This window comes from Hemicordylus capensis, chromosome 2, assembly GCF_027244095.1.
Source record: "Hemicordylus capensis ecotype Gifberg chromosome 2, rHemCap1.1.pri, whole genome shotgun sequence".
Lineage (NCBI taxonomy): Eukaryota > Metazoa > Chordata > Lepidosauria > Squamata > Cordylidae > Hemicordylus > Hemicordylus capensis.
In genome coordinates this window covers 372660006-372948363 of record NC_069658.1, presented here as the reverse complement: position 1 = coordinate 372948363, position 288358 = coordinate 372660006, and the positions used below count along the sequence as shown (strand labels likewise).

Here is a 288358-nt window from a genome sequence, read left to right as displayed (position 1 = left end):
ACAGTTAATTAATGGCATGCTTTGACCTTCCAAGACACATTCTTACAATAAGTGTGCTAAAGCACTATATAAAGATATAAGGCCAAGATCTGCTCTTGAGGCAAGGGGGCTAGGCCTACTTCCTACATTAACCACTGTGATATGGTTTCTGCCTTTTAATGACACCTCCCAATGCCAGATATTTGGGGGCAATGTATACAACTTCTACCTACCGGCTCAGGTATTACCACAGTAACAACATGCAGCACCTGTGGAGTATATGTATGTAATAATCGCACAAGCTACCTAAATTACAAGTTAGATCAGACAGTAGTTTACCCACCAGCCCGAGCACATGCAACAAGGACATGAGTGTGTACATCCTTCTTCCCTTTCCTTAATTGTCTGTTTTTGGGTGTGTGTGCAGTTCATCTGAATGGCTCCTCTACATGCAGCCCAAATACTAGTTTAGTAATTGCAGTACATGTAGAGGAGTGGCTTAGATGAACCTCCCAGCAAATGATTAGGGAAAGGTGGCAGAGTAGGTGGAAGACAATAATTTATGTATACATACATCCTTATTATCTGTGCTAGGGCTGGTGAACAAAGCAGGAACTGGCCAAAAGTAATGAAAAGGATTATTCTTCTAGACTCCAGTTCTACCTCCCCTGCTCTGACCAGTCCAACATCTTTCTTTTACTTGGCCTGGCTATGAATAATTCCAGTTCAAGCTGGGCAAAAGCTTGCCTTTTGATGATGTTCGCTCTCTATGGTCCTACATTGCTGCCTGTCTGCCAGCAGCCTGCATTTATTTATTTATTTATTTATTTGAAACATTTAATATACCGCCCACTCCGAAGAACCTGGGTGGTGTACAAAAACATGCAAACAAGGTAACATTAAAAATTACATTCTAAATTAAAAACTAAAGTAATTAACAAAAAACAAATAAAGTAAACTACAGGGCAAAGGCCTGGCGAAAAAGAAAAGTCTTCAATAGAGATTTACAAGATCAGTAAGGAAGAGGCTAAACTGATCTGAACGGGGAGAGAGTTCCAAAGGAGTGGGGCAGCAACCGAAAAAGCCCCTTTGCGGGTCCTAGAGCCCTGAACCTCTCGGAAATCAGGAATCAACAAAAGGGCTATCTGAGATGATCTAACCGGACAGGATGTAACTGGGTGGGAGAGGTAGGTTTGTAGGTAGACAGGTGCCAAGTGCTGCAAGGCTCTGAAGATCAGAACCAGGACCTTAAATTGAACACGGAAGCGGATGGGCAATCAGTGCAGCAACTGCAGTGATGTATAATGAAATAACAACAGAATTGCACAGCCTGCAATCGTTTGAATAATAGTTCTCTGCAAGAGAAGCTGCTTTACCTGTGAGTGCAAAGCACTCACAGCTATGTCCCTCTGGTAGTATTCCATCCCCCATAGGTTACAGCGGCTGACTGTGGAATGTAGATATGTAGAAAAGCTGATATGACTAGGATGAAGCTGGCTGTCTGCCCATGTACATGTTTGTGGTTTGTGCCTGGCCTTGGTTAGGTACTCTGGCAACAACATGCTGTTTTGTTGTGTGGATGACTTTTGAATTTTTCTTGTATAAAGGTATGGATGTTTAAATGATTCTTTGTCCTGCTTTGAGCATAAGCCAAAGTAACACCTCTGTTCTTAAGGCAGAATAAAAGCTTTGATCTTTAAGTCCTCTCATCTGGGCTGATTATTGGGCTCCATCCGCCCAGAAACGAACCTCCCCCTACTGGGTCAAGTCTACCCTAATACATCAGCAGGAGAGGTGTTACCCTGTCATATTTTCTGGCACCCACAAGTAGGTAAGCCGCTGCATTCTGGACCTGTTGTATTCTTCAAAGGTAACCCTAGATAGAGAGCATTACAATAATCTAAATGGGAGATAACAAGGGCATGGGTCACTCTTAGTGATGTGCCTGGACCAGTCCAGAGGCCATTCTACAGGCCTCCAGACCAGTCCGGATATGGGCAGTTTGGGTTCAAGTGGATTAGGGTGGGGGGGGGTCCTTTAAGGGCGGGGGGGTTTTACTTACCCCTCCCGCTGCTTTCCCAACTCCGACTCACGTATTTTTGCTAGTAATCGGGCGGCAGGATACCTCCCTGCCGCCCCTTCCCCCGCTTGGCTGCAAAAGGCTTCAAGAAGCCTTTAAAGCCTTTTGCAGCCAAGTGGGGAAGGGGTGGCAGGGAGGTATCCTGCCACCCCATTACTGAAAGAAACATGCATGCACACGCAAAAGGCTTCTTAAAGCCTTTTGCAGCCAAGCGGGGGAAGGGGCGGCAGGGAGGTATCCTGCCGCCCCATTACTAGCAAAAATATGTGAGCCGGAGTTGGGAAAGCAGTGGGAGGGGTAAGTAAACCCTCCCCCGCCCTTAAATGAACCCCCCACCCCAGTGCTTGATCGCAGCTCTGCGGTTCCGTGCACACCCCTAGTCACTGTCATTAATGCCTGCCGATCAAGGTAAGGGCGTAATTGGCGAACGAGATGAAGCCGGGCAAAAGCATTTCTGGCTGCAGCCTCCACCTGCTGTTCAAGCAGGAGACATGAGTACAAAAGGACCTCCAAATCACGAACAAGCTCCTTTGGGGGCAGCGCCACCCCCTCTAAAAAAAGGTTCACATCCAACTGTTGCCCGGTACGAGGGCTGAATAAAAGTAGTTCAGTCTTAGTGGGATTTAGTCTGAGCTTGTTTTGAGTCTTACAGACCTTAACAGCTTCCAGGAATCGAGTAAGCACAAAAACAGCACCCTCAGAATGGTCTGGGATGGCAATATACAGCTGAGTATCATCAGCGTATCGATTAAATTTCACCCCAAAATGGGAAATGACCTGACCCAGCGGCTTCATACAGATGTTAAAAAGGACAGGGGCAAGAAATGAACCTTGGGGAACTCCATAAAGGAGTGGTCATGGGCCAGAGCACGGGTCCTCAATGCATACTGACTGGATACGCCCACTAAGGTAAGAACGGAACTTCTGTAAGACAGTGCCCCCAATACCCAACCCACGTAGGCGGCCAAGAAGGATAGCATGATCAATAGTGTCAAAAGCCGCTGAGAGATCAAAAGGGACCAAGAGAGGGACACTACCTTTGTCAAGGTCCCGAAGAAGGTCATCTACCAGAGTGACCAGTGCTGTCTCCATGCTATGTCAAGGTCTGAAACCCGACTGAGAATAATTGAGGTAGCTAGTTTCTTCCAAAACCCTCTCAAGCTGGGCACATACAACCCTCTCCAACACCTTCGCTAAAAAATGGAGCTTGGAGATCGGCCTATAGTTGTCAAAGACCTCAGGGTCCAGGGAGGGTTTGAACGAGGCATCTGAACCTTGTTCTTCAACTGATACCCAGAGGTGCACCTAGGTAATTTTGGAGCCTGGACCTAAAGGCCTTTGGAGGCCTCCCCCGACCCTCTACAAGTTAAATATTTTTTAAAACCTAGGTTCTTGAGGGCACAAACTAAACACAAGGGCACAAACACCCAGGGCAGACTAAAGAGGATTTTTTTGGGGGGGGGGCAGGGGTATGAGTGCTTCTGCTGATACCTAGGCTTTGACCTTGCCCAGTGAACTACTCTATTTCAACTGCACTTGCTCAGAGATCACTGCTCCCAGGAGCATGATTATGTTATGCATAAATAGAAGGCATTAGTCAAATTACATATTCAGTAAGTACCCAGCTGCAACCAATATCAGTTGCAGCTCTTATCACTATCACCAATCTTCCCGCGAGCAGCTATATGGCATTCATGGGGGAAAGGAAATCCCTATGTTGGAAGACATAATCCTATCCCAGCAGCAATAGAAAAAACTATACCTGCTACTTTGCCCCTCAAGTACCAATAAAGGTGAGAGGAGAAGTCTCAGCAGCTCAGTATCCACACTCCCTCTTCCCCAGCCTCATCACTGCTGGCATGATAAACCAGGCAATGAGCTACTGTTGCAGGGTGGGATAGATCTGTGGGGAAATGACCAGCAGGCTCTGCCAATCAGCCAAATGAAGATGGTGGACATGGATGGAGAAAATCGAAGGCTGGCTACAGTGTGAAAGACAAGTCAGACAATTACCTTGATTAGAATTAGTCTATGTGGCAGCGAGTCTGAGTAGCACAAGCTCAACAGTAAGGTCATTCACACATTCAAAAACTGAGGCTATTTACATGTTCAGCAGAAAGCAGGCTAAGGGAGCTCAGCCCAGTTTCTGCTGCACGTGAGAACCACTGGGAGCCACATGGCTCTCGGTGCCGCAGCAGTGGGCCCTTTTAAGTAGCCCATCGCTTAACTGAGGTTTGGGGCAAGAGTGCACCCCAAAGCAGGGCTTCATGATCGTGTGTCTGCCACAGCTGCTTGCAGCCGCAGCGGACACATTCGGGAGGAAGGCGTTCCCAGTAATGCACTGCACACTTGCGCGGTGCATTATTGGGGCTCCGGGGGGTGGGACGCTGCACAGTGGTGCTTCCCTGCACCCGACCCCTGGAGCACCAGAGCGAAGTGTGGTGATGTGTTGGTGGCCTGCAGGAGAGCCACTGCTCATCTGGGCAGCTGATCCGCCAACCCAGCGATGGGTGAGTGCTCATCCTCAGGGAGGGTCAGGCAAACCTGCTCTATAGAGGCTTCCCCGCAGACTGCCAAGAAGAGTGTCAATGTGTTCTATCTGGGTTTGGGAGGTGGGTATGCTTCCTGGTTTTGGTTGTGTGGGAGCAAGGTAAGAGGAAAACCTGGGTAGAAGTGATTGTGTGGAAGCAATCTGGAAGGCAAACCTGGGTAGCTTTTCCTCCTACCTTGCCTCCACACGATCACTTCTATCCAGGTTTTCCTCCTACCTTGCTTCCACACAACTTAAAATTGGGAGCACACACAGCTCCCAAACCTGGGTAGAACACAGTTGTTGATAGTCTGAATGACCTCAGAGTCTTTGGTGTGTGGGGCTCCCTTTCTGCTGGGAGGTCATAGTCAATAACTGAGCATGAAATCTTGTATATATTAAATCTGGGCGGTTCAGTTGAATTACAGCTTCATAAATGGCCCCTGGAGTAGTACATGACTGGAAAGCCTAAGTTCTGTTTAAGTAGCTGGAGGCAAGGGAAAGGGATGTGTCATATGCTAGGACCCTGAAATCCTACCAAGGGTCATCCCCTTTCTTCTGCCTATGGCTCCCTGCTCAGCATGTAGTTCTTTGGTCTTGGGGGGCTGCATTGTATTCTTGCTGCCTTTCTGTGTTCCATCTCACATTAGCATATGACACAGGCTCCCAGGATTGGGACTTATTGTCATATCTCCTTTCCCCCAATGAATGGGCTACTAAGTCACTAAGCTACCAGACACTTCACAGTATTGTCTCCCTTGAATCTGTCCATATAGTGCCCATTCTTCCTTTCCACTTGGTTGCCTTCTTCTCCTTCCAAAAAGATTGTTCTCATGGATACTAATGCAAGCTTGTGTATGAAAAATAGTCTCTGTGGAATCCTTTGAACTGGAGAAGGACTCAAAAACCTTCTCCTAGGGTGCCTGTGACCCTCAGGTTCTATATGGAGACCTCCCAAACACTGGACTTTGGAGATAGCTGGTTCTAGTGCCTGGAGCAATAATCTTTTCTTTTTGTTCCAGCTGAAGCCCTTTTCCTGTCAAAAGAGTTACTTGCAAGTTGCTACTGTTTGTGTTTGGGCTGCCAGGGGATTTAAACTCCCGAGGAACCCTTCTGTTGAGAGCAAGAAAAAGGCTGGCATCCAACTTTGAGTAAATGTGTGCAGGAGCACACTTTGCCACAATTCTATGAACTGCTTAACAAACGGCTTATATTACAACAGCAAGCTTTGAGCAGGAAACTGGATGGAGACTCTGGGGATCCCTGAAATCTGAAGGTACAGGCAGACAAGCCAGTCCTCTGGGGAGCATAATGTTCTACTCCCTAGAACTTTATAAGGAAAGCCCAGACGAAGCTACCAGGGTGCATAAGAGAGTGTGTCCACCCAGACAGAGTTTGCCCCAGCCTCTTCCCCATGGTGATTTAGTGCCGAAGCATGTGCAGGGGTCTGGGGTGGTGTTGAGGAATGCCCTCTCCCATGTGCTCATCCAGAGCCAAATCCCATTCTTAGATCCATTTGCACCCCCTACCTGGCCTCTATGCCCTAACCCCAGCCCTTGCCATCATTCAGCTATCCCTGCCTCCCCAAAAGTTGCTATTTGAGCCAATTCATATTGCCACTGTGGGGCTCTATCCTGATGAGAGCAAAAACCCAGACTGCCAAACACCCTCATATCTCCCATAAAGGGTGACTGGGCTAGCCCAGGAAGAGATCTAAAAAAAGGGAGAGCAAGTAGATCTGCTGATGATGATCCTAGATTGGTGCCCTAAATTTATATCCCTCTTTCTCGTCTCTCACAATGCCTCATAAGAGGTGGGAATGGCCCTTAGGTCTCACCAAGGTTTGTCAAGCCAGCCCCCCAAAGCCCCAGGATCCCCATGCTGCCAGCGTTTCCATGGTGGGATTTTCCTCAGAGCTAAGTTGTGCACTGCATATCCTGTAGACAGTTCTGTGCGGCATTCTGGTTCTAGCTTCATGTTGACTGGTGCATTTCATCCATGGCTACTGTAAGTTAATGTGCCTTATTCTGATTAGACGATGATGGAATAGTTGCCAGGTTTCTGTGGAAGAGTCTTAGGTGTTGCTACATGGCTATTTGTTTTTAATGGTATGCTTCTGCTGTTGACTTTCTTTGCTGCTGGGAGAGCATAGGTAAGCTCTTGTGTCACAGTGGCTGGCGTAGTGAGACCATAGAATGAGCTTGCTTATCAACTGACTGTGCCCACTTCTAGCATAGTGACAGCTTAAGTTGCAGTTTATTATACGACTACTGAGCTGGGTCAGACATTTGTTTGTATTCTCTGCAGTGGTGCATTCCGAGCTACTGTCCATCTTTGCTAAGCATGTTACTCCCAATATAACTGCTTCCAGCAGGCAGGCACTAGGTTCCATGAGCATTTATTTTTCCAAAGCCTGGTGCAGTTTGCCATTATGATGAGTTGGCTTCTTACCATCTCAGCTCACAGTGGCACTCATAGCCTTTAAGTTCTCACAATGCTGCTGCTGCCACAGTCTGGTTACTGCATTTGTGCTAAATTGACCACACCTCCAAAGGCCTTCTCATATACTTGCCCCCTTAATTTGCAAGTAGGAAGAATATGTATTCATAATCATGGATAGAAATATATTTCCATCTCAAATGCATCATGTCTTGGTATTCTCTGTGTCATACCTGGCCATAAATATATTCGTTATATTCTGGGAGCATGTGGGTACAAAAAGGGGGGGGTTGTACTCTTTTCTTCCAAATAGGGCCTGAAAAATGGTCAGAGTAGGGGCTTCAGTTCTTGCACTTTTTGTAACTTATGCCATGAAACAGTTTATAGCATTTTCTTTTTACAAATTTTAAAAACTTTTTCAAAATTTCATTACATATTAATGGGCTGACTGATTATCTTTAAATGTGACATGCATAGTGCTGTCATCACGTAATACCACCATGTGGAATTTTAAAGCTTTCTGCCAAGCCACTCCAGAGTTGTTATTAAAAAATTTCCCCAATTATTCCTATGGGGGAAATGAAATTTGTCAGAATGCTAATTCTGATTTCGAGAATTGTATGTTGGAACATATCATTTCAGATCCAATACAATGTTTTTTCAGGCGTAAAGTAAAGTGTGCTGTCGAGTCGGTGATGTCGACTCCTGATGACCACAGAGCCCTGTGGTTGGCTTTGGTAGAATACAGGAGGCGTTTACCATTGCCATCTCCTGTGCAGTACGAGATGATGCCTTTCAGCATCTTCCTATGTCGCTGCTGCCCAATATAGATGTTTCTCATAGTCTGGGTGTTTCCCATAGTCTGGGGAGTATAGGTGTTTCCCATAGTCTGGGAAACATACCAGCAGGGATTCAAACTGGCAACATCTGGCTTGCTAGTCATGTCATTTCCCCACTGCACCATTAATTGTGCAGGCCATAATATATAGTATCTTATTGTGAACAATTTTATAGATTCTAGCAATGACTTCTGGTGAAGGAAGGGAATCCAGTTCACCAGCTGTCCTACTGTCATTCACAAAATCCCATGCACGTCTATAGTCACATCATTTCCCCACAGCACCATTAGGTGTACAGGCCATAATATAGAATATTTTATTGTGAACAATTTTATAGATTCTAGCAATGACTTCTGGGGAAGGAAGGGAATCCAGTTCAACAACTGTCCTATTGTCACTCACAAAACTGTCTAACAATCCCATGCACGTCTATTCAGAGGTATAGGTGATGCTATTCCATGCTTTACAGGAGAAATTTGTTAATCCCGGGATTAATGGCATCTGCAGTTTCGCATATCTGCAGTCGGGTAATTGCCACCCAACCTCGGTATACATGATAAAAATCAGCAATGAAGGGTTGAGACTCTTGTATCCATGGGTTGAGGATGGGCAGAAATGACCTCCAAGGTCATTTCCACCCACCATTTTGAGGCCAGGAGCCATTTTGTGGCTCATTTTTGTGTGTGTGTGGGGGAATGAAAATGTGATTTTTCTCAAGAAAATGTGAAATTTTTTTTACTTTTGGGGGACATTGCTGGATAGTTGAGGACACACATAGCATGGTAGGGCACCCCCCAATTTTCCCCACTCTCAGCCTGTTTTTCACCCCTTTTTCATCCTTTTTGTCCCTTTTTTTTCTGGGAAAGGAACCCAGCCCCCAGTTCCCATTGCCCTAATGCCCTGTTAACTACAGTTTTGCTACTATGCATGCCCCACCTGCAGAACGGTGTTGTGACCTGTACAATTTAGTAAAGTTCTGTATTTTGTCTTTGCTATTTTGTTGGCTCTCTGAGACAGTTTCCCTCCAAAGTGAGGTCTGTGTGAATACTTGCAGGGCCATAATAAAGTTCTCCTGTTAAACCAGTATTACAATATCTTTCCAAAGACACCTTATACAATAAAAATGGGCCAAATAATTACTGAGGTAATGAGGTTTAACATTTGTGTGATGGCAGCCATCTTGAAGATATCATCACAGTCAAGTGCCATGCATGTAATAGTGACACCATGGTAATTCTTCATCTAGAAACGTTTTCAAATCGATACATTTCTCACAAATTATACCATGAAATATTTATTTATTTTTATTTATTTTATTTTTGCATTTTTATACCGCCTTTCGTTAAAATATAGCCCCAAGGCGGTTATAGAAATAGACTTTTTGTACACAATGCTCCTGGACTATTATGTAATGAAGGACAAGGAGATGAGTTTCCTTCCTTCAGGGTGCTTATCTTTTAGACTCAGGCAATGAAGGCTCCCCCTGACTGGTGAGTGGGTAGCAAGGTAGGCCATGCCTCCTGTGAAAAGCCTCCTTTGACTCACCCTGCCAGAACCACCAACAGTGTCACATGGATTGCACCAGAAGAGAAGAGCGCTAATGGAGCCAGGCATCGCTTACATCTTAAGCCATTTTCACACAAATGTAGTCACTTTATTGGAGCAACATATCCCATATCAATGGCTTTTATACAGTGTTGACTAAATGAGCTCCTCTCTGCAGGGATGTTTGTGCAGAATTTGGAAGTATTAAAATGAAATAGATACTGCTAGGAGATTTCCTCCAAACACTTCTTTAATCCCAAATCCTTTGTGATTTTTAGTGCTTATTTTCAATGTTTGGATTAAGCTGTAGAGAGAGAGAGGAAAAAAACAAAACAAAAAACCCTAAATACATTTGATGCAGCCCCAAAGAGAGAGAGAGAGAGAGAGAGAGAGAGAAATTTGGGTACCTACTAGTACACTGCCCTAGACTCCACATATTTAGCTAGTATATGCTGCACATCAACGCTTCATAAAAGTTTTACTACATCAGTAAACATCTGCCATTATTCAGGACCTAGGAGTCCTTGACCATTATTCATTGACCTAGGAGTCTTATGCTGTGTTTGCCTACTGTATCCCACTGTTTGTACAGACCACATGCCCATTTCACATCTTCCATGATTCTGCCTTCCCTGCTCTGAACAATCTATTGATTTCCTCTCACCTGGCCTGGCTATGAATAATTCCAGTTTAAGGCTTGGGTCTTTGCCTGGGCAAAAGTTTGCCTTGTGACCTTGTCGGCTCTCTGCATCATTGCCAGTCTGCCAACAACCTACATCTGCCCTCTCTTCTTCTTGGACTGATACCTAGGCTTTGATCCTGACCAGAGAACAACTCTGTTTGTATTGCCCTTGCTCAGAAATTGCTGCTTCTGATTATGTGGTTGCCAACAAAATAGGTGGCAGAAGTAAAATTACATATCCAGTAAGTTGAATCCTGCTCCATTGATAGGTTATTATCTTAAACTAAGCTGCTGTTCTCCCATCTTATTCTTGTCTGAAGTGAACCCCAGCATTTCAGAATTCCAGTTGCAGAATTAAAATGCCATTTTCAGTTTAAAAAAAATGTTTCCCCATAAACTGTACTTTTCCCCTGTAGGGAACTATAGATGCCTATAAGTGACTGATCCATTGACAGTATTCTAGCTGGTTGCCCTGGCATGTCCAGGGCGTGGCTTGTCAAATGCGGCATTTTCATTAGCTGTCAGGCCAAGGTAGCGGGGAGTTAGAGAGCCATTGTGACTCCCTGGTCTGGCAGTCAGTGTCCTGCAAGTGACCACTTCCAACTTGCCCTTGGACATAGTGTTAGTTTTGAATGATCGTCCCATTGGAGGCTGGATAGGAATTTTTTGGCCTACATGCCAAATAACTTTTTAGCAAAAAAATTATGGATTACATTCAAAAGACTAATCGGCCAGTAGTTGGCAGGATCTTTCCTTTGCCCCTTCTTACATATTGGGACTATAATTGCCATGCCCCAATCCTCAGGGACATGGGTAGAGGTATCAATGTATGTAAAAAAATGCAGCCAGTAGAGAGACCTACCTAGAATTGGCTCGTGGTGGAGTTCTTTTTTTTTTTTGGCCTATCTCACACTAGTTAGTTAGGTCTTCACGGTCACAACAGCAGATAGATTGAGGAACGAGAAATACTAGGCCAGGGTTTGGTGCGCACCTTAAGGCACACATTTGGCATGATAAGGAGCCCCAGGTCAGTCCCTAGATACTCCATGGCTTAAGGAGTGCTGGCTGGGGCTCTCTTTAGCCTACTGGGACATCACCAAGCTTAAAGGATTGATGGTTTGGCCGTGTGTGATGCCTTCTGCAGATGCCTTGAACTTAGGTCGGATTAGTCAGCCTTTAGAGCAATGATGCTTGGAGCCAAGTTGTGTCACCCGATGCATCCAGCTCCAGATGGCATCGACCTTCTGCACCAGTAACCCCAATGACCACTAGGGACATTGGGAGCAGAGATAGTCAGATAGGGTCTCCTCCTTCCTGCTTATCTCTGCCTCTATGACCCGGCTGTTGATAGAGTGTACTCAGGAACTTCCTGGGAGTGACTTCCTCCTTCTTTTCCCCAGAACACTTCTAGCTCTCTCTGTCTGAGCACCATGCTTCTATAGGTCTCTCTCTGACCAACATGTAGCCAGAAGTTATTTATAGGTCTTTTCCTATCATTATGTACTTCTGAATAAAGTATATTAGTTAATCGTACATGAATCTCCATGCTTATTATTTACAAGCTGATGCTCCTGAGAAACTGTTAACTCCTGCCATGATGGGAATGAGTTAGCTCCTGAAATACTCTGCTATATAAGTAATTACCCCCAACAAAGGTGATTTGAGAGCCTCTAGTTCCCACACTGTAGGGAGTGTGCCAATCCCTTGCTGTTCTTTGGTTTGTTAATAAAGTCATGCCTCTTTACTGCCAAATATGCCTTGTATTTTCATTTTTCTGGGTGCAATGTGATATTTAATTTTTCACTGTTCAACTCTGTTAGTGCAAATACGATGCAACAGCAGATACAAAAAGAGAGGTCTGTAGAAGAAATGTCTTTAAAACTTTATAGATTAAAAAAAAGTGAGTGCAATCTTCCTAAGATATATATATCCCACCTCTATGTGTGCTCCAAATCCCAAAGGATGTCTGTCACTTTTTCTCTCATAACAATTAACCTTGGAGACGGGGGACAAGAAACCTTAAAAATGGAATCCTTTTGTAGAACTGGCTGTTACTACTTTCTCACTTGTATGGGTGAAATATCATTGTGAGCACCCACTAAACATGGATGTGTTTTCCAAAAAGCCACTAGCTGTATGGCCTTTTAAAATGTAAGGCTGAGCAGCTTGGGAATTGAGCCACTTTGTGCGAACCTGTTTTCAACAAGGCCCGAAATATTTATAGGTAGACAACTAGACTTTAATATGAAAAGTTGTAAAACTGCTTAAAGGCATAAACAATGTTTGAACTGCATTCAAACACAGCTGGCCATGAATTATAAGTATGCTGTGTAACCTTTTGCGAGCCAACTGGCCACCAGGGTTAGTTGTCATCTACTGGGAGGAGGGGTTTACTATCCAGTGGGAACCCACACCTTGGCTCACTTTGCTTCCCCAGTGCAGGAACAGCACACACAAAGCAATTATATGTTGAACACTGAGGCGCCTGTAAGGTAGTTTAGCTTTATTTTTATTGCATTAATCTGTAGATATGTGTTTGGCCATAAAGGAGGAAGAAAATGCACTCTTCACCAGCACTAGCACAAAGTAAATCTCAGCTTCTGCTTTTCATTTTCCCATTCTTTTAGAATGTGACATCGGGTGTCAATTTATCTGCAATGTTAAGTAAATTAATTACAGAAGAGAGATAAATTTGCAGAGTTGGTCCATTAAAAATAAATGCACTCGTGAATGCTGATAACTTTACTTTTTGCAAGGCAACAGCACTGCTGCTTGATTTTGTGTTCAGCTGGCAAACCACCCACAGTCCTGAGCACTGTGCTTACAAAGCAAAAGAGATGAAAGACACTAGGACAGGGTCTTCATTTGTAATTTATAATGGCCCAGAGGGACCTTAGAAGGGGTCACTTGGACAAAGCTATATGGGGCATGTTTTATGGAGCCAAATATCTCATTACACTGAAGTGAGATGGGGAAATGTTTCTTACCTGGATAGTCCTATTCTGTAAATTGCTGGGAAGCTAGTATTGCCTTCTGTTGGTTTGCACATATGCCAGGATCTCAGACATTTTATTGTGGAAAGTAGACAGCTTCCCAGGAATGCCCCTCTGCACTATTCATACTGGATTTGCTGCCTGTTTCCTCAGAAGCATGTTTATGGCTGAATCCTCTCCCTCCTTCCACCTTTTCTTCAGTAGAAAGATTTGACTGGCTTGGTGCATCCCCTTTGTCTAAAGGGGGATGTGCAAAGCTCCTCTGAAATAATTCAGAGGAAATTGTTCTTAGATATTCACCAGCTGTGCAGGATTCCAAGTCCAGTAGAATTTTGGCCAGGTACCATTAAAGTAGTATTAGTTTGATGAGGACCCCCACTTCTCCTTCAGATACAGACATTTTCCTTGAGTTAGACATTTGGTAAAATGTTAGGGCAGCTGTACTCAATCACTCTAGTCCAGGCTTGCACAACATAAGGTCCGGGAGGCAGATCTGGCTCTCAGGGACCTTTTTGCTGGCTCGTTGGTAGGAATATCCTGCAGCAACAGCAGGAACCATGAAGAGCTCTTGGCTTGTGTGATATCTTAGCAAGGAGGATTGCAAGCAAGGTTCTTTATTCCCTAGGCACACAATACAAAAGACAAAAAGGGCTGAGTCAGGGTAGGGTAGTACTCTTCTGAACCACCTAAAGAAACCTCAACAGCACTGAACTAAACTAAAATCTATGGAATAATGCCCCTAGAGGTCATTCACATTATGACAGCTTGTTCCACTGGTGGAGCAGCAGTATCTCAGTTAGGGGTGTGTGAGCTGGCTCAAGGTTGAGCCGGCTCAGCTTGAAGGCTTGACCTTGACTGGTTCAGGCCTGATTCGAGGTTGGTGGGGGCACTGTTCCCTCTAACAGGGATCCCCAGATGACATTTACTACAACTCCCAGCATTCCCAGCTACAGTGGCCTTTGACTGGGGGATTATGGAAGTTGTAGTGAACATCATCTGGGAATCCCTGTTAGAAGGAATACGGGGGGCATTATAATTGCTTTTAAAAATGGTGACTTACTGCCGCCCAGCCCTTGGGTGGTGCTGCAGCAGTGGCGGAGGCTGTAGTGGCTCTCACTCCCCCAACATCCTCCTCCTGGGCTGTTTTGGGCTATTTTGGCACTGTGTGTGCACACGGCGGTAATCTTTTGGGCCACCTTGCACGTGCACTGGCTATCTATGTGACCCAGGTCATGCAGACGGTTGCTGCACGCACACACATACAGGCCCGAAATGGGCTGAAGTGGCCTGGGGGAGGCTGGCAGGTGGAGGGCGAGCTGCCAGAGACCCCCCTTGCAGCCGCAGCAGCACACCCCAAGGCTACCAATGCCTAGGCAGTGGTAAGTTGCCATTTTAAAAACCATTTTAATGCCCCCCCACCCCCCTCGAGTCGGACCCAAACTGGTTCAAACTCAAATGAAACCGGTATGCAGAAAACCAAACCAGGCCCGGTTCAGCTTGAGTCCAGGTCAATTTGAGCTAAACCAGGTTTTCCGGTTTTGTGAACACCCCTAGTCTCAGTGCCACTTGAGACCAGAGGAGATGCATGTGGTAGTGATGGGCTGACAAGCAAGTGAGTCAGTTGCTGCTGCTTGAGCAGCAGCAGTGAAGGCAATGGATGGATGGAGTGGTCTGGGAAGTGGCAGCATTAGATGGGCACAAGCAGAACACACCCCAGAAAGACAGAAGGTTACTCTTTCAGTCAGTTCCCTTTTCTCTGAAGGTGGCCATCCTTTTTCCTCTCCAGAAATTGTCTTACAACACCATCCAGTACATGTTTACATCCCACACTGCACCCAGTGAGGCTTATTCCCAAGTAGGTATGCCTAGAATTGCAGCCTAAAAGCAGCAGCAGTTTAGGGAAAGGAACAGACTTGGTATTGTTTGTGGCTGACCTGCACTCCGGATGTCCCATTGACTAAGCAAGGACAGGGCCTATTTCCTAGCCATTATCTCTGACTAAAATTTGGGTCTTTTGATGGAGAAGAGGATCCACAAGTAACTAAGAATTGCTTTCATTAATATAGTTAGTTAATTTCAATGTGATAATGTGCTGAAACTTGATCTCATCCCTCACACAGCAAGTCATGGTTGGTTCTGGGCATTTGAGTTTTGTACCCCTGCACTAGTAACTGAATTATTTATCTATCAAGCATTTCATATATGTTTCCAAGTTCCCGTGTTTTCTTACAGGCTCTTGTTTTAGACTCTGCAGTGATTTACAGCATAATCCGAGGCATGCCTGTTTAATTTGAAGTAATTCCACTATGATCAATTGGGCTTACTCCCAGTGAGGTATCCATACGATTGCTGAGTTGGCCTATGACTCAGCTTAAATATGAATATGGAATTATACCTAGAATTACTGGACCACATAATAAGCAATGGCATGTACCATCTCTAACTTTTCCCCGACATTATTAAAATGGAAGATGCTGTACACAGGTACAGCAGCCACTGGAGTGCATTAGCAAACCTGGATCCTGTAACAACACTCCTTAATGCTTTAACCACTCGAGAAGAGGTCCTTCCATGACTGAGAATGCATCATCTCAGTCACTAGAGAACCTCAGACAGAGAGTACTCTCAGAGTACAGCATTTATCTCTACATACAAATACTGCATCCACAGAGAATGGGAGTATAGTTGAGGAGCACAAGGGTTCAGCTTGCCAGCATAGCACACACTGTTGCTGGGAAGGTTTCATTACACAATTTTAAAGCAATTTTGCTTCTACTATTGATATGTACTTCATTTTTCTGTTTGCATAAATGCCATCAAAAGGAACAAATGGAGAACAGTTCTGATTGAATAAGTGAGAGAGAAAATAACAGCCATTGTTGTCAAAAAGATAATTTCCTAGTTGATCATTCGTGCATGAGGTAAAGTGTGAGATTAGTACTCAAGTATTTAGTTCCCAACAGATTCAAGAACTGACATGTCTTTCATGGTATGGTCCTCTTCAGAATTTAATACTAGCATTATTACACCAGGGAATGTGTTCCCGACGTCTAGCAATAAGCATTATTTTAACTGTGTGAAATTTGAGATGGTTAGATGTGAGATATAAAACCCATAAGGTTTAAGTGGTTCCCTGAAATTGTTTTAGCAGTAGACATCATAGTCCCCACACCCCAGTCCCAAGTAGTACACAGATGCAGTAGGCTTGGCAAAAGGGCCACATTTTATTGACATGGTACCATCAGCGAACTGTGTGAAGCAGATTCCATCTCCTTGCAGTGTGGGCCTAGCCAGGCCGGTTTTGGACATTGCTATCCCTGCCCATGCCCCAAAATGGGCTACACACTCTAACTCAGGATAGGAAGATCTGGGACTAGTTTAGAGATAAGCAGATATCTGCCATTCCACTCTTGTCCTCTAGGTTCACTCTGCATTTTACAATTGAATATTGAAAATTAGTGACATTAACATGTACATATTTACAGTAGTTTACTGAACATTTATAGAAAAAAATTTTTTTTCTCTTGAAAACTGTGTCCATAAATAAACCACCTGCTGAAGATATTTAGTACCAATGAACAAGAAAATATGATAAAATCATTTCCTTCATAAGGATATCCGGAGAGCCTGAATATGTATTAGCCAAATGTGTTCATTCCGTTCCTAAGAATTCCTCTGTAAATTATTCTATACTGAAATAAGCTCTGTGTAAGAAAACATGTGAATATTATGTTAGTGTATGAACTCCTTCTCATGATCCAGTGAGAGGGTTTGAGGGCAGGCATTGGCAGAAGCTTGCCTTCCCTGCAGATAAACCTCCAGGATTTGCTGGGTGCAGCGCGGAGGTGCAGGGGTTGGGGCACATCATCCCAGAAATGCACCATGAGAGTGCACAGTGCATTGTGGGGATCCCCCTGGTGATGGCCAGGAGCCTGAGCACTGCAAGATATTCCCTTCAGGGGATGAAGCCGCTCTGGGAAGAGCAGAAGGTTTCAAGTTCCCTCCCTGGCTTCTCTCTCCCTGGCTGAGAGAGATTCCTGCCTGCAACCTTGGAGAAGCCTTCAAAGAGAGGAGAGCTGGTTTTGTGGTAGCGAGCATGACTTGTCCCCATAGCTAAGCAGGGTCTGCCCTGGTTGCATATGAATGGGAGACTTGATGTGTGAGCACTGCAAGATATTCCCCTCAGGGGATGAAGCCGCTCTGGGAAGAGCAGAAGGTTTCAAGTTCCCTCCCTGGCAGCTTCTCCAAGATAGGGCTGAGAGAGATTCCTGCCTGCAACTTTGGAGAAGCCGCTGCCAGTCTGTGAAGACAATACTGAGCTAGATAGACCAATGGTCTGACTCAGTATATGGCAGTTTCCTATGCTTCCTATGTTTCCAGATGGTGCTGACATATGAACAGTTAGCCTGGGGTAAGGGTGTGCTCGCGCTCTTGACCTTGGTTAACTGGCAGGCTCCCTAGGCGAATTTGTCGCAAAGGCGCCGCCAGAATCCTTACAGCTACCTGCAGATCTCATGGGCAGCCAAGCTTGACCTTGGCTTCCCTAACCCGGTCTTGGCTGCTCATGAGAACAGCCTCTATGAAGAACAATGATAGGTCGCCACCACCACCACCACCATTGGTATCCAAATAGTAGGCAGGCACTGTATGCAGTCAAGGCAGAAAAACATCTCTGTTGCCTGCATGGGGGGTGGAGTTTCCCTTTTCTGGAAAGCAGTCTGAGACCCACTGCACTGGCTATTACACACAGTGCTCTCTCTTTCCAATTAATTTGTCTATTCTAATTCAGTCTGATCCTGTTTAGGACTTATTTACCACTGCAGGCCTAAGTGAATCATTTCTTTTAGGGATTGTCTGTGACATGGGTGTGAGGCGATCTTATTTAGAGAATTAAAATATCACCTCCCTTTTTATACTTGGAGATTAGTAACAAGGCATTTCAGTAACCCCCGATTAGCCTGCACAGAATTGGAACTGGCATTATCAAAAGAGTAATTAATACTTGTATATCCTATTTGCAGATGAAAGAGGGGCAAGAACTCAGTTTTATCATGCCATTCATATGAAGTGTTCTACTGATGATTTTGAGAGTTTGCCCACTGCTATCTCATACAGCTTTGTGGCTGGGGTCCAAAAAACTCCTTGCATTTTCCTAAAGTACATCCTTGTATGCATGGAGGGAACACCAGTTTCAACTTCTGGCTGACATCCTTTGAACGAACTAACTCACTAATAAATAAATAAAGTGCTTCAATCCGGAGCATTCTGCAGTCTTCAAAATGAGCATTTGTGGGTTCAGATCTAAGGGTGTTGCAGTGGGAAGGGGTTGCTTGAAATATTTGCTGTCCTTGAGACAGCACAGCACCCTTCAGACCCAAGCCTGATTTGTAGCTACATCTTATTATATAACTCTGAAACAAGCCAATTATTAAGAACAATAATTGGCTTATGAATCCTCGGAAAAAGGGTGAGTTTGTTTGCAATGAACACACCGAAGGGAGAACCTATCATCCCTTTATATTTATATGTATAGTCCCTAGCTTTTCTTCTGGATGCCTCCTGTGATGGGTGGAATTTGTGCACTGAAGCAAACGCTGCAAAGCCTATCAGTTGCAAATAATAGAGAAAGAAAAGGGCAAACCTGAATGCTAATAGAGCCAGCAAAAGAGCTCTTGACATGAAACAGTTCACAAATGCTTAGAGAATAGCACAGAAATTTACTTGTCAATTAATGTATTGAACAATAGCAGCTTGGTATAGTTATTGCCTTGCTGGTTGCAGAGATTAAGGGTTGCAAAAACTATTTATTACTGAAGCATTACTTTATACTCTGTGAATTTCTTTAAAGCATTTGTCTTATTCAGTCAAAACAACTTTTTCTGAACAGAAGTAGCAGCAATTTCAGATCACGCCACTATCACTCCTGAGTATGATTGTGCAATTCCATTTGCCTTCAGATAGATTCAGGTTGATCGAGTATGATTCGCAGATTTGACCCCAGATTGAATCGCCCTCAAAAAAGAGGGCCTGATTTGGGGTTGAGGAGATTTATCCCTGATTCTACCTGAATCAATTCAGGGGATTCAAATGCCATTTTGAGGCCCATTTTGCTGGGAAAAGGTCTCAAAATGGCACTTTTATCCCAGGAAAGTGTTCTACCGATTGGGATAGGCAGGTAGACCAGCCCTCCACTCTGCTCTGGACTTGGTGCATCAGCCCACCTTGGAGGACTGGTCTACTCAGGTAGACCAATCCTTTGAGGTGGGCAGACGCGTCAGGTCCGGCATGGAGGGCTAGTCTGCCTGCCAACCCCAGTTGATAGAACAGCTATCCTGTATTTCTGGGGAGAGCTGGTCTACCAATTAGGGTCAGCAGGTAGAACAGCCCTCGGCTTCAGACTTGGCGCATCTGCCTGCCTCAAAGGGCTGGTCTATTAGCTGATCCCAACTGGTAGACCAACTCTTGCTGGAAAAAAGCACCATTTTGAGGCCTGATTTCCCAGAAATATGAGCCTCAAAATGGTAATCGAATCACTCAATAAAATTTGAGTGATTTTAGATTGATTTGTCAAGGCAGCTGGCCAAGCCGACTGTTCTTGATGAATCAGTTCAAGTTTTTTGTGAAGCGATTCAAGCTTGAATCAAATAACAAAATTTGATTTGTGCAGACAATGAGTACCAGTGTCTGACTACTTCTAGACTGAGCCACTAGCGTCTAGATCTTCACCAGCAGAGGGCCAAATGTTTTATCTACAGGCCTGCCTGGTTAGCCTCAGTCATGGCTTCACCTGACTGACCTTTGTGGGGGGAAATCTTCTAGAACAGAGATATCTGTCCTGTCTTTCCAGCCTACGCTGCTGCCCTGCAGATCTCTAGCCGTGTGCTTCTTGATCCTCATTCTTTGCTTCCTTAGACATACTTCATTAGTTGTGAACTGGGTTTTACTTGACACTGGCTCTGGTTCCCTCTTTAATCAGTTGCTGTTGTATTCTATCTAATAATCTTTTCTGTTTTGTGATTTAGAAGTTTGTCCCAGTAGGGATCCTGGAGAGAGAATGGGGGGTGAAGTCAGAAAGAAAGGGAGGGGAAGGAGAAGGAGAAAAAGGAATTGTTTTTGAATGGACTCAGTTAAATCTACATAAGACTACTTCATGTTTATGAGGGAAGCAATTATAAAACAGTTGCCACTGTGATTGGATTGTTATTCTGGCTCCTGACTGCAGTAGCTCTTCTGAGAATTAAGGTGATAAATTTCTATGAAGTAAATAGAATGAACTCCTCCAGAATATTAAATTAAAGCTACCAAGCCATGTGCTATAAGTACATTATTTACATTATTTACAGTAGAAATTCTGATACAGTATATAAAATTACGTTTGATTCAATACCAGGTCTCCCTGGTTCAAGCCCATATTCTGCCCACATTGGTTTTAAATCTTGGGATAGATAATGTGATCCTGTGATCTTAATTCTGAAGATGAGATTAAAATATAGTGAAGTCATGGAGTCAAGCAACCAGAACTTAAATCAAACAATCAGAACAGCAGAGCCCATTAGGAAGAGATACCAAGATATTTATATACCGTGTAACTGACCTGACACCTTGCTACACCATGAAGAACTAACCTGAAGAAGAGACTCAGTGGCTGCCTTCAGATGTAATGCGGAATGGACCCGTGGTTTCAGTGGACCCGTGGTCAGTGGGACATTTAGACATGGACCATATGGCAGGGGTCCATGGCCTCATGCCATGGTGGTGTCGAGTGGTGTAATGGGATGCGACACTCCATAACTCCTACTGTGCATGCGCACAGGTAGCAGAGGCCAGCCTGCAGGCCCAAGGAGGCCAGGCTGTGCCTGCTGCCGCCACGGGGGTGATGACTGGCAAGCAGCAGCGAAGGGGAAATAGTGGCGGGGGCCGGACAGCAGCTGTGGGGGCCAGGAAGCGGCATATTAGAAAAATAAATAAATAGGGGGGGGGGCTTGCAGTGTGTGTGTGTGTGTGGGGGGGTGTTGACGCCTCAGATGTAAGTGCCAAAAATATCTAGGTGTGCCTCTGACCGTGGTTCCGCCCTCCTCCCCTGCATTCTCCCATCTGCTCCGCATTTGGACGTTTGGGAGAGTGGCCTCTCTGCAGTCAGAGAGGGCTTCCTTCTTGACAGATGGACAGCCTGCACAGCCAATCAGGCCAGAGTGAGAGAGGAGCTTCTTCCCTCAACTCTGGTTCCATGGGGCTGAAACAGTGGTGCCAACATTTGGATGTGACAGAATCAGACCAACAAGGTTGCTGTGGGGCTGGGTTCTCTGCCAGATTTTGAATATCTTCTGGCCACACTGAGAAAAGCTGCACTAGCTGCTAGAACCCTATTGATGCAGCCTCTAGCTTCTGGAAAAGGAGTAGTGGCTGACAGATGACACCTGATGGAGGAGAAGTGACATTTTGCCATCATGAAGTTAACAAAGAGAAACATAACAAAGGAAAGGGGTGCTAAGGGCTGGGTGAAGATGAGCTCAGGAGAGGTGAAAACTATCTTCACTTACATTTGTCTTAGAGCAGCATGCCCTGTGTAGAAGCTTAATAAAACAAGTCCAGCAAACCTATCTGTTAGTTTGTCCCCATTTGTTAGTTTGTTCTTATTCTTTCTCTTCCAGTATTCACAGAGGATGAAGTGGCCCCTTCCTGTTAGCAAATTTAATTTCAATTTTAAAGTTAAAAAAAGTTTAGTTAGACAGTCTCCTTTGAATGCTCTATTTGTTTTTAAATTGGTAAAACCACTATAAAGGAAACTCAGAAATGCAGATTTATAAAGCAATTACAGCACTTCAATAAATTCTTGCCAAACATGCAGACTGAAAAGAAAGAAAAAGAGCAAACTTGGCCTGCTGGATTTAACACTAAATTATTTTGACTGTAAAGTCCTTAGTGAGGAATTTGTCAGCTGCTCTTGGTACATCAGATCTGTACTGTTAAAAAACCAGAAGTAAGAACATCTGTGTTTCTAAGCAAGGTTAACAAAATGAATCCTTTCTTAGCAAACTTATGTAGAAGTTTCCTTTGCTTTGTTCAGCAGCTGTGAATCATTATGAAAGCTTCTTCCATAGTATATGCTAGATCAATCTTATAAGGCTCTGATAACCAAGGACACCATACAATCTTCCAACATTGCTTGACTGTGAAGGATGTTGATAGATCTACTTCTCCAGCATTAGATCCATTCAAGTGCCTATATCTTCGATTATATACACCCTCCATTATACACCCCTCCTTCCTTTTTGTAGCAGGGCCTGGGGGAAAATAGTCTAACCATCAGAAGAATTGTGAACTGTATACTATTTATATATTGAAAATATTGTTTTAAAACCCTCTTCAATTCAGTCATATTTTGAATGTTTACATGTGTTGGCAGGGCAACAGGGTTGGAAAATGGGGTCATGGTTGGAAAATTGCTAAGGCCCATGCCTCAGGCCTAGACCACTGCCAGAGCATGAAGCACACTGGCTCTCCTGCTCCTTTTGTCTGTTGTCGCTGCCTGTTTCTGAGTGACAGAAGCAAAGAGAAGGAATGGGCTGCCATTCCAGATGCGAGGCAGAAGTGGACCAACCTGACCATTGAGGGCATTTTTGCAACCCCCTCAAACCTGGAGCTAGCATTGGTTGACATCCTGTGTGCACACTTGGAGGGTACACAGTGGTGCAACGGCAGTCCTCATGCAGTTTCCCTAGTCTCCCTGCACACACACATGGCTGTGCAAGAGCCATAAGAATTCCATTGCTCCCCACACTCTTGAAGGACTCTGCAAGATCGGAACACGTCGCTGACGGTCAGCCTCCTTTACATTCAATAGTTTATTAATGGCGCATTAACATTTAAATGAATAAGGTGAAAATTGTAAACCCACATTTTCCTTTAAAACAGGAAAGCTCCATATAACATTAAGAAGTCTGACATTATCATATACATGTAGAATCTCAGGTGGCCCAAATGGTTTGGTGTTTGCTGTTATCTCCAGGACTTTTCCAAAACTCATGGTATCTCTGTAAAGAAGTCTGCAGTTGAAGGTCTGTGTAAAGGTTTCTATTTTTTGTGACTCTGCACATAGAATGTAAGAGAAATGCCTGCTCCGTGCTGTTCCTTGCCTGATATATTATTAGTGAGCTCTGGCGAACTTTCATGACCACCTGCATACACATGACTAGTGTGTTCAGAGCTAGTGTGTGCAGAACTGGAAGGGTTTGGCATCCTTCTGCTGCATACTTCCTTTAACAGTATTTCATCCAAGGGAACTTTGCCTTTTCTTGTCTTTGTAGCCGCCCTTTCTCTGATGTTTTGTCAGCACCAACACCTGTTTCCTGCAGTGTTCTTTTGTGTACTGCTGTGACTGGCAGTGCAACCTGTGTATTTGTACCTCTCCTTTATATCCTATGCTTTCTATGAAAACTTCCTTGGGTGCATTATTCTGCATGACTCTAAATGCTTCCTTGCTGTGTGTTATGATGTTTTACCACCAGTTTGCTGTTTGCACTATGCTCGAAGCTTCCTGATACTTATTTGATTACTTTGCTTTGGAAACAATTCAGTCTACTCAAAACTTTAGTTTCTTCATTTTATTCACATGGCTCTGGTGTTGTTAAGCATTGGTGCATTCTAATGGCATCCTTAACACTAGGGTGATTAATTTGCATACTGGTTACTATGCAATATGCTTTATTTTGGGTGACTGACAATTTCTGAATTTATACATGCTTATCTTGTGGAATAGATATAGGTATAGATATAGATATAGATATAGATATATTCATTTGTCAGAACATAAGAACAGCCCTGCTGGATCAGGCCCAAAGCCTATCTAGCATCCTCTTTCACACAGTGGCCCACTAGATGCCTCTGGGAAGCTCACAGGAAAGAGGTAAAGGCACGCCCTCTCTCCTGCTGTGGCTCCCCTGCAAGTGGTATTTAGAGGCATCTTGCCTCTGAGGCTGGAGGTGGCCCACAGCCACCAAACTAGTAGCCATTGATAGACCTGTCCGACATGAATTTGTCCAAGTCCCTTTTAAAGCCATCAAAGCTAGTGACCAGCACCACTTTTTGACCACTGTACATTCAGCCAAAAGTGTGAATGACCCAATACACATATAAGATGCTTGCATGCAGGCTCTTTTCATATAATTGGGAACCCTGAACATGGCATGATCCTCAGTCAGACATAGAGACTCTCTCTAGATATGATTGTACATACCATGGGCACATTTCTGACCTTCAACTGAATGTGCAAACCTAAAGGGCAGGAGCAGCAGGCACAACTCTGCTGCCCAGAGGTGTAGGCCCAATTTAACAAATGCAGGAGGAGAACAAATGTCCCTGGGCCCTGGAGAGAGGGGGCCAATTGGCTGGGTGACAGCTTGCTCTTTGCACCTCTCTGAAGAAGAAGGTGGGGGCAGGAGCCAGTGACATAGAGAGGGCATAGGCAGCCCGTCTTCAGGCCATCTTCCTTCCCTGCCCACTTTCCCTCCCACGGTGCCCTTTCTCTCTCCACTCTCTTTCTTGCTCTTCCCTCCCAGCCGCAGCAGTGGCTACCCATGGCTGTTCCCTCAGGGAGGTGGCAGCTGCTGCTGCTGCTAATACTACTCCTGCTGTCTCTGCTGCTGCCACTGCATACGCACACACAGTAGGGAGAAAAGGGGTGCAGAGGCCACCACTGGGTGCCTGTTGTGGCAAGCAGTTGCCCTGAGGGCAGCGGCTTAGAGGTTCTTGGAACCTGTGCATATAGTTACAGCTCCGCCCATGGCAGGAACCCTTTTTGTCTGAGGGCTCACTTCAACCCTGTCAATTCAGTGAACAAATAGGCTCACTCACACATTATATTCAACACTCATACAATGAGCATACAGTGTACACAGGTACAGCCATTCACATGTTATGCTGAATGCAGGTACAGAATTATACTTCCTATCTGTACCATCCATTTAAAAGGGCTGTATCTAGGTTTACATTTAAAATGAACACAGGTACAGTCATTCACACAAACATGTGTGGGTGGGTGTACAGACATCTGTGCACTTGTACAGCATAAGGTCTGGATTGGGCTATAGAGACAAATAATGTGTACACTGCTTCTAGACAGGAATGCCCCAATGGAGGCAGCCATGATTATAAGCTGATCCTGGGAAGCCAGCAACTATAAAACATTTTATTTAAGTATCTTGGTTAATAATATAATCATGACTTCTATAAATAATTCCCATAATTTCCTATGATAATAGGAAAGCATGAAACAAGTGCAATAACATTAATGAAAACTCCTTCAAAGTAAAAAAGCAAGATCATCAGGATGGCTAATATGTCAAAATCTTTCTGGGCACTTGAAGATTCTCTAACTTTGCTCTTGAGTCAGCATAATAGGCTACCATGTTCAAGAAATAACAGGCTGTCCAGAGATGCTCACAGATGAACTTTGAGTAATTGAATTTTAATACTTAATGGAATTTATTCCACTGTATCACCACAGAGCTTAGTGCAGTTAACTGCACTGGAAAGACAGATCAACTAAATATGTGGTATTTATGCTATTTATTTTCCCCTTACACATTAAACTTGGGAAATAAAGCAGCTTTATTCTGGGATTTCTAATTTTAGAGCCTTTAGAATGTTCCACCAGAAAGATAGAAAGACGTGATTTACCCACAATTATGTTCCATTCATTTCAATGGGAGAGATTTAATTTTGTACAACTCTAATTGAAATCAGTGGAATGTAACAGAATGGTTTCTGGATTGTGTTTAATACCTTGGACCAACTTCTGTTTTCTACAAGCAATAGCACTTTGTTTAAGATGACCAGAGATAGCATAAGTTCAGCTTTTTCCAGGCTGCCCCAGTCCTGATCCTTAAATGTTGGTTCCAGCATAAGTCTGAACTGAGTCAAAGGCTTCAAAGAAAGTCTTGATTTTTTTACAAGTTGAGTAGTAAACAAGCAATCTATGGTCTGGTTTTCATGATATGTCCATTGTCCATCCATATTATGTGGAGAAGGAGTGTGTGTGTCCTCCTATCTGGCATGGCATCTCATCTCATTACAACATAATATTGTAGGGGAGTTTAAATTACTCCTGTAAAGTGGTATTTAATTCATATGTTGATGGGCAGTTTGGATGAACAATTATGTGGTGTTAAGGAGCATGGCAGGTGCATGACATGTATGCCCATGCTTTTCCTTCATGTCACCAAGATGGTTACAAACATATTGGCCTCATTCACATGTCACACGAAACTGGAATTGAAGGGGCCTCTGGTTACAATTCCTGTATGTCTGAGTGTGGGCAACTGCAGTTATGACTGAAAATGGACCTGTGATTTCCCTCCCCAAACTCCAATTTGTACCTTGGGTTTGTAGTTAGTTTGATTGCCTGGCCCTCCAGTTTAGTGGTGCCAACGTTGTGCCTGAACACAGTACTGTAGTCTGGCTGCTCTACAACCGGAGTGGAGGAAGGAAGCTTCTCCCTCACCCCAGCTGCTATTGGCTGCTGTGGCTGTCCTTCAGTCAAGAAGGAAGCCCAGGTAGCCAGTCCCTCCTCCTCTCTGCAGTCTCGCTGACTGCAGAGAGAAAGCTCTCCATAATGTCACAATTTGGATGGGAGAGTTGGGGGAGGGGGAGTGCAACTGCAGGTCCCTTGGAATGGACTTTCCTGGTGTTATGTGAAAATGGGGCCAGTATCTGAACTGGCCTAGTAGTTCTTGTGTCCCAGGAAAGCTATCTTTAGTTGCCAGTAAAAGTAGCAATAGTTCTGGATATGAAGAACTCTGCATCTCTCCGTAATGGGAAACTAGTACCTGTCAGTTGTACTTGGGCAGCATGGAGATAGTCACAGCAAGATATGTACTGGAAAGTGGGGAGCTGAGAGAAGGACCAGGAGCCACATTTCAAAATAACTTTTTCATACAGACACTGTAGAAGTAAATGCTCAAGTGTCCATAGGGATTGCATTGGGCTAAATAAGAGTTTACAGCCTTTGTAGGGGATAGGGAAACTAATGAAGTTGTAGATATAGAACCATTCAGTATACATGTATGTATTTCAAAGTTCATAAATAACTTGGAGGAAGACATCATTGGTACAACAGAATTTCTTTCCAATTCTGCTTGTACAATACAGTACTGCTAGGCAGATTTAACATTTAACATTTGACAGATTCACTGGTGGTGTTGTTTTAAATAAACATATAATTATGCAATTTGGAACTAATTCATTGCTTCTGTTTGTCCACTGGGTGATACTATTGCTCAATTTATTCATTTTATCAACGTCATTTATATAAAGATTTAAAATGTTACACAGAAAACCTCTTAAAGAATATTATTTGGTGAATAAAAAGGATATCTCCTGAGCTTCGGACCAAACTTCCTTGGATTGAAGTTTAGATTTATAAAATATATATAAGCTAATGAGTCATTTGTATCTTTTGCCATCACATATAATGCAATGAACATCTACTTTGCTATGTTTCCTGAAAAGAGACTTCAGCATGACATCTTATGTCAAGAAGAGTGGAAATGAGAAATAAGATGTTGGAACTGATATTAACAAAATGTGGTGCAGTTCATGAGGACACATTTTCAGCAGCAGTATTACTGTAAAATATACTTAAATATGAAACTGGGCGAACTGATTCGACACCTGCCATGGCACCCTCAGCTTTCCACACTCCTCAAGGCTTGCCATTGCTGGGGCCTGGCAAGTGCACTCACTCTGTGGGCACTCAAGAATGATATAACTCAGGGGCAACTGCAGGGTTGGGCACATCAACATCAGTCAGAGTAGAAGAAATGTGGAATGGAAAATGGGTAATACCTCCACTATGCTGTGGATGTGTAGCTTGGTGGGTAAATGGCAAGGTGTCCAGCAGTGAAGAAGAAAGTGGAGAACAGACTGAGAGAAAGAGAGTCAGAGGCAGGAGAAGCTGGCTATCCCATCTCTCTAGGAGTGGGGCAGAATACAGAGGGACTACTGAAACACACAGCCATTGTGGACTGTCACAATTGGGACTTAAAGGGGCAGTCCCCATTTAAGGGGCAATGGGGCAATTTGCATGTCTACTGTTTTGAAAGAACCACAAAATACTAAATAAGGAAACACTTAAGACCTGTACTGTCATCTTCTGAAGGGTGGACATGGGATTTGTGCATTACTGGCTGAATTTATACTTTAGTTCTATAGTTTGAAGTGATTGCACTGCCACTGGTGGCATTTTATTATTTAAAATATTGTTTCAATTGTTAATAGTACAGCAGTCATAACTGAATGGAATATATTGTTCTAGAGCTTTTTTAAAAAATCCACACCTTTGAACAGAATGTGTGGATCCTTCTCCCAGTACTCACCCATGTACAAGTTGTATTTTGTACAACTTTTATTTGTTTAGTAAAATAGCTTGCAGTTTGCAATATATTACCATCTATGACTCTAGTCTTTTCCTAACTCTGATGCCATATTCCTCATGCTGTCCAATGGGATAGTTTTCACACATTTCCCAGGACATTCATGCATTTCCCCAGAGTTTTGTATTTTTAGTAGTCTGGGTGAGGTCTTGAACCTCCCTGCAAAAATGGCATGTTTCTATCTTCTGTGATTTGATCTGGGAGTTTCATGTCAGCCAGTGCATGCCAGTGCATGCCAGTTTCATGTCAGCCAGTGAGGGTTTGCAGCTTGCAAACATATTAACATCTTATTTTGCTGTGACTCTAATATTTTCATAGCTCTGTGACATCTTATTCCCCATGCTTTCCAGTAGGAGAGTTGTTCCAGATTTGCTGAGAAGGTAATGAATTGTTCCAGGGTTTGTTTTTTGTTTGTTTGTTTTTGTAGTCTGGTCAAGGTAGAACCTAACTGTGAAAATGGCATGTTTCTATCTTCTGAGATTTGGTTTGGGGGTTTCATATCATAAGAACATAGGAACAGCCCTGCTGGATCAGGCCCAAGGCCTATCTAGTACAACATCTTGTTTCACACAGTGGCTCACTAGATTCCTTTGGGAAGCCCATAGGCAAGAGATGGAGGCATGCCCTCTCTCCTGCTATTGCTCCTCCATGATTGTATTTAGAGGCACTCTGCCTCTGAGCCTGGAGGTAACCTATAGCCATCAAGGTCACTAGCCTTGATGGCTATAGGTTATATAACTTCTCTTGCTTCTGCCATTGCAAGATTTGTCCTCCATAAATTTGTCTAAGCCCCTATTAAATCCAACCAAGCTGTTGGTCATCACCACATTCCATGGCAGTGAATAGGGGGGAGTAACTTGCTTATAGAGCAGGAGGCTGTTGGTTTGAATCCCTGTTGATGTATTTCCCAGACTATGGGAGACTCCTATATCGGGCAGCAGTGATCTAGGAAGATGCTGAAAGGCATCATCTCATACTTCATGGGGGGAGGCAATGGTAAACCCCTCCTGTATTCTACCAAAAGAAAACCACATGGCTCTGTGGTCTCCAGGAGTCAACACCGACTCAACGGCACAACCTTTCCTTTCGAAGATCCTTTAACGTAAGATCTTTTCAGCTCTGTCTCAGTTTCAGAAGGGAGAAGAGAGGAGTGCCAGGCAGAATGTGAAAAAACATTTCCTTTTATTGATCCTAAATTTCCTCCAGTCATTTTCACAGGTTGACTCCTGGTTCTAATGTTGTGAGAGAGGGAGGGGAAAAAAATCTGTCTCCATCCTTCCTACACCATGCATAATGTTATAGACCTTCCCTTAGTTGCCTTTTTTCTAAACTGAAAAGCCACAGACTTTGTAGCCTTGCCTCGTAAGCAATGTGCTCTAGTCCCCTGATCATCTTGGTTGCCTTTTTCTTCACATTTTCCAGTTCTACAATGTGCCTTTGAGATACGGTGATCAGAACTGTACACGATACTTCAAATGTGGCCACACCATAGATTTACATAAGGGCATTATAATTTATTTTATTTATTTATTGTTAAATTATATACCGCCTTTCATTAAAAACAATCCCAAGGCGGTTTACAAAAGTTAAAAACATAATAAAAATGACAGTTAAAAGTATTAAGCTAAAAATATGAAAACAAATCAGATTTAAAATATATAAAATACAAAAATAAAAACTATACATGGATAAAAACACACAGAAGCAGCAATAGAACAATCATGTAAAGGCCTGGATTAAAAGCCAAGATTTAACAAGCTTTCTAAAAACTGTGATGGAGTCCGAGGAGCGAATAACCACTGGGAGAGCATTCCAAAGTCTGGGGCAGCAACAGAGAAGGCCCTGTCCCGCGTGCACGACAACCAAGCCTCCCTCATTGTCGGCACCCGGAGCAGACCCCCCTCAGATGATCTCGTCAAGTGGGCAGCAACCCTTGGGAGAAGGCCATCCCTCAGGTATCCCGGGCCCAAACCATTAAGGGCTTTAAAGGTCAAAACCAACACCTTGAATTGGACCCAGAAACACACTGGTAACCAGTGCAGCTCTTTCAAAATAGGTGTGATATGATCACACTGGGCTAGCTGCCGCATTTTGCACTAACTGCAGTTTCCGGCTATTCTTCAAGGGCAGCCCCATGTAGAGCGTGTTACAGTAATCCAGCCATGATGTGACTCAGGCATGGGTAACTGTGGCCAAATCTGCCTTCTTGAGAAAGGGATGCAGCTGGCGTACTAGCCGAAGCCGTGTAAAGTAATATTAGCAGTTTTGTTCTTAGTCCCTACTGACCCCAAGTCTGGAATTCGCCTTTTTCACATCTGCTGCACATTGAGTCGACAAGCTGTCCACCACAACCTGAAGATCTTCTCCTGGTCAGTTACCAACAGCTGAGACCCCATCAGTGTATATGTGAAGTTTGGAATTTTTGACCCAGTGTGCATCACTTTTCACTTACCCTTGTCAGTCAGTCAGTCAGTGAGGCCCACGCAGCTTTATATTATACACTGTATAGATGTTTTGCTGTTTTATAGGCTGCATATAGGTAATCTTTGCCCCTGCCCCCAAAGAAGCAGTGATATTAGATAGCCTTCTCATGCTTCTGCCTTGTTGTTGTCTACTGTTGGTTATTCAAGATCTTATCCTCATGATATATGGATGCACGTTTATACCATGCCCTTCAGTACATGTATATCCAGGGTAGCTAACAACATTGAACAAAATAATGGAATCTAAAAATCAGAACAACTAAAGAGTGCAATGACAGCATATATCTGATCAACATGAATATATCACAGAAGCCAAAAGGTACAGGGAAATAAAAAGGTCTTCTGGCACCAAAAAGACATAAGAGTGGGCACCAGATTACCCCTGCTAGCAGCTTCAGTGGAGTTAACACTGCAAAATGTTGCATCAATAGTGATTAAGACTATAGAGTTTCATTAGGTTATTTGTGCCCATGTAAGAGTGGGGAAACAGCACTTCTGGAGCAGACAAAGGGTCCATCTTGTTCTTCAACCTCTTTCCAGTTGTTGCCATCCAGATGCCTGCAGGAAGCCTTTGAGAATAGTGTGTGGGCAATGATCCTCTCATATTTTCCCAGCAGCTGGTATTCAAAGGCATACATATGACTAAGCTAGGCGTGTGATGATTCCAGTCCTGATGCTCATGAAGGTACTTAAGTGAGCATATGCAAAGTAATACTCTTCATGTACAATTCAATGGAGATCATGGAATGATGAGCATTTCCTGTTGTAGGCTTTTGGAATTGCTGTGTTTCAGCTCTTTACTCTTAAAATGTCCTCATATTGGTTGTAGTTGCTTTTTAATAATAAGCCAAAATAGCACCATTATGCTTTAGTTAGAGAATAATTATAGTGCACAGTTCCCAAGAACTATGAAATTGCACTGTATTGCACACTTTCACAGGGTTTTTCACCCAGCTAGAGCAGAACAATAGGTTCCCCTTTACTTTATTATACAAACAATAGAGATTTCCTTGCTTCACCAGGTTCTTGAAAATAATTACATAGCCTTTGATTGTAGCAGTAGCATTGCCAAAGAAAGAAGGTCAGTCATGCACTTAGGTAAATTTAAGATCTGGAGTTAATAGCTTTTTGGTGTTTGTGTGTGTGTGTATGTGTGTGTGTGAAAGAGAGAGAGAGGAATTGTTAGATGATGATGTGAAAGAGGTTACATTTTACAAATTATTATTATTTTTGTTATAATGATTGTTATTATTACAAATAGAAACTGTTTCAGCCAGCACTGTAATAATTATTAAGAGGCCTCTAAACACTTGAAAGAATGACAGTAATCTGGGAGTGGAATGCATCATTTTGAATCCTATCTCAGAAGTAGCATCTGAAACAACTTGTGGTCCATGTAACCCTGGAGAATCTACTGTGACTGTGGTTCTCTAAGGTATTAGGAGGAGGATGTTCTCAGCCCTCCTATCTAACTTGATAGATAAAGGACTTGGAGTTAAATTGACACATTCTGTGTGCAAATCATGTAATTTAGAACTGAGATATGGCCCCTCCCCTTCAGTTAATAGGAAGGAATGCTGTAGAATGGCAAGGCCAGAAAGGAGAGAATGAAAAGAAGGTTATGAACTGAAGGGGAAGATGAACGAAATAACAGACAGAAGTGGGAAAAGAAAATGATTTGGTACAACCGGACTGTTAAAATTCAAAGACATCCCTAGTTCTGTGAAAAGAACTGTAATACCATTCAAAGGAAATACCTATAAACCTTCCTCTTATAAAGGACACATCCTCAGTATAATTTAACAAGGCATAAGTGCCTTTGAATGTGTCTGGTCACTGGAATACTGTGCTTAGTTGAATATTGGTGAAGACGGATGTTAATCCATATCAGGTATGTTTACAAGAGTGGCATGGTTGCCACTTCCCTGTAAAAGAAAGGTTGCTACTCTGATAAAATGCAAATAAGATCACGCCATTGGAACTGAGGGGCAGGGAGAAAATGCATATCTTCTACTGGCCTTCAGGGATCAGAAGCCGTCCTGATTATTATTTTGTTCAAATGTTACCAGAATGGCATGGCATCCAGCCCACAACAAATTTGTGACCATATTCCAATAACTGGCACATGTTAACCAGGGCACAGCAGTATTTATCCCTACTAGGGTGGATATTTTTACTTTCCTCACAGCATTTCCTTTCTCACAGTGTAGATATATGGCCTGGTATGGAGCCCTGAATAACTGGGCCTTGGTGCAAGATATTACCAACAGAAGTAATTTCCTGCCATTTTTTTAGTGCTCATTGTTAACTTTGAATCAGTTTAGCCTGCTGATGTTCCAGTGTGGAAACTTGAAAAAGCAACAGGGTGATGGAAAGGAGAGGTAAGGATGCAATAGTCTAGAGGTAGGAATTACAGGACATCCTTAGGAGCTTGGTAGCTGTGAGGTGAGTGTTGTTTAACAGCAAAGTGAATAAAAAGCACCAGGGAATGGGAGACGCTTAGAAATCCAATGCTCCACTATAATGAAAGGAATGGGAGAATTGGCTAAGTCCTGGGTGCAAAGAATAGGCATCTCACCTAGGGAGAATTCTGTGGTTGGTTAATCAATATTAATCATCCCTTAATATAGGTAGGTATATGGCTTCTCCTGTGCAGTGGTATTTTTTTGGATGAGCTATTAGTTTTCTCTTTACTTATGTTCCTCAGTGTGGTGCATTTTAAAACCCAACTTACACTACAACCACTAGGATTTTCTACTGCACACAGCTGAAATATTTGATTGCTAGGTATTTTGGCTTTAAAGCTATTTATGCTCAAGCATTTCACATGACTTTTGCTTTGAGTTTCAGTTCTTTTGAATTCATACTTCAAAACAAAACCTATGAATTTGTGTTTATTGACCTACATGGATTCAAAGTGATTGAAAACAAGCCTTTTTCACATGATTTGTGTTCTGGAAATAATTTAATTCAGTATGAAGAGCTTCTCTTTCATTTCATGTGATGGCAAATATTCTTGAATTCTTCTCAAATGTCATATTTGCCATTGCAAAATGATAACAACTGTTATACTTTTAAAAATGTAATGAATAGTGTATTTTCTTACAAAACACTTCTTATTCAGTGTATTTGTTTACTATTGATTAGGGATGTGCAAAACGTTTCAACATCGAAACATTTCGACTCGAAACAGGCAGCTTTGAGTGTTTCAAGCTTTAAAAAAAACACCCTTTAAATAAAGGTAGCCACCTAATGGCGCAGTGGGGAAGTAACTTGCCTAGGGAGCAAGAGGTTGCTGGTTCAAATCCCCGCTAGTATGTTTCCCAGACTATGAGAAACACCTATATTGGACAGCAGCGATATAGGAAGATGCTAAAAAGCATCATCTCATAGTGCGTGGGAGATGGCAATGGTAAACCCCTCCTGTATTCTACCAAAAGAAAACCACATGGCTCTGTGGTTGCCAGTAGTCGACACTGACTCAATGGCACAACTTTATTTTTAAACACTGAACAAAACACTCTTTAAATAAAGGACCTGTTTTGAACTTGGAACAAAGCAACCCCAGTTTGAATCAAAACATTTTGACCTTTCGAGCACCATTTTGGAAGCCTATTTCCCCCTTCCTGATTGGTTTTCTGATACTGGCTTCTGATTGTCTTGTGATCTCTTTGCTTCTTGGTTGGCTTGTTATCATACAAATTAAGTGTGGTCATGGGCAAATGTGGTCATGGGCAGCTCAGGAGAGGGAAAAACACAAAAGGAGACAGTTTCAAAATGTATTCAAAGGGACTAGGAGGCAGTGTGTGCTTATGGTGTGCTCCTCTTGAAGAGGACATCAGGAGAGGAGGAAGGAATCAAAGGACATTTGATTTTGTGGTTTTCTCAGCACCAAGTATAATATGCTGTGCAATTGCTGCTATAACTATCTGGTTTTGCTAGATCTCAGATTGACAAAGTCAGTACCTGGGTGCCTGCCTTCCTTGAGTTGTGGTTTGTTTTGTTTGTGATATAATGTTGTGGTGAGAAATGGACAGTGGCAGCTGTGTATGTAACATTTCTTGGTGATTGCTGTGATGAGCTCCATGTCTGGAGTTGAGACTAACCTTTGCTTCACTTACTGCTCTGGTCCGCTCTACAATCTGCATTGCAAGGTGTGCTCAGTCAAAATGTTGCTGAAGTTGCTCGAGTTGAGCTTTTGGCTATGCTTTCTGATAAGTAAGGGTGCTGCTGTGGCAGCTGTTGCAATGCTTGGAATGTAAGGAGTCATAATTGTGTATGAGAGAGCACCATGTGCCAATGACATTATTGCAGCACAGGCATTGTGTCTGCAAGTGGATTCTGGGTCAGTGATTCTTTTTTGGCCATTTTTGGACTGTGTTTGAAATGTATGTTCTGTGTTGGGTGGGACAGATTTCCTTTTACTGTGTACTTCTGCAGAATTTTTCAGGGCAAAGTTGCAAAATGCATTTCAAATTACAATGCAAAACGTACGTGTGTGTGTGTACACCTGTGAGTGCAGCTTGCTCTTGCCATAGGGAACAATGGGGAAACTTCAAGCATCCCATTTCCCCCCATGGGTAGGTCCTAGGGACACCAAAGTGGGTTGCGTGGTGGAGCACGAAGGGTGCTATCTACCACACAACCCACAGAAGAAATGGGCAAGTGGGCAATTTTAAACAAATTTTTAAACTCTTCCCCAATCCCCCATAGGATCCTATGGGGGTTTGATCCTATTGGGGTTTTGGGGAAAGGTTTTAAAAAATAATTGCCTGCTTGCCCATTTATTTTGTTGGCTGGGTGGTAGGTAGCACCCATCATGCCCTACCACACAACCCACTTTGGTATCCCTTTGAGATACTCATGGGGAACAGTAGGGTGTTTCAAGTTTCCCCATTGTTCCCTATGGCAACACACTCAAAACATCTTGAGTTTTGTTTCATCAAAACCAATTCAACTGCTATTTCGATGAAATGTTTTGGCCATCTGCTTTTGACTTGAGCTCGAAACAAAATCCGTTTTGTGCACATCTCTACTATTGATACATCATGCAGTCTTGTTGCTTAACATAAATATGACACCTCTTTTCTCTGCTTCACATACAGAGTAAGTGACCTTAAGCTGGCATATCTCATTTGTTTCTGTCTGAATACCAGATAATGCAAAATTGTAGTGAGAACAGGATCTACAAGAGAATTGTTGTCGACAATTAGAATAAATCCTGTTTATCTTTATATTACATCTGTCCTGTGTTCATCTTTATTTATACAAGTGGAAGGTGAAGACAATGAGACCAGTTCAGTTTTTATTCTTCTGCATGTTGTCCATTTTACTTGTTACGTAAAATATGTTTGTATGTAAAATGTGTCTGTATAAAGGATACACAGTCCACAGTGTGGTTTTTTTTAGCTGAGTTGCTTCCATTCTGAGAAGGGGTCCAGGTTGAATGTAGTGTTAGCATGCTGCAACCCAAGTTACTTACTGCCACCCACATCCTAGAACAGGGCTGCTCAACTTTGGCCCTCCTGCAGATGTTGGCCTACAATGCCCATGATCCCTGACTATTGGCCACTGTGGTTGGGGTTTATGGGAGTTGTAGTCCAAAAACAGCTGCAGGACTAAGTTGAGCAGGTCTGCCCTAAAATCACCTCATAGGAGACAGAAAATATGGTTTGAACTAATGGACATGAACTGTTACTAAAGATTTCGATACTTGTAAAATGGCAACAATGCAGCAGCCAATCCACACCTACAAAGAGGCATTTTCTGCACCATCTAGGGATGGGATTGCAACTGCAAAATGGTAATGTGGCTGTTTTTCTTTTGGGAAACTAATTCTGGGAAGGGGCACTTGTCAGGGCGAGCACAATTGCATGAATCTATCAGGGTGTCAGAGCTGAGCTGTGGGCAGTTGTCACTAGGTGTCCTGATGCCGGGATGGAGACAGCTAACCAATTAATCAGGGCTCAGGGATAAACCAGTGGCCAGAAGTCAGGAACGTGACAGAGATTGAGTTGAGCAGACAGGAATCAGATGGTGAACCAGCAGGCAGAAGTCAGGAACATGCCAGAGACAGAGCCAGGCAGGCAGGCAGGCAGGCAGGCAAGCAGGATATGTAGAAGCCAGAACTTGGACATCCAGCCAACCAATCAGGGGTCAGGAATAAAGCAGTAGCCAGAAACAAACCAGTAGTAAGAAACACACCAGACATCGAAGAAGCCAAGCTGACTGACCAATGAGTAGTTGAGAGTAAACATACCAGGAACAAGGAGATCTAGATACTGAAAAGATCATCACATTTCATAAGGTGGGGGTGAAGTTGTTGACAAAATGCCACTTATGACAGCTCCATCCTACTCATTTGATTTTTAATTGTGTAGCCTGCGTGTTGAATCTATGGCAGCAAGGACAGAGTCTGGAAATGCACTATCACTAGAATTTACTGTCTCTGTTTTAATTGGTTCCCACCAGTATGACAGTGTAGATATAGGTGGAATTTTTTGAGAGGAGGGACAAGACAAGTTTAGAGGGGAATGAAAATACAGCTTTTCATCTGAATGTTTAATGAATTTCAGTAAACGTTTTCCACATTAGAAGTGCTTTGTAATGTAAAAAGGCACAGTGGAAGCAGGGGAAAACTCCAATCTACTAATGCCAATATTTAATTTTATCTTATATTCTTGCAGAAGTAAATTACCACTTTTTTTCTGATGGTACTGTTTGTAATATGTCCAAAGATAAGAACACCTGGCTGCCATTTTTGTAGCTATTCTCTTGTTTTAATCCATGTCCAGAAATAATTTCTCAAAATACCGACATTTTGAATCATTTATCAAACATTTTTGCAATTTCATGTATTTGTCAGATCGATTTGAACCCCATTTCCTTCAACAAATTTATTATGTTATGTTATATTTGTACACTGCCCCATCTCTGGGCAGTGTACAGCAACATAAAACAAATTTATATATTCTGTATATATTCAGCTGGAAACCAGTTGATCAACTAAATAAAACATAATAATTAGATTATAAATTACTGTAAGATTATAAATTAAATACAAAGATTTTCTGAATACTTCAATGATTACTTGTGTGGTTATTGATAGTTATATGAACTGTCTCCACCACCACTACACAATTCGCCTTTGGGTTTCTTACACTCAATTCCCCAACCTCCAAAAACTCATTTGCTTGTCCATTCCTTTTCTATAAACAATTCACAACCCCTCTAGTTTCCCTGTGGTTTCCAGCTGCCCCTTTCCCCTTGCACCTCCTATAATGAATCCACTGGCCCAAATCCAAACTAACATGCAGGTATGCAAGCAAAGAATGCACATTCACAGCAACTCTGCTCCCACTTCTGAACCATGGGGTAATTTTTGTTGATTTGCTTCCCCTGGAAGTACTCTATGCAACTCACAATTATGCCTTTGAAGACTGAGTGACCCTCAGGGTCATAATCACATGCCACACAGAGCACTTCCAGGGAAAGAAGAGAATTGTAAAAATCCTCCCATCCCACATGTGGGCACCCATACTTCAAAAGTGAGAGCAGAGCCACTGCAGGCAAACATTCCTCAGAAAGTGTCTGAAAAAATTCTGACATTTCTCCTTGGGGAGAACCCTGAAATTCTCTTTCAATTTTTATTTTGGAAAATTTTCAATCCCAACAGTGCTTTTGGTCTCTTTGGGTACATTTACCCATGTATCCAATATAACCCAATACAGTTCAAGTTCAGGCCGACAAAATGGCCAGGTCTACCACAAGGTGTCTCTGCTTTGGTTATATGGTGTTAATGTGTCCACTGGGGCACTTAGCAAAAGAGGAACAGACTGAAACACAACCCTGCAATAATGCAGGATTCTCATCAAATGAGACTAAGGTTGGTAGGTCAAAGTACTTCCATCAGTTTAGTAAACTGAAGTGTCTGTGTGTAATCCAAGGAATATACTGCTGTAGAATGTTAAGCAGTTGTTTGGCTGCTTTATTCTTTCAAAGACTATGCAAAATATAAAAGGTTGTCTGTTGGCGGGGGGGGGGGAATTATGTTATATATAACCTTTCAAATATCCTCCCAACCATTGGCTGCTTTCATTTAAAAAACAACAACAGAAAAAAACCCAAGTATGGACCTACAACAAAACATTGCAGTATTGCATGTGTTACTTGAGCCTGTGGCTGAGCATGGTGAAAAAACAAAAGATAGCAGCATAGACATGAGTCCTGGCTCTAACTTGAGCCTTACTTCATGTGCTCATTTTAATTTTTCCTATTTTCTGGGTATTGTGGCGGGGGGCGGGGCGGAGTACACTGGTGCTCAATCCTGGCTCCTTTTTATCCAGCCCTAAAGCTTTAAGACTTAATGTGGGAGGGCAATACTACATCTCCAAGAGATCAACTGGCCGCATTCACACATAATTGAAACCAGAGGTCCCTTCACCTCCAGTTTCAGAAACTGTATGTCTGAATGTGGGCAACCGCAGTTCCATCAAAAAATGGACCTGCTGTTTCCCTCCCTGAACTGCATTTTGTATCTTAAGTTTGAGGTCAGGTCTGCTGCCTGGACCTCCAGTTCCATGCTGCCAGTGTTACATTCAAACGCCTGTACCACAGTCTTCCCCTTCGGCAACCGGAGTTGGGGGAGGAAGCTCCTCCCTCACTCTGGCTGCTATTGGCTACCAGAGCTGTCCTTCAGTAAAGAAGGAAGCCCCAGCAGCCAGTCCCACCTCCTCTCTGCAGTCAGTGAGACTGAGGAGAAGAAGCTCTCCTGAATGTCCAAATTTGGATGGGAGAAAAGGGGGAGGTGAGGCGTGGCCACTGTGTCAAACTCCTTCCACTTCAGAATCAGAGCAGGGGTATCTAACTTGTGAGGAAGCCATTTTCTTTCATTAGACTATTAGACAGTTTTCTCCCTCAGAAACAGAAGAGGTTATTCAAGCTGAATGTATTGCTCTTTTTACTGGAACCTTCCTTCTCTACCATCCTCATCCCTGAGTTCTATTAGCTCTGCCCACCTGCTTGTCTTAACTGTCTGAGGTAATGAAAATTCTGTTACATTAATGAATATAAAAGGCAAACAAGATATTAATACAGTTATGCTGTTGGAAATAGGTTTTTCTCTACCAGTGTTTCTGTAAGCAAGCTCCTGAATAAATTTACCTTTTATCATGAATTCTATAAACTAAACTGACTAGTCTAGGTTAGGTTTTTGCTAAATTAAATCAATGTTAGATTCGTTTTGCATAGTATAGCGTGTGAATCTGGTTCAAAACTGCTAGTTCACTTTAGCCTAAAGGGGTGGCTTTGCTCTCAGAGGTTAATACAGAAAAGAAACCAGGAAAGATAATTTCAGTGCTTTTTCAGCAGCTGGCTCTGTAGATGTAGAAACTGATAATGATAAGGGAATTTGATGTCTGACTTTCACATGGCTTTTCTGTGCTCCTAACTCTGGGAGCTTAATTTTCCCCTTGCTCTTGTGCTGTATTTCTATTTTATTTAGCTACAAGTGGTAACAAATTAAGTGTGCAATAAAAATAATTAACTTCAGAAGAAGTTGGATCATTCTTAAATGAGAAGTCTTAGACAAGTTATTATATATTAAGTATAATCAAAATTACATATGTTTCATGTTCCCCTAATAAAATAATGTTCCTTGATTTCAACTGGGTACACAATTGGATTTTAAATAATCATGTTAAAAAAAATTGTTACTGAAACAAAGAATTTTCACAATCAGGGTTCTAAGTGGCACAGAAATAAGAGTTTCCAGTATTTTGTGAATTTGAGATCCATTAATTAATTTACCGATATTGGTCTATACAATGATATCCAAAAAGGATATCAATTAATAGGGCTGTGCAATATTGTGCCTGGAATTCCAGAAATGGCCTGATATGGGCCATTCTGGAGGGTATTGGAGATATTCCATATTTGAAATAGGGAAGCCTATTTTGGTCAGGAGTTCTTCAATACCATTCAGAGAATTCTGGAACATTCCAGAGCTCCATGTGGCAGCAGGCATCTACGCCTCCCCCTCCAATTTTGGCTGGGTTGGGGGGAACCCATCTTCTGAAATTTATCTGCTTGCCTGCCCATACATGCATACATGCATTCATTCATTTATTTAGCCAGCTGTTTTACTTGCAGTTTAAAAAATAAAGTGGTTGATTCTCAAAAGTTGCCTCACTTCCCCTGAGAGACTTGGATGTTACATCACTTTTCTTCTGTAATACTATGTTAGCACCAGATTACTTAAAAATAAATAAATTTAAACACAACAGGTGATCAGCTTCACTTGTATTTAAATAACCAGGATCTGGCCTTACCTATTTGTGTGCCAACTTTCAGAGGTCCCTTTCTAACCACTTTTTGGTGATTTTTCCTTTTCTTGCCCCATGAACTGGATTTTGAAGCTGATATCAGAATGCTGAATCCAAAGGATCGAGAATCGATATCTGTGGTTTTGGATCACTTCCGATCTGATCTGGAATTTGCAATTATGCACAGCCCTATCAGTTAAATATCTGAGGGCCAAACTACATCAATCATATCATTGCCTTTGGCATTCTTAGTTTTCTTTCCCCTAAATAGCAATTGTGGGGAAATCCAGTTTGGGATCATGGCATGAACGGAGGTGGCAAACACATTTCCAGTCTTCATCTCCCCGTGGCTGGCTTTTAAAGGAACAAGGATAGGGATAGACATATCCTCTCTGTTTCTTTTCTATCTGAACTTTGCACATATTGCTAAGATTTCTGTTTAGCTCTCTTATGATAAAGATTCCTGACTTTCTTCCATCACAGGAAAAATCTGTATTTAAATATGGATCTAAATATGTTTTTTCATGTACATCACATTCATTTCAGTATTTCACATGTCCTACTTAAACAGCTGGTGTGATAATATGTTTCAAAGTATGCATTTAAATATGTATCTTTTCTCAAAATGTGTGGAATGCATAGAGGTCATAGGCATATCCTTGTTTTATAAAATCCAATCTGCTGAGAAATGGTCTAGAACCATGAATTCCATCAGAAATTTGGCAAAAGAGGAATTATGTAACATTAGTCTAGACTTTTAGTGGCTGACATCTGGACTAATGAAGTAACAGTGCAATGGAAGAAGCACCAATGCTTTTGATGAGTTCAGCTAACTCCATTCCACGGCTCATGCCGTGGAAGGAGGGTTTAAAAATCTCCCTTTCCCCCAGACACACTCCCCCCAATATATGTCCCTGACAGCTGCATAGCCCCAAGGGACATATTTTTTGGGTATCACAGAGTGCTTCTGGGGGAAAAGAATCTCATTGAAAATCTCCACCACCCCATGCAAGCACTGGTGCAGCATTGGCCTGGAATTCTTCAGAAGCATTGGTTCTGCACTGGTGCTTTCCCGACAGCACTGATGATTTGTTAGTCTTAATGTCAGCCAGTGTAATTCACAGTGCACAGATCCCAACAGAACATTGTGGGGCCTACAAAAGACAGGCAGAAAAATAAAGGTCTAAAGACGCCTTGCCCTTTTAATATTGTAACCTAAGTTCCATCTGCAGATTTCTACTATCTATACTTCATTCATTGTTGTGGGGTTTTTTCTCCTAAAACACACTAGCAAACTAGTTAATATGAGTACTTAAATTAAGCTAATTTAATTCTATTGTGCTTTGCTCAGTGAAACTGGCATTAACCCAAGCTCTTTAGCTTCACTGGTTTCAGGAATCAGCTTCTGACAGGATTCTAATGCAAATCATGGCAATCACATGACTTGAAAATTCTGAAATGTCTGAAAATTCAGGCATAAGAATAATTTTGGTTGCTGTGTTAGAATGATTGAGCCCAGTTCCCCACTGTATTTGAAATGATATTGCTAGAATAATCATTCATTGTGTAATATAGTACAGGCAAATACAGGAAGAGTGGATGTTATAGCAGGAAACATCGCTGAGCCTTTTCCTGTTGTAGTTTGTTGAAAACAACATAGACCCCTGTATCTAGCTATAATAACATAGCATAATTCAGCAACAAAATCATGTTTGTACTTGTGTAAGATGCAAAACTGACAGTTCTGGAGAGTGATGATTTCTATAACTGTAGACTGCCTGGGACAACATTATATTTTCTCAATAATACATCACTATAATTGAGATTACTGATGAACTAGGTGGCTTGAAGCTCTGCCTCCATCTTGATGAAGTTTTTCATCAGATCATAAGGCCAAGGGATAAAGTGCCACCCCAGACTTGTTTTATACTTACTAAACAAATTGGTAGAAACTGACCTCCGCCTAGTTCTGCTTGTAGGTACATTTTTGGACCGGCACTGTAAGTCATGTCCTGCTAACAGGAGCTACAGGAGTTCATGAATAATAATAAGGCAACTATGTAGACAACATCGGTGATGGTGCAGCAGGGAAGCAGCTTGCCTAGGGAGCAATAGGCTGTTAGTTCGAATCCCTGCCAGTGTGCTTTCCAGGCTGTGCCTAGTAAATATATATTTGTATTCACCTATATTGGGCAGCAGTGATATAGGAAGGCACTGGAGGCGGATGCTCACTTCAGTGACAATGGCAAAGGCATGATCTCATACTGCGTGGGAGGAAGGCAACGGTAAACCACTCTGGTATTCTAACAATAAAACACATGGCTCTGTGGTCGCCAGGAGTTGACACCGACTCAATGGCACAATCTTTCCTTTTCTTTATGTAGACAACACTCACTGCTGTATTAACGTCACATTAACTTTTTACATTAAGATTATGTTAACTTCAATGACTATTTCTGAGCCAGATTCTTTATAAGTGCAACTCTGTAAAATATTGAATGGGATCAGGCCTTGCATAAATGGATGAGATCAGGTCTGGAAGTAATTATGATACTCATGAAATTAATGCAATAATTCTGCCTGGAGTGGTGTATAAATTGCTGCTCTGCTTCATTATTTCAAATATCTTTAAGTTTTGATATGACTCTAGCCATATGATCTTGGCTCCTGTGCACTTTGGTTGCACTTTGAGAATAGATACGGGCAAGGAGGCTGAAGCTAGAGGGTATATGTACATCTTTCTTGGATAGGATACTCTCTTTTTTGGTTACAGAAGTTTACAGTTGCATGATGCAGTGATTTATCTTCTGATGAGGAGCCCATCATGCCAGAGTTTGCATTAAATTAAAAAATTAAATTAAATTAAATTTTAAATTTTGATTTTAATATTTGATTTTTAAAACTGACTTTTAAAAGGTTTTTAAATTGTTATTTGTTTATTTATTTATTTGGTTTGTTGTGCTAACATGTGTTATGTTTACTTATTTAATGGTTTAATGCTGTGTTGTGAGCCGCCCAAAGAACAATTTTTATGGGCTGGCTGCTGCTGCTGCTGCTGATGATGATGATGATGATGATTAGGAGTGTACTTTTGTTCTGCATCTAATGGAAGATGGAATGATTCAGACCTATTTGGTCCAATGTTCAGTCCTAAGAACAAAAGAAAATAAGAGCAGCTCTGCTGGGTCAGGCCAAAGGCCCATCCTCTCCAGCATCCTATTTCACACAGTGACCCATCAGATGTCTCTGAGAAGCCCACAGACATTATTCTCTCTGAGGCTGGAGGTCACCTATAGCCACCAGATTAGTAGCAATTTATAGCCCTGTCCTCTGTGAATTTGTCTAAGCCCCTTTAAAGCCATTCAAGCTAGTGACCATCACTACATCCCATGGCAGAGAATTACGTTGGACCTCATTTGCTATTTTGTCACCCACTTACACAGTTTGAAGAGATCCTTGTGGGTCTCCTCACAGTAATAATAATAAATAATAAGAAGAAACTTTATTCATTAGCCGCCCCATAACAAATTGTTCTGTAGACAGCTCAAAACACAGCATTAAAATGCATAACACATTAAATCATAACAAACCAAAGGGGTGGGAGAGGGAGGCGGGAGAGGGAGACAATACAATATAAAATACAAAGCAATTTAAAAACTCTTTTAAAGAGTTTATGTGAACAACTGGTGGTTCCAACTTAAACTGGTGTGAACCAGTTTAAAATCAAAATTTAAATTTATAATGTAAAAAGCCCGAGTAAACAAAAAGGTCTTTACCTGGCATTTTTTTAAAAAGTGATGAAGCCAGATGAACCTCACTGGGGAAGCTATTCCATAAACAGGGACCAAGCACTGAAAAGGTTCTCTCCCTAGTAGACACCCACCTCACCTCGTTTGGCAGGGTAATTTGGAGGAGGGCCTCCAAAGACATTTAACCTCCGAAGAGGTCCGGGTTGGACATATGGGGCAAGCCTGGTCCCAAGCCATTTAGGGCTTTAAATGTCAAAACCAGCACTTTGAATTGGGCCCAGAAATGGACTGGGAGCCAGTGCAGCTGGCGAAGCACTTGTGTAATATGCTCAAAATGTCCAGTCCCAGTTAATATTCTTACAGCCCTATTTAGTACCAGCAGCAGTTTCCACACCGTTGACGCAAATGCATCACAATGTGCAAACAAGGCTTCTAATACATCTTCCCAAGGGCCAGATTTTAAGAGGCCCCACACCACCTGGAAAAGCCCCACTGGATGGCATTGAGAGGATGCAATGGTGGATGGAAAAAAACGTTTCTTCTCTTCCATCACTGCCACAGATTAGGCTTGATAATGAGCTCTAACCTGTGCTCATTCAGACTCACCCCAAGTTTTCCTCATGTTCCAGCAGCCTCCCAGCTTGCTTCATTGCCCTCAGCTCAGGTGTATACCAAGGCACTGCACGGGCTCTGCTTTGTGGGAAAGGATGCTTGGGAGCCATAGTGGCAACCACCCGAGTCATCTCTTCATTCCAGAGATCAGCTAGTGCTTCAACAGGAGCACCTGCCATAACACCCCAGTGCCCTCAGGAATCCATTGGAGTCCATCATTCTACAGGAGCTGACCATTTTTATAGGACCTTCACCCTTGCAGAGTGGTATAGCCACTGAGACCATAATCCTCAGAAGAAAGTGATCTGACCAGCATTACCTTATTTGGGATTTCACTACCCTAAATAGTTTAGTGTCATCTACAAATTTGTCCACTTCACTGATTACCTCAACTTCTAGATCATTTATGAACAAGTTAAAGAGCATTGGTCCCAGTACAGATCCTTGGGGGACCCCACTTCTTACTTCCCTTCATTGTGAAAACTGTCCATTTATTGCTACACTCTGTTTCCTGCCTTCCAACCAGTTACCAATCCACACATGAACCTGTCCCCTTATCTAATGACTGCTAAGTTTACTCAATAGCCTTTGGTGGGCATCTTTGTCAAAAGACTTTTAGAAGTTGCAGTATTCTATGTCAATCAGATCACCTTTATCCACATGCCTTTTGACACTCTCAAAGAACTCCAAATGGTTAGTAAGGCAAGACTTGCCCTTGCAGAAGCCACACAGGTTCTCCTTCAGCAGGGCCTGTTCTTCTATATGTTTAACAATCTTGTCCTTAAATTTACCCAGCACAGAAGTTAAGTTAACCAGCCTGTAATTTCCCGGATCCCGCCTGCATCCCTTTTTGAAAATCAGAGTTACATTAGCTACTTTCTAGTCCTCTGGTACAGAGCCTGATTGTAGAGACAAGTTACATATTTTTGCTAGGAAATCAGAAATTTCACATTTGAGTTCCTTCAGAACTCTGGGGTGGATGCCATCTGTTTTGTTAATTTTTTATTTTTGAAATTTTTGAATTCATTTTTAATTTTTGAATTAATTTGCTAATTTTTAGCTTTTCAAGACAGTTTAGAACATCCTCTCTCATCACCTTAAATTGGCCCAATTCTTTAGCCTCCAAGCCTGAGAAGCTCAGTTCCAGAGTGTTTATGTGGTCAGTATCCTCTGCCATGAAGACAGATGCAAATAACTCATTCAGCTTTTCTGCAATCTCTTTATCCTCCTTAATAATTCCTTTCATGCCCTCATCACCTAAGTGTCCAACTGCCAAACTGGCAGGTTTTCTGCTTCTAATATATTTAAAGAAGTTTTTGTTATTCCCCTTGACACTTCTAGCTATATGCATCTCTTATTCTTTCCTTGCATTTCTTTTGCCAAGTTTATGTGCCTTTCTGTTCTTCTCATTTGGGCAGGACTTCCATTTTCTGAAGAATGTTTTCTTCCTTTTTATAGCTTCCTGACTCTACTTGTTAGCCATGCTGGCATCCTCCTGAACCTGGTGGTGCCATTGCTGCTTCTTGGTATACATTCCAACTGATCTTCTATTATTGTGGTTTTGAATAAGTTCCATGCTTTCTGGAGTGATTTGACCATTCTGACTTGCCCTTTCAGTTTCCTTTTTACCAGTCCCCTCATTTTTGAGAAGTTTCCTCTTCATCAAAACGATGGCTGAAGTGATGATGAAATGAGTGTTTATGGTACCTGAATGAGATGAATGACATATGGGCCATTTGGTTCATTCAAAATCCGATTCATTTTGAGATGAAGGGGGATGGGGACTTTTCTTATAGCAGGGCAAAGCCACAAACTTACATTTTGCCCTGTTGCTCTGCCCCTGCTTAGAATGAAAATGAATGGGAGTGTGTGGAGGGGAGGAGGTATTCATGAGAAAACAAATGTAAATTTAATAAATCAATGACAAAACAGACAGGCACTTAAACAAGGACAATACATGGCTTACAGAACTGAACTGGGGAGGGGTGTGGGACTTCCTAGTCTGCACTGGCTGACTATTGAGCCATAGCCCCTGAAATTTCTGAGCATTTGCAAAGGACGTATGGGAGGTTGGAGAGGAAGGATGTTCTAAGTGAGGTGAGTGAGCTTTCCCAGGATCATCTTGGATTGGCTTGAAAATGAACTGAGCTATTTCTCTGCAAGCTGTAAATAATTTGGTTCCTTAAAGAAGCCAATCTGAGGCACAAAAAAGCAGTCTTCTAGCAAAGCGGGGAGAAACTCATCTCTTCCATAGTTAAGAGGGAGGGAGGAACACCCCTTATCTGGGATTAGAGTGTCCCCTGCAGGGCATTGTCTTTTCTACATCACCACCCCTTTTCCAGGGAACAGCCCTTCAAAATCCCTGCTGCTTAGTTCTGAGACTAGTTTTCACGAGCTCCACCCTGGAAAATTCACATAGATGGAGGAAAGTCAACCCCTTGTACAAGTCCCCTCATCCTTAATTTAATATAACCAGAGTTCCATTACATTAAATAAGAAGTGAAAGAACTGGCAATTTTACTCCACTCACATTTTAAGACAGAGTCAGAGAATAATTCCAGTACTTGTAAAGTTCACTCCTCCTTGGAGACTATTTTTCATGATCCCCTGAAATTTATTTATGAGCTTGGCTTGGGAGAATTTCACCGGTGTATCTAGTTCTAAAGCACATAGGGCTTAATAAAAAAGAACAAAGAGCAACCTTATAATAATGCATTCTACTCATAAGTGCAAACAAAAACACAATGAACATAGATACATTGCTTATGACTGCTTCACAATTGTGGAACTTCTTTCCATGGAGATTTGCCAAATCTTATTTCAGCATTCCTCAGAAGCTGTGTTAAAGCCTATTTATTTGGATTTTATGAGTAAAGGTTAATTTTGCTTACTCGGAGGGTTGCTGCCAAATTCCACTAGAAGTAGAATTCAGCCTAAAATTTGCAGCTCTGTTAAAGCAGAATAATGTTTTGACACAGCTGGCAGAATTAGCCAAATCTACAATTGTATGTGGAATCCACTGCACATTCATTCATTCATCCATTCATTAAGTCAGCTCCCTAGTCCTTTTTTAAACCACAGCAGTGAGTAGGCTATAAGGTTATTCATATGACTGGGAGGTGGGGTGAGCAGGCGGGGAGAGGCGGTGCAAAATGTATCTTTCCCCAACCCCCCAACCCCGATGATCCAGGTAAAGCTGCTGGGAGCACAAACCACGCTCCTAAATGATCCATGCTGAATCATAGCACAGATATCTAGAGGCCAGGACAATGCATCCCAGCCTCTATATATCCCACAACGCACTGTGCACTGAGTGTGGTGCATTGGAGACCCCCATGAGATGGGTGCTCTAGCTGCTCATCTCTGTGTTTTTTGGGTTGCAAGCAGCCTGAGCACCCACACAACCCCAGTGCTGGGGTTAAGGGTGCGCTCATGCCCTTTACCTTGGTGAAAGGCTGGGGTAAAAACCTGGGTTAGGCGGGCGGGCAGTGCCAGGATCCTTATGGATCCCAGCATTGCACACAAGCAGCCTAACCTAATCTGGGCTGCCCTAGCCTCTGTTAGGCTGCTCATGAGAATAGCCATTGTATTTCCATGCTGTCTTTGCCTGTAATGATAACGATACTTCTAATCTTTCTACACCAAACTACTTCTTCGACATTTGCCAAATCCTACTTTTACAAAGATCCACTGAACAGTGCCCTTAGTTCTGGGTACAGAGTACTTGCAGGGGCGTAGCAAGGTTGGAGTGGGCCCAGAGACAAGATTTTAAAATGCCCCCCCCCCCACTGAAGCTCAGCTCATTAATCTTAAATGAGGTTGAACAGTGGTAACAAAAAGCATAGCAAAATTTATATCTATATCTATATCTATATCAACTTATGTGCCACAATAGAACATCATCCTAAATTATTTTTAAAAGTTTTTGTAAATTGTGGACGATGCAAGTCATTTAATGGTACTAGAGAAAGACATGCTGTTCTGTTGGCTCCAGGTCTTAACACTCACACCAATTTTGGAGGATTAATACAACTGGAGGAAGCCCGGGCGGGTGTGTGGCTGGGAGTCAGTCATGTGACTTGCCTCTGGGGGGGGGCAAGCAGTGGGCCCCCAGACAACTGTCTCCCCTTGCCCTATTATAGTTACACCCCTGAGTACTTGTCTTTGTAGTTAATTTGTGAGCAAAACATGAACATATGCGAATGGCTATCTATGCCTTATTATACCACAAATGTTGCAGTATGATTATGAGTGAACCATGCAAACACAAAACCTGCAATAGGAAGTGTTTGATTGAATTGAGCAATTGTTACTAATTAAGGGTTGGCATCACAAACACAAGTGGCTAAAATGCAAAGGACCACTTGCATTTTTTGTAGAAATCTATTGTTCAGGACCATAAAATAAATCACATTAGAATCCCTCCTGCAGATTTTACACAAACATACTAAAAGTATTTTGTATATGATTCCCACCTCACACCTGTCTGCCTGTATCTGTCTAGATCTGTAAGAAGGTGTGCATCATATTGCTACATCATAGCAATATACATCACAGCAGGACATCTGAATCTTCCCAGAAATATGGAATAATGTGAGTTAAAGTAATAATCTTGGACATTCTTTGGATAGTGTATAACCTATTCCCCCCACCCCTATACAATCTATTTGGTATGCCTATTGCAGCTAATCAATCTGTCATTCGACTTGTATAGTGAACTGCCTTCACATTCTGTTCTTTCCCCCTTTTCATGGTGAGCCACCTGGGGATCCTGCAATGCAAGAGTTAGGGAAATAATGAAAAGAGGGGAATAAATCAATTTGCCACCCTTGATGTCTTTGGTTTTGTATTTCCCTTAAAGACCTTAATTTTTAGTGGCTTATGCATGCACGAACATGTTCCCCATGACTAATGTGCTAGCAATGGCAAGCGTATAGCTTTATTCTAAGCACTTCATTCATCTGCTTCTGAATTCAGCATTCAAAGAACTAGCACTTTTGTTGGTCATGTTGAATTTGTTTGTCAGCTTGGATTACTGCCTCTCATTTATCTTCCAGTATCTGGTGATCCCCTGTTCATTAAAAACAATGAGGTGTGTTTGTGTGTCTGTGTGATGTAAACAGCATTGCACAGTTAGCCTATGACCCAGAACCTGTCCTATGCCATCATAAATTCAAACTATTGAGCTCATTGCTAAAGGAAAATTTTTATTTCAGCATTCAGATTACAGTGTGTGTCACTCTACAAGCAGGCATGAAAAACTAAGGCTCAAGTAGCTAGGGAATAAACAAAACAGTAAGAGTCAGTGCTGTAACTCTGTGGATTTTGTCCCCAGCGCACAGAGCAAGTGGTAGCTTGTGGAAATTTCACGTGCAATTTTGCAACCCGCCTCTTCTCAAAGGTCCCTGAATATGGCATTGTCTGTTTGCTCCAGGGCAGAGCTTTGAGAGGGTAACTTTTCCTCAGGCAGCCATCCTGCTGCTGTGGTGTTGGTTGTCCCCAAATAATACGCGCTTACCTTCCACTGACTTAGGATGCCTCTCCTGCTCACAGGAATTAGCTCAAAGCAATCATTTCTGCCTTCTTCCTTCCTGGATCCTGTTTTCTGTTTCCAACTGTCCCCCTCTGTTTAAAAGGTTCCTACCCCAAGTTAAGTACCACAAGAAAACACTGAGGCTCTTTTCTCCAAAAAACGTTTCTACAGATACATCACCAATTCAATTCAAAACAGCCAATTTCAAGGAATGTCGTATTTCCTCACATTGTCCTCTGCTGAGCATGTTAAAGATGCAAACGAACAGCATGAAACATATACCTGAAGGCACGGAATCAGGAGATTTTAGTCTTTAAAAAAATAAGATGAGTTTGGCTCCATTTCTCATTAGTATAAAGGTTACAGGGTGTCCATTCAGGAATTATTGGCTAATAGTGAAAGATAAGGTTTGGAATATTTACCCATAGCCAGGGAAATATAATAGGGCTGTTCTCATTATTCTAATTTGGGTAAGAGATGCATCTTACTCAAGTTCAGGAGCAGTGCATGCTTCCATTTTCCAACTGACTGTGAATAAAAAGCAAGGTAGGAGGAGGAAGCAGTGATAGTCTGCTAAGCAGCAGCTGGGTCAGAGACCTTTTCATCCCACCTCATTAAAGATATGGGTATAGCTGCTGGGCACAACTTCTGGGCAGGTTGAAGCACCCCTTCAACCCAGCTGCTGTCTAGCAGATCATCACTTCCTCCCCCTTCTACCTTGCTTTTTATTCATAGATTATCAGAAAGTGAGAGTGTGCACAGCTCTCAGATTTGGGTAGGATGCATCTTCTACCCTAATTAGAATGGTGTGAACCAGCCTACTGAATACTACTAGTGTACAGCAAGGAGATTTGCAAGATGGTATGGATCTATAATGTCCACTGAAGTGAATGTAACCAACTCTGATAGAGTGACTTGGAAGTTGAAACTCTTTTCTTCACTCAGGTCTTTTACATTTTGATTAATTAAATTGTATTTTCAAAACTGATTTTCAAACTGGGGTGGCCAACAAATACAGCTGTTTATTATTGTTGTTGCTGCAATTATATTGATTTATAATTCTGAGTATTCACTGAGATTTTTAGTTTTTATCACTTAATCTCTTCATAGTTTAGTAAATAAAAGCCCTGTTTTGATCTTATGATGAACATGCCTGGTGGGCATTGGGATTTCACCTTCTGTCTCTACATGCAAGCTCTGCACATGCAACAGAAAGACTAAGCAGAGCCCAGTGCACTCATGAACCTTGGTGGTGGTGGTGGTGGTTGTTTTACAGGGGCTGACATACTGGATAACAGTCCAATGGGAGAAGCAGCAATATAGCACCAGTGCTTCTGAAGAGTTTTAGACTAATGCTGCACTAGTGCTAGAGTGTGTGAGGGGAAATTTAAGCGACCTCCCCTTTCTTCAGAAGCCCTTGGTGTAACCCAACAGTATGTCCCTGAAGGCTGAACAATCCTCAGAGACATATTTTCAGCTTCCTAGGAAAAGGGAGGTCATCGGAATACACCCCCGCCACTAAGTCAGCAGTGGGAGCTGTCAATTGAACTTTTCAGAAGCACTAGTGCTTGCACCTGGACAATAAAGACATGAGAAATCATTGTGGATTAAAATAGGGCCACAACTTTATTAATTGCAATCAACAAGAGAGAGAGAGAGAGAGAGAGAGAGAGAATTGGTGCTCCGCCCCCAACAGTGCAGTTCACAAGACTCACTGCTTATGCGTCAGCCAACCAACATAGCAGCTAGGGCGAATGCGCAGGTACCTGCTGTAGGATTTGCCACCCCCAAGCTGGAAAGCTATAGAGGGTTTTGAATCCATTAGCAGGTTGGAGTAAGCCATCAACCAGAGCTCCCTGAGATGGAAAGCCTCTTGGAACTGGCAATGATTTCTCTTACGCCAAGCATGCACCTGAAAGGTGATCACCAGAACTCCATTACCCAAGAAACCACACTGTACATGGTGTTGTGATCATGGGAACACTAACTAACTGACTAACTAAGGGAACGCTTGGTTCCTAACTAACTAACTAAGGCATAACGTGTGAGGTAGGCAAAAAAAGCCCTTGAACAAAGCCAATCTGTCAAGGGTAAAAAAATTCCTACCTAGCCACCCAAAAGGGGCGACCAGCATAAGCTCACACTATAACCAGGATGGATGGGAGGGGATGCTGGATGAGAAAGGACTGAGCTTGGGACAGGCTGGAAGTAGCAATAGTAGCCTGAGCCCCGCCCCGATGGCCCTCCAGCCAATGGCTGGCCCTAACATGCCTCATGCCTTCTCTAAGGCCAAGGCAAAGAGCCCGCCCCAAGAAAATCTGGGGAAAATCAGACTAATCTCCCATTGCACCAGTGCTTTGTTAGTAAGAATGTCAGTTATAAATCTGTATGAAGAGCTATATAGATTAATAGAGCCTGTTCAAACCTTCTGCTTGAATTCATGGAGGCAAGGACTGCAGGCATAACACAGAAGCCCTGTATGGATATTCAAACCGCACATTTGTGAAGATCTCAACAGCGCCAACTCCCTTGTATGCCTCACTGTTTCCTTTTCCAATTTTATCAATGGTGCTCTATAGAGAAGCATGTATTAGTTATTAGTTATTACCACCCCTACTAACTTGGCAAAGAGGCACCTTTTAACATGGTGATTCTCTTTATTTGCAGGGGGAGAGTAACTGGCCTTATACAATCCCAGCATAGTACCTCCAGTGAAAGTTGCTGGTGTCTGTCTCATGTTTCTTTTGAGATTGTGAGTGCTTTGGGGACAGGGATCCATCTTTCCTATCTATCTATCTATCTATCTATCTATCTATCTATCTATCTATCTATTTATCTATCTATCTGTCTGTCTGTCTGTCTGTCTGTCTGTCTGTTATTCCTCTGTGTAAACTGCCCTGAGCCGTTTTTGGAAGGGCACTATCGCCTCTGTTGTTTGTAATCACCATGACCCCACTTTCACAAATACTAAACAAAACAGCCCTCAGATACCAAACATCTAAAACATCCAGTAAAATCAACCATCTGCTGTACATGGACAATCTGAAGTTGTATGGAAAGTCCCAGTCAGAAATTGAATCACTGCTAAACACTGTCCGTATATTCAGTAGCGATATAGCAATGGAGTTTGGACTAGACAAGTGTGCTGCATTAATAATGAAAAGAGGAAAAATAAGAAAAACAGAAGGAATAGAACTGCCCAATGGAAGCAACATCAAGAACCTGGAAGAGAAAGAACATTACAAATACTTGGGCATTTTCCAGGCTGATAACATCGCACACACTGAAGTTAAAAGAAAAATTGGAAGTGAATACATCAGGAGAGTTAGAAAAATCCTAAAGTCCAAACTCAATGAGGGAACACCATACAAGCCATAAACACCTGGGCTATACCTGTTATCAAATACACTGCAGGAATAATAGACTGGACCCAGGCAGAGCTAGAGACGCTAGATCGTAAGACCAGGAAAATCATGACCATCAATCATGCTCTGCACCCCCGCAGTGATGTCGATAGGCTATACCGCCCTCACAGCTCAGGTGGAAGAGGAATGCTGCAAGTCCATCAAACAGAAGAGGAGGAGAAAAGAGGCCTTAAAGAATATATCAAGGACAGTGAAGAAGATGCACTTCAAATGGTCAATAATACGAAACTATTCAACACCAATGAAACAAAGCAGGCCTACAAGAAAGAACAAGTCAAGAACCGAGCAGAAAAATGGAAAAATAAGCCCCTGCATGGTCAATATTTGCACAATATAAGTGGAAAATCAGACATCACCAAGACCTGGCAATGGCTTAAGAATGGCAACTTGAAGAAAGAAACAGAGGGTTTAATACTGGGTGCACAAGAACAGGCACTAAGAACAAATGCAATAAGAGCCAAAGTTGAAAAATCCACAACGAACAGCAAGTGCCGCCTTTGTAAAGAAGCAGATGAAACAGTGGACCACCTAATCAGCTGTTGTAAAAAGATTGCACAGACTGACTACAAACAAAGGCATGACAAGGTAGCAGGGATGATACACTGGAACATCTGAAAAAATACAAGCTACCTGTAACCAAGAATTGGTGGGACCATAACACTGAAAAAGTTGAAGAAAATGAAGATGTAAAAATATTATGGGACTTCCAACTACAAACAGACAAATATCTGCCACATAATACACCCGATATAACTGTAGTCGAGAACAAAAACAAGTTAAAATAATTGACATAGCAATACCAGGGGATAGCAGAATAGAAGAAAAAGAAATAGAAAAATCACCAAATACAAAGATCTACAAATTGAAATTGAAAGGCTGTGGCAGAAAAAGACCCAAATAATCCCAGTGGTAATTGGCGCCCTGGGTGCAGTTCCAAAAGACCTTGAAGAGCACCTCAACACCATAGGGGCCACAGAAATCACCATCAGCCAGTTACAAAAAGCAGCTTTACTGGGAACAGCCTATATTCTGCGACGATATCTATAACAACAGCAACAACATTGACAATAAAATTCTGGCATCTCCAGGTCCTTGGGAAGGACTCGATGTCTGGATTGACAAACCAGTCAATAACACCTGTCTGACTGTGTAAACAAGAAATAATTATATTTCTTGCTAACTAATAATATTTAGTTAGCAAGAGGGGCTCTAAATTCTCATTCACGTTTACAATATAGAAATATATTTTAGGGCACAGTCCATCCCCTGGAATGATTTGGCAGACAGAAGGATATGTGCAAATGGAACCCAGGGCTTGGGTGTTTACTCAACAGAAGCAGAAAAAGTCTTGGAAATCAGCTGCATCTCTCCATCTGCTGCAACAGCGGGGGATGGGGGGTTAAACAGTGACTTACATGTAGTTTCTTCCTGGCCTGTATTAATTGGACTGTATTATGGCCATTATGTGCATGTGTTTTAATTTAATAACAGGAAGCCACCTTGGAGAGATAAATCAGTGGATGTATATTTCAACAACATGCTGCTACCTTTATTACAGAATGTCGCTCTCCAACAGTCTGAACAGAAATAGCCAATTGCATTTCACTAGATTGCATTTCAACTGCATTTCACTAGACAGAATAGGGGCATAGGGTCCATTGGAAAAGGGGGTGCATTTGCTCCCAGGCCAAGAGGCTAAAAGGGGCCACACAAGTCTCTATAGAACCGTGACCAGTGTGTGACATTGCCCCCCCCCCAATATTTCTCTTCCCCTCCTTCAGCTGTGTGACTCCCAGTCATGGCCTGTGAGCTGTTTCTCTTTTTTCAGGCAGGACAAGGGCTGCTGAGAAAGGAAAGAGTTAAACCAGCCCAGGGATCGGTCCTCCTTCCTTGAGTTGTGCTCCTCTCCCACTCAGCAATTGCCGAGGGTGCAGGAAGGAAGCATGGCCACAAGGGGAACTGGAAAGAAAAGTCAAACAAACCAAACAACCCTTATCCAGTTTTTCTGTGAATATGATTTCTTCCCTCAGAAACCAATGTGTGTTTTTCTCCTTCCCATATTCATGAACCGTTTGTGAGAGAGAGAGTGAGTGAGTGAGTGTGTGTGTGTGTGTGAGAGAGAGAGAGAGAGAGAGAGAGAGATCCCATCCCCAGCTAAAAGCCTCCCTTGGTGTTGCTGGCCGGTACTTGTTCTCAAACAGAGAACACAGCCCCATTTGTGAGTGATGCCATGCCTCCTGCATTTGACATCAGTAAGTCCTAACCCGTGTGATCTTCCCCTTGGAACTTGCAATGAGTTGTTTTCCTCTCCATGGAAAGGAAAGCAAAAAGTAAGAGGGACCGCGAGTGGGGTTGAATTTATTGGCTGGTCTGTTCTTTAAAAAAATTCTCAAAATGGCATATGTAGCACAGAGAGAGAGAGAGAGAGAGAGAGAGAGAGAGAGAGAATTAAACTTAAAAGAAAAAAAATCAAAGCAGCACAACAAGGTGCCAAATGTAAGCGGGAATCATTCTAATACAAACTTGTAATAAACCCTCTCCACTCCAATAGTATAGCTTCTTGTGAGGAAATCAGTCACTACAAAAAACATTAAAGCTTTAACAATAATAAGAGGGAAGAAAAATGCACTAACAACATAGATCTTTTTCTGTTTTTCCCTGCCTTTTGGTTTATTAAGTGCTGGTTGTTGGGCTTGAAGACTGCTTGTAGCCTTAATCTGGTGTGTGTGCACGCGCATGCGCATGAGAGAGAGAGAGAATGCACAAATGGGCAAATAGGGATAGGAACATTACTAGGGGTTGTATTTATGCATATATGAGATCACAGTAGTAGGCATATGTTAAACATGTTTCTGAGATAGGGGAATATGTATGCACAAGTATGTGTGTGAAAGTATATGCATAAATGAAGAGGGTGTAATATTATATGCATAGAAGGGAAAGAAAGGGAATGCTAAGAATCTTGTTTTCATCATGTTCTTACAGTTTTTCTGCAAAAATATATATGGGAGAGGGAAACAAAGAAGACGGGGAGCAAGGGGGCCGATTCTCACTTTTTGTCTCTAGGCCCACTCCAACCTTGCTACACCCCTCAGAATACAGTTAGTAAGAATATACTGTACATTAGACTGTAGTCCATGAATTCCTTATGCCTGGAGACAGTAAACCTTTAGGCTTGATTGACGTCTCTGGAGATAGATGCTGGTGTAAAGGATTTATGAGACTGGGCCAATTTGCCAAAGAAAACAGTCTCCTTAATCTCATTAACAAAACTGTTCATATAATTTTTTGTTACCATGTGTGGTCAAGAATAGGCCCCAGGATAAATAAAAGAGTAGACTTCAGTATTGTCTCATTCATTTTACATCATTGTTCTTATACACATGAAAAATACCACCTACTGATAACCTCCTGCTCTTTGAATAATTTAAGCATTGCTTTGAGGTCTTTCAATCTAGTTGACCCTGTGTGACCCTTCTTATTTTACGAGTTTTGACAGGACCACAACTCAGGATGCCATGCCTTCAGGCACTACAAGTCTTTTCTGTTGCAGAATGCTATAAAATGTACGATAATATCATTTGAAATAAGTATCAGTACATGACATTTGTTCCTGTGGGCATTTATCTTTTCACAAGGTGTTCATCAAGTTGTGAATTGTGTTTGGTGAGAATAATCAGTTGAAATATGAAATGAAATTTCTGTAGGTTTTGAGTTTACTGAGAATGAGGTTGGGGGCTTTTCATCAGCTACTTTATATATATATGGTTGTTTCTTTTCTTATTTTTAATGAAGGCTACATTATCCCAAAAGTTTCTTTCAGTACATTTTTTAAAAGTTTGAAATATGTAAATATCACTTACCTCAAGGAAAGTAGCTGATGAAAAGCCCCCAAACTCTTGACTCAAATAGCTAACTTATATCTAAGCATGTAACCTATATGCAGCTTTATAAACCCTAAGTTCTAACATGGCTTCCCTCTTAACCATGGCTTCCCTATTAATCATGGCTTGTATACAGACTTGTGCAAGTAGAACAAAGATTGTGCAAGGATTCATTCCTGCTCCCCCATTACCTGCAGCTTCCTAAGCTCCTGCCAAAAGCTGTTTGTGCGGGTGGGAGACCCTTGAGAATGGTGTGGGATGTGGTGCAGGGGCTGCAGTGGGAGGGAGAATTCCCAGAAACTGGCCAGGGACACCTCTCACTGGCAGAGTCCCATGAATGATCAAAAAGGTTCCTTTTTTCAAGAGTTCTAAATTGGCTTGTAATGTTTTGGTGCATATTAACTCTTGCAATGTCGCTCAGTAAATGTAGTATGTGGCAAGCACGCACCAGTACATCACCTAAGCAACTGTGTGATGCCCTAGCTGCTGACTGGTTTCTGGAATGTGGATGAGATGGAGGCATCAGCAGCTCTGGCCAGATGAAGGGTGCCTGTCACACTAGAGCAGTGCATATCTTCCCCTCCATGTCCATGTGACAATGTACAGTGTACGTCTGTGGTAGAACAGGAATTGTGGAAATGGGAAGGTGTGGTAATTTGAAGATTAGGATCAGCAAGTCACCCCCTTTGACTATAATGTAGCTATCAGGAAGAAAGGGCCATTTTTCATGAAGAGCAATTAAGGGACAAAAGTAATCAAGTTCTGAGCATGCACCAACACTTACTACCATCCTTGCCATCTGATTTGATGAATGTCGACCATACAGGAGCAGAAAATGGGATATTAGCTTGAAATATGGCTTATTAATTCTGAATGGAGTTTCAGGATAAAGGCGCTTGACTTGGGGGAAAAAAGACTATTATGATGTGAAAATTCATATTATAAGCCTGTTATCTGAGAATTTTGTCAAAGCGAAAAGTCTTGCTGAAGACTAGATGCATCAATTGTCTGTTGATCTAATGCTGACTGCTTATTCTCCTTTGGGTGAAAAAGAAAGTTTCACTTTCTCTCTCTCTCTCTCTAACCTTTTCCATGGTCAGTGTTGACAGGTCTGTAAATTTCCTATTGGTCTCAGGCTTCCCTATAGCACATCAAATCATTCCTGGATTTCTCCAGATCTCTGTCATCTCCTTATTCCCAATTTAATTAAGAGTCTGAATCGCTTCATTTTGGGTTTTTAAAAAATATTACTCAAACTGTATGACACTGGCTGACTGACATCCTGACTAAAGATGTGCATCTGTAAGTAGGGTGTGTTGATACAGAGCAGTACCCTTAACACAACTCTCCCTGTCCTCCTGGACTTGTGCTGAGTGCAAGAGGGCTAAGAACATAGGACCCTGTACTGAGTCAGATCATTGCTCCAGCTAGTTCAGTCTTATCTACAGTGCCTGGCAGCAGCTTCTCCAAGGTTTCAGAGAGAAGGCTTTCCCATTCTTACTTAGAGATGCCCCCTGGAGATAGAGAACCTGGGACTTTCTGCAGATGCTCTACCACTAACCTATAGCCCCATTATGCAAAGGTGGCATACGTAGGTCTCCCATTCAGGAATCCAGAGTGCTCCCCAGGGTCAGCTATGTGTTTCCAGTTTTGCTAAACACTTCTGGGGTGGGGGAGGGCACTCTGGAATCTTAAACAACTTGTGCAATAGTGCAAGAGAAGGAAGACAGAGGGCATTGTACAAGGGGTGCTACTCCATGCCCGTAAACATGTGCTTTGTTAGTCAACCACTGGTTTTGACTGAAATGTGCCTATGGAATAGGAGTAGACACTTCTAACCATGCAAAGGAGGAATCCCTGACTTTTGCCAACGTCTACGCTCCACTGCAGTTGCCCACACCACATCTCACACTGCTCATGGTTACCTGCTGCTGAGAAAGAGACATTGGTCTTACCGTGAAGGTTCTTTTTCCCTGAAGTAGGAGGTCCTCAGATAGGGTGATGTACTGCGCATGCTCGAGACAGAACTGGAATCACGTGGTTTTGATTGAAGGGGTGGTTACCTTCCAGCCCCAGTTCCAGGGATGACGAGCGAGGTATGAAGGAGAAAAAACTGGAGAGAGCTCAAGAGAACAAACTAGCAATAGGATAAGGATTAGAATGAACATTCAACATACAGAGTAGTGGATAAAAACAGTATAGATATAGAAAACAGGAAAATACTAAGAACTAAATAACCCTGGGAGCAGTCTCAGCGAAACAATGCACCCCCGGGCCATCCCGCCCAGAGCCATCGATTGAGTCCCAAAAAACAGTCAGCACATCCGGGTGGGGCTGAGGACCTCCTACTTCAGGGAAAAAGAACCTTCACTGTAAGACCAATGTCTCTTTTTCCCCTGAGTAGGAGGTCCTCAGATAGGGACATGCCACAGCAGCCCCCATAGGACCTGGGACGGGAAGGATGTGTTCAGACAACTTGCTGAAGAATGGTGCGGCCAAAGGCCGCTTGATCCTGGGAGAAATCAGGGATCTTATAGTGTCAGATAAATGGTGTGGTCGACGACCAGGTAGCTGCTCTACATATCTCTGTCAGTGGAACGTGGGCAGCAAAGGCGGTTGATGCCGCGGTGCTTCTTGTAGAATGTGCGGTCACTCCAGTTGGAGGGGAAAGCTGTAGAGCCCCATATGCCATATGTATACAGGACCTGATCCAACTAGCCAAAGTGGCTTTAGACACTTTTTCGCCCATGTTTGCGGAGCGGAAGGAGCCCGGCGAATGAGCTTAGTGCGTCGGATGTAGAACTTCAGAGCCCGTCTTACGTTGAGCTTATGCCACAGTTTTTCCTTGATGTGTACTTGATCCGGGCAGAAGGACGGGAGGACAACGACCTGGGATCTGTGGAAGGTGGAATTGACCTTGGGAAGAAAGGTCGGGTCCAGTCGCAAAATGATGGAGTCCGGGTTGAAAGTGCAGAATTCCTTATGGACCGATAGAGCGGCCAATTCAGATACTCTATGGGCAGAAGTTACTGCTACCAGAAAGGCAACCTTAAAAGACAAGGTCCTCAATGGAATAGAAGAAAGAGGCTCAAACGGTTCCTTCGTGAGGGCATTGAGAACTTTGTTCAAGTTCCAGGTGGGGAAACGTTTCAGTGGAGGCGGAGCTAGGTTAGAAACTCCGCGGAGGAACCTGGAAAGGTGTTGGTGGAGAGCCCCTTGCCAGGTTGTAGGTGAAAAGATCTGTAGGACCGAAGCTAGAGCGGAAGCCTGTCGTCGAAGCGTATTGGGCCGTAAATTCATATCAAATCCGGCCTGAAGGCATTCTAGCACCTCTGGTACTCCTGCCTCCAGTGGTGCCTTGTTATGCGTTTTGGCCCAGCGTAAGAAGGCAGACCAGGTAGATTGGTAAATTCTGATAGTGGAAAGTCGACGTGAAGCGAGGATGGTATCCTGTACCTTCCTGGAGAATCCCTGTGCTATTAGTCTTGAGCGTTCAGCCTCCAGGCGGCTAGTTGTAACCATTGTGGATCTGGATGCAGAATTGGGCCCTGATGAAGCAGGTCCAGATGACTTGGTAGGCGCCATGGTGGAGCGGCCGCTAGACTGAGGAGATCCGAAAACCAAGGGCGTCGGGGCCAGAAGGGTACCACCAGGATCAGTTCCGCTTTCTCTAGTCGCAGTTTCTGAATGACCTTCGTCACGATAGGAGTCGGGGGAAAGGCGTACAGTAGGCCCTTCGGCCAGCGTGAATGGAGAGCGTCTACCCCTTCTGCGAGTGGTGTGTAGTACCTCGTGAAGAACCGAGGTAACTGGTTGTTGCCTGGAGAGGCGAATAGGTCGACTAGAGGTGTTCCCAGGATTTGAGAGATTTGGAGGAATATTTCCCGGTGTAGAGTCCACTCTCCCAGGTCCATCACCTTCCTGCTGAGCCAATCCACTATTTCGTTGTAGTCTCCCTTGAGGTGTTCAGCCAGGAGAGATAGAAGGTTGGATTCTGCCCAACTGAATAAGAGGTTGGTTTCCAGCATCAGAAGGGATGAACGCGTTCCCCCTTGGCGATTGACGTGTGGTTTGACGGTGGTGTTGTCCGTTCGAAGCAGAACATGTTGTCCTTGGAGTAGCGGGTGGAAATGCTGAAGGGCCAGGCGAGCTGCCCGGAGTTCCAGCCAATTTATGGGTAGGTCCGCTTCTGACTTGGACCAGGTACCCTGGACAACTGCCCCTTGGCAGTGGGCTCCCCAACCGAACAGGCTGGCATCCGTCGTCACTACCACCCGGTGAGGCTCTGTCAGTTGAAGTCCACGGAGGAGGGCAGGGGACAACCACCAGCGGATTGAGGACCTGACTGCAGGCGGAATGGGAATGATCTGATGCTGGGCCGCCATGATGTGATCTTGCCATGGAAGGAGGAGCCATTGCAACGGCCGGGAGTGCCAACGTGCCCAGGGGGTGCAGTCCAGGCAGGCTATCATCGATCCTAGGGCTTGGGCCAATTTCATCACGTCCTCCTGAGGCTTGAGAAGTAGGGGGTGGAGTTGCTTGACAATGCTGTTTTTGCGTTCCGATGGTAGGGAAATCGTATTTTGAGCGGTGTTGAAGAACGCGCCCAGATGTACCAACTCCTGGGAAGGGATCAGGTGACTCTTCTGTTCGTTGATCACGAAGCCGTGATCTCTCAGGGCTCGCAGAGTGGTGTGCACATCCTTGACGGCCCGACCTCTGGAGGGCACTCTGATAAGTATGTTTTCCAAGTACGGGTGGAGTGCCACCCCCTGAAGTCATAGGAAGGAGACAAGGGAGACCATCAACTTCGTGAAGACCCTCGGAGCAGACGCCAGACCGAATGGCAAGGCACGATACTGGTAGTGAGCTCCATTGTAGGCGAAGCGAAGGAAGCGCTGGTAGTATGGAGCGATAAGTACGTGTAGGTTGGCTTCCGAGAGATCCACTGAAGCGAGAAGAGATCCACTGAAGCTGTCTCACAGCCTTCTTGATGGTCCGGAGGGATTCCATATGGAATTTCTTCTTGCGTACAAAGTGGTTGAACGACTTGAGATCCAGTACCGCTCTCCACGATCCGTCCTTTTTTGGTACTAGGAAGATGATGGAATACACTCCCTGAAACCTCTGAGACAAGGGCACTGGTTCTATAGCTTTGATTTGTAGAAGATGAGTCACTGCCTGCTGCCTCCGATGATGTTTCAGTGGGATGGAAGACCTTGGTGTGGGGATGAAGCGGGGTGGGGGGGGGGATACCAGTTCTATGGAATATCCGTTGGATATGGTCTCTATGACCCACCTGTCTGTGGCTGTCGACAGGACAACCTTCCCCCCACTGGGACGCCGTCATTGTTTGCGTTGACGGAAATTGGAGAATGGATGGGTAGCTGCGGAACGTGACTGGCCTCTGGAGCGCTGTCTCCACTGTGGTAGGTTGGAGCCTCTGAATGAATTGGCGCGGAAGTCCCTGGATTGATAAAAGTGGGAAGGTTGGTAAGAGGGTTGTCGAAAGGGATGAAAGGAGCTGTGGCCCCCCGAAAGGAGGGCTTAAAATCCCTTCGAGCGGATGGCATAACTTTTTTCTTATCCTTAGTATCTACTAGGATAGGGTCCAAAGCTGCGCCGAAGAGGGTTGTGCCCGTGAAGGGGGCCGCCGTCAAAGCCAGTTTGGACTTGGCATCAACATTCCATGGTTTCAACCAGAGTGTCCTGCGCACCGCTAGGCCCGCTGAGAGGGCCCTAGATGCCTGCTGGATAATGTCTAAACTAGAGTCGGCCTGTAGGGCCGCGGCCTTACCAATTTTATTAATGCCCTGACGTAACTGTGGGAGCTCTGGGGGAACCAGTTGCACCAATTCCTTTGCCCAGAGAACAGTAGCTCGCGCAAAGATGGAGTTAGTGGTGGCCATTTTAATCGTGGAAGCGGATGCCTCATGGGCCTTTTTTAGGAGAACATCGCATCGCCTGTCTTCCTGTGACTTGAGTTGTTCCTGGTGCTCGGAATGCACCACTGCCCCTGACACCATTTGAACCACTGGGGGGTCTACTTTAGGGGTTGCTAGAAGAGTGGTAACCTCAGTAGGTAGATGGTAATGTTTCTTTGGGATGCTTCCTATGGTTCTGGAGGAGGTAGGGCGTTGCCATTCAGAGGACATGACTTTATGGAACAGGGGAGGGAAAGGAACCACCGGAGTGACTGGGTCAGCGGGGGGAAAAACCTGTTGATCCAGAGAGGTGGACGGAGGAGCAGTACTCTCAGTTGGTGAAACCACGTTAATCGTTCGTTTAGCCTTAGCTAGTAAGATATCAAAGTCAGTAGATGAAAATAGCCTTGTAGAGTTAGAGATGGGAGGAGTGATTTCCTCATCAGAAAGTTCCCCTTCCTCCTTTCCTGACTCTATTGGATCTGCAGGGAGCATAGGGTCTGAGTTTGAAGATTCCTCCCCAGAAGATGAAGGAGGGGCCACTGGCTTGGATGGAGGAGGAGGAGGGAGGGGGAGCGCAGGCTGGGCAGGGGGTAGGAAATTAGGGATGGAAGGAGCAGGAGGAACCGGTCTGTGTGGAGGTCTAGCTCTGTCAGGAGAGGAGGAGGAGGAGGAGTGTCTCCTACGTTTATGAGCAGCCCTATGCCTAGGTGGTCTGGGCAGAAAAAATCCCCGTTCCCCCAGCGGAATGGCCCGATGTCGTGGGCTGGAATCAGGAGAGGAGGAGGAGAGGCGAGCGACACCCTGCCGTCTAGCCCTCTTACGCTCCCTATTTCGCTCCCTATTTCGCAGTAAGAGCCCAGGAGGAACTGCATTTTGTTCCTGTGAGGGGGAGACCTCCCGCTCATGAGGAGCAGCAATAACATTAGAGTGTTCTCCCTGGGTAATGCGCGGAGCCGCAGGTGGCTCAGAGGCAATCAGAAGGGGGAGGTCCTGTTGCCTAATAAGCGGAGCCGCCGGTGGCTCATAGTTAGTTACTGCCGCAGGTTCTCCCTGGACAACACACGGAACCGCCGCCGCCCCCACACCAAACTCTTTAACAAAGAAATCCCGAAGCCATTTTGTGGCTCTTGGAGAGAAAGGTGCACTACTCACAGTTTGGGGCGTAGTCAGCTGTTTGGCGGGAGAGACGGCGCGGGCAACATCGATAGGCGGTGGGGGGGGGCAGCGCGGACCAGCTGGTTCCCCCTCAACCGCAATAGTCTGCCCCTGAACAGGCACTGGAGCCAGCAGGTTGCCCACCGGGCTCCGGACTCCAGGCTCTTTAATTGGTAACTTGCTGCGCCCCTTGTTCTGTTCCTTGGGCTTCGCGCCATTTTTGTTTGCCTTTTGCTTCGAACGGCGGCAAACCGCTTGTATGAGCAGCCGCTCGCTCAAGCGTTTATGCCCCTCCGGATGACCAAACTCCTTCCGTAAGTCCTTGTGTTTCTTCTTTTTCTTCAGAGTAGGAGTCTGGCCAGACAAATGCTTGGTCTTTTTAGGGGCCTTAGTGGCGCATTGCCCATTTCCAGCGGGAGCAGAAGAAGTTCCAGCCCCAGGCTGATTAGAACTCGGGCATGAAGGCGGGGACGAACCGCCGGCAGTAGCGGGAGAAATGGCCGCCGCAAACGAAGCTGGCAGGGCTGCTAATGTAGCCGCTGACGCTTTTGATCTGCCCAGGTCCTGCGGCAGATGCGTGCATTCCGAGAGAGAGCCTTGCATAAGCTCCTCGGAATGTGCCGCCTGCATTTCAAATGAGGAATCCGAAAAACAAAGGACAAAGGAATTTGGAGCCAAATATAATTAGAACTGAAAAAGGAAATTTGGTAACTTTTTAAAAAAGACACCGAATCAGAAAACTGCTCCCTTCCCACCCTTGCACACTACCAAGGGAGAAGAGATAGGATAGTAGGAGCAGTAGAGACCAAATTCTGAGAAAATAAGAGACAAAGATGCCAAAATACCCCAAAAGATCAGAGCTCTCTCCAAAACAGTCCTATCCCGAGCGAGACAGAACTGGAACTGGGGCTGGAAGGTAACCACGCCTTCAATCAAAACCACGTGATTCCAGTTCTGTCTCGAGCATGCGCAGTACATCACCCTATCTGAGGACCTCCTACTCAGGGGAAAAACAAATACCTGAATCTCGGTGAAACTGAATCTTGGTGAAAACAATAGCTGAATCTTGGTGAAACAGTGCAAGTTGGAAGACAGAGTTTTTCAGTCTGTCTGTCTGGCTAGCTTTTCCTCCTACCTTCTTCCACACAATCACTTCTGCTCAGGTTTCCCTCCTATCTGGCTTCCACACAACCAAAAATTGGGAGCACACACAGCTCCCAAACCCAGGTAGAACACAGTTTTTGACTGTGTGAATGACCTGTCTATCTTGTAATGCATTTTAATGGGACAGTTAACACTTTTCCTAGGGACTAGATCACATGAAGAATGTAACATGTTTGCCTACACTTGCACAATGGAGCTTCCACTGTACAAGTGCAAACATGCATTTCCTAGTTTGGGGGCAACTGTGCTCTTGTGCAACACCACCAGGACTAGGCTTTACATGTACAGCAGCTAGGGATGTGAATGAAGTGTTTCATGTATATCTGGGGCAGTGGAGAGTGGGCACTTTAAAGGGAGGAAGGCAGGTCCTACCTTGAAAGATGGTGTCCACACATGCTCAAATGCCGTTTCCTGCTGGGAACAGGAAACTTCCTGTTTCTAAGCAAATGCAGCTGGGCAAACATAGAGCCTGGCTGCTTAATACAGACAGTGCAACTCTGGGGTGGTGGGAGAAAGTGAAGGTGTAAAGAAGGGGTAGGTGCCAAAGCATTTCAGCGCCTGAAAATAGAGGTGCCGAAATGCTTCAAGCACATCCCTAGCAGCAGCCTTGCAGAAGAGAAATGCTGGTGTTAGGCTGCATATCACATTGACCAGTATTTTTTACATTCAGTTGCATTGCTGTAGGGATGATTGCCTGGTAAAAAAGTGTAGATAGATAGATAGATAGATAGATAGATAGATTAACTGCCTCTTGGAGGTAGAGTGACCTGATTTGTGGGATAATGGGTTTGTCCACTAAGTCGGCTGCCTTGAACTTCAGAGCAAATAGTAAGTGCTTAGGAGAAGAAACTGCAGATATCTAGGGTATTTTCTCTAGGTTATATTTTTCTTCTATTAATTTCTCTATTGACATAATTAAGTACAACAGATTTCCATTAGGAAAGATGTATCAAGAAGGTTTTTAAGAGCTCTCCTTCTAATCCATATTCTCCTCTTGGTTTTTTCCTCCACAATATAAAGTCAAAAAATGCACAGTTGATTGGCTCGCAACTCACATAGAAGCAACCAAGTCTCTGTTGCTCAATGCGTCATATTTTTTCTTCCATTCTTGCGAGTGAGTGGCTTGAGCCGCACTTTCCCTTCAGCATGGAAGGCAAGCCATTCTGTTAGGTCTCTTAACATAGAAGGGCAGTTCACATAATCAGGACTTGGGTAGGAGATGTGTCCTACTTTGTTTTAGGATCTGTGATGGTGTATGAGTGCAAAACAAGATAGGAGGTGGAGAGCTTAATTGTGTGCTAAGCATTAATTGAGTAGGATGAGCACACCCTACCCAAGATTCCTTCCCTAGCTTCAGAATGAGGTAGAAGGAACAACCGTTCTAGCCAGCTGGGATGAGCACACAATCAAAGTCCCCACCCCCTACTTTGTTTTTAGCCAACAGGCAATCAGAAAACGGGAGCATGTGCAGATCCTAAACTTGATCCTAAATCTCCTAAATTCTAGTTGTGTGAACTGTCCTATAATGTTATATTTATATTAATTCATCACATTTGCACCTCACCCTCCCTCCACAAAGCTCAAGAAGGTTCAAAAAATGGGTGTCATCCCATTTCATTCTTGCAACAGCTGTGTAAAATAGGTTAGAAGAAAGAGTAGTGAATTACTCAGACTCACCCACTAAGCATTGTAACTGAATGTTGATTTAAACCCAGATCACCCTGGCCCAAATTCATCACTCTGTGGATGGCTGCACACTGATGATGTGGTTGATTTATTCCTACTTTGCCCTTGCAAATTTATCCCCTCTGCTTAAAAGCATTTCTGTGGCCCTTTAACACATTTGGTTTTCAATTCTATTCAAAAATAATTTCTATGATGAAGGCAATGGCTTTCATAATTCAAAACCGCATAAGACTAATACATATTCTGCGTGTTGAAAAGAATGCAATGATGTGTTTAAAAATCAGACATATAACACTTCAGTGTAAGAATATTTGAGTAATCCAGATTTGTAGAGGTTAATACTAACTGGACTCCTGCACTTTCATAAGTATTTCTTTTACTTTGCAACTTGTAATCTCTCCCTCCCCCCACTTCTCTCTCCATTTGGTTATTTTTGGATCAAATTTCCAATGCAGCAGAAAATCTATATCCAGTCTAAGTTCCAATGTTGTTTAACATCTACATGAAGCCGCTGGGAGAGCATCAGATTTGCTCCAGGGTGTCATCAGTAAGCTGATGACACCCAAATCTATTTCTCCATGTCAGCCTCATTGGGAGAAGGCATAACCTCCCTAAATGCCTGCCTGGAGGTGGTAATGGGCTGGATGAGGGATAACAAACTGAGGCTGAATCCAGATAAAATTGAGGTACTTATTGTGTGGGGTCAGAACTCAGGAGACAATCTTGATCTGCAGGTTCTGGATGGGGTCATGTTCCCCTGGAAGGAACAGGTCTGCAGTATGGGGGTGCTTCTGGATCCAAACCTCTCCCTGGTGTCCCAGGTTGAGGAGGTGGTCAGAGGTGCCTTTTATCAGGTTAGCACTGTTGTTGGAACCGTGGGTCCATTGGACCCTTGGTTCCCTGTTATGTGCTTTGGAGTCCTGCTCTGACAGAAAATGATGGTTTGCACACACCATTGTTTGGGGTCCTGGTTTAAGAGCAAGTAAAGGTTTGTCACTATCCATGATGTCTTCAGCTGCTTAACTCTGCACATACAACTTGCAGGATCTCTATGCACAATTGTTGACTCACCAATTCCACTCCCACTCGGACTCCTACTCCACATTTTCAGCCTACGTGCATTTTAGATGTTAAAGGGTTTAGTCGCTATGTTGAACTGATAGGAAGGCTAATGTACAAGATCCAGTGTAGGGAATTGCTAATCATCTATGTTATATCATTGTAGTCTGCCACATTTATGATGCAGTTTAAATTGTATTTGCATAAATAAAATAATTAATCTATATCAGTCTGGCTTTATTCCAAGAAGGAATATATCTAGTTCCATTAGGAAATTGTTAGACATTATATATTTTTGTAAAATTAACACACTTTCATTAACAATATGTTCATTAGATATATTTAAAGTTTTCGATTGTTTGGAGGAATCTTTTTTAAAGCAAGTATTACGGAAATTTAAATTTGGTCCCCGGTTCTCTAATATGATTGATCAGATTTATAGTTTAACAAAAGCTCGGATAAGAATTAATAATTATGATTCGGAATTGATTAAGATTTCTAGAGATACTAAACAGGGCTGTCCTTTATCTCCTCTGTTGTTTAATTTGGCTATGGAGGCATTTGCTATTGCACTGCATACCAATAATCAAATTTGTGGGATAAAAATAGGGGCTAAGAATTATTTATTAAATTTGTTTGCGGATGATATGATCCTAACTCTTACAAATTCTGGATGTTCAGCTAAATATATTAAGGAGGAGTTACAAGATTTTGAGCAAGTATCAGGATTAACAGTTAATTTTCAAAAATCTCAATTAATGTTTTTTCATACTCTCCCTATAGTTCAGAAAGAGGTATCTAATATTTTGGGAATACCGGTGGTCTAGCATTCTTTTTGATACCTAGGTATCAATGTTACTAAAAATTTCAATAAATTATTTAATAATAATTTTATCCCAGTCTGGAAAAAATTAAGTAAAGAGATGAAACGTTGGGGAAGGGGACATATTAATATATTAGGATGGATTGCAGCTGTAAAAATGATGTTTCTTTCAAGAGTTAATTTTTTGCTTCAATCTCTCCCAGTGGAAATTCCTGATAGAATATTATCACTATGGCAGAGGAAAATTGAAAATTTTTGTTTTAGCTCTAAGAAACTGAGGATTAATAAGAAGATTGTATGTAGACCACATTAGAAGGGAGGATGGGGAATTCCAAATTTAAGATTATATTATCAAGCTGCACACCTTGGACATATGATATCTATCTATCTATCTATCTATTTATTTATTTACGGTCTTTGACCAAATAATACAATACATTTACATGAAAAACTAAAACACACTTTCAGTAAATATAAAACATTAAAATATAAAACCAATTAATCATTTCTAATGGAGTACTTATATATATATATTATAGCTTCTCCAAAGCCTCAAAAACTCTATTTCTTTAAGGGCCGTAATCTTAAGGCCACATAGCAAAACTTAGCTACTGCGGCCGAGGTTGCTGTATCCTTGTCATTTAGTAGAAACGTTACCATCTGGTCATCATCTTTTCCATTCAGGTCTTTTAGTAATGGGCCAATTAGTTGGTGCCTTATGTCCTGATATATAGGGCATTTCAATAAAATATGGGCCAATGTTTCAACCGCTTGATCACAAGGACATTTCCTTTCTTCATAAGGTAGTTTTGCATATTTCCCATAGAGTAAAGCCGATGGGAAAACATTAAACCTGGCCCTAGAGAAGGCCCATCTAAATTTTCTTAAGGTGATTGTGAATAAATATATTGCAGGAGTAAGGTCCGCCTTAGCATAAATTGATTTGTAGAAAAACGGTAAATTGGCCTTCTCAGTTTGTATTTCTATATCTATCAGTCTCTGTCTCACCAGTCTACGGGCTGTATTTTCGCCGGCATCCAGCAATAGGACAGGAGATAGTCCGCTTTGACTAAGTTTATCTGTTATGTCCCTACTCCAGGATGATTGTACCTCAGCCGATAAGAATTTAGGGATTAGTCCCATTGGATAAAGGTGGAGTTTAATCCAATAAAATATTCTTACTGGCCATGCCCTGGATTCCAATTTGAGTAGACCCGCCTCCCGGCGAACTGCCATGTTGGGCACACAATTGGGTACGCCAAATAGCGTTCTCAGAAAACCTGTTTGGATTTTCTCGAGTTCGTCAAAATTGGAATATGACCCCAATTGTGTCCCATAAAGAAGTTGGGGGACTACTTTAGCCATGTAAAGTTTGATAGCAGCTGGAATGTAATGACCCCCTTGAGACCGATAAAATCTTAGTATAGCTGTGATACTTCGTTTGGCCTTATCTACAGCAGATCTCATATGGGCAGTTTTATGGCCATTAAACTGGAAAACTACCCCTAGATATTTGAATAGCTTTACCTGGTCTATCCTACGGCCATCAATTGACCAGTTGAAGCTACAATTTCTTGTGCTGAAACGAAGAATCTTTGTTCTGGTGTAATTTATTGCTATCTGTACTTCTTTACAGTAATCGGCCAACACTCCCAAAGCTTTCTTTAAACCTATTCTGGTTTGGGACAGGATCACCGCATCATCGGCGTACATAAGAATCAATAGATATTTATCAGCCAATTTGGGAGCATGTATATCCGTAACTTGTAGTCGCTGGATTAAGTCATTTACATAGAAATTAAATAAAAAAGGAGCTAATATGCAGCCCTGTGTAACTCCCATTTTGTGGATATTTCCTTTGAGAGATGACCCATATTGTCAAGGCATACACAGAGAGTTGAATTTTCGTGAAGTCTGTGGATTAATAACAATAGCCTCCTATCAATTGATGTTTGGAGTAATTTTGCCCAGAGGATGCCTCTTGAAACAGAGTCAAAAGCCATCTGAAAATCAATGAAAGCAGCATAAAGTGGGGTTTTCCTTTTATGCACATATTGTTCGATTAAATGTTGCAGCACAATGGAGTGGTCCATCACCGACCGACCTGGTCTAAACCCTGCTTGTTCCTGTTCTAAGATGCCCTCCTGGTCCATCCATTCACAAAGTTTGACACACAGATGTTTTGCGTAAAGTTTGCTAATTACGCTAAGCAGACTTATAGGTCTATAGTTCATAGGGTCGTCCCATGCTACTTTTTTATGGATCGGGGCGACAACCGCAAGCCCCCAATCTTTAGGGATATGGGCCGTGCGGTCTATGTATGTCAACAAGGCTGCCAAAATTGGGGCCCACCAATCTATATTAGATAACAAAAAATCTGGGGAAATGAAATCGTTACCCGGTGATTTCCCTCTCTTTAATTGTGTGATTAAACATTTAACTTCATGAGTTGTGACCGAGGGCCAATGAGACAAGGAAGGCAAAGAGATGTCCAATGGCAGGGAAGGTATTGGTTCACTATACAGTGCCGCAAAATGGTTCTCCCACTGATCAGCCAAAATGGGAATGTGTCTGTAAGGGTAAGCTTGTGGCGTGGTTAACCGCCAACAGCCAGCCGAGTCGTTGTTTTTAACAGCATTTATAACTGCTGCCCAGCGCTCTTTCATGGCTGCTTCCTGTTTAGATCTTAAGAGAGATTTATATTCTCTTTTACGCTGTGCCATTTCTTGCTTTAAATGTGATGAAAAGTTATATTTAAGGCATTTTGAAAGTTGGACTAAGGCTCTTTTAGCAAGAATGCACTCCTGGTCAAACCATTTCTTGTTATTTTTTGCCTGCCTGTCCACACTCCTCACACTCTGTTTCGCCAATAAGGGCTTGAGATGGAAAGTTAGAGATTCATAATTAGAGATCATCCCTGAGTAGTCTATAGTATATCATTTATCATTTATAGTATAGTATTTATATCATTTATAGTATATCATTTATATAGTATATCATTTATACTAGAAGACTCAATGAAACAATGGGTCCAAATAGAGAATGTACAAGAGGCAAATGGTTTTTTAATACGAGTTCTCTTTTGTTCATTTCCCCCCCAAAGATAGCCAAGATTAACCATTTGTTTACTAAAGCCATATTCCAGATATGGAAGACAAGATATAAGGAGTTGATGCAGACAATTTCCCCATTAACACTTTTAAAGACGTAGTTTGATCCTGGTAATAAATATGTGTTGATTCAGCTGGATTTATTGAGGAAATATGGGTTATATAGATTCAGAGACTTTTTAAATGGGGAGGAGTTATGTAATAGGGAACAGATTGAGCATAAGATAGGTTATCAATTACTATGGTTATTTTGGTTTCAAATTAAATCTATTTTGAGGGGGAAAAGAGATAGTAAAGTCAGTAACCCAATCACTTACACATTTTGAAAAATTAATCTTGTCTTATCAGGATCAGCCAAAAGAGATAGTTTCCAAAACTTATATACTACTATTACAATTAGAAATAGGGGACCCCCCCAGAGCTTTGAAGGATATTTGGGGAATGGATTTGGGAAGTCCTATAGAAGACAGTAAATGGCAATCATTATGGAAGTCTGGGGGATTCCTGTCAGGTTCCATACAAGAGCTACAATGGAAGATTTTACATCGGTGGCATTTAACTCCAGTAAAATTAGCATATATATCTCATAATTATTCTTCTCAGTGTTGGAGGGGGTGTAAGCAAAAGGGAACATTTTATCACATGTGGTGGTCTTGTGAAAAGGTGGTATGTTTTTGGCAAAGAATATTTGGAGAAATAAGAACTATAATGAGACAAAATGTGGAGTGTTCTCTGGAATTAGGGTTATTGCATATATTTGTAGGAAATCATGCCAGGTTAAAAAATAAGGAACTTGTAACTTTTAATCTTAGCAGCAAAAACACTAATTGTTCAACAGTGGAACTATTTGGATTAATTAACAATTGAGCAGTGGTATAATAAGATCTGGTCAATTGCGCTCTTAGAAAAAAGTCACTGACAAAATTACTTTAATGCAGGCTGTGAGAACAGAATCACAGTTCCACCATATTTGGGCAGATTATATTAATTATATTAACAGTACTAGATTTTGGATTTTCTTGTGATATTTGGAAAATATGATTGTTAAATGTACTATGTTATTATGTTACTGTTCTATGTTATTATGTGAATATTGCAAATAAATATTTTTTTAAAACTAGTATTTGCATAAAATAAACATGTTTTATATTTTGACATAAAAGTCAAACCACAAAGCCATGGGGGTTTAGTTGAAGCTGTTACTGTTACAGTACTGCTATTACTTACATACTGCTTTTCAACAAAAAACTTCTCAAAGTGGTTTACAAGCATACTCTATAGCTGCACCTCACAAGCTCCAGATGTGCATGTAATAGCTTTTCTATGTAATACAATTAATAAACATGAATGTGATATAGTCAAGATAGTCTTTTTTTCGAAGCAAGCATTTTTCAAAATAATCACATTTCCCTCAGAGCTGCGCTGAACTCTTGTTCTGTCTATTTCATCCTTGTTTGCTGTCTTTGTCTCAGTATAAATTCATTCCCATATTTTGCAGCTCAGCCCAATAACTCCTCCATGTCATTGTTTGATTATTATGCATACCAACATTTGCAAGTTGTAATGGTATTGCACATTTCTTTTGACATCTTAAAACCAGAAAATATTCAAGCTGAGTACATAACCTCTTGGGAAAGTGTCCAACTTTGTCTTGATTTTCTATAAAAGCTGTAATTCGATAGGAGTGGATAATCACCAACAGTTTCTGTGTGAAGCCAATACAGACACCACGTCGCAGCAGATGAATGAATCCTGAATGATACATTACACATACACAAACGCCTATGTAGACAATATTCACTTCAAGCCCTGCAGAGGGTAAGATTTGGCAGACTGCTGTCAGTGCACAATAGTGCAATGTCTGAAATATTGGAAGAGCAGACCTGGCACATGGCAAGGCAGAGAGTGTGTGTATGTGTGTGTGTGTATGTGTGTAGGGGTAAGACATTAATTAGTGACAAGAGGCCTCCAAGAAGAAAATTAAAAGAGTTAGTTGTATTTGGCAAGTTTGGCTTTTTAATTTATTTATATTAGTGATCATAGAGAAACATGACATACACATTTCAGGCAGCTTAATCACAGGCATTAAGATATTTTCTAACATTGTCAAGGAAGATGAATAATTACAATATATTTATAATGATTACACTGCTTATAAATAATATATAAAATAACATTATTCATCATTCTACCCATTTATGTATCTATAAAAAAACACTGAACAATTCCCATGCCTTACTGTCAGATCAATAAAATCAATCAAGGGTGCCATTTTGCATTTCACTAGATGTAGAGGAAACAAGATTCAAAGCAAGATTTAAAACCCCCATTCTATGATATAATCACATCAAAGTGCAAAAAGAAAATAAAAAGCAATATGCATTGTGGATATTATTATGGCTTTCAACCTCATATTCATTGGAGGTGCTCCTGGCGAATAAGTATGTGGTTTCAAATGCAGGTTTGTGTGTTTGTAGTGGGGGATGCTGCTGAGTATTGAGCCCAGGTTTGCTTCAAATGTTTTTAACATGACTGGTGACTTTTAAAGACAAAACCCCACAGAAGATCAGGAAGCTGTCATTGACTCCTGTCCACCAGGCCTAATCTCAATAAGGTGGGTAAACTGTGTCTGGATTATATGACTTCAAACTAAAGATGGAACTCACACAATTGAACACTTCATAGAATACTTCCTTACACATAGAAAGTGTAATGGGTAGGGAAATTACATTCCCGGCTCTCCCCCACCTTGTAAGTGGGTGGGTACTCAGAGGCAGTTTTTCATTTGGCTTGCCAGGAAAGGAACCATCCACAAAGGTCTTGTGCAAAGTGGCCTGGTAGGAAGAGGGAACTAACCAGATTTTCAAGGAGGAAACTTACCATTGCTCCCAGCCCTGCTAATCAACCACCTGAAATGAACAGCTCAGTTCACATATCTTACAAAGTTCTGTGGGGTGGGCTGAGAAGGGGAGAAGAAAAAAGAAACTCCATCCTGAGCCCCTCCTGGGAGGAAATGGGCTGAGAGATGAAAATGTAACTGTATCTCATAGATTACTACTGTTGGTAGACCTGTAGCAAAGGTATGACAAGTTCACACTTTGAGCTGAATAGGGTACTTTGGCAGAACAAAGCAATGGAGCTGATTTGAAAGCACAAATCTTTTGTCAAAATCCCGTGCACTTTTTACAACATTCCAAAGGAAAAAATAAAGGGGGGATATTTTGAAGCCATCTCCCCTAATCCTGAACTTTAGTACTTGCCACAAGCTAACATTCTTTCATTCCCTTTCATGAACAGTTTTACAGTAACATATCAAGTCACTCATCCGTTCTTAAAACAATGATGTTAGAAATGACCCATATAATTAGCTTGAGGCCAGGTATACTGGAAATAGTGGAAGTATTTCTGTTTTACCATTATCTGTCATATCTGTGCAGGCAGGATTGTTAGAAGTGAATAGAGAGTGTATAGTGCCAGAAGTGCTCCTGGTCCTCTCACCTGACCCAGGCAGTGATGGATACTTCAAAAATACTGAACTATTTCCATGCCTGAACTTACTGAGCTTTTGATTATATAGCCCTATATAACTGTTGAGCTAAGAAGCATATTCTAGCCTCTGGGCAAAGCTGCCTTGTGCAGCCCTGCAGGAAGTAATACTAAAGAGAGTTTGTGGTAATACAAAAAGAGAAAAAAGAACTTTTGAGCTGATTTTCCATCCATTCATGTTTGTCTTTCACACTTGCTTCATGCCTCTGATGGAGCAAGCCAGGGGGTGGAGAAACACCATCCTCTGAATTTTGTGTGAAATGAGAGCTGTGGTGTGATGCTTTTCTGAAATACTTTCTGCACAACTACATGTGTTGGATCATCCAAGGAAAATAAGGAAATGTATTTTCTTCTGCTATAAAGGGAAAGATAACCTCAAGCCAAAATCTAATATTTCTTTCATCTCCTCCCACCACCCCATCTCCAGCTCAACTTGATTAGGCTGACATAAAATATATCCTGCAAAATAATGTATGGATAATAGTGGATAAATACTCTCCTCCCCCCCCCCGTGAATAACAAGGGTTTTTGCCCTCGTCCCTTAACATGCACGCACTTATTAGTGTGTGCACAGGCACTACACTAAGCTGTTATGGAAAACAGGAAGTCTATATGTACTTCCTCACCCTCTCTCTTCTCTTTGGTCAGGGAATACAAGCTTCAAGCTTAGGTTCCTACACTGAACAGAGAGAGTAAGTTACATGGGGATATGAGAAGTATGCAGAGATTTCCTATCCCCTGTGATAGCCTGACATGATGAATGTGTGTGTATTCATTCCAAGGATGTGGTTGTATGCTATGCTATGCTATGCTCTATGTGTTGGGAATTCTCTTTGGTGAGAGAAACCCTTTTTCATTATAGCAGAGTGCACAGAGGCACAACACAGCAGAGTTTACTTAGGCATGCGTGTATGCTGAGAGTAAAGTAACCTGGAGCCAATTCATAGTTTCAAATCAATATAGAAGGCATTTATTAAGGAACTCCATTCTAGATAGGAAAGTGAGGAGTTAGGATCTCTAATCTATCTATCTAGCTGGATGCAGATGGATTCTGCATCTTCTCTGCACACATGTTACAGGGAGAGGAGCTTGCCATGTTGCAAGGTAGAAGGACAGGAAGAGAAGAGAAGGAGGAAGTTAGTCCCTAAGAGTACCAATCTACATTTCAAAGGGGATAGTGTCAGAGCAGTAGAGAAGAGATGACCAGTGTCTTGACCCTCTAGCCCTCTGACTCACTAGTCTGTCCTCCACTGTCTGAGACAAGAGACAGCGCAAAGTCATTAACTTCCAACACTATGGAGATCCCTCTAAAGCAAGGGATAAAGTCCTCTATGTATGTCATATGAAGCAACACCATGCAGCTATGAACTGTGGGAAATTTATTTCCAATTTGTGTTTCCCTGGCTACTACAATGTACAAGAAGTGACAATCTGTTGTAGTAGATGGAATGATGGATTTGGAGGCTGGGACCCAGAGAATGGTCTAAAGTCACATGATATAGCCACCTTGCTGAAGCTAAGCAGGTCTTGGTGTGGTCAGTGCCTGGATGAGAAACCCATGTATACCACCTTTGTGGACAGGGCCATAGTTCAGCAGTAGAGCATTTGCTTTGCATGCAAAAAGTCCCAGGTTCAGTCCTTGATATCTCCAGGGTGGGCTGGAAAGACTTTTGCCTGAAACCTTGGAGAAGCTGCTGCCAGTCAGTGTAGACAATACTGAGCTAGGTGGACCAATGGTCTGATTCAGTATAAGGAAGCTTCTTCCATTCCTCTGATTTGAGCTCAACTTGCTCCTCAGCTGTGAGGCTCACTAAATGGCCAAGCCATTCAAGAGTAGCAATTCATGTGGATAAGGCTACTACTTCAGACCATGTGTTGATGAGTAGCTGCTATTATAGTAGGAACACTTGTGCAATTACTTATCATGCAGATCCAAAAGTTGGATGCACAAATTCCTCCCTCAACTCCAGGCATGATGGGCTGTGTGAGCTGTCCTTCATGGAAGAAGGAAACCTGCACAGCCAGTTCCCCTTCCTCTGTGCAGTCTCACTGACTGCAAAGAGGGAGCCCTCCATTACATCCGAATTTGGACGGGAAAGCGAGGGGAATGGGGGAGCAGGACTGTGGATCCATTGGACCTGCAGTTCCTCGCTATGTGTGAATGTGGCCTCTGCAAGCCCTATGGGCAGCTGAAGACATTTTGCTGCCTGAGACAGACAATAAGGTCCTTCATATGCCCATTAAATTTGGCACAGGGGAGGGCTGGCAGGGAATCAGGCTCCCACCTCCTTCCCTGCAGATGATCCTGCCACTCCCTTTCCCTCTGCCATTTGCACGCCCACATGAGTATTGGGGTGGTGAGCGGCACAGCTGGCAGCCAGAGGAGGAAGTCCTATAGTATCCCACTATGCACTATGCACTGGGAGAATTTCACGCTGGTGGGAACTCCAGCTGCCCAGCTCTGTGGAGCTGTAGGCAGCCCGAGCAGCCACATGACCTGCGAGTGGCATAGAAAGGCATGCTCCACATAACCAGCTCTACACAGGTAGGGCTGTCCAAGCCTGGGTAAGGCTGGTTGTGTGAACAAACTTAATATGATGTCTTCCTTCCTCTGCAGGCAGAGACGTGGGCCATGCTGCCAAGACAGTGATGGTGACATCCAAGCACTGTCAGGCTTTGCAGTTTGCACCAAGTCAGGCAGTGGTGACAGAGGCATCCCTAGCTCACATCAAAGAGAAGAAGAGGTGTGCCCCATTGGGATGAGGATGGGGAAATGAACATTATGCCCCTGTGGGTGAGAAGGTGTCAGTGAGGCCTGTGACATAGCCCCTAGTGGGAGAGGGGGAAGGCCTAACCCTGCCTTATGGATTATTCCAGAATCCAGTAAATTTCAAGGACAGGAGAAGAACAAAAAGTTAACCCTTTAATTAAGCGGGGGATTTGGTGGATAAACAGTTAAAAGAGGTAATACATTGAAAGAACAAAGTTAAGAGTTTATGTTTAGAATTTTCCCTTGCCTTTGGTTGCTGTGATTTTAAATAGAAGACCCCTGCTTGCCAGTCGCAGTTGGTACTAAACGTCCCTGTGGGAAGAAGATTAAGTCAGTTTAGATGGCCTTGAGCTGTTACTGTTGTTTGAAGTCCTGTCCTGTTCCTTATAAACAAAGCAATCAAGGCTACAAATAGAAAAGAAAGAGAAAATAACAGCAAAGTTAGAAAAGGCATTTTTTGTTTTGTTTTTGCTTCTGGTGCTTTCTTTTCCTTGAAGCTAGCTGCCTGACTGCTGGGAAATTACACACAGCATGAGACTTCATTAACCACACTGAGATGTGGTAAACTTTAGCCAGATTGGGCTGTTGAAAAGTTCAGCTTTAGTCTCTTTCCTTTGTTATAGATTCAAAGAAGTGAGCAGAGTTTATGAACCAAAGCTCAGCCTCTGTTTCCAGGGTTGTGGCTCAGACTTGACACATGTGATGTAAGGAATGTCTTGGTAATATGGGCAGAGTCAAGAGCCCAGAGTGAACGTTGACTGTTCACACAGTCCACCATTTATCCATCTATTACTTAGATTCATGCACAATTCCATGTAGAAATGTGTTGGATGTGAAATAAATATGATAAACTACAGTCTTCCACTGTTCAGAAGGTCATAGGAAAAATGGGAGGAAAGATAAATGTACCTAAATTGGGTGGCGGGGGGATGTCCCTGAGTTATAGGGTTGCCACTTGACCTTGTTGGAAAGTGGTCTAAATGCAATTCATATTTTGTCTAATGGCTAGTTGTGTGTTTTAAGCTGATTCTCAGTAGTACTTAATAGGCTATTTGAGGATGTTTCTTTAGCTCGGAGATGTTTCAGGATTTGGATAAAAATGGACTTAAGTTAAAGGCCACTTACATGCATCTACTGACTTTTGATCCACATTTTGAGCTGTAGAACAGCATATCAGGGACATTTTATCTTTTATTCTGAAGCTGTCAAATATGTATTCAGAACTCAGGAATGGTACTGAGCTGGGGATAGAGCTCTGGTAGATGTTTTGTCTCACATTTGTGTTTTATTCCATGCCACATTCAATTCCCTACCTGGGAAAGGTTTTCCTGCCTGGGGAAAAGCCCCTGTTCCTAGACAGGGCTGGGGAAAACTCTTGTTTGAAAACCCAGAGAGCCATTGATGGACCAATGGCCTGACTCAATATAAAGTTGCTTCATATGTGTACATGTTCAGCCAACTTCAGCAGCATAAATTAAAATTGTGGTCACTGCGACCTATGCCTCCCAACCCTCTTTTGATCTACCACCAGGCACTCAAATCTTTGTTTTCTCTCTCAGATCTAATCAGGCTATTCAAAGGTATCAGTCATGCTCTTTTGATTGGCTTTGAGACCCCATATGCTTATAAGCTTTTGACCAATGGGGAGCATTTTCTTTTCTTTCCTGACGTATGGCTGTGTTTCTGTGATTTTCTTTGTTTCTTCTTCATGAATCTAGTCTACATTTTGTTTTATGCAATTTAATCTCAACCACAACTGCTTTATTTGTGTTACATTAAAATATATCTTGCTCCACAAACATACAAGAAAGAGCCATATAAAATAATAAAATTTTAGGATTCTTTTAGTCCAACACCCTTGCTCAGTTTAGGAGGTATTACACCATAGTAAGAGACCTTATGGTGTGTGCTCCATATGGATAATTATGACAGAGTCAAATCCCATAACAAATTTGGCTACAGTACAGTATCTGCAATCTATTCTTCTTGATGTTTGTATTGTGAGGTGCTGAATTTTCTCCTCACAGCATTTCTGTTCTAAAACCCTTTTGAAAACTCTGTAGTCTTTTCACTTATGTAATATCAACATGACTTCAGTGCTTTCTATAAGATAAAAGAGTCCACTAAGAAAAAAAGATATTCAGAAGAAAGGAGTCCCATTAATGTGGCTTTTAAAATGGAGGCCCTGTAAAGGTATGAATTAATGCCTGTGGAATTAATCCCCAGAGTTTCTTGCTGAGTGGGGGTGGGGAACGGCTTCTCTCATATTTCTTTATTAATAATGTCTTAACTGGCAATCTAACAAATCAGCAAGAAATGTAAAGGCTTCTGTCATCTCATTCTAAATGATAATATTTGTCATGTTTTAAAAGGCCAAACCATACCAGATAATAGGAAACTGCTTAGAAAATTGAAATCACAAGTCAGTGATAAGAGACAAAGGACATTATTTGGGAGCTAAAGCATACTGGGGGAAGTGTGTGTGTGAAAGAGTTATTCTCAAAGATTCCTTTTGCCCTTTGTAGTTTTCCTTTGTACTTTAAAATATGGAAGCAACCAAACAAATCATGGTTGAGGAAATGATCCTTGCTAGGAGTGCTGAAGAAACTAGGACAGCACTGAGCTTAAAAATGCCACTGGAAAGGTTACAGATACTACACCAACAAAATCTCAAATAACAAGTAAATAGCCCACAAAGCAACAGATTAATACAGAAATTTATTCTCTTTTGATTGATGGAGTATCTGCCCAATAGGTTAATTCACTCTATGTATCTGTACTGACTAACTTGCCTATACCCCAACACTCCAAAACACTGAAATATTTCCCAGTTTACTTGAATTATAGATTAGCAAATAGATTATATGCTGAAACACATAGTCCTTGGAAAGGAGAAACTGAAATTCCTACTGAGAATTCCTTATGAGTGTTTCCAAACCACCACCGAATTCCATGTCTCAAGAATCTAGAGATTAGATCAGTTAAATTTTTGGCTGCATTCTTTTAGAGTCCCCTTCACTTCTGCTCAAACTGAGCAATTGTGGTGTTGTGCCAGCCCTGAAAAGGAAGGGAAGGAGATGCTCTTGTCTAATATACCTGTCCTCAACAACTTTTTTTTTTTGATGGAAGGAAGGTTGTATATGCATGCATGTTTATATGAAAGGGAGGTGCCCAGAGGGGTTCCCCCCTCCTCATTCAGAGAAGATGCATACTTCAGAAACATTTCTTCAGTGTAACCAACTACAGGAAGATAGCCATACATTCATTTTCCATTACTCTCCCTGCCCCCCATCACTTTTGTGGATTTTTATTATGTTAATTGAATCTCTAGACATATTTGAAATGAAAAACTGAACAAAATTAGATAAAAGAATATCACTGTGTTGTTTATGAGAAAAATGGAAGGCATATATTTCCAGAGGAAAAAAGCACAGGGCCTTGAGGATGGGAGGGTTGGGCAGACAGGATGACTGAATGATGGGGAGCTGATGAAAGCTGAATCTACCTGGCCTAGCACAAAGTATCCCAAGCTTCAGAAAAGAAAGATACTTGTGAAACTCAAAAAAACAGCTCTGCATTTCCAAAATTTTGCCCAAATTAAATTACATTACTTGTGACTTAAAAGAATCAGCACCTTCCAAATAAAATTCAGACCAGTATCAAGTGATGGACTTTTTACTCTCTCTAAATAACTTTCTCCTATGATTTGGAGGAGAAATTCTCAGTTTCTTTTAGATAACTGTCAGGACAAGAACTGAGCCTCAGAGAAATGTATTGCAAAAGAGTGGACTTAAGATATACCCAGACTAGATTATCCCAGGCAATAAAAGGGCAAATAAACCAATGCAAGCCTTTATATGTATTCATCTATTTATGAAACAAAGCAAAATTATTCATACACCTAGAATGAAGATGCAACACAACAAATGTTGATTGAACTGGGAACATAATTTTATGGATGATTGAACTGCAATGTAGTTAACTGACAACTCCTTACAACCCTCAGTGTAGGTATCTTATCTAGAAAAGTGTGACCTGGAAGAGAGCATCTCTTGTTGTTCGTCATAGTTAGGCAACTCCTGTCTCCAGTATTAAATCAGCTGTGTCAACAGTTTATTGCTCTTCATTGTTGATATATTAAAAAGGTATGGCAAGAAGAGCTTCAGATATCACCACCCTCCCTCTTTTAGTGGAGTTTGGGAAGGTCAATCAGTTCAACATTGTCCAAGGTGTCCTGTTCATTTAGCTAAGACACCCTTCACTGCTTGGATATTTTGGAGTGCTCTTTGGCTTAACTTAGATCTTTCTTTCCCTACATGAACTCACCTGCCAGTTGGGACCTAGTTTTCCCCCTAGGAATGCAAGCTAAACAGATTAAATTCCAAATAATCCCTGCCATTCCTGACAGCACCAAATAAGTGAAAACAGCTCTCTTCCCAAGACAATCAGGGAATGAGATCCAAAACATTCTTATTTGGTCTTCAGTGAGTGACCAGGTACACATTCACTGCCTCTAGTGGGGCAGACAGGTGAGCTGCTGCCCCCTTGATGATCATGACCACTTTAAATAGCAATGGAATAGACAAAACCTGCTTTCTTTGTAGCTTTTTCTGCTGTTGTCACCAGTTTTACAGTGCCAGCATCCATGACCCTCTGGGTGACTAAGAGCTGCCATTTTAATTTCCAGTGAGTCCCCTTAAAATCATACTATGTTAACACAAAGCATCATCTTGAGGAAAACTATGAGGGGGAAACTGAGCTTCAAGCCACTCAGAAGTTTTTCCATTTTGCTGCCAGGTTTTTTTCTTCATGTTGCTTCCCCTGAAAATTGCCAAAATGCTATTTTACCACCTGTGAATGGGGTAGCAAAATTTGGTTCTGGGGAGTATTTCAGACACAGTTCAACCCCCCCCCCCCGTGTGTGTGTGTGTGTGTGTGTGTGTGTGTGTGTACACACACACACACATGAAGGCACACATGCCCCTCCCCCCAAAGCAGGCTAGGGAAGCCCAGCTGGGGTTATGCTGCACATGAGAAACACTGGGATCAGGCCCAATCCCAGTGGGCACCACCACCTAGCCTCTCTTTAAAGCCTGGCCCTTAGTCAGGGTTAACGGCTCACGTGAGCCCTTAACCTATGCTCCAGGAACGTGTGTTTGCTGGGGCTTTGTTTAGTCCCAGCAGACACAGAGATGGGTACCTGGACTGCCTGTCTCCTGGGGGGATCCCCCAGTAAAGCACACATGTCCACATTCGTTTGAAATGGACAGGAACCGGACTTGAGTCAGGGAGACTGTAGAGAGGAGAGAGGAACTGGCTGTCCTGGCTCCCTTCTAGCATGAACAACAACCTCGACATTCAATTACAGCCGGAGAGAGGGAGGAGCTTCATCCCTTAACTCTGGGGAGCTTCCTCCTTCAGCTCTCTTACAGCGAGTGCAGCCTGCAGTTCTTCATTCACATATAACACTGGCAGCTACAAACCTTGGGTATGAGCAGTGAAACTCACTACAGTTCGAGGTTTCAAATTGGAGTGTAGCAAGGAAAACCTTGCATCACTTTTTTGACAGAACCAGGGTTTCACACATTTGCATGTACAGGTTTCTCAACCTCAGGCTCCTTCACCTCTGGTTTTCCATTACGTGTGAATGTGGCAAGTGTCTTTTTCTTTCTTCAAGGTTACCATCCTTGAGGTATCATTGCCTATGTCATCCCACTATGTAATCTCAACAGAAGTTTAAACACTTTTAACATCTCTAATGTCTCAACTATTCCAAACTATGAATGTTTACATCCCTGGCTGTCTTCATATCAAAGCATAGAAACCATTTCTCTTTCTAAGATATAAACTTTGGGAATAAAACTTCAATTTTTTTCCCCAGTTATCAGAGAATCTTTTTTTAAAAAAAGGCTTTGGTGGTCTGCTGAGAACTTTGTGATCTATTGAACCACAACGTTATGTCACACTTCCATGGTTTCTTTTGCTACTTTGTGATACTGTCATAATGAAATAAAAATGAAGTTTTCAATCAATCTCATCCTACTTCTGAGAGAATGAGTGAGTAAGACGGAAAGTGAAAACTCTGACCCTGGTTGTACTAGGTAATGTTTGGTGTGGAACATCTTCTCTGACTTCATAGCTGAAAAATGTATTGTAATATTCACCCTTAATAAAATACACATAGAAGGAAGCTTATAGACATCTACCAGGAGCATACACAGGAAGACATCTCAAAATCTGATTGTGAACAAAGTGGTTTAGGTTTGGTGCTCATTCTGATTCAGACCAGTACAATTTTGGCACACTTGAATTATTTTGGTTCCAGTTCATGTGAGACTCCATTCATATTTAAATGATGTTTTGCCAAAAGAGGTCAAGTGCATGACTCTGGTTTTTCTGGCTTGTTGGACTCATCTAGACATGGATACCCTGCACTGCCTGGAATTATGCAGGCTTCTTCAGAGACAAATTCAAAAACAAATTCAGAGTCTTTGAGGTAACATGCTTTGGTCATTGGAAAAGGTTTCAACTGCTTCAATAGTTATAGAAGCTGCACGAACCCTGCAAGATGGGGAGGCACTCTACACTATGCAGAACTAAGTTCCATCTCTCTTCCTCTATCAGACTGCTACAATCAATTCTACCTTCCAACAGCAGGTGTCCGTTCTACCTGTTCCCCAGCCATTGAAAAGGGCAAAGAATATACTCATGATTCATTTTGATTATTTTTTCTGAACTGGCAGCAAGAATATTCTTTGATTCTGTTCTGGTTCAGGTTCAACAAAAATGCTGAAATAATAGTTCAGATGTAGATCTAGTTTGTGCTACTTCTTCAGCATATCATGCAAGGAGTGAGTGTGCCGGATCACTGCAGGATGTTAGCAATCACTTGGATCTGGAAAGCACTTCTTAAGGTCAAAGAAAACTGACCAGTTGAAATATGGGGCATGGGAACTGGGAAGAACATTCAGTAAAGGTGAGTAGAATGAGTGCTTCATTCAGTTAACAAACGGAGTTGAGCCCAGTTTGACTCCAGTTACATCCATGTGCATAGGATGAACAAAGCATTTCCATTCCATGTAGACTATGTCCAGTCCCAGGAAGGGCTCAGAAAGGAGCTATTTAATTGTTCCTCTCTAAAGGAGTAGTCATTTGGCAGGGCCGTTTGGTCCTCCCCCAGAGATCTTAGCAGTGAAGGAGAAGGGGTTCTCTCAGTTACCCAGTGGCTTGCAGATTAGGTTCTTTTGTCCATGATTAGCTGCCTAACTCTTCTATTCTTCAGCCTCTGCCTCCCAGTGGCCTCTCCCTTCACCCTGTATCCTCACATCTGCCCCCTCCCTGCACACACAGTCTTATGAGAATTATGCTGGGGAGGCAGCTTGGGAGTTGGAGACCTGATATCTCCCATGTGGTACCTACAGCTAGATGTTACTGAACTGCTATAACACCACTGAAGGAACTTATGAATGTTCCAAATAGGGGATTTCTTGTGTGTCTCTGTGAATTTGGTTTTGGAGAAACTCCATTAGTCTGATGATAAAACAAGATGGGTGTCTTGACACTTATTGAGGAAAGTACTAAACCAAAAAGACAACCAACTATTGCAGTCAAATAGCTTTTGCTATGTAGAGCAGATGAATGTCTTCATCTCCTCATGTTCTGTAATCTTACTTGGAATTCTCCCTTTCAAACTATAGCACTATCCCTTGCACACTCAAGAAACATAGAAATATTTTCCAACTTTTTGTCATTAATGGAAGTGAATGAGAAACAGAATATCAACTTGAAGTCAGTCTAAATTAACTATTTAGAGGCAAAAATATGTACCTTCAAGCTTATAAATAGACATAGTCAAATGTAGTATTTTATTGTCTTATGACATGCAAGCTAGGAGTGTACGAGCCGGCTTGGCTCAACAGGTTTGGAGGGTGGAACCGGACCAGTCTTAGCCAGTCCAAGTTTGAACTGAACCGGGCTTGGTTCAAACTGAGCCAGCTCGGAGCTCTACTGGTAAAGGGAAACTGGTGAGGTTTTACCAGTAAAGGGGCAGGGGGGCTTGCCTAAGGGAAGAGCGGGTGGGAGGGGAGGGCGTAGGTACTTACAAGTGTCGGTGGCTACTGCAACAGCAGCTGTGGGGGTGGACTTCCCCCCCCAGCCTCCCCAAGAGTAGGCAGGACAGCCGCCAGCCTGTTTCAGGCCTTCAGCCTGGTTTGTGCCTCTGTACATATGTAGGGTCCATTTTAGTGACCTCAGTGCATTCCCAGAACACATTTACATGACCATGCAAATATGGCCACACAAATGGCCCCTGCGCGTTGCACAGAGGTCATTAAAATGGCCTCCACAAGTGTGTAGAGGCCCGAACCAGGCCAAAGAAGGCCCAAACCAGGCCAGCAGTGACCCTAGCTTCTCTGGGGGGAGCTGCTGGGGGTGGGGGGGAGATGCTTCTGCCCCCGCCACCTCCCTATGGCTGCCACTGCCACCAGGACTTGTAAGTACTTACTTACTCCATTCTGGACCACTCTATCCTTAAGCAAGCCCCCTTACTTACCTTACTGGTAAAGAGAATCATCACCAGATTTCCCTTTACTAACAGAGCCAGTCAAACCAGCTCAGTTTGAACTTGAACCTGGATCCGGTTCAACTAGACACAAAACCGAGCCAGCAAAATTGGTTTGGTGCACATTCTGAATGCAAACAGGGAAGCTTTTGTATGTAAACTGGAAAATAATGGATTCTTCCTACTCACAACATCGACATGCATGGGGAGGTGAGCAAGTAAAAAATCCTCGGACTAGTAAATCTTGTGCATTTATTTGTAAGGCTGTTTTTATAATCCTGTCACTAATGTTCTGAATTTGAATTTTGTCCAGCGTGTATTACTAATGTTCTTTGCTGGCTCAGAATGCAACGTTAGATTGTGCACGTACAATTTAATAGGTTTGGTAATAGCATGTAATAGGCTTGTGCCAAAAATCATGTAATAGGTTTGGTGCCAAAAGCCAGCTGCTTTAGAGACACATGCATAACAGTTCCTTAATTTTCATGTTTCATTCCTGACTGTTGCTGACATTGTTGTGGATTGCTGTGAAGTACATTCTGCGCGTAAGCACTCATGTGCCAGGGCCCTAGGATGCACCTTGTAATGCAGGAGGGGCCAAGGCCAACCTGGATGGTGCTGTCAAGTTGTGGAGTTCCCTTGGCTACTGCAAAGACGAAGACCTTTGTCCAGCATCTAGGTGGTTATATCTTTGGCTGTTTTAATGATATTAGGGTTTACAGCAAGCAAGGTTGTCCTGTCATGCACCTAGAAAAGGAAGAAAGATTTATCCATCAATGTGGGGAAGCCCCACCCCATCTTCCTACTGGCCGCACCCATCCTGCTGAGCCAAATTCCAGCAGCTGGACCAAACTTTGTGTTGAAAAGTGCTGTGGGTGGGTTTCACTGATGAGCTGAGGTGGATTGCTATTGTCATCTCTGGCTAATTTCACTCCCATTAGCCAACTAAGTAGCACTGAAGTTTGCATGGTGCTGGCAGTGCTGGTGGGCTTGGCCAATTCCTTCTTCTGCCAGGCTACAATGAGGACCTCTATTAGTGTCAATTCCCTCAATAGTTTTTTGAAAGCATATCATGTGGTTATTTCCCCCCAGTTTAAATCTACATTAAAACCTGGTCTTTGAGGTTTGCAGATATCTTTCCACCATGAATTTCCAAGAACTAATAACTACAGTTTGCAGAAGGTAATATGATGAGCTTCATGTGTGCTGCATCATCAGCATGTATGCACCTACATCATGGACCTGGACAGAAATCTCAGAATGCATTTCATTTTCTAAATATTCCAATTCCAAATCAAGCTAAGAGGCGTTTGCCCATCACTAGTTTGATCCCATCATATCTCGAACTGAATTAGCTCCTCTCACTTACTGTCTGTTTCTAAATCTGTCTCATGTTTAAGGCAAGATGCTCTCACCAGCTCTCTTCCCTCATTGTTATTCATTGGTCCATGGAAGCTAAGATGGGCATCTTGGTTTATTTAATCAGTAGCTCTGTGCGAGGGAAGCTTGGAATCATCTCTCTGTGTATCAGAACTGATATGTAGCAGTGCCCGTCAGAGGAGATTAGCAGGCTTGTGTCAAGGTAGAAGCAGTTCGGGTAGAATGAAACTTGAAGCTAAGTCAAATAATTGGGTTCTCATTCAATAAAAATGCCTTGTTTGTGTGTTGTAATGAAAGATCTTTGGTGCAATGGATGTCTGGATCCAAACACCCTCTGGATTTTCTGATGGCTAAAGGGATAAGATTGAAAGAGATTTAATTTAGAACTATTGAAAAACTTTAAAGAGATTAGAGGAATTCATACATGTACTCTTTCTGTTATCAGGGTGCCTTTTGCTATTTCTTGAAACCCCCCAAAATGACACACAAGGACTTCTGGCTCCCTGCCATTCCTTGCTAGTGTTCTGCAGCTCAGGTGTGTGGGCAGCAAATGAAAAAGAAATTTTGTTTTCCTTCTTGTATACTCCGAACTGAAGCTAGCAAGGCAATTGCTTCCCATTTGAGTGACTTATCAAAGCCAAGGACAGCACTTCTGGCAAAGAGAATATTTTCTCACTCTCATTTCAAATGAAGAGTGCTCCTACCAAGGTCAGGTCACTGCAGTAGATCCAAGCTTTTGTTTAAATAGCTCTACTAAACACTGTCCCTAATGCTGAAAGTCAATGCCTCTCTTGCTTTATTAGAGTACAGATGGATTTGGTGATTGGAAATGGTTGCCTTTAAACATTGTACACAACCAATAGGAAAATATTCCCATCAACCCCCCTCTCTCTCACACACTATATCCTGAGAAAGCTCACTTGTATTGGTTACCAACTGGAATTCTTTACTAAGTTGTGTACATCTTACTGTTGCCTAAAGAAAGGTGATGAGAATTCCTGCGCCTCGGATGATGAGTCTGGTTTTTTCAACAAAATAGTCCTTCAGATCAACCCTGCACGCCATACAGCTGACAGGCCACATCTAGCCCATGAGTACCTTCTTGTTGGCAAAGTAGGGGCTGTGCTGTATGAATAAGAAGCGGTGCCTAGCCAACACAAAGACAGAGCCAAGCCCTCCCTCCCTGGGCGAAAGCAAAAAGCGGCAATGGCAGCAGGCTTGCGTGGGGCTTGGGTCCCTCTCCCCTTCCAATTGATGCCTCCCCTGCTCCTCCCCTCTGCCTGAGCCTGATGAAGGTGGCCCTGTTGCAGAGTTTCCCTGCTTAGTTTCTGCCACCATCTTGCTTGGTGCCAGCTTCACCACCTTAGTACATTTACACCCTCCTTCCCTTTTGCTCTCTCTTCCTTCAGAGAATGGTGCTGCCTGAGGAAGCAGCTTTTGGACTGGGGAGAGGAGTTGGAGGCTGTGTGGAACCCAAAAGGTTTCAAGCTCTTTCCATGTTTTCCCCCAGAGACTTTAGGACAAATAATAATCCATAGGAAACCCATGTGTACTCTTGATGTCTCCAAGACAGCAATCAGCTAATTAACTGCCGGAATATAATATATATTCAGAAATATAGCTGCTTGAGATGAAGGTACATTGTGCATTTTGACAAGTTTAATTTCTACCTGAGATCCAAACAGTGCAATGTGCCAGATCTTCCTCCCAGCTTGGGAAATGTCTCACCAACACCACCACACGCACAGTCAGAAACAAAACCTTACATTTTCTTCAGCTCCACACATCAGACTTTGATATTGTACCTGTCTTAGTGTTTCTTCCTTACGACCTGATCCAAGATAGATATCTTTGCATGTGAAATAAATGTACTTGCTCAGTGAACAAAAGTGGATGTTTACTTGAGTTTTGTGCCAGTTTCTGGGAATGATCTGGGAGGACAATATTGTTTGAGTAAATATGGCCCTTGTCAGGAATGTGCAAGAACCGGTTTGGCACCTCCTTTGGGAAGCGCTGAACAGGTTTGGATGCCCGCAGCGAAACCAGTTCAGCAGGGCAGGGAGCACGTCCATTAAAAAGCAGGTAAGCATGTGTGGTGGCAATGTGCATGCCAACGCCATGCACAGACTGCAGGGAACAATGCCACAGTCACGTGCGGCCTTTGGTAGAGTGAGTACCGCGCCCAGAATAGTGGTGGGGCGGCAGTGGAGCAGGTAAGGACCTGCTTACCTGCTTTTAAAGGGAACTGCTTCCCACTCTGCCTGCGCCTCCACAAGCCGATTGTGTACATCCCTAGCCCTGGTTCTTGGGTTCTAGAGTGGCTGCCTTGGGCTAGCAAGGTTCTCTTCAACAGCAACCATTAGGCAAACATTTTCACATTTTAAGTTACAGAAATTACATTTTACAGGTCTCATTTTCTCTGGTTGACATCCAGCTTAAATTACTTAAATTAAATTAAATTAAATTTTAAATTAAATTAAATTATGTGTAGTCCCAATGAAATGAATGAAACATAACTCATGTGTCCCGTTAACTTTAATGGGACTTATTGATTGATTGATCGATTGATTGATTAGGTGCTGTCAAGTCGGTGTCGACTCTTAGTGACCACATATAGATTCTCTCCAGGATGATCTGTCTTCAACTTGGCCTTTAAGGTCTCTCAGTGGTGCATTCACTGCTGTTGTAATTGAGTCCATCCACCTTGCTGCTGGTTGTCCTCTTCTTTCCTTTCCTTCAACTTTCCCCAGCATTATGGACTTCTCAAGGGAGCTTGATCTTCACATAATGTGTCCGAAGTATGAGAGTTTGAGCCTGGTCATTAGTGCCTCGAGTGGAAATTCTGGATTGATTTGTTCTATGATCCATTTGTTTGTTTTCCTGGCTGTCCATGGTATCCTCAAAAGTCTTCTGCAGCACCTACATTCAAAAGCATCATTGCTTTTTCTGTCTTGCTTCTTCAAAGTCCAGCTTTCACATCCATAGAGTGTCACAGGGAAAACCATGGTCTAAACTATTCTAATCTTTGTAGGTTAGAATATCACTTTGTAGGTTAGACTATCACATCACAGCATCTAAATATCCTTTCCAAGGCCTTCATTGCTACCTTACCAAGTGCTAGTCTGTGGCGTATTTCTTGACTGCTGGATCCTTTACAGTTGACAGTCGATCCTAAAAGGCAGAAGCTATCCACCAATTCAATGTCTTCATTATCAGTTCTGAGGCTGGTTGCTATAGCCGTTGTCATTAGTTTACATTTAGTTGTAGTCCCATTTTTGCACTGTGCTCCTTGACTTTCATTACTAGAGTTTGCAGATCATCTGCATTCTCAGCTATCAAAGTGGTGTCATCAGCGTAGCACAGGTTATTGATGTTTCTTCCTCCAACTTTAAAACCATGCTCATCTTCTTCCCATCCAGCTTATCTCAGTATATGTTCAGCATATAAATTGGATAAAGAAGGAGAAAGTATACAGCCTTGTCTTACTCCTTTGCCGATCTGGAAACAGTCTGTTTCACCATGTTCCATCTAGACTGTGGCTTCCTGTCCTGTGTATAGGTTTCTCATGAGAACAATGAGGTGTTCTGGGACGGACATTTTTCTAAGGATATTCCATAACATGAAACACAATGGAAAGCTTTTATATAGTTAGTAAAGCACATATTGGCTTATTTCTGGTATTCTTTGGCTTTCTCCATTATCCAGCATGCACCAGCAATGATGTCTCTTGTTCCTCGGACTTTTCTGAAACCAGCTTGAACATTCAGCATCTCCCTTTCCACATAGGGCTCTAATCTACGTTGGATGATCCTGAGCATTATTTTGCTATCATGTGAAATTAAGGATATTGTGTGATGGTTTGCACAATCTGTTAAGTCTGCTTTCTTTGGTATGGGTATGTAGACTGACCTCTTCCAATCTGTTGGCCACTGTGTTGTTCTCCAAATATGCTGGCATAGTTTGGTTAGAACCTTGACTGATTCTTCTTCTGTTGCCTGCCATATTTCTGTAACTATTCCATCAATTCTTGTAGCCTTCCGACTTGGTAATGACTGGAGTGCTGATCTAACTTCATCTTCCCATACTAGAGGTTCTGGCAAGTAGGGAAAATCTTCAAGAGTATCTTGGATGTTGACGTCCCTGCTGTACAGATTTTCAGTATACTCCTTCCATCTCTGTTTGATATTCTCTGAATCAGTTACTATCTGTCCTTTGGCATCCCTTGACATACCAATTTGAGGTTGGAACCTCCTTCCGAGTTAATAGATCTTTAGGAAAACTTGCCTTGTTTTTCTGTGTCTGTTTCCATCCTCAAGATCTTTACAGATGTCATTGTAGTACTGCTCCTTGTCTCTTCTAACTGCTTTCTGAAATTCCCTATTAAGTTCCTTTGTGAGGTCTTTATCTTTCTTGACTTTGGCTTCTCTCCTGTTCTTGGCCATCTCCACCATCTGTTCTGGCATCCATTTTTCTTTCTTCTGTTTTTTGGTCATTGGCAGTCTCCCTCTGGTTCCATATAAATGAAGTTCAGAACTTCAAAGTGGTTCCTGATGTTCTTCTTGAAAATAGTGTGTACATTTTCAAGATCATATCATGGGAGCTGGATAGCTTTGTTTTTCCACTTTAGCTTGACTTGGAACTTGCACGAGAAGTTCGTGATCTGTTCCACAATCGACCCCCGGCCATGACTTTGCTGTTATAACTGAGCTCTTCCACCTCCTTGCACCAATATTGTAATCAATTTGATTTCTATGTACTCCATCTGGTGATGTCCATGTATATAGGCACCGCTTTGGTTGTTTGAAGGATGTGTTAGCAATGAAGAGATCATTGGCTTGGCAGAAACTAATAAGTCATTCTCCTGCTTCATTTATGTTTCCTGGGCCATATAGGCCGACAGTGTTTTCCTCCTTACCTTTTCCAACTTTGGCATTCCAGTCTCCAACCACCAACATCACATCTTGCTTGCATGTTCTGTCAATTTCAGACTGGACTTGAGCATAAAACTCATCAACTTCCTCTTCTTCTGCATCAGTTGTCCACGAAATCTAATTGATATTAGTTGGTCACTGACTGCATTGTACCCAAGTACTGTCATTGCTATATCATTCCTGACTATGAAAGGAACACCATTCCTTCTTTGGTTTTCGTGTCCTGAGTAGTAAACAGTGTGGTTTTCTGACTGAAAGTGTCCCTGTCCATTTTAATTCACTGATGCCCAAGATGTCAATCTGTAGTTGATTCATTTCATCTTTCACTGTGTCGAACTTTCCCATATTCATGCTTCTTACGTTCCATGTTCCCATTGTAATTCTGTCTTCGGATTTTCTTTTCCTGCATGGCAATATCAGCTGCTAGACGTCCAAAAGGCTTTAGTCTAACCGCGTCATAAACACCATCAGTACTCTGAGAGATCCTCAGCTCTTCCTCAGTAGCATATTGAGTGCCATCTGACCTGAGGGGCCCATCATCCAGCACTACATCAACAATCATTCCATTTTGTCTATCCATGTGGTTTTCTTGGTAAAATACAGGAGTGGTTTTCCATTGCTTTCTCCTGCGCAGTGTGAAATGATGCATTTGTCACTGTCACTGAAGTGATCGTCACTTCCAGCACCTTTCTGTATCACTGCTGCCCAATATAGGTGCCTGCTTGCTTTGGCTGTGCAGCTGGGATGACCTTTGCCCTTTGGGTGACCCTACTGGGAGTATACCTCCCGGCGTACTTCACTCATCCCTTCCAGGAACACACACACACCCTGCCATGACGACGCAGCATAACAGGACTTGGGGGGCGGGGGAATAATGGGACTACTCATGCATAATTTGAGCTTGATGTCAGCCACTCTATGTCTTAAATTATATATCTTAAATAATTGCTTAATAGTTATTTTAATAATTAATTTTGATGCCGCAGTTAATGTGCTAACTAGGACATTTGAATTGTGCACCACTGTTCCAGATGATCTGTCCTCCCCCTGCAATATTAGTCTACTTTGCTTTTAAATGTGTTGTGTTGATTGATATTGCTGTCATGGGCTAATGATGAACTTGTAACACTGTCAGGTTGTTTTGTTTGACTGTGTTGTGCTTTTCGCAGGGACCTTTGTTAATTTAAAAAAACCAAGACGGTATACCCTGCCTTTCCATTTAAACAAAAATGTTCAAGGCAGCTTACAAAAAACTTTCAAATGCTCCTTTGAGCCAGGGTGCCAGGGTGGTATTGCCCCTTAAATATTAACAGTGGGAGCTGCATCTCTCAGCTTCTGCCTTTAAGATAAGCTATTTCTCATTTAAAAGGTTAGTTTAAACACTTCAGTTACTGCTCTCATGTGGCGGATTCCTGCAGCTAAATAAAGTTGTTGCCTTATCCATCTCCATATGATGCCTCATGTCAGTCAATCAATCAAACTTTATTTTGATCAAAGATCAAATATATAAATGAAGAAGAGGAACAAAATAAAAATATTACTATCAACTGGATCATGATGCAATAATTTGTTGGCATATTTTCACTCCTGCTAGCCACCTAATGGTGCAGCGGGAAATGACTTGACTAGCAAGCCAGAGGTTGCAGTTCAAATCCCCACTGGTATGTTTCCCAGACTATGGGAAACACCTATATCAGGCAGCAGCAATATAAGAAGATGCTGAAAGGCATCATCTCATACTGTGAGAGAGAGGCAATGGTAAACCCCTCCTGTATTCTACCAAAGACAACCACAGGCCTCTGTGGTTGCCAGGAGTCGACAGCACACTTTACATATACCCACTGACCTTTACCCACTTTGCCTTTACCCACTGATGCCACTGACTCGACAGCACACTTTACCTTTACCTTTAAATTTAGCTACCATTCAGGTTATTGAGTGGTTTGTATCTGAAAGCAATGAATTTGTGCAAACCCCCTCCAGTCTAGCCAGATATCTTAACAGAAGAGGGGTGATATACCTTGTACGGGAGTCCTTATAAAAGGGGCAATAGAACAGAACATGTTGTATTGTCTCTTCCTGTTGTATTGTATCTGCATGGGCAGGTTCGCTCCACTACTGGCACTTTGGAGTACCTACCCTGCTGGAATGCAGAAGGGAGCACATTATGTCTGGCCCTAAAAAACTCCTTCTGCAGCCTAGAGAAAGTAAGTGTTGTTAAATAGTTTCCTGGTTCCCAAACAGCATTTACCACCCAACCCCGCACATTCTGAGACAGCCCATTAACTTCATTTTGATGTTCTATATCATCCACATAACTGTTTAGCCTGTTCATATCCTAGGGAGATACGGAGTTCTGTTTAAAGACCATCTGAGAGTAGTTTCTTGATGGTTTCCGATTTCCATCTGAACAAATGATCATCCAGAAGAACTAACTCAATTAATCTGAATGTGGGGGGAAACTCCACTTTAAGCCAGTAATTAAGTATGTGCTCCCAAACCTTCACCTCAATTTTGGGCATCCCGATATCCAGTCTAAGTGCTGTGTTAGATACACATCTAGGGGCAGCAAGAATGGACCGTGCAAATTTTGTTTGCACTCTCTCTATATCACCTCGATTGATATAAATACCCACTTGTGGCCCATATAGAATTTTGGCCAGCGTGTTGGCCTCAAGAAGCTTCAGGACTGCTGGAACTATTTTTCCTACTTTTATGTAAAAGAACCTCTTAATAGCTATTGAAGTCCCTCAGTATGGGACTTCTAGATCCCCATGAGGTGGAAAACTACTCCGAGATCCTTGAAGTTTGGCACCTGCTCAATTCTATTTTGTTCAACAATCCATTTTTGCAGTCTTGCTCTTTTTGCAAACATCATGATTTTTGATTTATGAAAATTAATAACCAACCTATTTTCCTTGCAGTAATGGGTTATAGCTCTTACAGCTCTTCTAAGGTCAATTGGCATACACGAGATTACGGCCACATCATCTGCATACAAAAGTATGGGGATATCTGTGCCCCCAATTTGGGAGGGGGGGAGTTGGATTATCTAAGCTTGTAGCTATTGAGTTGATGTAGAAATTAAATAAAGATGGCACCAAGTTACATCCCTGCTTAACCCCTTTATATGTGGAGATTATTTCTGAGAGAAGCCTTTGTGGGTTGCATCTCAGTGGTATTCGTATAAAGCTTCTGAATGAGAAAAAGCAGACGTTTGTCGATAGATGTCTTTTTAAATTTCTCCAAAGAATCTCTCTCAAAATTGAATTGAAAGTGAATTTGAAGTCAAGGAAAGCCACATATAGGGTAGAGTTGGCCTTCCAAGTATATTTATCTGTTAAATGATGACAACAAAAATGTGGTCAATCGCTAAGCACCCAGGCCTAAATCGAGCTTACTTATCACCAAGAACATCTTCAGAAACCAGCCACTCTTGGAGCTTTTGATTTAAATGCTTTGTGTAGAGCTTGCTCACTACACTCAGCAGACCAATAGGGCAATAATTGGCCAGATCACACTTATTTTACTTTTTATAAATTGGGTCAATTATCACTACTTCCCAATCCTTAGGGATGTGTGCTGTCTGGTCTATGTGCATGAATAAGGACGCTAAGAGGGGAGCCCACCAGTTGGGGTTCACTTTAATTAGCTCCAGGATGACAAAGTCACTATCCGGGGCCTTCCCCATTTTCAGGGTATCAGTCAGACCACCCACCTCCCTTAGGGTTACCAGGAGCCAACCCGGTAATGAATCTACATCAAGGTCATCCCAGTTACACCCTGGCTCAGGATCTGAAATGTTCTTCCCAAACTTGTACAGGGACTTGGTTGATCGGACTTGAGAGTGTTTTACTAAAGCCTCTGGCTGTGATCCACCAGAAGAGAGAAGAATCTTTCTCATTAACTGATTAAATTAACAGTTTTCAGAATTTTTTAGTGAACACTCTCTTTTTCTCTTTTATGAGAGTCTTATATTGTTTTTTAAAAATTTGGATAACTCTTGAGGAGAAACAGTAGGAGAGCATTGCTTAAGGCTGCTGGATACTTGCAGCTAAATAAAATTGTGGCCTTATCCACCTCTTATAATGCTTTATGTCTTCATTCCAGGTGTATGGAGGCAAATTGGGAAGAAAGTTGGCACTATTCTTATGTGACTATATAAGGATGGCTCAATCAGGGTCACTTTCTCCTTTTAAGGAAGTTGACAGTTGGCAACTTTCGATATTGCAAAAAAGCTTTGCAAGGCATGTGTGCAACCCTCACATTCAGCTAATGGTTGCTCCTTTGTAACACTCAATGGGATGTTATGCAGAGGACATGCACAAGCTCCAAGTAGCTCCAAGCTTGCTTATGTCTGTCAAACTGGATCCCCACCCCCTTTCCACTGTTACAAAGAAGCCAGCTGAATGCACAAGTGACTGCATGAAGTGTATTTCATGTAGCAGTGGGCCTAGCAAACTGGCATTTAAATCAGATGACCTCCACTTTTGCATGAATATGTTTAGCATTTCACTTTCCTTGCTTGAGGATATTTACTAAGGGCTCTCCCAGTATACATCAGAAAGTCAGATACCAATTTCTTGATTCACAGTGTGATCAGCCAGCCTCTGAAAAACTGATTTGAAATAGCCAGGCATCTTAAGTAAAATAGGTTTGATGTTTAATTCCAAATTTCAGCCAGTGATTCTCAAAGGGATATAAACAGCTCTAAATTAGTACAAAAGGGGATTTGGTAAGTAGGAGTTGTCTGGCTGTTCTATTATGGACTTTGCATCAACCAGGATTTGCTGTTTTGAGCCACTACTTTCACTGCTGCTTCTGACATTAATGCTTCTTTTTGCTGATTGAAGAAACTTCAGCTAATAAGCCCTGTCTGTGAATGTCTAACAAGTTCTATCTGTAGTGTAGAGCAAGCATAATTAATTCAAATCTGGCTGCGAGTCAATAACTTGTGCAATTGTCATTTTCTTTGACAGAATTTGTATCAGAAATTGACATTTTTAATCCAGTTTCTCTGCTTTGTGCTACACTTGCCTTCTTGTACCTGCAGTTCTATGTGCATTTTGATACTTTAGCCTCTGCACAATGCATATGATTATCAGGGAAGAAACATTATATATTGACCACATTGAAGCCCATCAAATAAATTCTAATTAAGCATTAGTCAATGCTCTCCTGTTCGGAAATGTTTCCAGTTGTGATTTTTTTGGACTGGGCAATCAACTGCAGTTTAAATATGAGTGAGGGAAGAGTTAATCATTCTTACCTCCTCTGCCACTTCTCCACTCCAAGCTGCATTTCCACCACCTTTTCCGTGTTCAGCAGAGACTCCGGTTCACAGTCCCAGGGCCCCACTCAATGGCTGCGTTCACATGTAACATGAAACAAGAGGTCCCTTCACCTCCAGTTTTGCAAACTGCACATACGTATGTGGGCAACCACAGCAGTTTAACCAAAAAATGGACTCACGAACAGAGAATTATACATTCGGTCTGCATAATGTTTCAGCACTTGTACCACCATTTAGTGGTGCCAACATTACGTCCAAACTCTGGCACTACAGTTAGCCTTTTCCCCAACCAAAGTTGAAGGAGGAAGGTCCTCCGTCACTCCAGCTGCTATTGGCTGTGCAGGCTGTCCTTCATGAAAGAAGAAAGCCTGCATAACCAGCTCCCTGACCTCTCTTCAGTCTCACTGACTGCGGGAAGACCTCTCCTGTATGTCTGAATGTGGGTGGGAGAGCAGAGGGAGGGGGATGCAGAATTACATTTACATTTTTACATTTTTCCACATTACATTTTATATGATTTTCGCTGCTGCTGCTGCTGCTTCTTTGTATTTTGTATGGTTTTATTGTGCTTGTATTTTAAATCTTTTTGTCAGGTCTATGTTTTTATATTCTAGCTTAATACATTGTGTAATTTTTATAGTCTTGTTTTAGTTTTTCTGTGTGAACCATCTTGAGATTTTTTTTTCATGAAAGGCAGTATACAAATTTAGCAAACAATCAATCAATCAATCAATCAATTACATACAAAGGCAGCGGATGTCTAGTTGAGACTATAAGGAGTACCCTTCATTCCTGAGCTTGGAATCTTCTGGTACAAGCAGTCTGTATACTCCACTCATGGATTTCAGGTGCTAACCAGTCATTTTCATTCTAATATGCTACCACCCCCACTTACCAATTCCCCAGTTTTGACCTTGATCCTCTAGATGCCCTGCATGGGATCCGCAGATTCTGCCTATGCTTTTGAAGACTTGATAATCATATGTCTGCTTTTCATAATATCTTTTGATTACCTCTGAGGAGCAAGCTACAAATTACATTAAGCAGATGCTTAATGCTGATCTGCTGGTTTCATTTAAACTAAAAGCATCTGGATCAGGCCCCCTGTAACAAATGATTGTAAGCTTTTTTTACAGGACAATGGTGGGGTGGGATTAAACCCCCTTCCCCCAAGGCTGATCTGTGAGAGTGCCCTGTCTGCTCTTTAGTGTAAATGAAAGAAGTACACCAGATGCTTAATGTAACCTAGTTTCACCCTGAAATACAGCCTGGTTTGGAGAAAAGCTTGGCTTTTATTGCTAGAGAATTGCTATGTAAACACCTACAAGTGTGTTTGGGAGTGGAAAACACTATCATTTGTAGATGATGTTCTGCATCAGGCAGAAATCCACTGTGGTAACTCCAGAAAGTTATTGGGCAGGCTGCACTTGTTGAATTTCTGCCTGGATTCATTCCTCCCCAGCCTATTGTCCAGCTGAAAGGCCAAGACAAGGAGGCGCTTCACACGATTATTGTGGAGCGCCTCAAGTTTGTTTGCAGGGAGGTGGTTTGCTTAGCCCGCTCTCCCTGCAGACGATCACCCATGAGCCCTGGGTGGCCGGATCAGCTGCCCACATAACTACCGGCTCCACCACGGAACCAGTGGGGAATGCACGAATCGGGGGCTGCTCGGCCCCCAGAAGTCCCAGGATGCCCTGTGCGAGTGTGCAGGCATTCTGGGGGACCCCAAGCCTGGGAGGCTGCTTGTAGCCTCCAAGTCAGGGGTCTACTCACGTGTCACAACGCGCTGTGGCAGCACATGAGCAAAAAAACAAGGTTAACAGAGCACTTGCTCCGTTAACCTCGTTTAAGGGGAGGGGGAATTAGGTGGACTAGCCACCTAAGAAGCTCCCTTAGCCCGCTTTCTAGTGATCGTCAGAATAGCTTCAAAGTGTGGGTGTGTGAAGCCTCATTTCTAAAGCCAGCATAATGTATGAGACAATTCAAAGTCTTTACCACTTATACAACACCGAAGTTAAGATGGGCACCTTAATTTGCAGTTTTGGGATAACTGAACTATATACTGTGAAGCTATTCACACGATTGATCAAAACCAGGCTACCGGAGGCCAGCCCAGTTTTGATCAGTCGTGGGAACCATTGGGCTCATGGGCGAGGCCGGTGGTTCCCTGGCAGCTAGCCCGCCTAACAACCCCTCCTCTTAAATAAGGTTAACGGAGTGAGCGCTCCATTAATCTAGTTTTTCAATTATGTATCAGCCACAGCTGCTTGAAGCTGTGGCTGGCACACTCGGGGGGGAGGGGAGGGAGGACCCCAGAAAGGCACCATGCATGTATGCGGTGCCTTCCTGGGATGGTGGGGGCCAGGGCGCCGCACAGTGGTGCTCCCCTTCCCCTGATCCCCGGAGCTCATGACAGAGCTGCGGCTGGGCACAGGACCGGAGCAGTCGCTCATCTGGGCCACCCAGCAAAGAGCGACTGCTCGTGTGCGGGGAGAGCGGGCTTAGCCCTCTCTCCCCACACTGACCCTCCCAGCACTTCACACCAATTGTGTGAAATGCCTCTGTATATGTTTGAAAACACACATTTGTTTCACTCATGAGCCCTATTCAGACATTGTGAAATATAAGTGCCTTGTGTGATTTCAGCACTACAGTGGGTCAGAACTCCCACTCCAGCACATCACTCACCCTCTCCAGGTCACCTGCTTACAGTTAAGGCATCATTTATGTGAAGTGGGAAGCGCTGTAACCATGGTGGCTGGGGCTTCCATGATCCACAGCCTGGATTGCCCAAGGCTGCTGGTCGTGGAACACCACTGGCTCTCGTGCTTACAGTACTTCCCTCTTCACATAACCAGCTCCTCAACTGTGAGCTGGTGAGCTGAAGGAGGTGAGTGACACACCATGATGGGACTTCTGACCCACTTTGGCACAGAAACTGTGTAGGGTACTTCTATTTTATACTCTCTGAATAGGGCTATGGTGTTCATTTTAATTTGTATACATAGAAAATAACTTACATGCATGTCTAAAAGCATAATGTATGGAGTGTCCTTCAGCCAGCCTTGCTGTAATTTCCCCAACTTGTTCTTATGGAGCAAGGACATTGCGAAGGTTTATCCCAGGCAAATGTGTGTAGTTGGTTTGCAGGTTGACTATATTTAAATGCCACATTTGTTATTTCTTACACCAGAACTACTTCTTGTGATTATATGTTAGAGCTATAGAAGCTTGCATTTTTTTTTGTCTTTCCTATGCAGTGCTTCTATGATTGAAACATTTCATTTTGGGAGGCATCCTTAAAACTGTTTATGAGAAATAGATACTTGCTCAGTGTGGTGCTGCTGCACAATGAAGATGCCTGGCTTTACTTAATTTGTTCAGAAATGCAATCTTCTTTTATTTCATTTTTATTTCAATAAAATTACCCATAGGGAAGCTGTAGGAAGTTGACAAACCACCTTTCTCTGAAACTGGTCTGGCTTCAGGGAACTATTACCTACAATAGTATGGCACATTATATGCTATATAATAACATGGAGGATGCAAGAGAAATGCAATAAAATGGCTCCAACGCAGCTGGAATCTCACCAGTGCTCTCATTAAATCTGGGGCATCAGTCACTCTACATCTGACTTTGCTGTTTTGAGGGCCATAAATCTGGTTCACTGTCTGTGTTGGTGACAAAAGGACTCAGGCATGAGGAACAAAGACAGATTCAGATCTTTAATGCTCACCTATCACTGGGGTGAGACGTATTCTAAGTGTCTGTGGATAACTTGTCATTTCTGGCTAAGCAGTACCTCACACAAATGGTATTATTGCCCCCACGCCCTTGTCTGAATTGGCCCTGTAAATAAATATTGTCATGTTTTGAAAATGTGGGAATCAGTGTAGTATCTTGCTGCTGTATCCTAACTTTTGTCAGATGCTCATTCTAAGAATGGAAGGCAAGTTGCACTCACTCAAAGGGTCCTTGTATGATCAGAACTCTCTGCCCATTCCCATAAGCAGTTTCCAATGATGGAGCAATGCTCTGTTCAAAGTGAGGACACAACCCAGAATCTTTTCTGATATCAAGAGCTTTTGGATGATGGCATGTGCAGGAAAGAACATATATTAAAGCGTCTCCATCCTGAAAGCACAATGCAAGGATGTGTTGCAGTGGTTTTTCATAACTGAAGAAAGTGTCAGAAATAATACAATACTAAACTTGGTTAGTTTATTGTTAAAGAAGGAGGACTGGGATGTGTTTAAGTACAATTGATACTGTGGTCACTGAAACCTGAGTCCAACTCCTAAGATATATCCAGATGTGAAAACAGATTTCAGCATAGGGGTAAGCAAATTCCCATATCCCTTACCATTATTGTTCCAACATTGTGATAGCCCTTGGGTTCTGTTTCATTTGAATTGATGTAGCGGAGGGGAATACTTCTGTGTAGAAAGAGCAAGAGAGAGAGAGAGCGGGAGGGAGGGAGAGGGAGAGAGCATGCACATATCAGCATTATTGAAATGAGTTTCACAATTACAGGAGGGAGTTCTGATATGAAACGCCTACAAAAATATAAACACAGTGAAATGCTATTGGTGCTAGACAACTTGTGGTATTAACTCATGCAAAGATACATGTTTGCCATCAATGCTTATGATCATCATGGCTGTACATCAGTTTACTATATGATCTTATTATATTGTGTTAAAGGTAAAGTGTGCCTTTGAGTCAGTGTCGACTCCTGGCGACCACAGAGCCCTGTGGCTGTCTTTCGTAGAATACAGGAGGGATTTACCATTGCCATCTCCTGCGTAGTATGAGATGATGTCTTTCAGCATCTTCTTATATCACTGCTGCCCTGATATAGATGTTTCCCATAGTCTGGGAAACATACTAGTGGGGCTTTGAACCGGCAACCTCTGGCTTGCTAATTAAGAGTTACAATTCTGACACCAATAACTTTTCCAGCAAATAGCAACAGGCCAAGCTCCAGGTTTCAGGGTGCCTGACAAACTGCCCTTGATGGATCCCTTCATGTGTGGATGGGCCCTGAGGAAGTTTCTCAAGCAAGCACCACCATATGAAGGCTATAGGCACAGTGATAGTTTTGTTAATCAGCGCCAGGTCCTCCTGAGGGTCCTTGGCCCTCAGAAGCTGCTCAGTGAAGCCTGAGTGAGATTTTAAAAACCATCTTACACTGGTGCTATTTCTTTATCTCCAGTTTTGTCATAGCACTGTTTTGACATCACACGGGTCCTCAGTCTAGCTTAAGAAAAACTCTATAGAGTTTCACTTTGTCATGCCTTATTCAGTTTTATACTTTTAAGAGGAAATGGATAAAAGAATGAATGAAAGAGAAGATTATGATACATTGTTGAAACACCTATATTTGAAAAACCTGAGTGACAGTGACTCAGATATAATATAGCAAGTAGTTTATTGGAGAGAAAGGGGGGGGGGGTTGATTTTTTTAAAAACCTACTCCTGTATGAGTTCTTAACTCTTGTGGTTTTCCTTTGCTGTATTGATTGTTGCTTATGCTTATCTCAGAGTCGTCACAATGTCTATCCCAAGTAGTTATCTGTTCAACCCTCCAGTCCACCATGTGCTTCCTTGAGTTGACCTCAGTTAACCCCTTTTACTTTGTCAGGCATCAAATGTTAGCAGTCAATTCCTGCCCCCTCTTCTGCTGACCTCCTGTGGGATTATGATTATATGACTTTTATGTCAGGGCTTTGTTATTTACAGAGAGCCTTACTGGCACACACTTACAGTCCTAGAGTGAGGAGCACGCTAGATATATGGCAGTATTTTTTAAGACTCTGCAGTCATGGAGAATTAATTTTAGTTGTCTAAATCAAAACCATGTTCTGCTTAAGCATCCCTTCACATCTTAGGAAGAATGAGGGCTAGAGTCTGACCTTAATAAGAGTCCAGAAGTCTCTGTCCTCATATGAATAGAAGCTCCTGACAATTTTAATATCTCTCATCTCTGTCCCCGGCTACAGCCAACTAGAAAATCCCATTTCAGCCATATGAACCATGCTTCACAGCCGCTATCACCTACTACTCATTTCTCCTTGCTGAAACTTCCTTGTTCCTTCTGGCCAAAATAGCTGGGCTCTGCTGATGTGGCATCAGCACTGCTGCTGAGAGGGTATCCTTAGCTGGCTAGAACAACTGTACATGTGGGGGCTGGTTCACAATCTCCTGTGTGAACTTATCACAAGCCCAAAGGAAATATATATAGGTTTGGCATTGAATTTCTTCATATTATATGAGATTATTAATCAATGCATTAAAATACTAAATATTAAAATGCATTAAAATACATTTCCAGATCAGGGCAGAGGATTTTTGTTTCAGTTAGGTTCTGCTAAATATGTGAGTTTATATATATATTTATTTATTTATTTATTTATTTATTTTTACATTTCTGGCCCGCACTATACCCAAAGGTCTCAGAGCAGGTTACAATAAAAACAATATAAAACATAATTAAAATTAAACATCATAAACTTAAAAATACAGTAAAAATACAGTAAAAAATACAGTGCCTTAGAGGGGAAGAACCACTACATTAATTACCTCATATGTGGGTTATATGAGAGAATTCACATATTTATCAGAACCTAAACAAAACAAAAACCCCTCAATATGGATACTAGATTTACATTCTGAACTTACTTAAATCACATATCCATGTGGTCACTTCCCAAATATCTATGGCAACATTTAAACCGGAGAAATGATCATGCCAATGCCATGTACCATGTTTGTTTGTTTGTTTTTATTAAAACATTTCTCTGGGCAGTCCACAACAGAACAAAAACAAAGTAAAACATTTGTCAAGACAAGAATGGGGGCGGGGGGGGGGGGCACACATTACAACAATTTAAGAATTCCAAAATAATATTTTAAAACAGCATTAAAACCATTAAAACAACATTAATTAAAAGCCAGTGATGCCAGTACAGTATAGTAAGTAACCATGTTATCTGCTTCTCTTTCCTAATTTTCCTACTTAAAACATTACTGAATGGTTGTGGGAAGGATTTAAGGTAACACAATAATAGACACTGAGGTCATAATCAAACTCTTGCAGCAGTAGCATTTTTGAACACCCTTTGAGGAAACCAGTCCAACACATCATTCATCAAGCTGCTCCTAGAATTTGGAAGAACTTCATGAATAGCTATGCAGTACAATAATCTTGTTTTATAACTGCTTCCCTCATAAACACGAACACCACATTTGATGTAACACGAAGTCTTTTCACTTAAGGTTTCTGAACTGATGGTTATGGTTTCACTTATGTTTTCTGACATCGAACCGATTCAGCATTGACCTGGTTTGGTTCAACCATTCAGGGTTGAACCAAACCATCCCCTGCTTGGTCTGACCCTGGACTGAACACCCCCGACTGTTCAAGGGGGTTCGCAGACATTTTTTTAAAAAATTGTAACATACCCCCTCCGGGAGAGCTGTTGGAGGTGGCAGTGGGTGTCCACGGAGAGTCTGCAGAGACGTAGCTTTCCTTTTTGTCCAAATACAGACAGGAGAGTGGGGGGTGGGCATGAAACTGTGACTGAATTGGAACCGCAGTTTTGCGTTATGTCCAAAGGCAGCCAAAGTTAGATTTAACTGTGATTTTATTCAGAACAATTCCATTTTATCCTTCTCCTTTCCCTCCCTTTCCTTTCTGACTCATACTCCCACATTCTCTACAGCAGGTGTGGGGAACCTTGGCCCTGCAGCTGTTTTTGAACTACAACTCCCACCATCCCCAGCCATTGTGGCTGGGGATGGTGGGAGTTGTAGTTCAAAAACAGCTGGAGGGCCAAGGTTCCCTACCCCTGCTCTACAGGATCACCTCTGGGTCAAACCTCCAAACAGCAAAACACAAGAGATTTACTAGATAGAATAGAATACAACAGATCTGCAATTGAACGAATAAAGATGTCCCAGTGAGCTTGTGCAGAAGAGCGTGTACATCAGAAGACTCTTTTTGGATCGGAGCCTTAGTACTAGTCTGATATCACTTTAAAACAGGAAGGGCTTGCTAAGCATTTCTAAAAATCAGAAATGTGGGGTGGGGGGAGGTATGGGGGAAAATAAACCATTTTGTTAGTGACCTGAATAATGTTGTAGGTTACATATGAAAAGTAGGTAATACATATCTGTAGAGATACTGCTTCAATCTTGATGGACACAAACTAAAATATATTATCTGAATAGTATGGAGAAACTGGCCTTTAGAGTGCATTTCAAGTTTCTGGTGCATTATGGCCTAACAGATAAATCAGCTTGTCAATCCCTGCTACATACACATGGGACAATATATTATTCATAGCCATAGCTTGGAGATAAAATGCATCAGACCTTCTATCGAAGTAAACCTTTATAATAGTCTCTGCTTCTACACAACCGACACTTGATTAGCACTTACAGATGCAATCATTTCTTATAAAGTTTATGCTGGAGAATGAATTTGTTCTTCTTAGCAAGCTAAACTCCACCCCCCCCCCAAACAAAAGTATTTTTGCCTTTCACATTTACATGAAATGCCAATTTTGCATTCTTGTGACATTAGAAAATCTGAGAGAACAACTGGGGAGAAAAAGCATATATCCCTCAAACTCTAATACATGTCTACTGACAAAAAAGCAATAAAACCTGTTGAAATGTAGGATACATTACACATACATGCATCAAATTACATGTACTTAAAACATAATTTTGCACAAAAATATACAACAATGGAGCACCAGTTCAATCAGATGGAGGTTAATATATAAAAATGACCTCAGTAATACCAAATATATGTTCAGGAATAATATGTATATTTGCAGGCAAAACAGAGTCCTGTGACACAGTAAAAACTAGCAAATGCACTGTGGCATGAGCTTTCACAAACCAGGGCTTTCTTCATCACATGCAAGATCTTGATAATAAGATAGATAGATAGATAGATAGATAGATAGATAGATAGATAGATAGATAGATAGATAGATAGATACAATACAGTACAGTACAATAACAACAAAATAGCTGCATTGTGTGAAATGCTGAAACTGGTGCTGGTATGAAGCTGATTAATAAAATTGGGCTGACTGAAAATCTAGCACTGAAATATTGGATTAATAGGATTCTGATGGTGAATTTGGGGGTCCGACTTGCCAGGACTAGCTCCAGATTTGAGTGGAGCAAAGTACCCTCTGGTGCCCTCTGTATTTTTGCCCCCAAGTGGCTTAGCAACAGTGATAACAGCAGCACTCTTCTCAGTGCCAGTGCAGTTGGAGGGGCTGGTGTCCTTCAGAATGCTCCTGATGTGGTATTGCTGTATTGAGACCAGAGGCATTGCTGTAAGGGGAGCATGTGGGGAAATTACATTGGCAACTTTTGCTGCACTGGGATTCATCTCATCATTACCACTGGACTCTGGCAGGCTTACCAGGTAGTGGTCAACAGTAGAAGTGGCAGGCATCAACAGATGTTCTCAGCACTGGCACAGTTGGTGCCACCATTATAATCCCACCACAGTGTCCCCAGTATAGCATCACTCTGGAATCAAGCTACCTTGAAGGCATTGTGGTAGAATTAAAATGTCAGCTTCACTGGACTTGGGAGAGTGCTGAGCAGCAATATTAAAGTGGGGCCAATGTAGACCCCAGCAGTGAGTCCAGACAGGGTTCTGGGAGTCTGCCATTTGCCCAGGGATGGCAGATACTGGTTCTGTGGTTCTGCGACCCACAGATCCATTTCAGAAATGGCTGGGAACTATCAGATTTTGTTGGAGTTTGAAATGAATCTAGTTTGTGACCTGGACCTGCTTGGAGTCCCTTGGCTCTTACATGTGCTGAAGATGTTATCAGCTAGGGATGTGCATGAGCTGGTTCAGTGCCTCCTCTGTGCACTGGCCATGTGTATGCCGACGCCATGCAGAGGCTGCAGGGAACAGCATCACAGTCCAGCACAGCCATTTGGGGAGCTCCAATGTGTGGGGCAGGGACAAGCAGGTAAGGAGCTCCTTACCTGCTTTTTAAGGGAACCACTCCCCGCCCCACTGGCAGGTGCACAAATGGCTCATGCACATCCCTATTATCAGCACATGCCCTAGAAATGTTTTGCACAGTGTATATCTCACCCTTCCCACTACCTCTGTAAGGTTGCCCATAAATAGACAGAGCCCCAACCACAAGGAAACATTTTTAGCCTATCTTCCTTAAGGAAAGTAAGCTTATGAAATCACCCAGCAGAGTGTGTGTGTGTGTGTGTGTGTGTGTGTGTGTGTGTGTGTGTCTCACCCTATCAACTTTGCAATGCCTGTACCAATATGAACCATATTTGGTACAGTTGTTAGGACACACAGGGGCACCTCAACAGCATAGTTTGTGATGATGTCATCTACCCTGATTCAGGATGGCGGATGCATGTACATTTGAGGCGCAAGTGGGCTAACTTGTGAACCACCTAAACTGTATGAACCAAATTTGGAACAGTTGCAAAGACACATAGATACACCTCAATGGCATAGTTTGTGCTGATGTCATGCACCCCAGTTCAAGGTGGTGGATGCATTAACATTTGAGGTACAATGGGAACTTATTTGGATCAAATTTGGTACAGTTGTAGGGAAACATAGGGACACCTTAAAGGCATAATTTGAGATGATGTCATCCACCCCAATCCAAGATGGTGGACACTTGAAATGGTGGACATTTTTGAAGTGCAAGTGGGCTAACCTGAACTGTCTAACCAATCTGGACCAAATTTAGTGCAAGAAAGTGCAAGAAAAGTAGGCACATTCATTTTTACCATAACTACTACTTGTCAGTAGTTGTGGGTTTGTTTGTTTTTAAATGGACCATATCTTGAGTAAATGATCTCTTATTGAAAAGTGTTAATGTCGCAATTATACTCCAGAGAACTTGAGATACAATGTATGAAAAGTCTTCCTGTGTTAGTTCACCATCAGTGTAGGAATACATTTGCAGAGTAACAGTGAGTTTATGCCAAGGGACTTCCAAAGAAATACAAGACTAACATGGTTAAGAAATATAGAAATGACCTTTCAACAAATGAGCACTTGCCACTGAAAAATGATGTCACCAAAGTGTGCTCTATATTGCCAGTGTTTGCTGAGCTATATATATAGCAAAGTGTAAAATCAATAAAGGAAGTTGATTGTTTTGTAATATCCTTCCATTTCCTCAGCAAGGCATAATAACTTGTCCTGACTTCTACACTACACAGTACATTCCTGCTGTTATGAAAAAAGATGTGCAGCACTTTAACTGTATAATTGAAAAAGAATGGTCATGGAAAAGGTCATTAGTTTTTACAAGGTGTATACTGGTGATGAAAAAGAAAGCCAGTCTCATTCCAGAACTTTTGAAAATTGCACTTTTTAATCTTAAAAGCCAAAATATTTTTTCGATGTTCTAAACGTTACAGAATTGATACCTGTCATTTTTTAAATTATCAGGCATGATTAAAACTATGCAAGTAGTCACTTGATTATATTCTTTTTATGACAGATTTCTATTTAAGGCTTTAATTTTAATGTGATTACTCATTGGCCAAATTCAGACGCAACATGAAACCAGAGGTTGGCAAGCCCACGGTTTCAATTTGAAACTGTAAATTACGCCACTTACATTTGTCCAACCATGGCCCACTAACCTCCTGCTCCAGGAGAGTGGAGTCTCTCCCTGCTACTCAGTCACCGATGCATATCCCAGTCACTCGCACACCACTCACGTTGCCACACTGATGGCACAGCGTCAGCACATCATCCAGGCGGCCACCAGTGGTCCTGATTGTAAAGGGAGTGTGCCAGTTCTGCTTGGCTCATTCCAGCTTCACAGGCCGGCTTCCTCAGGCTCATGACAACTTATCTCCTTTCTCACTGCACTCCCAGCAAAGTTGTCTTAATAAAACTGCAACAGAACATTGGATTACAGGCAAAATACTTGACAGCAGAGGGGCACATTTTTATGCCGGGGAGTGGGGTGGGCTCAGGTGAGGGTGCTGTTTTATTTAAAGCTCTGTGCATTATGCTGCATGAAAGGACCATTGGAGAGCTGGGCCCAGGGTAGGGCTGCTTGCCATCACCTCTCAACGGTTGACAAACAATTAGGTTTTCTATCCCTCTTCACCCTCTGCTCTCAGAATCTAGGGACCCATGGGCCCACACCCATCCATATTGAGCAAAAGCTTTACACAATGTAACCCCAGTGCAGTCCATCCTGTGCACAATGAGTCTTGATGTGGGGTGGGGATCCCATCTCTTTGCTGCATCCCCCCCCCCACAAACTGTTGCCCTGCCTGCCACTGGCCCGGTGGATCCCCTGTCCTTCCCTGCCCCATCCTGCCCACCAAAGCTCTCCCCACCCTCCCCACCACTTGTGGAGTGGACTGTGATGCTGGGTGTTGTGCCCACCATGCAAGCCTATTCCTCTCTTGCTTCGAGGGAGATAATGTGATGGTGCATGCCCTGGGGGAGCGTGAATTGTGTATGCTGTCTGCTCAAACTCTCTGGTTGTTGGCTGTGTGTGGGCCCCCTCTCTCCCACACACACAAAGTTTAATGGACCTTAGATTCCCTCCTTGTCATGGCTCAGACTTCAGAATCAGAAGAATCAGAGCAGGAGAACTCACCTGCTAGTGAGCCACAGCAACAACGCTTAGCAGAGAAACCAGACTCTGGAGCTGAAGATTCTCAACAGCTGCCAGACTTGGTTTCTGATGAGGAACAGCCTGGGATTTCCCCTGTATTGAGACAATGTATCAAGAGGCAGGCTCAGTGGGACTCACGCAGGTGCAGGAGATCACAAGAAAGAAAGCCAAACTGCTGACTCAGGGAAGCCTGATTGGTTGCTGGTTCTGTGGAACCATATATATACAATGGTCTCTCATGGCTGAGTTGCTGTTTGCAACTTCACTGGCAGCTTATAGTGTGCTCTTGCATATTAAATATTTTCTGTGTTCCAGTTTGTCTTCTCTGTACTTCCCTGCATTGTTCCCTTAATTCCTTGTTCTGTGTCCTTCACTTGTTTCATTCCTTGTTTTGTCTTTTCCTTCCACTTATTACTCAGTTATTGTTAGAGGGGGGTATCTAGTTTCAGTTTAGGGAACTTTATTCATTTACTGTTTTCTTTGAGAGCCTTTTATTTTCCTTCATCCAGTTTTGTTGCTGCTTTCTGTTTACTTTCATGGGGTTGTAAATCCTGTAGGGTTAGCTGGGCTATCAGTTCATGACACTCCTTATCAGGGGAGCCTCTTCAACCTTTGCAGGTAGAAAGGTCAACCCTGCCTTCCTTTTGTGTTGTCCCCTGGAAACTCTTCAAGAAATTGTTGGTCAGTCCATGCCCCTTCTTGGATACTTTCTGCTTAAAGACCTTGCATGCTACCATTTTTGTGGGGTTAGGGTGCACTGCATCCTTCTTCTTGCAAGGGTACTAGCAGGTAGGGCTTATGCATTTCTGCAAGCACCAGAGAGCTTTGGATGCCAGGTTCTTGGTCTGGGGTGTTGTGTTTTGCTTGAACTTTCTCTGGCCAGTGGCCTTGTGTGCTGCCCTAGCATGCCCACTGGGCTTACAAATGGCCCTGCACATGGGCCTGTAGGGGGTGTCTTAAAAGAGTTTCAGGTGTGAATGGCTAGCACCCCACCTGCAGAAACCTGAAGGTCCTTTGGAGTGGTCCAGAGGATTTCGGGCCTGTGCATTCTCCTGCAGGGGAGCAAAGAATTGTCCCTTGAGAGTCCAGAGTGGCTTGGAAGTAGTCCTCTGGTGTGGGCAGATAGAGCCCTGGCATCAGCCGGGGTTGGCTGCAGTATTCAGGCTGTTGTGGCTGGTTGCAGGTCTCATGGTCCTCATCACCCGACTTGATGGCATAGATGCCAGACTGGAGGGGATGTGCTGTGGGATCCAAGAACTGGACTATAATAGGTTCTTCATGGCTCCTGGCATCCCTGGAGATTTCCCCTGCCCTTTGGCCTTTCTGTTGGGCAGAAAGATGCATAGGTCCATGTGAGGAGCCAGGGAAGACAGAGCTAGCAGACACCTCAACGACCCGTGGCAGACATGTGGGGCTAGCAGGGCACTGCAGTTGTTGCCACTGGACCCCCAGGCAAAGCAGAGGAGGATGCCATCCTGAAAGAAGGGGAGGCATGTTGTCGCCCCGTAACCCAGGTGCAGCTAGTTACTTCCCTAGCAAGAGCTGGGGAAATGGGGATGGCTGCATGAGGCAACATGGATGTTTATTATTTATTATTTATTTATCCAATTTCTATACCGCCCTTCCAAAAATGGCTCAGGGCAGTTTACACAGAGAAATAATAAATAAATAAATAAGATGGATCCCTGTCCCCAAAGGGCTCACAATCTAAAAAGAAACATAAGATAGACACCAGCAACAGTCACTGGCGGTACTGTGCTGGGGGTGGATAGGGCCAGTTACTCTCCCCCTGCTAAATAAAAGAGAATCACCACGTTAAAAAGTGCCTCTTTGCCAAGTTAGCAGGGGCTAACTCTCTGTTGTCTCTGTTAGCACTGGGGAGGGTGTGGAGGTGGTGGCTGGGGGTGCTGGGGCGGGGGCGGTGGCAGCAGATTGTGGAGTGGGGCTGTAAGCATGAACATCTGGCTGGCCCTCAGCCTATTGTTTGGCATGCGGTGCCCAGTACCCACTGTGGTCCCTGGGGGTGACATCACTTCTTCCCAGCATATTGTTCTGGGAAGTGGACCATTGTTCTGCGCTCCACTCCAGATAGCTTATTGTGCATCATGACCATTTTGAGTTTTTCTTGAGGTTCTGCAACCTCTCTTTGCACTGGTTTGGCAGTACAGTAGTATCTACGAAGGGCCATCTGGTTGGAGATCCAACCATAGGCAGCCTCATTGCATAAGTGGTTCTGCAGTTGGGCCTATATCCCCTTGCTTGTCCAGAGTTGCACAAAGCTTCACTCAGACCTTCCTGGAGGCATCCCCAGCTTGACATCTCCTTGTGACACTGATAGTGGCAGTTCTCCCTGTTGATGTTGTGGGAGCAGAAGACTGCAGAGACTCCATGGATGCTTGGAGAACCTGGGTATCCATAGTAAACTAGAAATCATGGGCCACCAAACCCCTGTGGCTGGTAATTGGTGACTGGTAATCAGTGTGGGAGTATGTGATGGATCGTCCGCTGCATGAATGCTCATGCAGGACTGGATGCATGTGTGTGTGTCCAGGAAACAGTCCATTCATAGCAGAATAGGACCAGGTACAGGGACATTGCCCTTGAGGCCACATCAAGAGCAAAAATTGCAAAATTTCCCCAATAGTCCAGTAGAGTCATCAAACAAAGGGGCAACTGCAGAGCAGTAGATACCACCAAGGACAAATGGGGTGGGCATTGATGAGAGATTCACTGGGTGCTGGTAAAGAGGAAGCAGTGGAGGGATAAGAATGGCTAAGGGTGGCCTTGGAGGGCCCCGGGCTCAACATCTGTGCTCTATTCTTGGAGCAGGACAAGGTTCCCTGTGCCTACCAACCCCCTCATCCAAGCATCCCCACTGGTTCAGAAGTTAATAAGCAACCTTGTTAACAATTGTGAGACTCATGCATGGGAAGGACAATGAGTTGTGTGATAGATGGTTGAAGGGAACCTCCTCCCCACCCCCCTCACAGTCTTTTCACAAATGCCCAGATGCACCACAAAGTAGAATTAACCTGCAGGGGTGGTGGTGGTGTGCTGGAAATCAACCGTTCACTCCCACGGCTGCCTCACTTTGGCCATGTAGCACTTTTACAGCAGAAAACTAATCTGAAGATGCTGCAGGGCAATCTGTGCCCAAGGCTCTTAGCAGTAGCATAGTCTTTTGTTCTGCTTCTGGAGAAGAGAGTCCTTGCTATGGGTGCTTTGGCAGCCCCTGCACACCACCTTCCATCTGCCCAGGACTCCGGCAATGGGACTGCTGTTGATGCGCACTTCTGGAGCAGGTAACACTTTTCCTATGTAGCGCGTTTAAATGTTCTTCCTACAGCAGTATTGGATGGCAGGTTTAAGGGAGTTCTGCTATTTTTACGACTTTGCCCATGTGGCAAAGGGGTTATAGAATCCACCTTGCATGTTATTCTTTATTGTGATTTTTATAGTGAACCCCGTTTAAGACTTATATCTCCTGTGTTAGATCATTTGCCTGGCGGGTCTGATGAATTTTATTTAAACTATCTTTTAACTAATGTGGACACTCATATTATCTCTGTTATGGCCAGGTTTTGTTATATTATTTGTAAAATACATACTGGTTTGTTGTAAATGTTTGCTGGTAAATGACCAAATAAACTTATCTTCCCCGTCCTTTCCTATGCCAGGCCACCGATGTTGGGTGAGAGCGGGACAGCGTCATGGGTTGTCCTGCAAGGGAAATTGCTGTGTTAGGTACAGAAGGACTAGGGAACATGTGTGGAGCACCGCGATCTATTGGAGGGGGCCCTGTTGGGTACAGCACTGTGCCAATGAAAGCCACGATATCCATTGAACAACCATGTCCCTGGGCGGGTGTGCACCACCACTGCCCCTATGATTGTGGTTTCAAAATTGGCATGAAACCACAGTTATGGCGGCATCCGCATTTGCTCGTAACCCTTCAGTGGCCAAACCAGAGGTCTTGGCAGTGAACCTTACTGCAAACCAAAGGTTCAAATTGGAGTTCGGCAAGGCAAACCGCAGGTTGTTCTTGGCTTGAAAACATAGTTTCAAGAATTCAGATGTAATGGAGTGCCAACCTCTGCCCCGTTTAATCCCGGTTTCAGGTTATGTCTGAATTTATCCATTATGTATGGGATCAGGAGAGAACCTTACAGAATGAAGGTTCATGCCTAAAGACACATAGGACTGAGTCTCATGATCAGTGAGACCCAGTTCAGCAGGGTGCGTGGGGAGCACACGAGTGGAGAGGGAGCCCTGGGCGGCCAGATCGGCTGCCTACATGTTTGCCGGCTCCGTGATGGAGCCGGTGGGGGCTGGGAGGAGCAGGGACCAATCGACCCCTGCAAGCTCCAGCATGCCCTGCGCAAGTGCGCAGGGCATGCTGGCGAGACCCCTGGAAATGGGAGGCAGCTTTTTGCCTCCCCTCTGGGGGTCTCCTTGTGAGTAGGTGCCATGCGAAGCCGCACCTGGGCTACTCACAATCTTCAATACCAGGTTTGCAGAGCACTCGCTCGGCAAACCTGGTTTTAGGGCAGGGGTTCTTGAGCGGGTTTCCTGCTCTGGAACCACCTGGCTCGCAGCCAAGCTCAGTGGTTCTCACGATTGCAGAAAATCAGGCTAGCAGAGGCTAGCCCGATTTTCTTCGATCGTGAGACTAGCCCCATATACTAATAGCGAGTATTCTAAACGTTCAGGTGTGTTGAGAGAGAGAGAAGCATAAAATGAAAGGTGATTGGTTTGCCTTTTATAATTAAACAAAACTTCAGTAGCTGCTTTAATGTGCTGACTACAGAACTGCATTATAGGCCCTGACAAGGTTTTTGCAAAGCATTAAAATGTAAATGTTCGGGTATATGGCTGCATCAAGAAATATGTGAGCCATGTGGTACATGGAGACAGCTGTCAGAAACTACTAATGCTCTGGCGAGTCCTAATACACTTCAGTAAGATGCAAATATAGAGTACCGATTGGCATCTTTACTTCCATGAACTGGCCCAAGTGAGCCATCACTTTTCTTGTCACTGGTCACCAGGCAAGCTTGCTTCATCCATCCATCCATCCCATCAGTGGTTTTATCTGGAAGGTTTCTGAAAACCCCTCTGGCCAATCGGTTATGCCTCTGCGGCTCAAGTGAGGTCGAATCTGTCCACCACGTGCTGCTCTTTTGTCCTTTTTATAATGATAGCCAATGCAGTCTTATTTCTCCCTTGCTACCGTGCTTTCCCTGCCGGACTGCTGAATTTTATGCTACACTCCTCCTTGCAGATAAGAAACCTTCTATCACCTACAAGTTTGCCAAATTTTGTGCAGCTGCTGTTAAGATCTGTCAACAGCTAACCTCTAGCCCTTCTTTTTAGATCTTGTTACATGAGGCTTCTATGTTGGTGTATTCTCTATGATTTACTTCTTATCTGAATGTAGTATCTTATCTGAATGTAGTATCTCCCACAAAAAAGGGAGTCAGACAGGGCTGCATATTAGCCCCTTTTTTATTTAATTTCTATGTGAATGGCTTAATCCAGCAGCTACAAGGTACGGATACACATGCCCCCAAACTGGCTGATAAATATCTATCGATTCTTATGTACGCCGATGATGTGGTGATCCTGTCCCAAGCCAGAATAGGTTTAAAGAAAGCTCTGGGAGTGCTGGCTGATTACTGTAAAGAAGTGCAGCTAGTAATAAATTACACCAAAACAAAGATTCTCCGTTTCAGTACAAAAAATCGTAGCTTCAACTGGTCAATTGATGGCCGTAGAACAGACCAGGTAAAGCAATTTAAATACCTAGGGGTAGTTTTTCAGTTCAATGGCCATAAAACTGCCCATATGAGATCTGTTGTAGATAAGGCCAAATGCAGTATTACAGCTATACTGAGATTTTTTTGGTCTCAGGGGGGACATTACATTCCAGCTGCCATTAAACTTTACACAGCCAAAGTAGTCCCTCAGCTTCTTTATGGGACACAATTGGGGTCCTATTTTAATTTTAACGAACTTGAAAAAATCCAAACAGGTTTTTTGAGAACGCTATTTGGCGTACCTAATTGTGTGCCCAATGTGGCAGTCCACCGGGAGGTGGGCCTACTCAAATTGGAATCCAGGGCATGGCTAATAAGAATATTTTACTGGATTAAACTCCATCTTTACCCAACGGGACTAATTCCTAAATTCTTATCGGTTGAGCCACAATCATCCTGGAGTAGGAAGATAACAGACAAACTTAGTCAGAGTGGACTATCTCCTGCCCTACTGCTGGAGGCTGGTGAAAACACAGCCCGTAGACTGGTGAGACAGAGATTGATAGACATAGATTTACAAACTGAGAAGGCCAGCTTACCGCTTTTCTACAAATCAATCTATGCTAAGGCGGATCTTACTCCAGCAGCATATTTATTTACAATCACCTTAAGTAAATTTAGATGGGCCTTCTCTAGGGGTAGGTTTAACGTTTTCCCATCGGCTTTACTGTACGGGAAATACGCAAAATTACCCTATGAAGAAAGGAAATGTCAGATAATGATAAAAGAGCCCCTGGTGGCGCAGTGGTAAAACTGCCGCCCTGTAACCAGAAGGTTGCAAGTTCAATCCTGACCAGGGGCTCAAGGTTGACTCAGCCTTCCATCCTTCCGAGGTCGGTAAAATGAGTACCCAGAATGTTGGGGGGCAATATGCTAAATCATTGTAAACCGCTTAGAGAGCTTCTAGCTATAGAGCGGTATATAAATGTAAGTGCTATTGCTATTGCTATTGCTATTGCGATCAGGTGGTCGAAGCTATGGCCCACATTTTATTGAAATGCCCTATATATCAGGACATAAGGCATCAACTAATTGGTCCATTATTAAAAGATCTGAATGGAAAAGACGATGACCTGGTGGTAACGTACTTATTAGATGACAAGGATATATCAACTTCTGCCGCAGTAGCCAAGTTTTGTTATGTGGCCTCAAGATTACGGCCCTCAAAGGAATAGAGTCTCTGAGGCTTCTGGGAAGCTACAATATGCACATGTACTCTATTTTAAGTGATTAACCAGTTTTTATTTAATGTTTCAAATTTGCTGAAAGTATGTTTTGTTTTCTCTTTTTTGTAAATGTAAATGTGTTGTATCATTTGGTCAAAGACCGTAAATAAATACTAAACTAAACTATATAACTGATCCCTGATTGTAATAAAGCTATCCATCCATCCATCCATCTATTTTGTATTTGTATTTGTACATTTGTATACCGCCTCATACAAAAAAGGTTCCTGGGTGGTTCACACTATAAAAACCATTATTAACATAATTAAAACAATCTAAAATACAATTTAAAACTCTAAAAGCCGCAGCTGTAAAACCATTCATAATCCCATGTAGTCTCCCTCAAATAACCAAAGTAAGCACAGGCTATTCTTCCTTTCGGTGGTTCTCTGCCAGGACTACATGTGCTTGGGCAAATATTTCTTTATCACTTGATTTGTGGAGACCTCTCCACAAAGTGCCCGTCTTGTCATCCCACCCCGCTTTTTTTGAAATTTCCAAAAGAGGAACATGGGACACAGTGGAAAGGGGAAAGCAATGCAGATTTTTTACTTTGACATGTTGTGAAGCTTGGGATGTGGCAACACAGACTCCCAGTTGCTGGGCAATGGCTGGAGGAGTGCAAAGTCCAGGGGCGGGGGGAGTGCTCCAAGAGGTGTCCAGCAAGAAGTGTGGCAGTCAAAGAGCTATTGTGTTTCTGGACTAGTCCGAGCCTTCCTCTTTATGGTTTTGGCAGCAGCAACAGCACAAAACCCAGCTGTAGAGTTGCAGACACATGACACAATCAGAAGAAGAAGTCCCTCCTTGGGGCCACTGGGCCAGTCACAGCAAGTCGCTGACAAAACGAGGAGGCAGGCTGCTACAAGAAAACACTTGGCTGGAGAAATGGGAGGGGAATTGCCAACACAGCAGCAGCATACAAATAAGCTCCTCTTGTTGCCACACAGCAAATATTACACATGGGTAAGACCATTGTGTCCAATGGGCCTACTCACAGGTTACAGCCACTGAGTGCTTTGAGCAACCCCACAGCACTTGCAACAGGATCACTGGAACTCTGGGCACCCCCACCAACACAGAAATAGTTGGAGGGGGTTAAAATAGTTGCAAATCTGGGGTACAAGTCCACATCTGGGAACCCTAGTTGTTGTTGGGCAAGGCTGGCAGGGAGGCAAGTTCCAACCTTCCTACCCCCGCAGAGGGACCTGCCAATCCCCTTCCCTCTACCACTCAAGTGCCAGGGCGGCGAATGGCCGAGCAGTGACCTGGAGGAGGAAGTCCTCTGGCATATCACATTGCACCATGTGAGGAGGGTTTCCTTGCAAGGAGGATTGGGGGATTTATCTGCTGCTGGGAGCTCTTGCTGCCAGGCTCTGTGGTATCTCATGCTGCAGGCAGTCTGAGAATCCACATGACCAGGGAGTGGGGTAGAAGGGGACACACATGCCCTTCTACCTCATTATTAGCCCAGGTTAAAAAAACAAAAACCCTGAAGACTTCCCCTAGTAAACTTCATCTATTGGATATTGGCTAATTTAATACAAAGCAATAATGATGGCGCTGGGAGAAATGGCAATATGAGATTCTCCCATTGTCTGCAGTGAACAGTGAAGATGTAATTCAAGCATATTGGAATGTGAAGTGGTTGCTTAGTATGGGCAGGCAGTATCCATGCACAATTGTACAGTAAGAATATGTGGCCTCTATAATGCAATCAATTAGTTCATGTTTAGAGATGGATCAATAACCAATTCCTTGGCTGAAAGGTCTTTTTTCTTTCAACAATGGCAGATGGTGTCAATTGTACTTAACTTGATTTATCACAGTTATCAACAGATTAGGAGATATGACAGCTTGGTGCCATCTCTGGTTATTAATGTTCATAAGAGATGGCCTCATCATCTGCAGCTCCCACAGTGCAGGGCTTTAGCTTTTCTAATGTTTCAGAAAATATCTGCTGAAAATCTATCAAGGTTTAGAAACTGCTGTTTGCTTCTTGCATGGAATTGCCATTATTAACTCTAATCACCTCTAACAGTTGGAGGCCATGCTTAAACTTCTGGGGTAGCATGCCTTAGCGATAGAAATTCTGAAGCTCACATTTTTTCTCATTTTCATCATCTTTGATCTAGGCTTGCCTAGCACCGTGCTGCTATATCTGCCACAGGAGTATCTCACAGGTAACCAATTCTGAAAAATCTTTCTGAGTAAAATACAGGTGAAACTCGGAAAATTAGAATATCGTGCAAAAGTCCATTAATTTCAGTAATGCAAATTAAAAGGTGAAACTGATATATGAGAAAGACGCATTACATGCAAAGCGAGATAAGTCAAGCCTTAATTTGTTATAATTGTGATGATCATGGCGTACAGCTCATGAAAACCCCAAATCCACAATCTCAGAAAATTAGAATATTACATGGAACCAAGAAGACAAGGATTGAATAGAACAATATCGGACCTCCGAAAAGTATAAGCATGCATATGTATTCAGTACTTGGTTTGGGCCCCTTTTGCAGCAATTACTGCCTCAATGCGGCGTGGCATGGATGCTATCAGCCTGTGGCACTGATGAGGTATTATGGAAGACCAGGATGCTTCATTAGCGGCCTTCAGCAATTCTGCATTGTTTGGTCTCATGTCTCTCATCCTTCTCTTGGCAATGCCCCATAGATTCTCTATGGGGTCAGGTCAGGCGAGTTTGCTGGCCAATCAAGCACAGTACACTGTATACTTTTCAGAGGTCCGATATTGTTCTATTCTTCAATCCTTGTCTTCTTGGTTCCATGTAATATTCTAATTTTCTGAGATTGTGGATTTGGGGTTTTCATGAGCTGTACGCCATGATATATCAGTTTCACCTTTTAATCTGCATTACTGAAATTAATGGACTTTTGTACGATATTCTAATTTTCCGAGTTTCACCTGTAAATCCTGTTTTCACCACCATACAGATAGACTGCCTACACATTTGAAACCAAGTCCAGACTATAGGGGAAGGGCTGGAGTGCAAACTTTCCAACTTCAAAACCTCCATGTAAATTACAATTTGAACCCAGAGCTCTCCAAAGTTCAAACAAAGCTCATAACTATCTCAGCCCAGGCACTGGTTCCCTCATAACCACTTCTTCCTTTTTTCACTGAAATGTACCACATGGCAGTGGTAATCAGAAGGCTTGCTGCTGCAGTGTCCATTATGCCCTGCAACAATATTGTGTGTGCCCCTTAGTAATTTAGTTTCCAAAGGCTTCTAGTAAAAGGGACATTTTTCCTGTTGCGCTCTAGGGTCTAATCAAGCTTACTGCAGCTGCCTTGGTTGCTAGGACTGGGAAGATTGTAGTGGGGATGGATGTCTTAAGAAGGTTGAGAGTGTAGTGGGTAAAAGAGGTGAGTATGAGGAAGCCTCCAGACCTTGTTATATTCCAAATAGGAGTGTGATGAGTTCTAGGAGTGTGATGAGTTCTTGACAGGGGAGTTTTAAACAGATGTAAGAGGACTGAGGGGTGAAATAGGAAGGCCAAAGAGAAGTTGCAGTAGTCAAGGTGGGAGATGAGCATGAAAAGGAAGTCAAAGAAATGGGAAGATATCTGGGATTTTTGCAGTGTTATGCAGGAAACTATGACATGACAACTGCTTGAATTTAGGTTGGTTGGTTGGTTTGTTTTAAAAAGGGAAAAGTCAATGTTGAAGCCAATGCTTGGTTAAGATGATTTTAAAAAGAGTTTAGTTTTGTCCATATTGAGTTTGAAATGGTAAAGAACTAACCAAGTGGATATATCAGACAGATACTGTAGGAGGAGATGCTTGACTCACTGGATGGAAGGAGAGAGGACTGGAACAGAGAGGTACATCTTAGTTTAATCAGCATGTATTTGGTATTATCAGCATGTAGGCGAAACTGAAAGCCACTGGGTTCTGATGGAGTCACCTAAGCAGAAGGCATAGAGGCAGAAGAGCAGAGGATCAAGAACAGAACTCAGTGAAACCTGAACAGAGATAGGGAGGGCTGAGAGAGTGAAGAGGCAGAGAATAGTGAACTATATCAAATGTAGAAGAGAGGTCAAGAAGAAGAAGAAAAAGGAGACGGTTGGATTGGAAGAGAGAAGATAATTTACTGTCTTACCAGGAGCATCTTCAGTGAAGTAGAGGACAGGAGCCAGGTTGCTGGGGGATCAAAACTGGACTTCATAGAGAGGAAGTCAAGATCAGCAGAATCAGAGGTTGGTGCCATCAACTTCTTACTTCCACAGTATAGAAGGGCTGTGGCTTTTCCAGAAACCTTTTTATGAGAATGTTTTTTCATAATATGTTCATCTGCTATATTCAATTTTTAAAAATTATTTATCATGTTTGTGTTTTTGCATGTTTTTTATACTGGTCTTAATCAGATCAAAATAACCAGAAGAGGATGTTTAAGAGAGAAAATGGGAGGCAGATGGATTTATGTAGTTATCAAGGTGAATACTGACATACTCAAATAATGAGTTAGGAATGTTGTCGCACTTCTCCCATCTACAGGCGTGTAGCAAGCCACCTGGCAGCCGAGGCACAAAATTCTGGGAGGTGGGTCTAGTGCATGCATGCAAAGTGTGTGCTCCCCACTACCAAATCCATGCCCCCTCCATCTGCGAGGCCCTCCTTGATTTTTTTTTTTTGAGGGGATACTCACCCTGCTGCTGCACTCCATGCCACCACTGCCCTCCACAGCCCCAATGCTTATACTGCCCATCATATTTACACTCGGGGAAGCAGGCCACCCTTCATTGTGGTGGCATGCAGGCGGGTGGGCTTTTCCCTCCCCCACACTCTCAGCCAGCATGCGGCTTCTCTCGGACCTGTGTGCCTGCACACTCCAATTATGGATAGCATCATGTGTTGTGACATCACAACACGCAACACTCTCCATAATTGGAGTGTGCAGGCACACAGGTCTGAGAGAAGCCGTGGGCTGGCCTGGAGTGTGTGTGTGGGGAAAGCCTACCCGCCTGCATGCCACCACCATGAGGGGTGGCCTGCTCCCCCCGGCGTGGAGATGATGGGCAGTATGAGTGGCAGGGATGAGCCGGACAGCTGCAGGTGCGGAGGGCAGCAGCAGGCAATAGGGTAGCAGCAGGTACCAGTGGGGGCCCTTGTGGGCCCCCTGACCACTCCAGGGCCAGGGACAGTCACACCCCCTTGTCCAATGAATGTTACGCCTATGCCCATCTATATCCTGGCATAAGTCATCTACCAGGGTGACCAACACAGTTTCTGTCCCAGAATAAGAAAAGGCCCAGAGGAAGAAGACATCATAAGCTGCAGCTCACTACACAGAGTGGCTTAGTTCCCAATGGGCAAACAGGTAGCCATCTGAATCACCCACTTTACCTAGCAAAGGGCTAATGAAGGCAAAACAGAACTATATCCTGGGGTGAGGGGGTGGGGCTTTAAAATAATTGGTCTCATGAGCTGCATACAACTGCTTACTTAAATACTGAACAAATCCTTAAAAGTCAGATGATTAGCAGAGGTCCATGAACAGATCCCAGTAAGACCCAAATCTGCTCATCTGTGCTTAAGGCAAATATAGATATACAGAGATGCCCAGAGATGCCAAGAGATGCCAGTGTTAATGCATAGCAACTGAGAAAGCTTAACTGCCTTCACACCATGATGTGCTACTTATTGCTTTCAACTGAAAAATTCAGTTGGTCCCTTTCTCAACTTAAATTGGCTGCTCCACTGAGCTAAACTGTTGGTTGAATATATCCTAAAGAATGTGTGTTTGCAAAACGACACAGTCTGGCCAGTCTTTCCTGGCAAGTCAGTGCAGTACAACCACTTTGCTGGACAGGTATAATATGGATTCTGGAAAATAGCTTGCCATGGGATTGAGAGTGGGCAGTAAGGAATGAGATTTGAGATAGGAAATACTAAAAGAAGTGTGGGTGGGCACACATGCACATGCCCATATGTGTAGTGAATTAAGGAAGACACTGATAAGATGGGAACTGGTTATGAGAAGAGGAAGGCCTGGGGACCAATTAAGGGGTGTTAATTAGCTTCTGTTTATTTTAGGAATGCAAATGATAGCAATTCCTAAGCCACAGGCTGCTGCCATAGGGATGTGCCAGGGAGATCTTGCTCCAGGAACAATGGGCTACTAATACTCATGACAGACTCATGAGAGCCATTAGTTCTGACAGTTACCCCCACAATACCAAAACAATTGCCTTAGCAGTTTTGGTGTCAGAAGATTTGCTAGGTAAATCCTTGGAGAAATTTAAGTTGATAGATTAAGGATCCATTTTGAAAGTTTTATAGCCCAAATCAGAAATTCAAGGAATAATAAAGCAGAAACAATTATTTAAACCTTTAATCATGTGTCAAAATATATTATCAAAATATAGTAGCCATTCACATGCTTATCCTTTTTAATGTGAGTCAATCTTGACAAAAGGGTATTATTATTAACATTAATAAGTGGGCATCAGTGCAATTCTATGCACGTATTTTCATAAAAAGACTGACAGCATTGGGGCTTACGCTCAGAAAAGTGTGCATAGGATTGAAGCTTGGTTATTTCAAAGTATTGCTATTGACTAACTTGGTGAGTTAATCAATAACACTATTGATGTTTCACCAAGTACAAAAACCAAATCATTCTGGTTCCTCCTCCTCCTCGGAATAAGGATTAGTAAATTAATGCATTTATTTACTTACAGAATTGTTGGGTTTTTGGAATATGTTTATGGTTATCATTGGCCAACATGGTATGCAGCAGTAGGTCAGTGTAAGAAGGTTTGTGGGTCCACAGGGGGCCTCCAGCATTCCTGTGGTGGTGGTTCATTGGGCAGCTGAACAGGTATGGAGTTGGTGAGAAGATTTTGGCTGCTCTCCCCCCACCCCCATCAAAAGCCCTTTCCCCCATAGGAATATTTTCATGTGCAGCCCTGCAAGTGAAAAGTGCCTTTGCAGGGAGGGGAGAAAAGCATATGCTTGGCTGCCCAACACAGACCCACAGCCCTTCTTACACCAACCTACTGCTGTGCATCGTATCAGCCATTATTATTGTTGATGATATTAATATACTGGTTTTCAACATAACAAAAGGAATAAGTAAATGTTTCCTTGTCCCCAAACAGCTTTCAATTTTAAACAGAAATAGTTTAGAAATGCATAATGTCTGTAGGAATTCTATCAATCAAAACATAGAGTGATGGTTTGATTGGCAGACTGAATTACTTTGCCATGTCTGCTAGAAAATGAGGCTATTCTCACAAGCAGCCAAGTCCAGGTTGAAGTAGCCAAGCCTGGGCTTGACTGTCCATGAGGATCCGCCCTTAACTTTGCAGCTTGCACTCACACAAATATGGCGCCTAGAGTGCCCGTCCCCTGGGGGAATCCTTGGTGTACTGCACTTGGCGTTCTGTACAGTGTGGGATTATAGGAGATTGGAATATAGGAAGCTGCCATATACTGAGTCAGACCATTGGTCTATCTCACTCAGTATTGTCTTCACAGACTGGCAGCGGCTTCTCCAAGGTTGCAGGAAGGAATCTCTCTCAGCCCTATCTTGGAGAAGCCGGGGAAGGAACTTGAAACCTTCTGTTCTTCCCAGAGTGGCTCCATCCCCTGAGGGCAATATCTTGCAGTGCTCACACATCAAGTCTCCCATTCAAATGCAACCAGGGCAGACCCTGCTTAACTAAGGGGACAAGTCATGCTTGCTACTACAAGACCAGCTCTCCTCTAAGATAATGAGTCCTGGCCTCTGCTTAACTGCTTTGGTGGGAGCAGTATGGATAGACATCCATGGTGCTCCCGGCAGTGCTTGTTGTGTGGGCACCGGGCTCAGACTGGTTGCCTGGGGTAAGGTAGGTTGAACCCAGCCTTTCCCTCTTCCCACCCACCCAGGTTTGTGTGTGGTCATTTGAATAGCCCCAATATTTCCTTATGAATATTTATGAATGAATTACACAAAAAGTTGGTAGGCCACAGTGAGCAGTTGGTAGGCCACTGTTTTGCTGGGATTCTTCAAAGAATGGAGAAGTAAGTGAACCTTGGTCAGATGGAGAGCTGGTCTTGTGGTAGCAAGCATGACTTGTCCCCATAGCTAATCAGGGTCTGCCCTGGTTGCATATGAATGGGAGACTTGATGTGTGAGCACTGCAAGATATTCCCCTCAGGGGATGAAGCCGCTCTGGGAAGAGCAGAAGGTTTCAAGTTCCCTCCCTGGCTTCTCCAAGATAGGGCTGAGAGTGATTCCTGCCTGCAACCTTGCAGAAGCCACGGCCAGTCTGTGAAGACAATATTGAGCTAGATAGACCAATGGTACACAAAAGAATTCTCAGTGAGTTGAGTCACAGAGTGTTTTTATCAAGGGCCAGTCATGTCAATCTTTGTGAGAAAGCCAGTCTTATAAAAAGAAAGCAAGGCTGTTAACAGTTGTATCCAATTAACTATTTTGGATTATGTTTAGAAAAGTTATGCTCCCTTCAGTTACATATGAATCTCATTTTTTTACTTGCATGACAGCTAGGGTATAATCTCGATGTTTGAGAAAAACAAGCCTGAGGCCCACTGGGCTTAAAAAACTGGTTTCATGCTTCTTTGGATCCTGGCCATTGCATGGTCAATTTGCTCTACAATTAAAGGATTACAGCTGTTATTGTTTTAAGTGGAAAGAGAGTAATGCTTAATTGTACATATGATACACACGCATGCACATAAATAGGCTGTGGGAGTTACGGGACAGTAAGCAGCAAATAAGGTGGGAGAGGTTTTCTTTTCAAGGTGGTCTATATTTCTCCCTAAATCCTCTGCTCAAAACACAATCATGTTGACAGCAAAGCTAGGATTAAGGCATTGGAGAAAATAAAAGTTTGGCAATCATTTGCTGTCTTCTAGGCTTGACCTTACTCACACTGCTGATAGCACAGTTGAACTGCTGACTCCTCTGACTGAGGCTCCCAGCTGAGGTGGCTTAAACAGTTGACAGGGCAAATGATTGAGGCCAAAATGTCAGGAAAATGAGCCAGGGTAGGACTTGCATAGTTTGTGAGGAGTACTGCGGTGTTTCCCTGAATGAGGCAAAGAGTGGAACACAGGCTGTCAACATTGTCACTTGATTGACCTTTCTAGGCCTGCATCCTCCTGAAGGCTTCAGTTGTGCTATTTAAATATGACTGTTTTTTCTTCAGCTTGTTTTCCTGAAATCTTTCCCTCTCCTGTATAACTGATATAAGAGTTTTTTCTTATGCTATGTGCAATACAGAGAAACAATGAGCACGTTCAGAACTTGAAAATGGGCACTTCAACAACTCTTCTTTTTAAAACCAATAAGACATTAATTAACAAAGTATTAAAGAAAATATTAAATAGACATTACATTATCATTAAAACAATCTTTTAGAAAATTATATTGTCAAAATCTAACAAATTTTTACTTTAAAAATAAAACTTCCTTCTTATATGTAGCTCCCACAATAATGCTAAATCCTTAATTGTTTAGTGCTCTACTATATCTCCCATATCAAAAGCTTGTTTTCTTGAAACAACTGTTATTTCATCCTTTGGAATGTGCAGGGGTTATATGGGCACATTTATAAATTTGGTTTTGCATTGAAAGTAAAAGTTCTTGTAAATTTTAACATTCTTAAATGTTATGCAGAAATCTGCATTTTCTGTTCCTCGGGGGTGTTTTGGTTTTGGTTTAAAAAAACAGAGGTTTCGTGCCCTCTGTTTCTGCTCAAATTGGTGTATTCTCTGCATATGATGTTTTTGTAAGGCTTCTGTTTATCTTCTGTGAAGCATGCAGTTTATATTCTGGACATGGTACCTCACTTGGAAGTGGAAAGGTGAGTCTGGAAATGGAAGGGTGAGAAGCTGGTCAAACTAAATGTTACCAGAAGCAGGAGGAAGGGGGGTTGATATTCAAGTACTTAAGACAAAAATAAACTTTAAAAGACCACATAATGCTGAAACAATGCTTAATATATCAGTATAATTACTGAAGTTTAAAATGTACTTATTGAAGAAACATATCTGTGTAAAATGAAATAGCATTCAATACCAGAAAGGAGAACAGGAAATAAAGGGAATGGAAATGAGGAAAGGGACTAGACATGGGGAAACTGGGGGAAATGTAGAAGGCAAGGTTTGTGAAAAGAACTGTAGGGACCCACTTTCTGATTTCAGTTTCAGAGATTCTTCATTCCACAGTTATATTCAAGAACTGAAACCACAGAGGTTAAAATAGCTATGGGCCAGTTTGGATAATTGTCTGAGCACGCCCACTCTGACATCATGAGCAGGTGCCCCAACAGGCTTTCAAAGCATTCTTTAATCACATGAAGAGGGTGTTCATCTGAATTGTCCCTCTACACATACTCCAAAAGCCTTTGGGTGTCCATTGATGACATCAGGGCAGGCTCAATTTTGGCATGTTCCCAGTCCATGTTTCCTGGCACATGATCATCCAAATTGGCCCTATATTAAAAATGGTGGTCTGTATAAGGCTTTGGTTTTGTGAAATGATGCAGGAGGCACCATTAACCTATTCCTGAAATCAACATGACATATTTTACTCTATTTTTCTCTCTATGATTTAATTCTTCTACCACTTGCTAACAAGCATTATGATTTTTTGACAACGTTAAAATTGTGTCGCTTGTAAAGCCTGCATTATTGAATAGGAAACATCACACTCTTTGACACTGTTATTCAAATGTTAACAGGTGGAAAGTTGTTATTATCTACCTGCATCTGAAATGTATTGTGCTCTTTTCATTTTCATCTTGTGTGTAGTTTAGATATATTTGATTAATGCTGGAACTGTTGGCATTTTAAATTGCTTTAATTTCTGAAAAGCAGGAAGCAGAAGTCCTGATTCCTGTTAAAGTTTGGCTTAGGGCCAAAATATGTGCATGCAAACGTGCTAGGCATGCTTCCAAATACAAGTGCTCCTCTTTTTTGTCAAAAACAGCTGGATGGGGGTTAGGGGATGGGGGCTGAGGAGGGCTGAAAGAGGTAGCCACTCTTTCCCTGAACTCTTTTCCCGTCCAGAATTGTTCCCTGAAGCAGTAATTGCCTTGGGAGACTTTGGATAGGGCGGTATAAAAATGTAATCAATAAATACACTTTTGTTTGGAAGCATGCCTCTTTAGCATGTGTTTGCATGCATGTGTAATTTGGCCCTTAGTTGTACTTCTGGTACAAATTTTTCATCTGCATCAAATGTATAGTGTTCAGGGATGTGCAGAACTGGTTCAAAATGAACTGGGTTTGATTCAGATCAGCCCAGTTCAATTGGTTTAAACACAACCAATCCGGCCTCAAAAAAAGGTGGCCAGTCTGGGTTCGAACTGAACTGGGCCTGGTACGTTGTGGACCAGTTTGATCCAGTTCGACCTGGTTTGATGGTCTATGCTTGTAAAGGGAAATCTGGTGTGGATTCCCCTTTCCAAGCAAAGGGGAATCCTGCCTTTAAAAGGCTTTTAAGGGTGGCCAGGGTAGTGGTGACAGGGCACTTTGCCAGTGCCAGTAACTCCTCTAAACCACAGTGCTCCCCCCAGCAGTGATCCCGGCCTCCACATAGATGTCATGCAAATGCCCTCCTCACATGCGTGGAGGCACGGACTACACTGCTGCTTTGAGGGCTACACTGCTGGGTAGAGGAGCCACCAGTGCCACTGGTAAGCTGCCGTCTCGCCACTGCCCCAGCCCCCAGATGCCTTTTAAAGGCAGGATTCCTCTTTGCTTGTAATGGGGAATCTTCACCGGAACCCAGTTCAGTCGAATGGACTAGACCTCTGGTCGGTTTGACCAAACCAGTTCATGCACAGGCAGTTTGGTTCAAATTTGGTTTGAATTCAAACTGAACCACAAAAACCAGTTCCGTGAACACCCCTAACAAGGGTTATGCTAGTCTTGGGGGGTGGGGAAAGAAAGCAAATAAACATCATTTAATTAGCTATCTAAATTATATCAAAATATTTTTTTTGGCAAATCAATTATTGTCATCCTTCCCTTTAGGCTCTGCTGCTCAGAAATGCTCCTGATTTTGTAAACTAACTGTTTTTTAGAGAAGACAGGTCATCTAAATCTACTTATGTCTGGAAATTTTAGATAACGTTTGTTCAAATCAACCTGGACACACACTCTTTGCCAACTTTTCTGTGTCAATTGGCTTGTCTGCTAATGATACATCTTAGTAATGACCTTTAGAAACATAAATAGTGCCCTTCATCAGGGAAACATATCTGCCATCTCTTGTAATGACAGTAGCTGACAACCTGACTAAGGCTGCACGTTCACTAGATGAAATGTGCTGTGATCATAGGGGAGCCTTTAACAACACAGCTGCTTCTTCCCACTTTGTTTGTTTGTTTGTTTATTAAACTTCTATACCGCCAAAACTTTTGTCTCTGGGCGGTTTTCACACAGTCTTAGTCATCATGTCAGCAGTTCTTTCTGTCCCACCCAACTGGAGTCCTTTTCTTTTTGAGCTTCCCCCTGTATGAATATTCCCCTGCTAACTGAGCAAAGAGGCACATTTGAAAGTGACATTTTCTTATTTTAGCTGGGGGAGCAACTGTCTCTTTCCAACTTCAACACACCATCACTCAAGTGATTGTTACTAGTTTCAGTCTGACAAGTTTCTTGTCAGACTGTGAGCCATTTTGGGTACGGGTGTGCACAAAACTATCCGGCCTGGTTTGGTTTGAGTTCAAACCGGATCCAAACCAGATCAGGCCAGTTTGGTTTTGCCCCCCATCGAAACTTTCCACCACCACCCCATTTGCTTCAGTTGGGGGGGGGGGTTCATTGAACTTTTACCAAAAAATCTCCCTCCCTCCCTCCCTCCCTCCCTCCCTCCCTCCCTCCCTCCTTCTCCTTCTCCTTCTTTTTAACTTACCCACTCTGGATTTGAGATAACTTCTCTGAGGTGGCAGAGATCTGCAGAGGTTTTCCCTCCCCTGTCAGCTTTCCTTTATGCAAAAATTGCCCGGTTCGGACAGTTTTCAGCCCTTTCCAGGCCTATTCTCCGGCATGGTGGCCATTTTGAAGGCCGCCACACATGCACAATGGGACCCTGTGAAGCCTGGGTCATGATGGGGTGGCAGAGGGAGGGGGAGCCTCCGCAGATACCCCTGCCACCTCTGAGAAGCCCCCCCCGAGGGGGTAAATTAAACCTGTTTAAATTTGAACCTGTTTGCACACCCCTAGTTTGGGGATAGGGAAACATCTTATTTATTGGGAAGAGGGGACAAGGAACCATCTTATTTATTTATTCTGTATTTTATATGTGAACTGCTTTGAGAACGTTTCGTTGAAAATTGGTATATACATATTTGTAGTTGTAACTTCAAAACTGTGGCTCTGATCAGTTCCATTGCCTGCCTGTCTGTCCTGCTATCTCTCCTGTGGAAATAAGGAAACAACTTTTGCATATTCCTATAAAATATCCAAATATGTAGATGTATGTAGAATGATAATAGTGTTAATAAGTGGGTAGGGTTAGTTAGCTGTTGAATTGCTGTATACTGTTGAGTATACTGTATTCGCTCACCTGATTGTACATCTGATTTATTGAATTCTAGATAAAGCCATTTGAGATTTTATTATATATAGCAATAGCAATAGCACTTACATTTATATACCGCTCTATAGCTGGAAGCTCTCTAAGCGGTTTATAATGATTTAGCATATTGCCCCCCAACATTCTGGGTACTCATTTTACTGACCTCGGAAGGCTGGAAGGCTGAGTCAACCTTGAGCCCCTTGGTCAGGATCGAACTTGTAACCTTCTGGTTACAGGGCGGCAGCTTCTCATTGACAACTGAGCCTGTTCTATCTGTGTAGCCTTGGTTCTACATCCACAAAGTCCCTCCATAACTTCCATTTCCTTGTAATATTAGTGTATGACAAAGAGATATCAAGAGATATCAAGATATTTTGCTATATCTCTCAAAATGGAGTTTAGGGATTCTGGAAGCTGCAAGTGCAAACACACACACACACACACACACACACACACACACACACACACTCTCTTTCATCCAGGAAAGAAGAGTACCTTCCTCTTTATTCAACACTTATTACAATGCCATGTAGTTAAAATGATAACTCTTATCACTTTTAAAATCATCGGTCTCTGATGTTTATTCTGCTATCATGCTCTTCAGGAACTGAAAGGCATTATGGTATGCTAGGAGGCTGGAACAAGTTCCAGCCCCAGATCCCTCTGCCCTGTGCTTTGTGGAGCAGGGCTGTAGGGGTGTGCAAGCTGGCTGTCCATCCAGCTTGGTTCAGAACTGGACTGTATTCAAACTGACTTAGCCATGTCCAGGCTCGGGCTCAGCCCAACTAGATTCAGACCGGTTTGGCCATTGAGTCAGGCTGTACTGGCTCATGGACCAGCTTTAGGGTATACTTGTAAAGGGGAATCTGGTGAGAATTCCCCATTATAAATACAGGGGGGTTCCCTATAGTGTGTGTGTGTGTGTGTGTGTGTGTGTGTGTGTGTGTGTGTGTGTGTGTGTGTAGATAAAAGGTAGTATTTCCCTTTAAAATTAAGATGCTGGGGTGGCAGAAGTAGCAGTGGAAATGGCGGAGACGGCGGGGCTCCTCCAACCAGAGGAGATGATTTTGATCTGCCAGTTCTGGATGGGGTCACACTTCCCCAGAAGGAACAGTTACGCAATCTGGGGTTCCTTCTGGACACAAACCTCTCCCTGCTGTCCCAGGTGGAGGCAGTGGTCAGAGGTGCCTTTTATCAGCTTTGGCTGATATGCCAGCTTTGCCTGTTTCTTAAGATAAATGACCTCAGAACAGTAGTACATCTGTTGGTCACCTCCAGACTTTACTACTGCAATGTGCTCTATGTGGGGCTACCTTTGTATGTAGTCCGGAAACTGCAGTTAGTACAGAATGCAGTAGCCAGATTGGTCTCTGGGTCACCTCAGAGAGACCTGTCTTAAAGTATATACACTGGCTGCCAATAAGTTTCCGGGCAAAGTACAAGGTTTTGGTTATAACTTATAAAGCCCTAAGAAGCTTGGGCCCTGAGTATTTAAGAGAACATCTCTTCAATCTCCACGCTGAAAGTTGGCACACCACTTCTTCACAGTTGAGTATGATGGGCACTTGTCACTCAGTGTTTGCATCATTCACTCATGGTTTTCTTCTGCAGGAACAGGAACTTCATGATGGCCCAGAGTTCAGCACTTGAAAATTCCATACTTTTCATTGACATGGTTCTTTCAATGATCTGAAAAAGATTCAAAGCTTAGCGCTATGATCCTGCAAATTGGCACTGTACAATACAAAAGAACACTCTTTCCAGCTACAGTGACAAAATTACATTCAGATTTTGAGAAGTGAGTCAGGCCGAGAACTTTACAGCACCCCCATATAGCCTCATGCCCTAAAGGGAATATCTTACGGCAGACAATACTCACATGTAGTCACCCAACCAAATGCAACCAAGATGCACTCTGCTTAGCAAAGGAGACAATTCATGCTCCCGACCACAAGACCTTCCTTTTATCTGGGAAGTATAGTCACCTAAGATATGATTAGCATGATTGCTAAATAATCTTACTTACTGCCTCACATCATTTTTATCTCATAAGAAAAGCCACATTATTTTTACTTTTTTTGTAGTTCAAAATGGTGATTTGGTGATCTCTTGCACAAAAAGGTATAGGCAGCCTTAGCAGAGTTACTAAAAAGATGGACAGGATGAATGGGGTAAAGAAGTCATAGTTCCTCACTTTTGCTCTCATTTGAATCCACCTAATGGTGCAGCGGGGAAGTAACTTGCCTAGGGAGCAAGAGGTTGCCGGTTTGAATCCCCACTGTTATGTTTCCCAGACTATGGGCAGCAGCGATAAAGGAAGATGCTAAAAGGCACCATCTCATACTGTGCAGGAGATGGCAATGGTAAGGTAAAAATGGTAAGTGTGCCATCAAGTCGATATCGACTCCTGGTGCCCACAGAGCCCTGTGGTTTTCTTTTGGTAGAATGCAGGAAGGGTTTACCATTGCCTCCTCCCACACAGTATGAGATGATGCCTTTCAGCATCTTCCTATATCACTGCTATCCAATATAGAAGTAGCAGGGATTCAAACCAGCAACCTTCTGCTTGTTAGTCAAACATTTCCCCGCTGCGCCATTACGTGGCTGGCAATGGTAAAACCCCTCCTGTATTCTACCAAAGAAAACTACATGGCTCTGTGGTCGCCAGGAGTTGGCACCAACTTGACAGCACAACTTTACTTTAGTAACATGCAGCTTCTGCCTCCAGCCGAAGCTCATCTCAGGGAATGGTGCTGTTCATTCAGACAAGATGAGCTTGTGAGGGATTAAGGAATCTCCACATTTGGCTTATATTAAACGAACACACACAGCAAAGCAGATTCAGCCTGCCGAAGAAAATACAATGGTGGTCGGAAACACACTTGGCACTATAAGTGAAGGGACATAATGGCAGGCTTCTGCAAATTGCTCACATCCATCACATTGCTCACGTCTTTGTTTGGGGCCGCTTTCTGGACTTTACCCCAGTGTATTCACAGCAGCAGTTGTTTCTCAGCAAATGTTCCCTGCACATTGAAGGGAGAACATCTTCATTTTCATGCACTTTCCATCTAAAAGCCAAGCTGGACCATTTAAGAGCTGGAGAAAGTGAAGAAGAGCCTGCTGGAAGCCCATTTCCTATCTCCTGCTCTCCTCATTTCAAACTATGTGTGTATTTAATGGAATGTTTGCTATGCCTGCTAACTGTGTAGAGATTCAGGCTGCAGCTCTAGGAGAGACTTTTTTTCCATTTGATCATAAAGATTTCTAAAATGAAGGTATTCCTTTTAAAAACAACCCTTTGCTTCTAGTGTGCATTATAAAAACTTTCACAGGTCAGTGGAATAAACCATGGAATTCACTGCTGTCAAAGAGGCACCTGATCCTGCTGGTCCCTTGAGGGAAGATTTTTTACATCAAAGGAATGTAATTAACTTCAAAGGATTCTGTGTAAACAGTGTCATAATATAGTTGCTGAATTATCAGCTTATAGGTGGAGCCACTTGCTAATGCCAATTACTTGATTGTTGTCTGAGGAAAGAGTCCAAGCAAGTTTGTCATGTGAGAATTCTATTGAGTATTTGAAATATCAGGATGATATTTTGTACGTGTATTCAGGACAGAATTCTCCCTTCGAAGCATGAATACTAGCTTAACCCCAGACAAGGGGGTGTGGACAGGAAATTGATAAAACAAAACATGATGCAGGAGCTGCCTTAGATACATAAGAATGAATGCTAGTATGCACACACTTCATTTCAAGCATAAAAACGTAATTTGACCACCACACCTACAGTCAAGGGGAATACAGGTAAGTGAGGCTATGAAACACTTTGCTTTAATAGTTTATTAACCCAAGTGAAAATAATCGCAGCATTGCACTCTTTTCCATGTGGTGGGTTTGTCTTTTTTTTTTTTTTAAATGTATGTCAGTGTTATATTTTACTTTCACTCCTGCCACTATAATTCTCACTATAACTTAATTAATTGTACTCATTATTCAAGGCCTCACTACATTATACTGACAGGTAATTTTTGGCAAGTTTGGGGAAAATGAAAGGGTGGCCAGGATGGGCATGTAATTTGGGCGTGTCCTCCACGTCCCCAGACTCCATCGTTTTCCTGGTGCTACAACAGGGGCAAAATCTGGAACAAGTTCAGAAATTCAATGATAAAAATAAATAAATCTTAGCCATTGAAATGTCTGGGCTTGCCTGTCGGTATAGTGTGTACCTGCACCAGCCTTTCTTATAGCTTTCTGTACTGGTGGAGCCACAGTGCTCTCTGCTCACCTGTCTGTGTCATTTTGGTCAGCCTGTCATTTCCAGCTCACATGTTCCATGTTCATTGTAGCTACAGCTGGACAGTTTCAGTCCTGTTGTGAACACTAAGAAAATGTGTTAGTATTTTCTCTCTTTTCCTTGTGTCTCCAATACTTTAGTTCTGAAACATAAGCTATTAGGATGTATCTAAATGTATTGTTCAGAAATATCAGCTCCGCGTTTATAGTACTAAGCATCTTCACAGCTGTCCTGCCATGAAAAATGTCTTTTTAAAAAGGCATATACTAACAACATCAGAAGGATTAGTGGCTCCATCCTCTAATAGGCCATGCCTTTTAATCTTGTTGAGCAAAGCATATTGATAACACATGTATAATTTACATCATGGAGACTTTTCCCTTGTGTAAAAAGTGAGAGCATGTATCTATCACTTGTGTTTAAAAACTGTCTTTGGACCATTAGTCCAGAGGCCCTATGTTATATATCTATTATATAGATTTTTGCTGAGCATTCAATCTACCTTGCCTTGATGGATAAAATCCTTTCTGTTTTTTAATCTCCATAAAGATTCCAAATAAACAAGGAGGTATGGGAAAATCTACTGATTCTCTAGATTTTAGAGATACTGATTCTCTAGATTTCCGGTACTTTACACTGGCGCAGATTTGAAATGAGGACAGGAAAAGTTGGGCCAGACATCAGTAGTGGGATCTTCCTATGCATGGGCCCTTGACATTTGCTAGTGGGTGACATATTTCGATGCCGATCCTGAATAATGATAATGAGTATGAGAGAGAAATAATGAAGCTGCAGAATTCATGAAAACATTGAGGCCGTTCTTACAAGCAGCCTAACCCAGGCTAGGGCAGCCAAGCCTGGGTTAGTCTGCTCATGTGGAGTGCCGGGTTCACTCCAACTTATGCCCCGCATAACCCTACTTTTTACCCCAGCCTTTGGCCAGGGTTAAGAGTGGAAGCATGCCCTTAACCCCTTGGCCAGGGTCATGTGTGCACACAGCCCGAGCACACACAGAGCCGGGTGGTAAGAGTTACTGGCTGAAGGAGGATCACTCAATGCACCACGCTCCTGGTGTGGTGCATTGTGGGATGCCAGAGGATTTCCTTCTCCAGTTCCTTGCTCTGCCTCTCACTGTGCCATGGCTCATGTGCCACGCAAGCGGCAGAGCCACAGAAATAAATTTGCTCATGTGTGGGGAGCAGGAAGGAGCCTGCCTCCACGCCAGCCCTCCCCACCTCCAGGTATGTTGGTCATATGCACAGCCTTATCTTCTACACTGGTGTTTACTTACATGATTAACTAGCTAGCCATTCTCAGTCCATAATTCATCAGGTGGACTTAGGCAAGCTTTTATATGCCTCAGCCCCTGCACCTGCAATATACTAGGATAGCCAACTTTCTAAAGCTGTTGTTAAGATTTACTGTATATTAAGTGTCTGTATACCTGAAATGTGTGCTCTCAATGCTAAGTATGATGATTATTACAACAAATAGGATGTAGACAGAAAATATGAGTAGCTGTGAAATGAAAATCTTGTTTGAGATATACTAGGTTTAGATTTATTTAAAAACAATATTGACGGAAATGACATTTATAAACCCACATCTTCCAGTTACTGAAATGCTATAGCTCAGTTATCATTACACTCCTAACCTGTGTGTAGTTTTCCAATGGACAACTTGATGAGTGAGTGCTTTTGTCAGAGTGCTACATTACGAGTGATTATCATGCACAGTAGGCACAAATGAATAATTTATCAAATATGTTTTCATTATTTCTCTGAGAAAACATTGCCAATCTCTTCTTTCTATCCTAACATTTGCACACTGAGCAGGTCTTTGCCAAGGCAAATATTTGTGATTAGGGAGTCATATAAAAATGAGATAGCCATTACTAATCAAAATATTTTCCCGTATTTTGTAAATGCAATGAGAATAATTAGCTGGTAATTAAGCCATTCTTGTAATCCATGTTTTCTTATGTGCTTTCTTTTTTGAAATTTGACATTTTGATGTACTCTGGGAATGTGTTTTACATGCCAATAGGATTCCCATTTACACTGTAATCCTATTATTCTGATGTAAATTCCATTGTGTTCAATAGGACCTACTCCCAGGTAATTGTACATAGAATGCACTGTTTGTCTTTAAACATGGTGATAACTGTTATACCATTAACAAAGCTTTCAGGGTTATATGAGCATAAAATCAAACATGAATGTCAAAACCTTGTCTAAGAAGAGGGATTAATATTCATGGGACAACACAATTACCTCTTTTCCAGAGTGGAGCCTACTGTCCACATTGCTTCAGAAACAACCTTTTACTATATTAATCTGCACTAAAGCTAGAACTTCAAATAAGCAGTAGCAACATTGAACATTGAGTTTGAGGCACTTTTGCAAAATTATTGGCTTACATCCAGACTACCACTGTGCTGGAATAGCAGTGCCTGACATCCAAGGTAATGCTGTGCTGCCACATGAGAGAGGGAGGGGTGAGTGGGCAATTTTGAATCATCTCCCCTTTCTTCTGAAGCCCACTGTCATTCCCTAAAAGATGTCCCTGAGGGCTGCATGACCGTCAGGCACATATTTCAGGAGGCATAGTGGGCTTCAGGAGGAAGTGGAGATCATCCAAAATTACTCATTCTCCTCACATGACAGCACAGCATTAATCTGAATGTCAGGCACTGTTGCACCAACATAGGACTAGTCTGGATGCCAGCCCCTGTGCCCAATCTGTTTTTTCAAGGTCCATAAAATATCACTCCAGGACTATGCTTGAATGAAGGGAGATAGAAACCCTCTCTAAAACCAGTCTGAACCCATGCCAGGAGATGTGTCTATTTCTGATAAACACTTAATCCTGTGAGAACCCATGCTACTTGAGGAGTGATATAAAGTCTGTGATGGACTCATTGGACATGTCTGCATGAGTGTATCCCATGCTCCAAGTTTGGTGCTTTCACAGAAGAGCAGTATTTGCTCATACCCATTCTTTTGAATTCCCATTTCCTTGATAATATCAAAGTCTTCATTTGTTCTTGTATTAATTAATCATTTGCACTTTCTGTATTATATACACATGAAGGCTGTCATCTGCTACATGTCCTTATTTCCTTAACTATTCTCCCCACTTTGATTTTCTTCCCACCTACTTTACATTTCTCTTTCCACCCTGCATGTTATTTTTATTCATATTGTAGGTCTTGAAGAATCTCTCACAGAAGCTCTAAGTTCTTTCTGCAGTCATGAGTCAAATGCCTTACAGGAGAACTGCTTATACTTCAGTTTGAGCTAATTATGAAAGCCGTAATGACTACAGCTTGACAAACATAGCACCTCTGCAGTCATAGCAGCTGACTATTGCCGTGACTAGTGGCTCTAATAAGCAACAATGCTTTTCGAAATAAAATCAGTCATATTGCTAGAAAGCTGACCTGCTTAATACACATTAAAGTTTATTCACCATGAGATTCTGCCCCCCACCACTCTTCTAATTGTGGATGTGAGGATAATTAACCATATTCTTCAAAAAGCTGATTAGAAGTTTATGTGACCATATTTAAGTGACATAGTTTAGCTCCTGGACACTTTTGTGTGTGACTAAACCTTTTCTCACTGGAAATGGATGCAGTGGCTGAGTCCGGAGGTCATGCATAGCCATAGTTTGATCTTCCTGGTTCTGTGCAATGTCTCCTTGCCCTGCCCATGCATGCTCCCCTCTCCCTCCTTTTTGTCAGGGGTTTTGGCACCCTAAGTGAAGTTTAACTTTGACACAAACCCACCCAACCAAGAAGTGCAGAACTCTGACTTTAATTTGAGCTGTTGCCCGGCCTGGCTTGGTTTCTGCTCTCAACTTCCATGTGGTAGACAGTCAATGAGGGAAAATAGTTGAGCAGCTCACCTCAAAGTCTGCCCAATGCCCACCCTTCCTCTATATCGGCCACCTCTCTCCCCTCAGCAGTACAGGCCTTGCAATTCTCAGGGCCAACCATACTCTGGTTTCTCTTCAGATTATATAAATCTCAGGGTCAACCATCTCTCTCTTAGGAGTAGGCAGGTGGGTACCCCCAAGAACTGATGTCCTAAGCATCCACCTAGGTCTGCTTAGTGGACAGAGAAGACCTGCTTTTCATGAAAGGGAGAACTGGGATTTGCCATGATAGTCAATCCTGGCTTCTAAACACTTCTAAACTCTAAACACAGTTTGCAAACAAGTCAGTCTGCAATGCTGGAATATAATATTTGTGGCAGCTGGCCAGGTCAGTATGATTTTGAAGGGCATTCTGGAAACAGTTTTTAGAGAAGAAGATTATCAGTGTTTGAATTATAGTGGTCACAGGGACTCACCATCATTTTGTGATGGTCCCCTTAGCTTTGTGGAAGTCTCCAAGAGAGCCATGATTCTGCTAAAAGTTTGAAGGAGTCAAGGAGTTGGATTCATGGGTTTAATTAACTGCCTTCCTCTCTTTTCTCTCATAATTCTAGCACTGGCTATTTTGTCTTGTGGACCACTAAATTTTTTATCTTGAGTGTACTTTTGAAGAAGTAGGTCTTAAGAGAGCCAGTGGAGCTTACTTCCAAGTAAATGTATTTAGGATTACAGGATTTTTAAGAAGTGTTAGTGTTGGATAATGAAACTGATGGTTGGCCTGAAGCTAAGGAAAGAAACACACCAGTTCCAAAGTTCCTAAGGGAGCTTTAGACTTCTGTTTCTTGAACAGCAATTGCAGAGGCCACATGGCAAGCCTCTTTTGGAACTAGAGGGAGGTTCAAAACCAGTTTGTAATGTGGTGATGGACGTGTTCTGTTCAAAGGGGAAAGGGCATAACTGTCACTGGGTATATACAAGCCGTGGTTCTCCTGAAATAGCTGTTTGGATCCTGGCCTTTATTTGTAACTTTGTGCAGAGTTGAAGTAAACTTTCATTGCTATAGGGCTTGATCATCTACATGACTCCATATACAAGGTAGAAAATCTCTGGGTGAAGAGTTATGTATGATCATTGTGTTTCTTCATGCTAAGGTGACCTGGAATGAAAGGGAGACATTGCAGTAACCCCCTTCTATTGAAACAAATCGAAGAGTGAGGATTGTGTCTAGAGAATGTGGCATCCCTTGTAGCAGATGATATGCCAATAATGCTGTAAAGTGGCTGTGTGCAAAAAGTTTTCAGGGAAAAATCACAAGTGATGTTGGTGCTCCTGTCAGGGTGTTCATTAGTGCATATAGGTGGGATGTCAGTTTCAGCAAAAAGGATCTAAGTTCTTTTTTTTAATAGGAAAGACATCTAAGAACAAATGTCACTCGATTTGAGACACCTGGGAAAAGACAATTAAAGTAAATTGGGGACACTCTTGGGAGTTGTTTAAAACTGACATTATGTTCTGTAAAAATCATCCAAACGAAACTTGACACAAGATCAGCAACTTCAGTAGGAGGAAAAATTACAGGTATGTGTAACAGAATGAGAAAAGTAAAAGAATGAGTGTTTGTTATCTCCTGGGAGTAACAAGTTACTCAAAGGAGTGTACAGGTCAGCTCCTGAGTTATACTCTCTTCCATGGCAGAAGACGTTTTCCCCCTTTCATGTATTTTAGATCTCATTTTAAAAGGCAAAGCAAAAGGGGAAAGGTTACTTTGAAGACCTTTATCCTCCAAGAAATAAATGTCCTAGCTTTAGAGGTAATTGGAAATACATGCATACATACATATAGAATGTTATCCTATAGGGGATTTTTAAAAAACTTTTGGTGAAGAAAAAGATTTAACATACAACTATGCTTATCACAATGTTAAATTAAATTAAATGTGCTCAATTTCTCCTGGCCTGATTCTAGCTCCAAACTTTAGTTGGTCTTCCGCCCTGCTCTCACGTGCTTCACGGAGCTGCATTAGGCAGGGCTATCTGTGTGGGAGGCACACTGTATAAGGAACGTTTGGTCATCTGAGGGTTAGGTAAAGTAGGTTATATGCGGCCTTTCCCCTACACCTTCCCAGCCCACCCAGAACAATCGTGTGAATCGCCCCACTTTCTGTTTACAATAGGCCATCCTAAGTCTCACTGATTTTACAAAAAAGGTTAATCATAACCTTAACTTTCCAAAAGAAATCAAGGGACTTTGGCTGGATTCTGCCTGTGCATTTTAGAAAAAGATAACTTCTTGAAGCATGATGCTTAGTAGTTATTAAGAACTTGAAGTAATCCATAAACAAAACCCACCGGCAGAATCAGGGTAAACATCCTAAACATCATAGCTCTGATTTCTAGTTTGCCACAGTTTTCTGCTCAAGTGAAACAAAATAGTTGGCAACAGCAATGACTGGATTGTGAACCCAGAAAGCATAGAATCATGCAAACAGAACTCTTCTTAGTTTAGGAAAATTAAATGTATGCAAAATAGAGTCCTTTCTCTGCTGACACTGACTGACATAAAAAGCAAGGATGCCTAAAAAGCAAGGTGCCTAACAGAACTTCCCATCTAAGTGCACCAGTGCAGTGGAGAAATAGCAAGTTTGATTTTACAAAGCAAAATAGTCTGCTATAGAAGTATTTTAACTCAACGGTTGCAAGCAATCTCAAATGTATTGCAAGCATTATAGTACTACTTTTCTAAATAATGAGCTAAATTAACTGTGTTCTATCTTGAAAGAAAAGACAAAAAAATAGGACATGTTACATTCATATATTAAAGGCTATACTCATGGTTGCCACCAGGGCAGGGAGAGCAGTGGGGCAGGGGGCAGAAAGTGGATTCTCACCTACTTTCCCCTGAGATGATCTGCTAGCAAATCTACAGTGTGCCCCCACGTGGCGACACAATCCACGCTGCTCTGTGCAGCACGGATTGCTGGAGGCCTGGACCCAACAAGCACGGCGCATTGGGGGATTTCCCCCACTGCATGCAGCTTGTGCAGGGATGGGCAGAGGAAGCATGAGTTCCCAAACCTCGGGGACATCATGTGGAGACCAGCTCTAACTGAGGTTCCGCTTGATGCCTGAATCAGACCTATGCAATCGAGCCATACACTGCCACTTTCTAAAACGTAAAAAGTAGGGTTAGGTGAGACAGCAGTGCTTGGATCAGCCTCAATCCCAGCACTGAACACAAGCATCTTAACCCAGGCTTGGCTGCCCTAGCCTGGGTTAGGCTGCTCGTGTGAATAGCCTTACTGTATGACTGTCTTTCAAATCCTCAAATGGAGGATTGATAAATCCTTAGTTTTATATAGTTTTGCTGCTTTGAGAACATCTTGACTTGTCACTCAGTTATGTAGGGTTATTCATATGATTCTCAAAACGAAGGTAAGTGGCAAGCAGCCCAGGTTTGGAGGCTCGTGAGAACCTACACAACTCCTTCCAACTCAAATCTGGGTAGCCCAACTTGCGTATCTTGGTATTTACTGAGGTAGGATGAAAATAGCAGCTGTCCTGCTTTGGTGCTCTAGTTGTGTGGGTGCATTCACCATTCCTAGCAGTCCCTTGAAGCTAGTGGGGTGAATGCACCCACATGGCTGGAGCACCATGTTTGTAAGAGAGCTCTGTAACTAGAGCGGCTGTACATCTGTGGATGTGCGACTCTGCAAAGCATACTCTATGATCCTTTCCTAGCAATAGCTTCAATAGGGCTGTGCCCACCTCTAGCCCCTTTGCAGCCAGAGGACAGCAGATGCTGTCATGAGAATTTCCTGTCTGTAGCCAGCACAGTGCATGCTGGGATAGCTCTTTTGATCCTCAGATGACCAGGTTCTCAAATTCAAAAAATTAGACTGCAACTGGGTTACTCATGTATGTGCTGGGTTTGCAAAGCCAAACAGACATTCTGCTTGTCTGTGGGAAACAGGGTAGGAACTCTTTACCCCCTCAAATCACCCCAACATGCTTGTGTGAAAGGCCTTACTGTTTGGCAAATGATGGCATCAATCTGCTGTTAATAGATCTGCTCCAGAGTGCTTGACTGTGGGGGCGCAGTCTATTACAGTATTAATCTGAGCAAAGCTTTGATCTGGAAATGATGAGGAAGCATACATACAATTTAAAGATTCATTTGAGGGGGAAAGGGGTACACATGCATGTGCAGAGTCCCTGTGAGCTCAGGTATCCCAAAATGAAAGCTGTGGTCCCACCGTTCGAAATCATGCAGAGGGGTGCTGTTTGCAGCCCCAAAATAAGCTGCTTTGGCAACACTGTGGTATTACTATATAATGAAATCATCCAATCTAAATGTATATGTGGGCTCATTGTTGCATTGCTATGTTTTCCCCCAGCCATTCATTTTCTCTCTCTAACACTCAGTGCAAATATATATCTGTTCTTTAAATGTCCTGGTAAACTCAGCTTATCAAGTTTGCAAAATTAAAATCACTTCATATACCGACTCAGCCTAATCCAGGGACTTGACATTTTAGTAAATAAGTAAGATTAGATTTGATGTTACTGACCACTATCCCATCAAGGACTTTCAAAATGTGACATCCTGATGATAGAGACAGATATGCCAGTGCACACATTTAAAATCAAGGTATAAATCTAGTTGATATGAAATAAGCTTTGAACTTCTTCTCTCCCTGAAATTCCCAAACCATTTAAATCTATTTATCCTGCCAATAAACGTTTCCGTATTATGGTTTTGTACATTTTAAGCATGAAACATGTATTTCTGGGTCAAAAAATGGACTATGCTTTGTTCTGTCTCTTCTGTGGCATCCTCCTTTTACCCAGCTATTGATTGGAATGCTGGTAGCAAAGAGAGTCTGGGCAAGTTTCAGTGCATATTCTCAAAGCTCTCATGTCAGTCATAGAATAACAGTGTGAAAATGGATGCAGGACTCTTGCCAGCTTCTTGACATCCAGGCAGGTGCTGGAGCCTTAGGAAATGTCACACTATCAGATGCCACCTATGAACATGTGACTAGCAGAAAAGCACCCAGCCACAGCTATCACCCCCAGCCATAGCTAACACCTCAGGCCACTTCATCTCTTCTGCTTGAAACAATTGCTGAGCTGTCAGTTTAATAAATGAGTAGCCACTTTGTTGTGATCAGCATTGTCAGGGTTTATTTCAAAAAGTGATTCTGATTCCTTCTCACAGCCTAGCCCAGCCAAAGTCAATTGGTACGATTTCAAGGTGAATTTATTCATACTTTATAAAGGTTCTGCGCACAAATATATCGAGACAGTTGAATAAATTAAAATAAATAGACTTGGAGTTACATATTCTTCCCAGTAATTGAAATAGTTTCCCCCCGATATATTTGTAGCAATAATGCTACTTCTATGAAAACTGGACTATCTACAAAAAGGAAGGCATAGAATTACCATTTTGATAACATATTTGAAAAACGCAATAGGGGATAATTTGATGAAAAGGGCAGTTGAATGATGTCCTTGCCTTTACCATTGTCCACACTAAGGACAATGAAAAGGGAGACTTTCCATAAGATAATGATGCACAATTAGCTTTATTAGAAACTGCATTTGTTTTCCTGACATAGGTTACTGTCCACTTCCATGCAACAGATGCTAAATATTCAGTACTGTACTAAAATGCATGCAAGCATGGAGGCTGATTGCTATGAAAATGGAAACAAAAGAAAGGGATGCTTCCTTATTTGGTCAGCCTCTATGGCTGAGATTACACAAGCTTTGAATTATCATGGTGGCTTCATGACCAAGCTTCATCAGTCATTAAAGGCCAGTGTCGAGTCTGCTCCCAATGCAATATTTCATTAACAGTGATATTAGGCAGCTAGATTGGCTGAAAGCTGCCTTTGAGGCAGTAGTTGGGGAAACAGGGTAGCTCCTCTCTCAGAGGGGCTGAGAGATTACATACAATTGAGAGTGCCCCTTGCTATAGAAGAATACTCACATCCAATTCTATCTCTCTCTCTCTCTCTCTCTCTCTATCTATCTATCTATTTTGGTTTTTATGTTTATACCACATTTCATCAAAACAATCTCAAGGCAGTTTATATATATATATATATATATATATATATATATATATACACACACACACACACACACACACACACACACACACACACACACATATATATATATATATATATATATATATAACAACAAAAAAATCCGCCCAGAGATTAAAGTTTGGGGCGGTGTACGAATTTGATAAATCAATAAAATAAATCAATTAAAACAATACAAATATTAAATTGGAATATAAAAATCCAAAACCAATTAAAAGTTTAAAGACATACACCATAAGACCATAGAAACCAGAGCAGCAACAACAAAAACAATACTTATATTAAAGCCTGGGTAGAAAACCAAGTTTTCACTTGCTTTCTAAAAACTGTGGTAGAGATTGAGGAGCAGATGCCCACTGGGAGAGCATTCCAAAGCCAAGGGCAGTAACTGAGAAGGCCCTGTCCCATGTGCATGACAGCCAAGCCTCCCTTCAGGCAGTCCTTCAGATCTCCAGGGCCCAAACTGTTAAGAGTGTTAAAGGTCAAAACCAGCACCTTGAATTGGACCCAGAAGCAAATTGGCAGCTAGTGTAGCTCTTTCAAAATGTAATATGATCCAAGTAGGCAGCTCTGGATAAAATCCTAGCTGCCACACTTTGCACTAGCTGCAGTTTCCAAATATTCTTCAAGGACAGGCCCACATAGAGCATGTTACGGTAATCCAGCTGTGACATGACTAAGGTATGGGTAACTGGCCAGATCTACCGTTTCATGAAAGTGATGCAGCTAGTGCACTAGCTGAAGTTATGCAAAGGCACCCCTGGCCAACACCTCCACTTGAGCATCCATAAGCAGAGCCAGATTCAGCAATAACCCCAAGCTGTGCACTTGCTCTTTCAAGGGGAGTGCAAGCCCATCCAGAACCAGTCAAATCCCCTCAACCCAATTGGCTCTTCTACTGACCAACAGCACCTTTGTCTTACTCAGATTAAATTTCAATTTATTATCCCACATCCAACCCATCACTGCATCCAGATTCCAGCCACCGATTCAGGATATCTACTGCCTCCCTAGGATCAGGTGGAGAGATAGAGCTGTATGTCATCTGCATATTGCTGACAACTCATTCCAAGTCCCCTGGATGACTTCTCCCTTCAGTAGATGTTAAACAGCATGGAGGACAAAACTGAACCCTGCAGGACCCCACAAGCCAATGGCCAAAGAGCAGAGCAGTAGTCCCCCAGCACCACCTTCTGGACCCTCTCCCTGAGAAAGGACCAAAGCCACTCCAAAGCACTGTCTTGTTCACAGTTAGGAACATAGGAAGCTGCCATATACTGAGTCAGTCCATTGGTCTCTCTAGCTCAGTATTGTCTTCACAGACTGGCAGTGGCTTCTCCAAGGTTGCAGGCAGGAATCTCTCTCAGCCCTATCTTGGAGAAGCCAGGGAGGGAACTTGGAACCTTCTGCTCTTCCCAGAGCGGCTCCATCCCCTAAGGGGAATATCTTACAGTGCTCACACTTCTAGTCTCCCATTCATATGCAACCAAAAGGATACCATGGTAGATGGTATCAAACAATCCTGAGAGGTCCATCAGAACCAACAGGGACGCACTCCACACTGTCAAACTCTCAGTGTAGGTCATCCATTAGAGCGACCAAGACAGTTTCAGTTCGATACCCAGGATGGAAGCCAGATTGAAAGGGGTCTAGATAATCTGTATTGTCCAAGACCCTATGTAGCTGGGATACCACCACACACTCTATCACCTTGCCCCAAAAGGGATGGTTAGAAACAGGTCTGCGTTGTCCAGGTTGGAGGGATCAAAGTAGGGCTTTTAAAATAATGCCTTACCATCACCTGCTCGAGGCATGCTGGACTTCTCAGCCCTCCCTTAATGAAGCATTGATTATAGCCTCTTGACTATGGGCAGAACAGGCTCCACAAAGCTGGGGAGTGTATTTAGGAGCGACTGTGTCAATCGCCTAGGCTTTCTCCATATTCCAGAGATTTACCTGGGCCTCATCAGAGTTGCCAGTTCTGGATACTGGAAACTACCTAAGGGCTGTCTGGATCCATAAGCCTCTGGGGGCACACCTTTCCAATTGGTCCACCACCCCCACAGACAGTAGACAAAACAGTCCATGACAAGGAAGTTATCTCAAACCTCCCCCACATCCAGATCATTTATTCCCTGGTCAGCAAAAACCAGATCCAGATTGTGTCCTGCCACATGGGTAGAACCTAATACCAATTGAAATAGGCTCATGGTTGCCATGGAGGCCATGAAATCCTGAGCTACTCCTACAATGGGTCCTCAGCATGGACATTGAGCTTGGGCAGACCCAAAGCCTCAGCATGGATAATAAGCTTGGAGGGGACCCAAAGCCACTCCTGAGACCACCCCCACCAGCTCAGGTAGGGAAACTGAAATGCAGCTAGGTGGTCGGTACACCAAGAGAATCAAATTTACTCATACTCAAGAAGATTTCCCTGTTCTGGCCATATGGAGCTTAGATATTTTGCTCTGTCATACGATTTCTTCTAAAGAGTGGGGATGTGCAATTCCATTTGCTGCAAATCAGTGGCAATTAACAGATTCAGTTGCAAATCGAATCATCTCTTAAATGAAGGGGCTGATTCAAGGTCACGAATCAATTCACATGATTCAAGTGGCTACTTTGGCATGCTTTCCCCCCTTGCTGATTGTTTGTTTGTTTTTACATTTATATCCCACTCTTCCTCCAAGGAGCCCAGAGCGATGTACTACATACTTGAGTTTCTCCTCACAACAACCCTGTGAAGTGGGTTAGGCTGAGAGAGAAGTGACTGGCCCAGAGTCACCCAGCTAGCATTATGGCTGAATGAGGATTTGAACTCGGGTGTCCCCAGTCCTAGTCCAGCACTCTAACCACTACACCACGCTGGCTTTCTGTTTTCTGGCACTGGCTTCCAGTTGGCTTGAGATCTCCTTGCTTTTTGGTTGGCTTAGCATCATACAAATCAAGCAGGGGAAGGCACCTTTAACATTAAATTACTAATTTTTTCTAACACTTGACTTTTCTCTCTCGGAGGATATAAATAAATAAATCTTGAAAAATGATCAATAAATGTATGTCGTGATTGCCACCCATAGTGTGTTCAAGTGGACCACAGACATCAGAATGTATAAGTTACAGAGGATGCTGTGACTCCCTCTGTGTTTGTCCAGAAAAACTGGGTTTCATCCATTGATTAAGTAAGCAACATTGACATCTTCTTTGCATGATTCCACTTTAAAGTCCTTAATTAGTCCATTTTTCTCAAGCTTTTGAAATCACATTTATTTGCCTATTTGTTAGTCATTTATGCCATACAGTAGAACAATTCTTGTTTGCATGAGGCTGTGAGGCTTGCCTGTTCAGTTACACAGTCCAACTGGAAAAACTCATCTTCATGCATATTGGCTGTCATAATTAAATCATCATCTTTGGTGATGTAGCAAACTTTGTCCTCAAAAGTTGCTTTGCAACCTTTATTGACTTCGTATCCCACAGAGATCAAGTTGCTCTCCATATCAGGGACTAAGAGAACATCCTGGATCAAAATCCTCTCAATCTGTCCACCAGACTGCCTATAATGCAACTCAGTGTTTCCTCCCCCCCCCAAAAAAAATTATGTTCCCATTACCAACAAGAATAGGAACTTCGTAATTTTTGTCTAACTCAATAAACAGTTCAGGGGGATTCAGAATGTTTTGGGTAGCTCTGGAATCAATAATAAAATCATTCCTTTTATCCCTGGTTGTTACATTGAAAGTCTTGGCTCTATGACTGCCTCTTATTGTGGCCTGTTCCTTAAAGCCAGAATGTTGTCTGCTTCTCTGTCTGTTAGAAAAGCTTATCCCCTTTCCTGTTGCATTCACAGACTGAGGCTATTCTCATGATCGTCTAAAATTGGCTAGCCCAATTTTAGTGGACCGTGAGAACCACCGAGCTCGCAGGCGAGCCCAGTCGCCTCACAGCAGGTAACCCACTTCTGCAGCCCTCCCCTTAGCCCAGGTTAGCAGAGTGAGCACTCCACTTACTGGGGTTTCTGGATCGTGTGTTGCCATAGTGCGTCTCTGCGCCATGGCAATTCATGAGGAGACCCCCAACCGGGAGGCTAAAAAGGGTCTCTCCAGCATGCTCTGTGCACTTGCAGTCATGTAGGCAGCTGATCCGGCCACCCAGGGAGGGCTTAATGATTGTCTGCAGGGAGAGCGGGCTTAGCCCGCTCTCCCCACAACCTCTCTGGAGTCTTACTGATCGTGAGACCCGCCTCAGTGTGTGTCTTCATTGTCGTCATGGTAACCAGGTTTCCCTCCTCTGGTGTTATCTCTATGTTTCCTGCCTTGGGCTCCAGACAATTAGCAGGCAAATGCCCTGCTTTGTTACAGCTGAAACAATGCTTCTGTTTGCTGTAGAAGGCTGCAGAATCCATTTCTCCTTGTTTATGGATGGAATCTTGCAAGCATGCTACTACAGTTTCCAATTTAAGATTACTATTTGAAACCTCCAGTGCCATTTTTACATGATTATAACTTTGTGGCAAAGATCTCAGAATCAAACCAATTAACACTTGATCATCCAAAGTAGATCCACATTGTTTAAGTAATCTGTGAACCTCCTGCATTCCACTTAAATGGGTTGAAAGATCCCCTCCTTCTTCCAGCTGCATTTGCAAATCCTTTGAATGAAAAGGATAGAAGCATTGGGGAAGACTCTGCCATACAGCTTTTTGAGTTTTTTTCAACATCTCTGAGGCAATTTTAGTCTCTTTGAAATGCATTAGTAAGTCATCACTTAAATTTAGGAGAATCAAGCCACATGCTCTGTCATTCTGCGGATCCCACTCCTTTTGGGCGTTTGCTAATTGTGGTTCTGTGAGAGCTCTATTAAGCACTTTAGCCATCAGGAGGGCTTCCATGTTCATAACCCATTGATTGTAATTCCTTCAATTCAGCTTGGAGAGGGTTGCGCTGCTCACCTCTGGATTCATGCTCTCTTACTAACTCACTCAGCTGCATTTTAAAAGGAAAACTCTGCTGCAGACTCTTGGGCTGCTGGGCCCTGTAACGCTGTTGGGGTTTGTGATTGCTTAGCAAAGCACCAAGGAAGCTACCACTCCAGCTACAGAGTGCAGAGTGTAGTTGTTGCAGCTATTTAAGTAATATGCATGGAATTCACTGTAGAGTGGTAAGTTGTGATGGGTTCTACCTACCACCCAAACCACAAAAGAAATGGGCAAGCGGGCAATTTTTTAATTTGTATTGGCTTGGGGGAGTTTGCTGTTTTAAAATTGCCCATTTGCCTCTTTCTTTTTTGGGTTTGGTGGTAGATAGCATCCATCATGCCCTACCACCAAACCCACTTCGGTGTGCCTAGGACCTACCCATGGGGAACAATGGGGTGATTAAAGTTTACCATTGTTCCCTTTGGGCAGATCGTGATTTTTTGGTGAATTTTCAATTTGATTCATGGAACCAGCTGGCAATAGTCGGCTGGTTCAACTAATAAAAAACGTTGTGATTCAATTTGAAGTTGAATCAAATAGCAAAAATCAATTAGTGCACACCCTTACTAAAGAGTATCCCACTATAAAGAAGTGTTAAAGACCTGTCCAATTATCTTGGAAAACAGCACCAAACTAAATGGTTTGCAGAAAAATATGAGATGGTCCTCTTTTGCAGGCAGCCGTCTTTTTCCATTTTTGAAAGTAGAGGTTGCCCCTAATGGCCACTATTATTTTTGTCAACATTTCAAGACTGGGTACCTTCACAACAATTTGTTCTCTGTATGCCCCCAACATCCAGCAACTTCACTTTATCAAGTGTATACACTCAAACATTTAGGTAAAATCATAGGACCTAAAATCATAGGACCTTTACATTTAACTCTTTCCTTTTCACCCATATGCATATATCAGCCTGCTTTTCTACAGGTTAAGCTTTTTATTAGGTATTTGGGTAGAAAACTGATCTGTCAACCTTCTAACAGAACTTCATTCCTCCATAGGTGTACAGGAAGTTTAAATCCAGAGTATTTTTTAATTTTTAATTTTTTTAAAGGTTGCATACATACCTTGTTGAGAGTAAAAAAATTAAAAGGAGGCTACAGTTTTAGGTTTAACTAGAAACTGCAAATTGTACTGCTGAGATATGAGGAAAATATATGTTTGACTATGGGAGATGGATCTTTCTCTCCAATCACTATTAGAATGTGGCAGGACAATATAGCTTCAAACTGTATGCAAAGATAACCAAGATTTGAAATATGGATCTTTTTCCAGAGTGAAAGATGGAAGATGACAGTTGTAATCTCTTCAGATTCATAATTTACAGAATTTTAGGCAGGCCCAAAGTGATTGATAGTCTCTAGGTGGGGTATAGTGAGTTGAAATGCATCTTATTGCATTAAGCAAGTGTGAAGCCCAAACATTTTTAACTCACCCTTATCTATAACGTTTTACAGCTCTGGTGAATAGATCAACATAAGAAAAACTAAAGCTAGTGGAATAAAGACGCTATGCTAAATCCCACAGTAGTTTATCACTTTGCACATTATTGCCTACGATATAGGTGATCCAGAGTAAATTGCATAACCCTCAAGAGAACCATGAATTATTCTTATCCAATATAAGAACTGCTAAAGTAAGGTGGGGTTAAACACATTTATTAACACATGATCCCATGCAATAATGGCAAAATTAATTTGTGGTCCCCCAAACCCCCATTTAGCAGAAGTCTATTCACATACCATGTTTTTTGCCCACATAATTCATTTCTGTTATTTACCTATTAGTCTGTCCCAAGAAAATATGATTTCTCCTAATTCATTTTCTTCCTAAATGTCATGACAGGCACTAACTTTAGTAGATAGAAATGTGCAGAACCACCTGACAAGGTTTTCTAGTCCCATCCTAGTTTTTCTGTATACAATATGGGTGCACACTACAAATATAATGTGTGAAACAGCTCTTTTTCCAAGACATTTACCAACACTCTATAAACAAAATATGGTCCTTGTTTTATGCATTAATATGAGCACTTACTTGTTGGTTTTACTTTTTACAATAACCAAAATGCAATCACAAGATCTTTGTTGTACACTACCCAGAGCCTTTAGAAGGGGCAGTTTATAAATGTAGTAAATAATAAATAAAAAATGATAAATAAGAAAATGAATATTTATTCATTTATTTATTGAATTTATATACCACCTAGTATAAAAATCTCTAGGCAGTATACAGAATTAAAACATAAAATATAACAATTAAAATTTATTAAAAGATAAAAATCAGATAAAAAGACATTAAAAACACATTCAATTTTTTGAAACCATTGAAATAAAGCTTCAATAGATGTATAATCATGAAGGGAAAGCACAGAAAAACAGAATGAGCTGGCCATTGAGATGTTCTTTTGCACATTTTGGAATATTCATATAAGAGGAAAGGCCTAGAAGTCTTTGGGCATCTGATTGAGGCTTCATACACAGACTTTTTCTCGCACAGAGATCAGCTCTGTTTTTCAGGGGGTGGGGGAGAGAAACAGGCATGTCTACCCATGTCTATTGGGTTGCATCCTAATTTATTGCTCCCTGAACAGAAATGCCTTCTCTTCATGGAAGGGGAGTTGTGCTCACAGGAGGACTGCTCAAGGAAAGATCCCTTCCAGGAGCACAACTCTCATTCCATGAACAGAAGGAATTTCTGCACACGGATTGCTAAATTAGGATCTAACCATTGTAATGCATGAAAATCATGCAATTGAAGCAATTATATCGGTTTACAAGCTGCTGAATGAAGCTGTGTGAAATTTCTTTCTCTATCCCAAGTTCTTAAGCCATTTTTCTGTTAGGATGCCAGTGCTCATGTCAGGCCTCCTGAGACTTAATATGAACTTTCTTTCTTCCTGGCACTGTGTTCCATTTTTTTCTTCAAAGATCTGCTATCTGTAAAAGAATTAGAGAACCTTATCAAACCAGACATGAGGAGAAATAAATGGAAGGTGCGCTATTAGTAACAAAAAAAAGAAATCCAACAAATTTTATATAATGGTCTGAACAATCAGATAAATTAATTTTTAAAACTATTCGAAGGAAAAAATTAAATAGATGGATCCCTTCATCCATGACCATTAGGCGTTTCATGTCCACAGAGGGGTGTCAGGCCTGACACATTATTAAAAGAATCAGATTAAGATTCAGAGAAATTTAGCTAATAAAAGTGAGGAGAAAAATAAATTCCATAATGTAATTGCTTGTTACAGTTTTCGGCCTTCTGCCTACCCACTGCTATGCTCTGTTAAATTGTATTTCATGAAAGGCCATCGCATAATAACTTTTTTGGTACTGCAGCAAGATTTCCGTGTGTGTTGCCATTCAAGTACAAGCATTTATAATTAACTGTTGGAATGCATATCTAAGGTAAATCTGTCCTATAGAGTATGGTTCTTTATAAACACTTGCCTTTTAAAACCTACTTTTATATATCATGATATACTCAAACGCATAAGATATATTAAAATAGGGGTGAGGGAGAACTTTCATTTTTAAACTGTACATCCTTCCTCCAAATAACTTTACCTGGTGATTAAAGTTTCATTTGGAACACAAAGCAGTCTCCCTGTTGTGCCCTACTCACAAGAGGTCCTGCAGCTACTGTTTCTTGCCTCTTCTCCCTGGCTTTGTTTCCATGGACATTGGCAGGAAAAGTAGAAAAATAAGCTGGGGCAGTAGCAGCAATGGGTAGGGTTGCCATATTGGCAATTTTAAATTTAGAAGGTGCTGTCCATGAGGTGGCTCATCTGTCACAGGTGTGTGGGGAGGGTATGTGCTTCATTGGGAGGCAACATAGGAAGCAGAGGGAAGCTGGGCTGGCACTGTACAGGTGTATGGCTACTGACTAACCAACAAAAAATTCTAAGCACATTGGGTGATGAGGACAGAAGCAATCCAGAGTAAATGTAAACTCATGTTGGCTGCTCTACTAATGACCAGGCGCCAGCAAATGAACAGGAAAACATTACAACCAGTAAGTGTTTAAGATAGTTCTTGCTAATGGCTCCAACTTGCTAATGGCTCACAAAATATAATCATTTTTTAGCCTACTTTCCAGTAGGCTTATGAGATCATCTGGCATTCTGTGTGTGTGTGTGTGTGTGTGTGTCCATTTGTGTGTGTGCCCCCCCATCAACTTTGCAATGCCTGGACCAAATCGGGTACAGTTGTAGGAACACATAGGGAAACCTTGACGGCACAGATTGTGATGATGTCACCCACCCCAATCCAAGTTGGCAGATGCGTAAACTTTTGAGGCACAATTGGGCTAACTTGTGAACCACCTAACCGATTTCAGTCAAATTTGCTACAGTTATAGGGACACATAGGGATGCCCTGATGCCATGTTGTGTGATGATTGCATTCACTCCAATTCAAGATGGTGGCTGCATAAACATCTGAGGTGCAAGTGGGCTAACTTGTACACCGCTTAACCGATTTGGACCATATTCGCTACAGCTATAGGGACATATAGGGACACCTCAATGGCATAGTTTGTGATATCATCTACCCCAATCCAAGATGGCAGATGCATGAACGTTTGAGGCACAAGTGGACCAACTTGTGGACTGTCTATCTGATTTGAACCAAATTAGGTACAGTTGTACTGAGTGACACACAGGGACAACTCAGTGGTATAGTTTGTGCTGATGCCATCTACCCTGATTCAAGATGGCAGAACCATAAACTTTTTGAGGTGCTAATTTGTGAACCACCTAACCGATTTGAACCAAATTTGCTACAGCTGTAGGGACACATACAGACAGCTCAACAACTTAGATTGTGATGATGTCATCCACCCCAATTCAAGATGGTTGACGTAAACTTTTGAGGTGCAAGTGCACTAACTTGGGGACAGTCTGACCTATTTGAACCAAATTTGATACAGCTGTATGGACACATAGGGATGTCCCAATGGTGTAGTTTGTGATGATATCATCCACCCCGATCCAAGATGGTGGACACATGAACATTTGAGGTGCAAGAGATCTTACTTGTGGACCTTGATTTGAACCAAATATAGTCCAGTTGTAGAGACAGTGAAAGTAGGCTGATTAGTTCTTACTAGAACAACTTGTTCAAAAATAAAAACGCTTAAAATTTTCTTTATGTTATACTTAAGGAGATCACTTATCTTTTGGACCATGTAAGCAATTATAGAGGTCATTTGTGCAACTGAAAACTGTGGCCTACCCAGGTTTGGGAGCTGTGTGTGCTCTCAATTTTCAGTTGTGTAGGTTCAAACAACTAGGTAGGCAAAGGGAGAGGTGATTGTGTGGAATCAAGGCAGGAGGAAAAGGTACCCAGTTTTCGGTTGTATGAAATATTTCATAGTCTTGTATATTATACTGGCTTTACAAATTAGACTTCACTTTGCTTTGGTCTTTCAGCTAGACATGGAGTGAGTGTGGGATGCTTTCAGGCAAAAACTCAACTTGTGCAGTTTCCTCAATGACTTGCTACAGATTTCACCTGATTTCTGTCTGATGAATCTGTTCAAGGCATAGTGCTTTTCTAAAATGCCAGCAAACATAGTAAATGTCCAAATGTTCTACAGGTTTAGCAGCTTTCCCTATTACTTGCTACAGATGCACCTGTTAGATTTCTACCTGATGCTTCTGAGGAGGCAGGGAGGACCAACAGGGTACAGCATCCAACTAGCAGCAGAAAGGAGGGGCAAGCTCCATAAATAGTGAGGCCAATGAGGGACAGCTGGATCCAGTTCTGCTGATGGGATTTATATTAATACATGAATAAATGAGTTAAATCTCTGGTCTTCAGCATGCATGGGATCTAGTATCAACTGATACTAGATCTCATGTCCCCACAAGGAACATCTAAAGGGGTTTTATCACTCATGCATAATTAATACGCCAGTGTGGTGTAGTGGCTAGAGTGCTGGACTAGGACCGGGGAGACCCTAGTTCAAATCCCCATTCATCCATGAAACTAGCTGGATGACTGTGGGCCAGTCACTTCTCTCTCAGCCTAGCCTACTTCACAGGGTTGTTGTGAAAGAGAAACCTAAGTATGAAGTACACCGTTCTGGGCTCCTTGGAGGAAGAGTGGGATATAAAATGTAAAAATAAAAAAATAAAATAAATATACATATATATCACATTGCATGTCTGAGTGTAAATACAAATCAGATAGCGAGAAATGTAAGGCTTAAGATAATGACCTAAAAAAGCAAAAGAACATCAGTAAATATACACCACTTTAAAAAACAACAAAAGACAGGTCTTTCTTTTTGGAGAGAGGAGAATGCATGCAGGGTCCATATTTTAAGTCTGTATCAAGCCTGGAGAAATGGTGTAGTATTTTGTTACTGTGACATCCATACTTAAAACCATCACCTACCAAACTATTTAGGGGAAAGCACTGCATGTTTCCATTTATAACTTGATATCAGGCTGCAGCATAGCTCTGCTCAGGATTCAATCCCTTTTTTGAACAGTTGCCAAACAGCAGAGTATTTGCTAACTGCACCATCAACCTCTTAAGGCCAAAAGTATAAATGAGACCAGGCCAAGGACAGGAGGTGTGACAGTGTAGCCATACTAAATATGATTCATATCCCTTTAAAACTAGAGTGCAGCTAATTTACAGAAGTGTGGTCAGATGTGAATTCTCATTTCTCATGCATGTGAAAGAATCTTTGTCACGTGTAAGAAACAAGATCCAGCAATAAGGTATGGGATCTATTTCAGTCTTATACACAATATTGCATGGTTACCTAGGGCAACAAGAATTAGCTACAAAAATGCTAACAAGTCCTAATGTGGCCAGCAAAGTCTTAAGCAAATACTTAAAGTGGGACTATGTGCTGGATGGTTAAAGAGAAGCTGAGCTTTATATGCTTTACTCCTGCTAAATATAACAAAGTGGCTTGTGGCACAAAAGAGAACAATGGTTGACATCCAAGTTACTCAATACTACTACTCAAGAGTTACTCTAAAGGACTACTTAATTTCAGTAGGACTACTCAGGAGTAATTTAACCTGGATGTAAGCCTCTGGTTGCATATCCCCCTTCTAGCCTATCGGGGTGTGCAGTTTGATTCACCATCTAATCAATTCAGGTTGAATGGGGGTGATTTTCACATTCGACCCCAAACTGAATCACCCTCAAAACAGAGGGCCTGATTTGGACTTGTGTAGAATCATTCCTGATTCAACCCAAATCTATTAAGTAGGGGTGTGCATGGAACTGGCTGGCCCGGTTTGGTTCAGTCCGGGGTGTGTGTGTGTGTGTGTGTGTGTTAAAATTCTTTTTTTTTAAATTACCAATAGCCCCTTCGGGGGGCTTCCTAAAGGCCGTGGGTTGGGTCTGTGAAGGTTCCTCCTCCCCCCACTGGCCTCCGTAATCACCGCCATAGCCCCTTTTTAGTGCAGTTTTGGTGAGTTCGGGCCTTCATAAGCTGATGCATCAGCCATGTTGCCCGCTGCTAGGCATACACAAATGGCCTCTGCGAAGCTGGGCATTTGGTTCAGTCCCGAATCCCTGAACCATCAAACCAAACCCCCAAACCAGTTAGCACACCCCAACTATTAAGGAGATTTGCATGCCATTTTGAGGCCAATTTTGCTCGGAAAATCACTGAATAACTTAGCGATCAGCTCGTCTTGGAGGACAGATCTACACGGGTTAACCTGTTCTCCAAGGCAGTCTAACATGTTAAGTCCAAAGTGGAGGGCTGGTCTACTTGCCAATGCCAATTAGTAGACTAGCTTTCCCAGTTTTCTGGGGAGAGCTGGTCTACCAATTGGGATCTGCAGGTAGACCAGCCCCTGCAGGTAGACCAGCCCTCTTTTCCAGAATTAGTGTGTCAGTCTACCTCAGAGGACAGTTCTACCAGAGTAGACCTGTTATCTGAAGTGGGCTGACACACTGAATCTGGAGCAAAGGGCTGGTCTACCTGCTGATCCTAATTGGTGGACCAGCTCTCCCTGGGGAAAAAGCACAATTTTTGATTCCTGTTTTCCCAGCAAAATGGGTCTCAGAATAGCACACAAATCACGCAAATCAATTCAATTGAGGTGATGTGGAGGTGAAAGCCAGCTGCTTTTGACGAATTGGTTTGGCAGGGGTCTGCAATTTGATTCAACCTCAAATCAGATCACAGATTTTGATTAGTGCACACCCCTACTAGCCTGTTTCCTATAAGAGCAGCTGACATCCATACTAACACCATGCCAGCACAACAAAGATGCACACATAAAATCCACTGCTGTAAAACAGCAGTCAAAGCTCTGATATCTAATTCAGAGGGTAGCTGATAGAAAGGCCTACATTTTAAGCTCCACATTTTCTAGATATTTACTCGTGTCTCTTTCACTGCTGCAGAACTTTCATTACACTCCAGTGTTCAGCATTGCTAAGCCTTAGAATTGGGAGATATTATGCTACAAGGCATAGGTAGGCATGCTCTAGGCAACTTATCCTGCCTTCTCCATACAGCTGAGGTAAACCATAATTTAATCATGAATTTTATAGCCAAGGGGCACTATCCACAGGGAACTGAGAACAGAAACATATGTACACAGAAGGCATGTTTAAATATCAACAATAATCTTCACCATAGGTTTCTCTCTTACAGTTATAATATCACTCTGGGATTTCCATATTAGGATGTTGTAATATTGCATATTTCTGCACATTCTTGGTAGTTTTTGACATATACTTCTTAAATGAAATTGTACAGAATGATATGATGTCATAGCTCTTACAAGAGGCAGAGAAGGAGTGGGGAATTCACTGGGGTGAATCCTCGATTGTAAAGGATTCACAGTATGCTTCCACCATCCACTTTATTTTAATGTGGGACAAACCACTCTCTCCATATAAGATTCCTGGGGAATAAAGTGGCAAAACCCTCCGTAGAAGGAGCTGAGCATTCCTATGCATCCAGAGGCATGTGTCTAAGGCAAACCCATAATGAAGAGTAGCATACTTCACCAACAAGGGTTTATTGTTAGAGTAAAAGAAAAATAAGAGTATTCAATAAGAACTATTGTCTCTTCATAAAGCAGATTGTAAGAGAGAGTTTTCATTAACCAGGCAACTCAAATTCAGGCATTACATTAAAAGAAAATAACTTCCCTCACACATCTAACTGAACTGGTCCACATCTTATTTCTCACAGACAAGAATCTTCCTGCTGGTCCTCAGCCTCCAGCCTGTGGCCTTCCCATTTCTCCAGCAGCTTCTCAGCCAGCTGCTTTCTCAGGGCACTTTTGGGACAGAACAAACAAACAGAACAAAGGTTTATCTTCTTCTGCTAGTGGATGTGAGTGTAGTTCCCAACCAGTCCTCTGGATTGGTCCTTGTGTTTTGATTTTCCTGGGCTTTCCCCCTTATTTGGAAAGGCCCACCCTCCCAGCAGTTCCTCTAAGTGAGGCCTAATCCTCCCTCAAATCCTTCCCATCACTACATATGAGGTGCTAAGTGAACACTTACTATGAGATTTTAAAACTAAAGGACAAAATTTAAAAATAAATCCCTAGAGGGTGATATATTTCACTTGAAAAGTCTTAAATTAAAATATATTCAATTTAACATTGCTGAACTGTTAAGTAAAATATGCAGTGTTAATAAAATTGGTATCCGTGATCAGGATGTTACCAAGATAGCCTGTTTGGGGACTCTTAATAGCACCTCTATACATTATTTGGGACGACAGGCCTGCAGTTTCCATTTTGGACTCTCTGAACTCACAGGATAGTGGGCCCACTATTTGCTAACATGAGCTAACTCATGAGGGTATGTCGCTTAGCAGAAAACATCGGGAAGGTAACTCCAAGTCAAGACTAACTTGTGACTGAAAGAGGACTATTCCTCATGCTATCATCTCTGATTTTTAGCACAGATGAGGAAGCTGAAGTAGACACAAGTTTATTAAGAGCTATTTTAACAGGAATGGCCAAAAAATTCCTCTCTGTGTTGGCACTTTGGATTAGCCTTATCACCTTATCAAGAAGGAGTAGATAAGGTATAATCTCTAACAGAATCTCTAACTAAATCTCTAACAGAAGTGTTAATCTCTAGCAGAAAGTGTTAATCTCTAACAGAAGTGTTAATGGTTGGCTTGAGGCTTGGGAAGAGTACACAAAACATTCCAATCACACCAAGGTCTTCCAGACCAATGAAGATAAGCTTTAATGTGCTCATTCACTCTGTCCCGCACAGATTTCTCAAACCTATTCACTTCATTGTTGTTAAGAGCACACCCACTGAAGTTTGAATAGGACAAAATGTATTCTTTTGTCTATCATGGATGTCAACCTTTTCAGCAGAAAGTTGTGGCCAACATTTGGTCCCAGGACAAGATGTTGCCTATTTCTGTTATTATGACCACCAAGCAGTGTGTCTCTCCTCTGGATTCACTTGCTGCATGTGCCTGCATCATTCACTGCATGTGCCTGCATCTGGGCACCAACTATACCATCCTGCTGTGCCTTGGCTTTCATTCCCATCCCACTTTTCACCTCCAGATCAGCTCTTCTTCCAGGCCCAATCTGTGACGCAGGGTTGGCAGGACCTAAGGGGTATACTCGTGGTTCAAATGGGCTGTAACCCAAAGTTTGGCTTAAAATAAGCCAAATCTGCCAGATCTCAAGTTAAAATGCCTCTTTGTGAGCTTCAGTCTAGTATTATTTCTATCATTCCCCTTGTTAGTTTTGCTAGTTAATATAGTGTTGCTTGCTAATCAAGATTTCCTTTCTGTAACCCTAAAACCCTAAATAAACCTGACTGTATTTGACTTCAACTCTCAGTCATTTCCAAGACCGAAACTTTGCACAAATGTATTCTGCAACAAACTGCTCATTCTAGCTTTTCTGGTTCCCCACACAAGCCCAAAAGCTAGTCAGGAGTGCATAGACAACACTCCAGAGCAGTTTCATTAGCAGGGATGAAAAGTGTTCAGTGTATTGCAATTTTTAAAACAGGCTTGGAGGTACACATTACATGCCTGACTGAGTTAGGGATGTGCAAATCAGTTCAATATTGAATCAGTTTGATATTGAACTGGTTAGGTTCAAAGTCTCAAAGTTGAGCCAAACAACTCCCCCCCTCCCCCAATTCAGGGGGAGGGTTCAGTTTGATGTTGAACCAATCCCCCTGACGTGTGGGGGGATGTTGAAGTATTTTTTTAAATTTACTTACCCCCTCTGGGTGGGGGCTTCTCTAATGTCATGGGGGGATCGCTGGAGGATCCTCCTCCTGTAGCCGGCCTCTGTTATGCCTTAAAATCACCTGGTTTAGGCAGTCTTCCACCCTTTCCAGGCCTTTCCCTCATTGCCATGGCTATTTTTTTGGAGGCCACCGTGCATGCGCAATCAGCCGTGGAACATTGAAAAAAATATTTTGTTAAAAAAAAATTAAAAAAATGTGCACCCCTCTAACCAACCCGGGGGGTGGGGAGAGACTGAAGGGGGACAATACTGAACTGGCCTTGTCTGGTCCAAGTCCAGTTCAGACTCAAACCGGGCCAGCCAGTTTTGTGCACACTCTTCATCTGTATAAGGCTTACTTAAGTAAGGTAAGAGTAAGGTAAGGTACATTAGGAAGTTTAGAATTGTAAGCATATGGAAGAAGCTTTGCTGAGTAATCAGTGTGGCTTCAGAAAGGAAAATCTTGATTCACTAACACTTCTGTATTGTTTCAGATTGTCAACAAACATAAATATGATTCAGCAAAAATTGTATCTATCTATCTATCTATCTATCTATCTATCTATCTATCTATCTATCTATCTATCTATCCATCTACCCTTCGTATACCTGTAGCTAATCCTATGTGTGGCCGCTCTTGGGAGAGTTTGTGAGCAAGCTGCTAGCAGGGGGAGAGGAAAGCAGCAGGGGCGTATCTAGGGGTAGGGCAGGCAGGGCACGTGCCCTGGGTACCACTTGAAGGGGGGCGCCATTTTGTAAAATTAATTTAAAAAAAAAAGGCTGCCAACAACAAAATGGCCACCGTGCATGCTCAAATGGCCTCTGTGAGGGATGGGTGTCAGATGCTTGGACAGGGGGCGCAATTTCAGTGTTTGCCCTAGGCGCTATTTTCCCTAGATACGCCTCTGGAAAGCAGTGACTGTTGCTGGTGTCTATCTTATGTTTCTTTTTAGATTGTAAGCCCTTTGGGGACAGGGATCCATCTTATTTATTTATTTATTTATTTATTTATTTATTTATTTATTTATTTATTTATTTTTCCTCTGTGTAAACCGCCCTGAGCCATTTTTGGAAGGGTGGTATAGAAATCAATCAATCAAAGTGGTGGCGCAGGCAGGCAAGGTGGGTGGGGAAAGAAATCAGTGATGGGGAGTGGGGGAAACTAGAGATGCAGATGGTTAATCCTGAAGCACTGGGAAGGGGACATTGGTTTGAGGGTGAAAGAAAGAGAAAGACGAAAGCTGTTTTCATAGCTACCTTCTCTAGTTGGGATTATTCACTCTAGTTGGCTCAAGCACAATGTGAGGTGCAAGGGTGCAAGCCTGTGCCTTGGCCAAAGCAAACGATGCAAGAGATCAATGCCATCTTGGGGGCGAGGGTTAATATTTTTTTATTTTTTATTTATTTCATTTCATTTCATTTCATTTATTTAACATATTTTATACTGCCCAAAACTTATGTCTCTGGGCGGTTCACAACAAAATAAAAATAGAAAAGGTAAAACATTCGTTAAAACTACAAAAAAAGTTTAAAACATTACAGCAATTTAAAACTTTTTAAACAATATTTTAAAACAGCATTAAAACCATTAAAACAATATTAATTAAAAGCCTGGGTGGACAGATGCATCTTTAAAGACTTTTTAAAAGCTGTCAGAGATGGGAGGCTCTTATTTCAGTAGGGTGCACATTGAAAAGCCTTGGGGCAGCAGCGGAGATGGCCCGTCCCTGAGTAGCCACCAGATGAGCCAGTGGCAACTGCAGACAGACCTCTCCTGATGCTCTCAATAGGCAGTGAGGTTCATTACGAAGAAGATGTTCTCTTAAATACCCAGGGCCCAAGCTGTTTAGGGCTTTATAGGTTATAACCAACACCTTGTATTTTGCCTGGAAACATATCGGCAGCCAGTGTAGAACTTTTAAGATAGGAGTGATATGGTCTCTCCGAGATGACCCAAAGATCAGCCTGGCTGCTGCATTCTGGACCAACTGTAGTTTCCAGACTACATATAAGGGCAGCCCCACATAAAGCGCATTGCAGTAATCCAGTCTGGAGGTTACCAGCAGATGTACCACTGTTTTGAGGTCGTTCATCTTAAGAAACGTACACAGCTGGCATATCAGCCAAAACTGATAGAAGGCACTTCTGGCCACTGCCTCAACCTGGGACACCAGGGAGAGGCTTGGATCCAGAAGCACCCCAAGACTGTGCACCTGTTCCTTCTGGGGAAGTGTGACCCCATCCAGAACAGGCAGATCAAAATTTTCTCTCGAGTTCTGAGCCAGCACAATGAGTACCTCCGTCTTATCTGGATTCAGTCTCAGTTTGTTATCCCTCATCCAGCCCATCACTGACTCCAAGCAGGCATTTAGAGAGCTTATGCCGTCTCCTGATGATGCTGACATGGAGAAATAGATTTGGGTGTCATCAGCATACTGATAGCACCCTGCACCAAATCTCCTGATGATAACTCCCAGCAGTTTCAATGTTAAACAACATCGGAGACAATATGGAGCCCTGAGGCACACCACGCAAAAGTTCAGATTTTGAAGAAGAGCAGCCTCCAAGGGACACCATCTGGAACCTGCCCGAGAGATAGGAGTGGAACCACCACAAAGCAGTGCCTCCAACTCTCAACCCCCAACCGCCCTCAGATGCTCCAGAAGGATACTATGGTCGATAGTATTGAAAGCTACTGAGAGGTCCAAAAGGACCAACAGAGTCACACTTCCTCTGTCCATTCCCAATTAGAGATCATCCATCAGGCCGACCACGTCACTCTCCACCCCATAGCTAGCCCGAAAGCCAGTTTGAAATGGGTCAAGATAATTAGTTTCCTCCAAGACTGTCTGGAGCTAGGAGGCCACCACCCTTTCAATTACTTTGCCCAACCACAGAAGATTGGAGACAGGCCTGTAGTTACTCAACTCTGAGGGATCCAAGGTAGGCTTCTTCAGAAGCGGTCTAATAATTGCCTCCTTAAGACAAGGAGACATCCTACCTTCCCTCAGAGACGCATTAATAATCTCTACTAGGCCTTCTACAGCAACCCTCCTGCCAGATAGTATAAGCCATGTCGGGCAAGGGTCAAGAGAACAGGTGGTAGGTCGCATCATTCCAATCAGCTTGTCCACATCCTCAGGAGTCACAAACTGGAACTGATCCCACCTAATCACATAAGAGGAGTTGCTAGACACCTCCACATCAGACACTGAAGTAATTGTGGAAATGGAGTCTAAGTTGGCCCGAATACGAGAGATTTCCCCCCCACAAAGAATTTGTTAAACACATCACAGTGGGTAATGGATGGTTCCGAATTCTGATTCGGGGAGGAGGGGCACATATTAGCCCTCTTACAACCCTGAACAACTCCTCCGGACATGAACTTGTGGAAGCAATACGGGCAGAAAACGAATTGCTTCTTTGCTGCATGTATTGCTGCCTTACAGTGGCATAAGAACATAAGATGTTCTGGATGTTTACATCCAGATGTGTCTGCCCCTTAGATTCCTATAAGGGCTTGAAGGCATCCTGGGGAAACACCTTATAATAATGACCTGTCACTTCAGGAATGCAGCCAGCTACAGCTTTTCTTCCAAGCAGGCTAAGGAAAGAAAATGGCTAGGTGGTTAAGTTTGAAGCACCCAAAATGGTGTGGCGAGAGAGTCTAGTAACAATTGCAGATGAAATTGAGCATAAGTAAAATAAGTACAAAATGAAGTGTACCTGGCCTCAACATTCTAATTCACATAAAATGATGGAGTATAATGATTAATCTTTCAAACAGCAGAATTTATACCAGTCTATTACCTATATCTTTTACAGATTCAATTCTATGTATATATGTCTAAAGAGTTATAGCATTTTCTCTCTTTGGGTCCTTTCAGGGCTGGATTAAGCTAGTGTGGGGCCCGTAGCATATGTTATAAAGGGGCCCTAAATTTTTTTTAAAATGCACATAAATATTAAAACGTAAAATATTTACTTGCATAGTAAAGTAATTCATTTTTTTCATTTGCTATATTTTGGAGTATGGGAGACCAAGCCACAAACCCACACTTACTACTACAACAGCAAACATTTATATACCGTTTTTCAATCAAAATTCTCAAAGTGGTTTACATAGAAAAATAAAGAGTGGATAGATGCTTCTCTGTCTCCAAAGGGCTCACACTCTAAAAAGAAAAATGTGGTAGGCACCAGCAACAGCCACTGGACAGATGCTGTGCTGGGCCTTCTCTTAAAATGCACATTTAGCAGAAAAGGGATATTTTATCTAACATGGACCAAATAAAACAAGTAAAGTTTTAACTTTAATTCCCAGTTGGAAGCTGGGTGTGCGGGGCCCTCAAAAACGTGGGGCCCGTAGCAAATGCTACATTTGCTACTACGTTAATCCGCCTCTGGGTCCTTTGTAGGGTCCTTCTTATGCTAAATATATGTTCTTGATTTCTGGAAAACGTATGGTCCCTCCCTTCCTGTAGAACTTAAGTTTCTCCCTTCTACTACAGGTCCACAGGAAAGTTAGTGATTACTCTCTCAGAAAACACAGTTTCCTTTCTAAAGTCCTTGCATTGTATAGATGCTGTTGGTTCAGTCATATCTGGGACAAAATTCTATTAGGAGCTGCCAGTAGAAGGGAAAGCATCCATTTATGAAAGTGTTTTGCATGAGCACACAGGCTTCCCTGGATTGTTGCCAAGCTATGTTGATTATTCATTTTCTCCATCCCTAAATTTGGCTTCCAGGACCTCCTGACTACATTTCCCCATTAGGTACGTGCAAAAATTTTCGGGCACAGAACGATCTGTGCCCGAAATGAGCAATTTTGTGTGATTCGGGGCCGAACAGAATCACCCCCAATGTCCCCTGATATTTTTTGGGGCCAAGCCGAATCACCCGAATTTCGGGCCCAAAAAATTCGGGTGATTCGGTTCATGGTTGATTTTGGGGGATTTTTTGAAGTTTTAGTGACTTTGGGGCAGTTCGGGGGCATAGCATGGGATCTGGGCAAAAAGAGTGGGGTGGGATGGTAGTGCCTAATGGGAGCAGGCTACCACCCTAATTTCAGGGGGATCGGGCAAAGGGCTGATTTTTGGGAAATTTCTGATATTTTCATGTCTTTGGGGCAGATTGGGGCAGTTTGGGGCAGAAAATGGGGCCTGGGGCAAAATAGTGGGGTGGGGTGGTAGTGCCTAATGGGTGGAGGCTACCACCCCAATTTCAGGGGGATTGGACAAAGGGCTGATTTTTTGAGAATTTTTGAAGTTTTAGTGACTTTGGGGCAGTTTGGGGGCAGAAAGTGGATCTGCCCCAAAAGAGTGGGGTGGGGTGGTAGTGACTAATGGGTGGAGGCTACCACCCATCCCCAATTTCACCCGACCCCTCAGAAGTTTTTCTGAAGGGTTGTCATTCCCTTATTTTCTGAGGTGTGAATTCTCATTCTATCATAGCAAATGAGATTTTTTTCAATTAAACAACTCTCATGACCCCACTTTCACTTTTTCACACTCTCAATTACTATGAATATGGGGAAGTAATCAATTTAGCACACTTCACCTTATGAAGACAAACCTCAGAAATTCACCAAAATTCACCCCTCTGCCCAATCACTCTGAAATTGGGGATGGGTGGTAGCCTTCACCCATTAGGCACTATCTACCAGCCCAGCCCACTCCTTTGGGGCAGATCCACTTTCTGCCCCCAATCTGCCCCAAAGACACCAAAACTTCAAATATTCCCAAAATATCAGCCCTATGCCCAATCCCCCTGAAATTGGGGTGGTAGCCTCCAACCATTAGGCACTACCACCCCACCCCACTCTTTTGGGGCAGATCCACTTTCTGCCCCCAAACTGCCCCAAAGTCACTAAAACTTCAAAAATTCTCAAAAAATCAGCCCTTTGTCCAATCCCCCTGAAATTGGGGTGGTAGCCTCCACCAATTAGGCACTACCACCCCACCCCACTATTTTTCCCCAGGCCCCATTTTCTGCCCCAAACTGCCCCAATCTGCCCCAAAGACATGAAATTTTCAGAAATTTCCCAAAAACCAGCCCTTTGCCCGATCCGAATTAAATTGGGGTGGTAGCCTGCACCCATTAGGCACTACCACCCCACCCCACTCTTTTTGCCCAGATCCCATGCTATGCCCCCAAACTGCCCCAAAGTCACTAAAACTTCAAAAATTCCCCAAAAATCAGCCCTTTGCCCAATTCCCCTGAAATTGGGGTGGTAGACTCCACCCATTGGGCACTACCACCCCACCCCAAAATTTTGCCCCTGGGCCCCTTTTCCCCCCAAATCAATTCGGATTCGGATTAAATCTGAATCCGAACCGAATCAAGGGTGATTCGGGTGGCCCATATTCGGGCACAAAACAGAACAGGGGTGATTCGGTTCGTGTCCCGAACCGAATCACCGAATACCCGAATTGCACACCCTTATTCCCCATATCATTGGTGCTGACGTGCACCACGACAGCTGTCTCCTCACCAGAGTTGCCTAATATCCTATCTAGATGCTGAGTGATGTCCACAACCTTCGCGCCAGGCAGGCAAGTCACTGTGTGGTCAACACGCAGGTCATAAACCCATCTCTCTGTATCTCTAATGATCAAATTGCCCACTATAAGGAGGCCACCACCCCCCAGAGGAGTATCCCCTTTGCAAGAGGATATGGCAACATTTAAAAGGCACTGAAGACACATTTATTCACCCAGGCTTTTAATTAGATTCATGGTTTAAAAATGTTAATGTTGGTTTTAAATTATTTTAATGTTACTGATTTTAATATTTAAATGATTTTAATTGTTTAATTGATTTAGTTTTGATTTTAATTATTTTGTTTTTATTTTGATGCAAACTGCCCTGAGCCATTTTTGAAAGGGCAATATATAAATCTAACAAATAAAGAAATAACTAACTGACCCTGCACAGAGTATCTGTGTGGTCATGCACTGAGCCTGTGGCATCCCCCCCACAAATCTCTCACTCGCTCTCACCACCCCCACAACTCTCGCCACCTCCACAACACTCTGCCCCCACAACTCGCTCGCTCTTGCCGCCCCCCACAACTCACTCGCTCGCTCACTCTTCCCTCACCCCACCCTCTCTCTGTCCTCCATTTTTCTATCTCTGTCTCACAGTCCTTGCTTCCCCCTGCCGCTGCCAGGGACTGTCACCCGCTCGCCTGACAGTCGCTGAGCTCCCTGCTCCCTGCCCCTTCACGGCGCAGCTCAGCCAACTGTCTGCCACCCGCAGCCCCTAGAGCCAACTGTCCAGCTCCTGAAGCCACCCCCAGCCTCCGAGCTCCCTGCCACTTCACGGCACCCCCAAGCCAACTGTCAAACTGCTTTCCAGCCGCACCGCAAAACTCCCTGCTGCTCTGGAACTCTCTCCCCCTCTGTCAGCCAATAACCTCTTCCCCCTCTGTCAGCCAATCACCTCCTTTCTGCCACGTCCCCACGCATGGCCCATCTTGGAAAATTAATAATATGGATAAAAATATGGGCTCATCATGCACGGAAGGGGTCCCTTCTATGGGAACATTTCCCTCTTCCTCAGACTGATGTTCTCCTTCCCTGAGACCTTCATTCTCCCTGACAGCAGAGGAGCTATCAGTCTTGAAGTGGGATGCCTCAACCACATCCCTGAAGGTCTAACCCACATGCCTCTCTGTCTCATGAAGCTCTTTGCACAGAGCACACGCCCATGACTTCTGCCCATGGGGCAAATAGTCATACATGCAACATTCTGTGCACTACACTGGGAAGTGCCCCCTCCCCTGCTGGCTTTCTATCTTCATAATTGGTTTTGTTGGCTGTTTACAGTATTTAGAGATAGTTTAGTAGAATGTTAGCTGTATTGATGCTATTTAACTGTTCAAATTTCCTTTATCAAGAAGATGAAGGAGGGAGTAGTGCTTACCTTCTCTTCCCACTGGGATCCTTGTGATCAAAGGGATTTGTTTCAGACTCCCTTGCACACTCTTTCAGCCTAGCAAAAACATGAAGTTTTTGCTACAAAAAGAAAGACTAACATATTTATTTCAGCATAACCTTTTGTGGGCTACAGTTCATTTCATCACATTCATCAAGTGCCATTCATCCTCATTTGGCAGGTACATATATACACAAGGACAGAGGAAGAGAAAAAAATGTGGAAGTGGGCTCAAAGGGCTGTGGTATGGAAGAAGAGACCATTCTTTTGTAAAGTTGAAATGTAAGAGATAAGTACAGTGATGATTCACAACAAAAGTAACAGCAGATAAAGCTATATTCCTGGCTATGCTAAACTAATTAACAAGCATTGAGACAGGAACAATAGTTTCCTAATTGAGCCTGAACAGATGGACTCAGACCTGTTAACAATGAGACCTAATGGCTATAGAATGTGAAAAGTGCAGCGAGTGACTATTTTAATGTGAAGCTTAGTGCATGCTATAAGTACTATAATGATTTACATTCAAAATAATAAGTGATAATACAGTATTTATAACTGAATTAATTGTACCATTTGGTTTATAATTTAAAATATCTTCTGGTTGCCTTCCATAGGTTGATGGGCTCTAGGCTGAAAGAGAGGTTGTGTTGTCCATAGAATTAGGTACATTTTATCCATTGTGTTTTTCTGGAACAGCAAAGTATCAACAAAACCTTTGCCGGTGAATAAAAAATCTGAGCCATATTGTGATGGTTGTGCAGTTTCAAGAATGGCTCTTATGGTGGCTTCCTAATAAGTCCAAATTGACGCTAAATGCCCAGGAAAGAGTTCTTGTAGTCACAATGGAAATCTCACTGAATTTACTCCATGTTCTGCAACACTAGAAAAAGGTAAAAACCAATGTATAAATTATTAGAAATGGGTTTCAAAATGAGAACATAAGAACAGCCCTGCTGGATCAGGCCTAAGGCTTATTGGGTCCAGCATCCTATTTCACACAGTGGCCCACCAGATGCTTCTGGAAAGCCCACAAGCAAGAGGTGAGGGCATGCCCTCTCTCTCGCTGTTGCTCCCATGCACCTGGTATTTAAAGGCATTGTGCCTCTACAGCTGGAGGTGGCTAATAGCCACCAGACTAGTAGCCATTGATAGACCTGTCCTCCATGAATTTGTCTAAGCCCCTTTTAAAGCCTTTGAAGCTTGTGGCCATCACCACATCCAGTGGCAGAGAATTCCCTAGACTAATTATGCACTGTGTGAAAAAGTACTTCCTTTTGTTGGTTCTAAATTTCCCAAGCTTCAGTTTCATGGGATGGATCCTGATTATAATGTTGTAAGAGAGGGAGAAAGCATTTCTCTGTCCACTCTCTCTGCTCCATACATAATTTTGTACACCTCCATCATGTCTCCTTGTAGTCGCCTCTTTTCCAAACTAAAGAGCACCAGATACTGTAGCCTTGCCTTAGAAGAAAGGCCCTTGATCATTTTGGTTGCCCTCTTCTGCACCTTTTCCCATTTCTACAATATCAAGTTACGGGCTCCATGATTCTATTCAAGACCCTTGCCACCATGAAAATAAATTCTAACATGGAGATGCATGTCAAATCTTTTTTGCCCAAATGAATCACCAAAATGTCTGGTGCACACTCTTGATACACCAGCTCAGACAAGCAGGGAATCAGTTCTTGCCACTGCATACTCCATCTGCATTCCCAACGCAAAACTGTATCTGGTGAAATACCCAGGGGCAGGTCCTTGTAGTTCTGGGATGTCCAGTAGGGATGTGCACAAACAGGTTTGGAGCTCCTTTTCTGGAGCGCTGAACCTGTTCGAACACCAGCATTTGAGCTGGTTTGATGGGTGGCAGTGGTGTGCATGGAACCGGTGCCTGCTGGTTCAAATGTGTGTGTGTGGGGGGGGTATCAGTGGGGGGGAGGGTTTGCTTACCCCTCCTGCTGCATTTCCCCTGCTGGCGCTGTCTTTGAAAACAGTCTGGCAGGGTGGCAGTGTACCTCCTTGCCACCCCAGTGCCTCCTCAAATCATAAGTAGCCAGAAGTGCCTGGTCCGCATGTGGACTTCAAACTGGATCAGAGGCCCATAAAGAGCCTCCAAACCAGTTCCGTGCACATCCACTACCCAAATGCAAGAGACTTGCATTTTGGGAAGCATACAAATGTGTCAAATAAATGTGTTAAATAATAAATAATCCCTAATGGGTGGCAGGGGGGTGCCTTTAAAAACCACTTAAGGTGCTCCTTACCTGTTTGCCCCCTCCCAGCTGCTCCCCCCCCCCTCCGGCCACCAGCATCTGATTTTGAAAGAGACGCAAGGGGCTGCAGTGTTCCTTCCTGCAGCCCCAATTGGTGTCAGCATGCACATGGCTGGTATGCACATGCACTGGCCATTTGTATGGTCATCATACCATGCAAATGGCCAGCGTGCATGCATGCTGGCCATGTGCATGCCGATCAGGGCTGCAGGAAGGAATGCTGCAGCCCCACGTATCTCTTTCAAAATTTAGCACTGGTGGGGGAAAGCAGTGGAGCAAACAGATAAGGAGCTCCTTAACTGCTCGCTTAAAGACATCCCCTGCACCACCCCAAGGAGTGTATGAACTGTTCGTGCACATCCCTAAAGTCCAGTAAGGAATGCTGTGCCCTACTATCAGACTGAGAAAATTGCTCTCTCTTTGGGATCTGCAAACAAAGAGGACAAGGTCCAACAAACATAACCAATAAGGTCCAAACAAACTTTGTCATGGTGAATACTGGCCAAACTCTGACAGTTATAGAGCTGATATGCCCTCGAAGGTCACCACCCAATCTGTTTAATGGCCTTCTCCCCGGCTCTCTCAGTGGCAGCAGCTGTGACAGCTCTGATCCTGAAGGAATTAGAAGAAAAATGGCTACCAACAGGCCAGCTACCAACAGGGAGTGCTGTAACACTGACATGAATTGGAATTGTGTTGAGGGAGTACCCAACCCATACACCTGAAGAGCAACAAGCCACATAGGACTGAGCAGCCAAAACCAGGCAAAAGTGGGGATCAGAAAGGGAGCCCTTCCCTGCCTGGTCAGTTTGTTAAAACTGGAGCTGATGAAGGCCAAGTCATCCCAAAGCAGATCCCAATCTGAAAAATCAAACTTTGGTTTTGGCAAAAGCTTATTAATTCACAGAGCCTCCCAAAATAGAAGCAGAAATGCTGCCTTAAACAGGATGGCCTCAAATCCATCTGCACATATCAGTGGTAAAGTCACAATTTTTTTTTTTGCCAAAGCCCTTGGATCTAGGAGCAAACACTTGTTGGGACAGCTACCCCTCTCCCTAGACCAGTCCTGCATCACCCTCCTAATCCAGAAATCTTTGCACAGGTTGGCCACACCTCTGGCTGTATAGAAAAAATAAACAGCGGCTAGATGTGCTGTGGTGTGAGGGGAGAGTCCAGTGTGTGGAGGTGGACCAAAAATTGCAGGGCCTGTGAGGGAGAAAAAACCTTGCATGATGAGACATTTCATACAACGCCAGAAATTGAACAAATCTACATTTGTATGCTACCTTGGTGGAAGGAGAAATTGATAGCTACAATGCCCTGTCTACTTCATCTTTCCATTAGTCTAGATTTCTGATGGAAGTTGCAGCGGCTCTGGATCTGCTTCTGGTACTAGCTCCCTGAAAAACAGTGGCTGGGACCTCAGCCAAGGGCACCCCCACTCTGCTATCAGTTCAGCAAAGTCCTGTAAAGCCCATGTACACTCAGCTGAATCAGTAGTTTCCAACAAATAGGAAATCATCTAACTAACGTAAAACAGTGGGGAAACCCAACACCATTGTAAGAAGATGCTGAAACATTCAAATGCAGAACATAAAATCCAACGACCTATAGGGAGAGCTTTATTAAATAGTATGGTGGCAAACAATGAAAACCCAGTAGATCTTTGGGGTGTACCAGCAGCAAATAGAAAGCAGACTATGTCACAGTTTGCTATCAGGGCATGGTGACTGCTGTGGTGCAACATATGCATGGCAGCATCAAAAGATATGTATTTGACTGAGCAAAGCTCAGGTCAATGAAATCATTTACTGAAGCCTCTTTGGGGTGGGACTAATTATGTAACAAATGAAACTCAATGGTCCTTTTTAGGACCAACCCTGAAAAGAGATCTCCCCAAATTGGGCAGAGTAGGGTGTGCACGTGGCCCTGACACTTTCCCATCCCCAATCTTTCTCCATTTTATTTGCTCCATTCCTACCACAGATTTTAAATGCTTAGAATGTTGGGACAGCCAGGGCGCTGTGTAAGGATCTGAAATCCATCTTTAACACCCCACCCCCCAAAATATATGCTGTGCTGGGTCAATCAGGGTATAGCTGCAAATATTTAATTAAGGTTTGTAGCCACACCAGTGTTGGAGCCATTGTTGGGAGCTCCTTTTGTTCTATGGCCCACATATCCTGCCTTGCCATGTAAGGAGTCTGGGATCCTATGAACCAATCCAACTTTGAAACAGTTAACTGTGGAATGGTTATGGGGGCATTCATGCTTGTACTTGCAAGGAGTGCAAAAACACTTCCCATTTGTATTAAACTCCCAGCATACCCCCTTTCCCCCATCTTTTGCCAGGGATTCTCTACCAGCCACATTTCTCCAGTATGAGCCCCTGGCAGTGCCTGCAGAAAGGATACGGCAGCTATCAGCCTGCTTACCTGCAACAGCACTATGCTAAGACATAATGTCCCACCACAATTCCCCTTCTTTCCTGTCCCATGGAAAGGCCCAATCCACTGCACTATGCATCTGGGAATGAATTGCCAAATAGGCCAGCCAAAGTGAACCCAAGTATGGCTCAGGAATGGCTGCTGTTGATGAAGAGGCTGCCTCAACTGCACAGCCAGCCGATTTGACAACACTTGTTGACTCATAGCTCTGAGTGGGAAGGTCTTCAAAAAAGGAGCCCCATATCTAGGAGTCCCATTAGGCATCATAGTTCCACGCATCCTAGAGTGGTGTCCCATCCCCCAGATCCCCTGTAAGCTGTCGCAGTGACAAGAACATGTGAACCATGTGTTCCAGCACAACTTTCATGACCAAGTCTTCATCCCACACTAGAGGCCTAGGAATCTGTGTTTGCAGGAAGGTGAAGTGGGAAGGTAATGAGCCACTGCATTGCTCTGAAGTGCCTCCATGAGCAATAATCTTGCTCAGTAAGGCCAGGAGACCTTTTTTCATGGTCACAGAATGTGTCTCCCCAATCCCATTGGAAAGCCACTCCTCATGGGCCATACCCATGGTGGCCTCACTTTCTTTGAAGGGCTAGAACTGGATTGCTGCTCAAGCCTTGATCAGACCTTCAGGTGCAGAGCCTGCAACTGGGGGACAGACCCCCATGTGTCTGGTGAGGAGGCAGATGCCCCCCAAGACTTGTACGTCTTTGGTGCCATCCTCCAAAGTAAGGTTGTACGAATAAACCAGCCTTAAATAGGAACGCTCAACTGCACCCAGATTCATTTGTAGACAGAATGGCCGAACTTTTAATATCCCTCCTTCCCACCTCTCATGAACTCACACAAGAGGATGACTGATTGATTGATTAGGATAGCATAAACAGTCAATTGTACCAGTGAAAATTATCCCTTGTCACCTTCACAGTAGGAGTGGACCATTCTGCAGTTACATTAGTCTGTAGCAGTAAAAACAACAGAGTTTCATGCCACCATAAAGTAGTGATTGGTGAGCTCTTCTCAGCTCACCTAAAAAACTGTGTGTGAGAGAGAATGTTTTTTTAACATCACCCATTTTTTTTTAACATCTACATTAAACCGCTGGGTGAAGTCATCAGAGGCTTTGGTGCTGGGTGTTATCAATATGCTGATGGCACCCAAATCTATTTCTCCTTTTCATCAATATCAGGAAATGGCATTAACTCCTTAAAAACCTGCTTACAGTAGTAATGGGCTGGATGAGGGATAAAAATATCTAGTTTAATTTTAATCTGGTTTAAATGTCTTTTTGATTTTAATTGTTTTATTGTGTGTGTTTGATTTTAATGTAACCCTGAGCCACTTTAGGAAGGGTGATATATAAATTGAATGAATGAATGAATGAATGAATCTCTTAAAAATCTAAACTAAATGGGTTAAACACTTCACACCTGCTCTGCCAAATTTTACCTTTTGAGGAGGTGGACAGGGTCGTGGCTTCAGTTTCAAAGGTAGAGAAAGCTACTGATCTGTTGTTCCCTGACAGAAAGTGATGTTCTGGAGCATCTTTACTGGCATATTTTTCAGTTAAGAAAAGGGCAACAAGGTCTCTCCTGTCTCTAGCAAGCCCACATCACTGCCAGTGATTGTTCACTATTCTTAAAGACGAGGGTCTGGTTCAAATGATATTCAGTGGTAGCACATATGAAGGAGGGGGCTGGCTGAGAGATCCTCCATTGATGTCCCAATGCCCTCCTGGGTCTTGGCATGTCACTTTGTTCTCATGTGAATAGCCCCACACATAATCAAGGGATACACTTGGAGGGCATTGGGACATCTGTGGAGGATGTCTTGATAGGCATACTCTTAGTGTGATCCCTCCTCCATGTGTGCTTCCATTGGTATTGTTTGAACCAGCCTAAAGGTGTTTTGCTTGGGAAAGAGACAGTGAACTAGCAAGGAGGCCTGGAAGGGGGGTCTTTCTGAAATGGTCAAAGTTCCATTTCAACCAGAATTGAACTCAAAGCAGTCTGGGCCTCCCTTGAAACATAATTTCTATTTCAAACTTCCACAGTTGTATTTTCTTCTAACACTGCTTTAAGCCTTACAAATATTTTGTGGCATATGCTTCTGTGAGCCACACACCTTTTCATCAGATTCATGACCAAGTGGGCGATTGCTTATGAAGCATCTGCCACCACACATTTGCTAGTCATTATGGTCCTCTAAGATTATCTTCTTTTTATATGTATGGAATACTTTGCTATTAATAATAATAATTATTATTATTATTATTAACAGCAAATTATCTGGCTAATTTAAGAGATTATCAAATTATCTGGCTAATTTAAGAGAGTAAATTGCTATTTGCCTGATAAGATGGACATCAGGAAAGAGACTACAGAGCGGTTTTGTCAATCTTTTGATCCTGTTAGTTCACTCAGTGGGATTTTTCATTTACTTAAGTTTTCCTAGAAATTAAGATTTGATGTCAAACTAAATATCACATTTGTCTTGCTTCATCAGTTTTTCTCACTTGTTTCTTCATAAGCTGTCTCCTTTATGTTTATACTACAATTGCTGCATATGGACTAATAATTGTAATTTCTGAACCTAATAATTTATGCATTAATACTGTGCCCCTGTCATATCTTTAATTTTTCTATTCATTGTTTTAATAACAGAAAGGTTAATTGTGCTATTCATCAACACTGGTGGCAATGATAGACAAATAGGAACCTTTTAAAGATAAGGCCATGCTGAGTAATCAAGTCTGTTATTCCAACTGAAAGAGAAGCTTACAGAGAGTCTAATTGATTTATTAAATTGACTAAGGCTTGGGGTCTTCAACTGATCCTGTTAAAAACGTGATAAACTCTCAATTACTGAAATGGAAAAAGCCCTTAAGTATATCTGGCTCCTTTAAATTTTCTTCTTTATGCATGCACTGGGATATTGGAATAGAAACATTCATATTGCCTTTTGTGATTTAAAAGAAGTTATGAGGAAACCTCTTTGACTAAGCCGTCAGTGTTATTGACTGTGGCATTGAAGGTGAAATATAACAATGGTGTCCCCTCGCTTTCTCCCAGTTCCAGTTGAGTTTTTCCAGCCCTATTATCATCTGTTGTACTGGCTCCTAGTCCCAATAGGTTATTTCTCCTTTATGCTTTAAAGGAGTCCCACATTCTGTATCAGCGTTCATGTAATCGTTTCCAACTCATTTAAGTACAACTGTTCTATTTAGAAAATGCACAATTTGATATCCTGTCAAAGATTCAAGAAATATTTTATATAACACAATCTTCTAAAATGTCACTAACATATCAATTCCTAATAAATCTCTTCACATTTAAACTCGTACTGAATCTCTCATAGAATTTTAAACACAATGGTGTTATAGGGTAGCTTAGTTAAGTACACCACCCTAATCTATCCCTGCCTGCTTGTTATCAAAGTGACTTTAAGAAGGCTCACAGTATCCTTTGGATTATCTTCTGAAGGTGGTACTTTTTTGAGATGTACAGTGGCTGACATCCTGACTAACGAAGCACTGGCACAACAGCATTGCATTCCAAACTAAGGATACAGACTAAGAAAAAATGATCTTCCCTGCCTTCCACACTGAAACTATATCTCTAAGTGAGACATATTTAATTTGTTTCAGAATTTTATCTGTTTTATGGTTTTTTAAATATATTTTATGGCTGACATCCAGACTAATGCTGTGCATGTACTATGGAGCAGCAACAATTGTCATCAATCTCCCCTTTCCTCTGACACTCACTGTGGGCCCCAACACAAGAAATAGGTCCTCAGGGGTAATATAATTCATTCTTCTGATGTTTATATTTCTAATTGTGCACCGTTTTGAGAGGTTCAGCTGAAGAGTGACTAATACATGTTATAAACAAACAAACAAACAAACAAACAAACAACATAATGAGCAATAAACTGAAAATGAAATGAAAGCACAGGCACAGGAGATCACTCAAGAAACTTAATCAACACAGCACAGATTACATTTGTATAAGGTCAAAGAATTAAGCTCTCAACACGCACACACATACTCTCTTGCACTGTTTCATACATGTGTGCATATAGACACAAACATCTTCTCCCACTCAAACATACACAGTGAGGCAGGTCTCCCAATCAATGAGACCCGCTTTGTCCGGATTTGCGGTCCGCTCTCCCTGCAGACAATTGGGCAGACCTGCCTGGGCAGCCAAATCGGCTGCCCGCACAACTGCTGGCTCCATGACAGAGCCAGCAGGAGCTGGGGAGTTCAGGGGCCATGTGGCCCCCAGAAGCTCCAATATGCCCTGCATGAGCACGCAGAGCATACTGGAGAGACCCTGAGCCAAGAGGCTACTTTTCAGCTTCCCGGACAGGGATCTACTTGTGACTAGCCACAGTGCAGAGCCACGGTGCAGCTACTCACGATCCCAAAACCCGGGTTTGCAGAGCGGTTACTCGCTCAGGAACCACCGGGCTTGCAGCCGAGCCCGGTGGTTCTCACAGTGATTCTCATTGTGAGATGAAATTAGGCTAGCGGAGGCTAGCCCGATTTCATCCCATCATGTGAATAGCCTCAGTATCTAAAGCAAACAGAGCTATACAGATTCACTTTCTCTCTCTGGCCACATTCACACATAATATTAAACCAGAGGTCCCTTCACCTCTGGTTTCCAAAATTGTACATCCAATTGTGAGCAACCACAGTTTTGATCAGGAGTGGACCCATGGTTTCCCTACCCAATCTGTGTTATCAAGATTGATAACCTTCAGTTATCACAATATTTTGCTGCCTCCAACTCTGGTTATGCTGTTCCAGCGTTATATCCGAATGCTGGCACCGCAGCCCCACCGCCCCCTAGCAACCAGATTTGAGGGAGAACGCTCCTCCCTTGCTCTGGCTGCTACTGGCTGTGTGGGCTGCCCTTCATGAAAGAAGGAAGCCTGCACAGCCAGTTTCCCCTCCTCTCTGCAGTCAGCGAGATTGCAGAGAGGTAGATCTTTGTTTTGTCCAAATGCAGATGGGAGATCGGGGGGGGGGCAGAAGTGCAGGTCCCTATCTCATGAGATGCTGGCCCCATTTGGCCTGCTACTCAACTGGCTGATGTGGTTCCAAATCAAGCAACTGTACTTACTTGCTCTCCATTGTCAGTGTCATCACTGGCTGTTGGTAGTTGAGGCCTTGGGCCTGGGCTAACAGGGCACTGACAGCAAGGATTTCTTAGTGAAAATGTGATATGTTTAATAGTATAACAGTAATCAGGCCTATGCAAAGATTTGTGTTTATTTATTTATTTAACATATTTTTATACCACCTAAAACCTATGTCTCTGGGCGGTTTAGAACAAAGCAATTTGAAGCAATGGATCTGAATAATTTGCACCTCGATCCTGGCCCTGTCCAGAGACAGCCACTTCCTCCACTCTCCTCCATACAGAATGATCCATGCACAGCACCTGGGGAAGCCCCTAAAGGGAACTGAAGCTGCAGGAAGCCCCAGGGATGTAGTGAAAACTGAATAAGAAGGTGCATGATGAATGCAGTCCTTCCTAGTGCTTCCCCCTTATAGCATTATGGGGAAAGTACTGGGAGGCTCAGTTTCCCAACATTGCATCCCTTGAATCCTTTCCTTTGTGGTTTCCACAACATCACTGGGGCTTTCCACAGATTTGCTTCCCTTTAAGGGCCCTCCCAAGCAGTGTTCCCTCTAACAGAAAATCCCAGAGGTTGTGGACTACAACTCCCAGCATCCTCAGCCAAAGCCCACTGCAGCTAGGGATTGTGTCATTGTAGTCAACAACATCTGAGATTCCCTCTTACAGGGAACACTGCTCCCAAGTGCTGTGTGTGGACTACTCTACGTGGTGGTAAGCAGGGGGAGCAGCTGTCCCTGCATGGGCCATTTATTAAATACAAATGATCTGGCTTGATGCTTTAAAACCAAATCTTTGCACAGGCATAATGGAATCATTTCTCATTGATTCGCTGTCTTTGTACCTCATACATAAGTATCAGGACTTTCAGATTTTATTAAGACTTTTTAAAATAAGCAGAAATTAGCCTATGGAAATTATAACACCTGGTGTGTATCAAATTGCAACTCAACTCTAGAAAGAGGTTGGTTGTGTAAGAACCAGAGAGAAGTGTTTGTGTTCAAGTACTTCTGATGCTGAAGACAGCAGTTAAATTATAATACTTTGATATGTTAATTATTTATTATTGTAAATTATGCATCCTCTAAAATCAAAGAGGCAAGTAACCTATAATTTATTATTCATTCAGTGTGAAATTTTGTCTTTATGTGATTCCTTTCTCTGCTACATACAGAATTATGTTTTGATGTAAAACATATTAACGAGAATGGTAAATGTAAGAGAGCTGGTTGATTGGCTTGAGTCTTTTAGTTATATTTAGTTTTTAAAAATCTGACAATCCACTCAGATGCAAAAGTTTAGCTCATCCATCCATCCTAACAAGTTGACAAGATCACTGAACATGAAAGGTTCTCATATAAACTCTTCAGGGGATGGATTTTTATATTGTCTAACCTGGTAATATGTCACCTTCACATACAGTGTAAAAAGAAATCATAGTCACATGTGATCACACAGGATCTCAGTCTCTCTCCCTCCCTCTCCCTGTTACTTGGCTGTGATGCACATTATGTGGCTCCCCGCCACACACCCCTACTGGTTAGTCATACCAATTTTTGCACACACAAAATCAAGATAAAAAGACGGAGGACAAGAAAGTGCCCTGCAAGCTACCAAAATGTTCTTTTCCTGGCCATTTAAAGCCTCTTCGTTTCTCTTTTCTGCTATACATTTTTGACCTCACTGAATGTTCTAAGACAATCATGGATCACCCAGTGAGAATGATGACATCACAGTGCTACTTAGCCAATCACAACTAAGGCTAATCTGAATGTCCCTGCTTCACTTTCGCCATCCATTTATAGGCAGGAAAAAAGGGGGAGTCCATCTGGTGATTTTGGGAGGGATGGGAGAGAAACCTTCCCCTCCCCCGAGGGTGTGGCTTACCACTTCTTAAGTGGTGGTGTCAGATGTTCTTTTCTTTTTTTGAAATGTTTTTTGCCACACCCCTGCTGCATGATGCAGTGCCATTCCTGGGGCATACTGGGAGAAAGTGATAGACTGAAGGAGTTGCCACTGGAAAAACCTCCAGTGCTTCCAGTGCTGCTGCTGTCGTCCACATAGACACAGTAGGCCAATTCAGACATTATGTTCAACACTCATACACCGAGTGTACAGTGTACACAGGTACAGAGCTGAACACAGGTACAGTCATTCATGTTATACTGAACACAGATACAGAAGTACACTTCTTATCCGTACCATGTCTTTAAAGGTTCTGTATCCAGGTTCACTTTTAAAATGAACACAGGTACAGTCACTCACACAAAAACATGTGAGCTCCCCCGCTTCTTCTTTTTGGCATCATTCTCTGTGACCACAGTGGATGACATCCTAACTAAATTTACTTGAATAAATCCTATTGATATTTAGTAGTACTACTGAGTAATTCAGTCAGGATGTCAGGAGGTGTCCTCCCCATGCCTCCCAAATGGTGGGTCAATATAAATGAGTGTACGGTCAGCCCCCTTGTCTTCATATAACTGCATGAGGTGGGGCAAGTGGAGGGACTCTTTCCCCTTTTCTTCCCTGCCCATTAGAAGATCTGGGTGGGATAATGAATTCCTTGATGAGTTAAGGGCTAGAAAATTGTTGTTTTCAGTTGCGCTCTGTTGCTAAAGTGATTGAGGAGTCTTGGTTGGGCTATGCTCCCAAGACCAAGAAAATCTCCACCACATACTAAGGCTATTTACTTGACTGACAGGGCAGATAGATGGGTGGAGGTGAAGGCAGGGATGGACCTACCTTCCCCCCAGATTACCATTACCTCCCTGTGTGGAGCATGGCTCATGCATGATCTGTGCTGCTTCAAGCAGCACGGATCTCCGGAGGCCAGGAAAATGAGTCATGGCCTCTGGATAGCCCATGATATCCAATGAGTGCAGTACATTTTGGGGAATCCCCAGTGTATTGGTTGTTCTAGACACCCAATGCTGTGTGCTCCCGGCAGCAAACCCTCCTAATTCCCCCTCCCACTAGACGAGGTTAGCGGGGAGAGCGCTCCACTAACCCCATCTATTTGATTGTGTATTGCTGCAGCGCAGCTCCAAGCCACGGCATAACATGAGGAGAACCCTGCCAGGAGGCTGAAACAAGCCTCCCGGCCCTGGGGCTCTCTCCAGGATGCCCCGTGCGCTCACACAGGGCATCCTGGAACTTCTGGAGGCCATGCAGTCCCTGATCCCTGCAGCCCCTGCAGCCCCCGCTGGCTCCGTGATGGAGCTGACAGTCATGTGGGCGGCCAGTCCAGCCACCCAGGGCTGTCTGAGAATTATCTGCGGGGAGAGAGGCCTAAGCCCGCTCTCCCCGCAAACCTTTTTAAGGCGTCTCTCACTGATTGTGAGACTCACCTCACTGTTAGTTTGGGAGTGGGTTGGTTTAATGTTAGGGGAAAACATGCAGCAAGCCATATACAGTACTTCCTCAAAGCATTCAGCCTGTTCCTAGAACAGTGCAAATACTTCCCAGCATATAGGAAGTGCATGGCATGGAACTTTGCAGAATGTTTTAGGGTATGAGATTTGACCCGTTCCGAATATTTTAGGTAAAGTTAGAAATCCTCTTCTCTTCTTCCTGAATCTATCCCCGCATTCTTGATTGCTGCAAACAGATGGACTGAGTTCAGAGATAGAAGAGATGCAAAGTGTTTGTAAAGAAAACTGTCAGTCACAATATTACACATTAATGGATCAGCAGCATCAACTTACTGTTCATAGCTGGACTTCTACTACTATTTGTTAGTGACAGCAGTAGGGGTGTGCACAAAATGCATTTGTGTTTCATTCCAAGCACAGAATGGCACACAAAATGCGCAAAATGTTCAATTGGAACAACTGGGTGAGTCATTCTGGCCACCATTTTGGATTAAAAATGGCCACCATGCATGCCCAGTGGCCATTTTCAAATCCAAAATTGTGTTTGGTCTGGGGTTAGGATGTCCCCCCTCAGGTCATTCTGTTCCGAGCTCAGAACAGGATCCCTTTTTAAAGCTCAGAACCCTTGAAATGGCCCATGTTGAGGGGAAACATTCCATCCTTGAAATGTTCTGCATGTCCCTGGACAGCAGTGTTTCTGATAAAGTAGTATGTTGGCTATGAGTGAGGTGATCAATATATGATAAAATGTTGAATGTAATGATTTTTTTGTGCAAAACGCTTGTCAGTGGATATCAAAAATTTTCTGTCTTTTGATCAGAAGCCTCCACTAAGCCATTTGGCAATCATATCTTATGACAAAAATAGTAATGTCATAGCAGCATAAATCACTGTAATATTACCTCTTAATAGAAATGTTTGGGTTAGCACTAAAAAAAAATCATAGTGCCATGAAAGATTTGGAAAGTTCTCGTACACAAATCACAAGACCAGATTACTTCTCCGATGCAGTGCAGGGAGATTAAATGCATGGTCATAAAACCCCTGCAATCATGGTAACTGCAGTAGAGGGGTTTTTCCCCCCTTCTGATTCCTTTAATAAATCCTTTAAGTATGCATTCAATCTCTCAACAATTTCTGACAAAGCTCGGTGCTCATGTTGTGAATCGCCTTCATCTAAAGTTCCGGTAATGAATATTTTATATGGCTTATCAGTGCACTCTTGTCGCAAGCTTGGTGGATGCTAGGTGTACTGTTTGTCAGCTCTTATTAATAAGAAGGTAGAGGGAAAGGCTGGATGTGTAGCTTTAGACTTTAGCCCTCTTTTATTTCCTCTTAGAGAAGATCAAAGATTTATATATTTGGTGAATGATGAATGAGGAGATTGTGTTTTGTAAATTTGGAGACCTTAGACCATTAACTGAATCGCATACCAAGGACATTTCATGGTTATTTTCCTGTACAAGATACAGAGGAATTTGCAACTATTATTAGAAAAGCATACTGGGGGTGGGGAAGTCATACTGCCTATAAATATTCAATCTTATTTTTTATCTAATGCAGCAAACAGCACCTATTGTAAGAGGCATCTTGCCATGGGTGCTGTTCAGACAACTGCAACTCATTTTTTCCTTCTAAATATTTATTTAAGCTTTTGAATCTCTCTTAAGCCATGACTACTTGCACATATATTAAAAATATAGACATTTCATGAGATTTTCAAACTTTTAGTGCATAATAATGGGTAGCATCCAGACTATTCTTGAGCTGGTATAAGGATGTCACACGATTGTTGCATGAAGAAATCTGCCTGTTCTAGACTAGTTTTTTTCACAAGCACAACCTCTTGCACAAGCCCAAATATGTACAAATGGGAAACTCCTTGTTCAATATCACATTTGTTTGGGTGGTTCCTTCTCTGCTAAGGGTAATGCAGTCATGGGCTTCTCAATAAATAGCAAAATATCCTTGTGAGCACAACAGTGAATGCTACCCAGGGGCATAACAAGGTTGGAGTGGGCCCAGATACAAAATTTTAAAATGGGACCCACCTCCCCATCAATGCCTTCCTCTAAAAATTAAAAAAAAATCAAGGAAGCTCGGGTGGGCATTAGGTGGGGGAGACATTTCTCTGGGGGGCCCTTGAGGCAGAGGGCCCTGAGACAATGGTCTTTCCTTGCCCTATTATAGTTACGTCCCTGATGCTACTCAAAGATACTTTAAAATATTCATTAGCATGCTTAAATCTTGTTGCTTGACTTGGTTTCAGGAAGCAGAACAATTGCATGGTTTTTCATCAGAGCCTGTATTAGATCCTGCAATTTTAAATGTGTCAGGCAAATATGTGCATCCACAGCATACTGTCTTGCCCTCCTCCCTCAAGCATTTACTGGCATGTTTCCTAAGGTACAGTTCACGGACTATGTGCTTATATTTAGGTGATGGGGAGCCAGGAATAAAGAGGATTTTTCGTTTTTTAAGGAGGGGATGTTATTGTTTCAATGGTTTTAACTGTCTTCTAGATTAAAAATAAAATTGAGAAATATAACAGTGGACAATGATTTGAGGTTTCCCCATGATTTCTCAGGGTAGAGATAGGATCTTTTAAAATGCTCAAGTGATTGATCAGTGGGTTTTTTTTTTTTTTTTTTTGTGGGTTTGTTAAAGTCACAAGGAAAGTTTATGCATACTTATTGCAGCAGTCAGTCTACAATAAAAACAATTCCATAAATAAAGGTATAAAGAAAGAAAAGGAATGGGTTTTCTTTTTGGCTATTTTCACATTCTTTTTGTGATTTGTATCCTCTCCCCATGAATATTTTAGGGAATGAATTTACTGGCAGTTATGTTTGCTGAATAGCACATTCTGAGTGAACACTAGACAATATGCTCTGAAAGCAAAATCTGAACTCGCAAATAGGATAATTTTGAAGCTGCATATCTTGGCTTTTTGGATATTTCCTAAGGAACAGAAAAATAATTACATTGCATAAAGGCCCATTATGTACATCCCAAGTTGCAAGATCCAGCTGTGATACCAAAGTAATCAGCAGCAACTGGCTATGTGATTCTCTGGCAGGGACCACCCACCACCACCACAGGGCAATTGACGGAGAAGAGAAAGCTCATCTTTGCCAGAGACAGTTGGGAGAAGCCAGTGGAGACAAGAGGGTATCCCAGTCTGCCAATTCAAGGGAACAGTTGCTGACTGGCCTGAAGCTCCCACAGTTGTTAGCAGCTGCACAGCAAAGGGGATGTAAGCTGGTCCATAACTGTGTGCTTCAATAGTGCTGACTGAGATGCCTGTTTCCATTGCCACTAGAAATGCCCTCATTTTAAGTAAGGGCAAGATTGTCCTTCACCTCTTGATTGACCGATGATGATGGCTGTTGGTTCTCACCAGTGAATTGTTTCACTGGCTGCTGCTGAATGTAATTGATCTGGTCTAAAGAGATTAAGGTAGAGCATTTGTATTCAGTTACAGCAACAACAAAAATAGGACGTGGGGCAAACTTGCTGGTGCTAAACACTTAGCAAAACCTCAAGTGGGGCTCCACAGTCCCTAGTCAAATCAAATCAAAACTTTTATTGTGCATAAAACATTAACTTATACATTGCAGTACAGTATATGTAATAAAAAAGAATTTTTAAAAGAGAGATAAAAACAAACTTACGGTCAGTAACGCTTATTTGGAATGAGCAGTTAGCAAATATTTTGACTGTAGCCTGCCTTATTTTTATGCTGTTGCACTGAATTTAGCAACCCGGTGAGTAATATAAGGACTTACATCAGATAGACTTAAATCAGATAACAGAAATTCAACTATTTGGTAAGGAGCAGATTCCCCAGGCATGCTCAACAAAGGTGTAAGAAAGGTTGACCGGACATTGCTATATAGTTCACAGCAAAGAATCACATGCTCTAACCTGATTAGCATCACAAGGACAGAGGCCTAGATGGTATGGAAGTTTTTTATATCTACCCTCAACTAGGGCAGAAGGCTTCCAGTCAGATAAGATGGCGGGCGGCAGCATTTCTCTTCAGCTCCTTTTATCGTGTTAGCATTTTCCTTGTTTTATCCGTTTTTTAAATTTTGTTTTAGCAGGCATTTGTCCTGACAAGCTCTCTTTTACAACAGAGCAGGTTAACAACGTAAATAACAACGGAACAACTGGCTGAGTCTTGTGTTTGGCTGTTACAATCAGAAGACTGTGTATTCTTTAAGATAAGACCCAGTGGACTTGGCAGTGCTTCAACAAGGGAAGTTGTAATGAAGAATAAACAATCTAAACTCAGAAATAAAAACCTCCGAGGCGCCCAAGACCACAGCAAGGCATTCAAGGCTTCTAAACCTCCGCACAACGCTGACTCTGCTACGCAGACGAAGATAGATTCTTTCTATATTCTACCACAAGTCGTAAGTACAACAATTACAGATAAGGACAATGAAGTCAACAGTTGTAACAAATCAAATGCAGAAAAGAGGTTTGGCTCAGTCAGGGATTGTCGTGACAATGTACACAACTATCCTTATGATGTATTCCAAAACTCCTGTTTGGAAGGGAACAAGAGGAGGGACCTTTCATCCTTATGCTCACATAAGCCAGTTAATCCACTTCCTAATTCTGCGACAAAATTGTCCTCAGCAGAGATTAATGAAGAAACATCTTTAAGAATGCCTGTGCTTATTTTTGAGACCTTGATCTATCTATTTCAGCGCTTTTCAAAGATTGCAATCAATATGGATAACCTAAACGCGGAGATGAAAAAATTAACTAACTTAGTTATCTTAAGCAACTCTAACAATGACAAAGTCGCACAGACAAAAAAACGTACACAGGCTGTAGAAGCACAGACGCAAACAGAAGTAGAGACTCAAACTTTTAACACGGAGCTGAAAGCAGAGTGGTCAGCTACCCTATTGGAGGGAGACTGTAACATTTCCGCAAGCAACTCCAAACGAAGATCTAAGCAAAGAACTCTATATTCAATTTATCAACCAAATTACATTACTCTGGACATTTTACAAAACTGCAAAAACTTGCAGCGCTGGAGCTCCAAGCAAAAAATCAGGACCTCGTTAGCTCAAATTTTGAATTTTCACGAGCAAGCAGTGGATTTGATCTCTTTCTCAAGATTGAAAACATTTAATCCTTATATGCTTAAGCTGCTGCTCAGATTTGAGCACGCCTTAATCCCAGAATCCTTCTTTAGAATGCAAAAATTTTTAAGGGAATGGGATATATTCCCCAGAAGGGTTTTTATTCCAACCCCCACTATACTCAGTGACCCAGCAGAGACATACCTTAGAACCATGAAGAAACACATGTTCTCCTTTGCCACCCAGTTTAACTGTGACTCCCAGAAGAGTTTATCATTGCACCGATCAGTAATAGCCACCAATAATCAAATGACACAGACGTCGGTGATGAATGTACCTGTTCCAGAAAGGACACAATCTGTCAATCTAGATGAGCTGAATGATTCATCGTTAATTACCATCTCTAAAATTGAAGAATTATCTGATGGCATGCAGTCAACGCCTTACACCTGGCATCACACCCCGAAAGTACCTAAGTCTGGAGCCGTGAATTACTCTGGAGAAATAGATCTGACCTATATTCTGGACCCGAAGAGTGGGACCATTGGGGACATTAGCAGGGGCCCCACCCACTCTTTTGAAAGTGCTCTAATAAAATCTAGAGACTCTGACCTGCATATACAGGGACTGGAGGAGAAGTGCCCCCAGACTAGTAGGGCAGTTAATGCCAACCTTAAGAGCAGTTACAGGCCTCTTATAAGGCTGTCGCTATGGGACAGTCCCCACTTCGACAGAATCGCCCACCTTCTGGAGGCATCATACTCTCACTCCTGTTCTTCTCTACTCCCTGATGAGGCACCCATTGCTGAGGAAAATATGGGAAAAGACTCGTTGGACCGTTTAAACTCGCAATTGGATCACTCCTTTCAGGGGAGCTCTGCTTTATTCTACCCGGTTGAGAGCTTGTCCCTCCCATCGCAGAACCTGCCAAAGCAACAGAACGCGAATGCCAACTGACAACTATGTATCCACCCCTACAAGGACCAATTCACGCTACTATCATGGAATGTCGCCGGTTGGCAACAAAAAAGAACCGATCCCGACTTTGAAAACTTCATCTTGAACCATGATCTAATTTTGCTTCAGGAGACTTGGATGAAGGACGAATTTTATTTTCCTAATTATAAAGTTCTTCTGTCTCCAGCAATCACAAGTCTCAGTGGGGGCAGAAATTCTGGTGGTTTGGCAATATTCATTTCTACGCGATTGCTAGCCCACGTTGAGAAACTTCCCTTCTATGGAAGCTGGGTGCTAGCAGTGTTGTTAACATTCTCTAATTCCCAGATTATATGCGTCAATGTATATTTGCCAACCTTACGAAATGGTGATCAGATTAGAAGGCAGTGGAAGGCTGTTGAATCGTATCTTATGCATTTGAACTCTTTACATCCATCTGCCGCCCTCATATTTGGGGGTGACTGTAATGCAAGATTGAATCAAAATGATCCACTTCTGTTTGACAATTTTGCCTTGAGCCCTCCAGATCCAGGTATTAACACCCATATTCTAACGCGTGACCTCTTTAGATAAGATAGGTAACCTTGCTGGACGCATGTTCCTACAAACTATTAACAACTTAGACTTGTTTGAGTTAAATGGGGCGACCAATCCCTAAAGATTGGGAGCTTGCGGTTGTTGTCCCGATCCATAAAAAAGGAGCATGGGACGAACCTATGAACTATAGACCTATAAGTCTGCTTAGCGTAATTAGCAAACTTTACGCAAAACATCTGTGTGTCAAACTTTGTGAATGGATGGACCAGGAGGGCATCTTAGAACAGGAACAAGCAGGGTTTAGACCAGGTAGGTCGGTGATGGACCACTGCATTGTGCTGCAACATTTAATCGAACAATATATGCATAAAAGGAAAACCCCACTTTATGCTGCTTTCATTGATTTTCAGATGGCTTTTGACTCTGTTTCAAGAGGCATCCTCTGGGCAAAATTACTCCAAACATCAATTGATAGGAAGCTATTGTTATTAATCCACAGACTTCACGAAAATTCAACTCTCTGTGTACGCCTTGACAATATGGGTCATCTCTCAAAGGAAATATCCACAAAAAAAGGGAGTTAGACAGGGCTGCATATTAGCTCCTTTTTTATTTAATTTCTATGTGAATGACTTAATCCAGCGACTACAAGTTACGGATATACATGCTCCCAAATTGGCTGATAAATATCTATCGATTCTTATGTACGCCGATGATGCGGTGATCCTGTCCCAAACCAGAATAGGTTTAAAGAAAGCTTTGGGAGTGTTGGCCGATTACTGTAAAGAAGTACAGATAGCAATAAATTACACCAAAACAAAGATTCTTCATTTCAGCACAAGAAATCGTAGCTTCAACTGGTCAATTGATGGCCGTAGGATAGACCAGGTAAAGCTATTCAAATATCTAGGGGTAGTTTTCCAGTTTAATGGCCATAAAACTGCCCATATGAGATCTGCTGTAGATAAGGTCAAACGAAGTATCACAGCTATACTAAGATTTTATCGGTCTCAAGGGGGTGATTACATTCCAGCTGCTATCAAACTTTACATGGCTAAAGTAGTCCCCCAACTTCTTTATGGGACACAATTGGGGTCATATTCCAATTTTGACGAACTCGAGAAAATCCAAACAGGTTTTCTGAGAACGCTATTTGGCGTATCCAATTGTGTGCCCAACGTGGCAGTTCGCCGGGAGGCGGGTCTACTCAAATTGGAATCCAGGGCATGGCTAGTAAGAATATTTTATTGGATTAAACTCCACCTTTATCCAATGGGACTAATCCCTAAATTCTTATCGGCTGAGGTACAATCATCCTGGAGTAGGGACATAACAGATAAACTTAGTCAAAGTGGACTATCTCCCATCCTATTGCTGGAGGCCGACGAAAATACAGCCCGTAGACTGGTGAGACAGAGACTGATAGATATAGAAATACAAACTGAGAAGGCCAATTTACCGTTTTTCTACAAATCAATTTATGCTAAGGCGGACCTTACTCCTGCAATATATTTATTCACAATCACCTTAAGAAAATTTAGATGGGCCTTCTCTAGGGCCAGGTTTAATGTTTTCCCATCGGCTTTACTCTATGGGAAATATGCAAAACTACCTTATGAAGAAAGGAAATGTCCTTGTGATCAAGTGGTTGAAACATTGGCCCATATTTTATTGAAATGCCCTATATATCAGGACATAAGGCACCAACTAATTGGCCCATTACTAAAAGACCTGAATGGAAAAGATGATGACCAGACAGTAACATTTCTACTAAATGACAAGGATACAGCAACCTCGGCCTCAGTTGCTAAGTTTTGCTATGTGGCCTTAAGATTACGGCCCTTAAAGAAATAGAGTTTTTGAGGCTTTGGAGAAGCTATTATATATATATATATATATATATATATATATATATATATATATATATATATATACACTCCATTAGAAATGATTAATTGGTTTTATATTTTAATGTTTTATATTTGCTGAAAGTGTGTTTTAGTTTTTCATGTAAATGTATTGTACTATTTGGTCAAAGACCGTAAATAAATAAATTCAAATTCAAATTAGGGCAGAAGGCAGGGCTTTAAATTGTGCCAAAGGAAATGCTCTATGGTGGTGAGGAAGCTGCAGATGGAAGAGATAGGCCGTAGGGGTTACAAGGTATCTAACACGCTCATCTAACACGCTCATTTAAGGGCAACAAAGAGGCAGCAAAGTCCACTTGACATTCAGTATCAAGTGTGTGCTGTTTAAGTGTTACCTTGGCCATCTCCAGCCCCATAGATAGAAGTTGTGTGGACGAAAATCCTAGTGTCAAGTATCAGGAGCACAAGACCAACTGGGGAAAGGGAAAGCTTAAGCCAATAAGTTAACATAGCTAGCCAAAATTTAGCAGAAACACTCACCAAGGCTGTCCCTAGTCTGAATATGAAGTCAAAATCTCAGTTTTTAACTCAATTTTCTACTAGACCATAAAAGCCCAATGTATAAATAAAATATCCCTTCCAAATACTTATTCATCCAAACAAAAATAAGTCACACAAATGCATGCTGCAATTTGTGTGGGTCAGTGTGATGTTAATGAAACTGCTGACAGCAGCAGGTATTTTCAAGGAAATAAATGTCAGCCTTTACACTTTGAGATCACTGATCAATGATTGTGGCTTTCCCCTTTTCGTGTTAGATGATGTCCTGGAGTGAAAGGTTAAGACTAAGAGGCCCTTCCAAAGTTAGTAGCTTGAGAGCTGCTGCAGAATGGCTTCCTCCCCCAATGTTCGAGTGACATCCTGGCTTATTTGGATGACACAGAAACTGAAGCTGTTCCACAAACCATGGAGGAAAGCAAAGGAAAGGAGAGGGAGGGCATATAAGCCTGGGGTACAGTGACAAATAATGGCTAGTCATTATGTCTGAACTGGGCCTTACTGAATGCAGTACCAAGCCTGAAACAACCTCCAGCAATCATGCTTGTTGTAGTGAAGAACTAGTAAGTGAGGTGTCTGTATTATAAATAGCATGCATGTTTTAGGTGGATTTATTGCCTAAGAAGGCAATAATGTTCTCCGCTTTTTAAATTGCTTTTTAAATTTTTTTCTCTAATTCTGTTCATTTAGATCAATTCCAAATTAATTCCAGAGGATTATTATAAGGGGATTTGACTTATTCTCTCCTATAAATTACTAAAATGTTAAGTGCAATCTCCAGTGGTGATTCTTCTATATCCTCATGAGGGAATCCCTTTTGATACTAGAAATTCACTCCTATGAAAAACATAAATTAGTGGGTTGATTTAAGCAAGTGACGTCATCATTTAAAAAAAAAATTGTGGGGGTCCTCTAGGGGCCATGTGCAGATATTAGTATATCTACCAGATCTTTTCTTGATTTGTAACCACATTCTTTAATGCCTTTAATATTATAATTTCTGGAATCTAGTGATGGACTCTAAGGAAAATGGCAAAGGCCAATATTCAGAGTAATGAAGCTCAAGTGCAGCAAATGTTCAGCACATGCTCTGGGTAGATTTTTTTAAATCTGCCTTTCCATTGGTAGCTGACTGGCTCCTGAAAGTGTGTCCCTGAGGGCTGTATGACACTCAAGGAATATATTTGGGAGTCACAGCTGGCTACTGAAGGAAGGGGAGTTGGACAAAAATGATCTCTTCCCTATATTATGTTTATCACCCAATAGGGGTGTGCATTTTGGAATTTTCTTGTTTCGATTTGTATCTGAATCGAAACATCCCCGTTTTGTTTTGTACCCAAATTTTCTGAATCCGAATCAGCCCTGTTTTGTTTTGTAGCCAAATTTTCCGAATCTGAATCCGAATCAATTTGGATTTTTAAAAAGGGTCCCAGGGCAAAAAGAGTGGGGGGTGGTGGTAGTGTCCAATGGGTGGAAGCTACCAGCCAAATTTCAAAGGAATTAGGCAAAGGGATGATTTTTGTGTGTGATTTTTAAAAAAGTTTACACATCTTTAAGAATTTTCCCATAGGGAATAATGGGGATTCCAGCAAATGTATCGCTTCAAATCAAGGGGAAAGGGATGACCCTGAGCAGAGTGTGGTGGGTGGTAGGGCCCATGGGGGCAAGGAAACTTCCAGAATTATTTCAAAGGAATTGGGCAAAGGGCTGATCTTTTGTGATTTGTTGAAGTTTACGTGTCTTTAAGATTTCTCCCATAGGGAATAATGGAGGTTTCAGAAGCCCCATAATTCCACTTGGGGGGCGAGGGGTTGTGTAGTGCACATAGGATGTCAACCACCCCCATACCCACAAACCTGTGGGGTACTGGGTTTTGTTGTTTCTGAGGTGTTCCTTGTAGATTCTCTGGTAGCATATGAGATTTTCAGTGAAAAACAAGAATCCACTCTCATATGCTACCAGAGAATCTACACTCAGAACACCACAGAAACAGCAGAACCCAGCACCCCATGGGTTAGCAATCTTTCCCCTGGCCAATGTGGGGTCAGTAAAGAGTGGGAAGAAGCAAAAGAGCCAATGGGGAACAAGGAGGGAATTGTCAGCAGGTCAGCCCATGATTTAGGTCACTAATCAGAAGGCTGGAAGGGTGGGAAATTCAAAGAGATGTCCAACACAAAATGGAGACTGACTCAGAGATCACCACAAAATAGAGGTCCGAAACAACAAAACGTTTTGTAGCCGAAACAGGGACATTTTGTTTTGTATACAAAGCTTCTGGATCTGGAAAATGGATGTTTTGTTTTGTCTACAAAACACCCGAAACAGGCTGTTTTGGGTACAAAACGTTTTGTGTCCGAAACATTTTGCACATCCCTATCACCCAATATACACAAATATTTGGGCCATAAGTTGTCTGAAAGTATCCAACTCAACTAGCTTTTTTGCTACCATTTATTTATTTATCACATTATTTATCATATTTTTATACCACTTGATATATAAATATCTATATGGTGTACAAATTTTAATATTAAAAATCACAGGTTAAAATACAATAAAAACAAGTTGTTAAAATTATTAAAATTCTAATTAAAAGCTTGTGAGAACAGGAAAGTCTTGAGGGTCTTCCTGGAAACAAACAGAGAAGGAGATGCTCTTATTTCAGCAGGAACCATATTCCTAAGTCCTGGGACAGCAACAGAGAAAGCCCAGTCCCGAGTCATCACCAGGCGAGCTGGTGGCAACTGTAACCAGACCACTCCAGAAGATCATAAAAGGCGATCTCTTAGCCTGGACCAAGCCAGCACTTTTTATTTTACCCGGAAGCCTATGGCAACCAGTGTAGTTCTTTCAAAACCGGTGTTATATAGTCCCTTTGTATCATCCCAGAGACCACTCTTGCCACATTCAGTACCAGTTGTAATTTTCGGGCTATGTACAAAGGCAGCCCCATGTAGAGTGCATTACAGTAGTCAAGCCTGGAGGTTACCAGCATATGTACCACAGTTTCAAGGTCATTTGTCTCCAGAAAGGGCGTATCAGCCAAAGCTGATAAAAAGCACTCCTGGCCACCGCCTCAGCTGGAGAAACCAGGGAAAGCTTTGGTTCCAGAAGCACTCCCAAGCTACATACCTGATCATTTAGGGGGCATGTAACCCCATCCAGAACAGGCAGATCTAAACCATCTCTCAGTTCCTGACCCCCCACAGTCAGTACTTCTGTCATATTTGTATTCATCGTCAGTTTGTTATCCCTCATCCAGACCATTACTGCCTCCAAGCAGGCATTTAGGGAAGACATGCAATTTCTTGATGAGGTCGACATGGAGAAGTAAATCTGGTTGTCATCAGCATATTGATAACACCCAACATCAAATCTCCTGATGATCTCTCCCAGAGGTTTCATGTAGATGTTAAAGAGCCTTGGAGACAGCATGGATCCTTGTGGAACTCCATACTTCATTTCTTGCTTTGTAGAGCAACAGTCTCCATAAAAGAAGGAGGGGGGTCAAGAATGGGGAGAGAGCTGAGAGGGAGGGGGAATAGGATGGGGGAGGGCTGAGAACAAGGGACCAAGGATGAGGTGGGGTGAAAACAAGGGATGGGGGTCAAGAGGGAAGGGTCCAAGAATAAGGGGGGAAAGGAGGGGGAGGAAAAAGGGAGAACTAGAGGCACAGATTCTCTGCGTCCGAGCCAGCTAGTGTGTGTGTGTGTGTGTGTGTGTGTGTGTGTGTGTGTGTAATATGAAGCATAGATAGACAGATTACTAGGTAGGCAACAAACCTAGTAGAACATTGAACTAATTATATACCCAAGATCTCATACTTGGGTGGCATAAAGAACTTCACTGTGTAGAGGGGAAATTGGTTATCTGATTTCAAATGACCAAGTCTTCCTATGATCTCCATATTGGCCATAATCCAATACAGAGCACATTAAAGCCTATGAACACAGATTATTGTTCCCAGCCATGTAAAATCTGCCAGTTGATTAATTCAATTAATTTTCCTTGGACTGTTTAAAATTGAAAATATCTTCAAAACTGAAACCTTAAGCTTCCCTTTTTCCACTCTTCTGATCCTGGCCCTCTAGAGATGCCAAACTCCCAGAGCAGTTTATGTCATCTGCTCTGCAGAGATTTCATTGTTTCTTACTACAATTATGGAATTAAAACCAATCCTGTGTGTGTGTGTGTGTGTGTGTGTGTGTGTGTGCAGTAGTTGACTTATTTGTGTTATTTTCTAGTCCTTATCATTGGACTTTGCTGGCAGTGGGGAATGCTGGACTGTCTAGGTTTTATACATAAAGAACACTTTTTTAAAATATAAAAACATATCTAAAAGCAGTTGCATAGACCGTTTCCTTAGTCCAGCAATGACATTCATTAACAGGACATTTCAAAATGTAAATAGTAAAAACTGGAAAACAACCATGTAACTATTCAGAAGGATATTTACATGAAAGGGCATCATCATAAGATGGACATTAATTCCTGTAAGCACTTTTGCTACTGTTTTAGCATTTTGTAATTTTGTAGTTACATCCATTTGTATTATTCTTCTTTGTAATTTCATATGAAATAAAATGGAAATCATAAAGGAAACACTTTACTATACTGTATATACAAAACTGATATTCCAGGAGCAGGAAATGTAAAGCACTATTTAGTGCTTTTGGGAGGGATCTTTTTTGCTTGTTGAAGTATAAATCTTGAAGAGCCATTTCTGGACCACAGTAATTTCTAAACTGGAAAATTGTAAGCATAAAGAAATAAACAGTAGTTGTTAACTTGAGAGCAACTACAGACTTTTACCCTTTTGGGGGGAAATGTTAATTGAATTGTCAGCTACATAATTACCATAATATTACCTCCCTGTGTAAGTTCTGCTCCTATTATATTGTTAGCATTTTCAACAGTTAATAAACATACACAATCTTTCTCCTCACCATGTCCAGTTAGAACTCTATACAGCATATGTAATCCTTGGCTTACATTAAGCATAAAACCATAACACTGACAGCTTTAATTACTTTCAATATTGTATGAGTATTATTTTGAAAGTGTTCCATTGCTTGTACTGCAATGGATGAAATGGTTTGCTTTGGTGTATTTTTTGAATGGTTACAGATGGAGAGTTATGCTCTGTAGATTTATGGGTCTTGCTGAGGACACTGTAGAACCTGATGGTCTGAGAAGAGACAGAGAGGCCACATTCACATGTAATGTGGAAAAATGATCCAATGGAACCGCGGGGTCCCACCCTCCTGCCCTCCCCACCACACACGCTTACCTATCTGCATTCAGATGAAATGGACAGGAACCAAACTGCACTTATGGAGCCTGCAGAGAAGAGGAGAAACTGTCTGTGCAGGCTCCTTTCTGGCATGAAGGACAGTCAATCACAGCTGGAGAAAGCTTCCTCCCTCAACTCCAGTTACAGCAGTTCAGCATTCAGATGTAACTCTGGCGGCTGCAAACCTCAAGGAAGAGCAGTGAAAGTCACTACAGACCAAGGGTTCAAACTGGAGTTTGGGAAGGGAAATCTTGGGTTGCCTTTCTGATGGGACCAGGATTTCATTAATTCGGATGTACAAGGAAGTCAATCTCAGGCTACTTCACCTCCTGTTCCCCATTACGGTTTCCCATTAAGTATCAGAGCTGCTTGACAGTGGGACAGCATGCCTCGTGTGGTGGTGTGTTCTCCTTTGCTAGAGGATTTCAAGCAGAGGTTGGGTGGCCATCTATCAGGGATGCTGTAGCAGAGAGTTGGACTTGAAGACCTCCAAGGTCCCTTCGAATTCTAAAATTCTGTGAATATACAAATACACACTGGCTGACATCTTGACTGTGCATGTACTTCAAAAAAAATAATGCATAGCTGCATGTTGTAACAGTATTATTAGTATTTATTATTATTTTATTATTTATTCAATTTCTATACCACCTTTCCAAAAATGGTTCAGGGCAGTTTACACAGAGAAATAATAAATAAATAAGATGGATCTTACCAGTCCTTCTAGTCTTCACAACTTAAGACACCTTGCTTCCTCAGAAATTAAACTGACAAAGAATATTTAACATCCTCAAGAATTCATATATACAGCATCAGGAACTTCTGATACCATTCACCATCTTGAAGTTAACACGTGTTACGACAAGGACGTTCTTCTTCCCAGGCACCTCTTCTGGTCAAAAGCCTCTCTTACAACTATTGTCCTTTTAGTTTCCATAGTTCTCTTATAAATACTTGATTATGCTGCAGTAGTAATGTCCCTGTTTCTGAAGCATGGGTGCTTGTGCATGGGAGTGGCAATTTTCACCTTTCTCCCCAAAGATTGCATTTCAGAAGCAAGAACACTACCACTGCAGTCATGCATCCTTTTGCTGCACATATACAGCTTTAGTCAGTATGCTAGCCATTGATATCATTCCTACAAATGTGAAGAACACAAACATTTTTTTCTTTGGAAGCAACCATGGCTGCCGGCAAAGGGTACAAAGGTTTAATACTTAGAATTTGGCCTAATCAGGAACAGAAATTAGAAAATGTGCTGTTCAAATCTGGAATCCTTCTATTATCATTATCATCACTATTGTTATTATTTGCTGACATTCTGCACAGTGTTAGAACTGTATATCATGAGCTGGGTTGGTGGAAGAGTCAGCATTGCAGCTCCACACAACAGGGGAAATATGGGCAGAAAAGGAAAGGGGAGCAATTTCCACTTCTCTCTCCTCCCTCCAAAAGGACCTTTTGACTTTAGGAATATGTCCTTGAGGGCTGCACATTGTAACATAGCTATGGAATGTGTCCTTGAGGATGTATCCTTGTGCATATTCAGTTTTGTGGGGGAAGGTCAGTGAAGTTGGGTGCTCTTTGGATTTGCCATAGTGTAGTACATCAGAGTACAGAAATACAACAGAATCATGTCTAAAGTAGCAGAAAATGGACAAACTCATGTTCTTACCTTGAAGTTTTCCTTTACAATTACAATGAATAACCAAACACTGCACATCAAAACAACAAATTAATTTGCTGACTCACAATGAATCCCTAAATTATCTTGACTTTTAACTGAAAGGAAAGAGCCCTGCTTGTCTATTCATGGATAAAACTTATTGACAGCTGTATAATTTTATCATCCATAAAAGCTTCCTTCACTGTGTGTAATTGCTGAGTGTCTCACACAGTGCTTATTAATAGAAAGAAAATTGTCTGCAGTGCCCTTTAGATATTCTCCCAGCCACTTAGACAGGAACAGCCTCTATACTGCTGGGAAGTTTAAGTGACCCAACCATATGGTCATTTAACCATCAACTCCCATTCACATGATTTGGTCATTTAACCTTTTCCCCAGCCACATGGCAGCCACTCATGTCTAAAGGGCACCTGTTTACTTTGCCTGCATATAACTGGATCCTCAATGTTCATGGAACTGTAATGTAAATACCATTACTGTGTGAGGCTATGTTCCCATCATATTCACTATAATGTCTTGTAGGGTTTTTTCCCTTGTATATTTTGTTAATGACACTGTCCCTGGAGAAACGGCAAACACCCCTGACTAACTTGTGGGCTTGTATAGGGAACCAGCAAATCTAGAGCTCATTACATAATATATTTGTGAAAGCTTCAGTCTTGGAAATGACTGACAGAGAGTTGAAATTCAAAAATAGAATCAGGTTTATTTTAGAGTTTTAGGTGAACAGAATGGAAATCTTGATTAGCAAGCAACACATAAGAACAGCCCTGCTGGATCAGGCCCAAGGCCCCTCTAGCCCAGAATCCTGTTTCACACAGTGGCCCACCAGAAGCCTCTGGGAAGCCCACAGACAAGAGTTGAGACAATAATAACTAGCAAAACTAACCAGTCTAATATCACTTAATACTAGATTGAAGCTCACAAAGAGGAGTTTTGGCTTGAGATCTGAATTAAATCTACTCAAGGTTGACCAGAGAAACAGTTTTAGAGAACAGCTTTGAACTTCAGAGTTAGAAAATGGGAAAGAGGGGATCAAGAGACTTAAGAGCAGAGATTAATATACCACACATCCTTTTCCTGGAGGTATGTTTGGACACTTGTTGCTCAACTGATGTCGAGGGACTGCTTTCCTCTGGGACAGGTGGAAAGGGGACCTGAGTGCCACTCAAGGATCAGGGAGCAAGGAATAGCCCAAAGGAGATCTGATCTCAGTGGACCAGTTTTTTGCTGCAGCCAAGCGTGCTGCACAGATTAGGCCTGAAAGCAGGGCCAGTCTGGAGGCAAAAAGTGGGACAGGTACGAGAGCCAAGGCACAGCAAAATAGTATAGATGGTGCCAAGACACATGAACATGCAACAGGTGGATCCAGAGAATAGACACACTGCTTGGTGGTCTCAAGGGCCGAAATAGGCCACATCTTGCCCTGAGGGCAAATGCAGACCTCACATTTCTGCTGGAAAGGGAGATATCTGTGATAGACAGAAGAATACATTGTGTCTGGTTCAGGCTTTGCTGGGTATGTTCTACCACCCAGGTCTGGTTCAATAGGTTGAGAAACTTGTGCAGGTTGAGGTGAAAAGGTTGAGGTGAATAGGTTGAGAAACCTGTGCAGGATGGAGTGGAATGGGTGCATCAGAGTTTATCTTGTATAGCCAGGAAGGACCTTGATAGGTGCTGGAATGCGTTAACAAGCATCCCTCCCGAGACTTGAGCCAACCATTAACACTTCTTGTTAGAGAGAGATGCACCTGTTACCTTTTATCTTATTTCTTCCTATGAAGGTGATAAGCTTGATCTGATCTGATGGGCCAACATAGAGGGAAGCATTTGGCTATTTCCTTAGAAGAATAGTGCCTAATTAACTTGTGTCTACTTCAGCTTCCTTATCTGGGGAATCAGAGAGGCAAGCAGAGGAATAAGCCTCTTTCAGTCGTGAGCCACACTTGACCTGGAGTTACCCTTCCCCCATGCCATCAGTCAAGTAGCATACCCTTGTGATTTAGCTTCATGCAAGCAAGGTGAGCCCATGATCCCATGAATTGAGAGAGATAAAATGGAAACTATAAGCCTGTAACTCTGGGAGTCCCGAAACAGGCTATCTTGGTGACAATATCTAATATAGTCTAAGCCCTTTGCAGATCTTCAGTCTGAGTAGACAACATAGGGAATGTTCATAGCCTGTCCATGACCATCCATGTTCAGTCTACTTACAGTTTTGTTTTAAACCGCCCAGAGAAGTGAGATTTGGGTGGTATAGAAGTGTGTTAAATAAATAAAATAAAATAAAATAAATACTGTCAGGGCTGCCCTTCCACACACACAAACTGCATACATTTAGGCTCTGTATATGTGAACAGACCACTCCCATCCACATTTGGTTTTCTCAGACTATGGAGACTGGGAGGTAGAGTTTCAGAATGTGCCAGTGTGAGAATGGGCCTTGCAGACATGCTGTCAGAAATTCTGTATGTAATATAGCATTCCAAGAGTCTATAGCAACTGAAAAGGACTCAAGTTCCATTATATTCAATGGTGTATAAGTTAGTTTTCAAGACTCACACCCATTTTATTGTTTCTTTTGACTCAGTTACAATTCACTTCTGGTGGGTGTATCTGTGACCCTCAGGGACATATTTTTGGAGGCACAGTGGACTTTAGAGGGAAGGGAAGATTGGCTAAAAACCACCCTGAGCCATTTTTGGAAGGGTGGTATAGAAATCAAATGAAACAATCAACAAAAACAACAACAATTTACTATTAATAAATTATATAATAATAACAACAACAAACGACGATGACGACTCAATGTCTGGATAAAACAAAGCAGTCAATAACACCTGTCTGACTGTGTAAATAAAGAAATAATAATAATACCACTTCTCCTTCACAGTATGTAAGCAGGTTTACTCTAGATGCCAGCCAATGGCCTCATGGTTCCACATGCCACTCATAGCAACCTCAGTGAGGGCAAATGAAACCCTCCCATTGCTCTCATTTGAAGTGGAGAGAAGAGGGGGGATTATCATTGTTGCCCAGGCAACCAGCTTCATTGTTTCACTGCACAGCACTAGTGGTTTCATTACCTACAATGAATGTGGAGAGGGATGTGCGCAACCAGATGTGGTTTCCTTTTCTCACCCATCACCTTTTTGAACAATTCCTCAGCTTTTCACAAAGGGTTGTAAATTATCACTAAATAAGTAGCATATGTTGCAAGAAGTAACAACCCACCCCACCCATTTTGGCTCAGATAAATCAGACGCTTTGTCCATAGTCCAAAATCTGCAACCAAGTCTATTAACAATTACATTCTGTCTCATCTTGGAAGGTTCTGAACATACCTTTATGAACAGTGATAAGAATGGGGTTTGAACCTCTTGTACATCCTATATAATAAAACCCTAAGGTACCTGCGTCCGTGTCTCTTGCGGGTGTTCTGCGCATGCGTGGCGCAGAGGTGCAGTGGCGGGCCCGGCCCGGCCGCAGGGAGGCCATCGGGGCGGCTGCGGCGGGGGCGGCTGGACCGGCTCCTGCTGCTGCTGCCGGCACCGCTGCGCGGGGGAGAGGGAGGAGGGGAGGGGCGACCAGGAGGAGGCGTTGGCCTGGCCAGCAGCAGCAGTAGCCACCCTGGATGGCGACGGCGAGCTGGGGGAGCGGTTGCTGCGGCTGCTGGCGCCGCCCCTGCTCCGCAGCCTCTGGGTCTTAGCGTCCTCCCCTCGCCTGCCCGCGCCCCCCGCCCGGTGCCACCTCTGAGAAAGGGAGCGCAGCGGGAGCCCAGGAGGGCAGCTAGAAGACGGACGGATGCGCTCCCAGCGCTCGCAGGAGATGGAGAGGTGCCGGTTGGCGCTGCCGCAGCCGCCTACAACAGCTGCTCACACGCGCCCAGGCGCAGCTGCAGAGGGAGCCCGACGCATCCCCCGCCCCGGGACGGCTCACCCTGGAGGAGAGAGGGGGATGATGTCATGCTTCCTCCTTCCCAGAAACTTGCCCGCTGCTGTGACAGGGGAGAAAGGCCCCTGCGGGGAAGCCAGCCCTGGCTGCCTGGGGAAGGAAGCTTCAGCCTCACTAAACTGTGAGTCTCCTAGCTCCCTATTCCTCCTGATTAGCTGCTTCCTCCTATCCTATATAATAAAACCCTAAGCTCTAATCTCTGGGAGCCTGGCCCAGGTGCAGGATTTGGCAGTCCCTCCTGCCCCTTTTCATGTAAAGAAGGAGACAGGGTTTGTTTGTTTTGGGGGTGGTGGTATGTGGTTTGTCAGTCCTAATGACCAAACGGAGCCTCCTTGAATAGAAGCAGTCTATCACTGCATGCCAGCTGCCGGGGACCAACGGCAGGGGGATGCCTAGGAACAGGGAAAGTCCACGTCCCTTGCCCTTTAAGAAAGACTGTTCTCTACACAACTCTTCTAGCGCCCGTTAATGTAACGGGCTTAATGTCTACTAGCAGGAACATAAGAAGCTGCCACATACTGAGTCAGACCATTGGTCTGTCAAACTCAGTATTGTCAAGGTCAGTATTGGCAGTGGGCAAAATGGCCACCGTGCCACCATACGGAGGCCCGAATGGGCCAGAAAATGCAGGCAAATGGGCTGCGGCAGTGATGTCCGAGCCTGGTGTGGGGAGGGGGAACCTTTGTGGATCGCCCCCATGGCCTAGAGAAAGTCCCCCGAAGGGGCTAAAGGTACAAACTTTCTTTAAGGAAAATCACAACCCCCCACACACACACTTCGGGGGGGGGGGGTTGCAGTTTTTTTCAAAAAAATGTGTTGTACCTTTAGCCCCTTCAGGGGGCTTTCTCTAGGCTGTGGGGAGGGGGTCCGCAAAAGTTCCCCATCCCCCTGCCAGCCTCAGATAACACCGCCGTGGCCCATTTGGCCGTATTTTCTGGCCCATTCGGGCCTCCCTATGGTGGCGCGGTGGCCATTTTGCCCACAGCCACACATGCACAAATGGCCTCTGCAAGGCCTGGCATGGCCCAGGGCCCCGCAGATATCATTCGAGCATGTGTGGTGGCCATTTTAAAAAATAAAGAAAAATGGCTACTGAAATACAACATGCTGAAATACATTTCATTTCATTCATTTCATTTCATTCATTTCAGTTCGAGGTAGGACTGAACAGGGCAGGGGCTGTTCTACCCCAGAGTCATCAAACTGAACTGGTTTGATGTAGAACCAAATCCCCCTCAAACTGTTCGCACATCCCTACACCCCAATCTTAGGTGCCACCATGCATGTGAATCTGCCTTGTGTTCCCACAAGGTTATGAGAAATGTAGGGAAATAAATTTAGAGTTGTAGAACTGATTGTAAATGCTGAAGAACTGCAAGAAAAGCCAAACGGCAGAACAACAGGAGAATTCAGTCTCCACATTTTATGTATGTATTTCAGCTCTTCCTTTTATAGGCTTCCAAGTCCTGTCTTTAGGCACAATAATTGGAGGGTTCTATATGGAAAGCAAATCAATCATAACGTTGGACACCCTTGCTAAAATACATTTGAATTAAATATAGGACAGTTTAGTGTAATCTTTTTTTCACTGTTCTCTCTTCTCCATGAAACCTCTTAACTCTTCACTAAATCAATATATGGTGTAGTGTCAATATATGATTTATATTTATTTGTAGAGGAAAATGAAAATGAATGAGTAATGTGCAAAACATATGGTGACCAGATCTCATTTGTAGTCTGGCTTTTATTGTTTTACTAGTAATGAATGAAATGAATTGAGCCAATTCATTGTAATTTTTTGTTTCTTTCAAAACGAATGTCCCCGATTAGTAAAAAGACTTACTGTTTATTCATTTCAAAACAGCTTACTATTTATTTCAAAAATATGTATTCCATTTTATCTTATTAATAGAAATAACTCAAAGTGGCTAACAACAAAATCAATCAAAACACAACAAAGCAAAAGCAATGAATTAACACAACATGCAACCCCCTGCCCCTGCAAAAGCAGCAGAATGGGGGGCATGTAAATGGTAAACTAATCAAAAGCCACATAGATCAGCTTAGCACAAAAGCTTTGCAGCAAAGCCAAGTCTTGGCCTGACAGTAGGGGTGTGCACGAACCGGTCCGGAGGCCATGTTGGAGGCCTCCGAACCGGTTCGGAGCCAGACCAGTCCGGAGGTCCGGCACCGAGGGGGGTTCTACCTTTAAGGGCGGGGGTAGAACTTACCCCTCCCGCCACTCTTCCCCCTCCGGCGCTGTAGTTTAAAGCAAAGTTTTTGGGACGGCAGCGTTCCCCGTCGTTGCTTGTTAGTCTCTGTAATAGCAGCACGCATGTGTGAGTGGTGGTGCGCGTGCGCGCCGCCGCCGTCACACACAGCATGCGTGTGACGTAGGCGGCGCGCGCACACACGGCGGCGACAGGCACGTGCGGGCCACCACTTGCGCATGCGTGCTGCTATTAGGGAGACTAACAAGCGACGACGGGGGCAGGGGCGGCAGCATGGATTGCTGCCGCCCCAAAAACTTTGCTTTAAACTACAGCGCCGGAGGGGGAAGAGCGGCAGGAGGGGTAAGTTCTACCACCCCGCCCTTAAAGGTAGACCCCCCCCTTGGTGCCGGTCCGGACCGGTCCGGACCATGCACATCCCTACCTGACAGCTGAAGAAACGCAGGTCAGTGAGCCCCCCGAGGAAGGGTATTCCACAACAGTGGCATCAGTGTGGAAAAAGCCCTACCACCCAATTTCAGTCAGTGAACCCCAGAGGCAAGGCACTCAAAGCAGGGCTTCTGGCGTTTAAGGGGGTACACAAGGTGGAATATATGAAAGGCAGTCTTTAAGTTACTTTGGTTGCAGGTGACTATCATCTACTTTCATCAGGGCCTTTTAAGACTCTGAGAGGCCTGTGGGTAGAATGTGGATCTGAGCCCATGTAACACTTGTGCATTTGTACAAGAGAACTGCTGTGCAAGCACAGAAATTGCACAAACAGGGTTACATGACAGTGCAACCATAGAAGAACCCAAAGTTCATAAGTGCACTTTTTCACTTGTGCAACAGTGTGCTTTCACAACTGTGCAAACTCTACATTCCACCACATGCGTAATATTGCACAGTATGACAGCCACTGCACCCTGTGTCAATGTAATACTGAAATAATGTTTGATCCTGGGGTTATATTTTAATGGTTAAGCTTTACTGCCTTGGGCAAAAAGGATCAATCCAATAATTTCAAATACTTTGAAAGGGGGCTCCCCCCCCCCCCAGCACCCTCCCCCACTCTAAGTGTGAGGTCTAGAGAAATTGCCTCCTTGCCCACCCCCAACAAAGTACCTGCATGCCCTGAAAGAGGATTCTGGGCCTGTAACAGATATTCAACAGAAGCTGTTCAAACACACGTGCAAAACTGGACTGAGGGAGCCCAGCCCGGTTTTGTACGCTTATGTGAACTACTGGGATTGGGCCCGATCCCAGCGGCAACACGGTGGCAAACCCGCCTAAGTAGCTACCCTTGAAAATGAGGTTAAGGGATCAAGTGTTCCCTTGACCCTGGTGTTTTGACCATGTGGCAAGCAGCCAGGGATGCCACACTGGGAGGAGCCCAGGGAGGCGAGGAGGGGGATCTTGCAAGTACTTCATTGTATTTCCAGGACCAGGATGACACATCCTGGCCCTTGAGCCTCCCAGCTGCCTTGGTGTGCAGGGAATCATCTGGGTGCGTGGGGAGTGTGCCCAGGAACGCCAGCTCAATCATCTGCGGGGAAGGTAAGTTTAGATCGCCTTCCCCGCAGACCACCCTCTAGCCCTTCTTAAGGATTGTGAGAAGAGGCTCACTGCTTTTTTACATGAAAAAAAAAGCACTTGCTGAATTTTTGACCATCCTCAAACAGCTAAAGGCATATGAATCTCTTTTTAAAAAAAGAACTGGCAATCCTACTGAAATATAATTATGAGGCATGAAGAGATTTTACCAGCTAGTGATAGCAATAGCAATAGCAATAGCACTTACATTTATATACCGCTCTATAGCCGGAGCTCTCTAAGCGGTTTACAATGATTTTAGCATATTGCCCCCAACATTCTGGGTACTCATTTTACCGACCTCGGAAGGATGGAAGGCTGAGTCAACCTTGAGCCCCTGGTCAGGATCGAACTTGTAACCTTCTGGTTACAGGGCGGCAGTTTTATCACTGTGCCACCAGGGGCTCATAGTGATGGGAATGAATGGCAGCATTCATCATAAGTTTACAAACCCACTCTTTGTGAATGATGTAGGTCACATACTGCCAAGGCTAACCTTTCATATCTATTTGTTTGCTGTAGACAATCAAACCAGACCTTTTTGTAAAACTCAAGGGCGTAATCTTCTAGGAAATTATTTTTATGCAGGCTCCATTGTAATGATAGTGCTCTTGTGTGGCATCCATTAATTGCAGTGAAGCTTGTGCAGGGAATTTCCTATTGTGTTCCAGTTCATCTGCAGACTCCTTCATTGTCCTTGTACTCCAGCTCACCAGAAAGTTCCATCAAAGTCTTTTCCTTGTCTTCATTTTGATTCATTGAATGGAGAAGGTGCGATTGTGTTATTCTGTAAAATGCCTGGTACTTCTTCTTGAAAATCTAAGTCAGATCATAGGCCTAATTCAGATGTGACATGAAACCAGAGGTTGGCGTACACACGGTTTCAAATTTAAACTTTAAATTGCACCGCAGACTTCTTTCAACCATGATCCATCAACTTCCAGTTCCAGGAGAGGTGAGTCCCTCCCTGCTCCTTGGCAACTGAGGCCAATCCCAGGAAGCTCCATGGCCACTGTGAGCAAAGTGTCAGCATGTCAGTAAAATGGCCATAATTGGCCATGATCTGGAAGGGGGTGTCCTGAGCGTGATTGTGCATTTTTGGAGCCATCCACCCACCCTCAACATGTAAAGGGCATTTAAAGCCTTTAAATTCCATGCCATGCCCATGCTTCTTCAAGCAGTGATGGCACCACTGCCCTCCAAAGAGCCCTGCACCTAAATAGCCCTGCAGAAACAATATTTTGGGATGGGTAGGGGGATATTGGGGGGCACTACTTCCCTATTACTCAGGATAGGGAAGGGAGCACGAAAACTCCCTAGGAGGGGGATATGTATATGAAGGAAGGCAAAGGATTGGGGGGGGGGTCTGTCCCACCATGACACAGGATGCTGTTGTAATGGATCACCCCCTCAAAGCAGCCCATACAGACTAAACTACACTCTTGCTCCACTGGCAGCTTGCTACCAGTGAGCAATTATGAGAGGGCCAGTGTACTGGTGAGGACCATGCAGCTGTAACCCCTAGGTCTCCCATCAAATTGCACACTCACAAGTTGAGCTAACCCACCCAAGGGCCCCCTGCTTGTTAGGGAAATGCAAACAGGTTCAAATCTCAACCTCTTCAGTCTAACTGGTTCAGTTTGATGGCTTGATGTCGAGCCAAACCCTCCCTGATTCGGCTGGACATTGGATCGAACCCCCTCCCCCTGGCCATTCAGGGGTAGGATTTACTCCCTCCAGGGGGCTTCTCCAAGGCCATGGGGTGGGGTTCCATGGACGTGCACCCTCCCCCCTCTGGCCTTCCTTATGTAAAAATGTGCCCAGTTCGTGTTATCTCCGCCCCTTTCCAGGTCTTTCCCTCATTATGGTGGCTATTTTGGAGGCTGCCACTCATGCACAATGGGCCCTGCGTGGCTGGGTCATGACCCAGGCCACGCAGGGGCCCATTGTGCATGCACAGTGGACTTCAAAATGGCCAATGCAATGGAGGAAAGGCCCAGAAAGGTCCCGAAGTTCTCTTGAAATGAGTGCTTTTTGACATAAGGAAAGACGGTGGGGGGAGGTGGAACCTCCACAGACACACACACCCATGGCCTCATTGAAGCCTCCCAGAGGGGGTAAGTAAAAAGGAATTTTAAAAAAATAAATAAAACAATATTTGCGAACCCCCCGAGCTGAAATGGCGAGGTTTGAGGGAGGCAAAACCGAACTGGCCCAGTCCAGTTCAAGGTCTATTCAAACTCAAACCAAACCAAGCCAGCTGGTTTTGTGCACACCCCTACCACTTTTGTGGTGACCCCAACTCTCCATGGTAAAAGATATAACAGATGTGCTGCAAACCTCCTTCCCTGTGAAGACTTGCACACACTCAAAGGAGATTTTGACGCTCCATGTGTCAGAGCCCAACCATGTGTACACCAGGTCTTTAAACCCATTCAAAATTCATGTGTTCAGTCCACTGTTTGCACTGTATGCAGATCCGCTGATGCTGGGAATTGCAGGAGAGGGTAGTCCCTACCTCCAGGGATCCCAGGAGAGCAAGTTTGCGGTTTTGGGGCACAAGCAAAGGTACACATGCCCACATGGGTGAGTGGTCTGGCAGTGTTCAATCTTTGACAGCTTCTTGGCGACAGTTGCCAAGACAGGGTACCCATCCTTGTGGCTTTCCTCCATACAGCAACCCCTCTTTCCAAACTTTCTGTGGGGGAAAATTGAATTTGATGTCTCAAGCATCTCTAGTTGGGGCTGCCTTTTAAACCTGACCCAGGGCACCATCCCACCATTTCCCCCCCTCCCTGCTCTGTAATGGGTTTCCCTGCTTATGTTGCCACCTACAGTGTCTTTGCTTGTGAACATACATAATTGTAGCTTCATTCTCAGGGAGCAAAGCAGTAGTTAGTGCCCGTCCTGTCATCCTTACCCCTTTTCCTCTTGCTTGCCCGGTGAGGGGAGCAAGGGACAAAGTGGGAAGAGTGAATGCCCCTGTATGATTGTGCTGCTTGACAGTTGCTGGGTAACTCCATACCTAGACAGTTGGTGGGGGGGGGGGCAGGGCTTGTGCTCAGAGAGGCAGCCAGTGAGAAGTGCCACAGCCATGGAGTGGCCTCATTCCCAGGCGGGTCTGCACCGATGTCTCTATGACTGTCGATTGATAATTGTTATGAAACCACAATTATGGCGGCATCCAAGACTGGACATAATGCTTTAGTGACTAAACTGGAGGTCTTGGCAGCGAACCTTTGTGCAAATTAAAGGTTCAAATTGGAATTTGGTGAGTCAAACCACAAGTCGCTTTGGGCTCGAAACCATGGTTTCACAAATTCAGACGTAATGGAGTTCCAACCTCTGCCCAGTTTAACTCTGTTTTTGTGTTATGTCTGAATTCTGACATTGTTTTGCTTTAAGAAGTAGATTGCTCAAAACAGCCAAAACTGGTGGATACTGCTGAATACACTTCTGCATTCCTAAGCGGCTGAGGAAGCAGTGCAGAGGATTGCAATTTTGTGCTGATATAAAAGTATAAACTACATAGAATGGTGTGATGATGAATGTAGAAGCATCTGCATCAGGGAAACTGCATAAAACACAATGGGGCTATTCCCACAATCTGCAAAAACTGGGCTAGGAGAGCCTAGCCTGATTTTTGCAGATCGTAAGAACCGCCGGGCTCGGCTGTGAGCCCAGTGGTTCTAGAGCGGGTAACCCGCTCAAGAACCCCTGCCCCAAAACCAGGTTTGCAGAGCAAGCGCTCTGCAAACCTGGTTTTCTAGATCGTGAGTAGCTGCAGTGCGGCTTTGCACTGCACCTACTCATGAGGAGACCCCCAGAGGGGAGGCGCAAAGCCACCTCCCAGCTCCGGAGGTCTCGCCAGCATGCCCTGCGCACTCATGCAGGGCATGCTGGAGCTTGCGGGGGCCAATTGGCCCCCGCTTCCCCCAGCTCCAGCCAGCTTTGTCTCAGAGCCGGCAATCGTGTGGGTAGCCGATCCAGCCGCCCAGGGCTCCCTGCCCGATCGTCTGCGGGGGAAATAGTTTTGGAAAAAGCGGATGGGATTCCCTGCCCGATCGTTTTGGAAAAAGCGGGTCTCACAGATTGTGAGACCCGCCTCAATAAATTTATGTTCAGCATTGTTGAACATTGATGTTATAGATATCTATGCAGGCACAAATGATTGTGATTGAGATCCCAGTTTGAATGATTTATTTTTATACTGATTTAATCAACTGCGCTTAATATATAACTTTCCTTTCTTTTATCGGAACAATTTTAGGTTTTACACATTTGGGGTTTGTTTGTTTTTCAGTTCAACCTCCTGTCATATAGTTTTGCATTTAAGTCCTGTGCTTTCAAAAGCTTGCAATACATATCTTGTTATTGCTGCACAAATTATTTGCAGCTGGATTAACTTGCACTGAACAAAAGACTTAATTGTAATTGTAAGTTTATGGTAAGTTGGTGTATTTGTGCCTTCCAAGTACAACTTGTTTTTGGGAAACAGCTGCTATGCTTAGATGAGGTTGTGACATATACACGATCTTTTCTTTTCATCAAGTACACATATGCCATTTGCTTTACACCTGAAAGTCTTTCCCATTAGTGTGCATGCATTTATATTAGCCTTGCTACATTAGAGAACTATGTATACACTCTGGGTGTATAAAGAATCTGTTTTCACTGCAGCTGTGTTAAAACACCAGGCGTATTAAAAACTGACTAATGAAGGACTGTCCATGTTCTAAATGACACCCATCATTTGTTTCAAAGACCAAACCTTTTTTTTTAATTTTCTCTTAAAATATTCCGCTGCATTCAACAGCCAGATATTATTTGGGAGGGAGGAAAAACACACAGCAGCTTCTTAAGGCAGCTTTGGGAGCGAAGCGTAAGCTTATTTTGAGTAGCAAAGTTATAGTGAGCCAGGTGCATGGCTGGTTTTTTTTTTTTTTATGAGAGAAAACCCTGCACTTTTCAGACAAGCCTACAGGGGCTTGAATCTCTGGCAAACAGCTGGTTACCGCTGCTCTGTTCTGAACTAGTCCAATTGCTTTCTCCCATGAGGGCAGCCGGAAATCCCGAGATCACTTATGAGCCTGGTTTCCAGCATACGATAGCAGACTGAAGGCTTTTGACTGTATAAGTGAACAGGCTGGGGAGAGCTGGTATTATGAATTCTTGAGGGGAAGCTTCACTTATACCACTTTTCAATCCAACAGTACAGCAGCTCTTTTTTTATTATTATTTTCGCAGCAGCTGTTAGCCAAGGATCTCAGGACATGCATAAAGCTCTGGCTGAAAGCTTTTGAGAATGGAAAAACATCTTTTACAGCTCAGTCCAAGGGTGCATAAGATGGGGGGTGGGGACTCACTTAGGGACACAGACTAGGCAGAGCAGTCAGGAGTAAAACCCAGGAGGGTTGTGATAGAAACAAACCATTTTGCTTCTGAATTCATTGTCATTCATTTGTGCTGGTATTCATTCATTCAAGTTGTGCTCAGCTCATCACCAGTTTCATTTGTTTGTTCCTCATTGAGTTTAATGGGAGAACAAGTGGCAGATTTCCTTCCTCTAGCTTTGATGTTTTCAAATGAATAATTTCCCTCCCTCACTACCTTGTTAAAAAAACGTGAACTATGCCAAACCCCAAAGCAGCTGCTGAATAATAACATTGAAATGCAGTCAGCATAAGGATTGGATTCATGGCCAGGTTAGAGGCTGGGTGGCTACTAATCCCTGAGATCACTTCTCCACCCTTAGCCTTTGTTTGGTGGTGCTGTTGACCAAGAGAGTCACTCTGGCCATTTCTCATTATACCTTAGTAGCCCAAATAATTAGGAAGAGGACATGCCAAGAGTGTGCCCATCGTGGGCACTATCCCAGCACATCCCTTTATCTTGCGGGGGGTCGGGGCTGTTCATCCAAATGGCCAAATGTTCTTTCATCCTAATGGCCAAATATTCATTCATTGGTTCAATTTTTATACCACCCTTCCAAAATTGGATCAGGGCAGTTTACAAATAAAACAAAAACAATCAAAATCAATCAACAATTAAAAGTTATACAATACCATAAAACAATTAAACAATAAAACCGTTGTTTTATTAATAAAATACTTGTTCAGACAAATATTTGGAATGTTTTAGAGTTGCCGTTTGGGTAAAGAGCCCCCCACCCCATGTAAAACACAGTGACACACTGAGAGGGTGTTAGGATGTGTGCAGGTGACATCACAACACCTGCACTCTCCATGCACCCCCATTCTGATTGTGTGGGCAGGCAATGTATTTTCAGTACTGGCTCTCGTTGCCCAACATGAACCTTAGAGTGGGGCCTACTCAGGCAGGAGAGGGTACTTTGCTGAGAGTCCCATGAAATCTGGAGCCAGCATTGGTTGGAATACAGGTGTGTGATTCAGTTCTTGGATTCATCAGGTTTCCAATACATTGTTTCAGGGGGGAAGTGAATTAAAATAAAATTCTGGGGTTATAGGTAAAGCAAAGCCAAAGCCAACTCACAGGAAAACAGTGCTGGAATGCAAACCTACACTGAACTGAAAGTAGTGGGGCAGAAAAATGCCCATCATGTCATTTGTTTCCATTGTGGATGTTAAACAAGAGAAGAGCATGGGCTTGACATGGGGTTTCCATTTTTGGCTGCAACCATGTGTTTCTTTCCACACTAAGTGCATATATCCAATTTTATGGAAAACATTTTGAGAGTCTTAGAGGTGAAAGAAAGGAATGGCAAAAGTCCATTTCAGATAGGATAGGTTTGCATCTCCAAACTCATTGTACAGCATTATATACAAATATGACCCCCTGATAAGAGATGTACAAATTGGCGAGGCAGCAGGATTTACTACTCAACATTTTAAAATTTGAAAAAATATGTAACACTTCCTGGAATCTGTATTTGATGCTTTTGAGTATACACAGGTTACCTTTTCATCACCACTGAGTAGCCCTGAACAATTCAAGTGTGCATAAGTAATCAGAAGGCATTGCTTCCAGTTCATTGACAAAGAGTTCCTAGGCAACCATGAGTCCTCATCCTCTTTTATTATTGTATTTTTTGGTAATTCATTTTTATGTCCTGCTTCTTCCACCACTAGGCCCTCAGAATGACTTACATCATATATCCATAGAGCCCTCCCATTAGTCCACCCTATAAAACAATCTAATTTACAGCAAAACACAGTAAGCACCATTGCAGCAAGAGCCCACCAAACTAACAAAAGTTAGAAACTACAAACACCATAAGTCTCAAAACAATATGGGATTAGTGTAATGTTAGTGTGTGTGTGTGTGTGTGTGTGTGTGTGTGTGTAACACATTATGAATTCGCAGACAGGATTGGTGGAATAGGATAAAATAGTCAAAGAGAATAGTAACAGAGACAGAGTCAATGGAGTTTGCAATGGCAAGTAAGTGACAGAAGAGTTTATAAGGAACAGTTGCTAAGAAACTGATTATTAACCCTCATCCAGATTTGGAGACAGATTTCCACACCCAGCTACCTAAAAGTGCACAAACAAGCAAACTACTGCACTCCCAGCTATGCTCTAGTTGTCAACCACTTACCTGCACTCTGGCACATGATCTATCCACAAGCATGGCCACTCAGCAGTTATATTTACTAGCTGTGCTGGGCGCAGAGCATCTGTGCCTCCAGCTGGCCCTGCCACTGTCTTTTTCTTTCCCCCCTCCCCACGCCGGGCTGCCTGGCTTTCTGTCTGGCCAGCTGGCCTGCTTCTCCCCCCTGCCTGCTTCTCCTCCCCCATGGTTTCTGTCTGGCAGGCTTGCAGCTGGCCCACCACCTCCTCCCACCTCCCTGCCAACTCCTAGCAGTGGCTGCCTCCTCCCGCCAGCCAGGCTGGCCCACTGCCGCCTCCTCCTCCTGCTGGCCGGCCCAGCCTGCCGCCGCCTCCTGCGGCTGCCGGCTGACATCCCTATTTCCCCCACCCCCATCCCCTTGGCTATCCTATCCACAGCTGCTCGCAAACTCTCGCAAGAGCTGCCATGCATGAAATTAGTGAAGGGTACGTCTAGGAGAATTAAATATACAGACGTTATTAATAACAATATGTCACAGAGTAGAAAATGACCGCAAAATGAAGGGGCTTTCTATGGTGGGGTAGTTTCTGTTCTGTCAGTCAACTATCTATCTGCAAGGCAGAGAGGCATGGGATGCCTCAGCTGGCTGCCAGGAACTGCTCTTATGGCAGCACCAGTCCTATAAGAAAGTGAAAGTTTATATTACCTTCCCACCACAGTGACTGGCGTCCTATACTTCTTTCCATTTTGCTCCTGGACAGGAAGCACAGGAGAAAAGGCCTACAGCTTTGGGCAAATGTCACCTTTGAGAGGGTCAGGGCAATGCAGCCAGCTTTGGAAATACTTCACACTCATTTTTATCCCTACTTTTGCTTTATCATGCTTGTCCCGCAAATGGAGGGGGAAAGCAAAAATTTTGCTGCCTAGTACCTTTTCCCAGTCCAGGTCAGGCTGTGTCAGGATGCTGAGAAAGAGGGAGAGACGGTGCCGCAGTGGAGTAGAGGCATCCTACTAGACCCTGTGTAGCAAAAACTTTGCCGTTCCTTACTGGGCCAGTGGATGGGGCATCCAGCAGCAGCACGGAACCATTTCTGTTTGGCCTGCGTATGGATCTATAGTGCCAACCATGGAGGAGTCCACACAGCAGAAGGTCAATGAGATGGATGCAGACATAGAAAATGAGTAAGACAGCAAAGAGGTAGAGATTAAAAGGAAATGCTTTGTCAAAAGTTGGATGCTTCTTAGTCTACATCTGATCCATTAGTCTTCCATCTGGAATCTGAACTGAGTGTTTACAGTGACCATTGGAGGTAATGGTCATGGTAGCTCTTAAAGATCTCACTCTTAAAATGCTTTTTCTGGTGACTATCACCTTTGTCAGCTGGGTGACAGAGTTGTCTACTAATTCTGAGTTAAGTATTTTTCATTTGGAAAAGGTCCAGATGAAAATGTGTCACCTACCTGTCTAAAGTCAATTCCATTTTTAAAAGCTATCTATCTATCTATCTATCTATCTATCTATCTATCTATCTATCTATCTATCCCACCTGACATGTGCACCCCAAGGTGATATACAAAGTTAAAATACAAGTATAAAGCAGGATAAAATGATTAAAACAATGCTATGATATAAAGCAGACCATTTAAAATTAATTAATTAAAAGCCTGAGAAAACAGGTGTGTCTTAAGGGTCTTTTAAAAAACAGAGATGGAGAAGCTCTGATTTTGACAGGGAGTGCATTCCAGAGCCCCGGGGCAGCCACAGAGAAGACCATCAAGTAGCTACCAAACGAGCTAGTGGTAGCTGTAACCAGACCTCCCCAGATTATCTTGAAGCGGAAGAGTTCCTCATAAAGAAGGCACTCTCTTAAATTCCCTGGGCCCAAGTCATCTAGGGATTTAGAGGTAATAACCAGGACTTTGTATTTTGCTCAGAAACATATTGGCAGCCAGTGCATATGTCCCAGAGAGGGGCACTTCTTTTGTCCCAATCCAGGGTATCCCCAGGAGTGGAGATGGCATAGGCTGGATGTGCACTAGTATCTTCACTGCTACCTGGATAGAACGGGGGATTTTGTGAAGTCGTGGACCCTGTTTGTTTCCTCCAGTGACAAGAATTTGGGACAGAAGGTATTTCCCTCTGCCCTTTCACAATGACTGCGAGATGCTTTTGCAGGCCTACAAGATGGTGCAGGAAAAGCCTTCTTGGGGCATAATTTTGTGCATCGCCTAAAGTGGTACATATCAGGCGGTATAAAAATATGATAGATAGATAGATAGATAGATAGATAGATAGATAGATAGATAGATAGATAGATAGATAGATAGATAATAGCTCATTTGTTGGGAGGCAACTGCTTTAGCAGCTTTTCATGGATGTTAACATTGGAAGACATTTGCTAGGCAGCAACATGGATTTGAGTATACACATTTACTAGGCTCTATAAGGTGAAGGGAGATGTATTTGTGTTGGCTGGTGCTGCTTTTGGTTGATGGGTTATATCTCCGAAAGATATAACCTATTGCTTGGTTGGCTATATCTTCAGTGGATTATATCTCAGAAACAATTTGCAGCCCTCCAAAGGACCTGCCCTGAGTTGCACACCTCTTACTTACATCCCTACTACTACGGACTACTACGGATATTTATATATTGCTCTTCAACCAAAGTTGTCAAAGTGGTTTACATATAAAAAATAAATACAGAAATAAGATGGTTCCCTGTCCCCAACCTTCTGGACAATAGACTGCTGAGGCCTTCTTTGGTTTCAAGTTGTTGCCAGTTGGCATTTTATTTTTCCTGTTGCCAGTTTCATTTCTTTGGGGGGTTCTGCTTTTGATAAACCTGGTGTGGTGAATTGTTGGACTCCTTTGTCCATCTTTTCCTCTTTGGAAAGAATCATATTTTCTTTACCCTGTAGTCTGAGTGGGAGCGATATCCCATAATGTCCTCCTATCTTCCATGAAAATCCCCATCTTAGGCACCTCCCAGAGCAGAGACCTCCCCCAATGATTTCAGCATGCAGGTAGAGCCTTCATTTATCCCAGTCTGAAACAGTTTAGCACTTTAAATGTAGGAACCAGCACATTAAATTAGGCCTCGAAACTAATTGGGAGTCAGAACTCCTGGTATAACTTTTTTCAGTATCGTCATATGACCAGGATCCTGACAGCCACTTCACCACCACAGATAAGGCTCGACTAAAAATGGTTGTAGTGCTTTTTGAATCTAATTATGCTTATGACGCATATGTGGCAATGCATTTCAATTCTCAATTTTATCTTAAGAAAAAAAAACCTTTCTTTGAACTGTGCTAACATTATTGAACCTGCTCTTTCCTTACCTTATGTGAAAGGATAAAAAGCTACTCCTTAATCACCTTTTCTAAACAATTGTGTGATTTTATATACTACTCTTCTGACTTTTCTTTCATCAGGAGCTTTGCAAAGCTTCCACTGCTGGATTTGATCTTAAGAAATGGCTTTTGCTTGACGTCTTTTGTATTTCTCATATGACTTTATAGGTCACAATTGATAGAAAATGCAGATTTATTCATTTCATAGGAAGAGAACTACTTTAAATGCAGGGCAACCTTCAGCTTACAAGGTTTATATTTAAGATGGAGATTGCTTCTCTGATCAGGACTTTTGTTCCATCAGCTTAGGGATCTTGTGCCTCTTGTTCTAGGCAACTCTTTGGGTAAGTAATTAAAAGAAGTATAATAATTCCACTTAATTTGGTGCTGTTACATAAGAAAAGCACAGGAGTCATTCAATCTTGACCTCAGTAGCAGACTAGGTGACACCTGGCGGCATCAACTTTGATAGGTACCATAACTTAGCTCTCATAAAAGCATAAAAGTGTTGTTCATAGCTGTAAAACTGTCCGGGGTTTGATTCAGTTACTCCCTTGCAGCAGTGAATCCTATCAGCTGACTATAAGACACATGAAGCATTTGTTCTTAATCCTCTAGCCATTAATTTAACTTTATGAGGTCTTTCTCCCCCCTCGTATAATGAGATGGAAAAGAATAAAGAATCAGTCCTCCCTTATGCTCTTAATAGGGGACATTCTTGGAGGAGATAATGGCTTGTGACCTATAATTCTCCTTCAAAGCAGGGCAACAAGAACATAAAAACCCTGCTGGATCAGGCCAATGCCAATATAATCCAGCATCCTGTTTCCCACAAAGAGCAGCCAGATCCCTCTAGGAAGTCCACCAGCAAAGATGAAGGCAAACTCAATCTCCCACTGTTGCTCCACTGCAAGTGGTAGGCAAAAGCATCCTGCCTTTGAACCTGGAGGTAGCATAGAGCCTATATTAATTAATAACCTAACTATTGATAGACTTGCCTTCTGTGAACTTGCCTCATCCTCTTTTAATGCCAGCTATGCTAGTGACCATCACCACATCTTGTGGCAGTGAATTCCATAGATAAGTTATGTACTGTGTGAGGGCCATGCTTTAGTCTCGCCTAAATCTCCTGCCAGTCTGTTTCATTGGATGACTCCTGGTCCTTGTGTAGTGACAAAGAGACAAAACAACAATAACCCACACCTCTCTTTATCTACTCTCTCACATTATGCATCATTTTATAAGCCTCGAGCATGTCCCTTGCCAGTCACATTTTTTTCTAAACTTAAAAGCTCCAACTATGTAGCCTTTTCTCATAATGAAGGTGCTTTAGCACTCCGGTTATTTTTCTTGCCCTCTTCTGCACCTTTTCCAGCTCTAGAATATATTTTTGAGATGCAGCAATTAACTGTACACAGTATTTCAAATGCTGCTGCAGCATAGTTTTCAATAAGGACATTATAATATTAGCAGTTTTATTTTCAGTCCATTCCCTAAATATCCCTAGCATGGAATTTTCAGAGGTACTGCACATTGCCTTGATATGTAATTGAGCTATCTAGCATGACCCGAAGATCTTCGTCCTGACCAACAGTTCCAACTCCATTAGTATATAAATGAAGTTGGGGTTTGTTGCCCCAAAGTAGATCTTTACACTTATTTTACACAAACATCTGTAGGTTCACTTTTCTCTTCTAAATGTAGGAGACATTTTTGTCTCCTACACTTGGGAGACAACTGACATTCCCATCTTGGAGAGTTCCTTCACAAAAGTCTAAACTTATTGAACTTAAGATTAAACTTAAAAATTATTTTTAACAACTTGAAATTTTGACAAAATCTGAGATTTGCTGCCAGATAGTAATTTTGAGTGGCACACTTTTGTTCTAAATTAATTGTGAAAGAAGCTCTTGCTTGAAATGAGAAGTGAACTGTTTCGTGAATAATAAGTCCTTGGACTGTGAAATATCAGAGACAATTTAAACTGCACGGCCTGTTTTTCATTCTGGTGTTGAGTTTTATTGGGAGTTCCAGGAGCTTTCAGAGTGTCCTCTTTCTTAGTTGTGTGACACTGTTTGCCTGCTAATATTTGCCCCAACTTTTTGTTTACAGCACTTTTAGGAGAACAAGGATGAGGAGTCAGGTACATTCTCTGATTTATATAATCATCTTAACATATATATTATACAAATGATACATAAATCAAATGGTCATTTTAGATATGTATTTCCTTTTCAAAAAGTATTAACTGTTCCTATTGCCACATCAGCCTTTGGAAATGTCTAGATAATCCCATTTTTTAAAAAAAATCTGTATTAATAATTAGAGATAATTAGGATCACTGTATTTTGAATTGTGTATATAACTTTGGAATCTGCTTTAGAAGAGTTTAATGTTTATCTCAATTCCAGAAAAGCATGCTTTATCTGGCCTACATAGATTTCATTTTTTAATATTTTTTTGCAGCAGAGGGAGGCGCAGGAGAATGGTTTGCAAAGTCTATAATTGCTTCAATAGCCCCAGCTCCACTATTGTCCATAACCTGAGGTAAATTGCTATTGCAACCAAGATGTTTGTTTGTTTGTTTGTTTGTTTTATTTAATACATTTCTATACCACTCCAAACCAAAGTCTCGGGGCGGTTCACAATCTTAAAACAATACAAATAAACAAAACATTAGAATCAATTAAAACTCCAAAAAGCTGCCTAAAATGAAAACAATTTACGATATTTAAAATTACAAAAGCTAAAAGGCCTGGTTAAAAAGATGAGTCTTCAAAGATCTTTTAAAAACCACTAGAGATGGGGAGAGTCTTACAGTATGTCAGCGGGAAGTGCATTCCAAAGTCTCAGAGCGACAACTGAGAAGGCCCTTCCCTGAGTGGCCATCAAATGACTTGAAGGTAGCCACAGATGAACCTCCCCTGACAAACGCAGTGGACGATGGGAATCGTGCAGAAGAAGTCACTCTCTTAAATACTGTGGGCCTAAACTGTTTAGGGCTTTATAGGTTATAACCAGCACTTTGTATTTTGCCCGGAAACCTATTGGCAGCCAGTGTAACTCCTATAATATAGGAGCAATATGGTCTCTTCGAGATGACCTGGAGACCAAACTGGCTGCCGTTCTGTACTAATTGTAGTTTCCAGACTATGTACAAAGGCCGTCCCACATAGGCAGTGATCAAGTCTGGAGGTTAGCAGCAAATTTACTACTGTTTTGAGGTCATGAATTCTCAAGAAATGGACATAGCTGGCGTATCAACCAAAGCTGATAAAAAGCACTCCTGGCCACTGCCTCAACCTGAGAAACCAGGGAGAGGCATGAATGTTCTATTCTTCTGTAATGAGAAGACATTACCATCCATTCAAATTTTCCAAATGTAGGAAAATTGAGCCTTCTCTCTCAGATTTACTGAGAAAGAAGGAAAGGGAACTATACACTTCTAACCAGGAAGGACTCACTACTGATATGAGTCCATAGATTAGTATCGCCTCATGTGCTTGTGTCTAATTTTATCAGCTGTGAAGACAGAATTCGTCATTCACTTTGTTACATATATGTTTGCTTCCCAGCAATAATACAATGTAAGATGGCAGTGTTAAATGTCAAAATGAAGCAAATAGCTGTGACTTTCATTTTCAGATATGTCACATATTTATAGCTGCAAATAATGGTCCTGAATATAGCAACAGGTTTCTGAAGAGTTACCACAGATCCAACAAAAAACACCCCCAAGTAGGATTGTCCCATCCACTAGGCAGACCTAGGTGATCACCTAGGGTGCCAATTCATAGGGGACACTGGTGTGATGTAATTTTTACTTTTAAGTGTTTCTAAAAAGCCTCAGATGGAACCAGTCTGTAGTAAATGAATAAAAGTTTTTTTCTCTGCTCTTGTTACAAGCCTCAGAGGGTGGTTATTAAACTAGCAGTGGGAGGGGGATTTTCTCAGATACAAGTGCATCTCAAAGAGAGCTTGGCCAAATTAACAATTAACTTCACATGCAGGCAGATGCCTGGGAGAACAATTGGTTTTATTCTTGCCTGGTAGCAAGGGGGAGTAGATATATTTTGGTATTTGCCCCATTACCCAGTTACAGAGATACTCTGGGCTAAAGCACTCTAGTCCAACAGTCAGACCTTGGAAAACCTTAGAGTGTTTGGTGGCAGTGAGATTAACCTACCAGAACATCTGGGTTTACCAGAACCATTTTCTTTTTCTCGGTTTTAGGAAAGTTAAATATTTTTAACAAACAGCTTCTCAGAACCCTCAGACAAGTGACTCAGCTGATAAGAGCCGCCCATGAGCTAGGTAACTGAGGAAGCTGCTGTAAACTGGTTTAGACTGCTCAGGGAGATTCATCATTAACCTGGCCTGAGTCAGGAAAGGAAATTTTCCACACATCAATTTGCTACAATTACTGTCAGATTTTAGTATGGATAAGTATTCTGATGGGTAATGTTTTATTTAGCAGTCTGAAATTATTCAATACCTGTTCTCATTTCAGTACTGAGGTACATTTTTCCGATGAGAGAAGTATTGCTCGGAAATTGAAAGAACAAGGACCTGGACCCATAGGGCTTGTCTCAGGCCCACAGCCTCCCTTACCCACCAATAAGACTTACTCCCAATTAAGTACACAGCCTACACTGGCTCAGGGCTTCAGGATTGGGGAAGAGGAGGCACTTGGCCCATGTGCATGGGCATCACTCCTGGCTGCCAGGCATATGTCTGGGGAAGGGTGTGCCAAAATCATACTTTGCTTGGGGAACCAAGAAATCTAGAGCTGGCCCTGCCCTCAGGAGACTCCTTATACATTACTTTGCAATTAAAGCCAAGTGTGGTGAATCAGGAAGGAATACAATAGCAAGCTGATGATAGAACAATGCATAATAGCAAGATGGTCAGCACATGAGTAGTGAACTATAATGAACATTAGTGAAACTACATGAGTGTCCAATAGCGACATGTCTTTACTTTGAAAGGGGAATGTAGTAAACATGACAGATGTGAAGAGCTAGGCATGTGCAATTAAATACAGGCTTGTGTGATTTTAAATAGTGAAAATTCACAATAATTCTACAATGTGAGCTAATGAACAAAATAAAAATAAAATTCTACTGAATTTCATTGAAAATAGCATGCCTGGTGTTGGGGAGAATTATCCTGGACGTGCAATATCATTTCTTGATTAGGTAGAAGTATCCATAGAAATAATAGGTTAAAAAATTGCATAGCTCTAGTTATGCAAAAACATAGTAAATTCAGTGACCACCCTGAGGGTTGCACAGCCCCCAGGGACATAATTTTGGGAGTCACAATGGACTTCAGAGAATTGTGAGTTTGATGAAAATGGCCACTTCCACACAACACCAGCACAGCATTAGCAGCACCAGTGCTGTGTTAGTGTAGAAGTCAGCCAATATTTTTACAACTTGGGCTAGGGGTGTGCATGAACCAGAAATTGTGGTTCGGCTTGAATTCAAATTAAATTCTAGCTGAATTGCATGCTGCCGAACCAGTTCGGTCAAACTAACTGGCTGGTCAGGTCCGTTTGAACGCAGCAGTTCAGCGGTTCTGGCAGCTAATACTTCTAAACAGAAATCTGGTGAGGATTCCCAAGTAAAGGGGTGGGAAATGTTCAGAGGCGGAGGGCTATGCACAAATGGTTCCATCTCAAACCAATTCACATTGAACCAGGCCAGTTCGACTGATTGTGAACCAAACCAGGGCCAATTTACATGATCTAATTGGACCAGGCCCAGTTTGATGCGAACTGGCTCAAAATTTGGGCGGAGTGGGCCAGTGGGGGAGTAAGAAAGGTTTTTCGAGGTTCTTACCCACTTGCCACTCACCACCCCCTAGTATAGTGGAATCACTGGCCAGATCGCTCTTTAAACCGGCTGCCCTTGTGGCCAGTTTACAGAGCAATCCGGCCAGTAATTCCTCTGTACTGGAGGGTGCTGAGCAGTGAGAGGCAGTGAGCAGGTAAGAACCTTGAACAACCTCTCTTGCTGCACCCTGCCCCTTTACTTGTAAAGGGGAATCCTCACCAGATTCCCCTGTACAAGTATTGCTGCCCAAACCGCATAACTGGTTCAATTGAATCTACCAGGACAGCCAGTCAGTTGACTGAACCAGTTCGGCGGACCACAGTTTGGTCAGAATTCTATTCAAATTAAAAACAAACAGCAATTTTTTTGTGTGCACACCCCTACAGGAGCAGCTAGGCGGGGGTGGCAAGAGAGGTTAGAAGCTCCTTATCCAGGTGGCGCTGCTGCCAGTTCCACCGCGCACCTCCCCCCGCCCGGCATGGCACCAATCGCGTGCAAAGCTCCATGTAGGAAGCCATAGCCTCAGCTAGGTAACAACCTTTTTACCTCTTACTGTCCCTGCCTGGCCACCCCTTCATTGCCGAACCCGTTCACCTGAACCGGGCTTGATCCAGCTCGATCGTGTGCCAAACCAACCCCCCCTTCAGTTCAAACCTGCCAAACCAGCCTGGTTGGAAGTGTACTGGTTCAGCAGCAAACAATCTGTGCAGACTCCTAACTTGGGCACAATACAGAAAGTCAGATTCTGCCCTTTTAAAAAACCCCAGTTTAATCAGTATTCATAAATGATAGTGCTGGAAATATTCAAAGCAAAAGTACATGAATTTAATCTAAGATAATTTGCTTGAGTGTGGTTTTTTAAACCCAAATTAATTTCAGTCTTAGTAATTTTGTTGTGTTAGTAATGTCATTTCTTTTGACTGCCTACACAATACCTCTGACTGGCTTTAACTTTGAAAGCTGTATGCCCTTGTAAGATAGGAGCTTCCATTTTAAAGCGTTTGTACTGAAATGAAAGAACCTCCAATTACTGCCCTCAGAAAAGCCATCCAATGTACATGGATTTCCTGTTAACTTTATAATCTAGCATGTGTACAGGTAGGCCTGTGGAGTGGTTGATGTTCTGCTGAATCAGCTACAGATCATAGAACGGCATCTTTGGAGAAGATGCCACATATCTATGGACTATAATTTTTAGGCCTGTGTCCTTGTTCTGAAACATAGAGCACTCACTTGCACTCTCATAAATAATTGTGATCATTATTAAAAGATGAATGAAGAGAGATCAAAGTCTACCTTAGGACCAGACATCTTAGCTACACATTTGACTGATAAGGCAAATGGATAATCTTTGGTGATAAGTGGGACATGAATAAATGATGCTCTTTTGTACCAATTGATGTGAAACACCTTTTCTGCCCTTTCAGAAAATTAAAAGAGGTGTTTCTCTGTAGCCAGCAAAGTTTAAGTTGGATGTATGAAAAGATTTATTTGTGCACTATCCCACATTAAATTACCAAAGGGATACATGCCAAATCATAAAAGGAATAGTCATAAAGGTAAGGGTCCTAATTTACTTCCCAGTTTTATTTCAGCTTAGTTCTCTATCGCCACGAGGCATAAAAGTTATTGAGTTTTACTACATTCAGTTCACGCTGGTTTCCTATCAAACAGAATATCAGTGGAACACTTCTGCTGAGCTCCCTACATGAAATTGTCCTTCTGTACACCTCATAATCGGCTGTGATGTGGCCAGGCATCTGGTGGTGACAAGCAGACATCTTTGATTTATTGGCTAATATCACTGCTTGTTAGTGGATGGTTGAGCAGGAGACTAAAAGAGCATAAAATCACAGAGAATAAATTATGAAGGCACCGAACTGTGCCATTACAAACCCCTCCCTGTCACAGCTGTGACATCTCACAGGAAATGGAGGATGAGAGAGGTTTCCTCTTCAAAGGACCATGGCCGATGCCTTCTGATCTCAAGCAAAATAAAAAATAGATCAACCCTGAAAACTTCTTTCCTGAGTAGGACATACTTTTTCCTGTCTCAACACTCTGTGTGCATTTGTTTGGAAAACAAAACTCAAAATAAGGAAGTAGGTAACGGGAAAGAGTCTGAAATTGGTGTATTTTTGCTCTTTCTGCTGTGGTTTGATTTTATTTGTCACCGTAGAGAACGGCAGATACTCCTTTACCACAGTCTGCTAGTAAAACATGCAGATGTGGGAAGCTGGTCTGTGTAGCATTTGACCAGGTGGCCTGGCTATTTTTTATCATTTGTGTACAATCAGTCCAACATTGTGAAAGCAGGAGCATATAAAATAATTTGCCTAATTATATGGCTGCAAGCTATAGATGACTGGAGTTCCATGTGGTTGTATGTGTATTGCTAATATGTTTTCAGTTGGCTAGTACATGATAATGGCTGTCTGTCTGTAGTCATTCAGTGTTTTCATTCTATTTCTCCCCTACCTGTCTAGGGGTAATTATTATACAAGTTGTGGGTTTTTTTGCATTTAAGTTTTTATTGGCTTTTACAATAGCTTTACATTCAAATTACATTCATTTCTACACATAAGTAAATATTGACTTCCTGCTTACCTATCTGCGTGATAACTATACATATAAACCATTGCTATAATAATTCAAAACATATATACTCCACACTACAATTCAATTTTACCCAACCCAACCTACTGTTAGTACTATATTTCAAACCCTACTGAAAAGTCCATATTAGAAAAATAGTTCTTTAAGTAAAGCAAAAATGGTTCCCAATCTTCTTTAAAACATACCAAATTTTTGTCTCTTATAAGTGCTGTAAGCTTTGCCATCTCAGCATATTCCAAATTTTTTATCAACCAGTCTTCTTTGAGGGCATTTTAGTGTCTTTCAATTTCTGTGCATATACTATCTTAGCTGTCGTGGTTACATACATTAAAAATGTTAAATTTCTTCTGGAGAACTCTCTTTCAGTTATTTCCAGCAGGAAGGATTCTGGCCTCTTAAGAAATGTCATTTTAAAAATTTTCTTCAACTCATTGTATATCATATCCCAAAAAGCCTTTGCCTTCCCACATGACAACCACATATGGAAAAAAGTTCCTTCACATTGTCCACATTTCCAACATTTGTTTGAAACATTTTTATACATTAAAGCTATTTTTTTTTCTGTGTCAGATACCACCTACACATCATCTTATAATAATTTTCTTTTAAAGTTTAACATGCTACTGCATGTAACTTTAAATCAGTTTTCCATAATTTTCCCCAAGTAGCCATATCTATATTATGACCCACATCTTGAGCCCATTTTATCATAGTCATTTTAACCACTTCATCTCTTGTCTCCTCCCAAAGCAACAACTTATACATCTTAGAGACTAATATTTCATCATTTTCACACAGCTCCTTCTCAAATCTCGACATTTGATCCACAAACCCAACCTTAAGATCCCTTTTTCTAAATTTCATGATGATACTGATGATACTGAAACAAATTACTAACCAAATTTTGTACTTCATTTGATTTTTTTTAATTTACAGCCCTTCTCTTGAAAACATAAGAAATCCGTATAAGTACCCCATTCAGATTGCATATTTGTCTCTTTACACGCCAAAGCCTCCATCGGGTATACCCATTAGCCCGCAGACATTGTAATACTAATGCCCTAACCAAACCCATGACCCTCAAGGACTGGGAGGTCTGACTATTAACGATCTGGACAACTGCCAGGTTGTCACACCAAAACACAACTGAGGAATTGGCAAACTCAGCGGACCAAATATGCACGGCCACCACAATTGGAAAGAGCTCTAGGAAAGTCAAATCGCGAGAAACCCCCTGCCTGAACCAATCCTCAGGCCACCTGGCGGAACACCAACGTCCCCTAAAATAAACCCCGAAACCTATTCCACCTGCTGCGTCAGAGTGGACCTGTAGGTCGGTTTCCAGGAATCTAACATTGCGCCAGAAAGACACCCCATTAAAATCAGTGAGAAATGCTTCCCAAAGAGCCAGGTCGGCCCGGGCACCCTCTGTGATTCGTACTCTGTGATGGGGAGCCCTAACGCCCACAGTTAGGTCACATAACCGGCGCAAAAAGGCCCGGCCCGGAGCCACCACCTTGCAGGCAAAATTGAGGTGACCCCAAACCACCTGGAGATCCCTCAGAGAGACCTTACAGGCGCGACCCAAGGACCTAACCATGTCCAATAGAACCCGCAGCTTGACCTGGGGCAGTCTGGAGCAACCAGCAACAGTGTCCAGCTCAATCCCCAAAAAGGCAAGTCACGTGACTGGCCCCTCCGTTTTATCCTGCGCCAAAGGGATCCCTAGCTGGTCCGTTAGCTCCATGAAGGAGCGAAGTAAATGGTGGCACTCCCTAGAATTCCCACTGCCTGCAAAAAGAAAATCATCTAGAAAATGAGCCGTGTAGGGGAGGCCCGCCTGGCACCTAACCGCCCACTCCAGAAAGGAGCTGAATGTTTCGAATGCCGCACAAGAAATCGAGCAGTCCATAGGCAGAGCCCTATCAAAGTAGAATTGGCCAGCAAATGCAAAGCCCAGCAGCTCGAAGTCATTCAGATGTACCGGCAATAGGCGAAAGGCGGACTCAATATCACACTTCGCCAAGAGGGCCCTGGGGCCCCTACCCCTGACCACTTCCACGGCCTCATCGAATGAGGTGTAACGTACAGAGCATAAGCTATCAGGGATGCCATCATTTACTGAGGACCCCCTGGGATGAGAAAGGTGGTGAATCAACCTAAATTCACCAGGAACCTTTTTAGGGACCACCCCTAAAGGTGAGACCCTAAGGCCGGGGAAGGGGAGACTGGCAAAAGGCCCCATCACCCTGCCCACAGCCACCTCCTTGCTAATTTTTCTAATAACGACTTCCTCCTTACCAACAACTGATCTCATGTTGCAAGAACTGCCTAATCCCCTACGGGCCGAAGAGGAAATCTGGAAACCATCCCGGAAGCCACATAACAAATAAGAAGCTGCTGACCGGTCTGGATAGTCCAGCAACAGCCGTTCAAGCACCTCAACCTTGACAGGGCTAGGACCCTTTATTCGGAGTGGGTGGAGGAGGGCCACCCTTTTTATTGTTCCCTTGCCTAAACTTAGCCCCGGAACCCCCGAACTTGGCCCTGGGGCAGGAGGAACTTGGGTGTCATGCCCCGCAGACCCCACAGGCAGACAAGGGGAATGGGAGCACTTGCCATTGGAGTTAAATTCCCAGCAAACAAGGTGGGGTTGAACCCACTATTGTCCCGGACTCCCCGAGGGCAAAACCCCCGACGGTTTAGAGAGCAAATGCCCACTGTCAGACCTATCTCCCTCTATGTGCCGGGCTGGAGACATAGTAACCAGCCACAACTCTTGCAACGGAGCATCCCAGGGCAACGTGGGGTCTAGGGCAGCCCACATTCTAAAACTCTCATCGTACCGTACCCAGGAAGATCCAGCAAAGTCGGAGACTGCCCTATGAATAATATCCATGTATTTTAACAGGGCAGGGCCCCTTGCGGGCTGGGCTTGAACAATACCCCCCATATAAATCGTGAAGCCAGAAAGCCAATTATTCCAAGTCTTTTTGACCGGCTTTCTCTTGGTGGCTTCGTGCTCCTTACAAGATTCCCCTTCTTTGTGCTTAACCTCAGGTTCCCTGAACAATAAACTAAAAATGTCCACATAGTCACCCTTAAGGATTTTTTCCTTTGTAGAAGGGAGTAGGTGATCCCCTAACGGGAGACCCATGCCCCCGTAGGGCGCATGCTGTGGTGATGGCAGAATCCCCATCGGATAATAACCCGCCTGTACCCCTGTGGCAGATACAGTAGAGGAGGCTACCCCTGGGAGTGGGAGCAACCCGCTGGAAGGCCAGTTACCCAACCAGACCTGCTCCGCAGCGCCTTGTAAGCCTGCCATAACCCCAGGAAAAACCGGTGGGGAACCCGCGACCCAGGGTTGTGTATATGGGGGCCAGTAAGAAGCTGGGCCCCATCCACCCATGGCAGGCATCGGCCAGGGAAAAGAAGGCCACTGGCCGGTGACGCCGGGCGGTGTAGGTGCTGCTGGCTCACCCGGGGCCAAAGGAGTAGCCGTATCCACTGGTGGCTGATCAACCGGTGCCGCAGACGGAGGTAGCAACGGCGAAGGTGACTCTGGAACTGGAGCCTCAGGTGCAGGAAGCGGTAACGCAGGAGCAGAAGGGCCCGGTCCAGCAGGATTCAGCCCTTCCTCAAGCGCAGCCAGCCTACTAGAGAGAGAAGTTAGCAGCTGGCTTTTTACAGAGCCCCTGGTCCTCCGTGGGACCTTAGGAGGAGGCACCCCCCCACACCTGAAGGACCTGCACCTTTATCAGAAGGGGCCGCCTTGGCTTTCTCTAAAGCCTCCATCCTATTAATTAACCCACGTATGAGAGTCATCTCTTCATCCTCCTCATCCGAGGAGGACTGCGGGGGAGCAGGCCTCTTGGGCTGCTTAACAGGGCACCCCCCTTTTTTACCCTTGGCCTTCCCCGGCATACTGACTCCAAATAGCGGGATTCCAAAAGAGGTGGATGAGAAAAAGTGCCCACAACGCCCAGAATAAAGGCAGCAAAGATATTTAACAGCAGCCAAGCCCCCCCACCCAGAATCAACAGCAATGCCCAGTCTACCAAGGAAAGCCCAGAGTCCCCTGCCCTAACAGAAGGGATGAAAGGCCCCTCGAACCCTAACCAGACTAAGCCACCCGGGACACTAAGGAGCACAAGCACCCAGCCTGCCACCCACTAAACAAAGAAAACAACGTTGGCATTAAAAGTAGTGCCCCAGAGAATGAGAAACAGGCAGCCGCCCAGGCCGACGGAAACCCCCCAAACGCCCCACAAACCGAAGGGCAAACGCCCAAGAGGAGAAACACGCCGGGAAACCGCGGGCCGACGCCGCGCCGAAGAGGCCCAAAGAAGCTGCTGCCGCTGCCGCGACCAAGCCGAGAGCCGTCCCAGGAGTTTCCTGCTATTGGCGGGACCACCGCTGACACTATGGCCCCCTCAACGGAACGCCGCCGAATGCACGCCTCGCCCGCTTGTCGAGCGTTCCCCCCTACTAGGCCTCTAAAGAAGGAGCTCCTTGACTGAGCTCCTTCCTATTCGGAATCCAAAAGCCGACTGAGAGGCCAGAGCAGGGAAAACGCTCGGCCTCTCAGCAAGCCCCGCCCACCACGGGCCAGCCAGCCAATAGGGCTGCTTCTCGGGCCTCATGAGTCCCGGGCTGGGACAAACACCCTCCCACCTGCACGAGGCAAGGGGAGGGGGATTCCTCACAAGAATAATCTATCTATCTATCTATTGATCTATCTATCTATTTATATAACACACTTCTATACCGCCCAAAACTCACGTCTTTGAGTGGTTTACAACAAACAAAAAGCTAAAACATTAGTTAAAATAAAAGACATCAAAGAACTTAAAACAGTAGTCAAAACTAAATAAATGACATAGTAAAAGTTGAAACATTACAACCATTTAAAATTTTAAAACTTAGCAGCAGCCAGGTTAGATCTTTCAATACAGGAGTAATATGGTCTCTCTGAGATGATCCAGAGACCAACTGCTGCCCTGTAACCAGAAGGTTACAAGTTCGATCCTGACCAGGGGCTCCAGGTTGACTCAGCCTTCCATCCTTCCGAGGTCGGTAAAATGAGTATCCAGAATATTGGGGGCAATATGCTAAATCATTGTAAACCGCTTAGAGAGCTCTGGCTATAGAGCGGTATATAAATGTAAGTGCTATTGCTATTGCTAAAATAATAATAATAATACTATAGATAGATATAGATATAGATAAACACACAAAATATCAACTTTGTATATTTATTTATCTAAATTATTTATACCCTGCACCTCCAGTACATTACTGCTCAGGGTATATGTATATAGTACATAATTATAAAATCCTACCACTCAACAGAGGATCAGATTCTAGACGATACAGATATGTCTACAAATTCTATGCATTCTGGATGTTGGCATAAAAACATTCTTGTTTTTATTTTAAACATATAAAATTGTATGCTTTTAAGCTATTATGCAGTTTGGATAAGAAATACACGAAAATATGTATTCTATTCAGTAATAGAAAAAATCAGGGATTTTTTCCAAAGAAAAACGCAAAACAACAACTGAAGGGACCTGTTTGAAGCATGCATGGAAACAGAGAGATTTGTCCATCTCTATTGCTGGGCTTTTTGCCCGAGCATGCTGCTGTTCAGCATATCAGAGCAACAGAGAGAGGCGGAGAGAAGGAACAATTTTCCTCTCTGGCTCTACAGACTCTTCATTACTGCTGCTTCCACTGCTGCTTGACAGATAAAGGATGGGAGGCAAAGGGTATTTTATGAATTGGTTGTTAAAGGGGATGGGGAAGGGCATATTCTCTGAGCTTCAAATTGGGGAAATGATCCAAGTTCTTCCCATTTTTTCAGGAGAACTCTGACTAACAATCTGAGATGTGCTTGAGAGGCGTGCCCATTTCTGTACCAAAGGTGGTGAAGAGTCTTAACAGCATGGAATAGGCTCTGGCAGCATTCAGACATCATGGCGAACCTGAGGCAAACTGACCTCAGATTCTTCCAGACTGCAAAGGATGATCATCAAACGGGGAATGCAAGCAAACTGCGGGTCCATTGGACCAGCGGTTTGTCATTAAGCCCAAAGGTGGTGGAGGTGGCAGCTCAAGTATCCTTGATATGAGCATAGGGGTGTATGAAAGAAATTAGTTGCCTCTTTAAACGTCTGAGCAAGGATTGGAGGCCTACAGTTTAATTTGGAAACAACCTACTTTCTTGGCTATTTGCACATGTGTGCATGAATGAATTAATGCATTTCCTTATATACTGCTTTTCAACAGAAGTTCCCAAAGTGGTTTACACACACACACACACACACACATTAAATAAAGATGGCTTCCTGTCCCCAAAGGGCTCAAAATCTAAAAAAGAAATATAATATAGATACCAGCAAAAGCTACTGGAGGGATGCTGTGCTGGGGGTTAATAGGGCCAGTTGCTCTTCCCCTGCTAAATAAAGAGAATCACCACTTTAAATGTGCCTCTTTGCTCATTTTGCAGGGGGATGAACTGAAGTTTGTCTCCCCTCAGGGCCGGATTAAGCTAGTGTGGGGCCTGTAGCATATGTTATGAAGGGGCCCCAAATTAAAAAAAATGCACATAAATATTAAAACATAAATTATTTACTTGCATAGTAAAGTAATTCAATTTTTTCATTTGCCTAGTGCCCCCCCACCAACCACCCCATGCCTCCACTCAGCTGAGCCAGCCAGTCAACAAACTTTGCAAAACACACACACACACACACACACACACACACACACACACACTTTTGTGACTCCTGACCATGGGTTCTCCTTTGGAGTTATTTTCACAAAGAGAAAGGGGATGGGGAACAAAACTCTGAATGTTTAAATTAAAAGGTTCTCAGGAATTCTGTACTTTGAGAAATCTGAACCTATTAGCAATTTTGGCACACAACAGTGGATGTTTGATTCCAATGTGTGCAGAACATATTGGATCCCAGCAGCCATCACATTAAAAGGGCCATTTGACAATATTAAGAATATATGTTTAACCTCTTGTGCAAGCCTGACAGGAAAGCAGATGTATATTTAAAATAGTTGATGCATTGCAAATGAATGTGATTATGATGAGGTGCATTAGCAACTTCCATGAAAACAGAAGTATCCAAAAGACAATCTTTTGGCAGGAGGCACAGCCTCTTTCAATCTAAATTACACTAACATGCTTAATATTAAAAGGAGGAAATGCACAAATCATTCAGTGCAACCCTAAGCATGTTTACTCAGAAGTAAGTCCCACTGAACTCAATGAGCCTTACTCTCTAGTAAGTGTGCTTAGGTTTGCAGCCTCCGTTTATCTTTGGACAATTTCAACGGGCATCCCAATATAAAGCTAATGAAGTTGGCAACGCAGCAGTAGTTATTTCAGTTCTAGAGGAGAGGAGAGGAGCTCACCTTAAATTTGGCAGCCAGTTCCTTGAAAAGCAATGATCACAAATTCCCTCCCAACAGCACTAGATACTAAAGGAGGATATAAGTGACCTTACCCAACAAGACCGTGATATAAGCTCCCCTCAACTGATCTAAACTAAACTAAACTTTGAGACTCCTCTTGCCGTGCATCTGAGTTACTTTCGGCTTTCTTTTTCCTCTTAAAGGTACACATTCTCATTGTTTATCTTTACCCTCTCCCAGTCAGTCGGAAAACACTGGCAACATTCAGCTAGCATCTTCCTTAGCTTCCTTTCTTCCGCCCGGCATAAGTTAGTTGTTTTTTTAATCTAAACTGCTTTTATTTCTTTTACTCTCTCTGTGTGTATGTTTTTAAAAACTTTTACAGTTTAAACAAATAAAGACCAACTCCCTGGTGATTAAGTTATCTTTGAGACCCCTTTGCAAGCTATCTGTTCCTATTGTTGTTCTTACTGCTCCCTCCACTTAACATAATAGATAACCCAATCAACACCATGGTGCCAGGAAGACCTTGCTTAAATGCCCTCAAGCAAGGTGAGAGAATGGGCAGCAGCATGCAATGAGGAGAGTCAGAGAGCACCAATTAGAGATCAAAAGAAGGGGCAGACGTTCAAGCCAGGCATGCGGGGCCTGAGAAAACGCGGGGCCCGTAGCAAATGCTACATTTGCTACTATGTTAATCCGCCCCTGTCTCCCCTGCCAGACACTTCAGTTCTATATGAACTGAAGCTTATTGTCTCCTCTGCCAGACACTTCCCAAGTGAACACTTGATTCTTTCTATAAATACAATTTTACTTTTTTAAATTATAAATCTGTTTCGGGGTGGGTGGGTTACACATACCTTGCTCACACTACTGCCAAAGCTTGAACTTTTCTTTAATAAAGCAACTGTGTTATAAACACTTTGGACACCCCATAATTATTGGGGTCTTTAGACCCAAAATTTCTGTAAAACTCTTTACAAAAGAGTTCTCAACATGCTTTTCACTCAACACTGAGCTAATAACTGGATGTTGTGGCACCCTGTGGTAATTTCTTTATATATGTATAAAGGTCTGAAGGTCCCTGAACCTCATCTTGACTCCATAACAAAGTTATTACAAGTGTGTCCTGCTATACATCCATTCTTATTTTTGAACCATTTCCTACTTTCTTTCCTCCAGACAGATCTTGTGGCTAATCTATTTTAAGTACTTTGAAAGTTCTATTTTGACAATCAGCTGTCAGAGGGGAGTCAGGAATTGGGAGCCAGGACCTGATATCAGAGCTACGGGATAAAGCCAGGAGTCAACCAAAGACATATACAAAAACACCAGAGAAAGCAAAGTTAGAGAACAGGAAGCCATTTTATAACTTTTAGGCTGCATTTGCACATAACGTGAAACCAGAGCTTGACGAACCTGCATTTTCAATTTGAAACCATCAGTTTCATCGCAGACATTCATCCAACCATAGTCTGGTGACCTCTGGTTTCAGGAGAGGGGAGCCTGTCGCTCTGTCTGGTCCACCGAGGCGGATTCCAGGAAGCTTGGTAGCACTTGCATCGCCAGACTATGGGCAAGGTGTCAGCATTGTCACCAGAGTGGCTGCCATTGGCCACAATCTTAAAGTGGGGCATGCTGAACATGATTGGACCTTTTTGGAACTGTCGACCAGCCCTTGGCATAGAAAGGGCATTTAATAAAATCACTATAGATGCCATGCCATGCCATGCCAAGCACTTCTTCTAACAATGATTGCACGGCCATCCTCCTAAGAGCCCTGCAACAAAACTGTCCTGTACAAGCACGATATTTGGGGGGAGGGTCTGGGGGGGGTACTGTTTCCCTGTTACTCAGGAAAGGGAAAGGAACATGATGACTTCTTAGGAGTGAATATGTATTGAGGGAGGGCCAAGGCTCATGGCAGGTCTGTCCTGCAGTGACCTAGAATGCTCTTGTGAGGGCGCACCCCGGCAACACTCCTGAGCCCTTGGCAGCTTGCTGCCATCAGGCTAGCACTCTCATGTGCAGTCTACTAGGGAGGACCATTGGGTTAAACTTCCTTGGTATTTTTCCAGAGCTAATGCAACAAAGAGGCCCCCACTTGTGTGGGGCCACCACTCTCTCAGGTTAATGATGGAACTTCTGCACTGCAACTCCCTCCTCCCCTGGGGAGCCTTGCATGGACACAAAGGAGATTGTGATGCTTCATGTGTCAGAGCCTAGCTACATGTGCAGTCAGTGAGAAAACGGTGTATGGGGATGGATTTTACCCCCATTAAAAATTCCTGGGTTCAGTCTCGTGTTTTACCATATGTAGATCTGCCTCCGTGGGGAATTGCGAGAGAGGGGAGCCCAGATTTCCAGTGACCCCAGGAAAGCAGGAAAGTTTTGGGGCACAAGCAAGGGTGCACATGTCCATGTGGGCATATGGACTGGCAGGGGGCACGCTTTGACATCTACTTGGTGGCAGTTGCCAAGACAGGGAGAGCAGTTGCTGGCATACCTGTCGCTATGGGGGGGCTGTCTGTGGATGTCCCCCCACCCTGCTGACCTCCCTTATGTCCAAAACCAGCCAGTTTGGCCATTCTTTGGCCTGTTTGGGCCTTCCCCCCCAGCACAGTAGCCATTTTGGAGGCCACTGCACCTCTGAGTGGCCTGGGTTGGGGCTGGTGCTCAGATAGGCAGTGAGCAAGAACTGCCACAGACATGGTTTGTGTGTTGGCAAGCAAACCGCAGGTCACTTCCATTTTCACTGTAAAACCACAGTTGCATGCATTCAGATGTAATGGAGTTCCAACCTATGCCGTGTGTAACTCTGGTTTCACGTGACATCCAAATTCAGCCTTACTGTCTTGGAGAACCCAATGAGCCAGCTTGTGTAGCCAGGGCCAGCCCAAAGCATGAAAACAGTTCACTGTCCTAAAGCTGAGCCTGTTACTCTGCTGACTCAACACCGAAGGCAGCTGCCGCCAGAGCCTAGAGCTCCCAGTTCCATCTCTGGTGATTCCTGATACACATTCAGTTAAATGTTTCTGAACAGCTTCAGTTCATAATTTGGCAATGAATTGCTTCTGTCAGAAATATTGAATAAAACTGAGGGTAGTGTAATTTCACAGAACCATTATTATACCCAGACAGAGACTGGCAGAAAGAAAAAGGAGTCTTAACTCCTCTTCCCATTTGGGGGCAGTTGCAACTGGGATCGCTGCTAGCAGAATGTTCTTGACTAATTTTAGTGTTCCAGCTGTGTAAAAATAGCAGTGGGGATGGATTCTGGACAATTTTCAGCAACCAGGAGGTCTTTCCCCAAATTTGTGTGCCTGGTCTTCATAAAGTACCATGAAAGTTCAATGTTTTGGTTGTCTCCTCACCCCCACCCCCCAATTTCATCCGCATATTTACTTTCAGAACTAGTAATCCTGCTATGTACATTCCAAGTGGTACTTACTGTTCCATGGAGATAGGAACCATATGCAGCCTGAATTTTTGGATTGGCTTTGTGATACAATGGGGAATTAATTCAGATCACCTTGCCCCTGCATTCACCACCTGTCTAGTTTGAATGCTAGTATCTTAAAACCTGGTACAAAAGATGTCTCGCCACCACTACATTATAGGATGTCAGAGTGTATGTAAGAATATTTTTTTTCTTCCCCCTAAGCTTTTATCTAATGTTGAGTGCACAGCTCCATAAATTACACATTGTGAGTTAACTATACATTCTGAAAAACAGAAACTTGCTTATGGCAATGCTACCATGATTCCCCTGTATTATTCACTCGTTACAGTAAATGAGAGGTTACTTGCATATTACATATAGTACAATGAACTGTTGTTAAGAGGACAATATTAATGGAACAAGGAATTATAATTTCCCATCACTTAGGAAACAACAGTGTATGGACCAAAGAGCATCTCTGTACATATTAGCACTGTCAACAATGTGAAAGCTGCCACACAATTGCACACATAACTGGCAAGAGGATTCACAATCTAGGGACATAGGAAGCTGCCAACTTCTGGGTCAGACTGTTGGTTCAGCTAGCTCTAAACTGACTCACAGCAGCTCTCCAGGGATTCAGACAATGATCTTCTCAGCCCTACCTGTAGATATGATGGATTCAACTTCGGACCGCTTGAATGCAAAGCAGATGCTCTGTGCTATAGCCCCATTCCCAATCTAAACAAAATGAACAAACAGAGAATGGATGCAGAAAAGGGAGCCTAATGAAAAGTTGTAGTTAGGAAAGGATGTGGTGGTAGGTTCTTCTCTGGAGTAGGAAACCTAGAAATAGCAAAGTAGTAAGGTTATGCTACTGCTTCCCATGGCTACAGACTGTGACAATTTCAAAGTCCACTTCAGTTGGAGGTGATATATGCTCAGCAAAAAAAAATATGCATTGCTCTCCCATCATTATTTCTAAGGGCAGCAATGGATAAGTTTATTTTGGGTCAACAGGTTGGCAAAATGAAGCATTACATTATGACTTAGAAAATAACAGCACTGGAAAAGCCTAGTTAAATTTTTCTGCCATCCTCTAGGTTTCCCCACTTTGCCATGGGTGGAGAGCCCACTGAAACCTGAAGAAAATTATATAATTGCTGATCGATCCTATAGCTCTGATAAAAATGGGAATAACTGTAACTGAAACTTTTCCTTCTCTTGCTTACCATCCATTGGGTTACTGAATAAAAGGAGTATGATGTTGGGGGGTGGGGGGCTGGTGAGAAAGGTGCTTGAGGGGAAAGGAGTGGAATTTTCCAAGCCTTGCTCAGAATGTGACCCAATTCCCCCTATTTTGTGAGTAGAGAAGGGGAAGAAAGTAATTTTCAAGAAAAGCCGAGGCAAGAGGAGGACTCTCATCCATCAGTGGTCAGGACATGAATGTTTCATTCTCCATCACCCAAATCTGTCACTCTCCAGCTCCAACTCTGGGTTCTTCTCGCTGCACACCACATTGTTTTCTAGTGCTTGATGTGTGACCCCACTTCTTTTCCACTACCACGTTTTGTTCTAGAAACCTTAACTTCAAATTAAACATTGTAATAACCTTATGCAAATGCATATAATTAAGCAACTTAATTTAAACTATAGCACATAGGACAACAAATATTTTTACTTCTATATATTGTTTTTTAAAACATTGTTTTAAAAAAGCACCTTCACACTTCTTTCTTTCCTTCTCCAGCTAAGAACTGAAACATTTGTGGCTCCATTTTAGTCACCCTTCAGTATGTTTGCAATTAAAACATTACTCTGTTTAGTTCTTGTTGGCCCAGCAATAGACACTTTTTTTAGATATGTGGATGAATGCAGACCTAGCCATGTGCAACCATGTGTGGTGAGTCTGTCAAAGCAAACAGCAGGAACCTTGATAAGAGTTCTCCATCAGTAAACCCTGTTTGATACCTGATAGCTGAAAGTCTATGAATTGTTATTATAAGTGGTACCCAATAGTGCAACAAAAGGCTAAAGGTCTGATATTTTCTGGTGTTCTCTTCTTCCTTTATCTTTGAGACCTCTATCCAAACTATTTTGTGCTAAGAGGAAATGCCACTATACAAGTTGCCTGCATAAGTATAGTTTTGATTCACATGTGCAGGGTGGGGGTGGGGATGGCCTTTTAAACTTAAAAAAGGAGAGCTGTAATAATATATAAATGAGTGGATATGAAATGAATATAAGGAACTATAAATAAAATTAACTAGCAAACGTTCATGCACACATATTCTAGATGTTGATTAAGTTAAATTAACTTAGATATTCAAATGGCACTCCTCCATGCATATGCAAAATGCATGGAAGAGGGATCAGGACCATGCATAATAGCCATATCCCTGACATCTGCGCACATCCTGATCATGTCTGAAAAACTACACATCCAGCAGTGGAATACAGAGGGCGAGGCCAGGAGGTGTGTGGGTGCTGGAAGTGGGTCAGTGGGCATGCTCAGTATATGCATGGAGCGGTTGATTTGAACAGTACTCTATGTTTTCATGAGAAATTCTGAAAACAATTCGTAAGGTTTAGGACTATGTTTATTTTAAGCAAATAGATTTTTTATGAGTGATGAATCAAAATAATTTTGAGAGGGAGGAACCAAGCTGGACAGAAGAAAGAGAGAGCTCTTCCTTTTCTTTACTCCTCTGTTCCTCCTTGGATTCAGCAGACTGTGGACTGCATCTGTCAGGGAAAGGGTGTTGATTAAGAAGGTGGCGCTCAATAGGCCTCACTGAGCCAGAACTAATGTTGAATCCCCCTTGCAGTTACCAGCTGGTTCCTGGAGTCCCTAGTGATCACGATGCTTCAAGAAGACTTCATGCAACAAGAGTTTTACTCTCATGGTGGTTGTTTTTTCAAACTGCTTTGGTCCTCCTCAAAATAATCTTGATATATTTCCAGATAGGGAAGTTTCAATTCAATAGGCTTGAATCATAACAGTTTCCCAAAGTCAAGTTAAACCAGTGACTGGTTGCAAGTTACCAGTCATTTTAGAATGCTATGATTGGACTAGAGTATACTAAATGAAAATGCTTCCCTCTAAAGGAATGTGTGGATACCGTTCTTGTGTCTAGCCATACAAACAAGCAAAAGTGGTGCTTTGGCTTCAGGAATTGCTTATTTACATTCTTATATGAAATTCTGCTATTTTGTCTTACTCAGGCTAGGTTTTCTTTATAAGTGTAAGTGAAAAACACTTCTGGTTAAACTGATTACTTCTGACATAGAGATGCACTTGGAACACATTCAGATATCTGATATGCAAGGCCTTGTTTTCTTAACAAATGTGTAAAATAATAAATGCAAGTTTTACAGTGCAATCCTATGCATGTTTACTCACTCAAGTCTCACTGTGTGCAGTGTGGCTTATTCCCTAGAAAGTCTTAATTCTCAAGTCAAAATTGTTACCGTGCTAAAGTTAGAAGAAACCTAAATGTGCCAGCTAGTATCTATCTCTACAAGTCCAAATATACCATACCATAGACTCTATTAACTGTATTTGTTAAGCCTATTGATGAATTATATATGCGGGACTGGATGGGAATCTCTGTCCCCTTAGTGGCCTGCCAAGAATGTTTAGTTGGGCAATCTATGTTCTTCGGAGATGATTCCAAAGATCTGTGCTGGCATATTTGGCTGGAATGTCATGTGTCTCTGAGAACAACATCCTAGTTTTGATGTAGTTGGGGCTGGTTGACATAGGAGCAAAAGCCAAAGAATTGCTTGTATAAGAGGTTGCTCTTGGTTTCCCCACTTTGCGAGATTCACATGGAGATGCCATTTGTGAGAATGAGAGGATCCTTTTGTCCACGCATAGGAACATAGGAAGGTGCCTTACACAGAGTCAGCCCATTGGTCCATCTAGCTCAGTATTGCCTACACTGACTGGCAGCAGCTCTCCAAGGTTTCAGACAGGTGTCTTTCCCAGCCCTACCAGGAGATGCTGCCAGGGATTGAACCTGGGACTTTCAGCATGCAACTCTACCACTGCATTACTGCCCCATCCTTTCCAAATGATGGTGGAGACTTGAAAATGTGATGCTGTGATTAAAAAGAAAAACACATCCACCATCCATATGGAGGTGAGGGTGGGTTTTTTTGTTAAAATGTCGTCATTGTACAAGTCCCGACCAGTGGCAAATCCAGCTGTGGTTTTCCATGCTTCTGCAGCAGTCCTGTGGGGTCAGCTTAGCTTCATCAATCAAGCACACATCACTACACATACTTCTTTCTGCAAAACTACTTGGGACTGGACTGCCAAGTCGTTCAAAGTTAAAACCCACAGATAAATGCAATATATATATATATATATATATATATATATATATATATATATATATATGATGACCCTCTGTAAAATAGGAGCATTTAGTTATAGGAGGGGAGTCCAGGGGAGTCATGTATTGCTACATGAGGTTAACAAAGAAAAGAACAAAAACACATTAGAAAGCACATTCAGTTATGAAACCTTGTCTTGTACTGTAAACTATGTTTGTTAGTCGTATTCAAAATCATTTCTGGATATTTATGTGCTCTACAGATAAACCGTGAAAATCTCAAGGATCATCCCAGAGGAGCAATATCTTTTTGTATGCAATTTCTGATATGCTTCTTATTTATTTATTTATTTATTTATTTATTTATTTATTTATCACCATTAAATCTGTGAATCTGTCAGCAGGCTATAAAGGGAACTGCGTTCACTTTCATTCAATTCCAGATAAAGATTTCACATTCCGGAGATCGTTGCTATCTACAGTTTTGCAGGATGTAACCAGGAAAACAAAAAGTAATATTTGCTAATCTCCATTACTGATGCTCAAGTGTAGCATAGAGTGTACACATGTTCTGATAAAATGTACCCTATAAGAATCTTTCCCCTCACCTCATTATTATCAGCAAGATTAACTATTGTATAAATGACTATAGTAGCCAAACAGCATGCAAAACACCCCAGATCCAAGGATGACCACACATTCAGATAACAGACACAAACAAGAGAAGATGTCTTTAAAAAAACTTGTTTTGTTCAGTGTCTCCACCCCTGGTTTTTGCACAAAGAACAACATGAAAGCTATTTACATAAGATATCACTGAAAAAAAGAGGGAATAGCAAATGTGGTAGAAAAATTAGTATCACTAATGCTTAGGCAAGGGGGCATTCTCTCTATTATTTATTATTATTACACACTTTGTGGGCAGCAAAACTCCCCCCACTTTGGGGGTAAAAGCTAGGGTGTGCAATCGTTTCACAAAGAACGAAAATACATATTCAGCTAATCAGTTCTTCATTCCAAAATGGATATTTTCAGTCAGGAATGCAAGTCTAAATGAAATAAATGGCACATTCCATTCATTTCATTTAGAATTCAATTTGTTTTTGTTAAGGGTGGGCTTGTTTTGTCGTGAAACAGCATAAGCAAACATCTTTCTTTTGATTATTTCTAAAAGAACTTTATTTGTACACTCTTAACAGATGGTTACAGAGCTCCTTTCTTGGTCTGCCACTCCCCCCCCCCAATGTTCTGGACATAGTATCATTCTGGAGCACCATGAAGGGAAATGGCTATTGTCAGTATGGACCACCATGTTTATGTAACAACTGCCATTCCCCCCTCACAATACCACAGAATGATGCCACATCTGGGGTATTGTGGGAAACAAGGCAGCTACCAGGAAAAGTACTCTGCCATCACCTGTTTTAATTTTTTGTAATTAAAAATGAAAAGCCCACCTCTGTTGCTGCACTCTCCTGCCATACGCCTTACTTAAAGAAACTGAGCAATGAAACAAAAGAAATGAGAATGATTAACTACACAAATGCTATGATAATCGATAAATAACTAAACCAAGTAAGGATTTAATGATAAACATGCATGGAGCAACAAAATTTTAAAAAAAGGTTTTGAATATGCAGCCTTAGGACAAACCTCTCTGAGGCTGAAGATCAAGTGGGAGCAAAGGCAGACAAGGAAGAGAAGGACAAGATCATGAAAGGGACCCCACACATAGGTTACCTTGCCTTGGACGTGCTGATGGCATAGATGGCATGATAGATAGGTGACTGGTGAATGAACTATAAGTGCCCTCAGGGACATATTTATGAGTGTTAATGTGCGCTCTTGGCAGCAGGAGAGATGGGTAAAAAATTTCTGCCCATGCAGTGGGACTCTGGATTACTAAACACTGCAGACATGTTTTGCACACAGTGTCTTCACATGGTCAGTGAGGATGTTGGCTGCTGAAAGCAAAGTTGCTGCCTGAGAGTTGCTGATGAAACCTGAAAGTTCCTGGGTCAGACAATATGCTACTCATTCAAGTAGATGTGATAGGCGAAAAGAAGAATAGAGAAAAAAGTAAATAGGTTACAGAAAATTGGCCCTTCAATACCATTATGCAGAGTCTGAAGGGAAACACCACGGCCTTGTGGAACCTGATGCTTCTGACAACTGGACAGAGAAAGTAATTGACTCCAAGGTCAGCAACTCTCATTTAATGTATGAATATTTTCTTAAAACAAACTCAGGAGTCCTTTGGAGCTGTTGGTTCAAGGACTTCCCACGCAGAGCCACTGGATCATCCTCAAAAGCCCACCAACCAAACTGACATTTTCCTAGTCTTCAAAGTGTGCATGAACTAGCTTGACCAAAGCTGCTTAGGTCTTAAATGTATGATTTATGCTGCATGTTCTCTTTCAGTGAGGCAATAGGTTTTGAGCACCTGCATTAGTTGCAAGTGAACAGTTCTTATTAGCTCAGCACATGGGGCCTTGAAGCCAATGCAGCCTCCCACTGGGCTCTTTGCAGTGGCATAATATATTCATGAATTAAAGCAGCTGTTACATAAACACCCAGAGTGATTTCTAAATGTCTTGCCTCCTGTGCTAGCAATTCATACCCATCTCCCACTGACATGAACATTCTTGTGGGGAGGGAGAAGAAATATGAACAGGATGAAGGGAAGTGAGCAGGTTATCCTGGGTGATTCCTTACCACAATGGATTTATTGTTTGCAAAGGGATCATCCTATCTCAGCAGTCAGAGACTTTAAGACAGAAAAGACCATTAGGAGACACTGAATCTTGGACTGACCAAGAACACTATAATAAGTCTTGATAATTCCCTTGTTATCTCAAGCTGCAATAGGTTCAGGCTACTAGAAATGGTGCAGGCTACTAGAAGTAATGTCTGTCTTCTGGTGTTAGAGGAATGTTTGTCTAGTTGCCCAAAGCTTTTTTTAAAACTTGAAACTTGTGTGTGTGTGTGTGTGTGTGTGTGTGTGTGTGTGTGTGTGTGTGTGCACAGAGATGGTATGATATTCTGGGCAACCCAGACAAAAGGTAGAGGTATAATTATTTTGCTGGTTAAAATCATTCTTATGTTGTATTGAAATATAAAGCCTAAGTCTTTGACTGCTGCATAAGCAAATACTGCATCACCTGAACAGAAGTGCCATAACAGCTACATATCATGGGAAGGAAGGAAGTGGGGAAGGAAAAAGGGAACAGCTTAGGTGGGGCATTAACACTGCTGTTTTTTGCCTCTGCCCCACCTTTCCTCCAGGTGTTTGTGATCTCCTCTGTTGCTGCTATATAGGGCAGGTTAGCCCTTGTGGCTCTCAGCCATGTGGCAAGCTTCCTGGAGCCCAGAAGACCTTCCTAATTCTGCCATCAAGAAACCAGCATGAGAGCTTAAAGAAAGCATGAGTCCTGGGCCTCATTTTTACTAAACAGAGGAGCTGTGTTTGGTCAGGCATAGAGGATGTGTCTGGGAGAGCAGAAAAGCAGAGATGGAGTGGGGGCAGCAATATCACAGGTAGCGGGCAGAGGGAGATATGGCGGTGGGAGTTGGGCAGGCTGTTACAGGGGGAAATGGCCCAGGCAACTGAGGCCTGTTCCTTTTTCCAGCTCTTCTCCCAACTCTCTGACCCGAGGGAGCTCTGAGAACACTCCCTTGTGGATTTGGGTGCTGCTGCTGGATGCCAGGTCAGTCAATGCTAAAACATCTCTCATCCATGATTTGATTGTGGATGAGCATGCTGACCCGGTATGTATGAGGGTGACCTGGTTGGATGAGCTGGGCGGGGTTGGTCTCTCTCAGCAATGTTCTCCAGGTTTCCAGATCATGCAACTGCCCCACCTCGAGGGTTGGGGAGGGAGCGTTGCGGTCATCTATCAGGAGATCCTCCCCGTTTCCAGGGGCCTGGTCAGGCAATCTCAGAATTTTGAGTGTTTGTCCTTGAGTGTGGGCCTCCGAGATAGGCTGGGGATTCTGCTGGTGTACCCACCACCCAGCTGCACTTCAGTCTCCCTACCTGAGCTGGCAGGGGTGGACTCGGAGGTGGCCTTGGGTTCCCCCCATGTCTCAGTTGGTATCAGGCCCTACCCACATGGCAGGACATACTCTAGATTGGGTTTTTTCCAACCGGGGAATAAATGGTCTGGACGTGGGGGAATTTAAGACAACTCCTTTCTTATGGACAGATCATCATCTGGTGGGGTTTAGTTTGACTGCTCCATCTGCCCTCTGCAAGGGTGGTGGACTGATTAGGACGGTCCGCCCCTGGAGGCTTATAGATCCGCTTGGATTCCAGATGGCCCTCGGGGAGTTTCCAGTGTCCAGAGCTGGTGACCCTGTCGAAGCCCTTGTTGATCTCTGGAATGGAGAGATAGCCCGGGCTGTTGACACGGTTGCTCCTAAACACCCTCTCCGGCTTGGTGGAGCCCGATCTGCTCCTTGGTTTTCCTTGGAGCTTAGGGCGATGAAACAACTTGGGCGACAGCTGGAATGACGCTGGAGGAAGAGTTGTGATGAATCCGACTGAACACAGGCTAGAGCCCATTTTAGGGACTACTCCGTGGCGGTGGGAGTGGCAAAAAAATGTTTTTTCTCCGCCTCCATTGCATCTGCTCAGTGAAGACTGGCGGAGCTGTTCCATGTAGCAAAGACATTGCTGCACACATCCCCCCAGGTAATGGGGGAGGAATCAGCTACAGCCTGCTGTGATCAGTTTGCATGTCACTTTGTGGATAAAGTCGCTCGCATCTGTGCTGATTTGGACTCCAGAGTTTTGGCAGTTCCGGCAGACGTACCTCTGGTACCATCTGGTCCTATTGTGTTAGATTATTATCAGTTGCTGCAGCCTGAGGATGTGGACAAGATCCTGGGCAGTGTGTGGGTGACATCGTGTGCTCTTGAACCTTGCCCTTCATGGCTAATAAAAGCTGCCAGGGAGGGTACAGGTAGATGGTTGGAGGTGATTATTAATGCCTCATTAAGGGAGGGTAGGATGGCATCATGCCTCAAGGAGTCGGGGATAAGTCCATTATTAAAAAAGCCCTCCCTTGATCCCTCCAACCTGGACAACTATAGACCAGTCTCTAACCTGCCCTTTTTGGGCAAGGTGATAGAGTTTGTGGTGGCGTCCCAGCTGCAGAGGGTCTTGGATGATACAGATGATCTGGACCCTTTTCAATCTGGCTTCCATCCCAGATAGGGACTGAGACTGCCTTCGTCGCTCTAGTGGATTACCTATGCCAGGAACTAGACAGGGGGAGTATGTCCCTGTTGGTTCTGCTGGGCCTCTCAGCGGCTTTCAATACCATCAACCATGGTATCCTTCTGGGCCGCCTCTCGAGTATGGGAATCGGAGGTACTGCATTGCAGTGGTTCCGGTCCTTTCTTGGGGGGAGGGTCCAGAAGGTGGTGCTAGGGGACTACTGTTCGGCTCCATAGCTGTTGGCCTGTGGGGTCCCGCAGGGTTCGGTCTTGTCCCCCATGCTGTTTAACATCTACATGAAACCGCTGGGAGAGGTCATCCGGGGACTTGGACTGAGTTGTCAGCAATTTGCAGATGACACTCAGCTCTATCTCTCCTTGTCACCTGATCCTAGGGAGGCGGTGGATGTCCTGAATTGGAGGCTGGAGACCGTGATGGCTTGGATGTGGGCTAATAAACTGAAATTGAATCCAGACAAGACGGAGGTACTGTTGGTCAGTAGGAGAGCCAGTCGGGATGAGGAGATTTTACCAGTTCTGGATGGGATTGCACTCCCCTTGAAGGAGAAAGTACGCAGCTTGGGGGTACTACTGGACCTGGCTCTGCTTTTGGAAGCTCAGGTGGAGGCGGTGGGCAGGGGTGCCTTTGCATGGCTTAAGCTAGTGTGCCACCTGCATCTCTTTCTCAAGAAGGCAAATCTGGCCACAGTTACCCATGCCTTAGTCATGTCATGGCTGGATTACTGTAACGTGTTCTACTTGGGGCTGCCCTTGAAGAATATCCGGAAACTGCAGCTAGTGCAAAATGCGGCAGCTAGGGTTGTATCTGGAGCTTCCCAGTAGGAGCACATCACTCCCATTCTGAAAGAGTTGCACTGGCTGCCAGTTCGTTTCTGGGTCCAATTCAAGGTGCTGGTTTTGACCTTTAAAGCCCTTAACGGTTTGGGCCCAGGACACCTGAGGGACCGCCTGCTCCCAAGGGTTGCTGCCTGCTTGATGAGGTCATCTGAGGGGGCTCTGCTCTGGGTGCTGACTATGAGGGAGGCTAGGCTGCCGTGCACTCAGGACAGGGCCTTCTCTTTTGCTGCCCCCAGACTCTGGAATGCTCTCCCAGTGGTTTTCCGCTCCTCAGTCTCTACCACAGTTTTTAGAAAGCATGTCAAATCCTGGCTTTTTACCCAGGCTTTTATATGATTGTCTCCACTGCTGCTGCTTGTATTTTGTACTGTTTTTATGCTTGTGTTTTAATTTTTTTTTAAATCAGATTTGTTTATATATGTTTAGCTCAATGTTTTAATGTGTCTTTTTTATAATCTTGTTTTAAAATTTTATTGTGAGCCGCCTTGGCAGGGGGTGTGTGTGTGTGTGTGTGTGTGTGTATGTGTGTATATATATATATATATATATATATATATATATATATATATATATATATATATATAAATAATCTCACACAACTTTGGGCAGAGTTCTTCATTGTAAGGCCTGGAGGCCAGCAGCAGCCCCCATCAATCCTAAGTACAGCTTCCTGGGTTGGTTTATTTTTAATTGGGCCTGTGTGAAACTTCAGCCAAAGCTGAATATTCTGCATAGTCCCCCTGGCACCATGTGGAGACTGTCATCTCATTGTACACTGCTGTGCTGTGTCCAGTGCTGGAGGCTGCTTTAGGGGAAATGGGGCCCCCGTGAGCCCCTGCAGGATTCTGGAAGGCATGCACGGAGTGCTGTGGAGTGTAGCCCTTCCCAGGGCTTTCCCACTAGAGCAATTCTCCTCCATCTTTCTTTAAGGGCCCTCCCAGCACTGAGAAAAGCGCAGTAAAAGTGCAGAGAGCAACACAGGAGGAAATGGCTCTCACACTAAATGCCTTTTGCCATTCCAAGTTGTTATTGTGTTTGATAAACAGAATCTGTCAGACATGTATGCAGCTGCTGCTTCTTTTTTAAAGGCGGTCTCTGTTGATTCCTTCCCTGCAAAGTGGTGTTTAATTAAGTATTATGGATAGATACATGAATTTGGATTATTCTTCTATGAAAACATCAGAGGTGAGAATTTTGGGGATTGGAGAACAACTCTCTGAATAATTCTCATTCCATCTAGGTGAAGAATAGAATAAATTCTAATTGAAGACTATGCTTTTGCAAGTCTAGAACACTGGTGCTTAAAGGTTTACTGCAGGCTGAAAGCTGTTACACCCCAAGCAACCACATAGGAGTGTGGATAGGGATGAGGAAGCCCCCTCAGCTGATCCCCCAAAGTAGCTGAGGTTGTTTTTTTTTTAAGTGTTCCAGCATAGCAGCACAAATTCTGCCATATTATTTTGGGGAAAAGGGCAAGAGATTTACCCAAATACAACCAACTACCCGACCAATCTTTATTATGGTCTTTGTCCAGCATAAAGTAGATTACATTAAAACAGCATTAAAATGGCATTGAAACAGGCTATGCCCAGAAAGGTGAGAGCAGAGAGGCTAAAAGCTATAAACTCTTATACAGCTACAGTTAAATTGTGGTGAGCTATCTTAAAACTGTGATTAAAACAGGTAAAATTCATGTAAAATGAGTGAGACTATATATAAGCTTTAAGTGGTTATAATCTTAAAATCCTGATATCTTTAATCTTAAAATCAATCTGTATTGCTGTAATACTATGAAATGCTAAAGCTGAACTGTGAGACCATGTGCTGTGTTGGGCCTGCTTAGTTCTTGCTGTCTGTCAGTACCAGACAAATTTTATACACTACCCCTCAGAACTTGGCAATGTTATGTGTGATAACAGGGTTGGAGTCTGAGAGCAGGAGAGACATAGAATTGGCTTGAGTGACCTGGGGACTCGATTAATAGCAGAAGGATGAGGGTGATACAAATGTCTCTATACAATGGGCAATGAGGAGGACATGCACTGTTGTTTCAACTTGCCCAGAATCACAGGGGCACAGGTGTTCCAAGAAGGGGGTCTTCCTGTATCTGCCTTCTAGCACAGATGAAGGGAGAGCACCACAGTGGACCAGGCTGAAGGCCCTTCAGTGTTGTAGGGCTTCCAGCTGCATGAGGTATACAGCAGGAGATACAATGTATCTTAGTCTTTCCTCAATGAGGAAACATGGAACCCTGCCTAAGTCAGTTTGACGCACTATGTCCGTTATTTATTTATTTATTTGATTTATATACTGCCCTTCCAAAAATGGCTCATGGAGGTTTTCATCAAAGTAAAAAAATTAAAATCAATTAACAACTAAAACCAAAACTATAAAAACAGCATAAAACTAATCAACAGGTAAAACATTTAAACAGTTTAAAAACCCTAGAGAACCAGGCTGAACACTTAACAGCAGTTAAAAACTATTTACAACAAATTAAAAACCCTGGAAGGCTAGGCCAAACAGATAGGTTTTAAGGGCTCTCCTGAAGGCTAACAATGAATTCAGATTATGGATTTCTGCCAGGAGTGCATTCCACAGCAGCTACAAAAAAGGCCCGCCTCTGTTGTGCATTGTTTGATTAGTGTTTTTGCCTGTTCATAGCCCATGGAAAGCAGGAGGGTAGGGGAGAGCCCTAGGGATGACATTTTTGTCAGAGGTGTCCATTTCCAGGTGGATTGGTAGTTGTCCTATAGTGTTTGGGGGTGAGGGATAATCTTAACCAGTAGTTGAGTATGGCCATTCAAACTCTGGCCTCCACCTTCACCAGATCTGCCTCTAGACGTAGGCTAGCATTAGAGACACAACATTGTACTTGGAGAACTGTTCTTAGGAATTTGGACTGGACAAGCTCCAATGAGGCAAAGTTGGAGAAGGGGCCCAATTGGGTGCTATAAAGGAATTGTGCCAGCAGCTTGGCTTCAAACATCTTAAGGGCTACAGGTATGTAGTGTCTTCCTCTTGACTGGAAGAATTTTAGGATGGCAGCGGTGCTCCTCTGTGCATCTTGGGCAGCATGAGAGGCATGAGCTTTTCTGGTGCCAGAGGCAGGAAATACCACCCCCAATTATTTAAAGGATGAGACCTCCTGGATTTTGTGCTGTTTATATGCCAGGAGTGTGTCTTAAGTCTCTTAGTGAAGGCCATGATTTTGGTTTTGTGATACTTTATTTCCAAATGGTAGTCTTTGCAGCATTGGGCAAAGGCCCTCAGAGCTCTTCTGAGACCTATGGGGGTCCTAGAGAGAACTGCTGCATCATCTGCATAGAGCAGAGTAGTGTAGGGATGTTCATGAACCAGTTCAGAGGACCTTTTATGGACCTCCAGTTTGACGGTCTGGCGGTTTGAAGGTGGTGGTGGGGGATAGATTTAAGGACCAGGGAGGGTACTCTTACTCCCCCCACCTCCCAACACACACCATGTTTCCCCTGTCCAATGGAGAATGGACTCTGTTAAATGTGAGATCCTCAGTTATCCATGTTTCCTGTACCATTATGATGTTGTGTTGGGAGAGACAGTCTGTGAAGGAAATGTCTCTGCAGCTGGCACACCAGCCTGCCACATTCCAGAACAGAAGGGAAACCTTATGTTAGTCACTTGGATGTCAGAGTGTAATGCTGTGGGCTGGAGCCAGTGTAGGATTTCCCAGTAGGGTATCCTGCATAGAGGTGGGGTGAGTGTGTATGGCCCCATGGTCACTGGGAGTTTTTAACATGGATGGGTTCTGAGACAATTGTCTCCAACTGCATTCTAGGGGTTGCACTGGGCAACTGTGGCTGATGGAAAAATGGGAGTGGTGATGTGCATGCATGTTATTGTGCTCTCAACTCAGGGGCCGCCAAACCTCTCTTTGAGCATGTAGACTCCCCAGAGGAAGCCGGCATCTCTCACAACTTGGGCAAGCAGACTGGGGAGATTAACTCAGTGATATCATCAAAATGAGGATAGTTAACAAACAGCATTCCATGGCCCATGACTAATGAGGCGATATCCCTGGAGGTTGTGTGTGGCAACTGTTGCTGCTGGGATAATGAATGTAATGTGTGGTCCCCTTCCTCTGGTGTAGCATTGTCTGTATGCAAGGGTGTAGGTGGCTGCATCTTAGGAGGATCCACTAGAGTTATGAGTGGTGGTTGCTAATCTGGGGGTTGTGCAGATGATATGGGAGCCTCATCTTTTAGGGCTACAATGTCTGTATCTAGTGGCTAGGGGAGTGGTGGAGGGGCACTTTCCCAATGCCTAGATTCCCAGGGCTTGCAGATAGTGGTAGGCTCTTGCAGTATAGAAGGGGAGTGGGTGCCCATTCTTCTGAGGTTGCTATAATTATGCAGGTTGCCTGGGGTTCTTCATCATCAGAGCAAGGCTTACATGGAGGGGTTGTAGACTGGGGCCGGGTGGGCTCAGGGAGAAACTCACTCAATGTGTTGGGAGGCATAGCGGGGTGTGTGTGTCTTTGTTTGAATGTGAGGTAACATCAGGAAAATGGACAAACAACTTCCGCCTTGGCCTGAATGGGGTTGCAGCCTTAGCACTTAGGTTGGTCTGGACAAATGTATCTATAGTTTTGAGTGCTTCTGGGGTGGCCTGGGGAGGGTAAAGGTTCATGTCACTGTGGCTGTCAGTGAGCTTAGGTTCTGGGTGGGAGAGGAGGGCTAGGAGTGGCTGTGTGGTTGTTGTTTTTTTTCAAACAGTAGCAAGTTGCATCATCAGTTCAGCAAAATCTGAATCTATAGATGTTTGGATTTCACTCTCTTCAGTCCGTAAAGGGTTAATCTCCTAAAGTTTGGAGAGGATGTTAATGGGATGTGTATTGAGGTCTGAGTTCATTGCCATGAGGGCCTTATCAGCAAGGTCAGTTTAAGAAGGAGGAATTATATTCTTTGCCCTCTCTGGAAACAGAGGCTAAACTGTGCAGTCTCTGAAAACCCTTATGGCTCTGATGTTGAAGCTATGAGGTAGATGCCCCCGCATTCGCATAGGTTTTGAGAAAAGGAGAGCAAGTCACACCAGAATTCTGGATGGCTTGGTAGGAAGTGGGAAGATGCAAAGTCTATGTGCTTGGTCTGGCGATTAATATGGACATTAATGTGGGAATTTATGTCATCCAGAATTTATGTAATCTAGAATTTACTGGATTACTGCAATGCGCTTTATGTGGGGCTGCCTTTGTATGTAATCCGGAAACCACAGCTGGTTCAGAATGCAGCAGCCAGGTTGGTCTCTGGGCAATCTTGGAGAGACCATATTACTCCTGTATTGAAAGAACTACACTGGCTGCCAATAAGTTTCCGGGTAAAATACAAGGTGCTGGTTATAACCTATAAAGCCCTAAACGGCTTGGGCCCTGGGTATTTAAGAGAATGTCTTCTTCATCATGAACCCCACTGCCCATTGGGATCATCAGGAGAAGTACATCTGCAGTTGTCACCAGCTCATCTGGTGACTACTCGGGGATGGGCCTTCACTGCTGCTGCCCCGAAGCTTCAGAACGTACTCCCTGCTGAAATAAGAGCATCCCAATCTCTGAACAATTTTTAAAAAATCTTTAAAGACACATCTGTTCACCCAGGCTTGTAATTAAATACTATTTTAATAGTTTTTACATTGTTTTAAAATATTGTTTTAAGGTTTTAAATAGTTGTAATGTTTTAACTTTTTGTTATTTTAACCAATGTTTTAATTTCTCTGTCATTTATTTGTTTTAACTAATGTTTTAACTTTTCTGTTGTCATTTGTTGTTGTAAATCACCCAGAGATGTAAGTTTTGGGCAGAATAAAAATATGTTTAAATAAATAAATAAATAGATAGATAGATAGATAAATAGATAAATAGATAAATTTGGCAGAGGGAACATGGGAGGGTGTTGCCGAGGGTGAGTTCAGCTTGGCTTTTCCCCTGTGGTAGCCTTGTGATATGAATATGTCAAAGGCATGCCTGATTTTGTTCACTTCTGCAGCAATTTTGTTTAGCGGTTTAGCCCTTGAATTTGAACAGTTTTTGCCATTAAGAGGTATATACCACTTAGGTGTGCAGTAAGGAGTTCACAGGGAGGTGGGGGAGTTCACAGAAGTGGGCAGGTCTGGGACTTTTGAGTCCCCTGTTTCTCTGTTCTGGTGGGTTTCTTGGGCCAGAGTTTTTGGATGGCGGGAGAGCAGCCTGATGTAATGCTGTCTCCCTTTTAGCAGGCTCCTTGTGGGAGGAAGGAGAGCTCTCCATGCCTAGGACCATAAAACTGTTCTTAGTGGGGATTATTGCAGAGAGTACTTATGACTCCTTTCAACTCAGTGGAAGAGAGATAGGAGTCGATTCTCATCTGCTTCCTTGCCTTGGCTGAGTGGTTGTTGCCATGGTCGTCACCATTTGGGCTGTTCCTGGTTCTTTTCTTGGCTTTGTTCATCACAGTTTTTTTGCTTGGAAATGTTGGCCCAGAAGGGAGGAGGCCACTGTAAGGGCAGGAGCTCTTGAGTGATGCTAGCTTGTCACCATCTTAGCAGATAACCCTGAGTTTAAGATGACTTAATATGGATTAAATATAGGTTATCCTATTTACCCCAAAAGATAAATCGTTTATACGATTTACCCAAAAGGAAGAAGACCCTGCATTTAAGACAACCTCACAAATTCTGACATCAAATAACTTGGGGGGGGGGAACCTAGTTTTGGATTCAAATAAATACAGTATTTAGTGTTCCATTTACACTAAACGTTTGGTATGATGTTGGGATTCCTTGTCCATCTCTTATCTACTTTGCCCACCATAGGATATATGCACTGTATACTTGCTTCAAATGCCTCTCAGCCCAGAAGAAATGATGAAAACAACTAGAAATTCAGAATGCCACAATAAAGTCTCCTATGGCATTTCTGCTTGCCTTTTGCAGAAGGCAAAGGCTCATTTCTTTTCTTAATTTGTGCAGCAACCTTGAAATCGGTAAGATTGAAATTTTTGGTCTCAGGGGCAAGATTTAGCCCCCAAACAGCAAATAAATCTTTGATTGTTTGTGGTTTTCTAAATTAACAAGTGCATCATGTATATTGATGGCACTGTATAAATTATAAGAAGAAGAAGCAGCATCTTGGAATGGAGGAATGCAACCACACATTACTCATCAGTAGCTTCCTCCCCCCACCACGCTTTTTAAACAAAAGAGGTGCACAGTCATATTTTTACATTTACTTAACATGTACATTGGGTAACGTGCAAGGGATAGGCGATCTTCAGCTTTATTTAATCACTTCACTTTCCATTTGAAAAGTAATTCATCATGGGAAGTCAGTGGGGTATAGAGAGCACTAATTGCAGCAAAATATCAAGGACAGTTTTCCTCTGTCTTAATTAAACATTAATGAGTAAAGTTATTTGCAATTGCAGGCTGTAGGAATGGACTTGTCTATCCAAGTTTGGTAAATACTGACATTTGGGCATCAAAATAAAACACCTTAATTAATTTATACAGGAATGGTATTGTTGTTGTTTTTAAGCAGAATGCACCTAAGCTGACATTCCTCTAGGTTTTTATAGAGTAGTTCCCTAATGTATTATTTATAGAGAAACTTCCCCTGACCTGTCTTAATTACAGAAGTGGTTATTTCCAGACTAATCAATTTAGTATGAGAAGCGTTTTCACCTCTGTTGGTTCTTTATACATCATAAGATATGTTATTAAAAATAATGATTTAAAAAACAACCCAGGCCTTTTCACCTCCTTCCTCCAGATCCCTTTTTAACCCACCCGTGGCTCTCTTTCTATGGATATACTACCAATGGTATTTTAGTTGCACACTGTAAAGGTTATTTCTGATTTTGAAAATATGACTGAAAGTTATGCTTTTATTGATGAGGTATTGATGAAGTTAGCAAGATAGAATTTTGCTAGCAGTATCTATTTTTAGCCTACTTTCCAGTAGGCTTATGATATCACCTGACATTCTATGTGTCCGTGTGTGTGTGTCCCGCATCAACTTTGCAACGCCTGGACCAATATGAACTAAATTAGGTACCGTTGTAGAGACACATAGGGACACCTCAACGCTGTAGTTTTTGATGGTGTCATCCATCTGATCCAAGATGGCAGACACATACACTTTTGAGGTGCAATTGGGCTAATTTGTGAACCACCTAACTGATTTGAACCAAATTTGCTACAGCTATAGGTACCCATAGGGACACCTCAATGGTGTAATGTGAGATGATGTCATCCACCCCAATTCAAGATGGCAGACACATAAACATTTGAGGCACAAGTGGGCTAACTTGTGAACTGCCTGAATGATTTGAACCAAATTTGCTACAGCTGTACGGACACATAGGGATGTCCCAATTGTGGTGTTTGTGATGATGTCATCAACCCTGATCTAAGATGGTGGATGTGTGAACTTTTGAGGCACAAGTGCACTAACTTGAAGACTGTCTAACTGGTTTGAACCAAACTTGCTACAGTTTTAGTGAGTGACACACAAGGACACCTAAATGGTATAGTGTGTGTTATCTACCCCGATTCAAAATGGCAGATGCATGAATGTTTGAGGTGCAACTTGTGGACCTCGATTTGAACCAAATTTAGTCCAGTTGTAGTGATTGTGAATGAAAAGTAGGCAGATTAGTTCTCACTAGAACAACTTGTTACTTGTTGCTTGCTAAAAGGTACATTATTGTCAATGAAAATGATAAGAAGATGAAGAATTTAAGGTTTGTTTGCTTTCCTTAAAAGAAAATTGGAATTCAAAGGACCGATAGTAAATATTCAGGATTTCTGAAACTGGCTTTTTAAGGACTGGGTACAGTCTCTTCTGTATATTGAAGAAAAAGAAATGAGAAGGCGTAAGTGATCAATTTTAAAGCTTTTAGGAAAATATATATTCATCTGACTCTTTTGCATAGGAAGTGTAATGAATGACTAAATAAATTATGGAGATGGAAAAATTCTTTTAACACTGCATAAATTGGAAACAGAGAAGTACAGAATTCTGCTATTGATAGCATTGCCATTCTATAATGAATGGTATGGAATATGATAGGGTCAAGGTTCTTATTTTAAAACTTCATGGAAACTTTGCTGTAGTGCTTCTACTCTCAGCAAAAGATGTTTTGCTCTGAAATGTGCCCCCCGCCCCCACCAAGCAGCTTTACTAACTTAGATCCAGGTTTATAGCCATAACACTCTCTCTTTCCTGCCCTTTGGGGAGTTTGTCTCCTGTAAGCTTTGTATCCATTGTGCCAGAACCATGACATGTTTCCCAGCACCAGTGCAAGGAACCCTGCCATTGTATCACTGCCAGGGTTAGGAAACCTTTGCCAACGTATTCTTCTTGTGGACTGAGAAGGCCATATGTCACCATGCTTTTCTACCTGCAAATTGTACTGTGGATGTTTCATACATTTGACAGAAAAGCAGTCTAGCTAAAATTGTACTGCTGCATGCTATAGGTAGAAAAAGCCCATTAACACCTGGCATGTAAAATAATCTTAGTTTTGAATTGACCTCAGTCTGCACACTATCAGTAAGTCAATGAAAGCTTTGAAATAATAATCTCATTCTTTGAGCCTTACACTTATTCTGTATGTCTATAGAGCCATGTAATGTAATAAATTGTTTGCGGGTGTTTTAAGAACTGTCAGTATGGGTGGATTATTTATTGTATTGAGATTTTCATCCCTGAGCCTTGAAATATACTCTTGATTGTTTACTGTACCTTCTCCATAAGAAGTGGGTGTTGACAGCAGTGATGGCATTGTGAATAAAGTCTATCCTAATGTCATCCAGTCCAGTGGGAGTACTTCAAATTTTATAAGCTGAAGTATCACTATTTGTGTTTGACTAAGAGACTAGTCAAAATATCCCAGTCCAAGGCAAGTGGGAAAGAGACATGCATATCTGCCTCACCTGTCTTTAAACATTTCCAGCATCATTGCCTTTGCTGCAATGCTTTGCTGTGCTGGGTAGGAGTTTCTCTGGAGTCCTGTTGCAGCATATTCAAAGGATGTGGCATGCACTGGCATGGGTCAACAGTATGCTTTGCTGTTGCTACACTGTGGATATGGGGTGTAGTTGTATTCTTCTTACATGTGTTGTGGTTGGCTTTCGTGGATAACTCTTTACACCTCAGTATTTAGATTATCTGTAAGTTACAACAGGAAACTGTTGTGTGCAAGGCTCCAAACCAGAAATCACACTTCACGTGGGTTCCTGTTCCTCACAAAGGCATTGTAAGGACAATATTAAACATAAATATTGAAGAGAAAAAGTTCTATAAAAATTAGTTTACTTATATAGCATCTAATACAGCATATATAGACACATAGCAGACAAAGCTCAAGGTATCAAAATACAGCATTGATTACACAGGGTCCACATTCACATGTAATGGGGAACAGGAATTGCAGGGGTGTGAAGTTTCCTTACAATTATGTCAGAAAACATGCAATTCCAGTCCTGCCCCTTTTGCGATCCAAGGTTGTGCTCCAGATACTCCAGTTTGAACACTTGACTTGTAGTGAGTTTTGCCTCTCAGAACTGGGATTCAATGGGGCCTCTGTTCCATCTGAATGAAGCACTGGAGGTTGCATTTGATGGGACTGGAGTTGAGGGCAGAAGCTCTTTCCACTCTCCATGCATGGTTGGCTGTCATGACTGTCCTTCAAGAAAGAAGCTAGCCTGCACAGCTAGTTCCCCCTCCTCTCTGCAGTCTCGCTGACTTAAGAGAGGACACTCTCCTGGTCATGCAGGTGGCGACTGGGGTGGCGACTAGAATCATGGGTCCAAGTGACGTGCAAAGGCAGCCAGGGTTCCATGAAAAACAGTTTAAAGGAGCATAGGTTCCAGAAGCTTTTACATCAGTATAAGGAAAGAAAAGAGTCAAATGAGGAAGCCTGAAGGCAACCTTACTTCCATCAAAATGTCCATCTTTTTTAATCCCCAAATTTATCATGCCTATACAAAACTATAACTTAGAGAAACACATCTGCATTCCAATCCTGTCTTAATACACAACTAGTGATCACGTACAATTGTTTTTACTGATTCTTCTTTGATCTACTGAGTTACTTTAACTCAAATGTATAATAATGTATAAGCTTCCTTCACGTGTCCTTATGTTTGAGAAGCAAGAGCAAATGTAGGTCCTAAACCATCCTGCAAAACATCTAGTTCATGCAAGCATCTTTGAAGAATACTGAGGTTGTGCACACAACCAAACTCAGGTTGGCTGGGGGGAAGGCAGGACCCTTACCTTGAAAGTTCTGGTCATTAGAACAACCTTGCTGAGTTGCAGGAGCAAAGGTTGTAGGTAAAAAAGGATACAGATAGGTCATAATCTCTAGGCCTAGCTGAAGCACATGAAAAAAGGAAAGAGGGCATGATTTTATTCCTAAAATGCATAGCACATGCAAACAATACCCTTTAAAGGTAAGTTGATCTGGGTGGGAAAAGACAGGCTTGAGTAAATCAAGGTGTTGTTGTTTTTAAATAATAGACCTTAATTGAGGCTTGCGGGGCTGTTTCTTGGGGCATGCACTAGCTAACACTGCTTCATAAGAGTTAATATAGCCATGAACATTCTGCTTACACAACTGTTCTTCTTAATATACTTGCCTTTTGGATTATAGCAATCTGCCAGAAACCTATCCTCTTATTCCATCACTGTAATTTCATAAATACTCCTCTCCTATTCTACATTGACCTCTAAAATTGCAGTGAACTTTGCTGCCATAATGACGATGGAACAGATGGATAACAGTGATCCTAGGATCTCATGGTTGGGTAACTGTAGACATTGGCTATAACTCCAGTAAGACAATATAACTGTTCTGGAGAAGGATTCACATGCTTTCCATAATATAGCACATGAATCAGTGTAGGACATATCCTGGGCAATGCTAATCACTCAGACATTCCATAATAACAGACTAGAGAAGACAGTCTGTATGAGAGAAGCTATTTTTTGGGCAAAAGACATTAAATGCACCACAAAGATAAATAAAAGTGAGCAAAATGCTGCAGATTATGTCCTATGTTCCAAATGAAGCTACAATACAATTGCATTGAATTGAGTGATCCCATTCCTTTAAAACAAGCCAAACTAAAAAAAAACCTTTTAAGATGCTCTGTCTGTTTTTCCAATAGTACTTAACAAACAAAAAATAACTGCCCAATCCACCCTTTTTAACTGTCGAAGGGTGCTCACCAATCTCAAACCCTTCTATACCTCCACCCAACCTGCACTGTACCTGCCACAAAGGGAGGTCAGCCTAGCTTGGCCTTCCTCCCCCACCACTGTCCAAGATTGCAACAAGCCCCCCTCCAAAGGTTAGCCAGATACAAATCACGCCCTTCGGTGGACAAATGCACCCCATCAGGACAGAATAGGTGTGGCAAGGAATGTGTAATCCAAGATTGAAAGGTAAATGCACCACTGTGGGCCACAGCATGCCTACCCATGGCAACTTTAACCTTTTTCTGGCCCTTTCTACTCCATGCAAATTCTGCACCCCCTTCCATACTCTATGCTGTAGCCAATCGACCCAGACTATAATTACCCCAGGAATCCAGCAACAAGTGGTGGCAAAATTGGAGGTGGCTTGTTGGATCAGGGAGAGCCCACTTCACTTACCCAAATCATTTTCACCTAAATGTACTACCAGTACCTTGGGAGAGGTGCTAACCACAAAATATTCCCACAATGCTGGAAGCAACTGGCTCCACAGCATACCCCATGTGCCCAGTCAGCACACGCGGGCATGCTTCCCCAAACCAAGGGGAATCGGTGAGGTGCTGGCTCACTTGTAGGCCCAGAAAACAAGGGAATGGCCACAGTTCAGCATATGCAACAGAACCGCTGCTCCGCCAGCACCTGCCAAAAAACAACAACAGAGGAACACTCAGCAACCAGCTGGCAATAATGCAACATTGTTTAACTCACATAACACATAAACACTTTGGACTTCCAACGTCCAATATACTTCATCTCTGCATCACCAAAGCCCAGCTGACAGGCGGTTGTCGCAGGCCCCATTTGGAAGGAGTGTAAACTAAGGAGGTGAGCCAGTTCTCCCAACTTAAGAAGCCCTTTCTTGTCATGCTTGCCATTCATTGTTTTACCTGTTTGTTTTGTGTTCGTATGTGTGTTTAAATTACTTGCCATCACCAAACCCAAGCAGGCTTAGTGATCATGGCTTTTACAGTAAAATACAGTAGTAACTATTCACAGCACAGCACTCTACTTGCCACCAAATAAATCTATTGATTTCAATAGAGGTCCTTATCACACCCAGACCCCAATAAGAGATGAGACACGTATACTGGGTTGAAACACGGCCCTCTCTTTATTAACAATTTACAAGATATGCAATAGAAAGAACTAGTTAGAGTGTGGGTAATAAGAACCCCCAGTCCATGAAGTCATCTCTAACAACTGCACTCCCTTGAGTGGGTGGGACCATAGCTCAGTGGTAAAGCATCTGTTTTGCATGCAGAAGAGGCCAGGTTCAGTCCCTGACATCTCCATGTAGGGTTGGGAAAGACTCCTGCCTGAAACCATGTGGAAGCAGCTGCCAGTAAGTATGGACAATACTGAGCTTGATTGAATAATGGCCTGACTCAGTGTAAGGCAGCTTCCTATGTTCCTATTGGGCAAAGTAACCAGGCTCAGAAATGGTTAGCGGTCACATGACTCCTAAGGTTCTTTGAAACTGCACAATTTACTGCATTGATGGAGAATTGCCTGAATCACCACCACCAAACTCTAAAGTCCTGAGCAAGTGAGCTGGACAAATCCATTCCCAAATACCCTTAGGCCATAAAACCCTGAAGGGCTGTTAACACTAACAGCGCCTCTGATTGAACATCAGTAGATAATAATAATAATAATAAATAAATAAATTAATAAATTAATAATTCGATTTCTATACTGCCCTTCCAAGAATGGCTCAGGGCGGTTTACACAGAGAAATAACAAACAAATAAAATGGAAGCCTGTCCCCAAAGGTCTCACAATCTGAAAAGAAACATAAGATAGACACCAGCAACAGTCACTGGAAGTACCGTGCTGGGGGTGGATAGGGCCAGTTACTCTCCCCCTGCTAAATAAAGAGAATCACCACTGCAAAAGGTGCCTCTTTGCCCAGTTAGCAGGGCAAAGATGGCAGATTAACTTAAGACCCCCATACCCACACTCCTCTACCCATGTGACCAGGAACTATGCTATTTACCAGCTCCACTGCCAACATCAAAAAGGCCCTGTAAAAAATTGAGTGGGAAGTCAGGAAAACAATCCCCACTAATAGCCAATCAGGTGAGGTTACAAAATTCCAACTTGGCCCCAAAGGTGAAATCATGGACAGGTAGGTGGGTGCCAAACTAATGCAGGAATGGGACTGGATTATAAAGGGCAACTTCTGCTTCCTTCTAATTGACCATGCGAAACATGTGGATGATGGCATGTACTACGTCTCCTGCCTCACATGAGGCTGGGCACAGCTCTGCTTACCCATCACTGCATTGGGTGATGTGGTAGGAGCGGCATTTCTAAACATTTCTTTCTAGAAACCCCAAATTGTCAATAGAATTAACTGGTATTTCTTTTCTAGGTAGAAGATTTATTTGGCAGAACAAAGTTTAACTACAGCTTGCTTAGTGTCTCCTCCTGATAAGCATGCAATTCATGTCTGACATTGCTGTTAATAGCAGTGAGATGATAGTGGATCTCCTCTACGTCCATCCAGTTTATCCTTGCACTCGTCAATTATCAGTGTGATCACTAACCATTGGGATTTATTTTCTCCAATTATATTTTCACTTCTGGTAAACACTGACTAAAGTGTGTCTATGACATGAATAAAATTTAAAATAAAAGTCACTCCAACAATGCTGTAGTCAACAGAACTAGAGATGTGCATTTGGACAGTGAAACATTTTTACTCAAAATGGGCTATTCCAAGTGTTTTGAGCTTGAAACAGAACACCTTTTAAATAAAGGGCCTGTTTGGAGCTGAGAGCAGAACAACTCCCATTTCAATTGAAACATTTTTACATTCTGAGCACCATTTTTTCCCTTTCTGTTTTTTGTTTGTTTGTTTGTTTGGTTTGGTTTTTGTGGCACTGACTTCCAATTGGCTTGCGATCTCCTTGCTTCTTGTTTGGCTTGTTGTCATACAAATCAAGTGCTGTCATGGGCAACTAGGCCCGCATTGGCTGGGTGGAGGGGGAATTGAGGAGGGAGTGGGAACAAAAAAGGAGGGAGTTTCAAAATGTATTCAAAGGGACTGAGAGGAAGACAGGGCCCTTATAGTATGCCTTTCTTCAAGAGGATGCATCAGGAGAGAAGGAAGGGTTCAAGGAAGGTTTGATTCCCCATGGGTAGCTCCTAGGGACACCAAAGGATCCTATGGGGTTTTGGGGGAAAAGGTTTAAAATTGGTTACACACTTGCCCATTTCCTTTGTGGGTAGGGTGGTAGGTAGCACCCATCATGCCCTACTACCCAACTCACTTTGGTGTCCCTAGGAGCTACCCATAGGGAACAATGGGGTATTTCAAGTTTCCCCATTGTTCCCTATGGCCAAAGCAATTGAAATGTTTCGGGGGGTTTCTGTTGAAACAGACAGGGTCCACTGCTGTTTTGATGAAACTTTTCAGGAATCTGAATTTTGTTTCAAGCTAAAAAACACTAGACAGAACTACATATTATAAGGCAAAGATCTGGTTCCTAGAATTTGCCTTCGTAACACTAATATAAGGACAGCAAGTAGGATGGAGATACTTTGTTCTTCCCCTGTCTGCCATCTCTCTTTTGAAACCAAGTTTGTTTGCTTGTTTATTGCTTGCTTGCTTTTGTCTGTCTGTCATGACTTATTTCCAGTCTTGGAATAAACCAAACAAAACACTCCAACATGGCTGGTTTGTGGATTGGTTTGCCTGCTTGTTCACTTATTATTATTGGGTGCATAGACTAAAAACAATGTGCATGCATTTTTACACACACATACACGCTAAATAGATCAGTGCCAAACTCTCCCTAAACTTAACTATTGGTAACCTCTACCACTGCTTCCCAGCTATAGTTCTGTAATGCAACAGTGGAAAGGAAAGCAATTCCCTACGATATTTCAAGCTCTTGTAGTCTGAGAGTTGATGCACGCTGGAATATTTTTGTGATGCTCTATGGCTTCACAAAGTTTGCCTGGAGCAATGCCATCTTTCCCAGTGATACTATCAGATTGCACAAGCTAAGCAGGATTAAATGGAGTCAGGTTTTAAATGACAAGCTAGCGGTGGGGGCGGGGGGAGTTGCTATGAGAAATGATATTTTTGGTAGGTCAAAGCTATTTCTATTAACATTGATTTGGTTTCTGTAGCCAATATGATCCTGAATAGTATCAGCTATGGCACTAAGTTTTTGAAACAGCTGTCTGCAACTGGAACATTTTTATTAGCTCTTCTATTTCCCCATTAATCTGGAAGTCTCCTACCTTCTGTTTTTAAAGGGAAAGGAGACCAAGTGGCCTGTGTTCTAGGAAATAGTTTATGTATCTCCTTTGAAGACCACTCAGAAACAGTGGGATAAAGGCACCTCGGACTCTTTCTCCTATCTCTGAACCCTACTTTTCCTCCCATCTTCTGAGACAAGTCCATTACAATGGTTTTCAATACTTTGGTGCAGATATCCAAGGACAAAATACTAGAGCTGAGATGAATATTTGTGAGTGGTTTTTATTATTTTCACATTGAAATCTGCATGATTGATGATGAATCTTTCTTTGGATAGTATGTTATAGTGGCTTCCCTCACAAAGTAATCTTATGTAACATTTAATAAAGAGTTTATTCAGAAACAGCTCCATTCCCCCCCCCTTTTCTCTCTCTTTTCCTTTCTGACTCCACCCCCCCCCATTCTTTCTGACTTCACCTCCCATCCCACACTACAGGATCCCCACTGGGACAAACTTCTAAACAACAAAACAAAAGATTACTGGATAGAATACAGCAAATAGCTAAGTAAATTGCACAAAATCAGAAGTTCTGGGCACTAATGACAGCTCAAACACAACTTTCTGTAAAGTCCCCCCGCCCCCCACCAACCCCAACAAGGCTGATTTTAAAAGATGAGCTAGTTAGGCCACAGGACATAATTTCCTGGGAAGTTCCCAACTCCTGGAAGAGGTGCAATCTCTGTACTTCTCTGACCAAGCTCAGGGAAGTTTCCCAATCAGACTGAACTACAGCATGTGCAGATTTATTTAATATACTCCCAGCAAGCCCTTACCACAGCCCATGTGACTATAGTTCAGGCTGGAAGTGGGGCTAGGTAGGATTCTTTTTAGTTCTGTGGGATGGGAGGGCTACAGAAACTCTGGCTGAATTTGGACGTAATAAGAAACCAGAGGTCCCTTCACTTCTTGTTCCCCAAGCTGCACCTCCAAATTGAGGAAACCACAGTTAAGGGCAAAGAGGGACTCACTGTTTCCCTCCCCAAACTCCACTCTGAGCCTTTGGTCAGAGTGGAGTTTCACCACCCCTAACTCCAGTTCTGTGGCAACAGTGTTACATCCTAATGCTGGCACTACAAGTTTGGCTGCACAGAAATGGAGTTGAGGTAGGAAGCTTCTCCCTCACTCTGGCCTGATTGACTGTGCAAGCTGTCCTTCTGTCAAGAAAGAAACCCTCACAGCCATCTCCCCCACCTCTCCACAGTCTCACTGACAGAAGAGAGGCAGCTATCCTGAACATACTAATGTAGATAGGAGAATGTGGGGGGAGGGCGGGCGCGGGACCAAGATTCCATTGGACCTGTGTTTCCGCATTACATCTGAGGACAACCTATATAAATGGACGCTGCCTAAAATTTAACTTAGTCATGTCAGGTAGCTTTCCAAAAGCTGGGTCAGTCAAACTCAGGGATGCACAGCTCCTTTGATCCTAAGCCTTTGGACTGTCCCTACACGTTGTACTGTGGGTTGTCAGAGATTATACAATGCTTTGGAACGTTAAAAACCAAAGGGGGGTTTTAGGGGGTGAGTTTCTCACGTACTTCTACTGCCCAGGACTTAGATGAGATTTAATGTCAAGAGGGAAGTCAAAAGTTCATCAGGAAAGTGAGGTATATTTTGACAATATTAAAAATCAAATCAAACAAAACTTTTGGTTCAGCTCAATAAGATACATACAACTTGATGCCAGTTGTGACTAGCACACATACAGATCCTTTCTGCCATGGAAAGCCAATCTGCTTAGATGGGGGGCCAGCCCAAAGCCAGCCCAAAAGTTTGGGAAGGGTGCAAAAGAAAGCAGGCAGTCAGGTTTTACCACCTTAGTTGCCCTCCATTTCATTATAATATTGCAAAAATTATAATATAATATTTGTTTGTAAATGCTTTAGGGGGAACAGAGAAAAAATGTGTGTCCTGCCTATGAGTCGGGGGGGGGGCATCATCATTGGAGCCAGGCTTCACCCTGTACCTATGCATGTTCATTTCAACATTTGAAAGTATATGTGCAATTTCACACTCAAACAGGTGTGCAGTTGGGGGCCACAGCTTGCCACCACAATGATGCCTACATGCATTGTTCTCCATGGATATAACTTCAGGAAAGGGCTATACACATATTTAAGTTAGATGGAGGTTTAGTTGGATTTTAAAAAAATTCTTTACAAAATACACAGGGAGAATCAGTAATACAAATCTAGGCCCTTGTTTTTGTATTTTGTATATGTAACCCACCATTTCATTCTGTTAAAAGCCTTCATTGAAAAGAGCCTGGCTAATTCGCCCATAACTGACATGAGATGCATTAATGTTCTACTCCAATATCTGTGAATCATATAAGAATCAGGCAAAAAGACTACTTTGGGAACAAATTCCAATGTAATGATCACAAGCAAGTATGCAAGCCATTGGTACTAGTCCCTAATATATCCTTGCCTGTGCTTGTACTCCCTCTTTTCTGTGATCATGTGGACCACATTGGATGAGCCCCTCTAGTCACATTCATTGTTGGATATGCAAAACAGATAGTGGTAAAAACATTTATCTGCACTGACCAAATCATTTTCCTGTGTACCTCTTAATGGGAAGACATTCTCCACCACTCTTTATCACATTAGATGCTGATGAGGGTCTGCCACATGAGGATCAAACAAGTAAAAGTGTTGCTTACTTACTCTCTCTCTCTCTCTCTCTCTCTCTCTCTCTCTCTCTCTCTCTCTATATATATATATATATATATACACACACAAACACACACACTCCAAGACGGGCCATGCATGGGGACGTGGCAGAAAGGGGGTGATTGGCTGACAGAGGGGGAGGAGGCCATTGGCTGACAGAGGGGGAGAGAGTTCCGGAGCAGCAGGGAGTTTTGCAGGAGTTTGGCTGGAAAGCAGTTTGACAGTTGGCTCAGGGACGCGGTGAAGCGGCAGGGAGCTTGGAGGCTGGACAATTGGCTCTGGGGGCTACGGGTGGCAGATGGTTGGCTGAGCTGCACCGTGAAGTGGCAGGGAGCAGGGAGCTTGGAGACTGTCAGGCTAGCGGGCGAGCCAGTTGTGGGGGGCGGTGAGAGTAAGCAAGAGAGTAGCGGCAGGTGGCACGAGTGAGCGAGAGAGTAGTGGGGGATGGCCAGAGTGAGTGAGAGAGTAGCGGGGGACGGTGAGAGTGAGCGAGAGTAGCAGGGGACAGCAAGAGCGAGCGAGAGAGTTGCGGAGGGCAGTAAGAGTGAGCAAGAGAGTTGTGTGGGGGTGTCTCAGGCTCAGTGTATGACCGCACAGATGCTCTGTGCAGGGTGTGTGTGTGTGTGTGTGTGTGAGACAACCCTCAGAACTGGAAAGGGTAACAGAACAATTTTAAATTATAAAAGGTCTAGTATATGATTGAACTCAGTTGCACCCATGACCAACATTAAACTCAGTTCCACACCATATTCTCAAAGGAATTCAAGAGCAATAAAATATGCACTTTTCTGTATGGATGTAAGCTGGGACAGAGTGCTGTGCACTATTTTGAAAGCAACAATGGATAGGATGTGGAGTGGGAAGCCTTATTCTGTAAAGAGAAATAATTGGATGAAAACAAGAATCTTCCTGTGCTACAAAATGGTCACATTATCATAGGAGGTAGCAGGGCAGCTGCTGCAAAAAATCGCCAACTACATGGTGAACAATAGAAAGAAGTAATTAGTAGCTAATAAATGGCAGCTGGGGAGAAAGCAGCCATGGGGAAAGAAGTGGTGAAAGTCATCCAGAAGAATAAGGCAAGTCCAGATGTTCAACCAGAAATGCCCAAGAGAAAGATTTGGGACTAAAACCTGAAAGAAGAAAGATTTTATAATTACACATAAATCATATCCATTAGTCCATGACCCACTTTCCTCCCCTAATGATCCAATTCATAAAATGTGATTCTGGGCCAAAGGAACTCCATGCATTATATAGAATGGTTTGTCAGAGGATTCTAAATGGGGTTTGGTCAGCTACAAATATGAAACCAGGCCAGATGAGCCATTTCCATTTGCCTCACTTATATGTAAACCTTTGAGTGTCTCTTTGTCTCTGCTTCTGCTGCTGTTGTGTGATGAAGGGAGGGATATTGCGGACATGATTCAGGACACATCAAAAATTCAGTTCTACCCACTTCTCTCCACCCATACTATGTATCACCTTTTGCTTTATACAAAGCCTCATGATGTTTAGAAAAAACACCAACTATTCCTGAGCATCTTTTAAAGTATTATTTGATAACTCATAGACAAGCTGGGAGGTGGGGGCAGGTTGAGGATCTTGGCATGAATATCACACAGTGATATTTGTCAATAACTCAGTGCCAATTAGGATTGTTTGTTATTTTTCCAACTCCTTGGCATTGATATAGCCTCTGCGGTACTGGTTGTTGTGTCAGCTCCCTGGACACTGGGAACTAATGGCACCAAGATGAAGTGCTGGCTGCAAAGAAGGCATTTGCAAAGCAGAGCTGTATTAATCCTCTAGCAGCCAGAAAAACTTTGCATCAGTGACTATGGATGAGGTGCAAGCTTTCCTCACCAGTCATCTGTGAAGGAACCCTCTGAGGCACATTGTGACATGTTTGCTAGGCATTTCAGGATAAAGTCACTCATATTTGCCTCAACTTAGAGGCCACTAATTCGGCAGTTTAGTCAAGGGACATGTTCATAGGACATTTGAGTCCTGTTTTGTGGAATTACTTTCTGTTATGCAGTCCAAGAATTTGGGCATGGTGGCTTAACATTTTCATGGCATAGCCAGCTAGTCTTAGGAAGTGATAAATGACTAACTGTGAGAAAGAGCACTCCTCCCCTTAAGGAAGGTAGTTCTGAGATTGGGCCTGGAGAAGCCCTTCTTGGACTGTAATACCAGCTGGTCACAAACATTTCCTTCAGGAAGGGGCCAGTTTGGAAAATAACGTCACCAACCCTACCTGCTACACTATGAGGGGCATAAGCAGAGATCACCTTGTTCCCTCCCATTATGCCATTCCAGTCCACATAATCACAGGGGGCCCCAGAACATCTGAACCACCCCACCAAGTATGAGCTTTAAATTTGGTATTTAAATCATGAGGTGAAGGGCAATTCGGATGTTACATCCACATATGATTATGGAACACAGGTACAGTCATTTAATTTGCACAAACACGTATATGAGGGTGTAGACTTGGACAGCATAATTTTTGAGTCAGACTTTTGAGGAACTCTTTCCTGAGGGAGGCTTGCTAAGTTCCAATCTTTCAGTGCTAGTAAAGATCTTTTGTTTTGTATTGTGAGGAAAATATCTTAATGTTGCTAGTGTTTTATTTCCTTCTTAAAAATTGAAGCGATACGATTGCTGCAGGAGGCTACCCCCTTCTGCGGGGAGGAAGCCCAAAAGCATTTACCTCCCCACAGATGATCACTGCCTCCTCCCTGGGTGGCTGCATCGGCTGTCCACACGACTACCAGCTCTGACATGGAGAAGGTAGGAATGGCAGGGATCGGGGGCTGCCAGGCCCTTGGAAGTCCCAGGATGCTCCTCATGAGTGCACGGGGCATTCTGGGGATACCCCCAAGACCAGGAGGCTGGTTGTCGCCTCCCGGTTGGGGGTCTACTCACATGTCACCATGGTGTGGAGGCGTGCCACGGTGGCACACGATCAACAAGACAAGGTTAACGGAGAGCTCACTCCATTAACCTCATTTAAGGGAAGGGGTTGGTAGGCAGGCTAGCCACCTGGGAACCATTCGGCTCACCCACGAGCCCGATGGTTCTCGCGATGGAGGAAAACTGGCTGTGCTCCCTTAGCCTCATTGTTTTGTATTTGTTTTCTCTCATGATTTATAATTCTTTTTTCATATTGCCCTTGTTAATTGCTTTCAAAATATTTTATTGAAATATAAATTTATAAAATCAAGACAATAAATAAATCTGATCTCACCGCATTGCCCTTTGGGTGTTCAAAATGGACATATATCCCCACAATAAATGTAAATGTAAATATCATTCAGAAAGGATTTCTGGATATACATTAGGACTAGCAAAGACCTGAATTGAATGTTTACCCAAAACTTGCTGTTCAACCTGAAAGAAGTTGAGTTTTTGAGTGCTTTGCCAGTAAACATGCACAAATATTTGAGGCTTTTGTGAGCTATTGATGTGAGCAATAACAGAAGACTTTAAAAGCTTCCAGAAAGTTCCTACCACCACTACTTCCCCCTTCCTATGCCCCAGAATCCAACTACTTACCTTTAGGATGGAGTGTGGCAATGCAGGTAGTGACAGTGAGTGCTCCATAGGGCCCCCTGCATTCCTAGTATCCCCAGTGCATTGTTTCCACAGAAACAAGGGCCCTCATGACTTGTCCCCTTAGGTAAGCAGGGTCTGCCCTGGTTGCATATGAATGGGAGACTTGATGTGTGAGCACTGTGAGATATTCCCCTCAGGGGATGGACCTCTGGGAAGAGCAGAAGGTTCCAAGTTCCCTCCCTGGCAAGAGAGGGCTGTGTGAGATTCCTGCCTGCAACCTTGGAGAAGCTGCTGCCAGTCTGGGACAATACTGAGCTAGATGGACCTATGGTCTGACTCAGTCTATGGCAGTTTCCTATGTTCCCTGCCCCAGCCCAAAAGGTAAGTACTTGCAGGTCAAGGTAAGCACAGATTTGCTCAAGGCATTTTGATCCTGTTTGCAAGTAGTCAAGCAGTGGTGATAATTTTTTTAAGCATTCCTGATTGAATATTTGCAATTGGGTGAAAATGGGTTATTTCTAAGCTTCCAGCACAGATTTAGTCAGACTACACAGCTACAAATGAGCTACTCTAACAGTATAGAAAGAAAGAAGTGAATTTTTGGCAGTGGCTCAACTAGAGAAGCCCAAATGATCAATTTGGATTAATGGAAATTATTTTTAATTAAATTCAAACCATTGATCTGTTAATTGTACCGATTATGTAGCAACTCTGGCAAGTTACAAGACCTTGAATTTGAAACCTGTAGGCAGAAAAAAATGGCACGGATGGTCTAGGATTGAATTTAAATAATTGATTTTATCACTATGGTGACAACCTGTATGGAGCAAGGGTAATGTGCTGAATTTCCATTATTTGCTTGGCTGAAAGAAAAAGTTTCAAAACATATCTGTTTCATTTAAGGGTCCAGTGATACAAGGCACTGTCTGATGATATCCGATGAATCACTGTGGTGGCACAGCAAGGCAGGAGCCATGCCAGCAGGGGGCTCCTCTGCCTTTATATTTCAGCAGCTGAGGGGTGTTACATCAGTAGCAGTAACAGTCAGTGCGGGTGCCACCGGGGGGGGGGGGCGGCAGAGCAGCAGGAGGCACCTTTAAGCATAAATTAGAAAGTGCTTACCTCCGCTCCGGCCACACCTGCAAGCAGCACACCTCCCAGAACTCCCTGGCAGGGGATCGGCTCTGCTATTCACTTGGCTGCTGGCGGGGGATTGGCTCAGCAGAAACCAGGTGAGTGGTGGAACTGATCCCCCACTGCAGGGAGCACTAGGCATTGCACTGCGGCTCAGAGCAGCTTGTAGGTGCCAGAGGTAAGCACCTACTAATTGATGCTTAAAGGTGCCTCTCGCTATCGCTCGCACCAGTCAGTGCTGATCGGTAGAGAACCAATGCTCAGCAAAAGAAGAGGTACTGGCCTGGACCCGCAGTTCTGCACCCACTTCCCCTTCAATCCCATCTGTGTTTGTGTGTTCGGGAAAGCAGTCTCACTCTAGTCAATGAGACCGCAGAAAGGTTGAGGAGCTGGCTGTGTGGGCTTCCTTGTTTACTGAAGGACAGCCTGCACAGCCAATAGGAGCTGGGGTGAGGGAGGAGCTTCTTCCCTTAACTCTGAGAGATGAAACTTCATTCCACCGTTTGTATGTAACTCTGGCACAGGCAAACCGGAGGCTGGGACAATGAAACTTTAAGAGAACCCAAGGTGACAGACTCAGTTTGGGGAGCGAAAGCGCAGGTCAATTTTTTTTTAATTTAACTATAATTCTCTGGGTTTGTACATTCGGATTTGGGAACTGGTGATGAAGGGAGCTCTGGTTTCCCATTATGTATGAACCAGACTATAGTGTGTGAGAGCTTTTACACAGCACAAATCTTGCCAGCTGGGCAAGGGGGGATATGAAGCTATATAACATATAGCTTTGAACATATAAGACTGCCTTATGCCAAACAGGGGTGTAACTTGAATTGAGCAGATGGGTTCAAATAACCCAGCCCCCCCCAGCTCCTGAGGGCCCCCCAGCTCCACCCTTCTCTATTTTATTCATTATCTCCCTCACTCCAAGAGGCCTCTGGGGAGAGGGGTGAATACGAACCCCCTCGCCAGAGTGGAGGTTCTGCTTCAGTAGCAGGTTGCAGAGCCACGAGATGCAGGAGTATGAATGGGTGGGACCAGCAGGTGCAGCTTGCTTCCTTCATGTCATGGTAGTGGTGGTGGCAGTGAGAAGATAGCAGCTAGCAGTTTGCTAACTAACTTTACTCATTTAGCAGCTATTGACTTTTTTCATCATTTCGACTTGGCAACCCTAGTCTAAGAGAACAGTAGTGGGCCCACTGAAGGCCCTATGCCCTCAGAAGCTGCCCAATGGTGCTAACGCTCTGAGCCAACCCTAAGTCACCTGATTCATGCTGGCTTGACTGGAGGCCAGCAGATGGCTTCACAGGCAAAGAAACAGATATTCAGGCAGGTGGAAAACAGTTTGGTCTGCTTCTGAGCAATGGCGTTATTCGTTCTGAGAGCAGCTGAGATCAGACCAGCAGTCCCTGCTGCTTACAAGCTGCCCTGGTGCAGAGTACAGCATCTGAGAACCGCTGCCAGCTAGGGATAGGCGAACCGGCTTGACCTTGAGCCCATTCGACATCAAATCGACAATCTTGAGGTCTCAACATCGAACTGGCCTCAAGCTGGACTGGCTGGAGGTTGAACCCAAACCCTCGTGGTCAGTTCGGTGGTTCTAATTTTTTTAAAAATTTAAGACTCACCGCCTCCAGGGGGGAGCACTGCTGTGGCTGCAGGAGTGGGGTCCCTGGCTGTCCCCCCTCCTCCCCCACCGGCCTGCCCCTGGTCTCGAAATGGCCTGGTTTGGGCAGTTTTCAGCCCATCTGTGTTGTAGTAGTGGTCATTTTGGAGGCCTCCATACACGCACAATGGACACCTGCATGACACAGGTCATACAGGTTTCCATTGTGCATGCACAATGGCCACCAACACTAGACAGAGGAGCAGAATGGGCCAGAAACCGCCTGAACCAGGCCGTTTCTAGACTGAGGGAAGGCCAGCGGGGGAGAAGGAACCACCAGGGATTACCCACCCACCCCCGTTGGTGGTGAGTTGTTTCAATTTTTTAAAAAAGTTAGAACCTCTGAACTGGCTTGAATTCAAGCCGAACTGGAGGGTGTAAGGGAGTGTGCAAAACTGAACATTCCCCTTTCTGAGTCTAGTTTGGACTTGAACTGAACTGGGCAAACCAGTTTTGTGCAAAACCCTACTGCCAACCTAGAGAGGAGAGCTGGTCTTGTGGTAGCAAGCATGGCTTGTCCCCTTAGCCAAGCAGGGTCTGCCCTGGTTGCATATGAATGGGAGACTTGATGTGTGAGCACTGTAAACTATTCCCCATAGGAGATGGAGCCACTTTGGGAAGAGCAGAAGGTTCCAAGTTCCCTCCCTGGCATCTCCAAGAAAGGGCTGAGAGAGATTCCTGCCTGCAACCTTGGAGAAGCCGCTACCAGTCTGTGTAGACAACACTGAGCTAGATAGACCAATGGTCTGACTCAGCTTCGTGTGTTCCTAGAGAGGAGAGAAGTGCAGTCCCGCCTCCAGTGTTGTAGATTTCACATGTATCTCTTAGAAGTATTATATTACTGGCTATCATTTTATATTAAAAGCCACAACAAGTTGTCTTAAAAGATAGTTGCTTTGCTTTGTTTCTTTCAATTTAATCATGAATTAAATCACAAAAATAAAAAATAAAAACAACCCTTTCTGTTAATCTTGCTTCTATCCCCCTACATTGGAATATGAAATGGCAGGTCCTGCATAATTATGTGTGTGTATTTCTTTTCCTAATTAGCTGGGAGCCTTGTAACTCATATTAGAAATTTGAACTTGACACCCATCCACACCAGAAAGCTTGGGTTGAAATGAATGTTTTGGATCTCTTGGAATCCCTTTGTGGCAGGGATATGATAGCTGTTTTACTTCCTCAAGCTTTAAATAACCAAGGATTAAAAAGACAGCCAATTTAAACACTCTCTATTATCTCCCAGGATCAAATGAATCAATCTACATCTTACAGCCTTGTGGGTCCTCAATCATGCTTGCCCAAGGCAATGGAAATCGGATGAAATGAAAAGCTGCCTCTGCGGGTAGGGGGTATAATTCAGTATTAACAGTGTAACAGCACAGGCAGTAGTGGCTGAAAACCCATCACCACAGCAGTTGATCTGGCATGGTATAACTACTATTTGTTGTAAATTACTTGTTGTTTAGCCCATCGAGGATTTCGCTTTCCCTGGATGGTTTAGTGTTTCAAGTTTTAAAGTGCTGTTTCTCACATATTGAACACACAAGCACTGCTTTTAATGTGTGAGAAACCACAATCTCACGAAGCAATTTGCGAGAATTAGGGTATCCTTTTAAACATTTGTTTTAAAATATCCTTTTAAAATAGCTAGTCCATGGGACACAAAACCATATCCGCAGTTATTGACTCCCAAATGCTTACGATTTGCTTTAGCATCTCTGCGAATGCTGACATGATGCACTGCACTGCCGGCAAAACACCGAGGCTGTTCTCACGAGCAGCCAAGACCAGGCTAGGGCAGTTAAGCCCAGGTGTGGCTTCCCCTGAGAACCACTGGGAGCGGCTTGGCTCCCGGCAGTGCCTAGGCCAGGGTTTCTCAACGTGTGGGTCCCCAGATGTAATTGGACTTCAACTCCCATAATTCCCAACCAAAGGCCACTGGGGCTGGGGATTATGGGAGTTGAAGTCCAATAATATCTGGGGACCCACACGTTGAGAAACCCTGGCCTAGGCAGTAAACCTGCCTAGTGAGCCCACTGGTTATCCATGGTTAAGGGCTTGAGTGCACCTTTAACCCAGGCTAACTGCTTGTGTGTGAGCACCCACTGTGGGGATCCCCACAATGCACCTGTGTGGTGCACTGTAGGATTTCCAGGGACCAGGATGATACATCCCAGCCTGCAAACTGCCGTGCTGCCTGGGGCAGCAGTAACTCATCTGCACACTATCCATGTGCCCAGCAACTCGTCTGGATAGTCTGTGGGGAAGAAACTGTAGTTTCTATAGGGACACTTGCTATGAATTAATAGTGCCCCTGCTAGCAAATTACCCAGGCTGCCTGGATGAATGTTGGTTATCTTTTATCTGACAGCAAAGACAAAATTACTTATGCAATTGCTAAGTTTTGCCTTGCTGCCATTAGAATTCATAGTAAGAGACTACCTGTATAGTTCGATTTCATGAGGTCTATGAATATCTGGATTAGTTTATTGTTACTGTTTGGACTGTATGTATATATTTTTCTGGTCAGCGACTGCAAATAAACTGAACTGAACTGTGGGGAAGGTAAGCTGCTGCAGCCTTCCCAGCCACCCGCCCTCAAGCGCGCTAATGGGATTGTGAGAAAGGGCTCAGTATGTTTTTTGAAACGTTGCACTGCTGTAATTGACTATGTGCAGCAGCAGAAACCTGTATGCAGTGTGCTCTCTGCTTTGAGTTTATTCAGATGTATGTATGTGTATGTGTGTGCATATTCCATGTCTTAAAATTTACAGAATTGGCTTCTGGGCTGTCGCATTAGTAAAAATGACCTATTTCTGAAGAGATGCACGGGAAGGAGAGATAGGTGAAAATCACCCCCTCACCCCCCCATAGCAGGACTCTGGATTACTAAACTGTGGAGGTGGATTGAATGCAGCACCTCCATATTGTTAGTGATGATATCAGCTTTTGTTCAAAATGCACACTTAAAAAAAAGACTATATGTCTTTTCACATATAGAATGAGCTTGTTATTAGCAAAGATATAACAAACTAGGTATAACACTTTAGAAAGAAAAATACTCTTAATATTTATATTAATAAATCCATAACAAAGAGTGTGAAGTTATGTGCAGCAATCACTTGTGAAAGAAGTAATTAATGTGAAGAAACTAATGTGAAGAAACAGATTTGTAGGACATTCTTATTTTCCATACAAAAGATCAGGAAACAGAAATCACTAGCCATTATGGCCAGTGGTGACAGAATGCAGTTGCACAAATGACTATGTGACCATTGCTGTAAACACTTCTAAGAACCCTCTTGAAGGCTGGATGCAGAGTAGTATGATTTGAGCTTCAATAAGTGTCCTCTGTCATTCCTTACCTAAGAATTTCTGGTACTTGCATTCAGGAAGAGAAGATGAAACAGTTCATATACCTTTTATCTGTAATTACTGAGGAGTGCTTGCTCTATATAACCATTCATCCAGGACAAGGTCAGAATTTGTGGCTGAAAACATCCTCATTAGAGATGGATGGAGTGAATGTGAGCACTAAAAAAGAAAAGCCAAAAATGGTAAAATGAGTCAGAGCTGGTCTGCATTATATGTGAGCCACCACGACCGTCCCTGAGCATATGCAGGACAGAACCTGAGCAACTGTGGACAGAATTGACTTCAGTGTTTGTGATCATGTGCAGAAGTAAAATATTTATTCCACATATTATGTAAAAGATCATTCTGTTAGCTGTTTGTTCATCTATCTTTTTTTAGGAGGTGGATTTACATGAATCTGCAGCACTTTGGACAGGTCCCCAGGATCCAGCAGCAGTGAAAGAATCAAGGGCTTGCTGGGTATTCTGTGAATGCCTCACGCAGTCTGATAGGAGTTATCCTGGTGCCCCCTCCCCCCGCACTAGTCTGGTCCAGTTTTCCAAGGGTCAGATCCAGTAAAGTTATCATAGCTGAGGCAAGTCACAAAAGCTGGAGGTAGGATGGTTGGGAGGTCAGTCTGAAAGGGCAAGCATAGGAGTATAATGAGAAACCGAGAGGAGTTTGGCCTTGGGCAGGATGGGTAAAAAACTACTAGTGTGAGCTGGTACCGTTGTTGAGCAGTGACACCAAAGCTGCTTATTTTATATTTAAAATAGTAGCCTCAGGTAATCAGCAGAGCAGTCTAGTGGCAATGGAGACGGAACTTTGAGGTATACTATTATTATACTCTAGTATATGAAACAAAAGTTTCAGCTATTCTAGCATTAAAGGGTCCTATTTCTAAATGTAAGCCTTACCAGAGAATATACAGCGAGTGAGCCAATCCTTCAGCAACATGCTTGATGTTCCTGAATAGCAGGGATATTAACTTAACTAATGATCCTTTAAATGGGTATGTAAAATATAATTTAAACTACTTGCAACATGCAAAAGAGAGAGGCATCATTTGTTACTGCCAGCTCACTGGCATGTGGAAATCAGGAAATCATTAGCCTTAGTAGAAATAGTTTAATGCAACAGAGATGAGAATATTTGGAGTAGTTAAATGACGGTAGATGCAACCACTGTTAAAATGCAATAAGACAGTGTGATTTTCAGGATGGTACATGCTAATGTATGCATAAAAAGAAAATTCATAACCTTTGATGGCTTGATTATATATTTAGGCTCTGTCTCAGATAGATTCCAAGGCCTGTCCAGACTTTCATAAATGTTTACTATTAATCTATTGGATTTTGGCACAATAGTGATGGACAATGTGGTAGAATAGAATAATTGCTTAGTATCGTTATACTTAAGTCTCTGAGCCAGCCATGCCATGTGTGTGGGGATGTGGCTATGCATGCCAATGGAGATTGGCTGGGTGTCAGTTGATTGGCTGGGTGCCAGTTGGCCACTGGCAATGGCCACTGTGAGGAAGAGGCGAGGGCGGCAGTGGTGGCGGCAGGCCTAGCCCGGCTGCAGGGGGGGGTGGTCCCGGCCGTGGCAAGGCAGCAGCGGTGGGCCCATGGCTGCTGTGAAGAGGGGGTGGGGCGACAGCAGCGGCAGCCTAGCCAGGACACAATGAGGAGGCTGTGGAGGGGACTGTGGGCCTGGCCACGGCGAGACGACAGTGGTGGGCCTGGCTGCAGCGAGGCGGCAGCGGGCAGCAGTAGTGAGGAGGAGGCGGCAGAAACCGTGAACCACGGCCGGGGAGTAGGGAGGAAAGCGGTCTGATGGGGAGTGGGGGGGAGAAGCAGGCGGGCATCGGGGACCAGAGACTGGGTAGAAGCTGGGGGGAGGGCTTGTGGTGGACGGGAGTGTACTACCACACAGATGTTCTGTGCTGGATCAGCTACTGATTTTATTGTTTTGGAAAACTGAATATTGAATATGATGGATAATATGCTCAAAGCAAATATAAGGGCCATTCACATGACTGGGCAGTGGGGTGCAGGGTGGGGGGAGGCTGCTCCAACTCACTTTACCCTTGACGATCACTAGAAGACCACTGGGAGCTTCTTGGCTCCCAGAGATCCCACAATGCATCGCACTGCATCCTGGCCTCCAAATATCCCACAATACACCACGCCACGAGCACAATGCATTGACAGGATCCCCCATCAGATGGGCACTCTAGGTGCCTGTCTCTGTGTCTCCTCGAGCTCCATGGAGCCTGTCAGCCATGCCCAGCTTAGAGCTGGGCATGGAAGTGGGGTTAGGCTGGGCAGGAGTGACAGGATCTGTTCAGGTCCTGGCACTCCACACGACCAGCCTCTTAGTTTTTTAAACAATGTATTAACGAGTCCCCAGTCCCTTCTTCTTCCTTCCTTTTCTCAGTTCTGTTTTGTTTGCAAACGTGAGGGTGGAAGCGTATGTAAGCAGAACATGGGGATATGTTCTTTTTCTTTTTGTAATATCAAGGCTACAGTCCTAAACACATTTACTAGAGCATTGGTCCCACTGATCTTAGAAGGACTTATTTCTGAGTAAAGATGCTTAGGATTGCACTGCATATTATTAAGCATCTTGTATGTTCAATTAAAATTTGTTTAAGACGAGAATTAATGGGCTCAGTTTTCAGTGATTCTCTAAAAAGCCTTCATGAAGGCTAAGCGAAGTTAAGGTGGTCATCTTAACTACAGTACCAAGTAAGCTGTAAAACTTTGTTGCTCTTGTATACTATGCTGGCTTTATGAATTACGTTCTATGCACCCACACTTTTCTTTGGTCTTTAAGCACAACGTTGGGCCTGGGAGATATGCATCCAGGCAGAAATTCAGTGGCTGCAGCTTTCTCAAAGAGTTGCTAGAGATGTACCCAACAAATTTGTGCTTGGACAAAATCTGTCCAAGGCACAATATGTATTGTGAAAGCCCACATCGAGTATTTTTAAAATATTTTGAGCTTTAAATAATTTTAAACACTGATTAATAAAATGATGCTGTTGGGTCAGTTTGGATGAGATGCAGCTCTGCAAACTTGATCAGGACAGGGTCACGCTGGGAGCACGCCTGACCTGACATCACTGAAAGACATTCTGATGCATTGTCTGGGTGTCCCTTCATTGTATGAGGGGGGTGTTGACCTGAATTGCCCCTCTACAGATGCTCCATATATATGATTAAACAGGGTTTGGGAGCACATATAGAGAGGTGATTCAGACTGACATCCCTCTCACACAAGGCACAACCCTGTTCTTTTTGCATATGCTGGGCCAGATCATTTCACCTGAACTGGCCCCGTGCTGTCTCTCATTTTCAATGACTAATGAATGTATACAAGATCAACATGCTTGCCATCTAATTTGTAGGCATATATTTCTTCACTAATGCTTCCCCTCCTTCTTTTTGGCATCAGAAATATGTAATATGTTGTACAATATCTTCCTCCTTAGGTATTATTGTGGATTGTGGCTTAGTTATTCTATTATATGTATGCATATTAGAATGCTTCTTCTTCGAATCTAGAATTTCTTCAACTAATCGGCTGTGTTTGGTTTGTTTATTGATTGATTGATTGATTGATTAGATTTATATACCACCCTTCCAAAATGACTCAGGGTGGTTTACAACACGGTAAAAACAATTAAAACAAGTTAACAGTTAAAATCAAACTATAAAAACAGAATAAAACCAATTAAACAATTCAAACAGCTAAAAAACCCTGGAAAATCATGACAGTAATTTAAAAAAATTTAAAACAGTTTGTCAATCATTTAAAAACCCTGGAAGGCCAAGCCAAATGTGTGATGGGGATCATGTAGAAGAAGGTGCTCTCTAAGATAACTCGGACCTAAGCCGTTCAGGGCTTTAAAGGTAATAACCAGCACTTTGTATTTTGCCCGGAAACATATTACAATTGTTAAAAAAAGGGGGGGGGACAGCTCTTCCCATTTACATTTGTTACAACAAGAAGGAAATATATTTAAAAACCTATACTTGCTTGTTTCTCTGTTTTGAGGAACTTAAGTGACAAATGTATTTCCAATCCAAGTGCTCTTGGAACATCAAGTAATGTGCACTCCCACAGAAAATCTATCTGACTCAGCCAAGCAATAGAGATAACATTAATTCTCTTGATGTAGGGAACACTGAAATAAAAGCTTGTGAGATACACAATTTTTTCTTGCTTTTTACATCATTGCCAGTTTACAGTAGTAAGCTTTCTACTTTTGTGCCTGTATTTCTGTGAGAATAATTGAAGTGCAAACCCATTAAAGACAGAGCTCCTGACTAAGCTGCCAAGATAGAGAGATCAGAGTTTGAGTGCATAAATCAGGTAATCAGCTGTCTAAATCTTATTATTTGGGAACATAATTGTGCTAACGTGGTTTATGTTTGCTTTAATTGGTGAAAAATAGAGGCATTGCCTTTGAGCAAAATATAATCATTCTGATAGTGGGGAAAACATGTGTTTGGCAGTTGGATTCTGTTGCTGGACAATGAGGTCACTCACACGAGCAATATACCGGGGCAGGGAGGAAGGCAGGGTTCAACCTAACTTCCCCCAGATGATCAATCATCATGTCTTTGGTATGCGAGCCATGTGCCCACATGATCCTCGCTGCCAGGAGCAGTGCAGATCACTATCTGTGATAGTGGCCAGGACTTGTTTTCCCAGCCTCTGGATATCCCACAAGGCACCGTGAGATGAGCACAATGCCTTGGGGGATTCCCCCATCAGATGGACATTCTAGGCCCCCTTCTCTGTGTCTCTTCAGCCTCCATGCAGCCTGAAGAGACACAAAACCCCAGCAGCCAGATTAAGGGAGTGCTTGCTCACTTAACCTCAGCTAAGAGCTGAGCTAGGAAGTGGGGTTAGGCTGGTCTGGAGCACTGGGAACGACATGGATCCTGTCTCTCCACATGAGATCCCCAGCTTACTTGGCAAAGAGGCACCTTTTAATGTGGTGATTCTCTTTATTTAGCAGGGGGAGAGTAACTGGCCCTATCCACCCCCAGCACAGTACTTCCAGTGACTGTTGCTGGTGTGTGTCTTATGTTTCTTTTTAGATTGTGAGCCCTTTGGGGACAGGGATCCATCTTATTTATCTTATTTATTTCTTTTTCCTCTGTGTAAACTGCCCTGAGCCATTTTTGGAAGGGCGGAATAAAAATCGAATAAATAAATACGTAAATGAGCAGCCTCATGTTAAAAGTGCCTAATTACCCAGTTAACATGAGGTGGGGGCAGATAAGCCTAGTATTCAAAACGTATTTGGATTATCTAATATTTGCCTGCACCTTTTTGAATTTTTCATTTCTTTTATTGTACTCAGGTATTAGTGCAACTGCCCCAACCAGTCTGTGCATGCCTCTAATATGGGTTACATTCATCATAGCTGCATTGAACTAACTGGCACTGCCCTTATTCCTGAGTAAGTATGAGTAAACATAGAAGTATGAATCAGGAGTGGCTGGTGAGGGCAACGGCGGGGTGTGTGTGTGTGTGTGGCAGCAAGAAGCACCTTTAAGGAGGTAATAAGCAGGTGCTTACCATCATGTAAGCAGTTCTTGGAAGCTGTGGCACTCTACCTGCAATTCCACATGAGGCAGTGGCACTCCACCTGGCATCTGGTGGGGCCGTAGTGTAGCCCTAGCCTCTGTACATGCATGGAGCCTCCACACATGTGCAGAGACCAGGGCCATGCCATGGCCCACCGGATGCCAGAAGGAGTGCCACTACTCCATGCGGGATTGTGGGCGGAGTGCCGCAGCTTGCAGCTGCTGCTTATACAATGGTAAGCACCTGCTTATTACCTCCTTAAATGTTCATCTCGCTGCTCCCCCCTCCCCGGTGCTGCCCTCAATGTCTGCTCCTGGTATGAATAAACATACTTAGGATCATACTATAGGGAAAGAATGGCAGTTCAGTCCCCAGAGAAGGGCACATGAATGAATGAATTATGATTTATGGTCTTTGACCAAAGATTACAAAATGGTTAACAGAAAAGAAAAATAGAACAAACTTTCCATAAAAATTGACACTTTAAATAAAAGACCAGTTGGTCTTCTATTTATTTTATTTTTAAATACATACTTTCAGTACTTTTGCATTTTTAATCTAAAATAGTTTTCAGAAGAGTATTTTGTATCTAAAATATATTTGTTCATTTATTTTGTATTTTTAAAATACATTGCCAAAACCAAAATACATCAGCCAATCATTGCTTTGTTTTTGTTTTGTTTTTTGCTTCAGGAGCTGCCTTTTTATTGCAAGCAAGCAGCCGATTAGCAGCAAGCTCCTATGCTCAAGTTCATCAGTCAGTTGAACAACTTAATCAATCCTGTGTTGTCTTTGTAGCAACTCAGCAAGCAATTTCTTAGGAGGCACACCCTTTCACTCTAGGATTTGATTCTCTGATTAGTAGTAGTATAACAAGGAGAAAAGCAAGTGATAATTGGCTTGGCCAGTTTGAAATGTCCAGGCTAATGTCTTTCAATGATCAGTGACATCCACATTGGGATGCAAACTTCACCCCCACCCCCTTGGAAGGTGGGAGGGCTTGCAGACATGTGGATTAATTGAGATTTGCCTACACATTGTCCTTCTCTGGTCTACAGAACAGCAATCAGCAAAGCACAGTTGGGAGGGCAAGAGGTAAATAACTATTTTATCTTCTTAAAAACACTCTGGGCTCCGGGCTGGCTGGGAATCAAAGTCTGATTCCCAGCCAGTAGCTACCCTGTTTGTTAGGTATTTGTGGTATGGGGTGTGTGTGTGCTATTCATCCTGTGTACTGTATTCTTTTGTAGGCATGTAGTGGGGGAGAGAGTGGGAGATTTTCATTTGCTTCCTAATTGCAAAGAGGTGAGATAAACTGAGAATCCTTATGTTTGTGTGGCTGGAAAAAGGCCCTATGTTTCCTATGTGCAGGGTCCAGTGCCCATCCAGTTCAGCATCCTGTTTCATGCCTCTGAGAAGCCTACAGGCAAGAGCTGAGGGCATTCCCTCTCTCTTGCTGCTGCTCCACTGTAACTGGTATTTGCAGGTATTTTGTCTTTGAGGTGTTTATATCTGTCAGGCTAGATTGCTGAAAATGCTTTGCTTTGTTTTTTGCCTGTTCATTTTAAGGGAAGTGTTTGGGGATCTGATCCTGTGTTTGTTTTGAACTTTGTTGTGCTATCCCTAGTATGCACCATAGGCTATGTAGGCTACATGATGAGTTAAGAGTCTAGTATTCCCCAAAACTCACTGGTGATGTTTAAGCCATCCTGACTTTTTGGATGTTGTGTGTTGTCCCATTTTCAGCAGAACTTCCCTCAGTTCCTGAAGCCAATTTTGGCCTGGGCCCACACTCATTGCTTTTGTGGATTTATTGTCTCTCACTCATTTTTCAGGAATTGTCCTATTGTTCGGAAAACTCTACCTTGAGGGAGAAACATTAAGCTTTTTATTGTTTTGCCTATCTCCAAGAGGGGATGATTAACCTCAAGTTAGCTGAGATCCAGCTGCATGGCTTCTGGGAATGTACAGCCTTCACCACGATGCAAGCTTTTGTTATCTGAACTGCAATTTGAGACCTAAGAACTACCAAACCTCTTGTCTAACTCCAGATAGGAAGAAAGGTACATTTTTACCATTTACCTCACCATTTTTACCATTTACCTCACTTGTACATTTTTACCATTTTGCTTTGGTTGCCTATGAACTGTCCTACTTTTTATATCTACTTAAACTAGCTTTTGATTGTTTTAATCAATCTGGCTGGAAGCGTGCTCCATTCTGTCTCCCTATGTGCCTGCTCTGGCTACGTGCTCCAAAGAAGACTTAAGGCTATATTTTGAGTTCACCCTGGTTCTAGATAGAACAGGGAAGGTTTAGATGTTCGTTTTGACTTATAGGAGACTGGTACAATCCTCTACCGGAGGATTCATTTAATTCATGTAAAAAGTTACTTGATTTTTATTTAGATTATGGGCTTCAGTTTACAGAGTGAAAATTATATTCCATTTTAACATCTATGTGATCAATTGTTGATGAAGAGTGATTTCTAGAAATAAATAGTGAACATATTAACATACAGAAATAATAAATAGTATAAACAAATTCTAGAAGTAATTTCTAGGAATATAAATAATGAATACATATAGATGAATACCTGTGCCTGTCCTGGGGACTGGGTTTAGCCATAGGAAAATAGGAAGCTGCCCTATACTGAGTCAAACCCTTGGTCCATCTAGCTCAGTATTTTCCACACAGACTGGCAGCAGCTTCTCCAGTTTTTGCAGGACGATTCCAAGCACATTAGTATGTTGGATGGGTATCCCATTGTCCGATGGCTATTTTTCAGATATAATACTAGTCTAACATCAATTGGTTCTGTAGAATGGTTGTTTTCCTTTGCTGGGATGATTCACAGCCACAAGAGGCACAACTTGAGGGATTTAATCTTTGAAAAACTTGTATTGCTTAAAGGAAACGGAAACAAGTTTGGATAAGAAACAAACGTCTCAAAATAGTTTTTTCCCCAGGCATCGTATTTTGTATTTTATGATGTATTTTAAAATCCTATTTTGTATTTTACTATTGTATTTTGTATTTTTATTGGTTGTTTACCATGTGTTTTGTATCTAAAATACATTTTCTCAGGGATTTTGTATCTAAAATACTTTTTTTGAGTATTTTGCCCATCTCTGTCAGTCTCCAAGCAGCAGAGCAAAACCAGTTTGGTGAGAAAGCAGCAAAGCACGAGGTCAAGGTAGTTCTTTAGTATTGAAGAACTACAAGGATTTATTCAAAGAAAAGGTTACAAATGAATGTGGAAAAGCCTGCAGTTTAATTTCAGTTGTAGCTCATGGCTGAACAGAGAGACCCAAACCTACAGCCATCTCTGGAGAGACAAAATGGAGGCTAACCCAGGAAGAACAAATTGGGGAGGAGTCCAGAACTTTTATTCAGGACCCTAAAACCCCAGTGGTCACTATGAGACATTGCAGCTGAGAGCTTATACTACCAGGGTCCTAGCTTCAACATATACTTCTTCAACTATAAGGCTAATACAATACTGTTAGTGTTACCATCACTACTCAGAATGTTTGAGCAGGTAGATACTACCCTTTGTACAATGTTGTGTAAACTTGGACTGAAATCCTAAAGCTGCATCCATGCTTCAAACAACAGTGTGCATGCAGCATTCACTCCCACACTAGTTCCTGCATTTCTGAAGGCTAGTGTTGCATGCATGCTGTTGTTTGAAGCTCACACCCAGCATTAGTCAGAAAATTTTATGTAGCAACCTGAAATTTGTTTTTCTGCCTAATGTTTATGAATTGTTGGAACTTTCTTGAACTTAATACATAACTGCATATAGCTGCAATTTCTAACCATGGCATTTCCTATAAATATTTTAGTTGGCTTTCCCTTTGCTACAGTTAGACTCCTCTATCTGACAATAATGCCTGAGCTTTCTCCAAAGCTTTGCCCCTTATTTGGGATTTTAAAAACAAAAAAACAAAACACACACATTATCATACAGGTGAATCTGGAGCCTAGAGTCAGAACCCCTAGACTGCAAGTTGTCATCCAACATACCTTACAGGAAGACAGGAAACAATCCTTAATATTATTCTTCCTAATTTATATTAACATAAAATACTCCCCATGTTTCCCTTTTTGAAAATACAGGGTGATGTTGTTGCTGTTCTTTTAAAAATAAAACACCTAGCAGAGTTCTGCTGGCCTTTAAAAAAAAGACACAAGGGAAGGATCTAATTGGACAGCTTTTTTGTAGAGCATCAGCTCCCTGTTCTTATTCTTTCATTTGCTTGGTTATTCTAGAATTCATTTCAGATGAAATATTAATACTACTTCCTCTAAGGAGTTTTGCACCTTTCATTTACTTTATTGAACTAACTGTTCTGTGACCCAAATTTTAAAAATATAATCATTCTGATATAGCTTATTGAATTTCGTGTCGGCAGAAACTCTGCAAATGCGCTGATGTGAGATAAAGTCCTTTAATGATACATGTGATCATGCATTGAGCTCACATCCAGTAAAGAATCATAGGAGGAGATAA

At 43.0% G+C, this 288358-nt stretch overlaps 1 long non-coding RNA gene across 1 annotated transcript; it reads left to right on the top strand.

Moving 5' to 3' along the window:
* Positions 1–273738: 273738 nt before the first annotated feature.
* Positions 273739–285768, top strand: LOC128346395 (uncharacterized). Its single transcript, XR_008316943.1, has 3 exons — positions 273739–273815; positions 283616–283714; positions 285678–285768. It is a non-coding gene; the product is annotated as an uncharacterized LOC128346395 (long non-coding RNA).
* Positions 285769–288358: the final 2590 nt, after the last annotated feature.